Raw genomic sequence first — 241,273 nt, forward strand, 5'->3', positions numbered from 1 at the left:
GAAGAAGAAGAAGTCAGAAAAAACAAGTGGAAGCTATTATGGTAAATTAATTCAAGAAAATTTTCCATACCCCAAAAATGTAAGACATGAGCTGGAATGGCCAGGTGAGGGTCCAGCACAGGAGTAAAGAGAACCAAGCTGGATATCTTAATGAAATGTTACAACACCAAATGTAAAGAAAAAAGATTAATAATTCCAGAGGACATAGGAGGAGTTAAAGGAGTATGCTTGCCATATGCCAAAGAATGAGAACCAGAATGAGATGGAATTTAACCACAATTCTAAATTACAAAGGCAAATTGAAATTTTACTACTTAAAATCAAATGTTAAATTCGATTTCTGAAGGATTTCTCTCCCCAGCCAAATGTCCAATGAAGTGCATAAACTGATGGAAGAAGGTATTTTGAGATGTAGAAGAACGCATAAATTTTACCTTTCTTTAGAAGCTACTTGAGGGTATGATCCAGCAAAACAGGAGAAGAAACCAAAAAAAGAAAAAAAGAGCTCCAGGAAATAGATATGACATGAAGAGCAGAGACATTCTAGGATAAGAAAAAGCACAGAGGACAGAGAGTTTAGTAAGGCAACTGGTAGGGGAGAGAAGTAGCCCCTGGAGGGGATGCAAAGGTTCATCTGAAAAGATGTGGCGGTATTTGTTTAGAAAATCAAACACTGGGGGGGAGGGGAGATAACATAATTATTACATCAAGGAAAAACAAAAACCTATACCAGAAAGAATATTATCATGGTTCACTAGTTGGTTCTACCACCACAATATTTATAGAATTGAAAAACTTGGTAAAGGACCTGATAAAGCCTCTAGAAAAATACAAACAGAAAAAAAAAATGACTTCATTGACTCAAAACAAAAATAAGATGTAATCATACAGCACATCTTGGTTCTACAGAGAACAATAATTATACACTTTAATGATATAAACATTAGTTATTGATTTAACTAAAATAGAGGCATCCTAACACTGGAAGGAAGGGACTTGGAAAGGAGAGGTCAATGAGGGCCAATTCATTATATGCAAGAAAAAGAAATCAGTGCCCAATGTCCAAAATTGATGAATTGCTATGGCAATGTAAGCATAGCATTCATTAATACTGGGAAACAACCAGAAGAGTGATGTTATGACCTGTATATAAATGTCACCCCAAAGCCTCATGTGCTCATAGATGGAGCTTTTCATAGTTTGCTGGATCTAGAGTATGTGATACTGGGATTAAAGGTGTGTGGTACTAAATTAGTCCACTGATTAGAGTTAGTATAGTTCTGGGTTTGGCTGAATTAACTTACTGAAGACAAAAGCCCTGCCCTTGGTATGGGTGGCACCACCCAAAAGTATGTAGCCTGGAAGGGGTAAAAGGGAAAGGCAGTCTTGCTGCTGTTGCTGCCACCTGCCTGCTCTGCCAAGGACTGTTTCCTCTCTGTGATGCTCTTTTGCCAGGCTGCCCTGCTTTGGAATCAGCCAACTATGGACTGAGACCTCTACAAAGTGTGAGCTGAAATAAACCTTTCCTACTTCAGCTTGTGGATATTTTGCTTCAGCAACAAGAAGAATAACTAAGACAAGTGGGAAATAGTCTCTTCTTGGGAGCAGAACTGGGTGAGGGCATGGTGAATTGACAATAAAGTTTTTACTTGTTCATTTGATATTAAAGTATATATTTCAAGTTGAGCATCCCTTATATGAAAACCCAAAATATTCAAAAATCCAAAGCATTTTGAATGGCAACATGATGTCACAAGTGGAAAATTTTGTTTTATCCACAAAATTATTAAAAATGATGTATAAAATGACCTTCACACTATATGAATAAGGCATAAATGAAACATAAGTTCACTTCATGTTTATTCTTTGGTCTCATCACCATACATCGCATAATGTATACTTAAATATTCCAAAAGCCAAAAAATCCGAAATCCAAAACACTTCTGATCCTGAGCCTTTCACATAAGGAAACTCAACTTGCATTTTATTTGTTTTTTAAACTGGGTGCACAAATTATTTTTACAAAACATTATTTGAAAATGGTGAGTCTCTTGGATTCCTTTCATAGCCATGCCAATTATGCTAGGAAAACCATCGAGATGACTCAGGTTAAGTTTGCATTTGCCTTCTCCTTCATGCTTCCTTGTTTATGTTATCTAATTTCCACAACCACCCTGAGAGGAAGGCATTATTTCCTTTTTTAAGAGAAGGCAACCGAGATCAGGATGTATGAATATCATGCCCAGGGTTATGTGGACAGAGCTGGAATGCTACTAAGTCACCAGCATTAATGTGCCTTCATGAGATCGAAACATGAAAATCCATTCAACTGAGCCCATATGCAGGGCTAGCAAATGTTTTCCTATCCTGAGAAACAGGTGCTAAGAACACTTCTCCAACTCTTATTCTCTAGAGTGGCCATATTCCACGCCACTGGGACTTAATTCATTCTCAAAAATGGGCTACTTCATAATTTACACTCTGAAACTTTCCAGAAACCACATACAAGTTATAGCCAACAGGATGATGGAGTCTTACCCCACAACCACCACCACCACCACCTGCCCACTTCTAAGGGAGCTCTCCCCATAACTAGCCCTTTGGTTCCCTGATTCTCAAGTGAATTCCATTTCCTCTTGTATTGCCTCTTTCTCTGGCTCTACTTGCTTCTCCAATAGTCAAGTACTGTACTTAAGTAACTATATGTAACATAGTTAAATATATATGTTATATATATATATATATATATCTTCTTATCAAACTGCTACCCTCTTTATCCATTATTGCCAAACTAATGCTTTAATTCCAACACCAACAATAAATTTATTCCAGGTCACAGTCTTTCTAGGCCCTGAAAACTCAGTTCCAACCTCCTGGTACTGAGAAAGTATTTTTCATGGTTTGGTAAAAGCTGAAAACACAGACTGGCACTAATGACCAGCAGAGACATGAGTCCCTTTGTGGAGACACACAGCCTAACAAAAGCCACCGCAAGCAATTAATGGCATCCAGGGTCTTTAGGAAATTTCTGGAGCTGTAGCACACTTGAGTGACTGCCTTGGAGAATTGGCCATTCTGTGGGGATTAATGAGTAATTTTCTGTCAGAGTGCAAGGTGCATGCTTGAAGCAAAGAATGACAAAAGGAACTTAATTCTCAATGGATTTCTTTAACAATCCATTTCATTCGGCATACTGAGAAGGAAATTTGGGTGTACCACCATCATCTGCCAAAACACTCTCATTTATTTTCTCCCAGAATATCAAAGGCCAACCAAAGGACCACTCTAACAGACTGAGTGTGCAGGCTCCAAATGACCAATTACAGCAAACAGGCAGCGTGGTGGAAACAAGAGCTCCACGGGCTGCACTCAAGCAGCCTGGCTCAGGCTCACAAAACAAAAACACCAGCAAAAGACGCAGTTGGCTTCGTTTCAATCAATCACCAGCGATTAATTTGAATTATTTCACTATCACTTCCTGTCTCTGAGCACAGAGTCCCATCAGAAGCATAGATTCAGAAAGAAATGTCAGCTGGAAAAATCAAATCATGAGCATGAACACTGTGTCACACTAGAAACCCCAAAAATGAAATATTCGCTCTATAAAATTGTTCTCAGCCAAGAAAACTTGTAATCATATTTACAATTTTAAAATACTGTCATCTAAAACTATGAGCTTAAAAATATTCTCCATTTTTTCCAACACAAATATATTTACCAAAGAAATAAAACACAGTGAACCAAAAATAAATATTTTAATTTCTATTAAGTGGTAAGTTGGCCCAAATCTCAGATGAGCTAGATGTAGGATTTTAGTACATGGTCCAAGAAAATTCAAAACATTTTGTAAGAAGTAATTTTCTAATTGAAAGATATCACCAGCTCATGTTGGTGTAACCAGCTCCTTTTAGCTTTGCTGACTCATTACAGAACTCTCTGGATAGGGCCAAGTTAGAAATCACAAGGAGCCGGGTGATACCACCTGAATAAAACTTTATTCAGACTTGTGCCAGTGCATATTCCCTTGAATCTGAGAGAATCACCATGGTCCTTTCTTAAACCAGGTGCCAGTGAGGTAAAATGGCAAACCTTTGTCCTCAGGAAGGGGATGGTCTTGGATTCAGAAGGCAGGTGGCCTTTGGTCACAGAATAAAATAGCAAATTCTGTGGGCCAGGTGTGACCAACGTCCAGGCAGCCAACAATGCCTGCCACACACACCAGGAATGAGCATGCAGCGACTGCTACAGGGTGAGTTGTGAACCCCAAATTGATGTGCTAAAGAGCTGCCCCCACATCTCAGAATGTGGTCTTTTTTGGACACACAGTCACTGCAGATCGATGTAATCAGTTCAGGTGAGACATGCAGGTGCATAGACACAAGGATAGGCTGCAGAAGACTGGAACTTTGCTACCACAGTCACGGAGCTATCAGAAGCTGGGAAAGAGGCAGGGCAGATCCCACCTGGTGCCTTCAGAGAACACAGCCTGCCCACACCTTATTTCAGACTTTTGGCTACCAAAAGGGTGAGAGAGTAGATTTACTGTGATGCTTTGTTTGCTGTAGCAAACACAGCTCTTCGGACAGTAATGCCAAACAGCATAGTCATATATACTGACATAGAAGATTGCTCAAGTTATAAAGAATAAAGCTACCACATAATGTGTTAATAATATCCCATTTCTGTAAGAAAATCTCTCTGCATGCCTACATGTGCGTGTGTGTGTCATGTGTCATGTGACTTGTACATGGGCTCTCATGAGTTGTGCTCCATGTAGCTATCTGTGGCTTTGAGGTGAGTTGTGTCCCATGTGAGTGGCCTATTTCTATGAGGAAGGAGGTCACCAGCCACTCCTACTGCTCACTGTTAGCCTGAGGGCAGAGGTGAGTGGGGGTGGATTAACAAATCCTCCTCGAGGTGTCTGTGTGGTTTTATTTATTTCCATGAGTGCATATCACTGCACATTTCTTTACCTAATAAAGAACAGAGCAAACATCTCTGAGATTCATGGGCGTGAGTTCACATGGAGTGCTGTGCCAAAGTGATGGTGTCAGGACATGGGGGCTCTGGGAGGGGATTAGGCCACATGGGTGGAAACTGTTGATGAGATCAGAGCCTAAGAAGAGCCCCCAGGCCCTCTCTCTCTGCCTCTCACTCTCTTTCTCTCTCTTCTCCCTCCCCCTTCACCATGCAAAGACACAGTGAGAAGGGGCACAGAGAGAAGGAACCATCTATAAATACCCTGTTTCCAGCAATGATAATCCTGATCTTTAGTTTTTTACAACAAACCCATGGTGCCTAAATTATTATTATACCTATTTTACAAAGAAAAAACTCAGAGAGATGAGAAATTTTTCCAATTTCATAAAGTTAGAAAGAGGTAGAGGCAAAATTATAACCCAAACTGTATGTCTAGGTCAGGGTCCCCAACCACAGCCCTAGGCTGCACAGGTGGAGGTGAGCAGGACATGGGTGAGCAAGAAAAGCATTCTCTGTATCTCCAGCTGCTCCCCATCATTCATGCCAGGGCCTGAGCTCTGCCTCCTGTCAGATCAGCATGACATTAGATCCTCATAAGAGCATGAGCCCTACTGTGAACTGCATACATGCAGGATCTAGGTTGTGCTCCCCTTGTGAGAACCTAAAACCTGCTGATCTGAGGTGGAGGTGAGGCTGTGATGTTAGCACCGAGGAATGTAATCACATATCACAAATATATACCAATAAAAAAGAAACTACCCGCGCCTCCAATCCATAGAAAAGTTGTCTTCTGTGAAACCAGTCCCTGGTGCCAAAATGTTTGGGGACGGCTCCTCTATGGCACAGGGACTCCACGTCCTCTCCAAGTGAGAGCCATAACTGAGCATGTGCCATGTCAGACCCTGTGCAGCAAAGAATATGACACAGCATCCACCAGCAAAGACACCAAGAATTATATCTATTCATTTATATGCACACTGAGGTTTATCTCTACATTGAGGCCCAAACCCAAACAAATAAAGTTATAATCAATTGGTAATTCCTCTGCAATTTACTAAAACACATTTTTAAAAAGGAAGAATCCATCAAATTTAAAATCAATTTGACACATTCTAGTTTGGAAGAGAGGGAAAAAGAAATCAGCAGAGCCCAGAGCCAATGAGCAGCATGGAAATGAGCAGCAGAATGCCTGTGCCTGCCTGGGAAGTGACTGAGGTCCCAGGGCTCCCACAGCTCCCAGGCTGGATCCAAATTCAGAACCCACATCCTCGTCTGTCCATCTGGGTTTATCAATACAGTGGCCTCTTCAAAGGTGGTATAAGGGGTTGTGAGACTTCCTGTTCACCTAAATATTTGTTTTGGGGTTTTTTTTGGTACCGGGGATCGAACTCGGGTCCTTGCGCTTGTACAGCAGGCAGCAAAACCACTGAGCTAAGTCCCCGGCCTCACCTAAATATTTGAATATTTAGTAACATGCTTCCTTCTCCTTTCCACCAGTTTGTTTAGGTGTAGATGTGGTGCCAGAGCTGTGCTATCAGGAGTCTGTTGTCCCCACAGGTGTCCTAGGGCTCACTGGATCTCCAGGTGTCACCATGTGGGAGGAGAGGGGTTTGTGGCAAAGACAAGCTCAGGGTGATGCTGTCCTGCAGGCCACAGGAGGCAGAAAGATGTGAGATGTGTGACATTTTAAGATGCTTTTCATTTCTGCAAAGAAGAGAAAGGTGATATTCCTTTAGGTAGCAAGCAGAACTCTATGTCTGCCCTGGGCTCAAACAAAGGGGACTGTGGAGAAAAGCCACATGAAGTCATTAGCCCCAGCGCTGTGTGCTGAGCCCCTCATGGAGAGAGAGCGCTTTTCCAGAGAGCACCAGAAACAGCAGTCAAGAACGTGAGCCACACTGAGGCACTTGGAGTGTTAGAATTCATCCTGCAACACCGTTTCAAAAATGCCCTGTGAATATGTCACCAGGGCTGTCAAATCCTTCAGCGTTTCGACAACCCTGTTGAGGACAGAAGCCCTGGAGGAGGAAAATCATGTTTTTCTGTCTAAAATGGTTTTCTATCTTATCCTTAGAATTACAGAAGCTAGCCAGAGCATCTTTCTGTATATTCAGACAGCACAGTGCACTCTGGACTCCAAGAGCCCAGATTCCCCCCTCAAGGAGCAGAGACTAATACGTATTAAACTCTATTCCATGATCACCCCTGCAGAAAGCCCTGTCCACTACATAGAAGATCTGGTCCTCACATCTGCTGGACTCTGTTATCTCCATCCTCAGATGGGAACAGCTGATGTTTGAAGGAATCTGTCTCAGCACCCATCTCCGTCGTGGGAAGGAAGTGTATGGAATACCCTATCAGTAGGGACAGGGGAGTGGCCGGGGTTGGCCTACAGGGACATTCTGGCTAGTGCCTCAGAGTCCCTGATGGGCAGGTCATATGACAACTGCCCAGCGTCACCCCTGCCATGTGTCACTGTTCCCTAGGGAGGGGATAGGAGTTGAGGAGCCCACTGAACAGGCCAGATCTGATGGGTAAGGACCACCTGATGGTGTCTTCTCTGGGGTAACAGTGACTTGGTTTTTTTTGAGACAGAGTCTCACTATGATGTTCAGACTGGCCTTGAACTCACTGTGTAGCCCATATTGGCCTGGAACTCATGGTGATCCTCCTCCCTCAGCCTCCTGAGTGCTGGGATTACAGCTGTGCACCACCATGCCTGGGATAACAGTGACTTGAGAGACGCAGGTAGGAGTTACAGAGCTACCTGCAAAAGCCCAGCCAGAGTGCTAGAAGGGTGAGGCAGGAGGACCATTAAGGCCAATCCTAGCCTGGGCTTAGACTATGTATCACAATAAAACACGCTGGAGCGTAGTAGCTCAGTGGGAAGGCTCCAGTACTGAAAGAAAAAGTTTTAGGTAAGCAAAAGGCCTAGACAACAGGGACCAAAACTCTCCCCACTGACCACGGGACGCAAGTGACAAGTGACAATATTTAAAACACATTTAACAGCAAGTGTCAATAGAACATGATAAGTACAGTCATGCCTCAGTACCCTCCGGGAATGGGTTCCAAGAATCTGCTCGAGGCCCTTATAAAATGTCATAATATTTGCTTATAGCCTCTATACCTTAAATCACCTCTAGATCACCTGTCAGAACTGATACAATGTATCAGTAGTGAGTAGTTGTTACATTGTATCATTCGGAGAATAATAAAGTCTGTACATGCTTGGTACGGGAGTGGTTCATTATAATATTTTTGATCTGCAATTGATTGGATCCGTGGATGCTGGACCTGCTGATAGAAACCTCACTGTATAAAATGTAAAACAAAAAAGTCCAGGAGTCTTTTTCTCCATCCTCGAGCAACTGGGAAGTCTGCTAGTTTTCTTTTGCTATGTAAGAAACACTACACCCTCAGCAGCTTACACCAGCGTGTGTTCTCCATGACATGGTCCTTGGGGCTCAGGACTCTGGTCCACGTGGCTGGGGTCACTACTGAGGAATTCAGGGTGAAATCAAGGTCCTACCAGGTGAGTCCTCACGGGTGAGGCTCCCATTTCCTCGTTACTGGCTAGGGACCTCTTGGCTCCTAGAGGTGGCTCTGGATCCTGGCTCAAAGCACCCACATGGCAGTTCATACACAGCTGGTCCTTTCCAGCCTGCAGGGGACCTGTGGTGAGGCTGAGTGGTACAGGAGGCACTCACAGGAGTGGCTATGTGTCCACCTTGTCACATGCCCCTACCCAAGAAGTCAGTGTCCCTTGCACAGTCCTGGCACACTTGAGGGAAAGATGGTACAGGCCTAGGGAGGGAATCTTGGAATCATCTTGGAATTCTGTCTACCAGGTGTCACTTTGCCTTAGAAAACATTTCCCAGCTGTCTTAGTTACTTTTCTTGTTGCTGAGACAAAATACCTGACCCCCAAAGTTAAAGGGAAAAAGGTTATTTAGCTCAGTTTGTAGAGGTCTCAGTCCATAGCTGGCTGGCTCCAAGTCAGGGTGGCACATGGCAGAGGGGCGTCGCAGAGGAGAAACAGTCATTGCACTTAGAATACAGCAAAAGCAACAAGGGACCTTAACAGTGTCATTCTTTCCCTTTTATCATATCCAGACTACTTGGGGAGGGTAGCACTCATGCCCTTGATCCTAGCATTGCACCATGAATCAATTCCAGCATCACACACTCTAGATCAAGCCACTTCAGGAAAAGCTCCACCGCTGACCACATGAGGCTTTGAAGGGGACCATCTAGACACGAGCCATAACACCAGCTCAAAACTTATTTCCCAAAACTGCACTTTTTTGCTTATACAGAAAATAAAAAAATCTACCAGTTTCCTCTCTCAAATCATAGCTGGTACGATCAAGCTTTTATGTCTATGAGCATGGGGGGGGCGGGCAGTAAGGCTCTATCTGTGCATGAAAGTCATTGTTCACAAGCAGCATTTTCAAGTCTTTAAGTGGGGATTTGGTACCATTTTGTCAGGAGAGAATTTTTTTCCCCTTGGAAAGGACACAGGGTCCTTTGCAAAAATGCTCCCCGACTCTGAGGACTGATGTCACAGAAGCCAGCCTTGGCTTGAAAGAAGGGGACAACGGGCATGTTTGGGGATGGGGCGACTTTTAGTCAAATTGAATTTTTGTTACTATGGATGTTTTTAAACTTAAAAAACTCTATAAAAGAACAAAGAATAAATAGTAGAGATCAGAGAGGAACCAAAGCAGTCATAAACTCACCTGCCTGCTGATATAGCCCTGCGAATTTCCTTTGGAGTTTTGGCTGCACAGAGTCCAGAAGATGAGAACAGTGCTCTCCTGCTGTTCCACCCAGAGATTTGGGAGTGGCGGGGGGTATGGTAAGGCAAAAACCTCATCTTTTTAAAAAATTGCTAAGTCTGTTTGAAAAACAAACAGAAATTAGTGACTAACCTTTTGCTTGAGTATGGCCAGCCTTTTCTTAATTCTGATTTTTCTACAGATAAACAACTCAGCCAATCAATTTAGACCAAGACAGCTATCCTTTTGGGAACCTTCTGAGTGACCATGACTTCTACAGAACTAAGGGGCACAGGGTCACCTGCCTGCCTCTCTTCTCTTGCCACAAGGGGTGGAGTTTTTTCTCAAACACTGACCACGTCTACCCTTCCTCCCTGCTCAGAGACAGTGGCTTTGCTCACAATTCCATGTGATTTTTTATCAAATTAAATTAGCCAGTTGGATGCTGACAGGCCACAGATCAATAGTAGACTGATATCCTTCAAAGACACATGTGCGAGTTACCTCTTAGGACTGCATTCATGAAGCTAGATGGGATCTCCTGCCGGGATACTGGGAGATAAGTTTGCCTCTGCTTCTCGATGCTTCTGGTCCTCGCTTCGCTAATGGGCCATGGCACAGAGACAGGGTGCCATAGCTATGTCTCCTGACTGTCACTGTCAGAACAGCAGCACACAGGGCCCCCAAGATGACCAGAATGTCCTCGGCCTAGACAAGGAAGTGAAGAAAGCCACTGCCCCCCAGTCTGTTAAGGCTAAGCAGCATCCTGTGATGCGCCTATGGGGACATTTAGGGGCAGACCCTACCTAGAGGAGCTGTCCACAGTGAGGGCTGCCCACTTTCTCTCTTTCTTAAATGTCTGTGGAATTTGTAGTTATGGCCGGTATCTGTTTATGTCTAATATGGGCTTGTTTATTTTCACTTACAATTTAAATCAATATTTCATTTTAATTTTTAGAAGAACTCATTAAAGCCATCTCTAGTATCCCTTTTGCCTTCTATTTTATTAATTTGTTTTTCTATTTATATTCTTTCTTACACTTTATTTGGAATTATTCAATTCAATTATTTAAATTATTTTGTAAGAATTACTTTTTAAAGTGTGTATTTCAGACAAAGCATTCCTTGGCTATTTATTTTTAGTGTTTTCAATGGTTTTTAATACAAACTATGTCACTTCTTCATTCAACTCATCTTTAAAATTTATGTGGTTTAGGATTATTTTCACAATGAAAAGTTGATATAGGTATAAATCTAAATAAATGTAATATAAATAAATAAATACAGATCTTTGTTTTGTTTTTGTTTTTGATTTTTTGACACAAGGTCTCACTTTGTAGTTCAGGCTGGCTTTGAACTCATTATGTAGCCCAGGCTGGCCTCGAATTCTCAGAGATCCTCCGGCCTCAGACTCCAGGTGCTGGATTACAAGCATGCACCACCATGTCCAGCTAATACAGATCTCTGTATGCAGTATCTATAATAGATTTCCACCAGCTCAGTGGAAAGACAACAACTAAATAAAGGTATAATAAAGAATAAAAATAAATAAATTTCACCACTCTGAAAGTGCTACTCTACAACTGTCGATAATTTTCCTTCATGCACAGACAGCCTTTTGGATTGTTTGTGAGGGCTGTTTGGTTGGCTGATGTTTTTGGATTTTTGAGACAGGCTCTTGCTATGTAGTTCAGGCTGGTCCTGAATTCACTATGGAACCTAGGTGCCCTTTAACTCACAGCGATCCTCCTGCCTCAGCCTCCTGAGTACAGGGATGACAGGTGTGTGCACCACACCTGGCTCACAGGTAGCCTTCATACATGCCTACATATACTCACACACATACACACATGAGTTACATACATACATGAGATCATGTCAGGAAGACTACGATGTTTAAATGAATGTAAGTTTGGTTACCAAATGCATGACTTTGGGTGATAAAAGCAGTTTTTCACCTCTGACCTCTAGTTTTGTTGTACCATTACATAAATTACTGAGATTTATTAAGAGTTCATATTTGACTCAATCATAATTAATATTTTAAATTCTCTGCTTATTAAGGAACAAGTGCCTTTTCTGTTTATTCCATTTGTGGGTGTGCAATCAAGATTAATTTTATCAGTTAATAATTTATATCTTTGCCAGCTTCTTGTCAAGCTCATCTATCATTTTCTGAGCAACACTTGGCAGTGACTCCCAGCGTGACTATTGATTTTCAATTTCTACTTGTAATTCTGCTGAGTTTTGTCATGCATCTTGAGAGACTACAAAGTTAAGTGCATACAAGTTTGTAATTAGAGTAAGTTACTGGTAGATTATTTCATTTAGCATCCACTTCATCCATAACGTTCCCTTAAAAATACTTTTCTTCCTATATCAAAATATATTGATTTTATTTCTGTTAATATTTTTCTGGTATACATGTTTCTGTGATTTTATCTTCAACCTTTAAATGTAACTGTGTCTTAAGTGTATCTCATGAGTTGCATATAGCAGGATTTTTTTCAATATCAAGTCTTTATCTGTTTTCAGTTATTGGGATTGCTGATGTATTTCTACCACCTTATTCTGTGTTGTTTTATTTATTATTTAATGTTAGTTCAACTTTTCTGTCTTTCATTAGGTAATTTTAATCTCTATCTTTCTTCTATTTGTATAAAAGTCATATACTCCATTCTATTATTTCAGCTATTACTTTTATTTTTTTAACTTGGATTGCTTTTGTATTTTTCTAACAAAATACAAAGTCACTTTTCGTATACTTCCTCCAAATAAAAACCTTATGAACCCATTATTTTCCTGGAAATTCCCCCTCTTAAATTTCATGTTATTATTGTCAAGTATTTTCAATCCATTGAGCTTTAAAATTATGAAAAAAATATGATTATATTTTTATACCAACATGATTTGCTTATTTCTTTATTGCCTGGGTTCTTTCTCCCACTTCTTCTGCCTATGTTTGTTTTTCTTCTTGCTGGACTACACTCTTTAGTAGTTCTTTCTCTTTCTTTGATTGAAGACATATGCATGTGTACATGTATGGACATAAAACATCCCCTGTTCTTTACCAGCAAAGGCCTAACATTGTCTTCTACCACCTGTGGTTCTGTTGCTGGTCAAGGGGAAGGGCTTTCATTGTCCATATTCCTTTGTAGGTTGCCCAGGGTTTCCTCTTCCTCCCCCCTCTCAATTCCTAGGGTTCTCTTTGCCCTGCTTCTGCAGTGTGCCTAGGTGCAAGTGCTTCTGCTCATCCTGCTAAGACTCAGGTGCTTCTTTCTGGACAGGAGGATGTGAGAGCTGGGTTTACAGTCACCCTCTACTCTTCTATGTTCACACCAACCCTGGACACACTTTCTACTTCCCCGTTCAACAGGAAGGGGGTAATGTGGTGAAATTCTAGTGTTTCTCTGAGACCTCTTTTTTCCTGGCACTCCTTTGGGGCAGAATGGGCAGCCTCAGTGGGGCACTGCAGAGAAGCACCAGGGCTCTGGTTCATCACTCCCTTCCGGATGTGCAAGTTGTAGGCAAATGTTTCATGGCTGGCAGCAAATGTTTCCCATTTGTGTTTTCTGCTTGTGTTTATTTGGTGCTGGAGTAGAATTCTAAAATTCAGTTCCCCTCTATTATCTTCAACTTAAATCCCCCCGTGTGACCTCTATAGTTAAAAAAGAATCCTGTGTATTTTCTGTCTCGAACTCCTCTAAGATCCTCCTGGGGACAGATGCCAAAGCCCATTATCTTTAATTCTTTCCCTGCCGACCTCATTTCAGAACCCTAAATAGATCAGACACTTGAAGAATGCCATTACCCAACTGAATAGCTTTCTTAACAGCAAGAAATGCCTGTGTTCTTCCATGGGTTCGAGGTGGATGAAGTAGACAACAGAGGTGTCACCTGCCCACCCAGGTGCATGTGAAATGTATAACTATGCTCAGAAAGAGGAGACTGGAGGCCCCTGAGCCGCTTCAGTCCAGCACCTTCCCGCCGGGTGCCCTTGCCCACAGGACAGTTCTTGTCCTGAGTCTTTTCCCAGAGGAAGCAAAAAGAAATCAGCTTGGTTCATGCCACTTAGTAACAACCCCAATAGTGGTTTCTGTTCCCAGCTGAGCTCTGCAGGATTCGACTAAGTAATTTAAAGGGCATCTTTGCAGCGTAATGTGAGGAGAGGTCTGTTTAATCTGTGGCTGTCCTGGTCAGAACTGAAGATAGATCACTTAGACCTATCTTCCAAATCCAAATACTTCACACTGATAAGATAAAGAAGAGTCTATAACATGTTTTGTTTTTATAAAGGCAATGCATAAGTTCTCTCTCTCTCTCTCTCTCTCTCTCTCTCTCTGAAACTTTATCATAAGTAGGAGGTCCAAGATTAAAAAAAAATTAACTGGAATAAATTGTGCCTTTAAACTTTATCCTAGGAGTGGTCCTGGGTTTCAGTCTGTCTTCTCCACATGCTAATGGCCAAGGGACTCCCTCATTGCTGGAATTGATGGCTCTCTAACTCATTTCCCCAATCTGAAGGGCACTGCGATGATTCAGCATTAAGCCCCATCAACACAAGCCCTCACATTAGACCTCAGCTCCCTTCATCTTTTTATTAGACTCCATTAGTAGGAAATGAATTCATTCAGGAGCCAGAAGGTCTGTTTTCTTCATCTGCTGGGCTAGTTTTCTCATCAGGAAGTGAGGTCTTGGGGCTGAGTCACTTCTCTGCCCTTGGTGCTACAATATATCTGAGAATTTTGTCATTGGACACCAAGGGATTAACAAATTCTCCACTCTGGCATGAGGTGTTGAAATGGAAATCCTTTCACTTGGAAAATGCCCATGGTCCTGTGTTGTTGGCAATCTTAGGTGTCTAACAGTAGATAAAAATAGCCTCTTACCCCCTACAGGTACTAACAATGTTACAATGATACAACATTATGATGGTACAATGTAACAACATTACATTGTTACAATGTATAGATATGGTGGGGTTGTTTTCCATAATGTTACAATGGTGCCATGTTATAATGCTACTTTGTTACAGTGTTATACTGTTACAATGTTATAAATGTTACAATATAACAGTAGACACTGAAAACCTGTGTAAAAATGTATCTCCCAAGAAATAGCAATATGCTCATTCTTTCACTTGTTCCACCCCCATATCTGTAAGAGCAATAGTCCCAAGGGATTCTAAGTATTATGGGAAACAGAGGGACTAAACATGCCCTTCTTCCTGATCACGGTGACTGTACACCCCCCAGGGCGTTGGGCACTGGATGGGTCGGGTCCTGGAGACAGGTCTTTGCCACAGCAGATGTGTTTGACTTTCACACATGCAAAGTCCTCCCATTTCAGGGGCTGTTTTTTCTTTTCCAGAGAAGAATCATTTATTGCTTGCATCCTGGTCTTCTGAGAGCTCTGACACTTCGATTTTTGAAACGTTCATCTTAGACTCACAGTGTGGCATGGCATTAAATATGTGTGTGATTACCACGCATTGCAATTAACTTTGTTGTGAACACTGTCAGCCCCCCTTGGGATAATTCAGGCATAGAGGTTGAGGAATCACTTCTCAAGACCCTGACATTCTCCAGGAAGGCGTGACACACATCAGAATGCAGTGCAAATCAGCTCAGCTCTGGTGTCAGGAAAAGCCAGTCTGTGGCATGGTGAAACCTGCCTTGTGTGCGGTGCTTAGAGCCTAGGAGGCTTCGAAGGGCTCCAATACCCCTGTCTAAGCAACAGAGGTGGAGGGGTGGGGGATAGAGATCAAGGTGGGGAAACAGAAAGGCAGGTGATGAAAGGAAGCCTGTTCTTGTAGCCTCAGGCAAAAGGCAGGAAGCCCTGTTTCTCACCAGAAGATTCTATCGCTTATGCCTGAATTGAGCAATCTCACTAAACATACAAATAAGGAGAAGCAGTTAATAACTAGTGTTCATAAATAATTATTCTTCATGGCAGACACTGGCCTAAGTCCTGGGTGGAGAGAGTGATTGGGGAAAATATAAATAAGCTCTGCTCCTCATCCCAAAGGAGCCTGCTGCTGCACACATGTATAATTCAAGGCAGATCAGCCAAGGAGAAAGAGGAGGAACCATGCATCCCAGCTGGAGAGGAGGGAGGGAGAATAGGCATTGAATCCCATCTTCAAGAAATGGAGAGGATTTCCAATCCCTTGCAGCTGGAGAGCAAAGACTGGAGGACAAAGAGTGGCATAGACAGATCTGAAAACTTCAAGGAGAGGAGAAGGTGGCTCCCGGAACACAGGGTGAACCGAGAGGTCCAGGATGGTCAGTGACCTGAACAATAAGCCTGATTGAGGAGGCTCAATGAGGGACAGATTGCCCTAACACTGCCACATGCATGCATGTTCCCTCCTCACCACTGTGCTTATACACACAGGTGCACACACAGGAGGTACACACTCATACATGCACACAGATGTACACTCAAGGCCACACACTCACACATGAGAATGCCCATGCATACACATACACAGATATACAAACTCACATGAATACATGATAATGCTCATGCACACACATGGATGTATGTACTCATATGCCCTCATGTCCACAGACATGTGTGTATGATGATACAGATATATGCTCATGCATGTGATACAGATATATACTCATGTGTGCACATGCATGTGATAATGCACACACCAATTTACACTCACACATGCACATGTAAGGATACTCCTGCACATAAGTGTACATAGATGTACACTCATTTGTGCACACACATGAGAATGCCTGTGCATGCACTGCACACAGACATACATGCATGCACATGCATGCACACTCACACATGTGAGAATGCTCATACACATGTGTACACAGAAGTACACTCACAAGTCACACACACAAGCATATGTTAGAATGCATACATATTCTTGTGCACACACTCAGGCTCACTCTCTCATGAACATACTCATGTCAGTATCTGCACACATCCTACACTTTCACCAGGCACACAGCTGCACACATGCACATATATTTGCACATATGTATGCTTACATTTGCATGCACACATATGTGCAAAAATTACCATGCCACATGCACACATGTACATCCCCACATATAAACACACACTAGCACATGCACACACTCACAAGGTCACACAACCACACTCTCACAGTGCCACACCGCCAGGCCTGTGTGCACACCTCCTCCAGCTGGGGAGAACCCCAAAGGCAGAGGAGTCAGCCTTGCAGCCCTTCCTAGTGGTCTAGCAAGCCCATAACTTGGCCCAGCCAGAAGAAGCAAGGGCCCTTTGGGCTGATGCAGAAATGCTGTTGGCAGTGGTGGAAATGAAAATCTTGGGCAGCCTGATGCCAGTCTTGGGTAGAACCTGAGCCAGGTCTGTTCTGGTGAAGACCTGGGAACGGGGCAGCCAGCATGCACGCCCTGGAACATGCTCCCTCTCCCTGGTAGGGGCTCTGTACACACCCAGCCCAGAGCTGGAGAGGCTGGAGCTCATGCCAAGCGGTGGGGTCCATGTGTCACAGAGCACCTGAGAGAGGGGCACACAGCCAGGTGCAGCCCTCGGCTCCCAGCTCCCCAGTGTTGACTGGGCTACAGCCCACCCCCAGGCCAGGCCCAAGTCCCTGTGACATCTTCCCACATCTGCTCTGTGTAGTTGGACTTAGCTATAGGGGCCCCTGTGGATGGTAGCAGGGCTGCCAGGGTCCCTCTGTCACAGACCTTCGAACAGATGACAGCAGCAGAGGACACCGTGTGCACATGCCCTCCCCTCCTCACGCTCACAAAGCACACCCAGACTGCTAGAAGCATGCTTCCCACATGCTCAAGAGCAGAAAGCACAAGCCATTGTGGTGCAAATGATTTCAGACAACCAGATAATGAAAAGAGGGGAAAATATGAGAAAAGGAAAATACAAGTCAGTCCTGTGAGAAGGGTAAAAAAAACTCTGTCAAACTAAACAGAGAAGTATATTAAAGGATATTAAATAAGGTCCATGCCCGTAAGACAAGAATGTTGCCCATTTTAAAATATTATCATAATTTACCACTTTAATATATTGAAAAAAAGAAATTTACAATTATCTTCAATGCAAAGCTAATTGGTAAACTTCAAACCTCATTAGTAAATTTTTAAAAAATTAATAATTAAAGAGAGAGGCTTCTTTAATGGGAAAAACATAACAATTAATAACCCAGGTCAACATATTTAATATTGAACTCTCAAAGTTAGGAAAAGGAAAAAGGGGCTGACTAGGTTGTTTTCTTATTCAGGAGCAGCCTTAAATAGGAGGTTGTAATCAACCCATTGGCAAAAGACATAAAGAACTGGGAAGGGGAGCCCTAATCCATCATTAGCCAAATGCAGAACAGTTATCAACACAAAAGGTCAAAAGAAATTGTAGAACAACATCAGAGCTCACCAAAGAGCTCAGCATGACCAAGGAATGTGAGGTGGGGGCTCAGGTCTGCCCAACAGCCCTGCCCCACTGCCCACAAAAAAAAGAGGGGCGACTTTTACAAAGCACCACGTTGTTCTCAGAAACTGACATGAACATGTAAAAAGGCCCCAGAAGCCAAGTGATTCTTAATTTAAACATTAAAATGTGCACAGTGTGATCAAAGAATACAATGTAGTGAGCATTTAAATTTAAAAATTATGATAGTAAAAGACACATTGTCACGAGTCCCCCTCAAAATCCTCCCCTGGCTTTGCACACACTCATCCCATTGTCCTCGCCACTTCCTGCAGCAGCTCTGGAGTCCTCTGTCCTGATGTCTTTACCAGATGTGCTCAAAAATCCAGTGAATGCTGCTACTGCATGCCACCCAACAGAAAGGCAGCTGGTAAAAACATGACACTGTGTCCTCATCCATCTTAGTCACTGGATCTGGCACTGTGTACTCCTGGCTCTTCCCCAAAGTCAAAATGATCATGACAGGGAAAAGTTTTAGACTGATTCAGGACATGGAGGCAGCCAGGACAGCGCAGCTAAAGAGCCTCAGGTCTGTCCCTCTGGTTCCCACTCCAGCCTGAGAGGACCACAGGCAGCCAAAGGGATGTGATGACCCCAAGATGACATCCTGTGTGATGACCCCAAGATACCAGGGCCTCACCCCGGGACCCGGGACTGTGATCCTCTACAGGAAAAACGACCTTGCAGGTAGGACCGAGGCAAGGATCTTGAGGTGGAGACCACCTGGATCATCCAGGAAGGCAGGAAGTGAATGGGATCCCAGGTGTCCCTACAGAGAGAGGCAGGGGGTCATTTAGCTATTGCAACAGGGTGGTGATGTGGGGTTAGGGTCGGAGTGTGTCCATGAGCCAAATACACCTAGACAGACTGCTGCACTGCTATAAAGAAAGATAAACTTGAGTCATCTGTAGCATAATGATGCACCTCAAGATGGTAATGTTAAGGGAAATACATTAGACAGGCAAGCTTAAATATCACATGGTTTCTTTTGAGAAACCCAAAGTATAAATAAGTCAAAGAGCAAAACGAAGACAGATAATAGGAAACAGGGAGATCTATTTTTTGCAAATGGGAAAAGGACCAAGAGATAGAGGGAGGGGAGAAGGGGACATAAAAGAATTAGAATGTGTTATGTGCACACACCAACTCCCCACAATGAATGCAGTCATGCCGTACTGCAAACATGGAGTAATAAAAAATAAAAATGCAACAAGTACACCTGGATCTACCCCCAGAAGCTGGAAGAGATCCACAGGTCTTCCCGGAAACTCCCAAGGGAGCAAAGCCCCACCCACACCTGGATTTTGGACTCTTTGTTTTTCAGAATTGTGAGAAAACATAGTTCTGTTGTTTTAAGTGACTCGGTTTGTGGCACTTTGCTTCAGCAGCCCCAAGAAACTTGTGCCACACCCAGAATGGAGCAGGTGTTGCCCCTGTGCCTTTGAGATCTGGAAAAACAAAGCTAGGACCCTGATAGTGGATGCCACAGAGCAGGGATGGTGGCTGAGAGCCCCCAGAGCAGGAAGCCAGGAGGGCCTGTGACCGGCTCCGCAGCCAGGGGGCGCAGCAGGACCCAAGGCCGCAGGCCCTTCCTACACCTGCAGAACAGAGACGCAGTCTGGGGTGCTGGGGTCTGTGTGCGAGATTCCACACTAGAAGCATCAAGGATAGAGGCCTGTGAGAATGCGGACAGCCAAGGAGGGACCAAGGCAAGCCATCAATATCCCGAGGCTGCTGGGGACTCCCTGTGGTGCCCCAGAGACAGCACTGAAGAGCCTAGAATGTACCCATGGCAAACACCACTCGCGAAGCAGCCTGGCATAAGTGCTGAGCAGAAGTAGCAGCCGTGTCAGTCAGAGACGGAGAAAAGCGGAGACTGACACCCTCAAGAGGCAGTGGCCAGCACCACTGCCACCATGAGGCCAGGCCTGCCTAGGCTCGGGCTCAGGAGGCTCCTGTGCAGAGCGGAGCTCCTGACCCTGGACACCAGAGGGTGGAATCAGATCCTGGCCCCATAATGGCAGTGTAGAAATCGGTTTTCAAGGCAGTGGGAAATGTTATTACAACTCCAGTGCCACTCAATTGGCACTAAACAAGTCGGATTTCTCATGGACACAACTGGGGTATGACAGGAATGCCAACAGTGCCCTGCTGGGGGAAGCATGGGAACCTAGAGTGAACCCGGTGGCGCTGCTGGGCCTGGCACCGGGTCCCAGGGCAGCCAGGAAGCCTGGCCGTGTGCTGCTCAACGAATCGTACTCCTTACAGCCACAGGCACACGCTGTGCAGGAGAGTTTTGTTTTTCTGGTTTGCAACCTAACCGTGTTAGGCTCTCTTGCAAAGATCTCACTTCCAACCTAAGGGCACAGTGAGAGTCCGCTCTCCCTGGATCCATGCTGTCCCACTGGGAAGCTGGACTGCACGGCGCTGAGGCAGAGTAGGGATTTCACTCAGCCTCCAGCCTCCCCAGGTCTCCTCTGAGACGCCCCCTCCTCATCCTGCTCAAGGCTGGCTCTTTGGCTCCAGGGCCCTGGCTCGGGTGGCACTGTCCCTGTGGGCAGCCGTCCCTCCCTGTCAGGAGCAATGCTACATAATTTTAGGGAAAAATCATTTGATTAGGCCTAGTTCTCCTGCCTACAGGCCAGCTATGGCATTTCCAGACATGATTCCACCTTGGCCTCCCGGTCACAACTGAGACCTCAAGGATCCGGTGATGCTGTGACGCTCCAGGGCAAGACCACACCTGCGGGAGACACCCTGGGAGGAACCAAATCTTCATCTGTATAGTTCCTCATTGATCTAGAAATTCCACCACTCCCGTTATCTGTTACATTTGTTTCTCCCCATGTACTGAATAAATGGTGCAGCAAGTTCGGGGGTTTTCCTCTTTGCCGCCCAAAGCAGCACTGATCAGACCCAAAGCTCAGCTTCTTCTCCAAGTCTCATTTTCTCTACCTTTCCTGTATAATAAGTTAATTCGCCTTGTGCTGCCGTGGCTCACAGGAGACTAGGACTCACTGCAGAGGTTCTAGTAAAGTCTGCTTTCCCTGTTCCCTACACCTCCCCTCAGAGTCATGGCCAGGGAATGCACAGGGCTGGGCTCCTTCTCTCCTGACACCCACATTCCCCGCTTCTCTGCATCTGCTCTGATGTCCCCACCCTGGGAGACTTCCTCTCCACACCGGGAGCACCCCTCCCTCTCCCCACCCCACCTCAGCCTTAGACTAAGAGGGGAGGCACCCAGTGACCCTGTCAATGGGGTGCAGCACCCTGAACAAAGGGACAGGAAGCCAGTGGGGCCCTTGTCAGTCAGGCCCAGGACCCACCATGCGATGGAGCCGGCAGCCCGCAAGTCCCTGCCTGAGAAGGGGTGGACAGTCCCAGGCAGCCCTGTGGGCCAGCAGGAATGCAGACGGAGCAGGGCGCAAGACTGGGCAGGTGGGTGTGGAAAACACTCCAGTCCCAGGCCCGTAAGAGGCTGATCTAAAAAGCAAAGCAGGGAGGAAATCACCCTGGGCATGGCAAGGTTAGTGAATGCCATTGGTTTTGTTTCCCAGTCACAGATCCTAGATAGATTTCATGGCCACAGGAAGGACAGGGAGGCAGGGAAGGATGCAGGAGGCTAGGAAGGGACCAGGAGAGAGAAAGCAGAAGTCAAAAAGCAACGGGGTGAGCTAAAGCAGATGTGCTGGTGATTTTGACCAAACTCTCAAAGGCAAAGCAAAAAAAATTGTATTTTTCACTACTCTATCTTTTTATTATTCCCATGCCCTGCCTGTGTTGTCCATGACCTTCCCCCTTCACCCTCCCTGAAGGCCACTGTGAACCCGGGCACATTCCCAGAGCTTCATTCCAAAGGAGGACACGTGTGCTGGAACGACATACTGCAGCTGACAGCAACGTCCCCAGAGCCGCACAGAGCTGTGGAACTGAAAGAGGAAAGGCCCTGTTTGCTCCGGAGGAGGCGACAGGCTGCCCAGGTGGGAAACACACTTCCCTCCACATGACGCTGGGCAAGAGCACCTATGCAGGAAGGGCCTACTCCTTACTCGGCTGGGTTTGCTTCTCATAACAGCCCAAATGCCCGCATCTGAACAATCAAGGCCTTTTCTTCCCCGGCCTTCAGCTGAGAATCAAAGCCCCCAAGGCAGTCACTGGAAAGATTAAAATGAAGCACCATCTGCATAAACAAACTCGGCTCTCCCCAGCCCTGGTGCACAGCTGCTGCCCCACTGTGCCCCCAACAGAACTGGAGAGAGGAAAATACAGTTATGCAGAGCTCATACCTGTGCCAAAGGCAGGGGGCTGTTGGAAAGAAAGCAGTGGATTTCTGCACACAGAACTGCAAAATGCTCTACCCCGAGCCTGCTCCTTGGCTCAGAACTTTAATCTCTTTCTGGGATGATTTTACCAGTGTCCTAGTAGGTGCTCCTATTACCAAGACCCTTTCTACCTCCAAAACTCTCACACTGACACTAGAATGGCACTGCTAACTCAGTGGAGGTCCTAGTTTAAGAAAGTCGCTGTTAATCCTTTTTGTGAGTTGAACTGTGTCCCCAAAAAAGACAGGAAGTGTTTAAATATATGATGAATGTTTAAATAAAAAATATGACAGAAAAGAAAATATGACAGGAAGAGACATATTGTCATGAATCCCCCTCAAATCCTCATCCTCACTTTAAACACACTTGTCCTGTAATTCTTGCCACTTTTTGCAGCAGCTCTGGAGTCCTCTTTGCTGAGGGTCTTTACCAGATGTGATCACAAATACAATGACTGCTTCTGCCAAGCGCCATCCAAGAGAAAGACAGGCTCATAAAAACATGATGCTGTGTCCTCATCCACCTTAGTCACTGGATCTGGCACCGTGTGACTTCCGGGTTTTCCCCCAAAGTCAAAACAACCATGAAAGGGAGATGCTTTGAATTGATTCAGGACATCAAGGAAGCCAAGACAGCACAACTAAAGACACTGAGGAAAGAGGACTCCAGAGCTGCTGCAGAAAGTGTCAAGGACGATGAGACAAGGGAGGGGGAGGTTTTTAAGGAGGATGAAGGATAATTTGTCCTTACTGTAATGAATTAAACTTTCACTGTATATTTTGAACACACCTTATATGTTGAAACCCCAACCCTAATATCCATGAATGTGCCTACTATCCATAAAATTAGTTATCTGCAGATGGAATCAGACCCTAGTAGAGTGGCCCTTCCTCTGATGCCAAGCATCCTTACAAGGAGCAGGAAGTTGTGACGCCTGAAGGGAGAACTCCTGGACAGTGAACATGAGAGCAACAACTGGAATGATGCTTCTAGAAGCCACAGGACACTGAACATCACCAACAACCAGCCAGGCACTGGGGTGGATTCTCCTGCATAGCCTCAGAAGAACTGGCCTGTGGACACCTGACTGCAGACTCCAGGCCTGCAGGACCGAGAGAACACATTTCTGTTGCTTTCTGCCTCCTCGATGGTGGTACTTGGTCACCGCAGCCCCGTGAAAGTCGCCCAGCCATGAATTCTCATGGTCTAGATGATTCTGGGGGACCAGAGCATCTTCCTCTGAGATAGGAGCAAAGGATATGGGGTGTGCAGAGGAGGGAGGAGAGGGCCCACACTGTAGCCTGACCTCCCTGGGAGAGACGCCTGCCTGCCCACCCAAGTCAGGGCTGCAGGGAAAATGCTGGGAACAGGCGGGAGAGATTTCCCTGTGTGAGGGGGGAGACTCTGCAGAGAGAGGCACAGGTGCTAGGAAAACGAGTCCAGTGTCCATCCAGGCTCAGAGGTGGTGGCAGCCATGACTCTGAAAATCCTGGAACTCCTTTCTGTGCTTCCAGGGTCGGGGGGCTCATTCTCACAGCAGATCTGACCTCCCACGAGGGCCTTGACTCAGGAAGGTCCTCCCAGCGGCAGGAATAGCTTCTGTCACTGCCATGGTGGCAGGATGACCACGGTGAGAGGAGTCCCATGGCCAGTGTCACTGGCCGAGTGGATAGCCATGGTAATGAGGAGGAGCACATATAATCCTCACATGGTGAATACAAACCTGAGTAGCTGACACCTTATTAGCTTGTCTAATTCTCACTGGGTATCTTTGTTATCACCCTGAGCTCACGGAAGAGGACACTGAGGCTCAGGGACCTGCTCGAGGTTCCAGGCCAGCAGGAAACTCTGCAGTCCAAGCAGCCAGTGCACGACCAATGTGCCACTTACTGGGACCCCTGCCTAGAGCCCAGGGCACAAGGAACCCTCCAGGAAGCTCCTGTCTGCAGGAGTTCTCCATGGTACCAGAGGGATGGTATCTACAGGAGATGGTGGTATCTACCAAACCACACCCGTTGGCGGGGACAGAGAAGCTTGAGATGCAAAAGTCACTGAGACAGGACCCATGCACTGTGCCAAACTGACTTGGACAAGGGGGAGAACAGTTGGATGGAAGAAAGATCACCTTTTCCACAAGCAGTGCATTTAGACAGCCGCAGGCAAAAGAAAAAGAACACCATGAATCACACAGAAATAAGCTCAACTGGGCCATATATTAGAATCTAAAATGTAAGACTATAAACTTTTTAGAAAAATATGGAAGGAAATCTTTGAGACCTAGGACAGGGAAAAGGAGTCCTAAAAGTGGCACACATTCCACAAAAGGAAAAATTGCTACATTGGGTATGGTCAGAATTAAAATTTTTACTCTGTGAAACACCCCATTGAAAAGATGAAAAGATCAGGGTCGGATGGGAAGAGAAGCTGTGAACTACACATCTCATGAAGGAGCAGCACCCAAAATATGAAAGGACGCTCAAAGGTCAGCAAGAAGGTTAGGAAAAAGCTGGTCAGGAACCGGGAAAGGGACCTACACTCTGCCGAAGTCAACAGAGATGGCACAGATGAGCACAGGAAAGATGCAGGTCTCCACGCACCTGTTGCAGTAGCTAAAATAAAAAGAGTATTTTAAAAAGTGACAACACAGTGTCAGCTTCCCTTGGGAGATTCCCTTTGCTCGCCTTTCGATCTGGCCGCTGTGCTGCCAGGCGGGGAGCGATGTCCGCGGCCGGTGGACCCGCGTCCCCTGCGCACAGCGGCTGCTCGCTGGCTGTCCGGCTGTGGTGGTGACACCCAGGTCACCGGTGGGAGGAAAAGCAGCCTGAGCACCGCACCTCGCCTGGCGACGAGGGCCTCGCTCTCCCGGCTTCTCCCTGACCTCTTAATTTGAGGAGGTTTCAGAGGCTCCAAGTACCTATGCAGCCCCACAGGAACTACTTCTGTTGGACCCTGGAGGATCGGCTTTCGCCAGGATTATTGCAACATCTTCACCGCGCCTTCACCCATAGGCTCTACCTTCGGTCTGATTTCCATCGATGAAGGTTTCAGTGCTTTCTTTAATCATGTGACACCACCACTTGCCCGCCTGTCTCCTTTCCAGTGGTCAGATCCATTAGGTGTAAGTTTGTGTTGAGTTCAAGTACAGAGATTCCTGCCTGTCCATTTTCACCTCCTTTGCACATCTCACTTCTGCGCAGTTCGCCTTAACTTGCTGGCTATGCTTCTCCTAGGCACTTCCCTGTGCAACCTGTACAGGTCCTTTGCTGAAGAGAGACAGCATTCGTTACAGTTCACTGCCTGACAAAAACAACATAAGGAATAAGTTTTCTCACATTTCCCTGTATGTCAAGTTGGCAAGTCTTTTCTTGACTTAAACTCTGGGTTTTTGGGGGTTTTTTGGGTTTTTTTTTGGTACCGGGGAGTTTAAACTCTGTTTTTGTGCACATGTCTCAAAATACTCAACCTGAGTCTTAGTGACTTTACAAAGAACCTTACCTGCACTGATGGCAGATTTGAGTATGCAGTAAGGACCCTTTTAGAGATCTTAGTAGAGTAGTATTGGTTCAATTTCCAGCCTTTCGTAAGATCGCAAGTTATGCAAACACTCTGTGAGGAAGAAAGAAAGATGGAGTTAACTGGAGCTATTCCTTATTGTAGGAACTGTAAGTTTTAAAGTCCAAGTGAAGAGACTCTCTTAGACTTTGTCAAAAATTGGCCGTCACACTAGGTCCTGGCCACAGACAGTGGTCTTAAGATTCCATTTTCTAGTCTCTCTATTCAAATCTAAGTTGGTGATTATCTTGTTGTAGTCATCACCTGAAATATTAGACACTTAAAATATTGGGGAAATGTAAACGTGTGGTATTGACAATTAAAGACAGACTTGACGTAATGTCAAGAAACATGATGTTAAGAAACTTGAGGAAGGCATCTCTTTCAAAAAACTTTCTGTGGTGTATGGGATTGGTGAGTCCACAGTTTGTGATATTAAAAAGAACAAAGAAAGGATTATAAACTATGCAAACAGTTCGGATCCCATGAGTGGGGTGTCCAAATGTAAATCTGTGAAGTTGTCAACCCATGAGGAACTTGATAGAGTGATGATAGAGTGATTTAACCAGCAGAAGACAGATGGGGTCCCAGTGTCTGGAATTATTTGTGCAAAACAAGCCAAGTTCTTTTTTGATGCTTTGGGGATGGAGGGTGATTTTAACGCATCACCTGGCTGGCTAACTTGATTCAAACAGTGCCATGGTATCCCAAAGGCTGCTGGTAAAGGAACAAAATTAAAAGGAGATGAAACTGCTGCCAGTAAATCTTGTGGTAACTTTCAGGAATTTCTTGAGAGAATCTACAACCAGAGCAAATTTATGGTGCTGATCAAACTGGGTTGTTGTGGAAATGTCTACCATTGAGGACATTAGTTTTTGACACTGAATGAAATACTTCAGAGTATAGGTCAAGAAGAGAGAGAATCATTATAATGTGTTGTGCAAATATCACAGGCTTACACAAACTTAATCTTTGTGTTGTGGGAAAAGCAAAAACCCCATGCACTCAAAGGAACTGACCTTTCAAACCTTCTTGTCACTTACTTCAGTCAAAAAGGTGCATGGATAGAACAGTCTGTTTTCAGACAGTGGTTTGAAAAATATTCTGTGCCACAGGTACAGAAGCATTTGAGATCCAAGGGTCTTCTAGAAAAATCAGTGCTTCTTTTAGATTTCCCCCCAGCACATCCAGTTAAAGAATTGTTGAGTTCAGATGATGGCAGGATAATTATGAAGTATGTGCTAGCAAATGTCACAAGTCTAATTCAACCAAAGAGCCAGGGAGTTTTAGCCACAGTAAAAAGACACCACCAAGCAGGACTTCTCCAGAAGTACATGGATGAAGGAATTGACCCAAAAATGTTTTGGACGATCTTGACAATGTTGAATGCAATTTATGAGGTATCCAGGGCTTGGAACATGATAAAAGCAAGTACCATAACCAAAGGATGGAGAAAACTTTTCCCTGACAATGGAGAAAATTCAGTTATGAACACTGATGTAGGAGCCATTTTTGCTGCTAATTTAGCAACAGTTTTACAGAATACAGAAGACTGTGAACAAGTTGACACTGAGAATATTGATCAGTGTTTTGACTCTTGGAGTAACAACTCAAGCTGTCAGGTGCTGACGGACAGTGAAGGTGCTGAGGACCATTCCACAGCTGCTGAGCAGAAGCCTTCTAGTAAGACTACAAAAGCCGAACTGAACCCTGAGAAGCATATTAGCCATAAAGCTGCACTCAAATGGACTGAAAATTTACTAAGTTAACTAGAACAACAAGATGACATGCTTCTGTCTGATAAATTGGTATTACAGAGGCTTCAGACCATAATAAGAAGAAAACAAAAGCTCCAAAATAGCAAAAATCATTCATAGTGCTCTCAAGTATTTCGGTGTGTTTTCATCTTCGTGGCTGTTTATCTGCAGTGGAACTTACCTTGTTTGAAGTGCTGTGGATTCTAAGGCCAAATACATTTTATAAATGATTTTAGGACTAGATGCCATTTTGGATCACCTAAATCATAGCTCTTTAATGTTGACTCTGGTAACTGAGCATTATCAGGTAACTTGCCTGTCTGCTGTTTTTAATCTGTGTTATACTAACTAGATTATAAGGTACCTAAGGCCAGGGATCTCTGTTTTGTGCCTGAATTTCAGTGTGTCTAATAAAAGCCCATGCATATTATAGGCACTCAATAAATTTTACCTAAACTGAAAAAAAGGAATGTGAATGATGCAGCCACTCCAAGTCTGGAAGGCAGGTGGTGGATTCCTTTTATTTTTTCATTCATTTTTGCTATTAGTCCATATTTGCAGTACAGTGCAGTCTTTGTGTAGTGTTGGTACATGTACATAACACATCTTCGTTCCTTTGTCATCCCTTCCCTCCATCCCTCCTGCATCTCCTGATCCCCTTCCCATTTGAGAAAGATCCACCTCCTTCCTTCTTACTACCTTTTATTTTGCTCTTTATTCATATTTTGGGCTTCTCATATCAGAGAAGCCATGTGATATTTAAGCCTGTGTGTCTGATTTATTCACATAACATTATGGTTTCAAGGTACATCCATTTTCCTACAAAGGACTCGAGTTTGCCCCTCTTTATGGCACAGTAGTACTCCATTGTGTGTAAACGTCATATTTTCTTTATCCATTCATCTGTTGATGGGCATACATGGTGCTTCTAACATTTTGTTAGTATGAGTTGTGCTGCTATAAACATGGGAATGCATGCATCACTGTAATATGATAACTTTAACTCTTTCCAGAAGATATCTAAAAGGGGAATAGAACTCCCCTTCAAATGGAATTTCTAGTTTTAATTTTTTGAGGAATCGCCACACTGATTTCCATAGTGGTTGTAATAGTTTATACTGGAGACCCCTGAAATGAGGATGCGCAGTCATGCAGTTTCTATGGAAATTAATGTAAGCAAAGCTCATAAAAAAAATAAGACAAGGCATTCTCAAATTAGGAACAGAATAGACAAAATATATATTTGAAATTAGAACATTGTCCTTCTAGTTAAGAAGGTTTTCATTGTGGGAAAGGAATTTGGGTATGAGTTACTCTGACCTCAGCACGCAGGCTTTGGCCGGACTCAGTTCTATAAACAAACAAATTGTGGGGTTAACTCTTCACAGCCTGCACTGCTTACAGCCTGATTTGGGCATAATCAATACTGCAGTCTCCTCCAGTTTATATTCCATCGACAGTGCAGAAGAGTTCCTTTTTTCCTGTGGCCTCACCAGCAATTGATATTATTTGATTTCTTGATGATGGCCATTCTTTCTGGGGTAAGATGGAAACTCAGTGCTGTTTTAATTTCCATTTTCTAATGGTATTTTCTTGAGACACTAAACGAGCAACTGCTATAGACCCAGCGATTTCCCTTCGGAGCATTTGCCCTCAAGAAATGGAAACTTATTGTGGGTTGCATCATGTCCCCCTAAAAGACATGTGGAAATCCTAATCCAGCTCCCAAGATGTGCCCTAATCAGAGACAGTCTTTGAAGATGCAGCAAGTTAAGATGAGGTTGTACTGGGTGAGGGCTGGTCTCAATCCAGGGATGGTGGCCTTGCAAGGAGGAGACAGGGTCACACAGAGACAAGGGGAGCCCAAGGAGAGGCAGGCAGAGCCTGGTGGGACCTGGATACCAACCAAGCACACCATGGACTGCAGGCACAGATTCCCTCCGAGACCCTCCAGAAGGAAACAGCCCTGTCAACACCTCCATCTCAGACCTCCAGCCCCAGAACCAGGAGAGACGCATTTCCCTTGCCATAGTGACCCAGCATGAGGAACTCTGTTAAGAAAGCCCAGAAAGCAACTTCCACTTGGGGCTCACATAGATCTTTAAGCTCTGTGGCTCCATGCATTGCCCCTCGAGGATGTTTTATTATCTGCACAGTGCTAGAAGACATACATGCTGATCTGCACATGAATGTGCTCATGGCTTGCATGCCACCTTCTTTCTTTTGTTCACACATGCATATGAGAACATGCAAGGTGCCAGGCACTTTTCTGGGTGCTGTGTGCAGTAGCGTGCGCATACATGCATAATAAAGGAACCCGTGTACAGCTCACCCGTGACAATGGGGCTGGTGCAGTATGGTACAGGCTGCCCTAAGAAGGACAGGGACCAGGGAGGAAGGAGGACAGCCAGGCAAGAAGAGGATGAAGGTTTTCCCAACAAAACTAGCTTACCCAGCACAGAACCGTTATATTTTTTTCAGTTTTTATTTTTGTATTACAAGATCTTGCTAAGTTGCTAAATTGCCCAGGATGGGCTTGAACTTGGGATCCTCCTGCCTCAGCCTCCCAGAGTTCTGGGATTGCATGCACATACCAGCATGCCTGGCTACAAATGTTGCAGAAACTAAAATGCAGAGAACATCATAGGAGCCCATGGGCCAGGGACTGTGATGGCTGTGGCCATGTCTTCTACCTCACTCCACTCTCCCCTCCCTCCTCAAGCCAACTTAGCAACCAAGTCCTCAAGGATGCATGGCAGCAGTCCACGGGATACTTGGGACGGGAGGGTGGATGAGCTTCCCTGCTCTGTCAGAAGAACCAGGCCACACCAGCTACCTTTGTCTCCCTCCTGAGGCACCCCTTCCACACTCTCACACCTGCTAGCTCTCCTGCCAGGTCGATTGGTCCCTGCAGGTGGGGGACCTAGGACTTTACATCCATGGGTCTCAGCCTTGGCTGCCCTGCCTTGTCATGGATACTGACACTGCTAATTCGCCATTGTGGAACAGCATAGAAGCATGCTTTGACCCGCTGCAGCCCCAGAGCATGACTTCCCAGCCCCTCTGTGATCTCCACCACCCCACAGTGACCCTCCTTGACCTGCTGGTCTGACGCAGAAAGCCCAAAGTGATCCCGCAACAGCTGCTGTTTCTGTCCTGATGGCAAAATCCCAGCACCCACCCCCAGGAGCATGACCTAAAGCTCAGCAGAGCCTAGGACTCGGAGCTGAGAAGAACACATCTTCAAGGGGAGGTTCCCAGAGAGCTGTGAGAAGACAGCCAGCTGCTCCACCCTTTGGTCTCAGGACCTGCAGAGATGTCACTCTCCCTGTTCCATGCTATCCCACATTCTGCAGGACAAGGTCCTATCCCTGCATGGCACTGCCCTGATCTGCATGCTTGGCAAACCTTAAAAGGCCATCCTAGCACTCAATTAGGCTCCCTACTTCCAGGCAGTACAATGTATGGTAAGACCACATATTGGTCAGTGGCCAGTGGTTGAACCACCTCCCTGAGGAGATCAGTATCTTGGTCTGATCCCGTTAGGTAAGATCAGGTTTGGTTGATAAGGAGTGGTAGGGAGGTTTCCCTAAAGACTGCAGCCTTGGTGCCCATTAGGGTGGGAGGTCGTGGGAGGAGGATGAGCAGAAAGCAGCTGATCCTTGTATTCTCATAGGATGTGTCTGGCTTCTCACAGCTGGGAATATGGGTAGGACCAGGGGTAGCTAATAGGAGGGAAAAACAGGGAATCCAGGTAGGAGACTCACAGAACCTTTCAGATGAGGGGTTCCAGGTTCACAGCAGGATGGAGCAATAGAGGAAGAAGAAGCTGAGTTCTGACCACACTTTGAAGGTGGATATCTCCATTAATTTGCACTGCTATCATCAATATCAACTGGGAGTTTAAAAGATGCAGAAATGTATTTCTCACAGTTCTAGACTCCAGGAGTCTAAGATCAAGGCACCTCAAGCAGCCAATCAGAGATTTTTGTGTTATTTGTCCTGTACAACAATTCAACAAACCAGGTGTAATGACCACATTTTACAGGTGGGGAAACCAAGGCTCAGAAGGTACTTATTGAAAGCCACAGAGTTGATAAGTAGAGAAAATACAATTCAAGCTTTCCACCTGCAAGACCTGCCCTCTCCCCACCATCCCACATTGCTGGAAAAACATCAGTGTCCAAAGCTTCATCTTGAAGAAGATTATGTGGATGGCTTTTGATGAGATCAGAAGCACAAGGTCATTCCAATACCTTCTCCAACAATTTATTCTTCCCCAAGGACAAATGCTACAAACGAGCCAACCCGAAATGGTCAGGATGAGAACATATTCCTCGTGGCAGAGCCTAAAACACTACAGAATCCAGAAAAAATGAAGCACATTATGAAGTTGAATTGAGAAATAGGAGTAATCTCCTCCATTCACATCTGAGACTCGGTGAAGGCTTTGGTGTCTTCCTGCTGGACTTTCTCTGTGGCCCTGTGTGCTCTCAGCCCCTTGGAGGTAGATGAGCCAGGAGATTTTTCCATGGGCCTTCACCGTGTCTCTAAAGGAGGTTAAGCCCCTCTGGGTTGACAACAAAGCAGCATGAGGTTCTACAGAGAAGGGACAAGTCCTCCCTTGAGTAGGATTTGTGAAAGCGAAAGTCATGTCTCAAGTCTCAACAGTGTCAGGGTTTCCTTTCTTTTTCAATCTAAGGGATTAACTTTCTTCTTAATTCCCACAACTTTTAACCCCATTTTTTTTGGAAAGAGACACCCATTGATCGAACAAAAGTAGGCCCAGGTAGGGCTTTGCTGATGTCTTCGTAGAGGGGTACCAGAGGGAGACCCTCCTTGAGTACAGTATCAACAGGCCGGCTGTGTCCTCTCCCAGCCAGCATTTCCTCACAAAGTGAAGCCACCGGAAAGCAGCTGGAGTAACAAGGAGCCTGTTCACCCAAGGAGGAAAGAATTTAGTGCTGCCTGAGCAGCAGGCACAGGGGCTCAGGCCTGGCCCAGAACTGTCCTGGGGATGCTGGGAGGATGTTGATCTTGGGACTCCAGACCCCAACTTCATGCTGAAACTTCCTGTGAGCCCCGCCGGGTTCTGTGGGGGCTCGGTTGTTGGGGTCCAGGGCTGGAGTTGGGCAGAGACCCTGGGTTGTGCAGCGGGCCATCTTGCTTGGCAGAGTGTAGGTGTCGCCCAGGGTCTGAGCACGGTGCTCCGGCAGGCTGTCCTCAGTGCCACTCTCCAGCCTGGATGCCTATGCCCCGGCCTCCGTGGACTTCAGAGCTGTATGCGTCTCATGGTGAGAACCCCCATCCCTTTGGAGGGAAGCTCCCCAAGCAGGACATTGAGTCCCAAATGCCATCCCGAAGGTGTCCTCCTGCCTGGAGTCACAGAGCACAGTGAAGGAGCTCAGTGTGAAGGCCTTGGGTTCCATCCCCAGTATTGGAGAAAAAAACACACAAAGAATTAGGCAACACATGATAAAAGCCATAGGCAGCACTGTCCCTGACAGGAGCCCGGCGTGTGTCTACTCACAGTTGTGGGCATCTGCCACGTTGCTGGGGTCTCCTCACACCAGGACTGCAGAAAGGCAAGAGCTGCCCCAACTCGATCACTGACTGCTGGCCATGGACACAGGTGGCCGTGGGGAGCACCCTGCCGCAAGGCTGTGTTGCTCACTTTCAACGCCATTGATGAAATATGCCTCACAGTCATCTCCTGCCTTCCTGTCACTGCTCGGCTGGGATTTGGGGAAGAGGGTGGCTTCTGAGGGAGGAGATGTTACCTGTGTGGGAGGCAGAGGCAGAGATGGGGAGGGAGGGCAGTGCTCTGCAACAATGAGCTGGGAGCACCGGGAGGGCCCTTGGGGCACGAGAAAGTTGGGGCAGAGGTGAGCAATCCGAGCAGGGAGCAGAGGCCAGGTCCCACTCACAGAGGCCCTGCAGGAGTAGCGTCTGGACAGGAAGCCCAGGCCTCAGGGGCCGAGAGCCCATCCCAGGACTGAGCCTGTCCTGCTTTCGCAGCTCCTCCCTAGAGCCCAGTGCTCCCAAGCCCAGGAAGTTGCATAGCAGACAAAATAAAATGAAGTATCTCTGTTTCCCGAGTTAGGTACGGCCAGTAGGAAATTAGCCAAAACCAGTGTTTCGAAGAAACAGTAAAGCAATCACAGAGAAATCAGCATATTTCATCTCAAGCGCTGCAGTGAAAGATTCGTTTTTGCCTGGGCTTAACCACAATGACACCTCGGTCCAAGCCACTTTGGCACATGGTGCTCAGCTGTGACTGCTGTGGCCTGCTCGGAATGGGTGGGGAGCTGCTGTGCTGGTACTGGGAGGGCGCGTCTGTGGGCAGCCGGGATTAGATGAAGACATGGGTGGGACCTCGGATCAGCGCCAGTGGCTTTGTAGGAAGGGGAGAGCGCCTAGGCCGGCCCTGCGAGCCACCACCCGAGCTTCATTCTTCACAACTCGCCAGCCTGCGGTTCACGCAGAGCAGCCTGAGACCAGCTCTAGCCAACCATCACGGGCTGAACCCTTCCGTTCACAGTTGCATTGCATGTGTTACTGTGATCCGCACAGCTTTTAGGAAGGGACTCAAGTCTTGGGATTCTGATCACACTGTCTGGAGCCTAGTGACTACACACTCACTGGTGTCACACACCAGCAAACACTTGGTGACAGCGGTGACAGTGGTGCTTATCAGCCCTTCTTCCTACCCTTCTTCCCCTTCTTGCCTCCACTTTTCTGAATTCTGTTTACACCTAGTCCAGTTCTTAGAATATTGACAAGTTTTCTGAAAAGGAATGTATGTGCGCAACTTTCTTTTCTCAACAGGAGGGAAATGCCGCTAATTAACGAGCAGGGGATTCACAAATGCTCATCATTTCATCCAGTGAGAAAGACATTAAATTTAAAGCACATCATCTCAGCCAAGCGGCTCCCCCAACGACCCCAAATTAAAGACCTGGGGCCTGACAGATAGGAAATGACAGGCTTGTAGATTTTGAACATGGTGAATTATTATTAGTGATAATCATATAGAGATTTAAGAAGCTCTGAAAGTGGAAAATATAAATCCTATTAGTCATGATCACAAACAATGGGAGAACTTTCATGAGCCTCTGCATGGCTGCCTTCCTTTTAATGTTCAGATAACAGGCAGGGTTTCACAACAAATGTGGAGCACACTCAGGGGAATTCACACTGCTGACGACCTTCTCCGGTAAATGGCTCAGTTTCTGTGGAGTGTTTAAAGGCGGTAACTCGTACTTTACTTTATTACTTCCATACAATAACAAAATTTATACCAGACAACCGGTTTCAGGAGGGGAAATTACATGGTGTCAAGCTGATCAGTCAGGCCATACCTTGTTGATTAAAACCGAGGGGCTTTGTTTCTGTGGTTGCTGCTGTTTTGAGGTACTGTGGATTGAACCCACAGTCTTCACTCGGAGCTACATCCATGGTGTTTTGTTTTTATTTCGTGATGGGGCCCCACTAAGTTGCCCAGGCTGGGCTGGAACTTGCCACCCTCCCACCTCCGCCCCCAGAGTGCTGGGATTATATGCCTATGGCACCACTGTCGCCCTAACCAAGGTACCAGTATCACAATTGCAAGGACAGCGAGAGCCTCTGAGGGTTTCATGGTAGGATCTACAGTGGCTCTGAGAGAAGCAGCCTTTGTGGTCCGCAGCTCCTCAAACTGCATCATTTACTCTACAGACATTTTCTGAACGCAAACTCTGGAGTCCAGCTCTTCTCCACCCATGGGGAGGGCAAAGATAAGAATGCGGCTGACCTGCCCACTGGGCTCCTCCTTACTTGGGTCACAGCCCCTGAGTCAGGGATCCCGCCTGGACTCTTCCTGTCCAGAGCAGAGCAGAGGCCCGGGGTCTGCTGGTTTGGGTTTCAAGCCAGAGGAAAGTTGCTAAATCATCTGGCCAGTCTGACTACCCGACAGAGAACACTGTTCCTCCTCAGCCTCCGAAGCCCACCTGTCAAAGGAGGAAACCTTTGTGGGAAGAACAACAACAAAGCCTCCTAGGATGCCATTGTTCCTGGGGATCCCACCAGGAATCAAGTAGCACATGGAGGGAGGAAGGAGCCTATCGGAGACGGATTTGATTCGCAGTAGTGTAGACAGAGTTAAAGGAAGCCAGCAGGAGGACGCGGCACCCAGGGGCTGCAGCAGGCAGGGTGAGGCTGGGGCCTTCCATGGTCAGCTGGACTTGAAAGGAACCAGGGACACGATCCGCATCTCCGTCCCTGTCAGTACTCTGGGCTGGAGCCCACAGCCAGCATGGAGCCAAGGGGAGAGGGGGCACCTCTGAGTCTCTAGTCTGTGCACAGGCGCTCAGGCGTGAGGACCTGGCGGCGATGGCCCGGTGCCTGCTGCTGTCCCGGGGGGCGCCCAGAGCGGGGACTTGACCAGGTGCCTTCCTCCTCTGAACCCCAGTGGGCCCAGCTCACTGGCTGTTCATCTTCTCTCTTCCTGGGGGGAGCACAAAGGGTGGGGGACCAGGACAGCTCCTCAGAGTGTGGATGTGGGTGTATCTCATAGAAGGAAGTGACGATGAACATCAAGACAGTATAATTATTTTCTACAAGCAATTACAGCGTCCTCTGGTCAGGTAGCTTTATTGACTTGATATCTATTTGCTAAAATATCTAAGTGGGCCAAGGAGATGGATAGTAGCTGACGGCTGTCAGTCACAGCCAGGGCTCAGGTTGTAGCATTCTGTCTCCAACAGTGGGGAAGAACGCTTTCCTCCCAGTGGAAAAATGTTCCTTTTAGGAAAGAAAATGAGCATTCAGAATCCTGCTGGAAGGCAGAAGGGGGGCAAGGAGGCAGGCGGGGAGAGGATCTGTGGGATGCCCTGGCCTGGCTCAGGACCTCTGGGCAGAGCGACTGGCAGGACTTGGGTCAAATGGATTCTAAAAGGGTGAAACTCTTTGGTGAACTGGCTTTTATCTTTTGCTAAAGAACAACTCCAGAGAGGCGCGCTTTACTCACCAGAATGGCTCTCTGCCCCTGGCTTCTAGCCTGGCGCGTTCTCTTCTCTGTAGGCCCCAGGGCTGGAACAGGAAGGGCCTGGGAAGGAAGAGAGATGGAGAAATAAAAAGTGGCTGGAGAGAGGTACCTGTGATGTCCCGTAACAGTGACCTCCAGCGATACCACATGGGAGAGGAAAAATAATTGGCTCAGAGATAAGCACACTTTTGCAAGACTTTTTAAATATTAACCCAAACTCTCACATTACCAACTTACAAGCACAATTGGATCCCAAGCCAAACAAGCCATTTGTCACTGTATGGATAATTTTTCTTGGGGACATTGAAAGCATTTTTTAAAAAGTAATAAAGTATGTAAAGGGGAATTGTTGGGTCAGGAATTAGACTTTTAAAAAATGTATCTCTATTTCTTCATTTTTACCGTAAAAATAAAACCACTTGTTTGCATTTCTGTTTCAGCCATTTTTCCATTTCTGCTGCTGTGGGTAGAAAACTTCAGCCCTTGAGAAGGGGCCTGGCAGTGGGTACACCCTTCAGGGCCTGCTCCCTTGACCCCATCAGCCAGTGTGAGGGCCACAGACATGCTCACGGACTGTCCTCAGGATGGCCACCTGACCCACCCTGAACCCCTCCAAGCCAGGGGAACACCAAGCCCACACGCCTCAGAGCACCGCAGAAACACAACTTGAAGTAGCAAATGAAGGAGAGTCATGCACATTCCTGCAACCAAGTTACAGAAACCGTAGAACCAGAGCCAAGGCCCACCATCCACCAAGGTCAAGGTCAGACGTGTGACAGGTCAGCTGAGCTTCTCCACATGCAGATCCTGGCTCTACAAAACAGGGGCCACCTTGTATGGGAATCAAGTGAAAAAAGTACAGAGCTACCCTATAAACCATGAAGTGCTGTAAGCATAAAACATTATTTTGTACCATTTACACATGGTGATAAATTATTTTCATGAACAGAAGTATTCAAGAAGGGAAGTAAAATGCTTCAAAATTATATTTGTAAGGAGGGACCCAGGTGGAGAAAACAGGATTCAGCAGATCTCAATGCAGACGTGGCTAGACAGTGTTTGTGCTGTGAATGTGGGCAAGTCCCTTAACCTCCTGAGCCCGTTTCCCCTCTGGGAAGCAGGTTCGCTTAGTACCTGCCCAGTGGGATGGGTGGGCACACAAGCGGAGGTGGCAGGCAAGGTAGTAAAGCAGCACTCTGGGTTCGTCTTGGATTCACCTACATGGCTTCCCACAAGTGTCTTCAGGCACCTGCCGCCTGCACAGCTGGTGTGGAAGGACACACGTGAAGTCACTAACACTGACGTGGCATTTGTCAGGGGTCCCTTCTCTAGACAGCCTGCTTTAGCCCTCTCCGTGCATCATGAAATCCACCAGGTGGGTAGGGGCCTGGCTTGCCCTGGCTCTGAGACCCCATCTTCCAGGATGGCTTTAGGGACCGGATCCTCATCCCTGCATCCCCCAGATAAAGGGGCAGCAGGACACAACTCTGAGCGAGAGAGGAAGGGTGTGAGAACAATGCCTGGCATCACCATCTGTGCATAGATGAGATTAACCCAGCCCTACCCTCCAGCATCCTCAGGGAGTTTCCCCCCAAGAAGATGGGAGTCCTCATCATCAGGTCCACAAACTCCAAAGTCTAGAAAAGTCAGTCTGCTGGAACACCGTGCTCAGACTCCGGGGTGGTACCTGCACACACAGGGTCTCTGTCCAACTCCAGCCCTGGACCCCAACAGCTGAGCCCCCACAGAACCCAGCAGGGCTCACAGGAAGTTTCAGCAGGAAGTTGGGGTCTGGAGTCCCAAAGTCACTGTTCCCCCCAGGGTCCCCAGGACAGGACGAAAAAGCTACACAGGCCTCAGGGAGCAGGTCAGGCTGGGCCTGGGAGAGGTCAGGCCCCTCCAGATTTATGAACAGTGTGGGGGCCAGGACAGGTGGCTGCTGGTAGCTGTGGAGGAGGGCAGTGTTCTGAGATGGGGCTGAAGGCGAAATCCAGTTTCACTGGTGTCATCAACATATGCGGTCAATGCTTAATGTTAAAAATGTATTCCAGTAAAAGACACATTGCCACAAATCCCCCTCTAGATCCTCCCTCTCCCTTCATACACACTCATCCTATCATCCTTACCACTTTCTGCATCAGTCCTTTTTCCCGAGTGTCTTCACGAAGTGTGATCAAAAATACAGTGACTGCTGCTGCCGAGCACCATCCAGCCTAAAGGCAGCTCGTAAAAACATGACACTGGGTCCTCATCCACCTTAGTCACTGTGTGACTTCCAGCTCTTCCCCAAAGTCAAAATGATCATGAAAGGGAAATGTTTTGAATCTACTCAGGACCTAATGGCAGCCAGGACAGTACAGCTAAAGACCCTCAGGAAAGAGGACTCCAGAGCTGCTGCAGGAAGTGCCGAGGACGGTGGGATGAGTGTGTTCGAAGTGAGAGGAGGATTTTCAGGATAATAATGGCAGTGTGTCTTTTACTGTAATAAAAACTTTAAACACTCAGCATATTTTGTCAATCATGTCTACCTCGTAGTTAAACAAATAGCTAAGGAGTGATCTATTTTTCACGTTGAAGCTAGGTAGAAGAAATTGGATGAAAAGAACAGTGCATAAGCAAAGCCATCTTCTCCTCATCTCCCGACACTGCCCTGAACCCAGCCAAGCTGAGCTCTGGACCTCAGGCCCTGCCCCATGGCCAGCGTCTATCCCCAGTGGGACTTGGGCTAGAAACGGCAGCAGGGACAGCCTCTGTGTCCGCCGACCTCCAGGCCTGGTGCCCTCAGCTATCACTGTGAAGGAAAACATCATGACAGACCGTTGCTGATTTCTCCACAGCACCTCGGGGACTGGAAAGCTTTCACAGGCTTCTCCATGCCCTGACTCTCTGCACTCTGACAGCCTGCCATTCATCCTTGAAACACACTGACTCCTTCCCAGCTCCTCCAAACACCCTAAGTTTAGTGCTGCCTATGCCAAGGGGACCTAAATAATACCCAGGCAGCACTTCCCTGGTCGGCGACATGCACCGCAGCATAACCAAGGTTGGCTAACAGCAGGAAAACCAGACTCCCCACTGCCCACGTGTATGTACTGTGGACAACTGGCCTCACACCCTGTGCCTCAGTTTCTCCATGATTCCTACCTCATAGGGCTTGGATCAGTGAGACAATACAGCAGCCCGAGAAGCCACTTGATCCTCACCCCTCTTGGCCAAGGCCTCCCTCCTGCAGGCTTTGTCCTCCTGAGGCTTTGTCCTCCCAAATTATCCTTGGCTGATGCTCCCCAGCTGCCTGCTCTAATGCAGTTTCTGGGGAGCTGGGAGCCCTTTGCAGCCTGGAGTCCCAGCTCCTCTGCCAGCCATCGATGTCGTGCAGCTTCCCAGAAGTTTTCCCCATGATGAATATTTAAATGACCACATAAATATTTAAATAACCACATCCCAGCCACCTTAGGGAAAGAAACACTTTTAGAAGAGTCTTCAAGGGCTTTGGATAAATGAGGAGGAGCTTTTCCCTCACCTCATAGGCCTTGGTGGAGTGGCTGATCACAGGGAGCAATGGGGAGCCCCAGCTTGTCATTCAGTGTAGACCAATCCCAACCCCTGGCTAAGGGCCCAAGGGACTCTATGCCCTGGTACAGCCTCAGATCACCCAGCAGAGCAGAGGAGCCATCTTCGGTGTCTGCAAGGATAACTGCATGCTTTTGGTCCCCTTTGGATGAGAATCTCCAGGCTAGAAGCTGTGAAAATGAATTAGCAATGTTTAGGGGCTGTTTTCCACCAGTGGGCCAGTAGGTGTAGATCAGAATGAAGAATGCAACAGGATTGCTATTATGTCATGACCATTATTACCCAGATTTCCAGAATCTGTAGACTAACTGGATTGTTTTTATCCCCAAAAGGACTCTCAGAAGAGATTTTTCCATTCATTCATCAATAAACGTTAATGAATACAGCCTCCTTGACCTCCATCCACTAAGTCTGGACAGCTCTCCGAACCTGTGTGTCACCCCATGGTGAGAACCAAAGGTTCCTTTAGACATTGCATTGTCACCTGGGGCAGCATCACCCCGGCTGTGAACCACTGCATAAAGATAACACAGTGGGTATTGCTGGGTCTAAGGCCAGGGAGCAGGTCCCACAGCACCAGTCTGTAAAGTCAGAAATCAGAACAATTGGTCCACGGTACATAAAGCACACCTCCTACCCAACATGGTTTAAAAAATGAGTGAAGGGTTTGAACCGAAGATATACAGTTGACAATGAGCACATGGAAGCGCCTGGTTTGACCAAAGGGGAGACTGAGGCACAGAGAAATGGCACAAGGTCCAGGGCTGGGGCTCAGGGGGAGGTTCCTGGATGTGTGATCTGCAGCCAGCTCTTCCCTTTCCAGCCCAGCTTGTGCTGCTCGGGGAGCGACAGCAAAAAGGGCAGGCACAGTGGTCCTACCTTCCATCCCCCACGCTAGAACCTGATGCTCCTCTCCCGCCCTGAGACGGTGCAGGCCTTCGAGGAGCCAGGCAGTGTCTCATCCACTGCGCTCTCTCTAGGATGCAGCTTCGCATCCAGAGGTGCTGAGAAGTGTCTGTGTCTTTGAAGGAAAGGATGATAAGACAGGGAAGAGGGGCTAGGAGATGGTGGGGCTGGGCTGCCTGAGTCTGGGTGCCACTGCCAACCGCTGTGTCACTCTGAGACGCTGCTGTTTCCATCTGACCTCCAAGGGGCCACTGGCGCCGCTCTGTGGGACAGCAGGAGACCTGGAGTAGGCAACCCTGAAGTGATAGTGCCTGTAGGTCCCTTAGTGAGCTGGACGAGCAGATGGCTGTGAGATCAGGGGTGAGCTAGATGGACACTCCCACAGGGCCCATGGGGGACACCTCTACACCAGCGTCCTCACCGGGGACATCAGCAGTGTGGGAGGAGACATGGGACAGCAGAAGAGAGGAGAGGAGGGCAGGAAGCTGGAGGAGAGGGCGCCCTCCCAGGTGCGGCCCAGTGCTGACCAATCAAGGCACGAAGGACCGAGGAAGTGGCAAGAACGGCCCAGCCCCATGGCTGAGGAGCAGCCAAGCATAAAGCGGCCTTGACTGCTTTTTCCCTCTTGTGCTCAACAGCTCACACACCAATGCCATGTTGTAAACTCCGCATGATTTGTATTCTTTCCCTAAAAGTTATGGTCCTTAAAATATTGCTGGTAAACTGAGGATCCCACCTAAATAGGTCCTGAAATCTTTCTCTAGTAAGAGATTCTATGACCTTCTTGAAACTGAGGGCTTTGAAACACGGAGACATAAAAGTTGATGGAAGGCGCTGTTATTGATGACTTACCCACTGCCGAAGGGTAATGGAGTTTCAACTCCGTGGAGACTGACTAGAGCTGAGCCTGAGGCCTGGCTGCCGTCCTCATTGGTGTGCGTGTCGCACGGAAGGGGGTAAGCTGCAAGGGAGGCGTGCACCCAAGGGCTGGATGAATCCTCAAGCTGTCTGCAGCCCACAGCCAAGCAAGATCTCTGCAAAATTGACCCCAGTCTGGGGACCAAAGACACACCAGCAGCAGTGCCATCAGGGAGTTGGTGACTGTCCTGGCTTCTTGGTATCCAGAATACAAAACTGAACAGGACACACAGAGGTGGAAGCGAAAGCACAGACTTATCAGCCAGGATCTGCTTCTCGGGGTGGAGGAAAGACCTCAACACCCGGAAAAAGCCAAATGTCAGTCTGTGTGGTTCCCACAAGGAGGGAGCAGCTCCCTGGACTGGCAGAGGGATTCACTCCCATCAGGCCAAGTCCCCTTCTTTGTGTTGAGGGGGGTCCCTGTATGGACTTAGAGGAACTGTCATGGTGCCCAAAGCTCATTTGGGGGTCAAAACCACCATGCAAATGAGATTGTAATTAATTATAATTGAGTTGGGGTCACTCTTGGTGGCTTAGGGTATTCTATAGCACAAGCATCCCCGGGCATGGCTTAATCATTAGAGGTGGGTGCTCCTTGTGGCTTTTACAGAACTCATCTGGAGGCCCCATAAGCCTATGGTGCATTGCCCTCCTGTCTTCCCCTGCTGGGCTCTGTGGTTTTTGCAGAGCCTACTTCCTCTTTTGCCCTCCATCCAGGGATTCCTCCTCTCTACTTCCTGCCTCAAGGAGCTTGTTTTATTTGTTGTTGATAAATATCGTTTGACCCAGAAAGCGAGTTGGATGACTATGAACATTTCCTTAAAGAAAAGGCAAAATGAAATCAATGCAAATAATCAGATAATTATACAGAAAACAGTTCAAGCACGTGGACCTGGGACCTCTGTCCCAACCAGAGTATCTTGGTGAGAGCATGGGGCATGGAGGACCAAGTTACTCCAGGATGCACATGGCTGAGCCATGCCACCCAAGCCACGCCAAACTCATTCCTTCCTGAACCGCACAGATGCCATCAATTTTGTGGAAGCTGAAAAGCAAGGTCTCGGCAAAGTAAAGAGCTCTGCACCATTCATTCCTCCCTGTTAAGACACTGAGCGTGGCAAAGGAGTTCCTTCATCCCTAGCAGCCATGCTGGCAGGCCTCCAGAAATCAGGAACCCAGTGTCCATGCTCCTCGCTCTGCCTGTCAGCCTTCAGGGTCCCCAGAAACCTTGAGCAAGGTCCCCCAGATGTCCCTGTGAATACACACAACACCCTGCACAGCTCCACAAAGCCCAGCACCACCAGCCACAAAACAAGTGCCCATGCAACCTATGGAATCAACTCTGGCTTAATAAAACTTACTACAAAGTTGACTACGCTCTGCATGAGACACCATGCAAGGAAAAGCAACCTCTCTACCTCATAGCCATAAATTCAAAAGCAAATGATTGTGCATCATTCGAACCAGAAGTTGGAGAGAAAGAAAAGGTCAGAAGTGCCGAGTCATAATCCAGGGAGGGGAGCCCAGCTCCTGTGGGGTCCCACCCTGGGGTCAGGCCACATGAAGAATTTTATACTGTCATCTTCTTCCCAGAGATGGGAGCTACTTGAGGGTACTGGACAAAGGGGTTTCCCATGGGTCAGGTGACCAGGATGCAGCTCCCCATTAGGAGCTGTAGTGGTGGAAAGCTGGGGTGTTCTGGGGAGACATCTGAGAACCCCCATGGTGATTCATGTAGCTGTTCCTGCAGGGGCTGTCCGTGTGGTCTGTTAGAGGCATCCTGACAAAACCCTGCCCCCGATCTGCTGAGCTATGACCCAGAACCATCTGTGAAGATGCATGGACCACTGGCACCCCGGGGGTATGGGCCCTGAGAAGAAGCATACTGTGGGTGCTGGCTCTGTGCACGGGCAGAGAACACTCTGCGGGCTCCAGGCCCGAGTGTTTAGGGAAACACAAGGTTAGTCTTTCAGAGCAGGCAGGAGTCTGTGCTGACACCCAAAGTCCCCAAAGAGCTCTGGGTACAGAAAAGTCATGAGACCCTTGTTCTTCGGTGGAAAGGGTGATGTGAACACAGGTGGCCAGGTGTAATTGTAGGGAACTCAGGCCTCTGCTGTCCCCATACAGAAGCCAGGTGAGCCTTGTCCTAAAGGGACTTCAGGGGCCATTTTTGGAGGAGTTAGGCCCTAGTCCTGTAGACTACCCCTGGGCCATGGGAATGGCCAGGAAAAGGGCCACATCCCAGGCACAGGGGACAGTTTCCAGGTCTCAGACAGCCCCTCCCCCAGGGGCAGGATGTTCACTGGTGTCACCTCTCCAGGTCTTTTGTCAAGTGCCACCCAAGGGAAGCCCCACCTGATTGCTCTGGCATGTCAGCACCCTCCCTCAGTGACCATGGACACCATGACATCCTCCATGTGTCACCATGGGACAGTCTCATGCTGACTCTTCTGCTTCAGACTTCTACCTCGGAGCCCTCTGCATCAGTCACTTTCCTGTCACTGGACACAATACCTGATGCCCACAACTTAAAAGAAGAGAGGTTTATTTGGGTCACAGTTTCGGGGGATTCAGTCCATAGCTGGCAGCTCCAAGGCAGGAACATCATGGTGAAGGGCATGAGGGAGTCAAGCTGCTTAGTTCATGGTGGCCGCAAGCACAGCAGGGGAACAGCTCCAGAGAGGAAGGGGAGGTCCAAGGTCACCCTCTTATGACCACCCAGACACACCCAAAAATGTGTTCCATAAACCCTGGGTGGCTCTTGATCCGCCCAAGTTGACAGTGTTGGAAGGATCACGCCTCCTCAGTTCACAGGCTCCGGAAAAGTGGCACCACTGAAGCCTAGCCCCTCCAGGACACCTGCGGAACCAGAGACCCCATCACTGTTGGTGGAAGAAGAAAAGGGGCAGGTGGAGCTTGCTGTACCACAGGCTTCAGACCACTGTGCCCTGCCCAGAGCCCCACACCTCAGTGTGCCTCTCATCTGTGCCCCCTTGATCACAGCAGCCAAACATTTGGAACACACAAGATCTGATTGATCATTTCACCCAGCTCCTAGGACAACTGGATAGGGTCTGGAGACCCGCACAGCTCGGACTCCAATTCACTGCATCAAGGGGGACCCCACATCATGGTTTAGGACCAGACAAGCTAGATCCCTCCCAGGGTGTGACTTGTGGTGAGCCACTGACCTCCACTGGGTGGGACAGTGGCCAAGACTTTCTATGTGCAAATCCTCTCCTTCACTGTATAAATAAGCAGTGTGAGGCTGAACCTGGACCAGGAATCCAGTGTCCTGGCTTAGCAATCTTCAACCAATGATCTTCTTTCTCAGCCCAGAGAAAGTGCAAAACTAGGCAGCTGGGACCAGGTTGGGTCAGAGCACCGTCCCTGACCTTGGTAAGGGGGAACGGGGAAGGTCACCTGGAAGCCAGCCCATTTCCCAACACCACTGACATTCCTGCCCAGGAAGAGCATTTCTGGAAAGCACAGCACAAAAACATAAAATGCAGGGCAGCATTCAGTTGCAGTGGAGTTTGGATTTTTCCTCCCCAGGATCATTCGCCATCCTGCTTCCTTCCAGACGGAACATAATCAGGAGCTGTCCCTCCTTTGAGCACAGATTACTCTGAAGTCACAGATAATTGGCAAATCAAGTACTATGCAAATCAAGTGCTAATTCCAAGCAATTAAAAACTGAGACACAGCTAAACTGCAGTTAATTTGAAATCCTATTTTTTTATATCATACAAAACAACAAAAGCCACACATAGAGAAGATGTGGAGACCAAAGCTTGCTCTCATTGCTGCCCTAAAAGAGCAGAAAGTCTTGGTGGGCAATGCACACCCTGCAATCACCACCTGGCATTGGTGCGATGGAGTTGGTGCATTGCCCGCCTTCTGCTGACACAAATGCCAGCCAGAGGCGAAATGATGGGAGGGACAGTGACAAAGTGGGGCTGGCACCAGGGCCGGATGCTCCTTTGCACAGACATGCAGGGCTTAGAACACCAGGTTCAAAGCAGCAGTGCTGTCCCTTACAGGCAAGGTGCAGAGCGGAGAAAGAGTGCCTCCCCCAGACCTCGGTCCACAGACCACCAGCCCACCCGCCACACCAGTGATAGGGACTCTCAAGGAGGGACAGAATACTCCCTCCTGCAACTTTAATGAGTGGCAACAGAGAACACAGCCCTTCGCGTGGGCCTCCCTAAACCTGCCAGAATGACAGCAGAAGCCAGAGTGCACAGACAAGGGCAGAGGCCGACCCTGCACATCCTGGCCCAGACAGTACTTGGGGCACTGCAGCAGCCCCCAGCCCAAGGGCACTGCAGCAACCACATTGCTGCAGCAGCACAAAGATCCCATGGGCTCAGGGGGGCTCCTGGGCTTCCTTTTAACTCCCGAGCTTTTTATGACGCCTTTCAACTGCAGGAGGAAGCAGTCACAGAGGTCTGTGCTGCCCGCGCACACACAAAAGCTTCCGGGAGGACAAAGAGACCTCAGTGTCATTCTTGATATGAGGATGGAAAGACATATGGCCTCTGTGACTGGCCGCAGGCAATTGGAGCCCAAGATTCGGGCTGCCAGAGAGGCCACCACCAACGAATAAATCTGCACACACTGCAAGTAATCACTTTGGAATCACTTCTCCGGGGCCCGAAAGAACAAAGGCTATTTCCCAGAGCCCACAGAAGGAAGATCAGTTGTTTTTCATGCCAAGTGTGGCCTGGAAGAGGGGGAACTCAGAGACTGCACACTGCTTACCAGCCCCGGGTCAGGCTGCCCTGGCGCCAGCATGACCTTTGCTGTTAGCCCACGTCTGTGCTCAGGGGGCTGCTGTCCCTGGCAGCTGCAGGCCTGGTTCCCTGAGGTTCCCATGGAGACTCATTTACCTGGACCCAATGAGCCAGAAATTGTCTCTCCAACCTGAGTGCCCTGCTTCCTCCCTGGCCTAAAAGATTTTATGTTTTCGTTTGCTTAAGGGTATCGTGCACTGAAATGATGCTTCAGTTTTAGCATGGTGTATAGCTGCCCTGTGAAACTGGGGCCATGCAACCTGCAGGACTGAATGACCTAGCCTGGATTCCCTGGGGGATCCTGTGCCCTGGTGGGCCACCATCATCCCAGCCTGCCTGGGAAGCCCTCACTTAACCAGCCCCCACAAGAGCAGATCCCCATCTCCCCACGACTTTTGCAGTGGGAATGTAAAAGGGGTGGCCACTCTGGAAAACAGTTTGGTAGTTTCTTGAAAAACCAAATAACACAACTGCAACCTCCTCAGCAGTTAATATTGACAAACTTTTTACTTTCTATACCTGATAGGTGCACAGTGGTATCTCATGGTGGTTTAATCTGCATTCTTCTCATGGCTCATGATGCTGGACATCTTTTTACGAATTTGTTTGTTCTCTATTTTGCCTTCAGTGAAATGTCAGTTCATGTCTTTTGCTTAGTTTCCAAGTGGGTTAGTTGGCTTTCATGGAGTGTGTGTGTGTGTGTGTGTGTGTGTGTGTGTGTGTGTGTTTCTCATATTTATACATTCTAGATAAGTTCTTTTTCAGGTATGTGGTTTGCAATATTTCCTCCAGGTCTTTTTCTTGTTGTTTTCAATGACCTTAACAGAGAAATATGTTTTCAATTCTGATGAAGTCTACTTGATCCATTTTTTCTTGTTTTAACTTGTGCTTTTGGTGTCAAGTCTAAGAACTTTCCACTTAGTCTTAGATCCTGAAATATTTTTGTTTTTGTCCAAAAAGTTAGTTTTCATTTTACATTTAAGTTTTTGATCTATCTTGAGTTAACTTTTATATAATGTATGAGGCTTGAGACAGATTTACTTTTTTACCATATGGATGTCCAATTACTCCAGCACCATTTGCTGAAAGACTATTTTTCCTGCATCAAATTGCTTTTGCACCTTTGTCAAAAATCAGCTACCACCAAAAATGGCAGAGTAGGGGAATCCAAAACCCCAACCCTCTACTAAAGCAGTGATTCTCTGGCAAAACAGTCAGAATTGGCTTTTTGGAAATCTGAGATCTAATCAAAAGTGTACAACAACCTGGAGAGACCTCTTTTCTACTGAAGAAAGAAACTGCTGGATTTTAGTTCAAGAGCATAGCAGCATTTTCACCTTCCAGCTCAGGGCTGGCTCAGGGGTGGCAGCCCACACTCTTGGGGTAGCTGCTGCTACCTGAGGAGGCCACATGACCTATTCTCAGGAGTTGTGGTCGTGGTTGGCCTTTCTGGTGGCTCCTAGGAGGATCCACTCAAGGGCTTGCTTTTGCCTCTAATGCCTTGGGGCTTTCTCAGGGCTCCTCCAGTTTCCTTGGTGGTATTTTTTCTAAAGTATTTAAATGTAAATATGCCAGCCACAGACCCATGGGGCCAGGAACAATATACTGGCCAACAGAATTCAACAAGTCATTAAAAAGATCATGCATCATGATCAAGTTGGTTTCAGTACAGGGATGCAACGATGGTACAATATATATGGATCAATAAATTAATAAACCATATAAATAAAATCAAGGCTAAAATTCACATGGTCATCTCAAAAAAGGCAGAAAAAGTCTTTGACAAAATCCAACACCCCTTCAAGATAAAAAGCCACATATGACAAACCCACAGCCAACATCATACTAAATGGGCAAGAGCTGAATGCTTTCCATCTAAAATCAAGAACAAGACAAGGATTCCACCTTACCACTCCTGTTCAATATGGTTTTCCAGACGTTAGCCAGAGCAATCAGGCAAGAGAAAGAAATAAAAGGGAAACAGATAGGAAAGGAAAAAGTTAAATGATCTCTATTTGCAGGTGATATGACCCTTTACATAGAAGACCCAAAAACTCCACCAGAAGACTCATAGAGCTGAAAAACAAATTCAGTAAAGTGGCAGGATCCAAAATCAACACATGGGAAATGTAACAGATACAGCAAAAAGCAAGGAGAGGAAGAGAGTGGGGAAGGAGACACAGAGGGATGAGAGATTTGAGAAGCTCCTGCACATACAAAGGAAAACAGAAGCCAACACATGCACAGGGATGCTCACACACTCACAAAACCATGAGGAGACTCGGTCTCCATCCTGGACAGGCTCTGTGTAGACAGAAAGTGAGTGGTAAGGCAGAGCCATGTGCATAGTACTCCAACACTGAGCCAGCCTAGAAAGGCCAGAAGAGTTTTTCTTTTGTTTGGTTGACTGGTGTTTGCTCCAGGCATTGAAAGAAGTCTCTCCCAAATCACTCACAGACCAATAAGAGAACAGAACAGAGACTTCAGTGGCCACATTCAACAAAAAAATACCATTTTTGTACCCCAAAAGAGTTTTAGAAAAGTCATTAAACACACACACACACACACACACAAAATTCACAGCAAACGGCAACAAGTTTGTGGAAGAAAGCAAAGTATAATTTCTAGAATTTCTACATCATACAGTTTTCAAACAAATAAATGGATTTTTTTCACATTCAAGGTATCAAGGTATCAAGAAAATGTAACCCATTCTCAGGAAAATAAGAAAAAAAATTTAAAGACCCTGAAAGATATTGCAATTATTAAAGCCTATAAGTCAAAGACTGTCTAAAATAAACTAGAAAAGCTACAGGAAACCATGGGCAGAGAATTAAAGTAAACAAGAAAAATTATGTTTCATTAAAAAACATCAATAATATAAATTATATAATAGAAGACTAGTAGAAATTATAAAAGTTAAAAGAACAATAACTGCAATGTATGTAGGAACAGAATGAAGGGGGAATCAGCAAACTTTAAGATAGGGTAATTAATACAACTCAGACTGTGGAGTAGAAAGGAGGGAATGAGAATGAGCAGATCTAAAGAGGACTTTGCAATACATAAAGCAAACCAATATACATGCACTGAGAATTCCAGAAAAGCTGACACAAAGGGAATGAAAAACTATTTGAATAAATAATAACTAAAGCACCTTGAACTTGATAAACCATGAATCTACCTATATCCAAGAAGCTCAAAAACTCCAAGGAAAATAACACAAAATTAAGACACACTGTAGTCTTTAAGACACATTAAGACACATTATAGTCAAAATGAATTTTAAAAGGACAATGAATCTCGAGAGCTATAAGAGAGATGAAATATCGTGTAAGGGATCTCAACAAAAACTAATTCTCAGTTGAAATTAAAGAATCCAGAAGGCAGTGGAATAACAAACTTAAACAGGTGAAAGAAAAAACTGTCAATCGAGAATTTTATATCCAGCAAAACTATCATTCAAAAAAATGAAGGTAGAGGGCCAGGGATTTAACTCAGTAGTTCTGGTGCCTGCCTTGCAAGCACAAGGTCCCAAGTTCAATCCCTGGTACCAAAAAAAAAAAAAAAAATGAAGGTAGAATTTAAACACTCAGGATAACACAAAGTTGAGGGAATTTGTCACTGGTATACCTGTCCTATAAGAAATGTTAAAGGGAGTCCCAGAGGCTGAAATGAAAGGACAGTAGAAAGTAGTTGTAAGCCACACAGTAAAACGAACATAAATTAAGGAAACTATATCAGTAAACATAAAATATTAGATTTTTTGTCACCAATTCTTTTATTTTCTCTATGTATTTTAAAACACATGAGTAAACAATAGTTTTTTTTGTTTTGTTTTGTTTTGGTACCGGGGATTGAACTCGGGTCCTTGAGCTTGTCAGGCAGGCAGCAAAAATTGTTTTAAATTTATGCAAGAGGGTACACAAGGTAAAATAAGGTAATTTGTAACAATGGCAACATAAGTGGGGACGGAGCTATACAGGAGCAACCTAGTGAAACTTGGTTGGTATTAATTAAAATTAATTACTTATAAATTTAAGATTATATTTCTAATCCCCAAGGTGACCTCTAAAATAATAGACAAATCTACACCGAAATAGACACCAAAAGGAAATCAAAACAATACACTAGAAAGAAATTTTTTTGAGATGGGGGATTTTCCTACATTGCCCAGGCTGGCTTTGGACTTGTGATCCTCCTGCTTTAGTCTCCCAAGCAGCTGAGATTACATGCCTAGCAGAAAAAGTTAATTAAATACAAAAGAAGGCCCTAATGAAGGAGAAATCAAGAAACTAAAAATATATGTACAAATAACAATATGACCAGGAGTTCCAGTTTATTGATAATCATGTTAATGTAATTGTATTAAACTCTCAAACTAAAAGACAGAGGTTGGCAGAATGTATTAAAATACCTGATCTGACTACATGCTTTCAAGACTCATTTTAGACCCAAAGATATAAGCAGGTTACGTTAAAAGGCTGGAGAACACTATTCCATTCAAATACTAATAAAAAGAGAGCTTTGGCATCATGATTCCATCAGACAAAGGGGACATTAAAGCTAAATAGTTTTAAGAGGAAAAGAAGTTCATTGTATATTGATTAAAAGATCAATCAAGTGGAATCATTAGAAACATACACATACCTGTTCACTCCAAAACATATGGATCAAAATCTGGAAGAACTGAAGTCAGAAATAATCAGGACTACAAAAAAAATTGGAGACCCCCAAGGATCAGTGGAATAGATTAGAAGATGCAGAAACAGCTCCAGACATACTCAGCCACCTCGTCTTTGACAAAGGAGCCAACCATACTCACTGGAGGAAAGATAGACTATTTAATAAATGGTGTTGGAAAAACTGGATTTCAACCTGCCAAAGATTAAAACTAGACCCATATCTATCACCATACACTAAACTAAGATCAAAGTAGGTTAAAGATCTAAATTTTTTTCACTTTATTAAATTCTTTTATTGGTACATTTTAGGTACACAACACAATTACATTTCTCATTGGGAATTGTACCTTTACATAACGCATCTTGTTTCTTATTTTTTCCCCATTCCTAGCCCTCCCTTCATGCCCTCCACCTTTCCCTATTTACAAAGACTTTATTTCCATTTTTTTCCATTTCTCAACATTTTTCCTTTCCCTTCTTTCCTTTCCCCTGCCCCTCCCACTACCCCTACCCCTTTGGACCTTTTCTTCCTATTTTGCATTATCAATTATTCATTCTAAAAAAGATCTAAATATTAAAACAGAAACACTAAAATTGCTGGAAGAGAAGTTAGGTAGAACTCTTGAAGACATTGGCATAGGAAAAGACTTTATGAACAATACCTCAGTAGCACGGGAACTAGCACAAAGAATCAACAACTGGGATCTCATCTTATTAAAAAGCTTCTGTACTGCAAGAGAAACCACCAACAGAGCTAAGAGACAACCTACAATGTGGGAAAAAAATTTTAGCAGCTGTGTCTCAGACAAAGGACTACTATCTAGAATATATAAAGAACTGAAAAAAATGAGACCACCCCCTAAATTCAAAGACCTAATTCAAAAATGGGCATCTGAAATGAACAGACATTTCTCAGACAAAGAAGCAAAAGCAGCAAGTAAACATATAAAAAAAATTCTACATCACTGGTCATTCAAGAGATGCAGATAAAAACAACACTGACATTCCATCTCATCCCAGAAAGAATGGCTGCTATCAAGAAATCAACCAATAGGAGTCGCGCGGAAGAAGCCGAATCAGCCCGCTGCAGACAGGCAGGTCTGTGCACGCCCTACCGAGGTCCTGAGTCATGCGGAACATGCCGAATCAGCCCGTGCCCCGGGCCACAATCCACTGGACCCCCACCCCCGCTCCTCTGTACAGCCACCTGGTTCCACACTACAAAAACAGAGGACACCAGACCACCAGATCAAGGTACTGAGTCCCGCTGCTCCCGGCCCAGGGGTAGAGCCTTCTGAGCCACCATCCCACTGCTCCTGGACCAGTGGAAGGGGCTTCCCGGCCACCATCCCTCCCGCTGCTCCCAGCCCACAGGAAAGGGCTTTTGGGCCACCATCCCTACTGCTGCTCCCGGCCCCTGTCCCACCTCTCCCACCTCAGAGGAGGTAATCCTTGCAGGTGCCAACAGCTCCCCCCCCCCAAGTCAAAATGAGAAAACAGGTACCAGGGATCGAACTCGGAACCTTGTGCTTGCGAAGCAGGTGGCGGCACCACTGAGCTAAATCCCCGGCCCCTGAACACAAGCTTAAATATAATATGGTTTCTCTTATACGAGAAACACAAAGTATAAATAAATCAAAAAGCAAAATAAAAGGTAGGTAATAAAGAAGAGAGAGATATATCTTTTGCAAATGAGAAGAGGACTAAGAGTTGGAAGAAGCAAGGAGGGAGGGGAAGGGGATTTTAAAAAGAGAGAATTAAAGTGTGTTATGTACACGGACCCAACTTCTCACAATGGATGTAATCATGTACTGCAAACATCTACTAATAAAATACTTAAAATTTTAAATAAAGTTTAAATTTAAGAAAAAAGATATTTGAAGAACACCAACAGCCTGAAAGACAAAACCCAAGATAAGCAAATTCCCCTTAGGGGAAAATATAATACAAAGACTTGAAGATGACTTATTTAAAAACATTCATTTAGACACCCTACCGAGGTCCCCAGTCTCGTGGAACACACGCCGAATCAGCCCGCTGCAGACAGGCAGGTCTGTGCACGCCCTACCAAGGTCCTGAGTCACGCAAAAGACACCGAATCACCGTGCTGCAGACAGGCAGCCACCTGATTCCACACTACAAAGACGCAGAGGACACCAGACCACCAGACCAAGGTACTGAGTCCCACTGTTCCCGGCCCAGAGGTAGGGGCTTCTGAGCCGTTGTCCCACTGCTCCTGGTCCAGAGGAAGGGGCTTCCCAGTCACCATCCCTCCTGCTGCTCCCAGCCCAGAGGAAAGGGCTTTTGGGCCACCTTCTGACCCGCTGCTCCTGGCCCAGAGGAAGGGACTTCCAGGCCACCATCCCACTGCTCCTGGTCCAGAGGAAGGGGTTTCCCAGACACCATCCCTCCCACTGCTCCCAGCCCACAGGAAAGGGCTTTTGGGTCACCATCCCTACCGCTGCTCCCAGCCCCTGTCCCACCTCACCCAGCTCAGAGGAGGTAATCCATGCAGGCACTAACAGCCCCCCACCTCAGTCAAAATGAGAAAACATGTAAATAAGTCTCAAAACCAGACTTCCAGATCACCTACAGCAACCCCAAAGGGAAATGAGATGGAAAACTCTGATACTCAACCACCTGGACCCACTGAACAGGCAACAAAAGGGGATCTGGAAAAAATGAAATCAGAAATAATTTCTCAGATAACAGGAGAAATTGTGCCCCTAGTGCAAGACATGATTAATAAATCTAGAGAGGAGCTCAGGAACATGATGGAATCCCAACATAGGAAGCAAATGGAACCCATAAAACAGATGCAAATAGATTTCCAGGACATGAAAAACTCCACTGAAAGTCTACACAGCAGAATGAGCCAATGTGAGGACAGAATTTCAGATATAAAAGATAAGATTGCAATTAGTGACCAGGAAAAGAAAAATTGCTTCAAAATTATAAGGGAACATGAGAAATCAATCCAGCAGCTGCTAGATGATGCAAAGAAGAACAACGTAAGACTGATTGGAGTCAACGAAGAAACAGGAGAGAGTGCAGATGACATAAAAAACCTCTTCACAGAAATAATGGCAGAAAACTTCCCAAGCAGGGGAAAAGAGCTTGGCATACAGAGAAGTGAGGCATATAGGACTCCAAATAGCCTTGATCAAAAAAAATCTACACATAGGCATATAATTGTTAAGATTCCAGAAACTCAACAGAAGAACAAAGTTCTACAAGCAGTGAGAGAAAAGAAACAAATCACATATAAAGGAAAGCCCATCAGAATCACAGCAGACTTCTCAACACAAACCATCAAGGCAAGAAGAGCTTGGAGTGACATATTCCAAGCCCTAAAAGAAAACAGCCTCCAACCCAGATTGATGTACCCTGCAAAACGATCTTTCAAAATTGATGGAGAAATAAGATACTTTCATGACAAAGAGCACCTTAGAAACTTCATGAATACCAAACCAGCACTCCAAAGAATTTTACACAATATCCTAGGAACAGACATTGAGGATCACAACCCCAGGAAGTAAAGCAGAATGAACCCATTTGGCATGACAAGAAATTAAATGTAAAGGGGGAGAACCCAACAAAAAGAAAAAGTCATGGCAATGACAAGTCAATACATTTCAGTTATAACCATCAATGTTAATGGTCTCAATTCACCAATCAAAAGAAATAGACTGGCAGAATGGGTCAAGAAGCAAAATCCAACAATATGCTGCATACAAGAAACACACTTCATTCAAAAGGAAACTCATAGACTGAAAGTTAAAGGGTGGAAAACAATACTCCATGTGACAGGAACCTGAAAAAAAGCAGGAGTAGCTATCCTCTTTGCAGATCAAGTAGATTTCAAACCAACACTGATTAAGAGAGATGAAGAAGGACACTACATCCTTGTAAAGGGAACAATCCAACAGGAAGAGATGACAATCATAAATATCTATGCACCAAACACTAGTACACCCAACTATATAAAACAAATACTAATGGACATGAAAAGTCATCTATGCACTAATACAATTGTAGTGGGGGACCTCAACACCCCACTGTCACAAATAGATAGATCAACTAGACAAAAAATAAATAACGAAATACTAGAACTCAATTGAACTCTTGAAAAATGAACTTAACAGATGTTTACAGAGTCTTCCACCCCATAAAATCAGAATACACATTCTTCTCAGTTGCATATGGGTTATTCTCCAAAATAGACCACATACTCACACATAGAACATGTTTAAGTAAGTGGAAAGGAATTGAAGTTATCCCCTGTATATTATCAGACCGTAGTGCGATGAAATTGGAGATCCATAGCAAAAGAAACTCAAAAAATTTCATAAACACATGGAAATTGAACAACGCACTTCTGAATAACCAATGGGTCACAGAGGAAATTAAAGAAGAAATCAGACAGTTCCTTCAATTAAATGACAATGACAATACAACATATTGGAATCTATGGGACACAAGGAAAGCAGTCTTAGGAGGGAAATTCATAGCAGTGAATACTCATATTAGGAAAACAGAATGAGCCCAATTAAACAACCTGATGCTGAACCTCAAGCTTCTAGAAAAAGAAGAGCAGGACAACCCCAAAGCTCATACAAGGGAGGAAATTATAAAGATCAGAGGAGAAATCAATGCAATGGAGACTAAGAGAACGATACAAAGAATCAATGAAGCCAAGAGTTGGTTCTTCGAAAGAATCAACAAAATTGATAAACCCTTAGCCAACCTTGTCAGAAAAAGGAAAGAAAAGGCCCAAATCCATGCAATTAGGAATGAAAAGGGTGAAATTACAACAGACCCAGCAGAAATCCAGAGGATCATCAATACCTACTTCCAGAACCTATATGCCAATAACATGGAAAACACAGAAGAAATGGACAGATTCCTAGATACGTATGAATTACCACAGTTGAACGAAAAAGACCTAAAATTCCAAACAAGCCAATGTCAACCAATGAAATTGAAAATGTAATTAAAAACTTATCAACTAAGAAAAGCCCGGGCCCTGATGGCTTCACTGCTGAATTCTACAAGACATTTAGAGAGGAACTGCTGCCACTACTGTTTAAACTCTTCAATGAAATTGAAAGGGAAGCAATACTCCCAAATTCATTCCTGAAAGCGAGCATCACCTTGATCCCCAAAGCAGAGAAAGACCTAACTGAAAAAGGAGAAGTATAGGCCAATCTCACTAATGAGCATAGATGCAAAAATCCTTAATAAGATACTGGCAAACAGAATGCAGAAGATCATCAAGAAGATCATACACCCTGATCAAGTGGGATTCATCCCAGGGATGCACGGATGGTTCAATATACGAAAATCAATCAATGTAATGCACTGTATCAATAGATTTAATGCAATTCCAATTGAGATCCCAGCAGCATACTTCATAGACCTCGAGGAAAAAATCCAAAAATTCATTTGGAGCAAGAAGAGACCCAGAATAACAAAAGCAATTCTAGGTAACAGAGACATGGCAGGGGGTATCACAATCTCCAACCTGCAACTATACTACAAAGCTACTGTGGTAAAAACAGCATGGTACTGGCAAAGAAACAGGTTTGAGGACCAGTGGAACAGATTAGAAGATGCAGAAACAACACCAGACAAACTCAGCCATCTCATCTTCGACAAAGGAGCCAAACACCCTCACTGGAGGAAAGATAGCCTCTTTAATAAATGGTGCTGGAAAAACTGGGCTTCAACTTGCCAAAGATTAAAACTAGACCTATATCTCTCACCATGCACTAAACTAAAATCAAAATGGATTAAAGATCTAAATATTAAAATAGAAACTCTGAACCATTTGGAACAGAGGTTAGGTAGAACCCTTGAAGACATCGGTGTAGGAAAAGATTTTATGAACAAAACTTCAGTTGCCCGTGAACTAGCACAAACAATCAACAAGTGGGATCTCTTCTTATTAAAAGGCTTCTGCACAGCAAGAGAAACCACCAGCAGTGTGAGGAGACATTCCACAATGTGGGAAAAAATCTTCACCTGCTCTTCCTCAGACAAAAGTCTACTATCTTGAATCTATAAAGAACTTGAAAAGATCAGACCTCCCAAATTTAAAGACCCAATCCAAAAATGGGCATCTGAAATGAACAGACATTTCTCAGACAAAGAAGTAGAAATAGCAAATAAATACATGAAAAAATGTTCAACGTCACTGGTCATTCGAGAGATGCAAATGAAAACAACGCTGAGATTCCACTTCACTCCAGAAAGAATGGCTGCTATCATGAAATCAACCAATAACAAATGCTGGCTGGGCTGTGGGGAAAGAGGAACCCTGCTCCACTGCTGGTGGGAGTGTAGACTGGTGCAACCACTGTGGAAATCAGTATGGAGATACCTCAAAGAACTAGGACTGGAAGTCCCATTTGACCTTGCTATTCCACTGCTGGGGATCTTCCCCAAAGAATTAAAAGAATCATACCACAGTGATATATGTGTGCCCATGTTCCTAGTAGCACAGTTTGTAATAGCTAAAACTTGGAAACAGCCCAAATGCCCATCAACTGGAGACTGGATAAAGAAAATGTGGTTTTTTAATAAAATGGAGTACTACTCAGGCATAAAAAATGAGAAATTAGAGACATTTATAGCTAAGTGGATGCACATTGAGGCGATACTCTTCAGTGAAATAAATAGGACACACATGTGTAAATACCAAATAGTTTCTCTGGTGTGAGAAACTGAAAGTGTAAATAAGGACTAAATGTATAATAGGTCATGTGAAATAGGAAGAAAAGGGGCAAAGGGGAAGGGAGTGGGAGGGCTAGGGGAAAGGATAGAAGGGAATGGGATTAATATGAGAAAATGGAAAAATAGGAACAAAATCTTTGTAAATAGGGAGGAATGGAGGGGTTGAAGGGAGGGCTGGGCAAGGGTGAAAAATAAGAACCAAGAGAGACTATGTAAAGGTGCAAATTTCCAATGATGAATGTCATTATATTGTATACCTAAAATGTACCAATGATTAGAATGAATAATCGATAATGCAAAACAGGAAGAAAAGGTCCAAAGGGGTAGGGGTAGTGGGAGGGGCAGGAGAAAGGAAAGAAGGGAAAGGAAAAATGATGAGAAATGGAAAAAATGGAAATAAAGTCTTTGTAAATAGGGAAGGGTGGAGGGGGTGAAGGGAGGGCTAGGAATGGGGAAAAAATAAGAACCAAGGTGCATTATGTAAAGGTACAATTCCCAATGAGAAATGTAATTGTGTTGTATACCTACAATGTACCAATAAAAGAATTTAATTTAAAAAAAAGAAATCAACCAATAACAAATGCTGGTGGAGGTGTGGGAAGAAAGGAACCCTTCTCCATTGTTGGTAGGAGTGCAGACAGGTGCAACCACTGTGGAAATCAGTATGGAGATACCTCATAGAAGTAGGACTAGAGGTCCCATTGAACCCAGCTATTCCCCTTATGGATATCTTTCCCAAAGAATTAAAAGAATCATACCACAGTGATATATGTGCACCCATGTTTATACCAGCACAGTTCGTAATAGCTAAAGCCTGGAAACAGCCCAAGTGCCCATCAACTGGAAGCTGGATAAAGAAGATGTGTTTTTTTTATAACATGGAGTACTACTCAGTCATAAAGTATGAGAAACTAGATACTTCCCGCCACATCCGTGTTCCAGTTTTGAAGACCCAATCCCTCGGTGGTTTGGGGCCTGAGGACTCACCCACTGCCCTCACCACTCCAGAACGCCATTCTCCGGGATGCCAGGCACCTAGCACTGGAGGCCCCTACCTGGGACATCTGGCTGCCACACTCCAGGACTCGAGGCTGCTGCCTAGGACTCTGAACCCCTACCCAGGATGCCCAGCTGACCATGTCCAAGGCCTTCCTACAACTTGAGCAGCAGAATTTATGGGGCCCAGCAGCTAGGCCATGGTATCTAACAAAATTCACAGAATGTTTAAAGTTTGCTCAAGAACATAATAAAGGAGCTTCATTTAAGGTAAAATGAGATAATACAACAATACTGAGAGGAAACACTTTTAGAGTAAGGCAGCCCAGGAACTGAAGCAACAGTGATGTGCAAAGGTACTTAGAAATGGTATGAAAGGGTTTTCTCCATATTGTGCAAGGGAATCGTGCCCTCTGACTTGCTCAAGTCCCATGAGAAACATTTCTGCCTCATTTGATCTTTTTGAAATTTGGTTTTGTGGCTGGAACTTGCATTTCACTGGTCTATAATTGGGCATAGAGATTTCCACTTGCATCTGTGATAGGTCATCAGGGACCAGAATTATCCTTCCACTGTGAACCCCTTAAAAAATGAACAAAAGTATGTAAAAGAGTAGTATTCAGAAGCTGGAAAACAGTAACTACAACACAGAAGGAAAACAAAGAAGGCCCTAATGATGACCTGACACTTACTGCCTGGAATTAGCAAGTCACATTCTAAAAAGAGGAACCCAAACAGAGCCCTTGCTGGTCCTTCAGCAGATGAAGTTAGTGTTGCAGAAACCAAGCCAGCTAGAATTCCTGGGGCACAGGACTGGAGAAAAGCAATCGCACAGGCAGGGTGGGGGAACAGTTCTCCATACATGCTCAGAGGTCACTCCGAATACAGAGAGGCTTCCACAGTCCATTCCAAGACTCTAGATTCCTTTTCACCCCAGCTAGCTGATCAGAAAGCCCTTGGATCCAAAGTATCCACAGAAATTGTCAATTCAAAGCTCAAGGTGAAAGAGGAAGCATTTGCCAACAACTTCATCCAACCTAATCCTATCTTCTACTTGCAAACTATGCCATCATTAGTGGTTCAGAATTATCTCTAATATTAAGATACAAATAGAGGTGTTTCACTTCTTTTGACAAGTAACTAGAAACTTGCCACATAAGTTCTAGCTACTGTATACATTTATGAAATGACCAGGATTTAGAGCAGTCGAAGAATTCAATTTCAGTGGATGGATCATTGCTAGTAATAAAATGCACCAACTCTTCAATTCATTGTTGTGCTTCCTCCAAGCCCTGCCAACATTTCAGTGGCAAGTGATGATCACAATTCAAAACATCTGTTCCAAGCACTGGGATGGCACCCTTCCAAATTGAGTGTAGATTTGGAAACGTGTACCCTTAACTAGCAATTTCAGTAGTAGCCTGACAGGAAGAGTGACTCCAGGGCTCCCAACTCCAGAGCTTCTCTGTTGTTACTCTAATAATTATTACCTTCAATTATGGAAATTAACATACTCAACAGAGGTTATTAACATAAGAGTATGGAAATGAACAAAAGCACATGGTTCAATTGAAGAAACAGCCATAGATTCTTCAGTTCTGTGCACTTTTTACAAATTCTTCACTTGATCTTAGCCAAAAGGCCGACAAGTGATTACAAATTCTTAAATGATTAAAAGTTCAAGGGCTGGGGATTTAGCTCAGTGGTTCCATCACCTGCCTTGCAAGCTCAAGGTCCTGAGTTTGATCCCCAGTACAAAAAACAACAACAAAAAAGTACATCCAATTTCAATTAGAAAGCACTTTGCCATGGTCAGAAAACAAACATACAACATATCAACACTAAAGGGATACTACAAAGTACTAAGTATTCACTACAAAGTACTTAGTACTCACTACAAAGTACTCAGTATTAAAAGGAACCTGTTAGTGGTAAACATATGTATTAAAAAGGGAGAAAGAGCTTAATTAATCACCTACCTTTATACATTAAGGAACAAGAAAATAAACAGCCAACTGTAACAAAAGGGTAGAAGAATGAAAATAATTAAGCTTAGAGCACATATAAAGGAAATAAAGACCAGCAGGACAATAGAGAGAATTCACAAAATCAAAAATGAGTTTTTTGAAAACATTACAAAATTGCCAATGCTTTAGCTAGTAAAGAGAAGACTCAAAATACTAAAATCAAAATGAAAGTGAGACATTAATACCAACCCTATAGAGATAAAAGGGATTGTATAATTTAAAAAGTAGCCTGAACAAATACACACAAACAAATTACTTGTAGATGGGCCAGGGATTTAGCTCACTCAGTGGTTTTGCCACCTGCTGCGCAAGCGCAAGGACCCAAGTTTGATCCCCAGTACCAAAAAAGAAAAAATTACTTGTAGATAATCTACATGAAACAAATTACTAGAAAGACAAACTGCCAAGAGTAACTCATAAAGAAACAGAAAATCTAAACAGACCTGCAAAAAAGTAAAGTGATTTAATCAGTACTTACATGCCCTCTCTGAAACCATACACACACACACACACACACACACACACACACACAGAGCCTAAGACTGTAGTTTTCCCAGGTGAAGTCTATCAAATATTAAAAGAAGAATGAATACAAGTTCTTCTCAAACTCTTCCAAAATGGAAGATCAAGGAACTAACTTATTCTATGAAGCCAGTATTGCCCGGATAGCAATGTCAAAGGTATCACAAGAAATGAAAACAGTGGCCTGCTGAATATAGATACAGAAACCATCAACAAAATTCTAACAAGTTGTACCCAAATGTATATTAAAATGAATATTCATCATCACCAAGTGGGATTTATCCTAGGCATCCTATGGTTGTTCATCATATAAAACCAATCAATGCAACATGCCATATTAATAGGATGAAGGGAGAAAAACACATAATCATCTCAACCAACCCAGAAAAGGCATCTGACAGAAGCAACACCTTTCCACACGAATGTGTAGCTCTTGGAGGTGTTTGCAGCTGCACCATTTACCCTGAGATGATGCACAGACAGCAATCCTAACCTTACCCAGTACTGATCATTATAGACATTTCTCTCACATTAGGAGTAGAGACAAGTTCTGCTTACAAAATATCTCCAAGAACACTTTTTGTATTTTATTTTCACATTGAAAATCAATCAGATTTGTTCCTACCTCAAAGAGTGTGTTTATGAAAAACTAAATTTTTTTCTAAACAGGAAATGGTTTTTTAAAAGCTAAAAAAAGGCCCAGCACAGAGGAGGTGAGCTGCTCCCAGCACCCAGGAGGAGGCTTCCGGGCTGCTATACCACCACCACCCCCAGCACAGAGGAGGTGAGCTGCCGTGCAGGTGCCAACAACAACCCCCTCCACCATCGAAATGAGAAGACACATAATCAAGTCTCAAAACCAGACTTCCAGATCACCTACAGCAACCCCAAAGGGAAACAAGATGGAACACTCTGATACTCAACCACCTGGTCTCCCTCAACTGGCAACAAAAGAGTATCTGGAAAAAATGAAATCAGAAATAATTTCTCACATAACAGCAGAGATTGTGCCTATAGTGCAAGACATGATTAATAAATCTAGAGAGGACACAGACTAAAAAACAGAGGATCTGAGGAACATGATGGAATCCCAACATAGGAAACAAATGGAATCCATAAAACAGATGCAAACAGATTTCCAGGAGATTAAAAACTCCATTGAAAGTTTACACAGCAGAATGAGCCAATGTGAGGACAGAATCTTAGATATAGAAGATAAGATTGCAATTAGTGACCAGGAAAAGAAAAATTACTTTAAAATTGTAAGGGACCACGAGAAATCAATCCAACAGCTGCTAGATGATGCAAAGAAGAATAACATAAGACTGATTGGAGACAATGAAGAAACAGGAGAGAGTGCAGATGACATAAAAAAACTGTTCACACAAATGATGGCAGAAAACTTCCCAAGCAGGGGAAAAGAACTTGACATACAGATAAGTGAGGCATATAGGACTCCAACCACCCTTGATCAAAAAAAAAATCTACACATAGCCATATAATAGTTAAGATTCCAGAAACCTAACAGAAGAACAAAATTCTACAAGCAGTCAGAGAAAAGAAACAAATCACATACCAAGGAAAGCCCATCAGAATCACAGCAGACTTCTCAACACAAACCCTCAAGGCAAGAAGAGCTTGGAGTGATGTATTTCAAGCCCTAAAGGAAAACAGCCTCCAACCCAGACTGATGTACCCTTCAAAACTATTTTTCAAAATTGATGGAGAAATAAGATACTTTCATGACAAAGAGCACCTCTGGAACTTCATGAATACCAAACCAGCACTCCAAAAAATTTTAGACAATATCCTAGGAAAAGACAATGAGGATCACAACCCCAGGAAGCAAAGCAGAATGAATCCATAGAGTGTGACAAGAAATTAAACGCAAAGGGGGGGAATCCAACAAAAAGAAAAATCATGACAATGGTAAGTCAATACGTATCTGTTACAACCATCAATGTTAATGGTCTCAATTTACCAATCAAAAGAAATAGACTGGCAGAATGGGTCAAGAAGCAAGATCCAACAATATGCTGCATATAAGAAACACATTTAATTCAAAATGAAACTCATAGACTGAAAGTTAAAGGGTGGAAAACAATACTCCATGTGACAGGAACCCGAAAAAAAGCAGGAGTAGCTATCCTCTTTGCAGATCAAGTGGATTTCAACCCAAAATCTGAAACACTTCTGCTCCCAAGAATTTCAGATAAGCAATAGTCAACTTGTATGTACAAATCTATTGTGAACATGTGTTTTCCTTCCTCTTAAGTAAAAACTTAAGAACAGAACTATTGGTTCTTAATGGTAACACAAGAAATTTCTATATTGTTTTCCAAAATGATTTCATTTTACATTCACATTAGCAGTATTAGACTGTCAGGAGCAATGCTACATAATTTTAGGGGAAAATCATTTGGTTAGCCTAGTTCTCCTGCCTACAGCCCAGCTGTGGAATTCTGAGACATAATTCCATTTTGGCCTCCAGTCACAACTAAAACCTCAATGATCCGGTGATGCTGTGATCCTCCAGGACAAGATTACACCAGCTGAAGACATCCTGGGAGGAACAAAATCTTCATCTACTCAGTTCCTCATTGTTCTTGGATTGTTACATCCTGTTTACGCGGGTGTACTGAACTCTCTGCAAGTCATTTGTTACATTTGTTTCTCCCGATGGACTGAATAAAAGGTGTGGTAAACTGGGGGCTTTTCATTTTTGCTGCCCAGAGCAGCACTGATCAGACCCAAAGCTCAGCTTCTTCTCAAAGTCTCATTTTTCTACCTTTCCTGTAATTTGCCTTGTGCTGTTGGCTGGCAGGATAGGACTTACTGCAGAGGTTCTAGTAACGTCCCCTTTCCCTGTTCCCTACATTAGACAGTTCTAACTGGTTCACACCTAAGCTGACATTTGTTCTTGTAAAACTTTTCACTTCATTTCCCTAATGAGTGTATAATATGACCTTGTTATTGTACTGATTAGTATTTTTCTGATTCTAGTGTTCCACACCTTTCCTTGTGTTGTACTGGCTATTTATCATCTTCTTGTGTCTACTTTTTAATTGGGTTGTCTATTAATGAGCTATAAGAGTTCTTTATACATTCTGATCTTAGGTTATATGTATTATAAATATGGTCTGTTTAAGGACTACTTTTCATTTTCTTAACGATGTCATTTAAAGTTCTAAATTTTGATGGAATCTCATTTATCAGTTTCTTTCTTTTATACATCATGTTTTTTGTATCCTAGGAAATTCTTGCCTACCCTAAATTCATGAACATTTTCCCTTATAATTTCTTCTTAAAGTTTTATAGCTTTAGTCTGTCGTATTTAGGTTCATAGATCCTTTCTTTTTTATGTATGGAAATAAAGGGTTGAGGTTGATTTTTTTATATACAGATACCAGGTGTTCTAGTACCATTGGCTGAAAACATTATCTTTTCCTCTTCTCTTGAATTGAGTTTATGTTCTATAAAATGTTAATGTTAAATAATCTTTCAAAACTCAGTGGACCATATATGTGTGGTTCTATTTCTAGAGTCTCTGTTTTATTCCATTGATCTATATGTCTTTCCTTATGCCAACACTGCCTTGATTACTGTAGCTTTAGAGGAAGTCTTAAAATTAGGTACTAAATGTCTTCCAACACTTTTTTTTCTTTTTACTTTTCTAAGTCCTTTGTATTCCTACATAACTTTTAAATTTCAACATCCAATTCTTCATTTATAGCAAGTATACATAGACTTAAATTTTTATATATACCTTGTGTTTTCTAATCCTGCTAAATTCAAATACAAGTTCTAGGGGCTCCTAGAGATTTCTCAGTATTTTCTCTGTAGATGATCATTTCATCCACATTTAAAGATTTTACTGCTACCTTGCCAATCGTATGCTAATTGTGTCTTTTTATTGCCAGACTATTTTGGTTTGGGCCTATGTTTAAAAGTTTAATGGAGGGATGAAGAATATGCATATCTGCCCTTGTTCCCCACCTTAGGAAGAAAGCATTGTATCTTTTCCATTCATATAAGGTGTTTTTGCTGGAGGTGTAGAGTACGTGGCTTATCTGTTGAGAAGGTTCTGTTCTACATCTAGTCTCCTGATAGCTTTTACCATGAACAGCTGTAGAATTTAGTCCAATACTTTTTCTCCAACTAGTGACAGGATCATAGGCTTTTTCTTTTCCTCTTTTAAAATGATAACTTATGGGATGGATCTTCCAATGCTGAACCAACACTGCCATCCCTATAATAAAACCACTTTCTACATACTGCCAGATCTGACTTCTAATAGTTCGTTTTGTTAAACAAATATCTATCTATGTTCATACTTTTTTCTTCTATTATCCTTATCCAGTTTTAGGATTAGCACAGTGTTGGTTTCCTAAAATGAGGGGAGACGTGTTCTTTCTTTCTTCTGCTTTAAATGTTTGATATAATTTATCAGTTAAAATGTATATGAGCCTGTTGTTGTCATATAGGTAGGTTTTCAAGCTAGAAATATACTTTCTTTAATAGGTGCTATTCGAATTTAATATTTCCTCCAGAGTTAGTTTCATTAATTTGTCTTCCAAGGTACTTCTTAGAAGTTGTCCAATTTATTTCAAAAATATTTTTGTAATATGCTTTCTATATCCTTTTAAATTCTGTAAAATCTGTGGTAATGTCCTCTAAACTTTGATATTGTAATTTTAAAATTGTATAATTGATATTGTGTAATAGTAAGAAAAGTTCTAAAGGAGTAGGGGAAGTGGGAGGGGTAGGGGAATGGAAAGAAGGGAAAAGAAAAACTATGAGAAAAGAAAAAAAATGGAAACAAAGTCTTTGCAAATAGGGAAGGGTGGAGGAGGTGAAGAGAGGGCAAGGGAAGGGGAAAAAATAACCAAGATACATCATGTACAGGTACAAGATCCCAATGATGAATGTATCTGTATTTTATACCTAAAATGTACGAATAAACTTAATGGAAAAAAAACAAAAATAAAAGCTAAAAAAATTGAGATTATCATCCCAACATAATAAAAGGCATATATGAAAAATCCTCATTAAATTTTATACCCAAAGCTGAGAGGCTGAAAGCTTTCCCCCGGTTTCAGGAGCTAAACAAGGATGCTATCTTTAGCCATATTTATGCCTTGTTGGAAGTTCTACCCAGAGAATTAGGCAAGAAAGAAACAGAAGACCTCCAAACATAAAAGGAAGAAATTAAACTATATTCATAAGTGACATGGTCTCATATATTCATATATAGAAAATCATAAAATATTTTCCATAAAAAATTATTAAATCCAATAAACAAATTTAGCAAACTTGTAGGATACAAAATCAACCCAAAAATCAAAGTTCTATATGCTAACAATGAAAACTCTGAAAAGGAAATAAAGAAAATAATTCCATTTATAACAACATAAACATATAAAACATTTAAGGAAAAATATAACTAGAGAATTATAAGACTTATAGCTGAAAACTTCAAAATAATTCCAAAAGAAATGTAAAAAAAATAAATAAATAGTAAGATATCCTATGGTCATGGGTTGGAAGAATTAATGTTGTAAAGATGACAGATCAAAAATTATCTATAGTGGGCCACGGATGTAGCTCAGTGGTGCCACACACCTGCCTGGCAAGTGCAAGGTCCTGAGTTTGATCACCAATACTGCAAAAAAAGAAAAACAAAGTCCATAGATTTGATGTAACCCCTTACCAAAATTCTAACAACCTTTTCTTGCACAAATGGAAAATCTAATCCTCAAAATGATATGTGCAAAGGGTCCTGAATAGGGAAAATAATCTTGAAATAGAACAAAATGGCAGGATTCACACTTCCGGTTTCAAACCTACCTACTACAAAGCAACAGTAAACAAAAGAGTAGGTCTGGGATCATGTTAGACTTATGAACTAATGGAATTGAAATGGGAACAGACATAAATCTGTCTATCTGTGTCCAGTTGGTTTTTGACAAGGGTGTCAAGACCACCAAGAACGAAGTATGGCCTATCCAACAAATGGTGCTGGGATAACTGGTATCCACTGGCAAAAAAGTAAAATTGGATTCCTATCTTATACTCTATCTAAAACAATATCTCAGTCTCTGTAACACAATGGGTACTGTGTTTGGCTTCTAAAATAATTACAACTGAAACACAGTGTCACTACAATGACAGTGAAAATCAGAAGTTAAAGCAGCAAGCCTCCAAATTCCAAATGAAATATGAAGCCCTGTCTGGGATTACATATCCACAGGCAAAGTTTTGTTCAAATTTTTAAATATAGTAAAAACTCAAAATGTTTACCTCCCGTGCTCCCATGAATCTCCAAGGCCATAGAAGGGGGTGAGCCAGGAACACAGGGACAAGGACCCTGGGGAGGAGCCCAGCTGCAACAGAGAGCTGAGGGGCCAGGGTGGCAGCAGAGCAGGCAGCACCCAAGGGATTCACTTCCCAATGAGACACCCATGTCATCCCTGCTGCATTTGAGCCTTTGCAGAGGAGACCATGGGGCCAGGGTGTTTAGACAACTGATGAAACACAAAGCCTCTTCATTCCAGGAAAAGATGGCACAGACTGAGGAGGGAACAGGAAATAGACCACACTCCACGCCACCGTGGTAAGCCAGCTTCCTCTCACACTCCTGTCACATCCAGTGTCCTGCCTGTGCAGTGGCTAGACTCACACCTCCTGATGTCGGTCACTTCCACCCTGCTCCTCAATGCAGGTTGCAGGTCAACTTCCCAGGGACTGTCCCTCCCTGGATCATAAGACCTCTAGTGGAGTTGGAGGAATAGCCTGATCATTAATTTATGCAGAGAGCTTTGAGCACCCAGGCTCGCTGTGAGCAGAAATGTTCACTGTGAGTTATCCCCCTCTAGGAATCTTCCTGAAAGAGGTAAAGGTACCATATCAGAGTGATCCCTGCACATCTGTGTTTAGCAGCACAAGCTGAATCTTGGAAGCAGCCGATATGTCCATCAATAGTTTGCACTGTGCTATGTCCCCAGCCTCTTTTTAATTTTATTTTTTATTTTGAGCTAGGTTATTCCTAAGTCACCAAGTTACCCAGGCTGGGCTTGCTGGGTGTGGTGGTGCATGCCTGAGATCCCAGCACTCAGGAGGCTGAAGCAGGAGGATCAGATAAGTTCAAGGCCAGCCTCAACTACAAAGGGAGACGTTGTCTCAAAATAAAAACAAAAAACCCAGGCTGGGTTTGACCTCATAGTCTTCCTGCCTTAGCCTCCCAGAGTGCTAGGCCTACAGGCGTGTACCACCATACTCAGCAACAGTTCTTTTTATTTATACAGTTAACATCCCTAAGTCCCAACTCTGGCAGGCACCAGGATTGCAAATATTAATGAGACAAAATCCCTGTGGGCTGGTGGCTTTTTGCAATTCATGGGCATGAATCTCAACACATTGTCACAGAGAAGCATTCCCTCCCTGAACAGTCAGATAACCCATGGGGAAGGGAGCAGAGTTGGGGTCTCCAGCCGACATAGACAGACCAGGGAGAAGGGGTGGACACAAGGCCCATGAAGACCCCACCAGATCTGACTTGTCTCAGCTCCCAGCAGCTCACGTCCCCCAGAACAACCCTTGGTGTGGGCCTGGTCAACCTTGTGCCTGTGTTTTCACCCTAAGTCAACTCCGAAAACCCCTGAGTGACACGCCCGCAGCTGGCCAAGCCTGGGGTGTCCCTGCTGCACATCCCTGCCACTGCTGGCTGCAGGCTAAACATGAAGGATGCCACCGTCACTTGTAATAACCTCTTCCCTACCCCTTCTTCCTGAAGCAGCTACACTGTAATGATGTCATGTATTTAAGCCTGATAAACATAATTACTATCAACATTTAATTGATTCTTGATTACAATCAATTATATTTCTGAAACAATCAAGCATCCTACAATTAAAAATAATTGATTCATTAGCACACCCCCTTACTTGACAATTACCCAAATGCATTATTTATGTAATTAGGCGCATTTACAGTTCATTATTCCACATTTTATGCTATTGTTACAAAGCTACGAAACTCCCTGGCTTACTTTTAATCTTTCTCTTGGCTAATACTGAATAGAACACCAAGTTTACTCAAACGGATCCTGTTAGAAATGGGGAGTTACCTAACACAGTACAACCAAGTTATAAATCAAAAGCCTGAATAGTGTGTCGATTCAAAAACAATAATTAACCAATTTACCCCCCCACACACACCCCGTATTTTCAGAGGAAGATGTGATGGGGCCTAGTAATTCAGCACCAAAAATGTATTTTACTACTTAAGCAGAATAAGTACTTTTGTGGAGTTGGGGAAGGAATTTGAAGAAAGCACTGGCCATGAGATCCCTGGGCAGAGCCACTCTGTCTCCAGAACTCAAGCCTTATATAACACTAAAAGCCCGCAGTTTCTTGTTCTCCAAAAGCTTCTTTCCCTCCAAGGCTCCCAGCCACCCTGCTCCTCCAGGTCTCCTTTCCCATAGAGTTGACATCGCACTTCCGGTAGAGTTGACACCGCACTTCCTGTCTCCTCACGGACTCTACTGCACTGAAACAACTCTCCAAAGCGCAGAAGACACACCAGGGCCACACCGGAGCTCAGAGCAACAGCTGCAGCTCCAACAGAGGTGCCGGGAACAAGGGGCACCTGCCAGAGGCACCCGCTGGAGTGTGAGGCTCCGGCTCCACTGCCGGGCCGAGCTGGGCTGAACTCGGGCGGTCCATCCAGGAGTCTCCACTAACACTATCGCGTCACCCCGGCATGGAGTCAAGCCCTGAGGAGTGAGGGTGAGCTTGTAACAGATGGGGGTCTCCACCAAAGCCTGAAAACCAGGAGGGAAGGGACTGTGGGCTCCAGGGTCAGCCCCCCATTCACTGAAAGGCCTCTGAGAGGCAGACAGCCAATGTGTAGCAGAGACCCATGAAAGCTACCTACATTAATCAACCTGGTTTTTTACTTCTAAGTAGAAATACACAGTCAAGATATTTGAAGACATCTATAGCAGCACAACTCAGTAGCCAAATCTCGGAAGCTGCCTCTATGTCCACCAACAGAGGAGGTATTTACACACAATGGAGTACTACTCTGCCATAAAGAAGAATAAACTTGAATTATTTTAGGAAATTAGTTGCACCTTTAGACCATAATGCTAAGTGAAATAAATCAGATACACAAGATTTTTAGGGTTTTTTTTTTTTGGTACCAGGGATTGAACTCGGGACCTTGTGCTTGCGAAGCAGGTGGCGGCACCACTGAGCTAAATCCCCGGCCCCTGAACACAAGCTTAAACATAACATGGTTTCTCTTATACGAGAAACACAAAGTATAAATAAATCAAAAAGCAAAATAAAAGGTAGGTAATAAAGAAGAGAGAGATATATCTTTTGCAAATGAGAAGAGGACTAAGAGTTGGAAGAAGGAAGGAGGGAGGGGAAGGGGATTTTAAAAAGAGAGAATTAAAGTGTGTTATGTACTCGGACCCAACTTCTCACAATGGATGTAATCATGTACTGCAAACATCTACTAATAAAATACTTAAAATTTTAAATAAAGTTTAAATTTAAGAAAAAAGATATTTGAAGAACACCAACAGCCTGAAAGACAAAACCCAAGATAAGCAAATTCCCCTTAGGGGAAAATATAATACAAAGACCTGAAGATGACTTATTTAAAAACATTCATTTAATAAGAGAAATTCCACACAATGTTGCATCCATTTAACACAACCAGGACACTGTGAAAAATGAGCATTAAGGCAACATGAAAATTTAAATCCAAAGTAAAAAAACTCTAGAGAAGATCTGAAAAATAAAACCACTAAGGCTGAATTAATTTTCTAGAAGACAGAACTGAGAAAAAGATTAAAAATATAAAGCCAAGATATCGAAGCCATGAGGAAAGAATCAAGATAACAAAGATCAACCCAGAATCTTTTGCAACAAGTTACATAAAAAGAAAAGACAAGCTGGGCATGGTGGTGCATGCCTGTAATCCCAGCACTCTGGAGGCTGAGGCAGGAGGATTGCCGTGAGCTCAAGGCCAGCCTGAACTACATAGTGAGACCCTGTCTCAAAAAAAAGAAAAGACAGGAGGTGATCAAAATACTTTTTACATAATAGAATAAAAATGTCAAGAGTTATAGAAAAGTGTAAGACCGAGGGCCTTACCAAACCGGGAAGGAACACACCGGACAAGATGGAAAGTAAAACAGACCTTTATTAGTCTGGCCAGACGGCACTCCCAAAGCAAAGTAGCTTAGAGAGGCAACTGGCTCAGAGTCCGAGGCTGTTTTTATAGGGGGTCTCAGGGGAAGTTGGCAAGCAGAAATACAAAAGCGGAGGAGAGAGATAAAACAGACCTTTTACAGATTGTCCTTAAGATAACATATTCAGATATGGAGTTGGGCAAGCATGACGGAACACTACGCACACAACAGACCTTCCTGGCAGCACAACAAGCACTTCCCTGGAACTTGATGTCTACCTGGTGATCCGTAACAGAAGCAGAAAGTTGGGGCCCTATTACAAAGATGGAGTAACTGTTGTTTAGTCTTACAAAAGCATGAAATGTTAAGGCAACTATACAAAGTGCCTAAAAGGATGAAAAGGAGTATCCATAGTTAGGTATATTTTGTGATGAAATTTCAAGGATAAAACTCCTTTAGAGTTAAAACTCTGAAACAGTCATAGCTAGAATACTGCATAGCTGAAAAACAGGTGCAAATTATTAGTATATAAAGATCTTCAAGATATATTGAACTTAAAGTCACGTACAGCACACGTGGGTGGCACATCTGTTACATACCAAGTGGATACATGTGTTTGGCATATTTGTGTGGCAGTTCATGAAGACCAGCTTCAAAGGTACATGAGAAAACGAACCTTGGGGTGACCTGGTACCAAGTGCCAGGAGGTAAAAATTAAAAGAGAATGTTACCTTTTTAAACAAATTTTTTACTCTTAATTTTTAAACCATTTGCAAGTTATTTTCCATTGAAAAGCATGTTAAAAATAAAAATGGCAACAATAAAGAAGCACCTCTCCTTGGTGTTGCAGGCTGCCTGGGAGATGTGCCCAGTGGTGCCATCCCTGTCACCCTGAGACCCATACCACTCTGTGCGGGGCTGGCAGCCGCAGCGGCAAAGGGGAGACACAGAAGCAGGAACGCACTGGCTCTCAAAGTGGAGCCTGACTTTGAGGCTGGGAACCTAGTCTCCTGTGGAGGACACTGGAAATTGAAGGATTATAGGAATCCATCCTACACAGTGAAAGAACTATGGCCACGCTGGAGAAAGAAGAAACTAGCACCTAGGACCCCTATCAAAAACACACATGAGTCAGTCAGCCTGTATTTCAAACTCAATAAAATTCAAGATAAATGCGGACCCTCTTTAAGAATTAGTAGTGAAACAATGTGGGCATGTTCAAAATTCCAAACTAAAATATTTACAAAATGAGGTATTTTTAATGTGAAAAAATGAAAGGGGTTAAAGACATTCCCTGACAAAACAGAGAATTCACTGTCACTAGGCTCGCTCCCTGGGAATGGAGCAGAACAGGTTTTTGGGCCAACGTGAGAGCCATCAGACATAAATGAAACCCAAATGAAGAAATAAAGAACAACAGTAAGAGTAACTACTTTGGTAAAAATAAAAGAAATATAAGTCTGTATTTTGTTTTTAACTCTTCTTCAATTTGACTTTTTATTTTTTGGTAGCGGGGATCGAACTCAGGACCTTGCTCTTGCAAGGCAGGCGGCAGAACCACTGAGCTAAATCCCCAGCCCTCTTCTTCAATTTGAAATAAAGGATTGTACATTAAAAAATTATAAAACTGGCTGATGGGCTTATATCCATAAGGATGTGATTTGCATGAAATAATAGCAGAAGCAGACAGGAAGAGAGAATGGAGTGATGCAGCCACACCTTTCCTTACACTGCTAAAATTAAGTTGGTATTGATATAGACTACATTTTTGTGTTATTAATTTTAATCACCATAACAACCAGCAGTGTGATAACTTGGAAAGGCATAGTAAAAGAAACAAACATATTAAAATGGAACTCGATAAAATATATCTATGTAAAACAAAAGAAGATAGTAATGGAAGAACAAAGAAACAAAAATGATGCAAGAAACAAGTAGAAAACTGGCAGGCATAAATACTTATGAGTAATTACATTAAATATAAACGGATCAAGTAAACCAATCAAAAGGCAGAAACTGACAGAATGGATGAAACTACATGGTCCAACTACATGCTGTCTACAAGAGACACCTCCACTTCAAAGACACAGCATAGGCTGAAAGTAGTAAATAGGTGGAAAAGATGACAGTGCAACCCTAAGAGAGCCAGAGCCACTAGGACTATTTAAGAATTGTCACTGTAGACAAAAGGGACATTTTACAAAGCAAAGAGGATCAGTCCACCTTTGTATGAGGTAGTAATTTTGTAGAGAGCATATCAGAACTGTAAATGACAAGATAAAAATAGATAAATTGGACTTCATTAAAAACATGTATGCCTCAAAGAACATGATCAAGAAAGTGAACAGACAATATTTAAAATGGGGGAAATATTTGCAAATCATATATCTTACAAACATCTAGTGTTCAAAATATGTAGAGACCTCTTAAATGGCTCAACAATATAAAGACAAATAACCAAAAAATGGGCAAAGGAACTGAATGCACATTTTTCCTAAAATGATATATACATAGGGATACCTATAGGTACATGATAAGATACTCTAAGTCATTAGTCATTTTAAAAATGAAAATCAAAACCATGATGAGATATTATTTCATATCCAATAGAATGGCTGAAATTTAAAAAACATAGTAACAAGTATTGATTAGGATATGGAGAAATTAGACAAATTTGTATAAAATGGTGTGTCCATCTTAAAAACATTGTATCAAGCAGCTCCTCAAAGTGCTAGAGTTACTTTATAGCTCTGCAATTCTACTGTTAGATATATTCACAAAAGAACTGTGAATATATGTCCACACAGGGCACACAATATATATAAATATTCATAGTCACAGTATATACAAGGTCCACAAAAAATGTATGCATCAAGAAAAGAAAAACTTGTATAAATATTTTAATACTAAATTTATTGAGACATCATGAGATGAATACAAGTTACCTTTGGCCTCTAAAATTATAAGAGGTGCTCAAAGTGGTAGCCATTACCTTCCAGACATTTATTAGTGTTGCTGAAGTGTGTATACATTTTTTGGTGGACTCTGTATAACAGATAAAAATAAAAACAATCATTCACATTATTTAATAGCCAAAAATAAAAACAATCAGTATGTCCATTGACTGATGAATGGATAAGCAATAGGTGGTATATTCATTAAATGGAGTATTATTCAGCAAGAAAAAAGAACAGAGTACTGACACATGTTACAGGAATAAAGCTTGAAATTATTGCTAAGGGAAAGAAATCAGTTGCGGGAGACCAAGTGTGGTACAGTTCCATTGATATGAAATGTCCAGAACAGGCAAATCCATGGGCACAGAAAGTAGATCTGGGCTTTCCAGGGACTGGATGGAGGAAAGACACGGAGCGGCCAGCCCTGAGCACAGTGTTTCTTTTTGGGGTGTTGAAACTCCTGAAGTTCGTAGAGATGACTACACAACTGTGTGAATGCACTTAAAAATTGCTGAATTGTACATTTAAAAAATGAATGTTATGGTGTATTAATTGTATCCCCCCGAAGCTGTTATGTGAGAGAACTTGTGGATTCTGGAAAGGAGGAATTGAGATATGCATTAAGAAGGTACGAAAGGGATACAAAAACAGCACAGGTTTAGTGGAGGAGATAATTGTTTCAATATAACAGAAGAGTTAAAGACACTTTCAGAAGTATTCCAAGACACCAATAAACCAATATAAAAATAGGAAAAATAAGGTGGGTGGTGGGTTTGAAAAGCAGGTCAGCATGCAAACCAGAAGGACAAGGATTGCAAATGACAGGAGAGGAGACGCTAAATATGCAGAGGTAGAGCTGGAAGAAACCAAGCCAGATGAGAGAAGTGATGCCACATGAGAAGCTGTTCCAGAGGGAATTCCCTGGAATTAAAGAAACAATCAAATCTGCACACTCACTGGATGCCTCACATACCAGTTCAACTGGTGATAAGATTCAATAGCCAAGTCAGAACCTGGTAATATTTAATTTTAAGGGTAAGGTTTCTTTCAAAACTCAGGTTGGGAAGAATGGGTTTCTTTTAACAAGAATTAACTCTGGCCCCAGTTTCCCTTCTACAAGTTTAAAAAACAAGGAAACAGCAGCTTCAGAGTTGAAAGATTGTGACCCCAAAATTCTATACTCAGCTGAGGGTTCAGAGCTGACACCCATGTGTCCGTCTTTAGGAATAAAGGAGGTAAATCCCTGGAGATGGGAAAGTCGTGGCATAGAAGTTTGCAAAGAATATTAAAACCAATTAATCAATCAAAATGATTACTATGAATTACATGCGTTTGCTGCATATAATATTTGAAGATAAGACACTGCATGGGAGAACTAGCAGCTTGTGCAAATATAAAGGAGAAAACACAGAGGAACCGAAAGAAAAGGTAAAACAAAATAAATGTACCGATTTCCTCAATTTATACAAGAAAGATCAATAAATACACTCCATTCTCCATGTGGATATTTAGACAAGATACGTTTTCTCTAGGAAAATAAGTCTCCATAATTGAATCAATAGGCAATAAACAAAAAGCCAGGTATGGAATTGAAAGTGATGTTCAAGAAGTATTCTGTACCAGTTCCATACTGGCCGCTGCACAGCCTGTTTTTCAGGCTGCCGTGGAACCAGAGATATCCACGCTAGGCGGGCGTTTCCAGAGAACACAAAAGTACGCCATGCTTCCTGTTCCCTCTTTTCACAGTGTGAGCATGTCTTGAAGACGTCAGCAGAGAAGGTTTAAAAGGAACCCAGAAGCAGATGTCTCCAAGGCTACCTGAGCGGACATTCCGTGTGAGTGCTGGCATGTGGCAGATGCTACGCAACGGCCTCCACCGGAGACCACACTGAGGGCACTCGATCCTCGGACAGGGCTCCGTTAAGGCTAAGGCGTATGCTCCTCACAGTGCCACCGAGAGATAAAAGCATGCTCGCCAAAGCTACAGGTGTGGAAAAGACGTTTTCTGGACTTTCTCACAAACTGAGGAAGAGGAATACTTTCCTCACACGATGAAAACTATATATGCAAACCCCAAAGCCAATAGCCAACACTTAACAGTCCATCTGCTGCCGTTCTTGGGAAAGTCTTGGGAAGATGAAGATAAAGTGGCTTGCTGTGGCCAGCATCCTCCTAGCCCTTTGACAAAATAAGAAAAGGGGGAGTGGGCCGGGGATTTAGCTCAGTGGCACTGCGCCTGCCTCACAAGTGCAAGGTCTTGAGAGAAATAAATAAAAGGAGGAGGAATGTACATACACATTTGTATGTACATATATACTTACACACCTGCACGTGCTCAGATATGATTATTGGAAAGGAGGGGAAAACTGACATTATCCAAATAGGATAAGATTGCCTCTTTGCAAAAAAAGAGAAAATAACCTAAAAACACACTAATTTTTTGAAATTTCGCTAACACTAATATGCACTTTAAAAAAAATAGTTTTCCTTCATGCTACCAGCATTAGCAGGGAAACAGTGGAAAGAGAACCCATTCACCCTATTAATATTGAATGTCTGGAAATAAACCTTCAAGGAAGTTTGTCAGGCTCAATGATTAAAGCCATGAGACCAGCAGAACTTCTGGAAACAGACTGAAGACAAACCATGTCCCTCCATATCAAAAGATCGACAGGAAGAAGATGTGTGTTCTTATGTATTTGATGCACCACAACCAAAGCTCAAATAGGGGCTGGGGTGCAGCTCAGTGGTAGAGTGCATGTTTATCGTGCACAAGGTCCTGAATTTGATCACCAGCACTGCAAGAAATAAAACTTTAAAAAGTTCTAACAGGCCCAGGGATTTAGCTCAGTGGTTCTGCCGCCTGCCTGGCAAGCACAAGGTCCCGAGTTCAATCCCCAGTACCAAAAAAAGAGCTCTAACAAAATTTTTAAGTGAAATTAAAGAACACCTAGAAGAATGAACAGCAGGAGCAGACAAGGAACACTCCTAGAGAATAGCATGAATGATGGGAGATTCTTCATGTTGAAATAAAACTGCAGTGAATAAAGGATTAGATGCTCGGGAAAAATGCACACCCCACTCCCTGGGCCAGAAGAGAGGCCCATGGGAGTTAGCGCACAGCACAGACTGGAATGCGGAGGTCAGCAAGCTGCTCTCCTTCTCTTTGCTTTAAATTTCTTCATCAGGAAAACAAGAGGGTAGCAGTATCTACCTCATTAAATAAGGTAATATATCTGTAAAGTCCTTAAAAGAAGGCCTGGCACACAGTGTGCTCTGTATAAGAATAACAAATATACTGTGTTAGAAAAACTAACTCAGAGGCCAATGAATGAGGTCCACGTAAGCTCACACCACACACCCACTTAGAAGCAGACAGACCACAGGTTAAATTACAAAACATAATCATTAAATAACAAGGAGAAAGTGTAGATAAAAATATATGATCTTGGGGGAGTAGAGTGTGTTTTGATCTGACAGAAAGATGCAAAACTCTGGAAAATTGGGAGATAGCGATTCTTACAGTACAAGCCCTTGAAAAACAGCCAAGAATGCTCAGCTATGTTTGGGTTAAATCTGAGAGGATATGGCGTCTCTGTAATCTTAAAGTAAAAGCAGACAGGCCAGGGGCTAAATTAACTTCCTGCGGAAGATTAGATGGCTCTGCATGTCCCATCTCGAGTCTATGGGAACCCTTTAAAAACAAAGAGAACTAGCCGGGGATTTAGCTCAGTGGTTTTGCCACCTGCTGCACAAGCGTGAGGACCCGAGTTCGATCCCCGGTATCAAAAAAAAAAGAAAGAGAACTAAAATGTCAGCAATAAGTGTCACTTTTTTTAATATCTAGAAAAATGGTGTTTTTTAAGGAACAATCTGCTCATTACAGCTAAAAAATCCACATGCATAGCAAAGACTGTGTTTTGTGCAAAAAAAAAAAAGTGTCTTCCCAAGACTGGGATGCCGTGCCCACTGCGACGAGCCCTGAATGCCACCTCCTCCTCAAGACAGAATGCAATCACACACCGCCAAACGATGTCAGCGCCCTGCTGTTGCTTACTGCTATCATTTGCAGGAAATATGAGGCACTGAAATCCTGACACCACATTCCTTAGAAAGAATTGAAACAAGCAGGGGAAATGGCACAACATGAATCCAGCCTCTTAAATGAGTCGGCCAACCCGGACACCTGGTCTAGTGCGGCAGGGATTTATCTGGCAGGCACTGACCCTGCATCAAGCAGGTACCAGGTGATCCGAGTGCGTGTGGGCTCTGTCACGAGAGGTGCACGGTAGCCCGTGCCCTTGGCAAGGACTTGGAGGATCTGCACCAAAATTAGATGGCAGCCACTGTCACAAAGCCTGTCCTCAGGCAAAATGGAGGCGCAGGAGTCTGTTGCTGGTGCCCTCTGCACATGGCCCCCGCTGGTGCCCCCACATTACCCCCATGGTGGAAGGGTCTTCTGGAAGACAGCCAGGAAGCAGACAGAGTAGGAAAGCCAGGGAGGAGACACGGCCCTTCAAGGCTACCTTCAGTCACCTGCCAGGCCCACCCCACAGCAGAACACACAGCGCCCCCATGAGCCAGTCACCTTCCCATTGTTGATCCAAACCCTAATACGTCCTCTACCTGTAAATCCGGGCCTTGCCCATGGCTTAAATTTCCCAAAGGCCTTCATGGGTGGTGTGGGGCTGTGACTGCCCACATTGTAACCGGTGCATCTTGGCCACAGGGAGGCTGTGTGGACCAGAGAGGGAGGTCACATTAATTCCAGGTGGATCTCAGTTCTGATGTGCTGGGTGAGCCAGGGTGCACATCAGAGTGGAGGTGGCTTTCGGAACTCTAGGAGCTGGGTGGGAATGTCCCTTGCTTCAGAAAGCCATAGAGGACCGGCTGTGCTGTTACTGAGCCTCCTCTAGGAATGGGAGTCTGCTCTGCCTTGCTCTGTCACCTGGCCACCGACAGGACCCTGGCTGCCTCACTTAATGTTTCTGGAACCCGATTTTCTGGTCTGTAAAATGGGCACATAACTCTGCCTTGCCTCCTCACAAATGGTGAGGGTCTCCACCTGAATAAGACAAGTGGAGTTTTAACAGGGAGAGAGGAAAAGGACACAGGCTGCAGTAGTATGCTGGAGAAGAGGGCGCAGGAGGTACAGACTGTGCTCCTAGTGACACACCTTCCCGATTTTCTGTGATGCCTGCTGAGGACAGGAAGTCTATGTCTGCTGTGGACAGGAAGTCTATGTCTCCTGTGGACAGGAAGTCGATGCCTGCTGTTATTAGTCAAGCCACCTCCATGTTTGCATCCTGGAATGAAATTTATGGACACCAGGGGGAACTCAGTGGTAATAAGGACCAATATGTGGCCCAGAAGCTGGGGGCCTGAGCTCAGAGCAGCCCTGAGCTCCGTGTGCACCAGATAGCTGACAGGTGTGGCCTTCACACAGCCAGGCCCAGCACATATACAAAAAACAAATGTCTCAAGCAACTCAGAGCTCCACATCCTCCCTCATCCCCCCAGTGCCCAAACTCCAGGCTGCAAGGTCACAAAGACTGACACGAATGCTGCTCTGTCCAGAGTCAGGGACCTGCGGGGAGAACACACAGCATCATAGAGGCCAAGACAGAAGGACACGTGGGCAGCAGTTGCTCTTTGTCCACCTCTGTTACAGATGCCAAGGTGCCAGCTGGTGAGAGGGACACTTGGGGACCATGCCACCCCATTGCCACTTCATGCACACTGGCACTGAACATGGTTTGAGGAGCACTTGCACCTGGCCTCCCTCCTCTCTGCAAAGGCCCTGACATACATGACATTGTATGTCCCCAGGTTCTGGGAAGCCAAGGATCAGGACAGCAGCCAGGCGCAGGGGCTTTCGGTTCACTGAAATAGCGATCGGGAACCATTCCAGCACAGGAGTGCCATGGTCTGGTTTATGTTTCTAAAAGATCACTCTGTTATTTGACACTTGAGCTGATATTTGAGATGTGCCCTAGAAGCACAGGTAGGATTTAGGCTGATAGAGAGGGAGACATGTTCAGGGGCACAGAGCTGGGCTGGCCTGTAGGCACAGGCAGGTGGAAAGGGGGCACAGGTAGCCAGCAATCTGCAGGGATGTCAGGCAAGGGACGCACTCTGGTCCCTCCCGTGTGGCTCCTTAGGAAGGATCAATAGCTTCGAGCCCCTGAGCTGTCGACTTCCTTACATCATCATTAGACACCATTAAAGAATCAATAATTGGAATGAAGGGGAATCTTTGCAAAAGGTCAGCTCCGCACTGCAGCTGGACCACCCCGGGAGGAAGCAGCCTGGGCCAGGGCAAGTGCTTCACACAGACATCTGTGCTCACCCGGGGATTAAGTGGGAAATTAATTAACCTAGAAATCCTGAAGGAAATGCACCCACGCCTTCTCCCCTGGCCCTTTCTTTTTTAATTTTTCCTGTTTCAGGCACGTAGGCAGAGACACCTTCCAAGGTCAATAAGTCCCTGAAGGTCTCAGGGCTGCAGGAGGCCCCTGTGGGGGACAGAAGCGCAGCCCAGGTGAAGGAGAAGCTGAAGACTTGCAGCCCAGGCCAAGGAGCCCTGGGCAGGAAGCAGCCCCTGGCCTATGTGGGTTACCGGGGTTCTGGCCCTCGCTCCCCACCTTCCTTCGGTGTCACCAAAATAATGAGGCCACTGCGATTTCCCACCTTAGTTAGCAATCAAAGTGTTCCCCACGGTAGGAGCAGGAATCGTGAGGATTTGTTCAAACAGCGAGGTGGAAAATGGAGAGAAGACAGCAGCATGAAAATGTGAACTCTGCCTCTTTCTGTCCTGTCCCCTCCCAGAGCTATCAGCGTGTGGTCACCCTTGGCGTCACCCACCTGCTGAGAGGTGTCAGCCATCGGCCCGCCACGCTCACCTTATTTGGAGATAAAAATAAAATACGAACTTTCACTGTGATCCATAGGCCTTAATGTATTCTGCAGGGCTGTCGAAACCTGAATTAAATGAGCAGCCTCATGTACAGCAGTGTCTTAGTACGCCAGCACCTGCCTGGGCTGGTGCGATGCTTGTCTTTCTTATTAAAGGTGAGATGGAGCCAGGCTCTAGGAAGGACTGTGGGCTGCGGACAGAGGGATGTTTAACCCCTCCTTTCTGTCCCTCTGTCATGGACAACATCCACAGCCCCTTACAGTGACCTGGGTGTCCCAGGGGCAGTGCTCACCAGACTTTCTCACACAGGAGGTCAGAACCACTTGCTCGGTCCCTGTCCTGGGTCTGGAAAAGCACGTCCCCAGCGTGAGTCAGGGGTCTGGCCCCCACCTGCTCGTTTACTCTAACCCTCGCACTCTGCAGGTCCTGTTTATCCTTTGGCGCCTCCCTGTGTGTCCCAGACCAGAGGTGCGGGAAGCACCTGTCCCCAGCAAGGAAGAGGTCAGAGGACCCAGAAGGAAGCCGTCAGGGCTCTCAGAGCCCCACCGCCACCCCAAGCAGGGCAGGAAGTGCTCGTATCTCTTGTACCCACAGGTGAACAGAAGAGTGGCAGTTGGAAGGAAGGGGTGGGGAATGTTGGACAGCAGCCTCTGGGCTCACCAAGTGGGAGGGACTGGACCTTCCATCCCAGGCCGCAGGATCAGAGAGGATGGTGTCCCCCATCGGCCCCCAACACACACAGACACCAAGGGAAGCCACTGTTGCTGAGGGAAAGGGTGAGCCCTGCAACAGCAGAGTCCTGCAATCCCCTGCCCCAGGCTGTGGAGTCCTCGCCCTCACATAGCTGATCTCAAATTATGGATGCTTCACCCCAGGTCGGCGTCAGGAGCCACACACACTGCCATGGGGATGTGGGCAGAGCAGCCACTGGGAAGCAGCCACAGTCACCAACCCCTGCTCTGGATTTCCACCAGAGAACTGGGAGCAGTCTTAGCCACTGTCTCAGTCCTTTTCTGTTGCTAAACTAAATATCACAGGCTGAGTAGATAATAAAGGTTTAAACCAGGTGGTGGCACACTTGGAATCTTAGCATTCTGGGAGGCTGAGGAAGGAGGATCACAAGTTAGAGACCACCCTGGGGCAACTTAGTCACTTTTGGAGACCTTGTCTGAAGTTAAAAATTTTTAAAGGCCTGGTGATACAGCTCAGTGTGATGCCCACCCAACATCCTTTCTAAGCCAATACCCTGGAAACCAGGAGAACATCCTGGGATGCTGCACACAGTGCATCCCTGGAGAGGCAACTGGCCACAGGGGATGCAGGGAGCAGGGCTCGGCTGGGGAGAAGAAAGGGAGCAGCCACTTACCTGGGGTCCAGGAGGCAGGAAGGGAAGCCTATCCTAGCACAGGAAGTCATTCTGCAGCCCGCCCTCTATAGTGGGTACAGGGGGAGCACTGGGCATCTCTGGGGATCCTGCTATGCCCAGCCCTGGATAGGGGCACTTTCCAGAACCGGGGACTCAGGGTGTCCTGGGGGAACCACTGGGCCACTGGGTCTCAGGTCATTTTGCTCTTATACTCCCAGAGCCTTTGACCAAATAGGATTCCCAAGGAGGAGGCCAAGGGGTTGCTAGGGGCTAGAAGTGGGGCCTGAGGGCCCCGACCAGCTCCCCAGCCACAGGGAAGTCACAGTGCTGGCTATGGCATGCCCGTCTGCAGCCACATCTCCACTCCCCACACCCACAGCCCCACAGCAGGGTCTCAGGGTCTCTGCCTTGGCCCCAGGGCCCCTTCAGGAATGATGCTGCAGCAGGTTGGACCTCCACTGTCCCCCACACAGCGCTGCTGCTCCAATGGACACACACCCCACTCTGGGCGACACGGTGGGCACGGAGGTTGGGGGGGGCCCCTCTCTGAGCCTCTAGGGCCTCAGCCCCGGATGCCCACTTCCCTGGAAGCCAAACGCTCCTCACCTCCCACACAGGTGGCTCCGAACATGTTCGTGTAACAGGGACACACATATGCACTAGTGACTGCATATGCCAGCACATGCACACATGTGCATATACCAGGTCATGCTGCATGCTCACACGTGGGCATGTGACACACCGACACACCAGCCACATGCACATACTCACATATTTAGGGCTTTCTCGCAGCTGGAGACAGCCTCCCTGCAGGTTTTCACCCTGGGCCTGCCCTGCTGATAGCCTCCCGCCCTGATCGACGTCCTGTCAGGAAGAAGTGAGGAACCATCATCCCCACTGACTCAGCACCAGCGCAGAGCTTGTCACCCCTACTTCCTGGTGCACTGTAATGGGACGAACCTGCACCATCCAAACTGAGACTCATGGGCATGGCCACAGCCAGACCCGAAGGACACCAGGAGAGGGTTCGACACAGCTCCCGGCGGCAGGAAGCCCAGCTGCAGCCGGGCACATAAGGAGCTGGGCCACCATGACTGCCAGGCAGAGACAGAGGCTGTGGGAGGAAGAAGCTTGCTGGAGAGCGGCCTGAATGAACAATAGTCCTTTCGGTGGCAAAGCATGGGCACAGGAGGGAGGCCCACCAGGGCGGAAGTTCCCCCCACCTGTTCTGGGCAGGTGGCCGCAGGCTCATGGCAGGTATTCTCAGTGGCCTGGGTTCTGTTCCCTCAGCCACAAAGATGGCAGCAGAAACACTACTGTGTGCAACAGCTGAGACCATTAAATAAAGTAGGAAACACAAAGTCCCTGACATGGTTCTGTCATTCCTGAGACGTTCGATGTCACTTCCTTCCCATGTTCTTTGCAGAAAACAAAAACCTCCTGGGAGGGGCTGGCTTGGGAACAGCACTGTCCCCTCTTCCCCCGGAGAGCACAATGCCCATGCACATGCCCATGACAGCCTCCCACTCCCTAAAAGCCACAGGCATCTGGACTGTACTCGAGACCCTGCGGGATGGACCTAGAAGGCAAAGATACAGACAGACAGGCAGCAGGGAAGCTGTTTTGTTTTTTCAGACTTTCAAGATGTGTTAGAAAAAGGAAAAAAGAAAATGCAAAAGAGAAGGGTTTGCATTAAAATATAATCAGGTACAGAGTTAGATTAATAAAGTCTCTGGTGTAAAGGAAGCTGAGACCTGCCAGTGACAGTGGAAAGCAGACAGAATCAGGTCTGATGCTTGTGTTTGCCCCAGAACCCCATGTGGAGGCCTCACCTCATGAGATGTGGGGTGGGGCCTCAGAAGGGATCATGTCACCAGGGTGGCACCTCAGAGGGAACAGTGGCCTTTGGAAAGGGCCCTGGAGCCACCTGTCCTTCCCACAAGGACCCGGTAGGCAGCCACCCTCCAGGATTCAGACCACCACCCTCACCACACATGGAATCTGCTGTCACCTGCATCTGGGACTTCCGGCCCCAGAACTGTGGGAGGTGACTCTGCTGTCTGCAAGCCGACCCTCCTCCGTCACGGCAGCCCAAAGGAACAGCCTTTGAAGGCAGACGCGCTGCTCAGGCTGGGACAGAGCTGTCCTCACAGCCAGGGGAGGAGCTGACAGCATCAGAGAAGCAGGTGACAGAGGGGGACATTAACACTGAAGGGACCTGGTGTGCCACTCGCCCTGACCGAGGCCACAGGACCAAGAGCATGGCACACGAGAACTGGGCCTGGCCCTTGTCTCAGGGTGTCCCCGCTCTGCGACCAGACCCTGGTGACATCTCCACCATCTGCTGCCCTGCGTGACTGGCGGGCCCTGGAGCTGGCAGGTGGGGGCAACTGTCAGCACGACCAGAGCTCAGGCACCAAGGTCTCTCCCTGCCCTGAAGACCTGGGGCTGGACTGGTCCTCATGAGCAGATGAGAATCCAATGCATCCAGGAAAACAGCCACCAGGAGTTCTCACCGAGTGACTCTTCTTTCCTGGACTCTAACTGAAAGCCAGCGAGCCGACCTCTCAGAAAGGAGGTGGTGCCCCTGGTGGTGTGGGTCGCCTGTACCAAGCTGCTCCCGAGCAGAGGCTCAGCATACCATGACCCCGGGGGCGGGAATTAGGGCAGGGTGAGGCCTGGAGGCCTCGCCTTTGTTCCTCAGGGGCCCCTGGGAAGATGGGGCTGGCGGGGGGACGGGGACACCAGGATGCCGTCCTAGGTCTCCCTCCACGTGGTCCCACTGCGGCCGCCCCCTCTCCAGGGGGACAGAACCAGCCCTCCCTGTGGCAGCGGACATCAGGAACACAGCAAGGTTGCCCAAGCACAGCGCCCCCTCCTGGTCAGGATGACACAGGCAGCCCAGGCTGGAAGGGAGGGGAACCCGACGCTGACCCTTCCTGAGCCGGGGTCCGAGTCTCCTGGTGACAGCCTGAGGCCAGAGAGGAGCAGCCGCCTCAACGACATGGGCACAGTCCGGGGGAGCCTCCCGGCCACGGGCATCCCCGGCTTCCGGGCTGAGGAACTGAATGGACTCCCTTGTGTAGAGCACCCGCGCGCAGAGGCCTTTAACGCTCTTCATTTGAGCGCCCTGTGGGCTCGTCCCCTACGAGTCACCCGGCTGGGCAGGGCAGGACAGCGTGGCCAGTGACCTCCCCACCCAAGCTCGTGGAGCCTTGGGGTCGCACTGGAGAAGGGGAACAGAGCCGGATGGCCCAGATGCCTCTCATCCCCGCCGCGTGAAAGGAAGGTAACAAAGCTCTCCCTCCCTCGCCCTCTGACTTCGGCAGTGTCTTTATCCCTTATGTCTATTGTTTGATGCAACTCGTTTCCTAGGAGCAGAGTAAACCCTTAGTGAAGTGAAGCCGGCACGAACAAAGCACACGCCCGGTCCGGAAGAGGAGTTGCTGATGGTCACCGTGGCCCGGCCCTGCTGACCTCCGCCGTGGAGAGGAGAGCTCGCCCTGTGACTCTCCGACACCACGCGCTCCATACGCGTGCTGAGCTGGTCCCTCATTCCTCTTCCTGATTAGGCCTTCCGCTCCACTCCATCTGGAACAATGTCATCCGTCCTGGTGATTTAGTCCCCGCGAGTCTGTCAAGCTGCCCCATAACCTCATTCCTGGGGACTTCAATCTTCCAGAGCCGGACTCGGGTTGATTGTGAAAAATGTCCCCGGAATAGGAATAGCCTCGGAGCCCTTTGCGGGGAACGTCACAGCGCCCCAGGGCCGCTCTCACCCCTCGGAGCTCCACGGGGAAGCGGAGCTCACATGTCTTTGAAGGCGGGTATCCCAGAGGACGTCAGGGACCCCTCGATGCACCCTGGCTGTGCACAATGTCCCCAGAAGCTCGGGACAGGCCTGGATCCTGACATCCTGCATTCACGGAGTTGCCCCCGCCCCGCCCTCGGGAAGTGGATGGGGCTGACACTGGAGCCTGTCCTCTCTGTCCTCCACAGGGAATGAGCTTCACTGCTCTGACTAACGCCACTCTGTCCTCAGCAATTACAGGGCAGCAGAAGGTCGCAGGGCCGAAGGCCCCGCCTGGCTGACAGGAATGAATGTCGCCGCTGCTGAGCGGAGGGAGCTCTTCTCTCGCTGGCCTCCCCTCCCCTCCCCTCCCAGAGCGGGGCACTTGGTCCTTGCACCCTTGGCAGCCCTAGCCTGAGCCCAGCGCCATGCAGCTCCAACATCTATTGGGCAGATGGACAGAGGGACGGGGTGGAGAGGTAGACGGGTGTTTCCAGGTGGATGACAGCCATGCATATTCATTTTCTTCAAAAACTAATAAAATCACCTAGTGATTGTAAATATAATAAAAATAAAATCACCGCTCTGTGCTTTCTTTGTGGTTACTCTCCTTGAAGAGGAATCAGGACTCATGGCACCACCATCAAACACCAGGCGACTGTGGGATCCCAAGGCTGGAGGACGCAGGGCAGATCTCGAGCATGGATCCAGCCCTGGGTTTGCCCCTGGAAATGGGGACAGAGACATGCAGGTCTCCGAGGGCTGTGTCGAGGATTCAGTGACCTGAGGCAGTGCGGTTCCACAGTGGGCTGTGGCTGGGTATGACCAGGCCCTTTCCTCCTCTGGTCACTACCTGTTTTGGGCTCCCGAGCCTGTGTTCGAGGCTGGCTGTGAGGACCCGCTGAGCCCGAGATGTAACCACGTGTCCTCCCAGAGTGGCAGCTGACCTCCGAGCCCGACACTCCAGGCTGCAGGCGAGGATGGCAGAATCTCTCTGACCCACCATGGTGAGGCCATACAGGGTCCGGCCCTTGGGAGCTCAGGGTGCTGGGGACAGCTGGGGCCCGTGGCAAAATGCAGATTCTGCTCCTGTCCATCTGGTTCCTGCCCTGGGTCCGGGGCCACATCTATGACACCTGTGTGGTCAATGGCCCCATCTCTGATACAGCTTCCCTGGAAGGGAGGCTGTGGATGGCTTTGAGAGGTGGAGAGGGGCTGAGGGTCCTCCCCTCCCCACTCCGACGGGTGCAGGAGGAGCAGGGACAGTGTGTGCTCAGGGCCAGACTTAAGCCCTGTGATCGGCCCCAGGTTGGCTTCAACCTCCGGCTTCCTTGATCTGATAAGAACAGCCTTTCCCAGAGTTACCTTCTGTCTCTTCAGTTTTTAAAGACTAAATACATGCCTTCTGTTTCATTAAATCAACAGCAAGCGAACCTTCCCGTGTGCCCTCCACACACAGCTCCAGGCTCCAGGGAGGCACCGGCGAGGCTAAGGGAGAGGGCTTGATGAAATATACATCCCGCACCCGTGATGACTTTCTGCTTTGCGTGTGGCTGGTCTCCCCTGTGAATGTCCCTCGTCTCCATTTCTCAGTTAAAATCACAAGGTCAAGCCGGGTCTGGTGGCCACACCTGTAATCCAGCACTCTGGGAGGGTGAGGCAGGAGGATTGAAAGTCTGAGCCCAGCCTGGGCAGCTTGGTGACTTTGCAAGAGCCTGTCTCACAATAAAAAATAAAAATGGTTGGCCTGGGGCTGTAAGCTCAGTGTGAAGGCCCTGGGTTCAGTCTCCGGTAGAGGAAAAAAAAAAATCACAAGTATACAGTTAACATTTTCAGCCTGATTTATCCAGGAGCACATCTGTCCCAGTGCCCACTGCCTGCCCAAGTCTAGGATGCGCGGGTGACCTCCAGTGCCTCCTCCGTGTGCTCACCTCGTGCCCACAGCAGGGAGGGCGGCAGTCCTGAAGGGCTTCTCTCCTGCCCCCACCCGCACCTCTGCTCCACCCTCGCCCACACCGCCACCTCCTGAGCCCCTCACCCACTCTCCTCACCTGTCCCAAGCCCTGTTGCCCCGAAGGCCACCCCTCCATGAGGTCACACCTGCCCTCAGATGCCCTGGGTCCCTTCCCCATTCTCTCAGGACCCTAAGGAACTCATCCAGGTGTGGTGGTTCAGGCCTGTAATCCCAGCACTCTGGGAGGCTGAGGCAGGAGGATCACAATTTCCAGCCCAACCCAGACAACTCAATGACTTAGTGAGATCCTGTCTCAAAATAAAAACTAAAACAGGGCAGGGGATGCAGCTCAGTGTGAAGACCCTGGGTTCAATCTCCAGTACTACACAAAAAGAATAAGAAGGGGAAAGAAGAGGAAGAAGAGGAGGAGGGGGAGGAGAAGACCCTGCTAAACCCAGGCAAGGTAGGCACAGTGATAACACCCCTACTTGTCCCCCGAGTGGCTGCTTCTGCATTTTCTGAAATCTTTTGCACCAGAGTTATCCCAGAGGGAGGTGCGTTGGATGGAGAAGCACAGGAAGGACCAAAGGCAGAAGGGACCAAGGGTGGAGGCAGTTCATATTAGATGCCTGCTGTGTGCAAACACTGGAGAGGGCACAAGGGGAGCTCTCGGCCTCGCTGAGGTGACCACAGCCCCCGGGTGCTGCAGACAATGCATTTGCAGGTCTGAGAATCAGCAGACACCTGCAGCCACCCAAGGGCCCAGACAGGTGGAGCTGGAGCTGGTTTAGAGGAGGAGGGAGTTCAGGCAGCAGATGGAGTTCAGAGCCAGATGTGCAGGGTGGCAGGGTGCCCGGCCAAATCAGCTATGCACTTTCTGAGTGGAAAGTTAATTGTTAAGGGGTCTTATAGCTTGCACCAGAGATAACACAGAGGTGATGGAAAGCTCCGGTGGATGTTTAATTGGGGGGGGGCGGTGAGACAAGGTCTCATTATGCAGCCTAGGCTGGCCTCGAACTCGTAGCAATCCTCCTGCCTCAACCTCTTAAGTGCTGGGATTATGGGTATGCACCACTATGCCCCACATATGTTTAAATTTCTTAAAAAATTATTACAGTGAAAGACACATTGCTTTAACCCTCCTCACAATATCATCTCCACACATACAACTTATCCCATCCTTCTGGCCACTTTCTGCAGCAGCTCTGGACTTCTCTTTCCTGAGGACTTTACCTTTATGAGGTATGATCAGAAATATGGTGACGGCTGCTGCCGAGAGCCATCCACCAGAAAGGCAGCTTGTAAGAACATGACACTGTGTGCTCATCCACCTTAGTCACTGGATCTGGCACTGTGTGACTTCCAGCTCTTCCCCAAAGTCACTATGACCATGAAAGGGAGATGTTTTGAATCCATTCAGGACATCAAGGCAGCTGGGATAGCACAGCTAAAGACCCTTAGGAAAGAAGACTCCAGAGCTGCTGCAGAAAGTGGCAAGGATGGGATGAGTGTGTTTGAAGTCATGGGAATTATGTTGAGAAGATTCATAGCAATGTGTATTTTAATATAATACTTTTTTAATTTAAACATTCACCCTGTTTTTTATCATGCCTCATAATTTTTTATAGGCTAGAATAAGGTGCAGTGCTCATCCTCACCAACTATAAAAGCCCTGACCTCACACATTTCCCAAGTGATTGCCTCCAGGTCCTCCAGTAAGAGGGGACTTTGCTCTTTGAGCCAACATGGATCTGTCATGGAAAAGAAGGAGAATGGGGCATGCAGTCTGCCCTGTCACCAGGGGGCACGTCCTTCCTGATGGCCAGGCCAGGGGACAACACCCTTGTCCTCCCTGAAGCCCTTCCCTAGAGACAATGCCTGGCATCAGAGGGAGAGGAAGAGGTACCTGCTTGCTATGGGTCAGGCCTGGGACCACACCAGTGTCCACCCAGAGCCAATGTCCTGCCTTCTCAACCCTTCTGGCCCCATTCCTGAGCCTGTGGATACCCAGGCCCTGCAGACTCGGGTGCCTTGCTAGCAAGGGGTGGCAGATCCTCACAGGGGCCACTCCTGCAGGGCAGGGGGCCATGTACTCCAGGGCACTGCTATCTGCATCACAGAGCAGAGGAGGTGGCCCTGTGTCACAGACTCTTCTGCACGCACCTGGTTGCTGATGTCCTAGTGACTCACAGCCCCTGGGAATTTCCTACAGAGATATTCTCACTCAAATGTCACGAATCAAGCAAATGTGATTGTTGCTCTCAGAGAAAGGAGCTGCCTGGCTCTTTCCCAGGAGACCCCATGAGATTATTCCGAACTCCCTTCCAGTGACTTTACACACCATTTGTCCTGACCTGTCCCCGGCAGACAGTGCTGCTCCACACTTCCAGTCCCTGCCCACCTTGCAACACAGGAGCTCATGCTTTGGATGCTACAGAAACCTCCAAGAAGAGACTCACAGTTGGCCATGGAAGGGATGATTGTGTGAAAGTGAAAAGCTGAAGCTGGGAACTCTCCCAGAAGAGCACAGCACTAGGGTTCCAAGGGCACATACTGAGATCAGACAGAGGAGATCGGCCTCAGTGTGCAGAGCAGCATGGTGTGTGCACTGTGCAGAGCAGCATGGTGTGTACACTGTGCATTGATTATTAATAGCCAAATGCTCTCAAGGACTCAAAACAACAAATTTCATACTCTTTTCAGTAATCTAATTTCCGATGTCAAATCTTTAAATATTTTAAATTTGAATGAAGGCAATAAATGCACATGTTTAATATAAAAAGTATAGGAGAGCTGATGAGCGAGATATAAATAAAGGGGGTGGAGAAAGAAGAAAAAGGAAAGAGAAAGTTCAGTACATTTCAGTTTTCCAGAGCTTTCTTAAAGGTGCGCCTGTGCTTTTCTTATAGCATATTGTCCTTATTTATGACTGTATTGTATTCTGAAATCTCTCAGAGGATTCTAATTACTGGGGAATTTCATTATTATATTTTGTAAATTTCATTATTATTTTTCATAAAAATCTCTTCATAGGCTATTTTGATTCTACCTATTTATTTTGGATTTTCTTACATATTCCCACTCACATCTGAGAATGAATTTTGTTGACTCAGAGTTTTGTGATTTGTCAATGGGCAGGATTTGCTTTTGGGGATGAGCAGAAGCCCCTGAGTGTGATCACTGAACATCTTTACTTCAAGGTGACAAAAACCACACTGTCCTTCCCCGCATGTCCCCAGACTGTTCCTCTAGGATCCTTAGAGGAGGACTTGGGCCCATTGGTGAAGCACTGGCTGCCATAATCAATACCCAGCAGTGCAGGTTTAGCCAAATCCATTCCACTCCCCTTCCAATCTTGACCGCACCCCTACACTGGGCAGCCCCACTCCCCCATGCCCTCTCCCTCCATGGTGCATACCCCCACTTAGCAAGGAATCCTCCTGCATCCCAGACCACCAACAAGACATTCCCCTAACTCTCATCTTCTGAGACTGCTATCATCTAATCATTTCACAACATTACCATACAAGGATCTCAGGAATGGGAGGCACTGGACCATCTCGAACTGCAAGTCCAGCCAACTCTTGCCAACCAAGGATCGGCAAAGGGCCAAGCCAGCCTGGTCTACAGCTGCGTGTGAGGTTGGCTCAGGAAAGGATAAGGTGAGTCACTTCTGGGGCTCCCCTGGGGGCTGCGCTGATGTCCAGGACACCTGGGAACAATTGAGAAGCCAGTGCTGGAAGGGAAAGGGCCAGGTCATATGGGGTTCGTCCTGTTCGAGGATGAGAAGCACAAGGATTTAACAGCTTCTCAACAATTTGGTCCACATGATTTTTTTGTTTGGTTTTGGTTTTGGTTTTGGTTTTTTTGGTACTGGGGATGGAACTCGGGACTTTACGCTTGTGAGGCAGGCAGCGGCACCACTGAGCTACATCCCCGGCCCCCACATGGTTTTTTGTTTGAGAAAAATCTATAACATTGCATTGGGCATTAATCCCTACTGGTGAAGATGTCACTGCTCTGCAAATCCCTTTGCCACCCACCAGGATGTCCGATCCCTCCACAATAAGTTCAGTGTCACTGCGTGTGGAAGGACCCTCGACTCCCTCAGTGACACACATGCTGGAGCAAATCCACTGGGTGCCTGCAAAGCCCTGAGGCCCTGGCTTTCGTCCCCTGTAACTCCCAGCCTCTCAGAGACGGTGTGCAGGTGTGCCAGGGACAGGGCATGCGCAGGCCTCAGCTCCAGGAGCAGGAAGAACACCACCTCTGAGAGCTGAGGGCCACAAGACTCGAGCTTCCAGCCAGACACCAGGCCTCTGCCTCACAGGGGCTGGACGTTCTGGGAGAGAGGGGTGTGGTCCTTCAGGCGGGAAGCCAGGTGCTGGAGCACAGAGAGCTTGGCAGTGGGGTGAGCAATGGACCAGAGCTGCAGCCCCAAACCAGGGCTCAGCCACATACCTCACAGTCACCTCAGCACCACACAGACACCACGCACACAGCACACAGAGCCACGCTAATGCACATGGACACCATGCTGACAACATCCTGATGCCACAGGACCACCACACTCCGCCACCTAACTAACTCTGTGCTAACAACACACAATCCCACACTAACAACATGCTCACAGTGCATGAACACCATGCCAATACACACTCATAGCACACTATCCCCACACTAACATCACGCTACAGCCCATTCATCAACGTCACACTAATACCATGCCCACGCCAGACTCGCAGCACACGAACACAGGTGAACAAGTTAACACCACGCCAATGGCATGCTGACATCACACAGCACCGCGGTCCAGGCTGGCTCCCACTGCCCCGGCCCTGCTGGTCGGGAGACCTGAGATTTCACAGCCAGACCAGGGCACCCAGATCCCCCACAGGGCCCTGGTCTGCTCTCCCCAGCTACCTGGCTGTGCAGGGGTGATGTGCACATGGACAAGCTGCCCACCAACCCACAGCAGAGGGTAGACACCATGGTGCTGGCATGGGCATTAGGGACCAAACATCACCATCCTGCTTCAAGTCACGTGGGCTCCCATCCACTATCAAACAGCGCTGATGAGTAAAGGGAGAGGCTGGGCCAGACCTCATCTGGGAGGGGACAGGGACACACAGGAGAAGTCCAAGACCTCCAAATTTCCCCCCTCCAGGACATGCAGAATGCCGCCTGGTGCCAACTCCCAAGCTGTCCATAGGTCCCCCTTCTATTCATCCCATTTCCGGTATTGCTGATGCTGACAGATTTCTAGGCCAGGACGAACGCCTCCAGGTGGGATAGAAATAAAAGCAGAAGAGAAGGGGCAAAAAAAGGCCAGGAGGAAGGGAGCCATCCCCACCTTCTCTGACAGCTCAGAAGGGCTGACGGCTTATGGGGAAAAGACCAGTATTTTCTGCTAGGTTCCACTCTATGGCGTTATAAAGTATGGAACGCTTGACTGTCTTAGTAAAACCTCCAGCGCATGGGAGGCTGACCTGGCCCTGGCTCCACTTCCAAGCCATACACTGAGTCCTTTATGAACAGATCCATTACTGAGGGGCGGGGGCAAGTATTCCAGACAGGAGATTCTCGGACTAAAAGGAAATTAACATCAGCCCTCTTTGATGTGTCTGCAATTCAGCCCGCCGCTTGCACACACAGATCCTACTCTAGAGCATGCCAGTGTTCCCATGCACAGCACGGCATTTCTCTGGACTTTGCTGCCCTTACCCCCAGCCCTGCCACACCAGATGAGCAGCTGCTCAAATGCAAATTCCACCAGGGCAGCTTCAGGGAGAAGCAGACAGCAGAGCCCACGGGCAGACTGGGCACAGGAGTTGGTAAGGAGAGCTTTGCACTTAAAAGACCCTGTGGTCCTGCCCAGTGCCATTCCCGATGTCCTTAAAGCACAATACTCAATTTATTGTTGTTGGCAGTTTAAGTGGACTGCGGCTTAATTTGTGACACAAGGTCAACTGAACTTCACTTCAATCTCCAGGGCCTGCCCTGGGTAGTTAGGTTCTATTCTCTGCCTTGTTCCAAACAGCAAATTAGAATTCTCCTTCTCATAACAAGAAGAAATTAGTTTATACACAGCAGGAGAGAGAAATAAATTACAACCCTCTGCCCTCCTTATAGAGGGAGAAGGGAAAAGACACTGATTTGTATATGAGGATAATTTATGCCATGCAGGGTATTGGTTTTATGGTTCTCTTTCGAAAAGTGAGTTTAGTCAGCCTTTAGGGGACAGGGGTGGCTGGGGACAGGGTGCTGGACTGACCGTGTCCTGACCTGCCCTATGCAGGTCTGCATTTCTGTGCTTTAGGAGGCAAACGCACATTAGGTCCCTGGAGCAGCTTGTTGCCCCTAATGTGTGTGCTTTCTGGAGTCTTGATCATCATCTCCAACAGCAACGATCAACATTCTAAGAGGGCACAGACTAGATGAGAATTAAATGTGCATTTTACAGTCACCAAAGTAGTTGAGGGTGGTGCCTCCTCAGGCAACGAGGAGCAATGAGGTCTAGGACCTCTTCCCTCCCCAGCCACCCGGGAGGAGCACTTGCTCTGGGCCCCGCTCCCCAAACCAACCTGCATGCACCACACCAGGCCACCCATGATGATGTTAACACCCTCCTGCCTTGGCCTGTGCTTTCGCGTCATCTTGTGGTTTAAAGTTCCTCAAATTCATGTCTATGTGCATGGCACGCACACACGAGACTCCTCCAACACGGTACCCACGAAGGGGACCTGCCATGGTAGACGCAGCCAAGGCACCTGGCAAAGAATCCCTTGTCGTGGTGCATACACAGACAGCCTTTGCCTGCCAATTCTGTCCCTCTGGCTGCATCTCCGAAACCCTGAAGCCAAACACACATTTGCTCTGCACCAGCCTTCATCATCTTCACTCTGTTTCCCCGACATCTTGAAGCAACTCTTTGGCATTTCTGCCAAACAATGTCACTCTCACACCTCTTCTGACAACCTTGGTGTCACCTGTCTTTCCATTCTCCATGAATGGCGCTGCCTGTGTGCCCCAGTGTCTCCAACCAGAAGCTCCCCAAGTGCAGGGACGGGGCTCTCTTCTCCTCGCCCCCCACCTCACCAGTGCTGGCCACTGGCGGGCATCCCAAGTTCCTGCTGCACAGAAGCAGGGGCACTTGCCTTCCCCTAATGGCTCCATGCTGCCTTTCCCCATCTAGCACCAGGGGCGGTGTCTCCACTGAGCGGCCCAAGTGCCTGGTGACTGGTGCTGATGTTACCCCTGTGCTGAGCTCTGCTTCAGGAAGGCGGCACCAACTTGACTCCTTAACCAAGGTCCCCAAGGACGTCAGCAGTCCCCAAAAGACCATAGCGGAGAGTGCAAAGAGAGGAGGCAGGTGGTTTGGCCCCATGGACAGAAGTGGGAGACACTTCCCCAGGACAAGGTGGAGGGGAGTCCTCACTCCATCAGCCTGCACCCAGGAGGAAGCAGTTGTTATATGCAAATTTATATGCCAGCGTGTACAACTACACAACACAACAAACCCATCACACTACAAGTAGAGGGAGAGGCCAGGCATCTTTGATCTGGAAGCAAGCCCTGCTCTTGAGACAGGGAGACTGTCACACACTTGGCCTCCTGGGAATCCAATCAGGGCCACCTTTACGGCATCTGGCATCAGAAACTCCAGGCAGCTGTCCCACAGTGTACGGCAGAAGGCACCTGCAGCGGGCTCCGGGCAATGTTAGTTTTGTGTGCGACAGGGATGGCTCTGCCCCAGGCACAGCGGTGACAGCAGAGAGCTGTAAAAGCATAGTGAAGCAGCACAGCTCTGTACCCTTGCCACCCTGGCTCTTGGGCAGGCACTGAGCAGCCAGAAGGACCTCATGGAAGTGGACACTTCTGTATCCATTTTACAGACAAGGAAACTGAGGCACAGAGAATGAGAATTCTCACCACAGTGACACCAACAGCAAATACAAATCCCAACTCTACAGGCCCATCTACACCAGCAGCGAGCAGCTCTCCTGGTGCCCAGTAGGTGGGGGGCAGATGTGACCCTCCTGATAGTGACGGAAAAACACACCCAGAGGAATTGGACAATGGCAAGTGGATCTCTCTCTCTCTCTCTCTCTCTCTCTCTCTCTCTATCCTTCTGGTCCCATTTTTCTCCACTTTTGTGACCGCCTCTCAGAGCAGGCTCCAGATGGAGCCACAAGACATCACCACAACAAGACATGTGTCTTGGGCTTATAAAGGGACCAATAAGGATGAGGATTTTGTAAAATGGAGATGGGCGTGGGAGGAAGCAGGGGAGTCTCATCTTTAAGGTCCATGTGTCAACTCTGTCGGCACCGGCTGGGGCCCTGGTCTCAAGTCAGAAGGGCAAGACCAGAGGGTGGCTCTCCAGAACGTGGAAGGCACCTGGCCCCTCTGCCCAAGCCCAGCTGCCTCGGGAGCCTCGGGGAGGCTCAGGACACATCCCCGTGCCTCCCCAGATTGGCCTGACACCAATCAAATCACTGCTTTCCAGTGCCTGGGGACGGATTCCATGCCACATAGCAATGCATCCTCTCTGGAACCATGATGTGCTTTGTGCTCTTTTAGTCTGCTAAGCGTGTTAAATCCCTCCCTTTAATGAGCCTGCCCCCGTGCCCAAGTTTAAACAAAGGCGTCACTCACTTTCACCGTGCTGCAGTCTGATCACACCTGGCTCCTATGTATTGCAAGGGGGGAGCACATTAACAGCGTTTAGGATGTGAAGACATGAAGGGCACACAGGTTTTATTCCTCTCAGCAGGATGGAGCACTTAGCTCGATGTCAGAAAGACAGAGAGCTGCAGATATCCTGTTAGGTTCCCTTGGTGGATTTCCCCTCGAGCAGGATCAGGGCCACATTTTGAGGGCAAAACTCCATGGATCCCTTGTTCCTGCTGGCTTGGGTACTCTAGTCCACTATACAAGCAGCCCCCAATCCTGCATTGCTGTGCCCGGTGGCATGAACAATGTCCCTGCTCAATGTACCTGCGGCACCTTGAGGTTTAGTACTTAAATCTAATTCCACGCTTTCCTCTTTGCCTAAGAGCCAGCCCTGCTTGGGATTTGTCTGCCTGTTTACTCTGTAACGACGCCGATGAGCAGCCGTGGCTGGGCACTGGGTGAAGCACTGAGGATTCGGAGCTGAATATGCACAGGAACTGGCAGGAGGTTGGGCAGCTGTGCCCCAGGAGAGGTTGAGATGTCTGAGCAGCTGGCTGGGCTGGAACCAGCCCAGTTGGAAGGCCCATTGGGTCCTAGATGGCTTCTTGAGTTTGCACACAAGGTCTCGGAGGTGCAGAGAGGAAAAGCGACACTAGCTGTGTCACCTGTGCAGAGGGAGGGAGAGGGACAGGACCGGCCGCTGAGCGCTGTGTGTGAGCTCTCCACCCGAGGGGCTGCTCGGCTGCCATGCTGTCCTCAACCCTCTTCCTCCCTCTGAGACCGGGGCTTACTGTGTCCCTGAGCAGTGCACAGCAGCTACGTGTGCACACATCCACGCGACCCACAAGCACGTCCCTAAACAGGCTCTGTGATGGGCTGCTCAGGCTGCCTAGAGAAACCATCTGGAGAAATCTCTTTGAGTGAAGAGTCAATGGCTGCAACTGCCCGGCGTGCACTGCCAATAAGGACCACAGGCTCACAGACTCAGAGCTTTGATTTCACTCTGTGGCTCCCTATGACTATCTGGGCACGTGCTCCACAGTGACGTCTGTCTGCAGGCTCTGTGGTCTAGTAAGCAGATGAGCCACGGGAGCAAAACCATGGTAAAGGAAGGACAGCAAAGCCAGGTGCAGTGGTGCTTGCCTGAATTCCCAGCACTCTAAGAAGCTGAGGAAGGAGGACCCCAAGTTCCAGAGCCCCGCCTGGGCAACTCAGTGACTTAGGGAGACCCAGTCTCAAAATAAAAAACAAAAATGGCTGGGGATGGAGCTCAGTGCAGAGGCCCTGGGTTCAATGTCCAGTACCATAAAAAAGGGAGCTGGGAGACACTGGGCCAAACCACGTGAAACTGATTGCCCTAGGGGACCCCTGCCTACTAAGCAGTCTAGGGGACACCCGGGCAAGCATGAACGGATCTTTGCCCCTGAGCAGTGCTGCTGGCTCTAATGTGCACATCCAGGACTAAGCCTGACACAGACCCAGGAAGGCTGAGAGTCACAGAGACAGGCCAAGGCCACACCAGCATGTAAAATCCCTTCCTTTGGAGGAAGAAGTTGATGCCGAAGTGCTTTCTCCCCTGGGCCTGGGCCTGCCGGTCCATGATCATTTTATAAAACAGGGGCTGTGGCTCTGCCCACCTCCGCACAGGACGAGGGATGGCAGCAATGTGACAACATAACAGCAATTCCACACGCCCGCTTTCCATACGCTTATTAAGCGGTAAGACACAACAGGGCATGAATTATTATGCAATAACTCATGCCTGGAAGCAATTTGAGTCACAAAAGTCGAAGGATTCATCATTATCATATATTCAGTTCTATTTTTCTTTCTCGTGCTATAAAAAATCATGTCTAAATCTCCTAAAACCATCATAGTTACATCAAAAAGTGGATTGGGCTATCAACTTCGACAGTTTAAGATAAACCAGCCGCTGAGCAGGAAAAACTGACGAGTTCTTTATTCAGGTGTTGGTGCTGTTGCTGGGAGATGATGATAAATATTCTGTTTCTTATTCCTGCTTTGAGAAAAAAAAAGACACTTCCAGTCAAAAAGCCTGTGGAGGGCCAGGGGTATCTTGGGGACACTGTCACCCACCTGCAGCAAGTGGCGCCCTCGATGTGGAGCTGCGGGAACATCTCCTTGGGGCTGCACTGTTGACCTATTATGGCCCAGGACCCTGCACAGAGACCACACGTTCCCCCACACAGGGCTGTGGACAGGGCCCCCAGAACCAGGCTTCGATGATGTCTGATGGGAGGCGTGGCCTGCATCCTCACTGAAAGTGTATGCAGCCCCTACCGCCCTGATGAAGGCACTCAGGGACAAGCTGCAGCAGCCCCAGGGCAGACTGGGGCTCTGCGGCCATGCATTTCCGGGAAGCTAACAATGGGCTGGCCGGGGCCAGCTAGAGGAGGTGGCTCCTGACCCCAGACACCCGCTGGGGGTGTGAGCTAAAGCAGAGATGCAAGGGACTCTGGAGAAATCCATCCTAACTGCCCCACAGAGAAGTGTCCTCCTCATCATGTTCCACTGACTGCAGTTGAGGCTGTGAGCCAGGGAACAACACCATGGGGGAGAAGGGGAACACAGTTCAGCTTCTGCCCCCCCACAAGAAGCCTGGTCCTCCCTGATCCAGAGAGCCCCAGCCACCCAGTCCCTGCACAATATCTACCCCAATATTCACCCTGGTGCCCACCCAGTGCACTGGAAGTTCCCAAGCACACAGCAGCAGAACACTAGAAGTCACCAAGGCTTAGGGACAAGCAGACTGTTGCTGCTGGTTCTGCCTGCTTCCAGTATCTGATTCTAGTTGACCCCCAAACCTCGGAAGTTCTCCCCAGCTCAGGGCTGCCTGTCAGGGGTGCCCTGAGAGTCGAAGAAAGCAGGAAGCAGGAAATGTAGGGTGCAGACCCGACCCAAAGCCCTGTAACGGAAGAGGCTGACATCACAGGGCAGGCTGTGCCAAGGTGGCCTGGGTCTCCAGGCGGGGAGGCCTTCCGAAGGACACACAACAATGTATAGGTGGCTTGTGCATTCGTCACTCCACGGAGGCTGCACAGGCCCTGATGGGGGCCACAGGTTTTGGTCAACAGCGATGCCTGGTGTTGATCATCAGTTTCAACAACATTCCACACAAGCGCAAGCTGTCACTGAGACCAGAGATAGGGAAATGGAATCTGTATTTTCTCCTCAACTTTTCTGTAAACTGCTCAGAAATCTATAGTGAAAACTAATAGCACAGTGCAGCCTCTCGACTGTACCTGGACCAGCCTGACCCCCGGACCCCTTGCATGTTCTGCCAAGGTTAGTCCTAGGGGCAGGGACAGTGCTGAGCTTAGGATAGCTCAGCAAGACCCCATCAGGGAGGAACAAAAGCAGGGCACCGAAGCAGGCTGAGCAGGGGACCTGGAGTCCAAAGTTCTTACAGGTGAAAGGGGCCCGGCCACCTGCAGGGCTTATGGTGGTCACAAGGTTGGCAAGACTGCTCTGAGCAGGACAGAGGAAGGTGTAGCAGGGGCACCGGAGGGAGCAGATGGAAGAGCTATGAGCAAGCCAAGCAGGGGTGGGCCACTCTGGGTGTGGCCAAGGGGCAATGCTGCCTGAATCTCCATCTCCCCAGGAGCCCTGGGAGTCAGGGGCAGAGGACACAGTTCGGGGGAAAGTTCTGTCAGCGACAAGCAGGTGCCCATGGCTCAGAAAGGCAACATCCAGTAGCAGATGGACAGCCAGGCTGCTCAGGGGGACCGGGGTTGGGTGCCCACCAAGGTCCACTGTGCCTGAGTGATGGAGGCAGATGCTGGCCGGCCTCCGTGTCTACCATATGCACCTGGTCCTGAGGGGTCCTCGTGTCTGTCCAGCTGGACAACAGGGACAGAAGGCATCTCAGAGCACGTGTGTTTTTCACATGTCCTCTGGAGGTGAGAGAACCAGTTCTGGCCCCTGCGCACATGGGTACCAGGCAGCACTCGGGAGAAAGGAGCTGTCAGGCCCTGGTGATCCATGCAGGAACATGCAATGCAGATTAGCTGAAAGAAGCCAGTGTGAAAAGGCTGCACACTGCAGGATCCCAGCCCTACCACTCTCTGGAAGGCAAACTGCAGACAGTACAGGGATCAGGTATTTTCATGGGGTTGGGGCAGGGAGGGAAAAACAGCCAAAGCACAGGGGTCTCCCCAGGCAGGGAAGCTTCTCTGTGTGACCCGGGAGTGAGGGGTGCATGTTGCTGCACATTGTCGAAACCTACAGGATGCACAATGCCAAGAGTGAATGCTGGACATGGTAGTGGACACTCGTAATCCCAGTACTTGGGAAGCTGAGGCAGGAGGACTGCCATGAGTATGAGGCCTACACTGGACTACGTAAAGACCCTGTCTCAAAAAACCAAACCAAACAAAATAAAAATGTCAAGAATGAGCCCAATGTGAACTGTGGTCTTTCCTTAATAACAACATATCCATATTGACTCATCCGCGCTAATTGGAAGTATTAACAGGGAAGTTTTGGGGCAAGGCCACAGTATATAGGAGCTGTCTACTTGCTGCTCAGCTTTTCTACAAACAGGAAATGGTTTTAAAAATAAAATCCATTAACTAAAAAAAGCATAGGCACAGGTTCATGCACACAGCACACCAAGGCTCCCGCCCCAGGGCCTGGGCTTCTTGGCTCACTTTGAACTCCCCGTCCCTCCATTACAGCCTCCCACAGGGCCCCTCTCCTGCTCATGGCAAGGCGGGCCTGTTGGCAGCGTAGCTCCCTCCTTCCCTCTAGAGCACAGGCTTCCTGGCTAGGCAAGGGTGGACTGGGAGCCTTGCTCCTCCAGTTGCGGTGGGCAAGACCCAGCAGGGTGGACAGAGGCAGCTGTTCCCGACCAGCCTGCCCATCCCTGCCTCAGAGGGTCTGTGCCCAGCCCAGGTATGGGCTGGTTGCTGAGTGCCAGGTAGCTGTGCACACTGGCTTCCTCACTGTTAGCACAGCCACACGGAGGAGTGAGCACAGTGCTGTGCTGCACACCCTCTAGTTTACCTGGGGGGAACCAAAGCTCACTTTAGTGAAGTCTCATCCAAGCCATCACAGCCCGAATAGCATCCAGGCACAGTGCAAGCCTGGCTGCACTCACCACCGACCTCAACCGTCGCTGCATAGAAAGGGCCAGGCGCCAACTGCTACAAACCTCAGCATCACCTGGCTGTTTTCACACAGCCCCCCACCCAGACAAGTGGGCGTGAGTGTCTCAGTCCCCAGGGGCTGAGGGGACCACAGTGGGCACTGCCCCTGCTCCGCGTATGGGCCAGTGCATTTACAGAGCTACAGAGACACTGGGCGGAGGAGAAGCCGGAACACCATTCCAGCCGGCAGGGGAGGGAGCACTGGCTGTGATGACCTTGGCTGCCTGAGGCCTCTGTGCAGATTTGTGGTGAAGGGCACGCTCCACCCCAAGGCCACTGCTCAGCAAGCATCGCACCCGGGAACTGCCAGGCGTGCGCAAGAGGAACAAAGACAGATGGGCCATGCCTGGTCTTAAATCACACACGGTGACAGGCGTTCCGCACATGATCCATGGGCAGTGGCCTGGCAGGTGGCGTTAATCTGCAGTAGCTGTGATGGGGAGGGCTCCGGGCATCCCGTCCTCTGAGAGCTGCTGCCATGGGGCCTGTGGTGGCTCCGTGCAGGTGACAGCTGCGGCCTGGGCTGGTTCAACCCACCTGGTGACCTCATGCCTGTCTCTGCAGAAGCCCTCAGCTGTGGCCCACGGCTGTGGCAGAGCAGACCAACAGCAGCTCCTCCTGAGGGCCCCGGCCTGTGGCAGCACCTGGGCAGGGCATGGAGGCGCCTTGTACGGGATGTATCACAGTGCTGGAAGGCAGGATGCCCGGGTCCTTTCATCTTCTGTCCCTCAAGTCCCTGACCAGGCCTCACCAGTGTCCGGGGGGCCAGAGCCAGGGTGCATCTGGCCATGTGGGCCCCACAACAGGCCATTACCACATGTGCTTCTCCTTCAACGGGGCAAAGCCCCTGTGGTAGGCAGAACGGGATTGTGGTTTCACTTGCGGGGACAAGATCTGGGCCTAAGGTCCCCAGGCTGCCACCTCCTAAGAAGACCCTGACTTTAAGAGGGCTGGTTCCAGCCCATCAAGGAGCTGCCCATCAGAACCAATGTACTATGAGCTTCTTCAGGAAACTGAGTCGGAGGGTCCTGGGAGAAGCATGGCTGGGAGATGGTCCTCCTCTCCCCAGATGCCCGCCCTTCTGGGGTGCTCACCTCAGGTGGCTTGGCTTTGCCCACGGATGAAGGCCAGGGATTCTCTTGCCTATCCCCCTACAGGCCCTAACTCGCCATCCCCACTGCCCGCCGGCCAGCACAGCCCAGCCCAGCCCAGTCCATCCCAAAGCCAGCCTGCTGGAGTGAACAAACTGTCCCTGCTGAGTCACCTCAAGCTGTCCCCTCCACTAGCAGCGCCTCTGTTCTGGACCTGCACAGTTCAGGGCGGGGCTGTCTTGGGGCAGCACTGTGACATGGCACCCACCTCTGTCCTCACAGACAGAAGGAAGAACTCCAGTCAAACCCCGAGGTTACTCCACAAAGGCAGAGTGGAGGTCAGCCAGCAGCACAGGGCAAAGCTGTCACAAGACTGCCACTTCCTCCTAGACAAATCAGCCACCAGGTCAAGCAAGGCGTGGCCCAGGCAGGGTCTCCCCGCTGGGGTCACCCAGATCTCACATCCTGCCCCAACTGTGCAGCATCGGGCATCCCCAGCCAGTGGCCAGGTCACAGAGGGCACAGGTTGAGGTGGGCACGTGGCTGCTAGATACGCAGCGAACACCTTTCTGCTTTATGGGAAGCCCTGATGTACGCAATTCCACCATCTCTGCCCAACAAACGTTTTAAGAACAAAAGGAAACACAGACCCCACAAGTCAGCCTGGGCTCACCCTCCTAGGCTGCTACTCCCTGATACTCACAGAAACCTTGGAAAGGGGGTCCAGCTCCTCTCCCTGTGGGGCCCCATACAGACCTGCTCAGCCACCTCCCCTGGGTCCTCACTGGAATCAGCACAAAGACACGAAGCTCTATCCCCCCTGCTGGCCTCTGGTTGGGACAGGAGGCTGAGAACCACAGGCTGCAGGCAGGGACACACCACCCCATGCCCTCCTCCTTTGTGGACACAGCAAGATGACAGCTCAAGTAATGTGTGTTTGATCGATTCGCTCTGGGTCACACAGCCAGGTCGCAGGATTACCAATTTACCAATTCCTTTCCATGCCTAACTCTCTCCTAACAAGGGCAGGCTGAGGTCAAGCCCCCATCCCCGCACTGAAGGTGGCAGGTCAAGGGCACAAAGCTGGGGTGATGGAAGCTCCCTGAGGGCCTTGACTCCCAGGCCGAAAAGGTAGTGTTTAACTGTGACTTGAGTGAGCTGGGGCTGCACAGGCACTGCACAGAGTTGCTTGGTCCAAGCACCAGACAGAGAGCCAGTGTCCTCTGCCACCATCCGTCCCACAGGAAACAGGGCTCTTTCCTCCCAAGTAGGGTGCAAAAGGCAGCACAGCTGGATTGGAGGTGCAGTCAGGAAGAGGCCCAAGTGGCCCCAGGGACAACAGTACAGTGGTTGCAGGCAGAGGAAGAAGAGAAGAGATGCGGCATGGAAGAGACCCTGCAGGGCCAGCACATGTGTCTGTTATGGCCCACAAATGGGGATGCCCATGGTAATGCAGGTGGGGTCACACCACAGATTCATGGGGTGTGGGCTAGGTCCCCTTAGGACGCCAAGCCCAGGAAACAGGAGGTCCTCATCCCCAGCTCCCCAGACAGGAAGCACAGGCCGCTCTAACTGCAGGCCTGGAGATGGGCTCTGTGGCCCTGTGTAGCCCCTAGGGGCACTTGTGTTTTGGGGGTTCTCTGTCAATTCTTAGGAAATAGCCTTCTAGTACCACTTTCTATCTGCAAGTCTCCATTTGCAGCACAAAATATCTTAACAAGGCTCTTGTTTTTAAATAGCCCAGTTTATGGCTTTCAATGTTTCAAAGTAATTAAGCTTCCATTTTTCACATATTTCACAAGAGCTCAGGTTGCAGGCAGTCCTACAATTATCCATCCATTCATCTAGCGTCAAGTACTTTATCTGAAGATAGATGATGGGCTTTGGGTTATTTCCTGGAGTTTTCCATAGATTTCTGCAAGCACTACAGAAAGGGAGAACCCAGCTCTAGAAATGTCCTGGGCTTGCTGGTCCCTCTTTTGGCCTCAAGAGGAAAGGTCTGATAGTGTCTACAGGCCTGACACTCTGAGACACGTGCCAGCACATCAGCCACCTGCACTGTACCTCCAAGAATCTCAAGTAATTGGAGAGGTCTTCGTGCTGCAGAATGCTCCACCTACAGCTCCACAGAGCTTAGCCATGGGCAACAGAAGATCTGGGCTTTGCAATTGACTCACTGAACTGTGGCTTATTTCATTTCATTGATAGTTTTTAGTTTTTTAATTTTTAAATTTGGCTCAGAAATTTCTCAAATTTATTTACATGTAGCTGGCCATCCATCTCACTTGCCCAGCCTGTCAACACCTACCCACCATCCATCTCTCATCTATCCATCATCCATCCATCCATCCACCCATCCATCATCCATCCACCCTTCCATCATCCATCCATCCATCATCCATCAACCATCATCCATCCATCTTTGGAATCACCTACCCATCCATTCACACACCCATCATGAATCTTTCTATCCACTTGTCCATCTATCCATCCACTTACCCATCACTTATCCATCCTTTCACCCATCCATCCATCCACCCATCCATCATCATCCATCCATCTCTGCAATCACTTACCCATCCATTCACACACCCATCAAGAATCTTTCCATCCACTTGTCCATCTATCCATCCACTTACCCACCACTTATCCATCCTTTCACCAATCCATCCATCCACCCATCCATCATCATCCATCCATCTCTGCAATCACTTACCCATCCATTCACACACCCATCATGAATCTTTCCATCCACTTGTCCATCTATCCATCCACTTACCCACCACTTATCCATCCTTTCACCCATCCATCCATCCATCCATGTAATCACCCACCCATCCATCCACATACCCATCCATGCATTCATGAATCTATCCATCTGCTTGTCCATCTATCCATCCACTTACCCATCCACCCATCCATCCACATATCCACCCACCCATCCATCCATGCATCCATGAATATAATCATTCACCTATCCACCTATCCATTCACCCATCCACCTATCCTTCTGTCCATCCATCCATCCACCCCCTTCACACCTTTAACAACCCATGCACATCTACCCACCTTCCATCCATCTACCCAATACAGCTTTTGAGTACCCATGTGCCATGCAGGCCCTGAACCAGATGCCAAGGGTACAATGATGAATAGAGAGGACAAGCTTCCTGTCCTCATGACATTTATGGTCTGGTGGGAGAATGAGCTATAACATTAACGTTTACCTCTCTAACTGCTACGTTCTAGGGTGGGAAACAGGAGACAGAATAACATGGAAGATCTGCTTTTGATCAGTGGTCAAGGAAGGCTCCTGTGAATGTAAACTGAGGCAAGAAAGACAAGAAGAGTCAACTAGGAAAACACCCCAGAAGGAACAGAGCACACAGTGAGAAAGTGCACCCACCCTGTGCCTTAGTTCCCAGACCCAACTCCCCACTTCAAAGAGGGTCCATTTGGACCCCGGAGACAGACCCCTCTTGCTGTGTCCACTCCCAGCACCAGGCCTGGGTCCTCCTACCAAACAAGGATGAGCCTGTCTCTGTTTTATTGTTTTGTTTTGTTTTCGGTGGTACTGGGGTCTGAACCCAGGGCTTCCCATTGAGTTACATTCCCAGCCCTTTTAATTTTTTATTTTGAGACTCAATTTTGCTTAAGCACCAAACCAGGCTCGGGGTTGTGATCCTCCTGTCTCAGCCTCCCAGAGTTCTGGGATGACAGGTCCTTATAACAGTTCTACAGGCATTTGTGGGAATGGCTGTGACTCCCCAAGGTAGCAAACCACACACAGAGCCCCGAATGCTGTTCAGCATCCAGGTGTGAGCCGCAGAGGAAGAGGGTGGGTTGAGTGACAGAAGGAATGTTCGGGAAGGCATGACGAGTTCCTGGCCCAGGCTGCAGAGGCCAGGGAAGGTGAGGGGTACAAGAGAGAGCAATGACCCCAGGGCCCATGCAGAGGCCGTGCTCTGGTGACTGCAGGCAGCAGGGATGGATGCTGGAGGGGCTCTGGGAATCAGCACCTTCTGGATCTGGGAGCGACCATGTGTCAACTCACTCAGTCCTGTGACAGTGGCTCAGGGTTGCTCTGGGCTCACACTGTGGCTGCTTCTCACAGAGGGCGAGGACATTCACACTCAGTAGCCTGAGCAGAACCCATTCTGCTGATGAACAAGTCCCATGCTTTGAGCTCTGGGACTTGGGAATCTCAGGCAGGGTCTGTGGCCTGTAGCTCAAGTTCCCTTTGTTCATGGATAGAGTTGGAAGGGGTCAGGCAGCTGGTGTGACAGCCTCTGAGATGTGGCCTTCAGGAGACAGGGGCTCAAGGTGCAGAGCGGGGGTACAGGCCTGGTGAAGTGACACCAGCAGGAGGGTGACCAGGCTGCAGGTGCAGGGCAGGTTGGAGCTGGAGGAGGTGGCCAGGCTGGGCCAGGACTGTGACACAGAGCCCAGGCTGAGCAGGAGATTTGCTGATGGGGTGCTTGGCTGGGTACCACACCTTCCCCTGGGGAGGGAGCTCTCACCAGATGCATAGAGACCACAGGCCACACACCTTTGCTGGCAGGGCCAGAAGGGGCCCTGGGCCACATGCTGGTGGGCCCAGAGCCAGGAACACAGATGCCCCTTGCTTGGGGCTGACGAGGACACCCTGGAGCGACTTCCCGTCCTTAGTACTGGTGTAGATGCCACGGGGCCCCCTGTAGCCTCACAACCAATGGGGTTTTCCTGCACATGGGAAGAACCTGGCCCAGCAAGGTTGAAGGCAAAGGACAAACAAGATCGGCACTTTAGAGGGAGAGGTGGGGCACTGGGGTCTTCTGCAGGCTCACCACACTGGAGTCACTCAGTTCCCAGGCTCCAACAGCCCTGTACCCAGGCGGAGCAGACACAGCCAGGATAGTGGGGTTCTCAGACGTGGGATGGGGGACAAGTCGGGGGTCCACACAAGCACATCACAGTGACCTTTGCCTGTTTGATCCCAACCTTGTGGCTGATGGTCCTTGTGCTGCTCAGTCGGAGACCAGGCACCCGGGTCAGGCCAGCCCATGAGACTTCTCCTTCCCAGGTCCCAGTAACATGGGCTAATGTCACCACTGAGTTTTGCCTGCACCAGGGCTGTGGTGCTCGGAAGAGGACACTCTTTCATAAGGCCCTGGCTGCCCTGGCCAGCCCCGCACAGAGGAGGTACAGGAGCTTAGCTCGGGGTCTCACCTGGGCATGCTGGGAATTCGGCACACAGGACACCACGTGAGCTATGTCCTCACCCAGCTTCTGTCTCCTTGTCACCTCAAGTGAGCCGCAGGAGATGCATCCCATGGCAGACATGGCACTGCGGCTGGCCTGGAGCTATAACCTGCACAAAGCCACTGGCCACATGGCCTCCCAGTCCTCGAAGCAGGGACACTGTCCATGAAGGGCAAGGACAACACTGTGTCCCATATCTGAAAGTCAGCAGCGGGTTGTGAATCTACTTCGGGGCTGGGGGTGTAGTGCCCCAAGGCCCTGGTTTGATCCCCAGCACTCTCAGAGACAGGTTTATCACACCCCTTGCTGGATGAGTGAGTGTTCCCTTCCTCTCTGACAAATCGAAGGGGACACCTGCAGCCTTTCTCTCCTGTCCCAGGAGGGGCAGCACCAGAGGGATGACAACTTGGGGTTTCAGACAGAGGTGGTGAAAGGAGCATCAGCCGTAGAGCTGTCGGGGCCCTGCCAGCTCCCATTACAGGCAGGGAAACTGAGGCATCAAGTGGAGAAGCAGCACCTGCTGGACACCTGGCCAGGTGGGTATCCACATCCATAGCCCTGACAGCTTATCTGGGTGGGCTGGGCACTAGGCAAGTGGGACTCACAGAAAGAGCTGTGGACACAGCTGTGCGTGCAGGGCCAGAGCTCCAGAGGAGAGGGCCGATGGCAGCGTGAGTGTATGTGGTGGTGGCCTCCGAGGATCTGGCCCAGTCCTGACCCCCGGGACAGCAGAGAGCCTGACACAACCCAGGACAATGCACAGAAGCTAGGGGAGGCCGGAGCCGAGCAAGAGCTGCACCACAGGCAGACCCGGCCCCAACACAGCCCCACTCCCAGGCTCCAGGCCCTACCTGGGACGGCGCCATGGAGACGGCGCTGAGTCACCGTGTTCTGTCCATGTGGGGACAGGTGAGCCCACAGGAGGGAGGGCCGAGGCCCTCAAAGACGGAGCCGGAGCCTACAGAGGTTCTGCTCACTTTATTTCCTTTGTAATCTCAGGAAAAAGACGAGTTAGCATGGGGCACAGGATGGTGGGGAAAGAGAGGCAGAGTGGGCACTGAGCAGGGCCCGTGGGCAGGGGCTGGTCCAAGTCACCCACGGAGCTGCTGTTAGACTATGGAGAGGGACAGATCTGCAAAGGAATCACCTCCATGGCTGCAGAGCTGAGGCTGTGCCCGGGTACTGACGGGGACGCCGCAGAAAGAGCTAGAGCAGGATGTGGTACTTGAGCGCCCTGGGAACCCTGTTGATGACCAGCCTCCCGTCGTAACTCAGGGATGCAAACAGCCACGGGTCAGCCGAGGACCAGTCAACGGCATACACACTGTCCTCATGCTCCTCATAGGTCGCGATGACATTGTCCTGCAGCGGCTCCTTACTCCTGCCACCCAAGGGAGACAGCTGTGAGCACCACACAAGGGTGGCCGAGGCTGCCCTGGGAGGGTCTCTGGGCCAGGGGGTCTTGTGCGCCCCCTGCAGGAGCTCTGGGCCCACGACCCGCCCCGACTGCAGCACAGAAGGGGATGTCCCCTACCCACAGGAGCCCTCTAACAGACACCCAGGGACCAGGGACACTGCGTCTGCTGTGGGGCCCTTACTTCTCCTCTGCATGGTGCTCCTCCTGGTCACTGACGTCGTCGTCATCCACCAGGTGGCCAAAGGGCTCCGAGGAGATGGACACCATGTTGGACAGGATAACCCTGCTGTCGCTGCTGCCGGTGAGCACCAGCTGGTCATGGGAGTGGTTGTAGCGGACGCTCCACACCCTGCAAGGGCACGGAGGCTGTTGGGATGGTCGGCAGGAGGTGACCCTGACAGACTGGGTGGACTCGGGGCAGCGGGTCTCCAGCCACATGTCAGGGCTGGTGTCAGGGATTCTGCAGCGGGCACGAGGCCAACTGTGTGTTGCCCTACAATACTCTCCTGGGTGCCAGCAAGCAGATATGAAGGACTAAATGTCAGCTCATAAGGCAGAGGACGGGGAACCACCACTCGGCACTCCAGATGGCCGCTCCAGAATCCCAGACAAAGCTGCTCTCACAGGAAAGCACAGAGATGAGCAACAACTGGAGCACCGAGGAAAGTCCCACAGTACCTCAGTGTCTCGCCAGGGGACGCTGGCTCAGGCTGGCACCACAGCCTCAGGCCCAGGAGCCTGCCAAGCCCAGCCTCCTGGCCATGCCAAGGCTACAGCAGGCCCTGTGGGCAGGGGGCCACACATCCGTTCTCTGCCCATGGGTCCTTGGGGCCACAGAGGGAGCAGGCCGCTGTGCAGTGCCCCTGCCCACCAGAGGGAACCATGAGAGCTGGCTCCTCCTCTTCTGGGCTTCCCCACCATGTACCTGCGTGAACACACTCACACGCACACATGCACCTTATAACACAGAAAAGGACGCATCCCTTATGCGCTATTCTACAGCATGGTCCTTTTACTCACTTAGCAAAAGTACCCAGTGTAGGGTAAATATTGAGATGATATTCTGGAGGAATGAATGGTTCCGGGTGTCCTCCCACATTCATCTGTACACTAGCACCCCTCACTCTTCCTGACAGCAGCAGCATCTCCACGGCGTGGATGTCACCTAATTTACTCAAACCTATCCCCTAGTGATGGACATTTGGGCTGCTTCCAGTTTTCAGGCACTGCAAACAATGCTGCGTGAACATCTGTGCACATTTATTTTTGCATACTTGAACCGGCACTGTTTCAAGAGAAAACAGAATCTAATGTTTCTCTTCTTTTCCTGTGCTTATAAATCACATTCGGATTCGGAATTAGTGTTTCTTTAGGAAAAATAAAACTGGGTTGATTGAATGATTCACAGCAGCACAAACGAAGCTGGTTTGTGCCTTTCCAAATGGTAAAGTAATTAGCAAAATAAATTACATAATCCCTGCTTCCCTAATGTGCACGCAGACGAGTCACTGTACCAGTGGGAGTGCTCCTCCAGGGTCCTGACAGGCTCCGTGACATTCCGGGTGTCCCAGAACTTCACCTTGCAGTCGTCCCCACAGCTTGCTAAGTAGTACTGCTTGTTAGGATTGAAGTCGAGGTCGCGCACCAGCTGTCCGTGGGCGTTCTCGATACAGTAGATCTGGCTGGGGAGGGAGAAAAAACAGCATGGCGCCTGAGTTACATGCCGGGCATGGCTCCTTCTCTCAGGGCTGTGCCCAGTGTGGGCGCCTGGGTCCCCTCCCCACTCCTCCCCTGCACGGCAGGCTGGGGATGTGGTGTAGAGCCAGAAGCCTCTGCAGCAGTAAGGTGGCTCTAGTGTCCCAGGAACACAGCAGAACCCTGGGCAAGTTGCGGAAGTGGCGCCAGCTTGCTGCAGTCAGAATGTGACCTGTGTCTTGAGAGTGAGAGGGACGTAACTGCCACAGGAGCTGGGACAGGCTTCTCTGGAAGGACAGCAATGGGCTGTGGAAGGGTGTGGCGAAATCAGAAAGGGAAAGGAAGAAAACCAGGGAAGGAGCCAGAACAGAGTGCACTGCGGTATCGGGAGGAGAGACAGAGACAAAGCTGGAAAGGCTACGAAAACCAAGGAGACGGTGGCGCTGTCAGCACTGGGTTTGGGGTTCAGCTGTCCACAGCCCTCAAGGTGCAGCCGCTGGAGGGCCTGGGGTGAGCTTCGGGAGAGGAGTTTGAAATGAGCCACAGGGTGATTTAGGTGCATGTGCTTCCATCCACACACACGCACACACATACACACATGCGTAAGAGGGCACAGACATGCTTACGTGCACACATACAAGCATGCACATACTCACACATATCTAATGTGGGGCCAGATCCCCTGCTTGGCCGCCCTTCACGGAGCCTGAGATCAGAATACCCTGCCCATGGCGGCTCCTTCTGGGGCCGTGTGCCCCGCACAGGGGCGGCTCACCAGGGGAGCCGGGACAGCGGGGACACCGGGCTGGGCCTCACACTGGCCTGCCTGCCTCTCACCCAGGTGGAGCCCAAGCATCGCCTGCCATCCCTCACTTGCGTGCCATCCTGGCTCCGGGGAGCTCCAGGCCTCGTGACGTCTCTCCTGGGTCAGAAGCCACGTGGGGCCTACTCTCCAGCCCAGATGAGCTGACCCTGTCATCTTCCCGTGCTGGACCTCCCTCCCCGAAGACATTTAAATCTGGGACTGGCTTTTACAGCCTCTACCTTTTCAATGCTTTAATACTTTTTTCCCTAAAATAAGAGACCCCTAAACTTGAATATATCTCAAGGGAAACAAGCAAAAGGTATGAAATTAAGCTGAGGCACATTCTGCCCACTGGATGGGCAGTCGTACATGCGACGATTACTACCGGAAGGTCAGCTGCCTGCTCTGACACAAACCCCTAACACCGTCTGCACAAAACACCCCAGGCATCCTGGCTAGGTGACAACCGCTGTCACAGAGAAAGGGCAGAGGGGCAAGGCCTCTCCCTCCTGCAGCCCCACATACTGCGGGAGTCAGCGTCTTGTCCCAGGTCACCTGGCGAAAGAGGTCACCACAGGATGCTACCAATGATCACCGCATGCACCTGTTTTCTGCCTGTCGGTCGGTCTGAGGCTTTCTTATTACATCCTTCAAAGAGCAGTGAGGCCAGGAGACAGGACCACAGGACAAGGAGACCTAGGCCTGTGAGGGATAGCACCGTGGTCTGCACTGCTCGGCTGCCAGCAACACAGGGAAGCTGATCCCCACTTTGTTCAGAGCTGCATGGGCTCAGGACTGGTGACTGTTTATTTATTAGCCCCTGGGTTTTCAGAGGGGCCTCGGAACTAGATTTACAGGTAAGCCCCCACCCGGGAAGCAATGCGAGTTATTGCATGATATCCGTCTCTTCGGCTCAGTGATCAATTATGGTGTGCTGAGGGGATAAACTGCATCTTTAAAAAGCTTGTGCGGGTGCCCGTCGCCATAGCAACAGACATCCCACCATCACTCCTGTGCCTATCAAAATCACAACTGGAACAGAAAAATAGCTCTTGTTTGTTCCATTAGAACTGTGGTGGTTGCAGATAATTACTTAAGTGACAAAATATGATTACCCCGCAGGTATGTCTCTTGAAAGCCCGGAAACGGTCAAGGACAACTCCGTGAGGAAGACTTCGCCGGGGGGACTGCAAGTGCCACCTGACTCATGTGGAGATGGAGTGTCCTTGTCACCGTGTCACTCATGAGCATCGTTAAACCCTGGCTGGAGCCGACTCGGGGACAGCGTCACAGCAGCACGCGGTCCACTGGAGGCACAAGGCCTGCACGCAACGGGTGTACGAGAGTGTTGGGGTGAAGATGGTTTCCCACAGGTCAGAGGAAGACAGACACACCACGTGCCCCCAGGTGTGTCTGGCTCTCAATCCCCTCTGCGCTGTCCGAGTCCCCTTAGGGAAGGGGCAGGGGGAAGCAGGGCTGAGGGTCACTGACCTCATGCTGCGCGTGTCCCAGCCACGGAGCGTGGTGTCATTGGCAGTGGCCACCTGGGTGCAGTTGTGATGCGGGCTCCAGCGTCCCGAGGTGAACCTCAGCTGTCCCTTCCCTTCCAGGGATGCAGAGCCGGCCAGCTGGGGACACCAGGGTATGGTCAAGGGAAAAAGGAGAGAAATTTGAACTCTTCACAAAAAATTCAAAAGGACATCCTACGCTCTCAGATTTTATGGAAAATAATTATTAGGATAACTAGGAAGCTCTTCATTTTCCTCCCTGAAAAAGACTGAACTTTATTGGAGGGGAAAAAAAACTATAATAGTGAGAACAGCAAAAAATAGAAAGCATATTAATAGACCTCTATTACAGAAGACTTGCTCGCAAGGGTGCGATTAGAGACAATCAGCTCAAACTTGAAGAAAACAATATGAAATAACTCAAACATCTGGTTTCCCCAAGACAGACACAAAGAGTCCACATGGCCAGTTGTGGTAACAAAAGGACCGACATATTCAGCTTAATCAAATACTGTTCCCAATTCACTTCCTCTCCCGCCCTGCTCCAGAGGTCCCCGAGACCCTTACCAGACCCCACAGGCCTGGGAAGAACGCTCCCTCCTGGCCCGCATTTCCCCACCCACCTGGGATCTTGTGCACAAGGCCCGTCACACTGGCTGTGCTGGTCCTTCTGTTTCAGGTCTGAGTACCTCACGCGGCGACTTCCAATGGCAGAGGGCCCAGAGGGTGGCACACACTGTGCCCCTCTCAGCTGCCCCACAGCGTACGCCAGCACCCATCGCTTTACTCAGACTCTCAGAGCCAGGCGAGCAGCTACTGGCCATGCACCCTGGGTGCTGGGGAGGTGAGGACAGCCCAAGTGCCCAGCTTGGACCTCGGGCACCAGCAGCCAAAGGCAGGCTGAGGGGAGTCTGGCTGGAAGCCGCAGCACTGAGGGGGTGGGCAGGGTGGAAGGGACGGGCTCTCTGGAAAAATTCACGAGGTCACTAACAAACAGGAAGAAGGGAGGAGGAAGGGCCAGACCAGGGGACACAGAGACCACAGTCCCGTGGCTGGGGCCACTGCAGTGTGGGACAGGCTGACAGAGTGGAGGTACAGCGTGAGGGGCTGTGTCGGCGCAGAGGCCAAAGCCTCCAGCACGCAGGTGGTGGGCAGCACAGCGTCAGGAGCCCAGAGCCTGGCCAGGTGCTCGGGGAGCGTCTGTGGGCCACTGTGGGCCACTCCTGTCACTTGTGGGGCAGGACAAACAGCAGCAGCTGCCCATGGACCAGGGCCAGACAGCAGTGGTTGACAACTGCAGGCTCCATAGAGGAGGCCGAGCTCCTCACAGTTCAGTGGGGATGGTGCTGAGCGTGCAGGGAGGGGAACAGGGCAGTGGGAAGCTTGCAGCACCCGGGGGACAGTTAGGGAAGCCAGTGACGGACGTCAGAGTAAACCTCACTGCAGCTGCAATGGGATGGTTACCGTGGAGGAGGGCCAGGGCGACGTTGTGTCAAGAGCTAAAAAGGACCCTACAATACACATTCTCAGACACAGGGTGGTTGATCTTGGCTTTCAACTGTGCAACTTAGAGTCGGGTCAATGCTTTAACCTCCATACTGATAATACAGAGAAATCTCTGTAGTATCCCCTTCAGGTTAAAAAAAAGTCAGAGTGTTTCCAGATGCTATTTCAATTTGTGAGGACTCACAGTTATGAGGTTAGTGATTACTCTTCAATGACAATGGATGTGCTAAAAATACAAGATGGCCAAGCGGGAATGAAGAAAAGGCTGGCCATGTTTTCGAACTAGTCAACACTGGGCTCTAATCAACTTCCCGTTAAACACACGAGTCCGTACCGAACTCTTCAGGAAGATGGGACTTAGGTCGCCAGAGTCAGTGTCATCCCGTGCTCTCCAATGGCCATCTGTCCTGGCTCTGTGCAGACGCCCTGGTGACGTCAAATTGGCCAAGCTAAGCTCTGCCTGGAGCACCCAACGGCAAGGCAGCTGGGGAAGCAGAGGTTGGCGGCCAGCAGTGGCCAGGACAGCCCTGAGGACCCCACCAGGCCTGGTGGCCAGACAACTCCCTCCCTGAGCAGCTCTGAGACCACACGGTCCACGATGCTCACTTCTGTCTCGCTGGCTGTGGCAAAGCCACTCTGCAGAGGCTCACAGGGCAGGAATAGGGGATGGGGGATCTTGGGCCAATAGCCAGTGAGGAACTGGGAAACAGCCCTTGTCCGGCCACTCAAGACCAGCCCTGTGCCCTAGAGCCACAGCAGGGACCAGGAAGCAGGTGTTCCCTGACCACAGACCCCGAGACCCTCTAAGACTTCATGACGGGGCCAAGCTGCGGTGGCCCGAGATCTGGAGCAGCCCCGGGTAACAAGCATAGGCTGCGAGAAACAGGCGACTTTGTGGCCACCTGTGAGGTCAAGAGGAGGCAGGAGGACGCTGGAGGCACAGGAGGTCACTTAGTGATGGGCTCTGTCCCTCCTTACTTTACAGGTGGGAAGACCAGACCGGAGAGGGACAGCAACGCACCCCGGGTCACACAACCAGCAAGAGGCAGACACAGGAGAGGCAGACACGGGCCTGGCCCCTGGCTCCACTGCTCATCTGGGAATGCATGTGCTCCCCAAGCAAAGGGAACTGTCCCCACAGGCCCAGACTCCAAAGGTACGGTTTAACAAAAGCCCGAGAGGGATTTCACACGCATTTCCGAGGGACTGTGCAGGGGAGGCGGCGTGGTTAGTCGTAAGGTTCATCAATCACAGTTTTGGGTTTCCTGGTGACTCAGGGAGTGACAGAACTCAGCAAGGACTCCACGGGGCGCCATGTACACGGTGATCTGGTTTGCAGCATTAAAGAGAAATATTCAGTGCTTCCTGGTCCGGGCGGGATGATGAAAGATGCCCCACAAACGTCTTCAGACAGGATGTGGCTGACGCCGGGCGGGAAAAGAGAACACAGCTCCTCATAGGCACAGCGCTGCGACCCATGTACCCTCCTGTAGTGCACACGGCGCACATCAGTGGAGCCCCGGCACGAGGCTTCCAAAGACAAAAGCTGTCCTTGCTGCCATCGGGGGCCAGCAAGCTGAGAGGAGAGCAGCCAGGAGTGCGGGGCTGCATCCACAACAGACTCCTACACACCGGACACTTGGACCAAGCCCAGTGAGGCCAGCGAGGAAGCCACAGCAGAAGGTGACAAATGTCAGGAATGCGGTGCTCAGTGCAAAGAAGGCATGAAGCACCCTGCAAATGCACCCCAGCTATGAGCTGTGTGAGGCAGGGGTGTGCTTATGCGAAAGCCGTGACCACCGTACTGAGCCACTTCCTGTCCTCGGGCCGGGGACTGCTCAAGGCCATGCATGACAAGCTTGTTCCCTTCACCAGTGACCAGCTTAGGCACGACATGGGGTGGTGGCCGACACCTGGATAGAGGCCCTTCTGGGAAGGGATTTCTTATGAAGAGAAATGAACACAGAAACCAGCTTTCTCTTGCCTGGTGCTGTGGGAGTCTGGATGTGATGACTGGAGCAGCTGCAGTCACCTTGCGGTCATAATGGCAGAGTAGAAAGGAGTGAAGTACATAAGTCCTTGATGATGGGCAGAAACTGAACTAATCACCTTGGAATCACTTTATTTGCATGTTTTTTGTGACAGCAGATAATAAAACTTCCTTGTTGGTTAAGCCATTTCTTTTTTTGTTTGTTTTGTTTTGTTACTGGGGATCAAACTTGGGACCTTGTGCTTGCGAGGCAGGCGGTGGCACCACCAAGCTAAATCCCCAGCCCTGTTTAAGCCATTTCTTGTAGCTTACAGTCAAATGAATGCATCTTACCTGCCACCCTTACAAGACCTGGCTGGAAATGACCCCTCTGGGCCTTGTCCTTGGCTCTCCGACTGGGAATTCCAGGGCCAGCTTTGAACAGAAACACCCAGCACCTGACTAGCTCTGCCTCTGAGTTACTCGAGTGTCTCTGAGGCTCAGCTTCCTCTCCTCTAATTCACGTGTACAGCCATGCAGGGTCACAAGGACTAAATGAGGTATGCATGTCGGGTGGCCAGATGACATCGGGCACATGGGAGGGAGCCACGAGGGCCTGGCCACAAGAGGACTGATGCTGTCCTCTGAAATGCACAGTGTGTGCAGCACCTCTGTGATCATATCCAGGCAGTGGAAGTGGAAGTCCCTGGAGAGTCCTCGAGGCCTGTTGCTACCTTCAGGACACCAGAGGAAAAGATCCAATGAGAAGTGGGCTTGCGTGACAGGACCCCAGCTGCCATGGCTCCTGTTAGGACAACAAAGCTGTCCTCATTCTGGAGAAAGGGCAGAGGTGGGTCCTGCCAGGGTCACAGGCCCAGGGCCGGGTAGGTGGCACTATATATCCAGTCACATGGGACACACAGACCTCTTGGCTGGGATTGCTGCACCTCATCAAGGGGACTTGGCCCCTGGGAAGACATGTGCAGAGCTGTGCTAAAAAGCAAGCAGCTCCTCCTGGACAGCAGGAGTCTTCCCGTACTCAGAAATCCGGGGAGAGGATTCGGGGTCATTTTCACATATTTTTAGTTTAATTGAAAAAAGACTCAATTTGTAGGCAAAATAGCACCAAAACCTCTGCTTCGCAGACCCATGAGTGTGGTGTGACCTCGTCCCACCCACAGCCAGGAGGGCCATGCATGCAGATGTGCAAGTTTTTCCCAAGATAGACTCAGATATAAAACTTATTCCTGAGACACCAACTGGGCATGCGAGAGGTGTCAAAGAGGTATCCTAATACAGTAGATTCTTTGCATAGGGAAAAACACCTTTCACGAAGAAATGCACAGAGACAATGGCAGTACATGGTGTCCGTCATAGCTGAGCTGGGATCTGATCATCACCTGCTGGCTTTGGGGATGGCCACTTCATCACAAAGCAAACACAGAAGGCTTTCTGGTACTTCAATTCCATTCCTCTGTACTCACATCTGCACTGGGATCTTCTTGGTGACTGACATCAATAATCCAGTTTTGAAGAGCTTGTATTACACAACACATATATGCATGCATCCGTCTATCCACACACACATGCACCTAGCCATCCATGCACACATGCATCCATCCCTCTCCCATCTGTCTACCCATCCATGTGTCTATCCACACTTCCATGCACCCATGGATCCATCTCTCATCCATCTATTCATGTACCCATGCTTCTATCCACACGTCCATCTATCTACATACTCGTGCATCCATTTACACATCTATCCATACACCCATATACCCACCCATCCGTCCACACCCATGCATGGGTGTACGGATGAATGGATGTATGCATGGATGGAGGGATGCATGAATGGACTGAGGTGTGGATAGATGCATGGGTCCATGGCTGCATGGATGGATATGTGGCTGCATGGGTATATGGATGCATGGATGGATGCTTGAATTTATGCATGGATTGATGTGTGGATAGATGCATGGCTACATGGTTGGGTGCATGGGTGCATGGATGGATGCATGGGTGCAAGATGTGTGGACGGATGGGTGGGTATATGGGTGTATGGATAGATGTGTAAATGGATGCACGAGTATGTAGATAGATGGACGTGTGGATAGAAGCATGGGTACATGAATAGATGGATGAGAGATGGATCCATGGGTGCATGGAAGTGTGGATAGACACATGGATGGGTAGACAGATGGGAGAGGGATGGATGCATGTGTGCGTGGATGGCTAGGTGCATGTGTGTGTGGATAGATGGATGCATGCATATATGTGTTGTGTAATACAAGCTCTTCAAAACTGGATTATTGATGTCAGTCACCAAGAAGATCCCAGTGCAGATGTGAGTACAGAGGAATGGAATTGAAGTACCAGAAAGCCTTCTGTGTTTGCTTTGTGATGAAGTGGCCATCCCCAAAGCCAGCAGGTGATGATCAGATCCCAGCTCAGCTATGACGGACACCACATACTGCCATTGTCTCTGTGCATTTCTTCGTGAAAGGTGTTTTTCCCTATGCAAAGAGCCGAGCTCCATGACCAGAGAACCAGAGGACACCGAGTGCTTGCGACTCCGAAGGGAAAGCTGGTCTGAGAAGGCTTGGTCCCTGGGATTCCAAACTGAGCCAGGACAGCATGGAGTCCGCACAGCTCACCACTAGGATGCTGGGCCTTGCCAGGGCAGCAGGGATGGAGGAAGGGGCAGCTGTGCTGTGGGTGTGGGGAGAGGAAATCACCGCACCACACACTCAGTTCTGCTGTGAACCTCAAACCACTCCACACACTAAAGTCTGCTTTGAAAAGATGGAAAAGCACTGTTCCGCAAAAGTCCCCACTAAAAAGGCAAAAAGACAAGTGACAAAAGAGAGAGAATCCAGATGGGACTGCGTCGGGGAGAGGGGCTTACGGGAAGGAACGTCTCCCGTTTCAAATTCTGGACAGAAAATGTCTAACAATGCCACGTCCCTGAAACACATCTGTTCTTTCAAAGAGACGTGGCTGTGTGCGAATGTCGTCAGGCGGACAGTGTCCCCTGCAGCCCATCTTTGAGAGAAGCCTGTGTCCTGCGTGGACAGACACCCTCTCTCTGTGTCCTCGGCCACTGAGAGCTTTGGGACAAGGAGGTGAAGAGGGAGGCTGTCCCCTCTGCCTTGCTCGGTCCTGGACCCCACAGCCCACTCCCTGCCTCCTGGGGGCTCTGCTAATGATTATAAATGGCAAACAGTCTCCAATTTAATTGCAAAGGGTAATGATGCAGGGAGCATAAGATTAGATTCACCATGGAAGGCAATATCCTCAAACAATAAAAAAAATGAGAAGCCAGAGTGGGGAGGCTGAAATCGATGGGAAGGTTCTGTATTAAATACCACAGTGGAGGGGGTGCAGAGGGGTATTGACAGAACTGCTGACAGCAGATAAAAAAGGAAGAGAGAAAACTAAATTGATCTCTGTAGAAGATAAGTTACAGATTAATCACCCTACCATGAAATGCTTCAGAGATGGCCTGGGTGTGCAGACACCTTCACCACGTGATTACAGTGCCACCCTGCCCAGCACCAGTGCGGGACATGGGTCTCTCAGGCACCCGGCTTGGGGGAGTGTGACCACAGTGTGGTCCTCTCAGCTGTTCCCAGGGTGGGGCCCAGGACCCGGCATGAGCTGCATTGGTCATTTGCATGGGACAAATGCACAGGTCAAATGCATGAGACAGCGTTTCTCCTCTTTCCGCAGCTTCCAACAGCTGCAGCACAGCTGGAGGGAAGGGCTGGAGGGCTCTCCTTCCACCATGCCCGGACTTTCTTCGGTCTCTGGAGGGCAGAAGGTCACCACCATGTCATTGCCCCTGCCCCTGAAGGTGTCCCTGGGCCAATCTCATGACTGAGTCTGCTTCAAGCTTCCTGCTTTACCTTGAAAACTTGTGTAAAATTTGGATTCTGCTACATGCTATGGGAATCTGATTTTTAAATAAAAACAAGTTTTCCTTGAGCACTATTAGTGCTCAAGGAAAACAGGCCAACTCTCAGTTTTGCATGGAAGGTTGTGACCATTCAGCTTTTAAACTTTAACAAGTCACTTAATATTTTTAAAAGTCCAACCTCTATGCCACATATTCATAACAACCAATCATTACTCATGTCATCTCTTTAACCCAGAGCATCAAGGAAAGGATTTATTAATATTGTAAAGCATCACAAGGGAAAAGAGCAAAGTAAGCATCACAGTAGCAAATAAATATAATGCAAGGCTGTCACTAAAGAAATCTACCTGACAGATACAGTTCTCAGTTCCCTGAGACCAGCGGAGGTAATGGGCCTGTGAATACAGGAAGTTAGGAGGTCTCATTTCAATTTCTCAGTATTTCCTTTTCCGAAAGTTATTACTTTGGAATAAACAAGTACAGTGCAATTATGAATGCATGGGGTTTTTTGTTTTTGTTTTTGTTTTGGTACTGGGGATTAAACTCAGGATCTTGTGGTTGTGAGGTGCCACTGAGCTAAATCCTCAGCCCTTGAATGCATGTTTTAAAAAACACATTTTAGGACCAGGGATTTAGCTCAGTGGTTCTGCTGCCTGCCTCGCAAGTGTAAGGACCTGAGTTCGATCCCCGGTACCAAAAAATACATAAATAGATAGATAGATAAATAAATAAATAAATAACACATTTTAAAAGAGAAAATTTTACAGGCTGGGCAACCTAGTGACTTAGCGAGACCTGTCTCAAAATACAAAAGGGCTGGGGATGTAGCTCAGTGAGAAGGCCCTAGGTTCAATCTCTGGTATCACAAAAAACAAACAAACAAAAAGTCAGGTGCAGTGGTGCACAGATATAATCCCAGCACTGGGGGGGCTGAGGTAGGAGGGCTGCAGCAAGTTTGAGGAAGCCTGGACTACACGAGTTCAAGGTCAGCCTGAAGTGAGACCCTGTTTCAAAAATCAAAGCAAAAAAGAAGATATTAAGGACTCAAATACATACCAGTATTTATGCTATGGAAGACAAAATATTCAAAATGATGAATGTATTATTTTTATGACTCAGGCAAATACATTAAAAAGCCAGTTAACATTGTAAAGTTAACATTTTATAAATGCTCCTACTTGAAAGTGTGATATTGGCAAAATATATGTTAACCACTTACCAGTCCAATTATTTAAATACAGGATGACCGAAATTTGCATATGGTTTTTTCACCAATTTTTATAAGATAATATAACAGGAAATATAAAAACGAAAATTGTATCAAATTTATTCAATACAAGAATTGACTGGTTGAAATGACACCTGCCTGAGTGACGCTGGGATAGTCAGTGTGCAAAGGCACTGCCTGAGTGATGCTCGGGCTAAACTGTTAAGTGGTTACGAAGCCACTTATCACGAAGCCATGTATGGTGGTGCATGCCTGTGATTCCAGCACCTTGGGAGGCTGAGGCAGGAGGTTTGCAAGTTCAAGCCCAGCCTGGGCAACATAGCAACTTAGTGAGACCCTGTCTCAAAATAAAAATAATAAAAAGGGCTGTGGATGCAGCTCAGTGCAAGAGCCCTAAGTCCAATCCCCAGTGCTGGAAAAAAAACATCATTAAAAGGACAGTAGACTTCTGAGCGAGAAAAGCCCCTTGGATAACCCAGGGTCGAGTGGAGCTATCAGCTAGGCCTGTGTAGTATCTCACAGGGCTCCCTACTTTTGTGGGGGACCTGTAAACATATGCAAATCGAGAACTATGTTCTGCATTTCACCCCAAGGTCCAATTCCAAAAGCAACCCCCCCAGTCCCTGCCAATGCTCTGCTTACCACGGCCTGGTTAGAGCTTTCCTGGAGGTCCCAGAGCAGGATGTGGTTATCGGCCAGAGAAATGACTTTCTTCCCATCTCCCATTGGCTCCCACGTGACACTGAGAGGAACAGAAATGCCAAGGATCAACAGGGACATGGTCCAGAGTCGCTGCAAGTACTTGCCGACCTGCCTCTGAGAGCCCAATGACCGCCACTGCAGATTGAGCTGTGACCCCCAAATTCTCATGCCGAAGCCCTGCCCCCAGGGGGACAGTGTCTGGGAGGCGGCAGCACCTTGATGGGCAGAAAGCTGAGTGAGAAGGGGTCATGAAACCCACACTAGCACCAGGCTGCCCTCCCTGTGACCAGGGGCACATTTCCTTCTGCTGGCACCAACTTAAGCCGGTCTACAGCCCAGTCCATCCCAGTGATACAGTGCATGGTGAACAGTTAGACAGAGGCTGGAAGTCCTGTCACCTCCAGGGTAAGAGCCAGAAGACAGGATGCGTCTGTTAACATAAGAGAGCAGGTCTCAGAGGGCCAGAGGGCCGGCACTCACAACACCACCAGGATATTTGTCCACACCCATAGCCACGTGGCTCCATAAAGGGAGGGGAGCCTTGGACAATCGCTGGACTACAACTTGAGTAGGCGAGCAGCCAGCCGACACCTAGCGACACTGGCCTTTAGAAAGCTGGGAGACAGAGAGTAATGCACACCGTGGATTTAGGAGTGTCGGGTCAGGGAGCCCCAAGCCTCTGCCTCAGCAGACGGTGCAGGAGATGGGATTTGGACAGGACAGGGGCAGGGAGTGTCCTCAGTACCTTCCTCTCATTCCACGGGTGGCGTGGGAAAACAGAGAAAGCCCATGTTTTTATATCTCCAGGATGCCACTGCCTCAGCTCACTGGGGAGACAGTGGGCACTCTCCCTAAGAGTCAGTGTGGGCTCAGTGTGGGACTGGGAGGCAGAAAAAGCCAAGTCACAGGCCGGGGAAGCCTGGAGCTGGTTCACAGGAGACCAGACCAGGGCTTGGAGAGTCTCGGCATGACAGCACAGCAGCCAGCACATTCGGCCAAGTGGCGGGAAATGTCAAAAACAGAAACAAAAATGGGATAGGAGGCAAAAAACAGGGACAGTTCGAACATTGTGACAGCAAAAGAATTCCGTGCCTGAGGCTTTGAGGGGGTCCAAGTCTGGGGGTGCATCTGCAGAGACCAGTGGAAGGCTGCACATGCTGGATTCTCATCCCAGTGCAGATTGCATGCAACCACTTCTGCTGGGCCCAGGGCCACCCAGGGTGAATGCAGCAGCAGCCAACAGGCCATGATTTGGGGAATGTCGGCCCATCAGCTGAGCCTGCCCAGAGGCTACACGTGGTAGAGGCTTGGTGGACAGCCCGCATGCTCTCGCACTGCCACTCCCAAGGGGGAACACATAAGACCCTAGTCCATGCCGGTAGCCTTGCACTAGCACTGTCTACAACCAGTGAGGGGAGAAGCCCAGCTCCAGATGGCCCAGCAGCCCCCGCAGTGAACAGAGGCCGGGGAGGGGTGGTGCTGAATAAAACCAAACTCCACATGTCCGCTTCTATCAGGCGGCACCCAACAACAGAAGTCCAGGATAAATCATCATCCCCAGCATAAACACTCTCATGAGGAGGGATACAAGACCTGGTTTTACTGTGTGTGTGTGTGTGTGTGTGTGTGTGTGTGTGTGTGTGAGTGTGTGTGTGTGTTGCTTTCCCACATCAACGGTTGTTCCATAGAATTTTCTAACTTTGGAGTTTCATGAATTTGATTCAATCTCCCTCTCTAGTCTCTTACTTTCCATTATATTATATAAAATATTCCCATCCCTTCTCCTGTCATATAGCCTCACATCTCTCCTTCCTCCTCATTTCTTATATATAAATACCATTAATGCCTATTTTATGTTTTGTTTTCTTTTTTGGCCTATCTTACATTATTGCCCTCCTTTCCTTTTACTGGGTAGGTAGAGTAGTAGAGGACGTTCAAAGTAAGTTTTAAGTTATACATCCATGTACTTGGTCCTTAAGATGTGGACATTACTGGTAGCTAATGCTCTCCTCAAAAAGTCCTGCTAGGGTTTGAACCTAGGATTCTGCAAAGGGCTGAGTAAGTGCTTTCGCCCTGAGACATACCCATAAAGGGAGAGTCCCTTACTAAAGAGACCTTAACTAAGACATCCATGTCAACTGATCTGCAAACCTTGACACAAAAACCATAAGAATCATGAGGAAATAAAGCAACAAAATGGCCCCCAAAATTGGAAATTCCCATAAAACTGGTTCCACAGATATCAAAGTGGACACAATCCCAAAGAATTTTAAAACCATAATTAAAATGAACTCTGGGATCAAAGATGATACAAAAGAGCACCCAAATGAATCAATTATTAAAATGATCAATGAACCCACAGAAGACAGAGATAAGTAGCAGATGAATTAAGAAAGACAATGCAGGATACGAAAGGCCACTCCAGCAAAGAGACAGAGGATCTGAAAGAGAACATAAACAGAAATCCTGGAAATAAAAACCTCAAATAGTCCAATAAAAACCTCAATTGAAAATTTCAGTAGGGGGCTAGATGAATCAGAAAAAAGAATATCAAAGCTTGAAGACAAGGTAGATGTACCAAAACATTCAGTAATAATAAAGAAAAAACTAAGAATGAATGATAAGAGCATTCCGGAGCTCCTGGATGATTATATGAAAGAACAAATTTATGACTCATTGGCCTCAAAGAGGGTGAAGAAATACAGGCTAATGAATATTCACTGAAATTATACCAAAGAAATTCCAAAATCTGGGGTTGGGGTGGATATCCCAGGTAATAGATGCATTTAGAATTCCAAACAGACGTGACAGAAAAGAACCTCTCCACAACATATCAGTCAAAATGCCAAAAATTCAGAAGAAAGAAAGAATATTAACACCTGCTAAAGAGAAATACTGAATCACATATCTGATGTGGAAAAACCCAACAGAATAACAGCAGATTTCTCAACAGAAACTCTAAAAAGCTCAGAGATGCTTAGAATGAGGTACTTCAAATCCAACCTAGATTATTATATCTAGGTTATTCTTCAAAACAGAAAAAGAAATAAAGACCGTCCAAGATAAGAAATCCACCACTAACCCAGCACTGTAGAAAGTACTCAAGGGAATAGGAAACATGAAGGAGAAGACAATCATAACCACAAGACCAAGGGAAAGAATAAATCTCATTGGGAGAGCAGATAAACAAATGAAAATCATGACTGAATTAAACACTAATAATACAGTAAAATGACAGGAATTAATATATACATTTCAATAATCACAGTTAATGTAAATGGTCTTTTGTTTTTGGTACTAGGGATCAAACTCGGGACCCTGCACTTGCGAGGCAGCCAGCAGAACCACCAAGCTAAATCTCCCGCCCATAAATAGTCTTAATTCCCCAATTAAAAGACACAGACTGGCAGATTAGACTAAAAGAAAAAAAAAAAAAAACAAGACCTAACTATATTTTACCTACAAGAAATACACTTCAGTGAAAAAGACATAAACAGACTGAAAGTAAAAAGCAGGAAAATGATTCTCCAAGTTGCTGGAGCCCAAAAGCAAGCAGGAATAGCTATAGCTATATTTGACAAAATAGACCTCAAACTAAAATTAGAAGGGACAAATAAGGCCACTATAGATTGTTAAAAGACACAATTCACCAAGAAGAGGTGTCAACTGTAAATACAGCAATAGCCTGGTTCACAAATGATTCTGTTTGTGAACAATTTGGTTTGCAAACGGAAGCATTCAGCAAAATTTTGCTTCCATTTGCAAACTCCACATAGGTGACTAACAGAACCATGGCCATCTTCCCCAGAATCATGGAACAAATCAAGTTCATGAACCAAGGTACCACTGTATACACCTAATGTAGGCACACTTGATTTCATAAAACAAATACTACTTGCATAAAGGGCTAGAAAAACCCCAACAATTACACTGGGTGACTTTGGTAACTGTCAGAGATACCACTGGGTCTGTACTTGGTGCCGTGTTCCAGGGCACCTGGGAAGCTTGGCAAGAAGACATGTCCCAGTGTCCCCAGGGCAGTGGGCAGCATGGCCAATGGTAAGGGCAGGCACTACATTCCAGGTACAATGCAGCCTTCAATGACAGAGTGTTTCACCTCAAATGCCAGTGGGGGATCGAACTCTGGACCTTGTGGAGTTTTCTGGGAGAGGCTCTTCCTCAGGTCTGCCCTGGGTCCTGAATCACAATGCCTTCTAGAGTGCCTGCTTTCCACTGGTGGCCTTCTGCCCAGCCAAGAGTCCCCTGATGTCCCCCAAGGTCTGACAGCATCCTCAGGCTCCGGGTCTTGGCCAGCGAGGCTGTCATCTGTGTTGCTCTCAGGCTATACAGTGGGAGCCCTCCACACGCTCAGCCTCTGCAGATGCACACACAGTGCTGTGCCAGGAACACCAGGCTGGGGCCTTGGATCAGGACTCCAGGCTGCGCAGGCCCACGAGGCTGGCCTGTGAGCACCATGAGGAAGGTATGCCTCGAGGACGGGTTTCCTGCTGCACAAAGGATGTGCTGGAGAAGGGAGTGGATGCTGAACCAACTGTAGCCATGAACCAAGGCGGCCTCTGTCACATCTGAGAGGACTCACAGCTGTGAATTTAGAGTGCAAAGGAACTTGCCCTTTGCATGCTACAGGTGTTGATCTTGCCACATCATCTAGGTGATCCACAGATTCCAAGAGCAGAGAAGGGAAGTAAAAACCTAGGTACTAATATTAGTTATGGCACTAACAGTTTGCTAACTTGCCTTTAAAAAACTAGATTAAGGAGGGCCAAGGATTTAGCTCAATGGTTTCGCCATGTGCTGCGCAAGCACAAGGACCCAAGTTCGATCCCTGGTACCAAAAAAGAAAAAAACCTAGATTAAGGAAAAAGCAATCATCTTGGGAAGCATGAGAGTGCTCAAGGATTTTTCCCTCTAGGATTAGTCTAAATGAGGTTTAAAGACCCTGGCAGGAGAGAGACTGCATATGTTCTCAAAGGAAAAGTTATGAAGACCATCAGAGATAACCACAAGAGTCAGCATTTCCAACAAGAGACACATCGCAACCACACGCTGCTGCCCACACCCATAGGGCCCAGGAAGATAAGAGGTAACAGAGTCCAGCACTGTGGAGCCCCTGATGACAGGTGCCTTCAGACCTCAACATGATCAGCCGATCCGGGCTGGTTTACTAATTAAAATCTACAAGAAAAAGAAACACAACCTCCCCACACCCACACATACATGGATGCACAGCAAGTGGAGTAAATGAAAGGGGCCATCACACAAGAAAGACCATGAGACAGAGTGTCCAAGCAAGGACAGAATGCCTGAGTTCACCTTCTTCAGAAACCCACGGTTCTCGCAGCGCACCTGCAGAAGCAGGCGTCTAAGGCCTGCACACTGTGTCCCTTCTGACACAGCCGGGGAGTGGGTGACCGGCTTCCTGCCCCACCTGGACAGGGTCTTCACTGTCAAGTGTCCCCCTCCCTCCTCCCATGTTCTCACATTGCAAGTCCTTGGGGAGCGCTTTCCCATCTGTTAATACCAACATACACATTCGCATCAGTAACGAGCAGATGAGGTCCCTGTTCTCCTGGAGGTGACATAAAGAGGGCCATGTCTGTAAGGAGCTTCTGCAGGGCTGTACTGACAATGATGTGCGTGACATTCTAGGGAGGCTAAGTGCTGAGTAAAACCACTGTGGGGAGAACTCTTTTATTGTGCATATGCTTCCTTCTTTATCTGAAAGTAGCTGTTGTTATTTTATAGGTAGCAATCCCTACCCTAACTGCTCTTTGCCATGTACCTTGCAATAGCTGGAGTATGCAAAGTGCAATAAAAACAGAAATTCTATTTTATCACAGATCATCCCCATGAAACCACTGCCATAAACATGAGACAATAACCTAGGATTTCTGCCATCCTTCCTACTCCAAACTAAGTAGTTTATTTCTTTGTTCGTAAAAACCACCCACTTTTCTGCTTTATCACACCCTACTAGTGTATTCGAGAGGATATAAAACAATGCTAACAAGTCAAGAACAAAGTAGCAAGCACTTAATATAAGCTTGCTGCACCCCTTCGTAATCGTGGAAGAAAAGCCCAAGAAAACAACTATTTTTTTAATACACCCAAATAACTCAGATAGCTGACCTGTTCTGAGTTCATCATAGGAGCTACAATGGTTCTGCTTTGGAAGGATCCGTGCTGATGAAACAAAATATACCCCCTTTTCAAGTCTCTGGTTCCAAAATGAAGGAGTCCCCATATAAGGCTTCAGCACCTGGAGTGAGGACAGCTCCGGGGACACAAATTCTCAAGTCCAAAATAAAAGTTAAATTCACATCATTTGCATAAGCTGCCTGCTTCCCAAGGACATGCAAGATGGGGAGTGTGGGCACCAAGACACCCAAACCCAGCACGGTGCCCAACCCTAAAGAGTGGGTGTCCCCACCCTACTGCACACCTGGCGGTGGCCACAAACTGCCAAATACAAAGAAAACAAAGACTTGTGAATTAAGCCAACTGCATTTCAACTTTTCAAGTTTATTATTGGACCAACAAAAGGAAAATATTAAGAACATATCTAAATGATAGTGATTAAGTCATCATTTGGTACCTAATTCTGAAAAACCCTTTAAAGAAAGAATGTAATTATTTCCCTGGCCCACAAATCTCCCTGGACATACAGATTTGGCAATCTGATTCATTTCTTCCTGCTGAAAAATTCACAATAAGCACACAACCAGCTTTTCACAAGTGCTACATGGACTGGAAAAGGAGTCTTCAAGAGTCACACCATGAAGTCAACATTCCCAGTTTGATCAGTCTGCCGACGCACGAGCTCTTCATGCCTTTACATATGGAATGCATCCGGTGACAAGTTCTCGTTGATCCAGCGCCTGGAAATGCTCCTGACTGACAAGCATGTAACTGTTGACAGCAGGTGACTTGGCTATTAAAAGTCTGTTTATCCTGACACTTCACAAGGAAAAACTTCTAACTCCATCAATGAGATCCATCCCTTTTCAGCCCGACAGGAAGCTGGGCATGAGGGGCAAGGTGTTGTCAAACGTGTTCCTCTTCAGTGGGGTCTACGGTCACCAGGTGATGCCCATAGCACGTGTGGAGGGCGGCACAGAGATAGGCACCAAGCTGTGAGGACTTCTGGGCAAGCAGAGGCCACAGGGTGACCTCCACTCCTCAGCAACAGCTTTGGTGGCAAGTCCAGGGTCTCAGCATGGGGTCCTTGGAGAGAACAGATGCAGCAGGACTCCATGCTGCAGCCTCAGGCCTGGACCTTCTTCCAGAGGAAGCTGGAGAAGCACAGCCAGGCTCTGAAGGGCATTTCAGACCCACTCAAAGCCCTGACACACTAACACCCAGAGACTCCAACCCCACAGCTCCGCTCCAGGGCCACCACTGCCTGGCACCACGGTGCCATGCCCAGTCTTAGCAGGTGTCCTCTCAAGACTGTGGTTGGGGACCGCACGCCTACGTGATGGCCACCTGGCTTCCGAGGACATTTTCACAAAGCCCCAAAAAACCTGAAATAATACATTTTATCTAAAGTCTGAAGTGTTTTGGTCTTTTCTTCTCTTTCTTCTGCTTCTCTCCTCCACCAGCCCCTGCTTTTGAATGGCAGAGGAAAAGTCAACCAGTTTAGAATTCTGGATTAGGGCATGTTCAGGTTGAAATTTTTTAAATTATTTGAACCTCAAGTTTAAATAACCACAAAACAAACTTTAAAAACTTGAGTCTCTGTGAAAGAGACTACTTGCTTCATAAAAGAGGTCCCGGGCTGCTCATTCTGCTTGTAAGGATGCAGGAGAAGGTGCTGTCTATGACACAGGGAGAGGGGCCCCGGAGGAGTGGCTTTTCCAAATCAGACCCCGGATCTGAGGGCCTTGAGCCTGGACTTCCAGCCTCCTGGACCAACAGGAATGCATTCTGTCATTTAAAAGCTTCCTGGACTCTGATATGTTCCTACATCTGCCTGAATGGACAGCTTCTAATCTCTTCCACCGGATACCATGGTGAATCTCCTCACTTAACGTGTTCTGGGAAATGCCCTCCATGTTTATAAGAGGATTGCCTGAAGTACACTTTTGAACCACATTATTTAATAGAAACTTCAGCTCAAATCTTAAGGAGAACGTGAATTTCTCTCTGATATAATTAGCTATACTTTCTGCACTGTGTGTCCAGAGTTTTGTACTTTGAATCTTCCTGGCATAAGTTAGCTGCCTGTACACTGAGTTTTACTCTCATCATGGTCCCCTTTCTGATATTTGATTTTGGTAACATTTATATGGGGCCTGGGAAACTTTGACATCCATACCTACTTCACAATGGAGACTACACAAACTTCAGAGAAGGCACTTTTTTTTGGTACCACGGATCGAACTCGGGACCTTGCACTTGTGAGGCAGGCAGCAGAACCACTAGGCTAAATCCTCGGGCCAAAGAAGCCATTTTTATGGCATCTTATAATACCCCATGGTTGATCTTTTCTTGCACAAATTAAGGGATGTTAGGCAAACCCCCAGGCTTCTTTTGAAACTTAATGGACAAGGTCAACACTGTGCCCAGGGAAATGACTTCCGGGTGCAAGTTTGAAAATCTTAAACCCCTGGGATGGGAGTGTAGATCAGTGGTGAGAGTGTTTGCCTGGCATGTGCAGGGCTGAGTATGCCTAGCATAAAGTAAAATAAAATGAACCTGAGTACACCTGACACCTCGGGACAGCTGGGTCACATAAAACCAGCACACATCCTACCAAACTTGGTGATACTGTCCTAACGATGATACTGTCATAATCCCGGGCAATCCCCCATTCTCGATGCAGTATGGCTACAATGTAGGGCCCATGACAGCTTCAAACATAGTTCCTTCTCCTCAGAGATGATGCCAGGGCTAACTGCCAGTTCACTCTGTCATTCTTAACCTGAGCCAATTTCTTCTCTTCTGTCATACTGAACTGAAAACAAACAAACAAACAAAAAACTGACAAGAATTTAGGCCAAATCCTTTGTTGTTGTTTTTCTGGACAAAATAGCTCCTGTCTGGTGGCCCACGTGCACCGCTCTCTTCTCTGCCCTCCCCGATGTCAACACCGCCATCCGTGACCTTTTCCTTCTCCTAATAACCATCTGATCACATGGGCCAGCCTTCCCAGGCGGGCCCTGCCCACACCACCTGGCTGGCATTTCACGGTGATATTTACTCCATCTGTACAGGAGGGGTGTCCTCCCTGTCCTCGCTCTGAGAGCAGAGGTGGGTCTGCCACTAAGCAGTGCTACAGCCTACAGAACACACAAAAAACACGCGGTGCATGGCACATGGCAGGCTTGACTCCATCCACAGAGGACACCTGGATCCGGGTGGTGGGAGCTAGGGGTACACTGCAGTCACTGGCTTCAGTTTTCCTCTCATCCTTCAAAAGCTTCTGATTGCTGATTTTAGTAATTTCTCCTTCAGAGAAGATTTCCATCATCTGAGAAACAACGCGGTAAGTGCAACTGCTCTTGATACCCCACTTGGGGAGTGGTGCCCAACACGTGTGTGTGTGTGTGTGTGTGTGTGTGTCTATTGTCTGACTGCTTCCGCTCCCCTATGGGGAGCACTTGCCTGCAGGTAAGCTGCAGGGTCCCTGAACAGCTGGATGCCTCTTGATCAGCAGAAGGTGATGGAGAACCACAAAATCACCCTGTTGCAGCTAATCAGCCATTAAACCCACAGCGATGAGGGTGCTTTGCAGTGCACACTCTTGGGAAATAATTACCTCCTTCCCCTCTCACCAGCAGAGCTCCAGGAAACCTCCCTGTATCAGGGATCCCGGAGCTGGTGGTGTAAACATCAGCTGGGCAGATGCGAAGTGCCAGGAAGCAGCAGGGAACGGGGAGGGTCTGCAGTTGGCTCCATATGAATAGGTCCACTCCACATATGAAAAACTGCATTAGCTATCAGTTTCATCACTGACTTAGGAGAAACCTCATTCTTTGCAGATGAATAACCACATATAACAAAAAAGAGACTTTCCTCATCTATTCCTGGAAGGTGAAGAAGTGCAATCAACTGTAAGTGCGACCTCACTCTTCAGCAGTGATAATGTGGAATTTTACTAATCCTGCATCCTACATCCATAGTGCTCTGTGTTTCAGGCTGTGCAAGATAGACAATGGCCAAAGCATCCCAAAACATGTGGAAGCATCACCCAGGGCCCAGTCCAGATCCTCCCTAGGAGCTGCCTGTGCTCACTGACCTCTGAGGGATGCCAGTTCTCCGAGCGGGACCCTTGGCGCCCGTGTCTCAGTTGTGTAGGCAGCTGCCTCAGCAGTGGAAGCCTAAGCGCTATTCACTTTGATGCAAGGGGAGCGTGGAAGGAGGGTCTGCCATTTATCTCTGAGTGGCAAGGAGAGGCCAGGCATCAGCTAATTTAGAGCTGGAAGGACTGTCAGTGACCCCAGGATCGCCTCACTCACGGGAGGAAGGGGGCCCAGAGGGAGAGCTTGACCGGGCAGTGGCCGTGGAGCTGAAGTCAAAAGGCAGGACTGCACCTTGGATGCATGGCCACTCCCAGAGCAACAACAAACAGACCGAGGGGCAAATTAAACATGGGGAGGGCAAGCTAGAAAACAAGGAAGCTTATTACCTTCCAAAAGAGCAACTGCCCCACAAAGCACCACTGGTTTATATTCACCTTCCCAAAACACCGAGAGGATGCTAGGACGTTCTGCAAAACTGCTCGGATGAAGGAAAGCTTACACTCCCAGCCAGGGAAACAACCTTCTGGTCACAAATGAAGACAGGGACAACCGCTTCTGCACCTTTGACTGGGAAGCCACTAGGTGCTTCTGGAGTTAGGGGCCAGACTCCCCTACCACAAACCACAACCCTCCACGGAGAAGTGGGTCAGCCCAGCGCTGCTGTTCGTCTCCTGGGACTGAAGGACGGTGGTAAAGCACGCAAAGCCCCTGGAAAGGGGTCTGGCTGCGAGTGAGCACTCAACAAATCCCACTTCTGTGCCATGCATTGTCCTTGGTCTGAAGGTGCAGCCTTGAACCTCAGCAAGTCTGAACTTGGAGCCCACAGGGAACATGGGCAGAAAGGACACCCTGAAGGGAGACATAACCAGGTAGGTAAATGATGGAAAGTCTGGGGCAGGGGGGAGCCCGCCACCGCCTTGGGTGCTGTCCATCCCACATGATGAGGTTCACAAGGGCGCCTGAGTCACAGGACTTTCCAAACAGGAGCTAAGGGCGGTGGGAGGGGCTAGCCCCACTGTGCATTCTGTGAGAGGGCCGAAAGGGACAACAGATCCTGCAGTGGCCCTGGGCACAGGTGCCTTGACACAGGCCCCCAGGGCTCACACTGAGACAGCGGAGAGGAGACTGAAGAATGGGGAGTCCTGTGACATTCCTGGACACACCCTTCCGGCAGCAGTGTTGTTCAGGAAATGCCCCCCTCCCCCAGCTTCCTCAGCATTGGCTCTTAAGCCAAACAGGAAGCGCACATGCAGAGCCCCCTCCAATCACACTGCATTCCAAATCAACCAGTATGCTTCACTTCTTGTCTAACATTAAAACTCTGATACCACTGAAGAGTTAATAGATGACATAGGACAACGCTGAAGCTGTGAGGACTTCAGCACTACAGCGGACAGCACACAGGTGTGACACACCAATGCCAGTAAAGACACCTCCAAACAGCTCCCCTGGCACGGGAATGTGTTCAGACAGCACAATGTGGCACCTCAGCCTAGCATCAGTCCCTACGCATGAGTCCTGCCCTTCCAGATGCGCACAAGAGAGCACTTGCATGGGGCAGGAAGTGGGGTCTGATGACTCCTCATCCCCAGGCAGCACAGAGCCTTCTCCACACTCACCTTTCTCTGCCTCCACTCATGGCTCAGGTCTCCGTTCTCGTGTTCTCCCAGAGGGACCACTGCCCCGCCTGAGGCTCACACGTCTGCTCCCGCCATGCCACTGTGCCTCCAGGAACACATGTGCACACTGGTGCACAGCCTGCTTGCTGGGGGACACGGCCACTGTTTGAAGTGTGGGGCTCTTGCAGGAGCTGGGTGGTGGCAGCGGAGTGACAGTGCCCAGGTGGCAGCGCCAGGCTTCAGGACCTGTCTGCCTCCCTCACTCCACAAGGTGGTGTGACTTCAATACTCAGAGCAGCTCTGTCAGACACATGAACCCTAGCCAGGCAGAGGCACAACCAGCACCAAAACAAAGCCCAGCCGCAGCCTGCCGAGCCTCAGACCACCCATATGCGGCACTGCTTTGTCTCCACTGCAAGGCCCAACCAGCACCAAAACAAAGCCCCAGCCTGATGCCTGCAGCCTGCCGAGCCTCAGACCACCCATGTGCGGCACTGCTTTGTCTCCACTGCAAGGCCCAACCAGCACCAAAACAAAGCCCCAGCCTGATGCCTGCAGCCTGCCGAGCCTCAGACCACCCATGTGCGGCACTGCTTTGTCTCCACTGCAAGGCCCAACCAGCACCAAAACAAAGCCCCAGCCTGATGCCTGCAGCCTGCCGAGCCTCAGACCACCCATGTGGGGCACTGCTTTGTCTCCACTGCAAGGCCCAACCCCGCATGGGGACCTGGACCAGACAGAGCCCAGCTCTGCCCTCCTGGGGGAACCTTCTTTGTTTACTCTGTGTCGCCCCTGGAGACAGTGACTGCTTGAGGATGGGTCCCCCGACTCTCACCCTGGTGTCCCTGGGGCCGGCAGAGTGTGTGCAACAGGTGCCTAATAAGTATCTGCTGGATTAAGATGTTAATTGGTAACGCTGATAGTCACAGAACTGACCATACAGAGGAGAAGAGTCCTCTCTCTCTCTTCCAATCAAGGGTCACTGTGGTAAGTAAACAATGACAGGCACTGCTGTAAACACCCGAGTGTTCTGTCTGTACAGTCCCTTCCTGTGAAGGCCCCGGGTCTGACCGGGTGGTGACACAGCCAACCTCCAACCACACAGGCAGCTGCTGGCTGAGGAGCCACATCTCCCAACCCTTGGTGTGACACCCACTGGTGAGGGTGAGACACGGAGGGCTCAGGACACCGCACGCCAGGCGCACTGCACAGAGGCCTCAGGAAGGAGCAGTGACAGCCTCCGACCTGAAGTCCCACTATGGCACCTGCATGGTGCCTGGCTGTGTCACTCTTCTGTCAGGTGCCTGGGCAGCACTGATTTAGACTGGGAGGGAAGGACAGGATCGGGCGGTTTCCTACCAGGCCACGTTGCCAGGGGCCGCACTCCCAAGTTGACACAGCAGCTCCAGGGTCTGCGTGGTGCTGGCCGAGTCGTCAGGGGACTCGTGGCCAACGGACTCCAGCTCCTCGGGCATCCTCCACACGGCCGCACATGCCAGGACACGGCTGTCGGGAGCTGAGCAACAGAAAGAGTGTCAGCAGGGCAGCAGGGACAGCGCCTGACAAGCACAGGGCTGCACAAAGGGGACATCTGCCCCCAGGACCAACACCACAGCCTGGGAGCATGGTCGGCCCAGCAGGGCTGCCACACAGAACGGGCACTGCCAGGCCAGCATCCAAGAGCCCACCTGCTCCTTGTCTCAAAACCACCATTCAGTTGCAAAAGAAAATGTTTTTTTTCAAAGTTGATGTCCTCCCATCTTTCAGCAGTTCTTCAAAAACAGGAGCAAAATGGAGGGCGAAGGCAGCCCCCAACCACCAGCTGGCATCTGAGGTGCCATTAAATGGGTCTCTGCCCGAAGCATTATGGGGTTGTTGGAAGCAGGTGTCAACATGGGAGAAGCCTGGAAATGCATTCAGAAATGCTGTCGGCAGCATCAATCTACCTCAGTTTACCTAATGGGATGCAAGTCTGGGCCAGAGGTACTGCTGGCTGAAGCCCACAAGGACCCTCGGCACCAACCCTGCCCAGTCTCGGCTCTGGCCCAGAGCCCTGATGTGGTTTCCTGCAGGTGGTCTGAGGGTCCGGGCATCCCAGGAAAGCCACCATGTGGATGAAGTGACTGAACTCACATAGGAAGGACAAGAACGTGCAAGCTCCAGGCAGACCCTCGCTATGACAGAGCTTTAAAAACTGAGGTTTAGGACTAGAGATGCAGCTCAGCGTAGAGGGCCTGCCTAGCAGTGTGTGGCCCTGAGTTGGACCCCCAGCACCCAGTACCCACCCCCCCCACCCAGGGGCTCTAAAACATCAGACTTAACATTAAATTCATATCTAAACTCCCTTCAAAATTTGCATTCCATTTAGTTTTAAATTGCAAATGTGCTAAACACCTTCCTTCTTCCCCTTTAAAGGAGACCCTAATGAACAGGTTTCAAAATTAAATCATCAATGTGCTCTCAAATGAAGAATAGAACATATCCTTTTTTATTTTTGATAAAATTGCCCAGAGCAGCTTCAAACTTGTGATCCTCCAGCCTCAGCCTCCTGAGAACCTGAGATTACAGGAGTGCACCACCCCTGGCATAACAGACCCTGTATTGTGTTAAAGGAAGAAAAAAACACTTCATGAGGATTATTTCCTACACAGGAAGTAAAAAAAAGGCACATACAGCATTATAAAAATGAGGACCCTACATTGCATTTGAAAATACACCACTTGTTATTAACTATTATGGCCCTTCAATCCAAGTGTTGATTTACTGAACCACAAAACAGCCTGGGCACAATGACCCAGTACCTAGCTCCATGCGTGTTATTATTATTACCATCACTAACCATGCTCAGATAATAGTAGAAGGGTTAGGATTTCAGTCAAGGTTTTCTGATTCCAAATTCCATGTTCATTTCACATATTTTATTGCATCTAAAAAAAATGGGATTTTGACTTAAAGAACCATACATACATATCACTTATCTATATTCCCCAAAACCTTGATTTGTGAACATACTTCATTTCAGAAACATACTTGTAATCCAAAGCACTTGTATATCAAAGTGAATTTCCCCATAAGAAATAACAGAAACTCAGATGATTCATTCCACAACTCCAAAATATTCATATTAAAATGATTATAATACAGTAATATAATATAAGTAATAAAGAAAAATAAACAAATTAACCTGCACTTACCTTTGAAAACCTTGTGGCTGGTGTGAGGGAGACAAGAGGGAGGAGAGCTATTGTGCAGGGCGACTTTCACTGTCACTAATGGAATCACTGCTGTCTATTGGCTCCATGGAATCTTTTCCTTCCCACACAACTTTAACAAGGAACCAGTGCAGTGATACTTGCTTTTACCTCCTTTTGAGGATTTTGTAGAAATGAGACATTGCATTGTCATTAAACAGATTCATCACTCGCACTGCTACAGCCTTCTTCAGGTAGTGCTTCTCTACAAAATTTTCACTGTTTTGCACATTTTATACATCTCTCTAATCTCATTTGAAGTGAGGATTCCTTTCCCTTTTTCTCTCCCCTGCAGATAAGATCTCCTCCATAACCTCTTGCTGTTGGGAGATGATCACGCACAATATCACAAACAGAGAGAGAGAAAGGGGGGGGGGACCATTGTCTCAGTTGTGATCATGTGACATTTGGCAGCACATACCACTCATACTGCAATGTGCTCGCTTCCACAGCACATATACTACTCATATTGCAGGACATCACTCATTTATCAAATTAAAATGTATTAGAAGCCTTTGCTTGCAGAACACTCATGGAACAAGTTACTCGCAATCCAAGGTTTTACTGTATGTATCAATATTTCAGTTAACACCTCTACTTTTAACTATGAACTGTAGTACACAATGACTTCTGTCTACATGCGAATTAATTTTTGGCTGAAGTTTCCAGTCACATAGCCTTTCAGGAAGCCCATGAGCTAGCTATAAGCATGTACTAATAAAAAAATAAAACTGCACAGAACTCAAAAACAAAACAAAAAAATAAGAACAGAAAAAAAATTTCGTGGGTATTGAGTGAGTTCAAAGTCCCTTGCTGAAAATCTAAACATGAGAAGTCACCTTCAGGGGTCAGAAAGTTGCCTGCAGTAAGAGACATCTGCCAACACCAGGGACCTGAGAGAAGAACACAGCAGCGAAACTGGCTCAATAAAGAGTAAACTTCCAGCCCAAGGACTATGGGAGGTGTAATCAGTAATCTCCAAAGCCGCAGGAGCAGATGAGATTTAAGGTAAACAGCACCAAGAAACACAGGAGGTTTGCCCATGGAGACACACAAATTGTTTCTGACGTTCCGAGGATTTCCACAGCTGTCCGAACTAGAACAGAGCATTCAAAGAGTGTTCAATGCACTTTCAGCAGGCAGCAAAGAAACTAAAGTGTTCTGAGGAGGGAACACCGATCTTTAGAAGGAAAACACTGTAATGGCCAGGGAGGCATTTATCTTTCATCTCTGTCTTGAACTCTATCCTGAGATTAGGTCCTAGAATATAACTACCTGTGCTGAATTAATATTACAATGAGTAGGAGCCCCTAGGGGGCAGGGTCCAAGGCCCCTGCTGTAACCAACACAAGCCAAGACACACAACCAAGGCAACAGCACAAAGCACAGGCTCTGTTTAAAACAAGCACGCATGCGAAGGACAGTGCCACAGCCACCCCATACACGCTGACTCGAGAGTCACAGCCATGGGACAGCAGGGTTCGGAATAACGCAGAAGTCACGCTGAATGAACTCGGCCTCTCCATTTTACTAATGAGAAAACTGAGGCCCACCGAAGTTAACTGACTTTTCCAAGTGCACACGGCTCATTAGCACAAGAGTCAGGAATGAAATGAGGCCTCCTGACTCCTTAACAGGCCACTGCTTTGAAGGAGAGAATACCAAGCTGAATCTTTAAGGCCAATTTGACGCCTCTGTCTATTTTTTTATATGGAACACGAGAGCTAACAGCACTTAATGAGATAAAAAGATAATCAGGGCCACATGAATGGAAGAGGCATACTTGAGGGGCCAATGGTACACAAGGAGTGCGCTTGCTAGAAGGGATTATGGAGTCAAAAGGTTTAGGAATTCAAAGGAGATTAGAGCCTTTGTGAGCCTGAATAGCAGCTGCAGTCAGCTTGCTAAAGGGCTAACAATGCCCTGGCTGGGGACATAATCTGATCCCCAGCTGGAGGAGGAGGAGGCATCCATGGCTGTACAACATAATGAGCACATTAGGAACCAACCAGAGAGCTATTTTTAGAGATTGCAGTCACCTCCCTGCATCTGGCAGCAGGCAAAGCAGGTGAACGAGAGGTAGAATCTAGCTCCTCCAGGCAATCACCTGATACAGGTATAGCTGGGTGGACAGCAGGCTGCCTGAGGATGTGTGCCTAAAAATACTTCCCCCACACTGGCCTTTGAAAAGCTCCAGGGACAGCATCATGTGTCGATGACACAGCCCAGAGTGCAGGAAACAGAGCTGACTGCTAGGAGGACACACAGTGATGGACAGCTGGGAATGGCAGCAGGTCTGTTACCCTGTCAGCCCTACAGGCAGTGGCCAGGGAGCTCAGCCTTTCTGGGAGGCTCCTAGGGGGACAGCAAGAATCCTGATTCTGCTCTCAGTAAAAGGGCTGACCAGTAAGCAGAGGAGCCAGAGATGGTGCATGAAAAACCAAGTGTCACTTCATCTAACCCAGAAAAGCCAGGGTCTGGGTAGAGTGCTGACCTGAGGGACCACAAGACAGTCACAGCTCTCGCCTGAGATGGTCCAGTTCGCAGGATATAGAACCACCCAGATCCCAAACACTGCCAATCCCTGTGCACAAAACGAGTGTCACAGCAGAACAGGGTGTGGCGCTGGCAGATCCCTCACATGGGACTGCTCCATGGTCTGCAGAGCCAGGCACATTGGGAAGGACCCAAAGGAAGCCAGGGATTTCCCTTCACTAAGGAAACACGTCAACGGCAGCCTGGAGAACAAGGACCACCATCAGTCTTGAAAGATGCTGGGCAATGACTTTTGTCCCAGCCTCATCCACCCTGGTGGGCTGTATCGCTGCCCAGGCTGGTGGAGAGCAGCAGTGGGTTGGCACACCTTCCACAGGGTGGGCACTACTACATGGGCCCCAGTTACCCACACAGGGGCTGATCTGGGCAGGGCTGTTCACCACGTCGGTCTGCAAGGTCACTGGCAGCTGCTCACCATCACCTGGAGCAGCCGGGTCCACATTCACCACTCCACACAGGCCCACGCCACTTCTCGGGAAGGCCCCAGTCTGTCCAGGGGTCAGGGTGGCACTACCTACTGACCAGCAGTGGCCTGCTGCATGCTCTGTGACACTCATAAGCTGAGCATGGCTTTGCATTTTTAAAGAGATGAGAAAGGACACGAAGAAAAATGTGAGAAAGAGGTCACGTGGCCCACAAAGCCTTCGGTGTGCCTCTCTGCCCTCCACAGCCCATCTGTGCCTGTAAGCAACTTACTACCTTCCAACTCCAGCCTACCTAACAGGCTCTCTTGTGTACCCTGCAGAACCCCCCGGCGACCCTGCTGCAGAAGGACAGGGCCTGTGCCCTTGGGAGAGGCACTAACACTAGAGAGACTAACACTGGGGGAGGAGGCGGACCCTCGGTGTCCCTGGGTCCTACTGAGCTAGCCTGGCTGTAGCCTTTCCTTAGGCCCCTGCCCATGGAAATGGTGCCCACAGCATCTGCCACCAGAGCGCCCCAGCTCGGCACTCCCTCCCTCGGTGCCCCTGAGGGCCTGCCATGCCGACAGCAGTGCACTAGCAGAGTGGCCACTGGGGAACCTGTGCCGCCCAGGACATGAATGGCCGTTTCCCACTGTGCACATCCCGGGTGTCTCTCTCCTCCCTCCCTCAGCCCTGGGCCCAGGCGAGCCTTTCCTTCCGAGGTCACTCTCCTACCGTAGCTGGTGACTCTACACTAAACTTCCCATTCAGCCTGCTGTCTGGACCCCACCCCACCCAGCCTGCATGGATGAGCAGCACCCTAAGGAGTGAGTGCCACCTGGGCCTGGAGAACTTGGGCGCCAGAGCCTTCGAAGCCAAGGAGAACAGGAGGACTGTGCTGAGCAAGCCCGTAGGGACCTCAGCCCTGTCTCAGCACACCTGGGCAGGCTGGGGCACCTCTGCCACTAGGAGGCTGACTTCCAGTGGTCTTTGGGGCCTGGAAGCACCATTTGCCCCTCTGTGATTCCATCCAGTGACCTTCAAGGCTGACAATTCTACATGAGATCTAGTAGCACTCAGCATCTCCTCTGGTACCTGCCGAGCCAGGCCAACCCTGGCCACCCCAAGGGGAGAATCCCAGGCCAGACTCTGGGGTCTTGGAGCCAAGCAATGCCCTCTCTGCACACAACTGTTTTCCTGTCCCTCAGCCCTGCCTGGGTGGAGACTGCATCAGGGGATGGGTGTGGGCTGGGTCACCCATCAAGCCACAGTCATTGTCACTAAACATAATCCTTAGTCTTTCTGGACACAGTCAAATTCCCCTTCCCCTGCTGCCTCCATCCAGGGCAGGGAGTTTCTTCCTATGTGACTTCAGTGTCCCCATTTATCCCTGCCTTCCCAATTCCAGGGAGAAGACCTAGTTTCTGAAATAGCTGCTATGGTCTCTTGACCCTGAGGGAAAAGCCCACCTGGACAGTAGAAGGGACAGTGAACTTTCAGTGACAAAGGGCATTTGAAGAGTAGCTGTGCTGCCTGAGATGGCACGAGACTTCCAGGGGAAAATGCAACTGGGCAGTTTGACATTTGCATTTGAAGCCCGGGGATGGAACGGAACATCTGAGATTATTTTTCTCTCATAGTAGGTTTGCTAACATTTCCTTTCATTTGTCAACTGAATAGACTCAAGGACTTCTGATTCTGGCAATAACAACAAGAACAACAAAGTCACACCTTGTACAAAATCTTAGATACAGTTCAAAGACAGAGCTGTGCCTTCAGGAAAGCAAAGAAGACAACCAGGAGTGAAAAAGCAAAGCCATTTTGAAACCAAACTGATAAAATGAGGTTGTCCTCTGCTAAGAATACAAGACTACAGATAGAACAGTGATATAGTTTAGATCTAAAATGTTCCCCAAAGTCTCATGTGTTTGGAAGTGAGGCATTGTAGAGAGGCTGGCCAATGGGGATGTTGCCTAGAAAGGGGTGTTCTTGTCCCCAGCTCCTCCCTTCTGTCTCTGCTTCCAGTCTCCCATGGGGTGACCAGCTTCCCTCCACCAGCCCTTCCACCGTGATGTTTCTGCCCTGAGCCAGGCAACCATGGGCTGAATCCCCCCAAAACATGAGTCAAGTTAAACCGCTCCTTCTTTAAGGTGTATATGTCTGGTAATTAGTCCCAGTGATGGAAAGTAACCAACACAAACAAGAAATTAAACTCTAAGGCCACAGAATGTAGAAAGTTGGAGCGGAGGCTTCTATAAAAATCTCAGCTCCTAAAAATCTACAGTCCTGGAGTAAAGGAACGGGCTAGAAAAAAAGATCACCCTCCAGCTGGTGCAGGGAAATATCAAGAACAAGTTGCTTATCTCAGCTATGGAAGCCTCCGTGTCCTACCCTGAGACTCTGTGGCCTGTATGTATCCTTACAAAGATTTGGGTTCGAATTCACAATGCTAATGTCCAAGAACCCTAAGCCAACAATTTAGGGTTAAGAAAGCCTTTGGGTTTTGGAAGCCTCCTGTGTTCCCAGAATGCACCCAAAGCCAGCCCCTTAGGAGACCACAGGTCCAGAGCAACCTAAGAGAAGCTTGTGATAAAAATCACGAATCAACCTGGGACCCGGGTGAGAACTGACCAAGAAAACAAGAGACAGAAGTCGTACTCAAAGGACATTAGATATCAAAACCTTTTTAAACACGAAAAGCTAGAAGCAAAAAATAAGAGCAAGCAACAAGACTACCAGAATTTACCAGGAATTTTTTTTTTTTTGGTACCGGGGATCAAACTCAGGACCTTGAGCTTCCGAGCCAGACACAGTGCCACTGAGCTAAATCCCCAGCCCTACCAGGAATATTTTTAAAAGAACTGAATGAAGTACCTAGAAATAAAGATTACAATCACTGAAAGTAAAATCTCAGTTGGCAGTGGAAGAGCAGATGAGAAAAAGGTGGTACGAATTACGACAAGGAGAGAGAACAAGGTGGAGGAGAGCGGTAGTTGCCAGGCTTTGACAAGGGTGCACAGGGAAGAAGGGACATGGGATGTGTTCTCTCTCTCTTAAGGAATAACGCCTGAGAATTGTCCAGAACTGAAGAAAAATGAAATGTGCAAATTCTCAGAGTCAGGAAGCAGGACTATTCCCAAGCAAGATAATTAAAAATAAATCTATCCCTGGGTCCTCTGGAGCCAAAAGACAGAACACCAAAGACAGGCAGAATGCAGGAGGCCCCAGAGTGCTGATCGGGTCTGGCAGCTGTCTCCAGAGGGACAGAGACACAGGAACACACCAAATACCAAACTTAAGAGTTGTTCCAGAAATACAAGTGTAAGGGTTGAGGACTTTGCTCAGAGGCACTGTGCTCATCCAGCATGCCTGAGGCCCTGGGTTCAATTCCCAGCATTATAAGAAATACAGGTGTTTTCAGATAGACCAAACCAAGATGGTTTCCCTCCAAAAGACCCCTTCCCCAAGGAAGGACACACTCAGAAAGGAGGACCTCAGAAAGAAAACCTCATAAAGGTGAGAAAAAACAAACAGCAAAAAAATCTAGAAAATATGCAAATAAGTATGATATTAATGATACTACTAAATAATATTTAATTTTGAGATTAATAAAAGGATAAAGGTATAAGTTTAAAACAAGCCAACAAAATATCCAAGATGGGACTGAGAGGAAATAGACTTAAAGATTCTCTTAGTCCTTTAAAGAACCTCTTAGGTTTTTACATTGTTGGAAAGAAAGGATACTAGATACTTAATTTCAGGTGTTATGTTAAATACAAATACTAAAACTTTAACCGTTGAAAGTAGAAAAAGGACACAAACTTCTTTAACAGTAAAGGGAGGAAATGAAACAAGACACAGGATTCAAAAGAACTAAGAAAGAACAAACTAAAACAAAACAAAAAAACAAGCACACAAACAAAACTCCACAAAAAGTAGGAGAAAATATTCCAACTAGATCAGTAATCACAATAATAGTCATGAACTAAAGGATCAGCTGTCAGGCTGGATTTCAAGAAATCAGCAAAACACTGTTTTCAGGAGATACCCTTAAAACTTAAGGACACAAAGAACAGAAGACACACTGAATAATAAAGGTGACTTTACCATATTAACATCAATTAAAATAGATTTTTTTAAGACAAAAGGAGGAAAGGTCACTACTTAATGATAATAACACAAGTTTCAATTCACCAGAAAGAGCTCTTAATAAAATCATACCAAAGTATAAAAGCAAAAGTTGACAGATCAAGTAAAAATAGAGAAATCTAAATTATAGTGGGAGACTTTAAAACGCTTCTCTCCAAATGTGAGAGCCAATGGGAGCAAAAAAAGTTTTAAAAGAGTGAAGAAAATTGTTTTCTGAATTATTCTCATGCATAGAAGAAACACATAAAAATTAACCATATAATAGAACACAAAAACATCTCAACATAAAATAATCATATTTTCCTTCACTGATGTCCCAACCATGAAAAAAAAGACTGCACATCAAAGAAAAAAGAAATTTGAAAACTATCAAAAGAGATCATCACAAGAATGTGTCTTAGTGTGAAGGCACATACACTGCTAAGTAAAAATCGGGCAGGACACATACCATGCTCACATTGTACTGATGGAAACTGTCCAACTACCCAAAGCCATGGGCTGGGATGAGGTCACCCCTGCACCCCAGGAGCATGCCCCACCCCCTGCCGGTAAAGCCAGAGGGCAGCGGAACTCCAGCTCCCACCAAAGCCTTTATACCCCCAGCATCTACCTGTGCCGCTGTCTCCAGCCAAATCAACACTCAAGACAGTCTCAAAACGACAGGCAGGCAATGACAGGACCCTACTAAAGTGAAGAAACCACTCTATTTCTTAGGCATTACTCTTATGTAAGAAATACATTTTCAAGATAAATGTACTCCATTTTATTAAATTGCCATTTAGAGTGAAAATTGATCAAAATCATATTGTTCATTTCCTTCTTGTTGCAAATAGTATACATGAGATTTTCTTTTTCTTTTTTTGGTACCGGGGATTGAACTCGGGTCCTTGTGCTTGTGCAGCAGGCGGTGAAACCACTGAGCTAAATCCCCGGCCCTTGAGATTGTTTTTTTTTTTAAATCTTCTTCAAAGATTTATTGACAACATAGCTATTCTAAAACACTAAGTATTCGTCCATAGAGAGTGGATGTAGGACACTATGGTGAATAGGTATGGACTTTGTGCACAGCCTTTCCTTCGTGAAAAATACTGTTTTATACATAATTTTTCATATACCATGGAAGAAATAGATTATAGCTGCTTTAACAGCCAACTTCCTAAAAAAACAAAAGTAAGACTGCTTTGTTTTGCTTTTTTTCTTTGTAGTACTAGGGATTAAACCTAGGGTCTTCGTACTAAGCCACACCCTCAACCCCTTTATAAAAAAATTTTTTTTGAGACAGGTTCTTGCTAAGTCACTAAGTTACCCGGGCTGGGCTGGAACTTGTAATCCTCCTGCCTCAGCCTGCCAAAGTGCTGGAATGACAGGTGTGTGCCACCAAGCCCAACTTAGATTGGTTTCCTAGAGTAGTGGGAATTCCGACCACCATGTTCTTCCTGCTGCAAGCAAACCCTTGGGCCATCAGGACAGGACACAGCAGTGTCCCTCCCCTGGATCTGGTCACCCCAGGTCCGCATGCCACATGCCAGCCCCCACCCCACCACCTTCCTGTCAATGGCTTTTGAAAAAGTCTAACAAGGTTGTACTTCTCAGTCCTGAATAGCAGCAGGATCTCTGTGCAGATTTACTCTGGGTCTCGGGTCCAGCGTATCATGAGACAATGTCTTTAGCTGATAGGCTTGGGGTAACAGTTTTCTTTAAGTTCTGGTTGTTTTAACAAAGAATATAACTTTAATTACAAACAGCAGTATCCATCTTGTTAGGTTAGGAAGGCTAATACCTTCACGGGTGGATCAATTTACAGAAATCCTTCCGAATCCACATGATACACGCTGAGCGATAGCTTAGACCATGACCGGAGTCGCCCAGCAAGCAAGAGGACGATAAAGTTCCCAAGTAGAGTGGGTGCCAGCAGGACTCGGTAAAGACAAATGTAGATCCAACAGAGGGTGTCTCAATATCCCCAACAAAGACGTCCCCTGGTCTGGAAAGGAGACGCCCATGGATCTGGGGCCAGGTACTCAGGATGTGGCCAGCACTCCTTCCCAGCCATGTGCTCTGTTGTGATTAAATCCTCTAATCCAAAGTAAAAGGAGAGGTTGCCATGAAGGTGAAGCCGGATGCTCCAGAAAGCCACAGTGAAAGGGAGCAGCTAAAAATTCTGGCCTGCACAGATGTGGGCCACACAAGGAACACACTGGGCGTGGGGACAAAGTACAAGATTCCACTCTGTTCCTTCTTCTCTGTACTACAACTAGAATGGGAAAGCGCAGGCAGCGTTTACAGAAGGCACGCAGATGCAGGCTGACGCCCTGACCCCCAACAGACGACGGTGCTGTGACCGCTTTGTGAATTTCATGCCCATCACCTAAGTGCTCAGCAAATACTCACCGAGCACCAGTCCTGCAAGGCTGGACCCACACACTGTCTTTCTCTCGTCCCGCTCCTCCTTAGCCACATGGCCAGCTGCACTCAGAGAAGAAGAAGGTGGCGGGGTGGGTCCTTGGGTCGGTCCTGCCACCAGCCAGGTACAGCCCGTGCCTGAGCCTACACTGTGCGCCCTCTGTTGATGCTGCTGCCCCATCAGGGGACCTCAGGACTGTGGTGAGGATGGAGAAGTGGAGAGCGTATTTTGAAGCGTAGACTCCAGCCAGGTATGGTGGTGCACACCTGCGATCTCAGCACTCTGGAGGAAGAAGCAGGAGGACGGCCACAAGTTTGAGGCCAGCCTGGGCTACATAGTGAGTTCAAGGCCAGCCTGAACTACATAGCAAAACCAGGTGACAGGCCCCAGATGGGTCCAGAGCAGGCCTTCGAGGCAACAAGAAACAGGCTGGTGTCGGGGCATCCGTACCCCAGCCTGCCCCTCCATCCTCCTGTCATGTCCGTCTTGCAGTGCCCACAGGCCTGGGAGGGGGCGGCTGTGACCTCCTCCCAGCCACTGCGTCTTCCGCCCCACGGCCCACGGTGGGCTGTCTGTGAAAGCATGGTCCCGCAGGGCACCGGAAGGGAGCCCGTCAGGAGACAGCTGGGCCAGCCAGATAGCAGCACTGTCTCAGCACTGGCCCCAGGGCTTCCTCCCCCATGGCCCTGCCAACTGCGCCTAGGCTTCTCTGGGGGCATTTCCCAAGGCCACAAGGAAAGGGTGTGCAGGCTCTCTCCCTCCAGCTGAGCCTGCTTGGGACCCCGACTATCGGAAAGGTTTGCCCACCTCTGTGACCCACCACAGGCAGGATTCAGAATCTCTGAATGGTGGAGGGAACCACAGAAGCCAGGGCTGTGCCCTCTGTACCAACACCCGACTACTGGCCTTGTGTAGAAGCCCTGAGGCCAGGGGAGCTGCCTGCCTCTCTCGAAGCCTGGCAGCCTCATTTCCGGGCAAGCAAAGCGCTCTGGCACCCACAAGAAGCCTTGGGTGCGCCACGAATCCACTTGCTCTCCAAAGGCAGCGACTCATTCCTCCAACACCTACAGAAAGAATGGTGACACCGAGTAGACATCAAGCCGTTTGCTTTCTGGACACTGATGCCTCTGTGCTCTCATTAAAACAGAAAAAGCTAATCCGCCAGCATCGAGGAAGAGAGACAGCGGGTAAATCAGCATTCCTGTTCTGCTCTAGCACCTGGTGGTGCCTGAAATTAAGACCCCTGGAAAAAAAAAACACACCTTCATTCTTTGAAAACCTAATGATTTGCACTCACGAGCTTAGGTTTCTATTGTTCCCCGAGCTAAAATATCAAGAAGCACCCTCCTATAAAACTACCCAGGTGACACAGCTTACATATTAAATCCTTAGTCTTCTCAGTGAACACCGTGGAGAGGTGGGGAAAGCCTGTTCTGTTACCAAAGAGGGACCACAGGGCTGCTTCGAGGAGGGTCCACCCAGATGTCAAAGGAACAAGGCCCCAGCTCCACCTGCCATGGTGTGACTTGGGCGAGGCACTCCTGGTGGTTCCCAAGCCGAGGTTCCCGACAGCAGAATGGAGACAGTATCAGTGCTTATTATATTCCGGGGACTTTGGAAAGATTAAAGAGACGGGAAGTGAATGCCCTTAGAGGATCCTTGAGACAGACAGACTCCCAGCAGGAGTGCATGTGGAGAAGGTACAGGCCTCGACTGCCAAGCCCGAGGGCTGTGGGAGCAGCACTGCTTCCTCAAGGGACTCATGGGACATGGCGGTTCACACTGCACAGGAAGTTCAGGTCTGCGCCACATCACATGCCGCCATGTGACGAACTCTGCTAAATAGTTCTCTCACTTACATCAACGCCTCAGCTGGGACAAGTAACAGGACTGAATCTTGCCATCCTCCCAACGCAGCCTGCCGTTCATTAGCCAGAGCTCTCTGTGAGGAGCTTCTTGTAAAGATGGATAAAAACATCAACTTCCACCGCTTTCTATCTGGTCCATCCTGGTTCAGCCTATCTTATGATAGAAATGGTTTGTTCTCTGCTTTCCGATCTTGTAACTTGCTGGGGGATAAGAAGGGATTCAGGCACAATGACAGGATGGTTTTCTTTCCATGTGGTCTGCTGTGTACCAAACACCCCATCAACCCCCCGACCCCGAGAGCCCGGAGTCCGCAGTGGCAGCCAGAGCCTCACCTGCAGCTTGTACCCTCCCACCTCCTGCTGCCTGGGGTTGCCTGAGAATTAGCATCAGCCACACGGCGTCTCCTGAGCTCATGGCCAACATGGGGAACAGGGGAGCTTGGGGGAACGCATCTCCCCGCTCACTTCCACCACTCGGCATTCTCCCCGGTAGATGTGTTGGGATATGTGGGATCTCTCCCCAGCCAGAGGCAAGCAGTGCTCTGGAATCTGCTCACTGCGCCCTCACTTCCACAAAGGCAGAGCTCAGGGGCGCCACAGAGCCAGGCCTGCTTCTCCGAGTCCCTGAAGTACCGCTCTGCTCCTAGGAGCAGCAAGCAAGCCCTGGGGTTTGGGGGAAACTCTGTCCTTTCCTTCTATAAAAGGCCAGTGCACCATGCAGCCAGGCGACACCAGCCATGCCTGCAAGGGCACTCTCAGGCCAGACCAGGAAAGCTGCACCCCAGAGCAAGAGGTCCCTGGGGCTGGCTGGCACCTCTTGGGGCTGCTTCTGAGCATCTCCAGTGTGGCCGCTGCTGGACACCCTCCCTCCGGCTCCGGGCTGTGCTCACTACGGGACTGTCTTCAACTTGGTCTTCTTGGGACCACACAGCAGAGTGGCCTGAGCCCACTACAGATACCACGTATGCACCATGCCCAGGCTCCTGGGGAGGGCACGCTCCCCGGGGCCCCTTTATGAGTGTGACACATTATGCGTGACTCAGTCCATCTGTAATCACAGTCTGGCACCCACTGATGATGGCCAAAATCCACACACCAACCCAAGAGCTTGGAAAAACCAGATGTCCCTTGTGCCCAGAGCCTGGTGAAGGCTGGGTTTCCATGGATGCTGCCAGCCCAGTGCCCCGCCCTGAGAAGGAGGAGAAAGTGCGTCAGAACAGTGCTGAGAAAAGAGGCAGGCCCGGCGGGATGGGCAACAGGAGTACTTACATCACTTTTATCAAAGGGAACACAAAGCAAAAGAAGAGGAAGTGAGCAGAAGGGACCCATTCAGGTGCCAGATGAAGATGAGGAGCAGTGGCAGCAGAGTCCCTGCCATCACCCAGTGTCCCTGTGCTCGGGACTGGAGGACCTAGGGACCCCGCCAGGCCTCATCTCATGGCCGATCCTGCAGCACCGCTTAAATTCACTACACAGCCTTACGGGTACTAAAAACCTCAAGACTAAGTCATTTGATTATAGTGGAATTTATTCTTTTTTTCTTTCTCCGTTCAGTTAAGAATAATGTCATGAGCCTATTTTTGTGTTTGAGCGTTCCTGCCATCAAGGGAGCAGTCCCCGCTCTTCAGTACTGGTGAGTTTTTAAAGCCTCAGTCAATTGATGCAGCATTTTAGGAGGTCATTGGCTCTATCCATGAAAACAATAATTTCATTGTAATAAAATATATACAACAAAAATTTTTCTTTAAATTGTCACATGTTGTGCTGAATAAATCTTATTTTTACCTGTTCAACCACCCCAAATTAAAATTCTGTGTTGAAATTTGATTCCAAAATAAGTTATCTATTATTTATTTATTGCTTGTTTGTTTTCAGTTAGGGTCTCACTATGTACCCCAGGCTGGCCTCAAACTCACAGTGATCCTCCTGCCTCAGCCTCCCAAGTGCTGAGATTACAGGCGGGTGCCACCACACCCTGGCTCAAAACAAATTATTCAAATCTTCCATGTCTCTTCAAATAGATGAGGTTTATTTCAAATTCCTATAGATTGGTCCATAAATGCTTCTAAAAGCAGTGAGGGGGCCCCAGGGATTCCATGAGAAGGGGTGGCGCCCTCATTACACCCCAGGGTGTTTGACGGTGCAGGAAGGGGTGCAGACCAGGGCCCACCTTAGGGCTAGGAGGCTTCACAGGGGAACTGGCAGGAAATGGGTGTTTCACAGTCAACAGGCAACAAAGACAAGTGAGAGGAGCCAGCAGGGGCGGCTCAAATCCCTGGAGAGGTCCTGTAAGAAGAGCATGAAAGTTTCACACAACCTTGGCAGCCCATCTGTTCCCTCCTGCTCGAGCTGGGCAGAGTCATCCCTTCCTGTGGTGCGGTGCCCCGCTGAGCAGCCCCCACACGGGTCTGAGACCCACTGGACGCGGCCAGTGGTCTGCTCCAACCAGGCGAGGGAATCGCTGTCTGGAGCAAACATGACAGGTGCGCGGGCTGCGATCAGCCAGGCATCCCCACTACCGCCTCTCTCCCCTGCTGCTCACCACACCCACATCAGACCATGCCCGAAGTTGCGCCCTCTGTCTGGCGGGTCACTGTGTTCTTCTCTCCCTCATGTCTAAGCCTGACACCCAGAGTGATAGTGCCCCTTGCATGGCTGGCACTGGCTCCTGGAAAGCGTGTGCTCTGTGGATGGGGTAAGGCTGGATGGCCAGACAATGCTGCCCATGGAGCAGCCACTGAAGGGTGCTCCCCGGATGTGCACCTGGCCTGGGGAGTCTCCTGGGCACAAGGGTGCCATGAATGCGCCCCATACTCAGGAACAGACGAGGGGTTCCGAGGCGAGGCCCCCATCAGGTGCAGCTCCCAGAGCTATACCCAAGGCCTGTCCCCCACCCCAGATCCCCCTGAGCCGGCCAGATGGCCAGGTGGCACTGTGCACTTAACATATGGAACACACCCCAGCAGCCTATGAGACCAGGGTCACCTCCTGGCACGGTCCCCTGCAGGTTGTCCAGGGCCCGCTCCACTCTCCTTTCCCTGCAGTCCACACTGGAACAGATGCTGTGGCTTGGGGGTGGCCTGTGTGGGGGGAGGGGAACTAAGAAGGACCCCAAGCCTGAAATGAAGGTTCTGCCCAGAAGGGACAGTTCCCGTCCCTGCTCCTCCCTTCTCTCTCCACCATGACATGAGCAGCTGTCCTCCGCCAGGCTGTCTGCTGTGCCTCTTCTGTGTTAAGCCTGTGCACACGAACTCAAACTTCTGCAATGGTAGCTAAAACCTCTCCTTTCCTGAGCTGTGCGTGGCAGGCACTGTGTCCCACAATGAGAACGTGACTAAGATACTAAGCTAAGAAAGTGACTCACAGACTCAGTGCCAGAGCCCCTCGAGAAGGACCCCGGACACCAAACCCATGTGCCACCAAGTGATGTGACCAGCAGCCCCAGGGGTGGCTCATCATGAGGAAAACAAAACTGTGTATCTGGAAGGATCAAAGGCACAACTGACTCCAATCCCCAAGCCTGCTTACTGCTGCACCGCCCACTGCCAGGGCACGGAGCAGGCACAAGGGGCAGGGAGGCGAGAAAGCAGCGGGCTGCTTCTGGGAGGGTTAGGGTCTGATCAACTCCTCTGTCCCCACCCTCAAGGGACATGCCAGGCAGAGAACACGGATGCCATGGAGTTTATTGAGAATGAAGGAAGGCGTGCATGCTTGGTGCCCTGCCCACCTCTTTGACCTTGAACCAGCCGCCTGCATTTCTGTCTTCTGGCTTCCTGGCTGAGAAGGAGGGATGTTATTTTCCAACACGGCTGCCCTGCTAACCAGCTACAGAGGGGCTCAAAAATACAGAGTGCTGTTACACCTCCAGACCAGGGGTGACTCGGACACAGGTCTGGCGAGCATTTTGGAGGACCCTTTAGCAGTTTAAGAAACTGCCATTTACACTATCCAATTCCTTTGAAAGCTACCACAGGGTGGACAAAGGGAAGTCTGGGAGAGACCATGGCTCCTGCTGAGCAGAGCTCCTCCATCACTGGTCAGCCAGGCACCTGCCACTCTTTTGCCCGAACTGGTGGTATCATCTAAGGAGCTGTGGCTGAGATGCCAAGTACTGACATCGAGATGCACTTCCAATGACAAAGCGTGGCTGCTGCAGTCCTTGAAAGCAGGCAGAAGGATCCGTTGCTAAGCAACAGCACGGCTCCCCTCCCGGGCGCCTCAGGTATCTGCTGTGTGACCTGCCCGCCCATGTCAAAGCAGGGGCAGCCACCTGACTCGAGTCCAAATGTGCAGATCCCAGGGGACAAACAACCTTTCACTGCCTCGAGAGAAGCCTCCCCTGAAAGTACAGCCAGGCCACAGCGCGCTGCAGGCGCACATCAGCTTCGGGGCGACCTCGGAAGAGAGATGTGTCTTACTCAAAAGTCGAGATGGGGGGATGTGCACTGATTCAAAAGCCCGAGGGATGGGTGCAGGTGGCAGTCACATGTGTGCCTGAAGCCATCCCTCCGGCAAGGCTCCCTCCAGCAGGCCACGGAGCTCCGGATGGGGCTGAGCTGTGCACCCCAACACCACCCGCCCTGCTCCTAGTGCCCTGCACCACGCCTCCCACCTGCACCTCCTCTGATTAAAATGCAGTTCCCCAGCCTGCGACTCCTGCGCACTGCTCTGCTTCCTGGAGTTTTAATTGCCACTGTTCTCTCTCCCGGCAAAGCAAAGGGGCTCTCTGTCGCTATCTCCCTGCTGGTTCAGGGAAGACGGGAGACCTGGGAAGCTCCGCTTTCAGATTAATTGGCAAAGCTCTCTGCTGTTCTCTCCCTGACATTGCAGGTTCTCCGTCTCTTTCTCAAGCACCTTACCTGGTCATCTCCTGATTGCTGTTCTATTTCTATTGTTTTAAAACAATGAATGCCAACCTTGGAGCGTCCTTGCTCTGTGTCCAGACACAGGATGGGAGCGAAGTGACCTTCCACAGTGAAAGATGGGCCCTGAAGCAGCCAACCGACCCTCCAGCCTCACCTCACCACGCCTAACTTCCACCCCGTTGGACCCCGCCCTCCAGCTCCTCAGCCCCCTTGTCCCCTTGCACTGTCCCCAGGCAAGGCCCAGCACTGCCCTCTCCGCCTCTCCAGGCTCAGGATCCCTGCATCATCCGATGCACAACACAGTTCACACCAGCGAGTCCTTCCAGACTTCAGCAACGAAGCCCCCGGCTCAGGCTGCGAGACCCCAGCTTTCTCTCCCTACTCCACTTCTCCCACACCAGACGCACGCACACATGCAGAGATCCGCCGCTCATTGCTGCCTCTGTGGCCACCACGCGCTCTGCTCACAGGACACCCATGACGGTCTCTGCCCGCCGTGCCAGCCCGAGCCAGGTCCTCTCTGCCCATTTGCTTTCTCCCTCAGCCCCAGCACAGGTGGCACATTTCACTATTGCCTGGCCTGGTCTGCTCCCTGCCCCTGAGACTGCCCGGAACAAGGGCAAGGTCAGCACCCTGGAATGGAGCTGCAGAGGCCAGGAGCTGGTCCGGTGCCACCTCCCCGGGTCTGGGCCCACGGGCGGGGTGCACAGCGAGGGCTCGGCTGACGGGGGTAGTAACGCAGTGCACAGAACTGTAACAGATGCAAAGTACTCTTCTTAAATGCGGAGGGCACAAAATGATGGTTGCCTGATAAACACACTGCTTTGCCATTAGAATGCAATACAGGATTTGGTATGAATGGGTTAGAATTGGGGGAGCCAGATGTTTCCCCAAAACCTAAGCCACCGTGGAGAGAACAATTTGCCCCCACCAGATGTGGCGTCAGCAGTCAGCCTCGGCTTGCAGGTCTGCAGGAACCTTTGCTAAAGGGCACTGGATCCGACTCAGTCGCTTAACAGCTGTTGCTGTACTCGAGGTGCCAGGACCCTGCAGGAACACAGCAGCTTTATTGTGCCATGGAGGCACATGGACAGAGTTCATCTCATGAGCAGCACCACTGCATCCTGCAGCGTGTGTCACAGGTGTGGCTGTGCTTCCACAGGCGCATGAGAAAATGGGGCCACGGGCCTGGGAGGAATGAGGGGAGGCCTCAGTGCAAACAGCTTCTTCATGCCCAGACCCAGCCCTCAGCTTCCCAACCAGGAGGAACAGAAGAAGGAAGAACAGCTTGACTTCTCCAAAGTCCCAGGGTCCCCACCTGCTGTACGGCAGGCACATGCTGGGCACTGGAGGCCAGGGTCTTCTGGGAAGCACGAGCTGCCAGCACCTGCAGCAGTGGGCCACCCAAGGGACAGGGTGAGAGCTTGGAGCAGAGCAGTCACCAGCATCACGACACATGCACTCAGAGGTCAAGAATTCAATTTTTTTGTAATTAGGGTTTACATCAATGTGAAATGGAAAGCCGTCTTAGGTGAATTGTACACAGTTCATTACATACCTGAATGCCTTCCTTGTATCCAAGTGCTGAATATTTATAACTCATATCCTACCTGCTTTTAAAAGGCATCTAGGAGAGATGGCTAGCTGCTAAGAGCATCATGATGTAGATCAAAATTATATTATAAAAAATAAGATATGTCCAATTTTTAAAGAGTTTTATCTCAACACAATGCCGAGCTCCTAAAACAATAGTTTTAAAAGTAACAAGAATTCAGTTTTCCTGCTCATCTTTTTCAGGTAACATAGCAGAAGGTATGTGGGATGACGACGACGAGGGATGGGGGGTGAGGGGCTGCCCTGGGCCCTTCTCATGCACGCTCTCCTGCAACCGGCTCTGCAGCTGCTACCCTTTTCTATCACGGTGTCAACATCACTGCATGAGCAAAACCAGAACCCCTGAATATCAGCCACGCTGCCATTTGTTTCCCTGACTTTCCCGGACAGAACATAACCACACAGTGTAAGGGGTGAGCTGGACGCAGCCACATCCCCACAGCTGCCACAGTTCAGCCAGCAGGGGCGCAGGTGGCTCCTGCTGACCCTGTATTGACCAGTGCGGCTCTGCCTCCTGGAGGATGTCTTCCTCAGAGGTGTGGCTCAAGCTGCATGCTAAAGTCACATGGGGAAGGCTTAAGCCTGCCAACACCCAGGGTCTGACTGGGACATCAGAGGAATTTCAAAGGTCCTGGGGTGACCAATGTGCAGCCCATTAGACGGTTGACTAGTTGCATGTTTTGTTGAACATCCTCTTCAAGCATGCTTCATAGAGAAGAAAAGCGTGTACCTTCTGGTCCTAGATATTTTCCTTCTGTGTGGACCACACTGCTGGGCCCCTATCCTGCACATCACAAACATGTCTGTTCAATCTCCACAGGTTTCCAGAGAGGTCCCATCACTCTCTTCCATCCATGGTGACTTGAAGCTTTGGAGAACTTAAGAATGGAGCCCAGTGGAGAGAGAGGTCCCTGGCTGCTCCATCCAACCCACACCATGCCCACTGGCGACCAGCCGGACAGTAAGGACCCCTTGCTACTTGCCACGCCCATGGTGACAACCTTAGCCATGTGGGCACCTACAGCCCACCCCCCCAAAATTCCCCCACCCACCACACCTCTGGCCTCCTGGCTGTGCCGCTACCTGGTTCCACTCTACAAAGGCACAGGGGGGCATAAAGGTCATTGTCCTGAGCTCCACAAGATAGAGCAGAAGTGAAGAACAGACAGAGGGCCTCTCTCAGGCTCCTCGATGAAAACTGAAGGCCCCTGGAAAAGTGAAGAGAATCTCTGCAATAAAAGCACACCAGGCCACCGTATTTGTTAAGTTGGAGGGATCATCACCTCCCATCAGAACCTGGACTCTCTTCAGGGGAAGGGCAGCTGAAACCTGCAGTAGAACTTTGCAGAGTTCAACCCTGCAGGAGGACAGGGAGCTCAACTGCCTGAATCTCACGGGTCTGTGACTGGCTTGCTGAGATGTATTGACTTATATCTGCACACTGCTGCCCACGGTGCCTATTGTGACAGTAGAGACACACCCTGAAGGAGGCCCTCTATTTTTATTTTTCATTTGTTATTTCCAAAATTATTATTTTTTTGCTCTTATTTTTAATTTTTATTTTTTTCTACTCTTTTCAATTTTTTATTTTTCTCTTCTTTTTTCTTTCTTTTCTCTTTTCTCTCTCCCCCCCTCCTTGTCCCACATTGTTCTTCATCTCCCTTTTTGCTCCTGTTCTGGCCCTAATTCAGATTTCTTCCTTATTTTTCTTTTTTTCTCTTTTTCCTTCTCTCGCCTGTGTCCTCTGGCCTCACTGCTAACCTTCCCCTATACTTCTACCTATCTATCCCTCCCTTCCTAACTACTTCTAACTCCCCATCCCAAAGGGTGAGGTTGCTAACTGAAGAGTTTATTCACTATAAACATATGTTGGGAGGGTCCTCGATTTTGGTTTAATTCACACAGTTAAAGGTAACAGAATAATAACTACCACAATTGTTATTTTCTAAAATGTACTTGATGCTATTGTGTTGCTGATTGTATCACTTGGGCTAAGGTGTTGTGGTTGATCTAATCAGCTGTCCTTCCTGGTATAATGAAAATGAGACAGCCTCAGAGTCATTAGAGACTCAAAACCCAAAGCCCAGCTATATCTAGAAGATACCTCAGAGAAGCAATCATTCCATAAGGGTTCTAAATACAAGCAACAAAGATACTTACAATAAGCAATTTCGAACTATCAACCCAGGAGTTAAACCAAGGACAGTACCAAAAACAAAAATGGGAAGACATTTAAGCAAATCACAAACTCAGACTTCCACCCAACCAAGGGTACATTCTGGAGGAAACAAGGTGGAAAAGTCTGATAATCAACCACCTGGACACCCTGAACTGATAGCACAGGAAGTAACAAAACAGGTGAATGAGGCCCTAGAAAAATTCAAAACAGAAATAATTTCGCAGATAACTACAGAGATAGTGAGCAGAGTGAAAGACATGATTAGAGGCTCTAGAACAGAAACAGATAAAAAAATAGATGAGCTCAAAAACATGCTGGAAGCCATGAATGCCCAGAATAAGAAAGAAATAATGGAAACCATGATCGCCCAGCATAAGAAAGAAATGGAATCCATGAAACAGATTCAAAAAGATATCGAGGAGACTAAAAACTCCACTGAAAGTATGCACAGCAGATTAAGGGAATGTGAAGATAGAATATCAGATATAGAAGATAGGAATGCACTTAATAACCATGAAAATTGAGATTTCTTAAAAATAGTAAGGGACCATGAGAAATCAATCCAGCAGCTGCTAGATGATGCAAAAACCAATAATATAAGACTGACAGGAGTCCACGAAAAAGCAGGAGAAAGTACAATTGACATAAAAAAAACTGACCACAGAAGTAATAGTAGAAAACTTCCCAGACAGAGGCAGAGAATTGGACATACAGATAAGTGAGGCATATAGAACTCCAACTAGCCATAATCAAAAATAATCTACATGTAGACATATAATAGTCAAGGTCCCAGAAACCCAATAGAAGAACAAAATCCTATAAGCAGTTAGAGAAAAGAAACAAATCACATACAAAGGAAAGCCCATCAGAATCACTCCAGACTTCTCAACACAAACCCTCAAGCCAAGAAGAGCCAGAGTGAAGTATTTCAAGCCCTAAAAGAAAATAACTTCTAAACTAGACTGCTGCATCCTGGAAAATTGTCTTTCAAAATTGATGACGAAATGAGATACTTCCACGACAAAGAACACCTAAGAAATTTCATGAACACCAAACCAGCACTACAAGCAATTCTAAACAATATCCTAGAAAAAGCAGAGGGTCACAACTCCATGAGGCCCAACAGAGGGAAGCCACCAAGCAAGGCAAGAAACTAAAGGGAAAGGGGGAAAAATAAAAAATAAAAGAGCCAACAACAGTAAAACATCATGACAAGGATGACTCAGTATCTATCAATTATAACCATCAATGTTAATGGCCTCAATTCACCAATCAAAAGAAATAGACTGGCAGAATGGATTAAGAAGCAAAATCCAACAATATGCTGTATATAAGAAACACACCTCACTCAAAAAGAAATTCATAGACTGAAAGTAAAAGGATGGAAAACAGTTCTCCACATGACAGGAACCTGGAAAAAAGCAGGGGTAGCAATCTTATTTGCAGACAAAGTAGATTTCAAACCAAAACTAATTAAGAGAGATAAAGATGGTCATTACAGGGCTGGGGATTTAGCTTAGTGGTTCTGCTGCCTGCCTTGCAAGCACAAGGACCTGAGTTCAATCCCTGGTACCAAAAAAACAAAAACAAAAAAAAACAACAAAAAAAGATGGTCATTACATCCTTGTGAAGGGAGCAATCCAAGAGGAAGAGATGACAATCATAAATATATATGCACCAAATATGAATGCCGCCAACTATACAAAGCAAATATTAATGGACATGAAAAACCAAATAAGCATTAATACAGTTGTGGTGGAGGACCTCAATACCCCACTATCACAAATAGACAGATCATCTAGACAAAAAATCAACAACAAAATTCTAGAACTGAACCAAGCTATTGAACAAATGGACTTATAGAGGTTTACAGAGTGTTCCACCCCACAAAATTAGAATGCATATTCTTTTCAGCTGCACATGGGTCATTCTCCAAAATATATCACATGCTAGCTCATAGGACATGTCTAAGTAAATGTAAAAGAACTGAAGTTACCCCCTGTATATTATCAGACCATAGTGCAATAAAATTAGAGATCAATAACATAAGAAACTGCAACACCCACAAACACATGGAAATTGAATAACACCCTCCTGAACAACCAATGGGTCACAGAGGAAATTAAAGAACAAATTAGACAGTTTCTACACGTAAACGATAATGCCAGTACAACATACAGGAATCTATGGGACACAGTGAAAGCAGTTCTACTAGGGAAATTCATAGCACTGAATGCCCATATTAGGAAAACAGAGAGAAAACAAATAAACAACCTAATGCAGAACCTCAAGCTCCTAGAAAAAGAAGAGCACAACAAACCCAAAGCTCGTACAACAGAGGAAATTATAAGGATCAGAGCAGAAATCAATGCAATGGAGACTAAGAGAATGACACAAAAAATCAATAAATCGACGAGTTGGTTTTTCAAAAGAGTAAATAAAAGCGATTATCCAACCTTATTTATCCAACCTTATTAGAAAAAGGAAAGAAAAGGCTCAAATCCATGTGAATAAGAATGAAAAAGGTGAAGTCACAACAGATCCAGCAGAAATCCAGAGGATCATCAATACCTACTTCGAGAACCTGTACTCTAATAAAATGGAAAACACAGAAGAAATGGACAGATTCCTAGATACATACAAACTGCCAAAATTAAATGAAGAAGATACAGAAATTCTAAACACCTAAATTACAATGAGTGAAATTGAAAATGTAATAAAAAATTTACCAACAAAGAAAAGCCCAGGTCCTGATGGCTTCACTACTGAATTCTACAAGACATTTAAAGAAGAACTACTGCCATTACTCTTTAAACTCGTCAATGAAATAGAAAGGGAAGCAATATTTCCAAATTCATCTCTGGAAGCAAGTGTTACTTTGATTCCAAAACCAGGGAAAGACCCAACCAAAACTATAGGCTAATTTACCTAATGAACATAGATACAAAAATCCTCAACAAGATACTGGCAAACAGAATACAGAGGGTCATCAAGAAGATCATACAGCTGGGGATTTAGCTCAGTGGTTTTGCCACCTGCTGCACAAGCACAAGGACCTGAGTTTGATCCCCGGTACAAAAAAAAAAAAAAAAAAAAAAGAAGATCATACACCCTGAACAAGTTGGATTTATCCCAGGGATGCAAGGATGGTTCAACATACGTAAATCAATAAATGTAATACACTATATTAACAGAGCCAAGGACAAAAACCATATGATCATCTCAATAGATGCAGAAAAAGCATTTGACAAATCCAACACCCATTCATGATAAAAACCCTACAGAAAATTGGAATAGAAGGTCTTTATCTCAACCTGATTAAGGCTATCTATGAAAAACCAACAGCCAACATCATACTAAATGGTTAAAAACTGAAAACTTTCACACTAAAATCAGGAACAAGACGAGGATGCCCACTATCACCACTCCTGTTCAATATAGTTCTGGAAACATTAGCCACAGCAATTAGAAAAGAGAAAGAAATAAAAAGAATAAAGATAGGAAAGGAAGATGTTAAACTGTCATTATTTGTTGACAATATGATACTTTACATAGAAGACCCAAAAAACTCTGCCAAAAGACTTCTAGACTTAATTGACAGATTCAATAGAGTAGCAGGATACAAGGTCAGCACTCAAAAAACAATAGCCTACTTGTACACAAAGAACAGACTCACTTAGAGAGAAATTAGGGAAACAATTCCTTTTACAATAGCATCCAAAAAAATGAAAAATCTAGGAATCAATCTAACAAAGAAAACAAAAGACCTCTACACTGAAAACTACAGCACTCTGAAACAAGAGAACGAAGACGATATAAGAAAATGGAAAGACATCCCTTGTACCTGGGTAGGAAGAACCAATATAGTGAATATGGCCATACTTCCAAAACTGCTATATAGATTTAATCCAATTCCAATTAAAATCCCAACAATATTTTTCACAGAACTAGAGAAAACAATCCAAAAATTCACTTGAAACAAGAAGAGACCTAGAATAGCAAAAGCAATTCTAGGTAACAGAGATATGGCAGGGGGTATCACAATCCCCAACTTGAAACTATACTACAAAGTTATTGTAATAAAAGCAGCATGGTACCAGGAAAAAAACAGACCTGGGGATCAGCGGAATAGATTAGAAGACCAGACATACTCAGACACCTCATCTTTGACAAAGGGGCCAACCACACTCACTGGGGGAAAGACAGCCTATCTAATAAATGCTGTTGGAAAAACTGGATTTCAACCTGCCAAAGATTATAACTAGACCCATATCTATCACCATGCACTAAACTAAGGTCAAAGTGGATTAAAGATCTAAGTATTAAAACAGAGACACTAAACTTGCTGGAAGATAAATTAGGTAGAACTCTTGAAGGCATTGGCATAGGAAAAGACTTTATGAACAAAACCTCAGTAGCACGGGAACTAGCACAAATAATCAACAACTGGGATCTCATCTTATTAAAAAGCTTCTGCACTGTAACAGAAACCACCAACAGAGCAAAGAGACAACCTACAATGTGAGGAAAAAATTTTAGCAGCTGTACCTCAGACAAAGGACTACTATCTAGAATATATAAAGAACTAAAAAAATCAGACTCCCCCAAATTCAAAGACCCAATTCAAAAATGGGCATCTGAAATGAACAGACATTTCTCAGACAAAGAAGTAAAAGCAGCAAATAAATGTATGAAAAAATGTTCATCACTGGTCATTTGAGAGATGCAGATGAAAACAACACTCAGATTCTACCTCAGCCCGGAAAGAATGGCTGCTATCAAGAAATCAACCAATAACAAATGCTGGTGGGGGTGTAGGGAGAAAGGAACCCTTCTCCATTGTTGGTGGGAGTGCAGACTGGTGCAACCACTGTGGAAATCAGTATGGAGATACCTCAGAGAACTAGGCTTAGAGGTCCCATTTGACCCAGCTATTCCCCTGCTAGGTATCTTCCCAAAAGAACTAAAAGAATCATACCAGAGCGATATATGTGTACCCAAGTTTATAGCGGGACAGTTTGTAATAGCTAAAGCTTGGAAACAGCCCAAGTGCCCATTAACTGGAAACTGGATAAAGAAGATGTGGGGTTTTTTTTTTTTTTAATAGAGTACTACTCAGCCATAAAGAAGGAGAAACTAAAGACATTTATGGCTAAATGGATGCACATGGAGGCCATGCTCTTAAGTGAAATAAATAGGACACACATGGGTAAATGCCAAATAGTTTCTCTAGTGTGAGAAAGTGAAAGTGTAAATGAGGATTAAAACAAATAATTGATAATTTGAAATAGGAAGAAAAGGTCCAAAGGGGTAGGGGAAGTGGGAGGGGAAGGGGGAAGGAAAGAAGGGAAAGGAAAGATTATGAGAAAAGAAAAAAATGGAAACAAAATCTATGTAAATAGGGAAGGGCGGAGGGGGTGAAGGACACACAGGGAATGGGGGAAAAAATAAGAACCAAGATACATCATATACAGGTACAAACACCCAATGATAAATGTAAATGTACTGTATACCTAAAATGTACCAATAAAAGAATTTAAGCAAAAAAAAAAAGAATGGAGCCCAGGCCACACAGCCTCGAGCCAAAGCGAGGGTGAACCCAGGGTCACCAACTCTAACAGCCAAGGGAGAGCATTAGTCCTCTGTGGCGTGAGCCCTCTCAAGTCCCCTACCATGCTTTCCTGTGCTTCTTTTGTTTTCTTTCATTCCACAACAGAACAGTCGTGAGAAACTACCAACCATAACCTGCAATGGGTGATGAGATTTGCTGGGGGAGTCTGGCCTCACCGGCAGCACCCTGCTTCTTAGGGGCCTCCCCCGACCTGCTGCCCTCCTGCCTCCCTGCACCTGCTCCTACAGCTTGGCTTGTCTGCAGCAAGTCCTGGAAAGGCTGTAAAAGGACCTGATGAAGAACAGGGCTGCATGTCCTGTGGCCTGCGTAGAGCTGGGAGGAGAGGATCGGGTGTGTTTATCTCCTGGCAAGGCCTTGTGCCCGCAGCCAAGGGCACTGACACCAGAGACCAGGGTGGGCTTTGAGGACAACACACAGAAAGCGGCTTCAGGGTCGGTGCTCCTGCTACGCCACTGGTGCATGGCTCACAGGGCAGCATGAGCTCGACAGGTGGGAGGACAGGGGCACTGGCAGCACACAAACTCTTTCTACCTGCGCAGGGAGGACTCACCCACAACTGGGGTCGGGGAGCAGTGCCTGCGGTGCGAGGGGAAGCTCAGGTCATCTGCACCTCTACCTAGGCAACTCTTACTCTGCTCGGCCCTGAACCTTTTTCTACCTCAATGTCTCCTCTAATGGGGGTCAGAGAAAACTCAGCCACTGGTCAGAGAGAAAGATGTCTCCGCCTTGAATGTAATTAAGTCCAACAGTGACTGTGTCAACAGGGACCCCAAACAATTGAATAATTATCAACCCCAGCAGTTATTATCCAAAGTGCAATGGCTTCACTCTATTATGTTTAAATCACTAAATAAAACTTACACATAACATTTAACAAATATTTTAAAGGCATAAATGATGATGAACCATGCTATATTAGAGTGATGATGTTTCTCACCAAAGACTCCTACAAGAGGAATTTTTATGTGATTGCTCTCAACAGAGACCTGGCATGGCCTGCACACTCACACACATATACACACATACTCCCCACCCCTCCTGCACTGGGCATCTTTGCCCTGCATGGCACTAGGCACCTCCTCTGGCCGGGCGCTGTCTGGGACCATGCCTCTGAGTCTCCAGGGCTCTCCAATCTGGAAGCGCACCTCGGTCTACCTGATCTGCAGGCCACCAGCTGTTCCCAGCAGCTGGGTGGTAGCTGGCAGGTGGGGGCTGGGAGCCGCTGGTTTCTCCAGAGGTCGGGTCCTCTCTTTGTCCCAAGCTCCTGGACAGCAGGAATTACACAGGTCTCTCATGGCTGCCACATCTGGCAGAGCGTGGCACTCACTACATATCTGGTGACTTAGAAGGAAAGCACTGTAGGAGGTAACAGTGCAGGAAGGACTATAGAACCAGATTTCTGACTTTAAGGAGCAGGGAAAGGAAAAGGCTGGGGTTGGAAAGTTTCGAGGGGAGAAGGAAGCCCAGACTCAGAGCCCTTAACTTGCCGCTGGCCCTGGGTCATTCAGCCACAGCAGCGTGGACACACCGCTCACTCACAGCTCATACACTTCAAGACAGACATGCGAGCAGAGCCCAGGAAGCGGCAGATGTTGAATAAATAGTAGTGCCCACTCCCTCAGTGACATGAGGGTTTGTGCAGTCCCTTCCGTACGTGCACTCTGACTCTGACAAGGTGAGTTTGGGGAGTCACCACTGAGCACTGGGGGCGACCTCATGAGGAGTCACTGGCTCTCCTCTGCTCACCTTTCCTGTGAGGGGCCAGGCAATGAACACTTTTGGCTTTGTGGGCCATGCAGCCTCCTCTGCAGCTACTCAACCCCATCCCTGTGAAGCAAAAGCAGCCCTGGATAGCAGGTCAGTGACTGTGTCTGTGTCAATAAAACTTTATTCACAAACCCAAGCACTGGGTCAGAGTCTGCCCACGGACTGTGGTCTGCTGACTCCCGTTCTAGAGCAGACACATTTGCACATTTACTATACTCAACACATGTTTTCCTTTTCTTCTCTTCCCTTACAAATGCCTGGGGGCAGAGAGAGGCTTGGGCTCTCATACGCCACCCTTTCAACCCCAGCGGCTCTGTTCTTAGCCATTTCACACACTAGAGTTTTATGGAAGGGGGGTCCCTTGAAAAACAGTTTCTTCAGTATAAAAAAAAAATTCAAAACCAGTGGTCTAGACCAGATGTTGCCATTTTACTGTGAGCTGGGTTGTGTGGGAAAGAATCCAAAGTCTTGCCAATGCCAGATGAGATCTCTTGCTTTCCCTGGGTCCAGTGCTTGGAGCTCAGAGCAGCAAACAATGGGAAGCTGGGATGTCTGGTCTCCGAGTGGCTTTCATAAAAACCCTAAGACTCACTAGAATGAACCACGTCCCAGTGCAGACTAAATCATATTGGAAATGCTGGCTGGGTCACGACAGAAACAGCATGAACCACACAGGGCTGCCGCCTTTATAGGTCAGAGCAGTCAAGCTGCAGGAATTTCTTACAATTCAACCTGTAAGGTCTCAAGCAAGACTTATCATTTCACAGGCTCCACATCTGCAAACAAATGTCCTGGATCATAAGCGCTGTTTCAAAATGTCCAAGTCCCAAAGTCCTATGTAGTCTGTCAAAAATGTGTTTCCCCTACAACATGCGCACCCAGACAGCAGTGGGCAGTGCATGGCGACCTTAGGTAACTCTGCCAGACCTTTCCACTCTGGGTTCCCCAGCCTGCCCACCTCTGTAGGTGCGAGTCTTGGGATCGCGACACCCACATCCTCACCCAGCTCACAGTGTTTGCATAACTGGTTCCTAAAACCCCTGCAGTGGGCTCAGAAGCCTCCCCAGGAGGCCACCCACACCTCGGGCCCACGCACCTGCTGCAGAGACCCCATGCTGGCTTTTCAACCCTTTCCATGGGGTAGAGTCTACCAGGGTCTATGAGGGCTCAGTGCTAAGTCTCCTACCAAAGACCTTCTCACCAGTGCCAAATGCCCGGGAGAAAAGTCAAAGAAAAGCAAAGCAACAAGCAACACCTCATCCATTTCTTTGAGACCCAGCTGTCACCCAGAGCACACTTTACAAAATGACAGATGTAACAGGCTGCAGACAGTGAGGAGCAAGGCCTGGGGACCCCGACACAGGGGTGGTGCCCACCACGCTGTCTCTATGTCCCTGAACAGGAGGATTCACTCTCTGAGACATACTGGAATTTTCAAAATCATAAGAAATTTGCTGTCCAGCAGAATGACTTAAGTAGGACCACACTCTGCAGAGCCAGAAATGACTTGATGAGGTCAGGAGAAATGTTTTCTCCAGTAGCAGTGAAGCTGGCCCCTGTGAAATGGCAGCTCTCACTGGGCTGTGACAGGTCCACATGTGTCTACTGAAGATGAAACACGGCAGCCCTGCTTTTAGGCACGCCACAGAGGGCTGGTCACTTGCTTCCTGTGCCATGAGGTAGGCGGTGACCGACACGTACCTCTTTTCTGGTCCCCTCAGCAAGCACAGAGGACGTCCCTGGGGTGCCAGGGGGACCCCAAAGCACCACTGGGAATGCGAGGGACCATCCCCAGCAGGCTGCTAAGTCAGAGCATCCTTCTTCCTTCCAGTGCACCTGTCACCAATAATGACCAGGTAGGCACTGTGGGGCCACAGCTGTCACCTGGCTAAACACACCTGTGCTGTGATGGGTAAAAAAGATCTGGGAAAGCCTTTCCACCCTGACAGTATTGGTTTGACAATGCAGACCTCTTACTTCCATTCAAAGGTGGGCTCCACGTGAGGCCAGGTGATAAGATGTTAGGGTAGAGGTGAAGTCACCAGTGCCACTGGGTGGCTCATAATATGCACATCTTCAGCTCCTCCCATCTACCACCTAGACCATCCTGGGCCTCCGGTGTGACAGACGCTTCCACGAGAACACGAGGGAATAAAAGCAAATTCAGAAACCTGAGTCTCAGCTTCTCACTTCCAAAACAAAGCCCAAGGGGCTGGGAGGTAGGGCTGCTGCCAATTAGGGTCTGATGGGGCCACAGGAGAAAAAGCAGAAGCCACAGGACTTCGTAATCAGGGTCCTGGTCTGCACAGGCTGCACTAAGACCTCCAGGGTGGGAATGAGCTCCAAAAGCCTGGGTGTATAACACTCTCAGAGACTCAGGAGTTTCCAGGCCGGGCCATCTGAAAGCCTCTTGGCACAGAGCAAACAAAGTGACCCAGACCTCAGCAGCCATGGTGTGGTAAGGGTGCCAACATGCAGCAGTGGACGAGTCACAGACCCGGCCTGCCACCTGCCACTGCTGGAGAAGCCAGACCCACAGCCACCTCAAGTCGGATCGAAAGCTGATTTTAAAAGTATGGAGCAAAATAAAAATTAAACTGGGGGGACTTTCCAGTTGGTTATTTCTGGAAGGGTCTCTGTTCATAGCTCAAAATGAGCTATGAAAGCGTGGGCTGTACAGGTTCAAGCCGCCAGCAGGCGTCGCTCTTCCAAACTCAGGTCCGCCTCTCTCCCCAGCTTTCCTTCCTGTCCCTTGACCTTTCCCTGGGGCTCCTTCTCATCCCACTGTTGGATTAGAGGCTGAAGCTGGAAGTGACAACATGCTAAGCAAAGAGCGGAGATAATCACGTAAAACTGTGCCTTGTTATGCTGGCCACAAGCAGGGGTCCCTCAGCCCAGCATTGCCCCTACAACCTTCTCTATGTCCACAGTGCTTCCTGCCACCCTCCAGGACACTCGCCAACCTGGTGTTGGCCTGAATAAACACCTGTCTGAGGTCCTCTCTCCCATCCGATGGCACGTGGCACCGAGGGCAGGGACACACACTGTGCAACCTCTAGTGTGGGGCAAGGAGATCGGCATGGGGAAGGAGGCAGGAGAGGACCCGGGCAGAATGGCCAGGGCAAGACTGAGCAAGGGGCACCTGGGAGGCCAACAGGGGACTCAATCTTGGGGACACAGCATCCTCACCTCGTAGGTGGGGTCATAACTGAAGTGCTGAATGGCCCACACACCAGCTGCTGTCCTCACCTCTGCACCACTGGGGTGTCAGAGTGCACGATAGAGTGCTGCAGTCCACTTGCCTCCCTCCAGGTGGTGATGCAAAAAAGAAGATCAATTCAAGGGCCAGGGAGTAGGACAGGGCTCGAACTCTGGCCAAGACCTGGGAGCCACCTCTGTGCTGCCACCTCCCCCAGCACCACATGGCTGTCCGCTGTCCCCACACTGCCACCTTGGGACCAGAGTCTCATCGGCGGCCCTGACCGGCAGAACCAAGGATCCTGGTCACAGGGAAACAGGAACATTAACTTCTTAGTTCCAAACAGGAAAAGAGATACCCGAGGAATCTCCTTCCAAATATAGGAAGTCTCCTCATGAGATGATGAGCAGCATGAACATGCCAGATGTCCCCACGCGGTCCTCACTGTCCCCTGCACAGAGCACACAGAGGCCTGGGAGCAGAAGTGGGACTGCAGGGCCTCTCCACCTCCAGGACCTTCCCTGCCACCCAGCCAGAGGGGTGGGGAATCACAGGAGCCAGCAAGAGGAAAACCTGCAGAGGCTGTAGCTGCTTTCAGAAGAAAGAGCCTTAAAATCTTAGATAATTAAGGATCTTTGCAGTGAATAATGATTACTTCTAAAACCCATCACTCAAAGTTGTGATTTCTGGTGGGAGTCTTGGTTTAAAATGGACTTTCTGAAGCACAGAATCCCCATTCTGAAGTCTGACAACTCTGGGGCATGGTACAGACACAGCTGCCAAGTCCACAAGGAAAGACTGCAAGTCCCAGCGCAGGACGGGCCCAGGAAGGGTGACCTCCCAGGGTGCGAGGAGCCTGCGCAAGGCCACAGCAGGGACGGAGGACAGCGTCCAGGCTGCTGGGGCCTCTCACCACTGGGCGGTGCCTCAGTCCTGCAGGCCTCGGCCCGGGACGAGGTAGAGAGGCACAGACCCACGATCCCACCTCTTCTCCTTGCTGTCACCATGGCCAGCTGTGCCACCACCTTCCCCGAACCTGGGTGGCAGAGGAAGGAAATGGCCATTGCCACCTGGGTGCTGTTCCCACTTTTATAGATACAAAAACTGAGGCTTAGAGAGGGGCTGGTAATGCTCCAGGCCACAGAAGGAAGAAAGGTCAGGCCAGGGCAAAGTTCCCTCCCCGTCGCCCCATATGCCCCGACTCTGCCCAACATCGAGGAGTCTGGGCTTTGTCACGCTCGTTTCCAAGAAGCAGAGTGTTTGGATCTGGTTTTAGGAAAAGCAGATGCAAGAGTCCATTCAGTGAGAAACCAAACCCAAGCTGGGGCCTGGAGGGAAGAGGAAGCAGGGACCGGGACCAGGTAAGGGAGGGGCAGACGGGGCTTGTTCTGTGCTCCAGACCCTCGCTGGGGTTCCCAATCAGCAGGGGACACAGCCACAGCGAGGCTGCCCCAAACACCGCTGGGGGTGCCCTGACCACTGGAAGCTCACGGCACCCCCAAAGCCAGAGGCCCCCTGCAGATGGGCTCAGGATGCAGAGACACGCAGCTGTATTTCATCAGGACAGTGCCTGTCGGCGCCGCATGGTTCTAATTTCCCAAGGACTCTGCTCCGGCATGATCTACGGTCGTCCTGACATTTCACCTTCCTCTGCTGAAAAATTCATCCCGGGCCTCACGTGGGATGCCCTCACCCAAACACTGGGGCAAGAGATTGATTCCGGCCTTGCTAATCGCAGCTGCCACTCACCCACCCTTCCCCTGCCGTGGCCAGAGCTCAGCAAGTTGCCAATTACACAGCCGACTTTAAAAATCCAATTTATCAACCCGTTTGCCATGACTTTTTACATCCATTCTCCATCATGGGGGAACAGCTATTATTTTTAAGGATATAACCCCTCTGCTGGTCTTCCTGAAATCTCACAGCATATTTCGAGGTTTGTTCCCTGTCTTCACAGCACTTGCCTCTTTCTTTGAAGAACATTTTTGCAGTTTTCTGTCTGGTTGAGTCTCGGTCCACAGTGACCCAAGTCGCCGACAGGCAGAAGAGGAGCAGGGCATGGGCAGCTGTCCCTCTCCCACGGCCCACCCTGTCCCTCAGCGGCCTTCATCCTGACACCCGGCCCTGGGCCCTGAGGGGTCACAGGCGGCCTCCGAGCCCCGCACACTGCCTCACGCTGATGAAGAACAAGCAGCGGCCCCCACTCACGCTCCTGCCCTACACCAAGCCACCTGACCTCCCGCTCACTCCCAGGGCCAGTGACATGTGCAGTCAGTCACCCCCAACTTCCTCAGCAACCCCGTGTATGGCTGTGGCCACCCAGCATTGCCAACCACTGCTGCTCAGCACCTGATCCATGCGCAGAACATTCTGCACTGGCCCTGGCATCGCCATCCCCATTCCCGCCACCCACCTGTCTCCACCGGCATCACCACCGCCACCACCATCCCTACTGTCACCCCAGCCACAGCCCATGCTCAGCACCACACCATCATGCCATCACCCCTACCTGCACCCACTGCCACCTCGCCCACGTCCCCCGGGGTCCCCAGCACCCACCCCAGCACTCACACAAAGGAGGCACAGGACCAAGTGACCATCAAGGAAAGCCCCAGTGGCACGGTCTCACCACCTGTTTTTGGATTTTCTCCAGAGCCACCATGGGGCACCAGCTCGACGTTAAGTCTGTATTTTTTTTTTTTTGGTACTGGGGACCAAACTCAGGACCTTGAGCTTGTGCGGCAGGTGGTGGAACCACTGAGCTAAATCCCCGGCCTGTAGGTCTGTATTTAACTTACACACTTGAAATGAAATTCCTGTGAGGCGTCGATCATACCCGATTTTGCAAAGTCGTAGATGCAGCCGTGCACTGCATCACACAACTCAGTCCACACCGGACCAGGTACAGAACCGCAGTCCTGACACCCAGGACGTCCCAGCCAACACCACTGTCACAGCAAGACGCAGGACGCTTGTGTTCTGGGGAGGCTGTGTGCACAAATGTGCTGTGCAGGTGCAGAAGCACAGCGCACAAAATCACACACGGGTGCGATGCGTAGTAACGGTACAAAGCCACTATGGCCGGATTCACATACAACACACTGCACTGCTTATTTGGCCTGCAGGCCTACTTGTTATTTTAAAAGCTTGTTTTAAAACAGCTACTGCATTCCACTGGTACCAGCCTCACACAGCTCCTGTTCACGGTGCCTCATGACTCCAACGAGCACGAAGGCCTCCACTAGCCTGGTGTGTAATCACACTCACTCCACGACCTTCGCACTGCATCAAAACCAGCTACAGGTCTGTCCCTGGGTGGAAGCTGCCTCTGTCCCGCACTGTCCAGACACTCGGGGTTCACGAGCACAGCCCCACTTCTCAAGTTAACTATGCCTCAGGGTAGCTGCTTCTCAATGCCTAGCAAATTGTTTTGTCTAGGTTGGGGTTTATTTTTCACAAGGAAGTTTCCTGTTATCTCTTCCCACAACGTTACTAGAGAAGTAACTTCAATGAAGAGCCATCAAGCAGGCTGCAAAGCGGGTCAGGCTCCTGTGCCTGCTGGCTGTGTGACTTGGACCACCTTTGGCCAGCCATGCACTGTCTCAACCGTAGGCAGCTCCAAATGCCCATCAACACAGACCGTAGCCTTCGAGATGTCACCTGTGGGCAGACACAGCAGCAGGGCTTGTACAGGCGGGGTGCTCCTGGAGCAGAAGGGCACCGGAAGGGAGGACAGCCAGCTGCCTCAGGTGTGCATGAGAATCTAACTAGGGCAGGGCCCTTCCACAAGCCTCCACATAAATGCCTGAATCAAGGAAGCCCCAAACCCCTTCATATGCTAAAGCTCTAACCAGCCCCCCCCCCCCCCCCCCCCCCCCCCAAATGTCACCTCATATGGAGATCGGGCTTTTAGGGGACAATAAGGTTAAATGAGGGTTAAGTGGGGCCTTGACTGGACAGGACTTGTGTCCTTATAAAAAGACAGAGAAAGCTGGGTGTGCTGGTGCACACCTGCAATCCCAGGACCTGGGACGCTGAGGCAGGAGGATGACAAGTTCGAGCCCAGCCTGGGCGACTTAGCCAACTTAGCAAGAGCCTGTCTCAAAAACAAGAAATTAAAAAAGGGCTGGGGATGTAGCTCAGTGCTGCAGAACACACACACACACACACACACACACACATACACACACACACAGAGTGAGAGACACTAGGAGAGTATATAGAGGAGAGAGGGCACCATCTCCAAGCCAAGAGCAAGGCCTCAGGAGGAACCAACCCCTGCTGACAATTTGATCCTGGACTTCTGGCCTTCAGAACCCTCAGGAAAATCTCCATCTCAGTGCCCACCGTGGTGCCCTGCCAGGCAGCCTGTACAGACCACCACGTGGCTTAGCACTCGCTGGGAAGAACGCACGGCTCTGCAGAAGAGAGCTGCCCAGGGGCCACAAGTGCACACTCCACAGCCGGCTGCCTCTCCGCATCCCAAGGCGGGGCTGCTGGTGCATCTGCAGAGGGGCAGGCCCAGGGCCAAGAGCAAGGCTCCAGCCATGGAAAGAGGAGCCCATGCCCCGTCTGGAGCTGAGGGCGAGCTGGCACAGTGCTCTCTGCAGTCTTGCTGGAGAAATTAATTCAGACTGGGTCTTGTCTAAGCAACCCCCATGGACAGAGACCCAGAGGAAGGGCCATAAACAAAGCGCGCTGATAAATGGCAAGCTGGCAAGAGCGTGCGGGTGCTCTGGGGACCAGGCCTTAGTTAACATCTTCATTAGCGATCTGCAAGGAGCAGTAAACAGCACATTAATTACATATCCAGATGATACTGAACCTGGAGGTGCTGCCGAAAGTCAATGAGGACGGAGAAATGATGCAGATGGGATCCAAAGGGGGTTGTGAGCAGTGTATGAAACCACAGAAAAGGAGCCCAGCAAAAACCTTTCCCAGGCTGAGACTGTGTAGAGTGCTTGCCCCAGCAGTCACAAGGGTTCAGGCCCCAGTATGGCGGGGGGTCCCTGTGCTCTGGAAGGACGGCCCCTTCCCACAAGGTGACCGCATTGGAAAGACAGTGCACGCCTGCTGTCTCCACTCTTCCAATCCAAGGCCTCCACGTCCACAGCCAAACCCAACAGGCTCAGCAGGCTCACACGGGTTCTGGAGCAGACACCCCAGCCTCTACTCAGAAGGTTCTGCTCCCACGGCACCTTGGACCCCAAGCTGCCCCTCCAGGCCCAGGGCCAGCCGTGCACGGGAACCCTCAGTTTACCTTGACGCACCCAGACCATCAGGGGACTCTTATGTCCCCCAAAGGACAAGGAGTTAGGACACCCGGGATTTACCCAGGCAACAAAACACGTGGGTCCAAAAATTTCATGTTTCTAAAGAGATAAAGGGAACATATTTAAGATCTTTGACCTCATAGCCCCTAAACTCCAAATATCAAGCAAACATGACAATTATATCCCCATCCTATAGGATGAAAGCAGTAAGAAGGAAACATTTTATTACAAGCTGAATTTATACCATCTAGCCTCAGAAGCAATATCCTCGGAGCCTAAAAAGGGTTCAGGGCCTAATCCTGAGAGACACAATCCCAAATGTCCTAAATCGGAATGCTGAAATCTGAAAAGATCAAAATCCCTATAGTCTAAAATTCACACCAGCTTCCTCCCAATTGCTGGAAATCTACTTCTTTTTTTGTTTTCACTAAGTTGTTGTTTTCCAGGTCTCTCAAGTCCGGGTTTTTTTCTTTTTGGTACCGGGGATTAAACTCGGGACCTTGCGCTTTCAAGGTAGACGGCGGAACCACCGAGCTAAATCCCCAGCCTGATTCCACTGTTTTTTTCGAACCTCTAAAATTCAAAATATATCAAAATCACCAAAATATAATTCTGAGAAATATAATTCAAAATTAAGAACACTTTACGCACATCCACAACGCTTATAAACAAAGCCAGTGTCGTGATAACATACTTTCTCAGAATCAAGTTTGCAAAAAAGCCATAAAAGCTATTGGAACAGTCTTCAAGGCTTTATATAATTTATGCCCCTGATACTGAAAATAATGCTGTGAAATACATAGCATAGTGAACTGTAAATAATAATGCTGACAATTTAAAATAGTGAGAAATAAAAAAAAATAAAATATAAATAAAAATTTAAAAAAAGAAAAGTAAGCAGCCTGTGAATAGTGTTTTACAGGGGTAGGCTGTGGCACGGTGCTTGACCGTAACTAGAATCTGGAGGCCTGCGCTGCGGTGAGAGTCTACTTTCTTTCTTCCTTTCAGGGCCTGGCTCTTCTCCGAGAATTGGTTCACCTGCATTTTCTCTCTGGCAGACCTGGAGCACCTCACTTCACAGTAAGCTTTAGAAACACCTTCCTAGACACCCCCAGTTGATGCTTTACCACAGCCAAGCTATTTCCTTCACAACATGATGTACCCACCCAGCACACACCCAATCTCCCCAACGGACTTCCAACCCGCTTCTACCACCCCCCGCCATCTTCCCAGAAGTCCTTCCCAACCCTCTTCTGTAGCCTTTTCCAATGGACCCTGGGTTTGGGAAAACTTTTAAAATTGTAGCCTTTCAGGACGGTGATTTTGGATGCTGGAGATTTTTTTTTATTAATATATGTTTGTAATACAAAAGGGTTACATTCATTTTGGGGAAATAGTTCTATCTACATCTATCATATCTTGATCATTTTTTATCCCTTTTCTCTCCCACCTTACCCTCTCCTGCTTTCCCCAGATTCCCTTCCCCATCTGCAAAACATCCACCTCCCTGTTTCCTACCATCTTTCCTTTTGCTCTTCAAATTTATATTTTGGATTTTTTTATTACAAGAGAAACTTCAATATTTAACCTTCTGCCTGAATTCTTTCACTTGACACTATAACCTCAAGATCCACGCGTGTTCCCACAAACGACTCAAATTAATCCTTTTTTATGCCCCAGTCATACTCCACTGTGTACACATAGCACACTTTACCCATTCGTGTGCTGATGAGCAGCTGGGCCCTTTCCATAATTCAGCTAATGTGAATTGTGCTGCTATAATCATGGGTGTGCACACATGGCTCTAATATAATGACCGTAACTCTCCAAGGAGAGAGATAGATGAGTGAAGTGGAATTTCTATTTAGCTTTTTGAGGAGTCTCCATCCTGCTTTCCATAGTGTTTGTACTACTTTGCATTCCCACCAACAATGTAGAAAGCTTCCTTTTTCCACACAGCCTCACAGGTGTTGGTTGGGTTTTGAATCCTTCATGATGGTTCCCCTTACTGGAGTAAGGCGGAATCTCAAAGTTGTTTTGATTTGCATTTCCCTAAGGGGAAAAGCCACTGAGGACTTTCTCATATACCTATTGGCCTTCTTTGTGAGAGGTGTCTAATCACTGCAATGCCCATTTTTTGACTGGGTCTTTTGTTTGGGGGAAACCAGATGGTTTTAGTTCTTTATATATTCTAGATATCAGTCCTCTATAAGAGGAATAGCAAGCAAAATTTTTCCTATCCTGTAGGCTGTCTCTTCAATCTGTTGTTTCCTTTGCTGTGCAGAAGTTTTTAATTTGATATAATCCTATTATTGATTAATCCTATTACTGATTCTTGTGCAATGGGATTCTGTTTAGGATGTCCTTGCCTATGCCTACGTCTTCAAGAGTTTTACCTATTTTCTCCTCCAGCAGATCCAGTATTTGTGTTTTTATATCTAGATCTTTGATTCATTTTGATTTGATTTTAGTACAGGGCAAGAGATCTGGACAAGATCCACTCTTCTACACATAAATAACCCATTTGCCCAGCACCATTTGTTAAAGAGCTTATCTTTCCTCTAGCACTTGTTTTTAGGCACTCTCTCAAAGGTCAGACGGCTAAAGGTGCATGGGGCTGTTTCTGTGCCTTCATTTCTATTCCACTAGGCTACACTTATTTTCGTACCAGTGCCCTGCTCTTTGTATTGCTTTCTAGCATAACCTGAGATCTAGGATTGTGCTGCCTCCTGCTTTGCTCTTCTTGGCTCAGGATCACTTTGGCTATTCTGGGTCTCCTCTGGTCACACACAAATTTTAGGACTATTTTTTTCTAGTTCTCTGAAAAGTGTTATGGGTATTTTAATAGCAGTTGCACATATACCACTTTGTTAATATGGCAATTCTGATGACACTGGTTCTGCTTAAACAGGGACAGAGAATGCCTTTTCATGGGCTAATAATGTACACTCCTTAAGCTCATTTTTCAAAGTACCATAGTTTTCATTATAGAGGTCTTTCACTTCTTTGGTTAGATTGATTCCTAATTCCTAGGTATTGAGTTTTTTTATTTTTGAGCTACTGTGAATGGGATCGCTTTTCTGATTTCTTTCTCTGTAGGTTCATTATGGTGTATAAGAATGCTACTGATTTTTGTGTGTCGATTTTGTACCCAGTGCTCACTTCAGCAGCACATATACTAACATGGGAAAGATTTTGTATCCTGCCACTTTGCTGAGTTTATTAGCTCTATAGTCTCCTGGGAGAGATTTTTGGGTCTTCTAGAGAAGAATCATATCACCTGCGAATAAAGAGTGTGACTTCTTCTTTCCACCTCGTAACCCTTTTATTTCTTCCTCTTGTTTGACTTCTCTGGCTGACATTTCAAGTACTATATTGAACAAGAGTGCTGAGAATGGACACCCTTGTCTTGTTACTGATTTTAGAGGGCAAGCTTTCAGCTTTTTCCCCAAGTAGTATGATGCTGGTGTGGGTTTATCATAAATGGCTTTGATCAGCTTGAGGTGAGGCCTTTCTGCACCTATTTTCACCAAGGTTTTTATCATGAATGGGTTTTGGATTTTGCTAAAAACTTTTTCTGCGTCTTATGAGGTGGTCATGTGGTTTTAATCCCTACTTCTATTTATGCAGTGTATTATATTTATTAAGTATGTTGTACCATCCTTGCATCCCTGCGATGCAGCTGACTCGGTCATGATATATGATCTTTTTAATGATTTGCTGCACTGTTTGCAAGTATACTGCTAAGGAATTTGCATCTATGTTCATTAAGGATATTGGCCTGTAGTTTTCTCTCTTTTTTTTGCTGTTGTTGACTCCTCTTCCGGTTTTAGTGTTAGGGTAAAGCTGGCTTCACGGAATGAGTTAGTTCTTTGTCTTTCAATTTAACAGAAGAGTTTGAGAAGTGTGTCATTAGTTCTCTGACAGTAGAAATGTGGATCCTTTGGCATTTCTACAATCTTGAGTTTCGGGGTTCAGGCTTATGATTGGACCAGCCTTGTATCTGCAGGTCATGGCTCTACAGGTGAGCTGCACCTTGCTAGCCCATGCTTCTGGTCTGGCAAGTCATTCCAGCAATTCCATCACCGGGAAAATGCAAGTACGACCAGAGGAGTGAGGGAAAATTTGTGTAAGGCTTCCCCCAGTGCAGGGCACAGGGGCACTGAAGGGGAGGTGTCCTTGTGTCTTCTTTGCTGGCAGGTTGTCATCATGCTCCCTCGTGTGTAAAATAAGAGTGACAAAGATGGCAGAAGACAAATATACTAAATGACTTGCCTGGGTACACACAGCTAGGAACGAGTGGTGACTGACCCACACCTCAGGGTGTCTCCTCCACTCCACACTCCAGGTGTAGGCTCCGGCAGAGTGGCTTCAGGGTCCTCTGCCCCTCTGCAGCCACCAAGCCTGCAGAGGCTTCTTCTCCAAGCTCCAAGGCAGGTGGACAAACAAGCCTCGGGTGGCCAGAGAGCTTGTTTCCCTTTGCCAGGTCAGATTACGTTTATTACTAATAAGCAAACCACCCACTGCGAGGCAGCAGTAAAGTTTCTGAAGAGTAGAGCTTGGCACCTCCACACCTTACAGTGTCATGGCCCTGAACGGTATCTTGCTTCCCCACCATCACGGCCCGTAGCGCTGGGTGTGCAGCTCCTTGTCGAGGTGTTCCTGTCTCTCCTCATCAAAAGGGACCTCTGTGAATTTTCCCACATACGGAGGAAAGTTTAACCGGAGACCTGGAGCCAGCGTGCTTCAGAACAGTGTGGCATCCTCCGCCTGTGCCTAAGTAGCAAGCACTCTTGCCCGCGATCCTCGAGGACAGGCCCTCTGCCTCCTTCACACGCTCCTTTCTTTCAAAGGCTCTCAATCATTTCATCTCAGGATCCTGGGTTCACGAAGAAGGGCTGTAAGACATTCTTTCCCAGGAAAGACCCACTTCTTCTCTTAGCTTATTTTCTTCACCAAGCCATCATTTAAATTGAAAGGCGCAGTTTTCTTCCAGTACGGTGCACAGGTGAATGGGACACAGCGGCTTTGAACAAGAACAGCTGTGTCCTGCCCTGTGCATGCGGAGGTCGCTACGCAGGCTCAGGGGTCAGGACCACCGGGCTAGGCACCATCATTCCTGCTCTAAAGGCTGAGTCAGGCCAAGCTGGAGCCTCCCTTGAGCAAGAAGAGCCCCTCGGATGTCCCTCCCTTGCCTCCTTCCTGAAGACGCCCGGCCAGCGGCAGGGGCTGCCAACGGACGCCCCAGCCACATGTTTACTTTGCAGGAGGGAAAATCAGCACCAAGGTCACCAGTCTTCATGACCTCAAGGGACACTGGTTGCTCTTCAAAACCAGGCCTCTAAAAGCCAATTAGCAATAGCATCTGGATCCCAGGAGCAAGGACCACAGAGGGGTCCTGGGACCACACAGGATCTGAAACACACTCTTTCCGGTGTCCAACTTCGGGTGTTCCCGGCACAGCAAGGACCCTGACACTGAGCTCAAGCTGCACCAACTGGCCATGTCTCTGCCTGGTCAGGGTCCAGCTCTTCACCCCTCTTCTTGGTCCTGAGCACATGGACTTTACAGACTGCCCATCTGCGCAGGGGGTCTGAGGGCTTCACTGGACAGAGCCCTTGGTAAATACCCTGTTTCATTCATGAGATTCCTGCGGCTTCTGCGCTCTACTGGGTAACCTACCTACATTCACTGTAGCCAAGAAATGCTTTCATTACCAGTAATGAAATAAAATGGACATTATACTGTGCTTTCTCCCTGAGCCCTCTGAGGAGTTCCTCCCGCTGTGCCAGGGAGGCTGTGGCACAGTGAGCAAGGGGACCTGCCTGGGGTGACAGCGCTCTTCGCCCACTGCACGTGCCTGATCTTGCACGATGACGGACCCTGCTGGGCTGCACACACCCCCGCGAGGCGTGTACATCACTGCTTGTGCCCAGTGTGTAACAGGAAGCCAGACACAGGGAAGTCAGAACTGTGTCCCTCACTGCCAGGATGCTGTCCTCCCTCGGACTCAGAGCTACGTCCAGCTGCTCATCTTTCCTTCTGCCGCCCCTGCTGCATTAGCCTGCGTAACTCAGCAGGCTTCCCTAGAAGAGCGCCTTAGATCGCCTTGCCTTTTGCTTGCTTTAACAGGATGTAAAGCAGCCAATTTGATCTGTGAACATTTTCCACGTGATGATCGTGTGCTTTGCCGTCCAGGCTGGACAGTGTCTCAGAGGCAGGAGATGCTGGCTGGAAGAGATGTGAGGATGGGAAATAGACATCCCAGGGCCTCAGCAAACCAGGGCCCAGCACCCGGCAAGATTCATGTCCAGGCCTCCCGGGATACCGGGGCAGGGAGAAGACACATGGATTTGGATGTTACCTAGGAAGATGGAATGTTGGAGAAATGTCCCCGGGAGCCATGGACCCTGTGTGCAGCTGGGACAAGGCCAAGCCATGTCTGTCTGCCTGTCTCTCTCTCTCTCTCTCTCTCTCTCTCTCTCTCTCTCTCTCTGTGTATGTTTTTGTTGTTGCTGCTGTTGCTTTTGTTTTTCGGCACTGAGGATTAGTCAACTGCTCTACTCCTGAGCTATGTCGACAGCCCTTTCTACTTGAGACAAGTTATCACTAGGTTCTCCACACTGTCCCCAAATTTGTGATCCTCCTGCCTCAGCCTCATGAGTAGCTGGGATTACACATGTGTGCCACTGCACCCTGGCTATTTTCTCTTTCTTATAAACTGTATTACCTGTATTTAAGGTGTACGTGTATGCGTGTGCACATGTACGGTAAAGTGGTTGCTGCAGTAAAGCAAACTAACGACACTGTCACCTCACATCTTTACTCACAGCTGCAAGCATCTGAACACAGCATTATTATTATCAAGAGTCCTTACACAAGAGATCCCCAGACTTCACCGTACACAATGCTGCCACACGGCAGCCTCTGCCCACCCCACCATAACCGCTGTTTCCTTCTCTGTCTCTGCATATTCCACTCTTCTTCAGATTCCATGTAGAAGACTCCTCCAATTCCAAGGGTAAAGAAGCACCCACATGCATGGGCATGAGGGAGAACAGAGAGGGCCGGGGTCATGCAGCGCACAGGGACACAGGACATAAGGGGGCACTGGTGTGGGCATGGATTCCAGGGACTCAGACCTTCAGGTCTCTGCCACTCGCTCTAAGGGCCACTGTGCCTGGGGACCATGCAGGGGCACCACACACCGACCAGGTGGGGGCAGCTGGGATCTCCAACCACCCAACACTCAGGTGCCGGCTGGTCCCCGGCTCTGTGGGCCCTTCTGTGAGCCCCTAAGGCTCAGGAGCCAGGACTGAATTCTCTGGAGAAACCCCCACTCCTGACGTGTCTACCACAGCGAGACACGTGCAACAGCCAGTCCGGCTCTGCAGATTGGACTCCCACAAGGCCGGGGTCTTCAAGGACGCTCAGAGACCCCAAGAGGAGGAGTGGAAGCTTCCGGGATGGCATGCATGGCCGGTGGGTCAGCCAGGACGCGGTCATGGATGAAGGAGGGGGACTCTGTGCAGGCCGGAGCCCGAGGATACAGAGCCAGGCCACTGGTGCCCTCTGCTGACCGTGAGGCCAGTGCCACGTGGCCTAGGCAAGGACAGCATGAGCCAGGGCAGGCACACCTCACACACACACACACACACACACACACACACACACACACAAGGCCATGTGGCGGCACACGCACGTCCGCCATGTGACACTCACAGTAGACTCTGATGCACACATACAACACCCACAGGTCTCACACACAGCTAGTGTGAGCAGAGGCAGACACAGCACACGCAGGATAGTGTGAGCACACACACACCACACATACACACACTACACCCTAGTTCAGAAAATGAAAAAGAAATTAAAGCAGCAAAGGCACACTTTAAAAAAAGAGATCAACTATGAACATGTGTTTGAACCACATGCTTCCTCCCCATGAGCCCTAATAAAGCCTTGTATAAGATCAAGAATCTACCAGGCATGGTTGCACATGCCTGGAATCCCAGCTACTTGGAAGGCTGAGGCAGGAGGATCCCAAGTTTGAGCCCAGCATGGGCAGCTTAGCAAGACCCTGCCTCAAAAAGGGCAAGAAGTGTAGCTAGTGGTAGAAAGCAGGGTCAAGGCCCTGGGTTAAATTACCAGTACTGAAAGAAAAAAGAACAAAAATCAGGAAACAGAACGCATAGCGAGGCTTAAGGTCTCCCAGAAGCACCTGAGGTGGGAATCACAAGGGGAGGTGATTTAGACAGTTTCAGTGATTTGCATTAACTCTGTAAGGGTCGGGCTTTCCCAGGTGGTGACAACGTGGCCAAGTCAAGACTGGAGGCTGGCACAGGCCACCCGCCACTGTCCTGTCGCCTGGACCAGCCCCTCCTCCGTGTGGCAGCAGCAATGTCTACCATGCCATTTACACACACACGTGTGCAGTTCGGCTGAGACAGTCTCAGAAACCGTCCTCATTCTGCTTGCATGCTGATGCATTTTTGGTACAAAATTATCAAAAAGGTAGCGTTCTTTTTTTTTTTAAACCTTCATCACCCATATAGAAAGTCCCAAGAGTTTATCATACATACAACTCCCCCCAGCCAGTATCTTCAGTCTCCAGCAACGGCTACACAAGGATCCGGGGTGGTCATAAATCCCTTTCAGTAACCTGGTACCATCTCTGTCTGCCACTCAAAGGAGGACAGGTATGTTACCATTTGATCCAAGAGAGTCTGAATCTCCAGGTTACTTTAACTTACAGCCAATTCCCGATCATTTCTAAGACACAGAGCATCCTTCAGCATGGAGAGTTCTGTGAACAGGAGACTCTGTGGCTGCACAAGGTGTGGATGGACTACTGCTGTTTTGTTTTGTTTTTTGAAACAGGAACTTACTATGTAGCCCAGGCTGGCCTTGAACTCCTGCCTCAGCTTCCTCAGTGCTGGCATTACAGGTGTAGTACCACCATGCCCAGCTGGACTACTGATTTCATTTCCCTTCCCTCCTGAGTAGGATGGTGTAGGTAAAGAGGGAACTTTGCTTATTTGCACTGAAAAACACGTTGTGAGTCAATTCAACTTCAATGTCGATTTACAGGGGCATTGTGATACCGACTCCAGTGTGAGTGTGAGTGTCCGAGAGTACCGAAACTTCCACTGAGTTGCAGAGATTCTGTGGACTGAAATTATGATACAACTTAAAGCCCTGGCTTACAGCCCCGACCACACTGAGATTCTGCAGAAGAGCTGATCTCTCCAATGGACTCCACTTCAAGACACTCTCTAGAGCCCTCTGAACATTCCCCTTCTGCCTCCCTCCAAGAAAGAGGCCAGAAAGAGAACCTCAGCACCCCGTGAAGGGCCACGGTACATGGGTGGGAGGGAGGCAAGCTCTCCTCAAGAAGCAGAGCACACTGGTGCACTCTGCACCTGCTGGGCCCACTTCCCATGCACTGACTGCCCCGCTGCCACATGCCCAGGGACAGGTAAAGCTGCTGCCATCACCCAAAACATCACACAGACCAACTAAGGCAGAAAGGAGGCAGAGCTGCAAAGAGAGGGGACAAAGACACATGCGGACACCATGAACAGCAGTCAATGGGGGCTTCCTCAAAAGCACAAGCTAACGAGTGTCACGGACCCAATTCCTGACAGCTAAACCTTGGAAGTGGCTCACATGTCCACCAACAGATGAATGAATATAGAAAGTGTGGTATTTACACACAATGGAGTACTACTCTGCCATAAAGAGGGATAAACTTGGGTCATCTGTAGGGAAATGGATGCACCTTGAGACCATAATGTGAAGTGAAATAAATCACATGCAAAAGCTTCAATATCACATGGTTTCTCTTATATGAAAACCCAAAGCATAAATGAAGAGCAAAATAAAAGATAGATAATAGGAAGTAAAGAGATCTTTTGTGCAAAGGAAAGAGACCAAGAAATGGAAGGAAGGAGAAGGGATGGGAGAGAAGGGATGAAGAAAGAATGCAGCTGTATTATGTCCAGGCACCACCCTGCCTCGAGCATGTGATCAATACATACTACAAATGTGGACCAATAAAAAACAAAATTGACAAAGAAAAAAGCTCCTGGAAAAGAGAGGGTAAAGCGCAGTGCTGCTCCTTACAAGAAGATCTGTAGAATGAGGTGACAACTTCAGCAAGGCACTTCAATTCCAGTCTACGGTGCTGTTGGACTGAATTTGTACATAACACACTGCATCATGGAAGGCTCGAGACACATGGGCAAGCTGAACGCTAGCGCCTGTCTGCAACTGCATTCTGTCTCTCAGTGTCTCTGTGCTCAGGTGTGCAGGGCAAGCTCCGGGCTCCAGCTCCAAGCCCATCTGGAGCCATCTGAGCATAAGAGTTGGCAGCCGGCCCCAAGACAGTGCCTGTCACTGGAGACCCTCCAGCAGACCAGGCAAGACGCCACCAAGGGCTTCGCACAGCGGAGGTACAGCCAAGTCCTGCAGCTGCCCACTGGCTGGAGCCAGAAGGAGCAGAACTCTGCGCTTCATGCCGGAGAACAGCCACCTCCAAGCGCATAGCCCTCTCAGCTCTGCCCTGTGGCAGGAACAAAGTTGATCATGGGGAGTGACACACACTGCTGCGGAGCAACTCTGCCCTGCTCCCCGGAGAGACTGGCAGGGAGGGAAATGGCGCCAAGAACGGCCAAGCTGCCCCCCAGAGACCGGTGGGGAGAGTCGGTCTCTGGAAACCCTGACCCGAGGTTTGGGGACTCGGGATAAGTGGATGGGAGAATCCACTGCAACCGTGGACCCCAGGGACGAGAATGGCAATGGTCAGGCTCGTTTTCTATTGCAAACTCCGCAGCTCAAGCCAATATCCATTCACCAACTGGGGCACTGTGAGGGGGGCCCCTGCGGACAGCACCAAGAAACCAGGTACTTGGTCCCCACTTCAGGAGCCAAGTTTGCCAAAAACCAGTGAGCCTACAAGAAGACTCCGGATGCAGACAGACTGCAGCGTGCTGGACACCAGCTCAGCATCCTTGAGACCCAGGGAGAACCCGGACCAGAGGCATCTATTGGTGCGTCACCCTGGAGACCAGGAGTAAAGCAGTGGGCCGGATGAAGGCCCCAGGCTCATGCCAACTTTTATGTGGCACACAAAGCTGCAGAAATGGATGCCCGTGTAACCAACTCCCAGGTCGGAGGAGGACGCAGGATGGACGCAAGACTTTGAGGGTGTTGGTGTCAAAAAAAAAGCAGGTGAGGGCTGGGGATTTAGCTCAGTGGTGCCGCTGCCTGCCTCGCAAGCACAAGGTCCTAAGTATGATCCCTGGTACCAAAAAAACAAAACAAAAAGCAGGTGAACAGAGGAGGCAGACTGCCCTGAACAGACTCTTCCTAGAACACAGCTGGGACTGCAGCGTGAGCCCCACAAGAAGCACTTCGGTGGTGGCAGGAGTCACAGTGGGACTGACTGTCCCCCACGGGAGGACACAGAGCCTTCAGGAAGCTAGTCTCATGCAGGTCTCCTCCGGGCAGCAGAGAAGGAGGAGCACGAGGGCTGGTGAACAAAAGGAGCAGCAACCCGATGGCTCTGGGAACTCAGCCTCGGAGAGCGACAGAGGCTGCAGTGAAGAGGTGACGGTTAGGAAAGCCTCAAGGAGGCAAGGCTGCCCCAGAGCCGCCAGCAGGGCAGAGGCTGAGGCCGAGCAGGCCGGGAGCCTCTCGAGAGGGAGAGGGAGAGGGAGAGGGGGAGGGGGAGGGAGAGGGGGAGGGGGGGACCTGATGTCCTGCAGGGACCGCGTCGGGGACCTCGCGCTTCGCCCTGACCTTTCACCTGCATCCTTGCTCTGTCCCCTTGGGCCCAGGATTTAGCTCAGTGGTTCCGCTGCTGCCTTGCAAGCACCAAGGTCCTGAGTTTGATCCCTGGTACGCACCCCCAAAATGAACATTCCTCACTCTGTCCCCTTCGCCTGTCTCATTCACCCTCGGTCACCCTTGGTCCTCTGCCATCACGCCTGGTGCACCCTGGGCCTGGTCTCCTGTCCACGAGCAGGTGCCCACGACATCCACCAGGGACCACGAGGCTCTGGAGAGATCTGTGTGCAGACACCGTCGGCCTGGCCCACGGGGACAGAAGGTTGTCCGCGCAGCAGAGCATCTCACACCTCCAAACTCCTCTGGCAGGGACCAGGCTGTTGAGTGACGAGGCCAGGCACATGTGGTCCCTACCATGAAGAAGAAGGGAGACACATGGATGGCTACGAGATGCCCCAGGACCTCCAGGGAAAATGCCCACTGGATACCTGGAACCACCATGGACCGAGGCTCATTTCCCTCCATCCGCCTTTCCGAATGGATGACACAGCTGCTGTCCTGTGCCCGGGCACCTCTGTAAATGGCCCTGTGGGGCAGAGGAGAGGAATCGTGCCAACAACAGGGGACACCGGAGCCTGCTCTGCACCCCAGCTCCAGTGGACGCTGAGCAGATGCAGTGGGCTCTGGGGACATGGGCCGTGCTGTATGCAGGGACAGCATCACTTTGGGGGACCCCTTCTCCTGAGTGCCAGCAAGACCTGGGACCTGCACCTGGCCAGCTGGACATGGCAAAGGTCTGAAGGGACATGCTGCAACAAGGACACAAGACAAGGTGATGGTATTCTGGAGGAGGACGGAGTGAGCCAACCTGCGTAAGTCACAACAAAGATTCGTCCAAAAGCCTGAGTGCCGCTTTGCTAGAGGACCACTCTGTTCTCATTGGGAAACTCGGGGTCCTCTCCAAGCAGAGAAGGCTGCCACCCCCTTCCTAGGGAGTGTGGGGGGACACTGCTCTGACAGAGGCGGCAGAAGTGCCACAGTGTGGGGCACCAGATGTACAAGTGACACTACGAGCCACAATCCCTTTACTGGTGGTCAGGGTTACAAATCCCACACCGATTCATCAGCAATATAAACTCCATCTCACGCGACACCTTAGCTACCCAACTACCCAACCAAATGCCACACTTACTTTTATTGTAGCAGGTAGCCAGCACCCCTTTGTCTGAGGGGCTGGCACTAATGTGCCAGATTTCACCCGCTTGGTGGAGGAGGACGTTCTTATTTATAATGTTGTTTTCATCATCAAAATCTATGATGTGGATCTACAAATGCAAGAAAAGGACGCATCAGGATCTCAAACATCATGATTGTGAAAATAATCAAATCCACATTTCATAACAGATACAGCTTGGATTAGTGCTTATTCTTAATACACCAACAGTATATCCTTCTGCAATATAATTCTTACTGCACTCCTCTCTAAAGTCAGAAGACAACTGTACAATCGTGAGCTACATAATACTGCCCTCTAGCCCTCCCCAGTCTTACAAAAAAAAACCCACCCAAAGTTCTTTCCCCACCTGTCTCTGAGCTAAGCTGTGGCTGGCGTGAAGGCTGGTCCAGGGCTATCTGTGCAAACCAGCAACACAGCAAAGCTGTGTGGCTGTGGGGAAAACAGGAGGGGTGGGGGACAGCTGTCCAGTGGGGTCAGGGCTGGACCATGTGGGGCCCCTCTGTGGTGGGCAGAACTTGTCATGTGAGAAGTGATTAAGGTGCAAAAGGTATTTTAGTACATTTTTCACTTCTTTTTTAAAACAAGGCAGTCAGCACTTCTTTTATAATATTAATTACAACTATGTTAAATGAAGGTCACTTAGTGAAAAGGTTAAATATGCTATTTCCATACTTTTCTGGGTAATCTGTAGAGGAACTGAACTGATGTTCACATCCACTCTCTTATCCATACTCAAATAAATGAGAACACAGCATTGTTTTAAAAATAAATGTAAGCAACCGTGGATCTGTAGAAATATCTCTACCCAGGAACAGTCACTGTGGTGCTGATTTCTGCAGGGAGAAACCACTGAGATGCTCAGAGCCAGACACCAGCATAGCACCTGCCCGCCCGGCGCAGTATGGAGCCAGGCAGCCACTCACAGTGCTGCGGAGGTACGGATGCCACGGGAAGATACCCATAGCACACATCCAGGGAGAAGAGAACAGGAAGACCTTACATAGCTACGTCCATGGTTTTGTTTATTTTAGAAAATATACAGAGCCAACCAGAAGAATAACTGGAAGGCAGCTGGCTGTCTCTGGATCCTGGGATTACAAGTACTTTTCCTTTACCTTTGTGCTTTACTTGCATTTTCACATCTTTTTGTAAACAATATGCATTGCTTTTGTAATCGAAGCAAACGTTAAGTATTATCTTTAAAATGTTTCTATGATATCCAACAGCACATACCCTGCCCCTCAGACAGCCCTGTGTTCCAGGGTACACTGCTGCTACACTGCTTCCTGGCTCGCAGCACTTTCGTGTGAAACAACCCTTCCCTTGTAGGGGGCGCTCTGCGCTGCTGGTGTAGAATTCAAACCCGCCTCAGCCTTAAGAGCTCTTGCAACTAACTCCCCACCTGCAGTGAAGAGGTTGTTAGCAACCTGGGACACTGAGAAGCTGGCCACGGCAGCACCTGCCCTGACTTAAACAGAAGCCTAGATGGGGGTGCTGTCGCATTCTCTTTGGGGGACAAATCACCGCTGTTATCCTTAAAATCATCATCAGTTTCTCTCTGCCGCAGAGCCCAGGGCAATGTTAAGGGTGGGTTTGGAAATTTTCCTAATGAGCAGCTTCTGAGTCACACATCACACACCCAAGACCTAGAGAAACAAACGCAGAGCTTTGTTACTCAGTGAGTGCGCATTGTGCCCTCTGCCCAACCGAACGTGAGGACATTTTACGCACCACGTCTACCGTGGCCATTGTTACATGTTTAAAAATGCACGAAGAATTAAGTATTAAATGACTCTTCAGGGATTGCTAATTTGATCCCAGATAACACAGACCTGTGACTCCTGCTGGGCAGAGGGTGCTGGGGGTACCGGGGAGTGTGCAGCAAGGGTGTGTGCATGTGTGCACAGGAGTGTATAAGCCTGCATCCAGCTGTACACTCTGGGTACACTCCAACACCCTGGAGACAGAAACTCATTGGCGTGGATACAAGTAACAAACAGCTAAGGGAAAATCATTCTTTATTACAACCAATGACTTCAATGTTTAAAAATGAGAATTATGTGATAGCAATTAATACTTAATTAATTTAAGTGGTGCTCACCAATACCAGGAAAGCTATGGTAACACTGGCACACGTGCTATACATATTAACACCTTTAAGAGGTTATAATATGTAAATAGCACTATATAAATGTTGGAATTGAAAGAGTAATTTGATTTCTTCAAATCTGCCACAAAGAATAAACCAAAAATACATATTATAGAATATTATGTGGCTTTAAAAATTATGATTCTAAATACCAAAAATGTTATGAGAGTACTCAATTTTGAAAGCAGTGATAAAAAAAGCATTCGATTATGTAAAACTGTAACATGTGACCATAGACTAAAAGGTAACATACAAAATCACAAATAATTTTCATGTCATTGGGGAAGTTTTTCCTTCAGTGTTTGACACATTTCTTACTTGTCAGAAATCCATTAACACTAGGGGAGAAACCAGAATGCACTTAGACGCACCACTCCACCACAGCCCCTCTGCACCGCTGCAGCGTTAGGAGAGCCCCTGGAGGGAGCCCCGATGCACCTGCTGCCCTGTCCCCACCGCGTCCTGCCAGTCAGAGGAGCCCCTCCCATGTCGGGGGCCTGGCCCTGCCTCCATCAGTGGGGTGGGCTTCATTCTCGCCCTCCACACACAGCTCTGCCCTCTCCAGGGGAGAATTAAGCCTGGCTCCCTGCACAGCTGCACCGCTGGCCCAAGTCTTCCTTCAGACTCCTCTTAGCATGATGCACAGGAGTGGCCAGGTCACGGGGCAACACCTCCGCTGGCTTAGTTCACCCAAGAATGCCCTGCACCTTCATTTCCAAGCTCAGCAAGTCTTCAGGTCTTTCCACATTTTTCCACTTTATAGCCTCCCCTGTAGCCCCCGTATTGCCATGAAATGCTTTGACAGAGGTAGAATTAGAAGGACAGAGGGACCTCAGGCCTAGAGAGCACAGCCTCAATAAACTACTGTTGGAATGCCAGCAGACCTGAGAGTTAAGCCAGTCTCTTGAAAGAAGAAGGTCTTGAAGGGGAGGTCGAACCAGAGGGCATGTTGCATGTCACATCTTAGACCAGCTTGAGAGCTGAAGAGACCTCGTGAAAGAGTCCTCAGGTGTGGCAGGACACGCCAACCACACAAGGCCTTGCAGACAGAGCCCACCCTGAAGGGAGACAGAGACAGAAGGAGGGCAAGGGGGCCTTGGTGGCTTGGCTGGGGCCCTCAGATTGGTCACACAGGAAGCCGGGCTTCCCTGCAATGCTCAAAGGGCCCAAGGCAGTATCACTTTATTCTGAAAGGCAGAGCACAGAGAGGGCAGAGAGAACAGGAGAGGATGAAGGAAGAGGAGAGGAGGGAGAGCAGGGACAGAAGAAAAGTGGGAAAAACACTCACTTAGCTGGGAGTGGGACTGGGTATCTGTATTTTTACAAAGCACCCAGGACACTCAAACGGTGGCTGAGGACAGGACCTCCAGGAATGGGGGACATAGGAACAAAGCTATCATTAATCAAAACGCAAACATGGAACCACAGAGCTACAGCTGAAAAGCTAAGAAGGTTCCCCCGGAAAGAAAGGGAAGTGCCCAACACTCTGGAAGAGTTCGGGTGCCCTGCAGCCTTGTTGGACGGCTGCACCCTCTGTAGTTGCCTCAGATGTCCCCATTCTGGTCCACAAGGAGCCCCTCCTTGACAACAGCAGGGCAGGTGGGCCTGTTCACCTGCACAGGATGGCAGGACCGAGCAGAAAGCATGCAGTGAGCAGGCCAGAGAGGTGTGTGTGCATGGGCCTCTCCTGTCTATATGAGCAGCGCTCCTCACTCTCACCAGGTCAGGCAGGTGAACCTCCTCCCAAGCGCTGCTCCTTTTCAGCCCAGTGTAAGTCCTAACAAAGCCTCTCAGAGAAGGCTGACTGGATGCACTGAGAGTGGTAACATTGAAGGAGAACAGCAGGAGCAATGGAGATTAACGGAATTGCTGGGAGCTACTGGTGCTGCTGCTGCAAAAGCTCCAGAGAGCTCCCAGGAAGCGCTGGCTCCCACTACTGGGAGAGCCGCTAACGCTAACAGCTGAAATTCTGGAACTCAAGGCCCCAGAATCTGCTAACACTAAGGGAGCTGCACTTTGCCTACCCATGATTTCCATCTGAAATGAGCACAAGAACCCACAAGTAAAGCTTCAGCCACAGCCTTCCTGGGAATAGGCTCTAAATACCAGAGCTGAGAGAGGACAAACTCCAGCCCTCCTGGTCTCTGGCACACCCTGACCTCCTCAGGGGGAAGAATACGACTCCAGTATTACCTACATAACAACATGGAAGTTACCGGTATATAACAAAATCTGGGAAAAAGTACTGCAGAAGCAAATAAAAGACCTCTGATCTAAACCCCTGCCCCTCATCTCTGGCTGAGCCCCACATGGCCTGGTCTCCTGCAGTGTACACAAGTCTTGTTCTCAGCATCTGCACATTGATTTTACCATTCCACTGAACACACAGCTCAGGGCACAAATATCTGTAAATTTTTGTGCACCCAGCACACAAAAAAATAGCAACTGAAGAGTTCTATTAATAGAAAAAAACCAGCACTTCTTGAATGAATGAATGAAAACATCACTCTCAACAAAGGTGCACCCCTTCCCCAAAAGCAAAAAGGCACAACCAACATGTCAGAAACTCATGCTCCTACCAGTCATGAACCTAAAAGTTCATGTTATAAAACTGCAGCTAAGTGCAAAAATAGAAAGTAATCAGATCTGCCTTTGTGATAGAAAAAGGTAGCCTTAGGGTTAGCTGTCAATTGAAGCCAAGGCCTTCACACTGAGCTACACCCACACCCATTTTTAAAAAATCTTTGTTTTGAGACAGAGTCTCGTTAAATTGTCCAGGCTGGGTTTCAACTCATGATCCTCCTGCCTCGGCCTCCCAAGTGCTGGGATTACAGGCATGAGCCACAGCACCAGGCTCCTGTACCATTTTTTGTCATGGTACAGATAACGCACATCCTCATTGTATCCACAATCTCTCTGGGAGGAGCATAAAGCATGTTTTCATTTCCATTTTAATGATGATGAAAATGAAGTCTAGCAAGATGAATCCATTTACTCAAGGTTACAAAGTTAGTGCCAAGCTATGAACTGAATCCAAAATTTATGAGTGTCCACTCCAGTGGCCAGAGTGGCAAATGGGTCACCTCCTGGTCACCTGGCAGAGGTGGCTGTGTGTGAAGACAGGACAGCAACTTAGTCCAGGGTCAGCTGGATGTAGTGTTAGGAGCAACTAGAGTCACCCACTGCCTCTAGGCCCCAACTGAGTCTTGGTCACTTATACAGTGAAACTTTTAGTGACCACAAAACTGTGACAAAATTCACAAGTGAAGTTAAGCAAAGTGCATGTAAATTATTGCACACAATCATTATACAAAGTTGGATAATAGCTTGAAAAGATAAATTTAAATCTATGGAAAGTTGTAGTTTGTTTGTACAGCATTAATTTTTCTCTCAAATGTTGCCTGAAAAATCAAGAGCAAAATGGTTATAAAACTAAGAATAAGCTCAGTAATTAACATGTATACGTTTGTCAAAAATAGTTACCTGATTATCATATTTAAGAGACTGCGTCCCAACCAAAAATCGGATGGCATCTGTTTCTGCAGTCTGAGGTGTGAGAGCCCGTGCCTGCAGGAGGGAAGGAAAATACACACACGTCTATAAAGTCAGCTTCACGGGGCCAGAGAGAGCAGCACATCCCCCAGCTACCACTGAAAAGGGGTCAATCAGGGTCTGAGGCAACCGGACGCTTCCAACATAATTCCACTTCAAAGCTGTATGGACAAGAACTGCAAATGGGCACACACATCACACAATAGAGATAAATTGTGCACACCACAATAGTTATATTATTAAATAAAACCATTATTTCAATAGTAAAAGATTGGTTAGATTATATTTTGACAAAAGAATATGGCAGGAAATAGTTCCCAGCAGTGGCAGCGTAGGTGGTTTTTAAAAACTTCCCTGCAGTGGACAAGTACAAAAACGAAATGGGATACTCTGAACCATTCTCAAGGCTTCAGAGAACTCGGAGAGGAAGGAAGCTGAAAGAAAGGCCTATACCTGACTGTCTTCGCCTAGAGGCGTAGAGGCATCTGCCAATTGGGAAAGTCTGATAAAAGGCTGATGCTAAGGAGAGTTTGGACAGACTCATGGGACTTAGGACACAAACACCAAAGAGTAGAGAAAGTACTCAATGTGTAGGCCTACAGCCTAGAAGCGAAGGGAAACTGGAAGCACAGCAGCTGGCACAGACTAACGCTCTAAATCATCTTGACCCTCTGAACAGATTAAGTGAAGGAAATTAAGCAGGCCACTGCTCCTAGGATAGGGACCCTCCTGACAGAAGCATTAAGTTCTCTGAAGGAAGGTAACATTCAGAGTTTCTAAAGTTTTCAAATGCAATCTAACATTCAAGCAAAAATAACCCATTGTACAATAAGACAAAACCATATGGACAAAAACCAAAAGAAACAACAAAAAGAGACCTTCGGGGGAGTCAAAGGACCATGTTCCTTGGAACACAAGTCCTCGAACTCTAAGATACACGTTCAGGAGTTTGTGGACAGTGCTCCTGAGCATCATCCATGGGAGGGTGAAGAACCAGCACTGAGTAGGAAAAGTCAGATTGCATCACAACTGTGATAGAAACTTGGGTCACTCCAGTGGGGAGCTCTGGGGCTGGATGAGCCATCAAAATTGAGGCAAGAAGGCGAAGTCTTTATGCCAGCCACCACCCATCCTCATCAGTCAGCTGCTTGATGCAAACTGTCCCTGAGAGAGGGTGTAATCTTGGGCAAAGTAGCTCTGTTTGGATGAGGGTAATTCCTAGAGCAAGACCTGCTTGAGACCTATCAGCAACCAATAATCTCAGAAGCTGCTGGATTTCCTGAACATGAGATGCAGACAATATTCGACAGCATAAATTACAGTAATTATACTTAACACATTCAATCATTAAAAGACAGTAAGAATTTCAGATGATGAATCTGAGGCATCAAGAAGAAAATACACAACTGGATATTAGAGTTTGAATTAGTACTTTGAGCCTGTAAATTCAAACCGAGCTGTCTGTTCGTGTAACCATTAACTAGACCCTTGTCAAGTCCCCATGTGCCCCTGTGAAAGGCACAGTAATGGCCCACTAACATGCCCATGTCCTCATCCCCAGAACCTGTGGATAAATTCACATACATAGTGAGAGGACTGTGCAGGTGTAATCAAGGGAAGGTGCCTGAGATGGAGAGATTACCCTGGACTATTTAATCACATGGGTCCTTGAAGTCAGAAAACATTTCCTGGCTGCAGTCAGAGAGAGAGAAATGACAACAAAATATAGAGAATCAGAGGTGATAGCATGACAGAGTCTCAGGCAGCCACGGCTGGCTCTGGAGATGGATCACAACAGCCAGGAGCCCAAGGGCAGCTAAGGCAGGACACAGATTCTCCCTGGAGCCTCCTCTAAGGAACGAAGACTCCTGAGGCCTTGACTGCAGCCTAGTGAGGCCCATGTTAGGCTCCTGACCTAGAGAACTGTGAAACTGTGTTATTTTAAGCCACTAAATATGTGTCAACTTGCTATAGCTCTGGGAATAGATGTTTGTTCAGCCTTTCAAGGTGCCTCAAGGCCCCATGGGTACTACTCCTGCAGCCTCTCCTGCAGACGTACACGGACAGCATCTTCAGCTTCAAAACTAAAAAACCTTGTGAATCTAGACACCTTCTACCAAAAATGTGCATACGTATACAAAAAGCTGGGGGCATGATATGGGCCACATTCTGACTTAAACATCTGGCTCAGGAAGAACTGACTCTGGCAAGGAAGAGGGCAGCTGCCCTGTGAGACACAGCCCCAGCTGCTCCATGAGCTGGAACCCAAACTGGTAGAGAGAAGGCCATGGAGAGCTCCCACCTTCAGGCTACAAGACAAAGAGCTTCGAATGCAAGAGCACGCACAGCATCACCCCAGATGACACAAGCACGAGAGTCAACCAAAAAAAGGGCCCAGAAGAGAATTCATCTGGAACACAATAATTACTTAACATTAAAAGACTTCTATGCTTCAAGTCATTGACAAAGAGCTGACTGTGCCTGTGGTGGCCCTTCTGTAGTAGCATAGTACGTGCTGTGGAGGTGCCCAAGAGCCATGAGGCATAATCCCTGCCGTAAAGAAATGCAGACTCTCAGTCAAGTGTGATAGCACATGCCTATAAGCCTAGCACTTGGGAGGCTGAGACAGGAGGATTGCTGTGAGTTCAAGGCCAGCCTGGACTACACAGCAAGACCCTGTCTCAAAAAAAAAAGATTTAAAAAGATAAAAAAGAAAAGAAAAGAAATGTAGATTCTCACAAAAAGAGCAGGCAAAGACTCCAAAAGATCAAAAGGAAAGCCAGTCCATGATTAAGTATCAAAAATGCTGGCTAGGCTACAACAACAAGTTAACATTTCTCAATATTCACCCTCCAGCTCAACTTTAGACAGAAGGCAGAATTAAATGCCATTGCTGTACAATAGGAAAAAACCAAAAATAAGTAAATGGAGCCAGTGGCCATCCCAAAAAAGAAGAGCAACTCGGAAGGCAGATGACAATGAACAGGCATTCAAACTACTGGAAATGACTGAGGCCAAGCAAGCAGGGAGGGTGTCTAAACAGATCTTCTATTTCAGAGAGAGCAGAGCCAACGCAGCTGTAGAAAAGCACTATAAATTTGGAACCATCTTGTTCAGTCTCACACAAGAAAAGACATATTTTTAAAAAGGGAAGCAGGAAACCATTTTAATAAGCAAATCGGAAATGGACCTTTAAAAAGCACGGTGGAGGCTGGGGATTTAGCTCAGTGGTTCTGGTGCCTGCCTCAAAAGCACAAGGTCCCAAGTTCGATCCCCGGTACAAAAAAAAAAAAAAAAAAAAGCACGGTGGAGCCAGGTTTGTGCCTCACTCCCTGATAGAGATGTTTGACACAGTCCTCCCTCTCAAGAGGTCAGCGTCCGTTTGGCCCCCACACAGTGATCCACACACAGCAGTTCCTCAATGAACATTTGTGCCTTCACTCTCAGTTGACTTGGCTGTGCCTTGAGCAGTCTCTGTCCTAAACACTTGCCACTAACTTCCAGTGCTGTCTGCCCCATTTACAAGTAATCACAGCAGTTAGAAAAGCCTTCCTTAGGATGAATTAACCTAGCTCCTAAGAACTTCACTTAACACCAAACACTCACCTGCTCAGCACTTTCCTATCCAAACAATCTGTGTCAGTCTCCTGCTGAGCAGTGTCAGACACACAGGTCAGTGCCCAGTAACTGCTGCTTGGGATATCTGGCCTGTGGGCGTGACAAGGCCACCTATCCAACCTCATAGCACAATTTATACTCACAGCAGTGCCACGCACTGTAACTCATTTAATGCTCACAACAGCCACGGGGTAGATGCTGAGTTTTCCATTTTATTGGCAAGGAAACTCAGGCCCAAGCATGCACAGTTACTGAGTAGTAGAGCCAGCACTTCAACTTCAGGAATCCAAGCAGCACCGATGCTTTCAATAACTAATGCTTTCTCACCATAAGCTGCTGTAAAGTTGAGATCTTTTATGGCTGTGACACACACTGCCCCACTTAATTATGCACCAAGTACTTCATGCAGCAATGTCTGTTTCTCTCTCTCTCTCTCTCTCTCTCTCTCTCTCTCTCTCTCTCTCTCTCTCTGTCTCTCTCTCTGTCCCTGTGTACCATAAGCACAACAGGTTCTCAAAAGCTACCTGAACAGATCAGAACCAACACAGGTTTCTCACCGGCCCTGCACAATCCACACCTGCCTACCTTCCCATCTTCACTCCCCCTCCCTGTCAATTCTACCCACACCAGCTTTCTTCCTGCACTTCCAAACTGCCAAGGGTATTACCTACACCAAACTGCCAAGGGCACTGCCATTCCACTCCCTACACCACAGGATTCATTCTGCCTTTAATCATTTGTTGAGCACTTACTACCTGACAGCCATGGTGAACAGGTACTGGAGAAGTTAGGATGAAAGAGAAATAGGATAGTGGTGGGAAAACAAGTGAAATCTGAATAAAGCTGGTGACCTAAGTAGTATTGTGCCAGTGTTAATCTAAGCTTTATAATACACTGTACTGTGATTATGTACCATATTGGCGTTAGGGAAAGTTAAGGAAAAGGAACACAAGAACTTCTGGTGGATCTCCATAAATCTTAGGTGTATTTAAAACTTTTTCAACATTAAACTTTGTGTCTGTGTGAGCCAAGGGTCTCGCTTTGTCATTCAGACTGGCCTTAAACTCACTATGTAGCCCAAGCTGGCCTGGAACTCATGGCGATACTCCTGCTCCAGTCTCCCAAGTGCTGAGATTACAGGCGTTACAGCAAATTACAGCAAAACCTTTTAAAAAACCAAACCCAGGTGCTGCCTTCGGGAACTCCAATTCTCGGAAAGAAGTGGACACCCACATCCCCATGCCCCTGGAGTGAGCTGCCTAGGGCAGATGGGAGGAGGGAGGAACCGTCCTGCCCACCTGCTGCTCCCAGGACCGGCCCAAGGACCTCGCGCGGCCCCACCCTGCACCCAATTCGCCCAGGAAGCCTCAGTTTCCCCCGCTGAGATCAGCCATCGGGAGAAGACCAGCGCCGTAAGTCACCGTGGGTCCCTCCGCGCCGTCAGGGGTAGAATGGGCATATCTACCGCCCTCTCACAGCCCACCTGGAACTCCAGGCCGTAGATCACCGGCGCATCGTCCTCCATGGTGCGGAAAATGAACAGCCTGCGGCTCAGGCGCTCCGATCCTCGCTAGAGCCTGCGCGTCCCATCTGGTGGGCGCTATCGCAGCGTCCATTCATTGCCGGGCTGCGGCCACAGACTCTGAGTCCCTTGTTTTCGGCCCAAGCCAGCTTCCGTAGGACTCGCTTCCTGTTTTTGTTATCGTCATCAGTATGTTCCTTGCGAGCGGCCAATGACAGCAGCGCAAGGCTCAAGTGCGTGCCCACTTAGCCTTTCATCCGGGCTCTCAGTTATGGCAGCTTCTGGTTAGAAGAGTCCGGATGGAAGGAAACAGTGAGGGACTTGGCGGGAGGCGGCGCTAAGGCTCTAGGTTCTGGTAGAAGGCGGTATGCTGAAGCACAGCGCAGATATCTATGCCTCATAGCCTTCCCTGCACCTCATCCCTGGAAAGAATGGCCGGCCGCCCTGGACCATGTCGTTACCCTCAGTCTTCGCTCCGCCCTTATGGACAAGCTTTTGCACCTCCATTTTATAGATGGCATTGTTCCAGCCTGAGTCTCAGTGGCTGGGAAGACCACAAGTACCCTGAGGTACCTAGGGACTGAAGGCTTCGGCAGAGGTCGCCCCTCACAGGGAGCGCTCCCAGAATGCCCGCCTTACTTTGGTTAGTGACTGTGGGACACAGGAAGGCAACTGTGCGGTAACCGAACCATGACAGAGACCACCATAGGGACAGGGAAGCAGACAGACTTTTAGGTCCATAGCTTGTTATTCATCAAAGGCTTGATTTGTGTTTTTTCCTAAGGCAGTCAGGGACTTAAAAGTGATTCTGCTAAAAACCTTGACTCTTCACTTGGGCCTATAAATGTGCAATACCTAACTCAAGTAAAACAAAGCTTGATCTTCATTTTGTATCCTTTGTTAGAATAAATCTTTGGGTCAAATCCCTTCTCAGCTCTGCATAGATAGGTATGTTAAGTATTTAGAGAAGGTCTATGTAAAAGTTGCCAAAACATAGTTTGATTAGCCTTGAAATTACATGATCTTACCATCCTTCAAGATGGAGGACACCAAGTTAAAGGATTTACAAGGACATTCAAATACTGAAGAAGTCTCTAGCCATTGTTTTAAGCCTGTGATCACCTGGATTCCTGGAAAAGCAAAAATCCGAATGAATGAAACCCACTTCAGTAAACACAATCATTTCATGAGAAGGGAACCGCCCTTCAATCCATGAGGATTCTAGGGCTAGAAAATCAGGACAGTAATAAAGATCAACCAGACCCCAGCCCAGCAGCTAATACTTATAAACTAGCCTCCTGCCTTTGCAGATCTTCTTCATCAGACTGCCCTTCCAGCTGCTTAGCTGGAGTCTTTTCCTACTTTCCTTTGAGGAGGCTCAGCCTGATCTTTGTCAGCTAAAGTCTTAAGTTACCATTTTATTTTACTTCCTAAAGGTTTTTTTTTTCGGTAAATTTGGGCTTGAATTTTAATTTCCATTCTTACTAAAAACAAGGGATCTATGCTAGCTGACGACAGAATCCACATCCTAACTTGAAGCCCCTTCACTGGCCTAGTTCCCCTTGGACTCCAAAACCAGGCAGGCACTTCTCCAACCTTACCTCATGACAGAAAGGGCTGGGTCTGTTTTTCTTAGTTTACCCAGTGCCTAATACCATGAAAGGCTTAGAACTAAGGTTCATTGAACATTAATTGAGTGAATGAGAAGACCTGAGATTACATAAATCAAATATGCAGAGCCCTTGACACCAGACTCCTAATCAACCTTTGCCAAGATAAGCTTGTGGAGCTAAGAGAGTGGTCTTCATACTCGTGGATTAAGTCCATCCCCAACCATTATACCATCTTTATCATCAGTGTGACTACATAATACTACAGATGCATGGTGGGAAAGGTAGAAAACAAAAGTACAAAGAACAGTGGTTCCGGCGCCTGCCGCGCAAGCGCAAGATTCCGAGTTCGATCCCCGGTACCAAAAAAAAAAGTACAAAGAAAAATTCTTAGAAATCAGTATTTCTACAGACCGTTGGGCAAAACAATCGCCTAATCGCAACAATCGCCTAATCGTCTCTCTTCCACCTGCCATTCCTGCCACATGTTCGCTACTAGCTCAAGTGTCGAAAACACCCCAGGGCAAGTGATTTCCCTCTGCGCCGCCCCTGCCCTGTCCACCGCAGAGGAACCGGAAATGCACTGAGCCTCTGGCTTCCGGGCCGGGGCAGGCACTGAGTACGGGCACGCGCAGGCGCACTAACCGCGGGAGTGGGTGGGCCGGATGCTCTTCTCTACTTCCGGGCTGTCAACGTCCCCGGACCCGGGTCGCGGTCGCCGGTGACCCCTTCCCCAGCCCCAGGGGCGGGTGGCAGGTGAGGCTTAGCGCCGCGATGGTCAGGAGATGTTGGGCAGTGCCAGCCGAGATCCTGCAAGGCTGGAACCCTTCCCGCAGACGCGGCGTCCTCGCGGGTCCCTGTCCCGTCTCTGTCGCCTTCTGTGCCCCCAGGCAGGGCCGCCTGGTATCTGGGCTTAGCTGGTCCAGGCTCGTACACTAAGCCCTCTGAGTGCTTTTGATCCAGCTACATACCTCAGCCTGTTTCCTCGAGGAGCGTTCTAGCAGCTGTAGCTGAGGACCAGTTGTAGATGCACACGTACTGCGTGACCAGGCACAAAGGAGGTGCCCGAAGTGGTCGCCTAGTTTGCTGCTGTCAGCGCCAGCCCTGTTTTCTTAGTGCGTCACTTTTGCTTGTGCTGTTATCAGTGTCTCCATTTACCAGGAATCGAAGACAATATTACAAGCTCCGAGAGACAGGGTGAGAGATGACAGTGGATCAGAGCACCTTGGGAGGGCTTCATGGTAGAGGGGGGCTTCGTGGAAAAGGGGGACTTCAGCCGAGTCTTAAAAAATAAGCAGTGTTTAAGAGCCAACACATACTACAATGGGTACTGGTTTAAAGAAGTATAAAACCAAAAACTAGCAAGTGAGGGTGAGGATGTGGAGAAATTGGGCCTCTTGTGCCTTGCTTATTGGTAGGAATGTTAAATGGTCTGCTGCTACGAAAAACTTGCAATCCCTCCAAGAAAATAAAACCAAAATTTCCATATGGTCCAGCAATTCCTCTTCTGGTCCATACACAAAAGAGAGAGCAAGGTCTTAAAGAGACAGTAGTACACCCATGTTCGCAGCAGCAGTATTTACAGTAGTTAAAAGTGGAAGCAACCCAAATGCCCATTAACAAATCAGTGGATAAACAGAGCATACTGTACACATGCAGCAGAGTATTTTTTTATTTTTTGAGACAGGGCCTCACTATGCAGTTCAGGCTGACCTTGAACTCACTGTGTACCCAATCAATACTGGCCTCGAACTCCAGTGATCCTCCCCAGGCATGCACCACCACACTTGGCTGCAAGGGAGTATTAGTCACCCATAAAAGGAAGCAAATTCTGACACATGCTATGACATGGATAAACCTCGAGATCATGATGCTAGTAAGATATGCCAGTTACAGAAAGACAAATATTGTACAATTCCACTTCTATAATGTACCTAGTAAAATTTACACAAAAAGTAGAATAGTGGCTGCCTGGGGATGGATATATGGGAAGTTATGAGCATAAAAATTTAGTTTTGCAAAATAAAAAGCTTGGAGGTTGATTACACAGTAATGAGGATGTACTAGCACCACTGAACTATACACTTAGAAATGGCTAAGATGAAGCTGGGCGTGGTGATGCCCGCCTGTAATCCCAGCACTTGGGAGGCTGACGCAGGAGGATTGCCAAGAATTCGAGACCTGCCTGGGCTACATAGTGAGTTCAAAACTGGCCTGAACACATGGCAAGACCCTGTCTCAAAAAAACAAAAACAAATAAAAATGGGTAGGATATTAAATTTTTGTGGATTTTGCCACAATTTAAAATAAAAGAATAGAGAATGGAAGTTTCTAAATTTTGAACCATTTGCATATGTAAGCAATAAATAATTTTTTTTTTGAGATGAGCTCTTGCCATGTAGTCCAGGCTGTCCTTGAACTTGCACCAGTCCTCTTGCCTTAGCTTCCCAAGTGCTAGGGCTGTGCTCAAAAGCAAGACCAGCTAGTTTAGTACCAGACACAGACTGCTGACTAGGGGGATTTGTGATTGTCTTTGTTTCAGACATGGAGAACGGTAAATGTGGTGAGCAGGGCATGAAGGAGGCGTCTCCCTTGGCCCTGGTGGAAGCTGAGAGCGTGGTTCCCCAGGAGGAGCAGGGCCAGCTTCTGTACCACGAGGAGACCATTGATCTCGGTGGAGATGAGTTCGGGTCCGAGGAGAATGAGACAATATCCGAAGACTCGAACAACTTCGCCGATAAGCTCAGTGAGCACCTGATGGAGAGTGTGCTTATCTCGGACTCGCCCAACAACAGCGAAGACGATGGCGGTGAGCTTGGCTGCTTGCGGGATGTGGTGGAGCCCCTAGAAGGCACCACTGATCACGGACTGGACGGTGTCACAGATAAGGAAGAGATGGACACTCTGAGTCCTGACAGTGACACTGATGGAGACGGAGACGACACCCCTCGAGACGCATCAGACGCCACTCCCGACAGCAGAGCATCTTTGAGAGAAGATTCTACCCAAGAGGAAGCCACGGGGCAGCCTGCGTTGGAGGACAGCAACCTACAGGACTTGGTGCCCAGGGAGGAGAAGGCTCACCTGGAAGAGCAGGTGTCGGAAGTGTCTTCCGGTTCGGGCCAGTCTCCCAAAGACGAGCCAGTGCCTGTGTGCACCATCTTCAGCCAGGCGAACCCGGCTGGCTCCCAGCCCCACCTGTTCCTGCAGGACGGCTTTGAGTCTCAGATGGTGAAATCACCAAGCTTCAGCAGTGCCAGCGAGGCATCTGCCAAGACCCCTCCTCAGGTGGTCCAGCCCAGCCCCAGCCTGAGTAAATTTTTTGGAGATACGATCAGCACAAATTCTCTGGCCTCTGACTTCTTCGATTCCTTCACCACTTCTACCTTCATTTCTGTTAGTAACCCCAACGCAGGCGCCTCGGTCCCAGAAGAGTTGTCTTCTCTCACCACACCGCTGGGAGACAGATCCCCCGATTCTGCCACTTCATCTTACTCTGCAGGAATGGAAAGATCAGAATTGGGGCTTTCTACGGCTTCCCTGGAAATCCCCGAGTCCCCGAAACCGTTTGCACAGATCCAGGCTGTCTTTGGAGGGAGGGATGACCCCTTTGCCACGGCCTTGAGCATGAGCGAAATGGACCGCAGGAGTGATGCCTGGCTCCCCAGCCCGGGGACCAGCAGCGTCCTGATCTCCCTAGCAGCCCAGCAGTACAGCGCTGTGTTCGTGGACAAGGACAACCTCACCATGCCAGGCCTCAAGTTCGACAACATTCAGGTAGGATGGGGTGCTGCTGTCGTCACATCTTGTCCTTTTTAATTATTTCTGTAAAAGATATGTATATAATACCTTTCAAAGGGTGGAAATATCTTTATTCTGGGATTCCTAAGATTCTGGCTTTTTTCCTCCTGAGATTTCTGGTTTGCTTTGGTTTGGTTTGGTTTTTTGAGCTACAATCTTAGTATGTAGTTCAAACTGGCCTTGAACTAGCAGTGATCCGCCTGCTTCAGCCTTTCAAGTGTATGTGCCAGCACACCCAGTCTGCATTTTATCTCTAAATTATTAGGAACTCTCTTGATTTCCCTAGTACTATAATACATTTAAGGTACTACTCAGAGTCATGGGAATACTAGCAAGTAGATCATATGTCCTAATTCCTCTGAAGTAGCTCTACACTTTTGTGAGATCAATTTATTTATGACATTGGAACCCTATTACATGATAAATCCTTTTATTTTTTAATATAGAAAACGTGTTTATATTTACATAATATATAGGATGTAAAGGATTTTTAATAGGTTTGTATTAGTTTTTCCATTACTATGAAAAAGTACTTGAGGCTGTTTACTTAATAAAGAAACTCAAAGTGATCCTCCTCCTGCCTCAGCCTCCCAGAGTGCTGGATTACAGCCATGCCCTACCACGCCCAGCTGTCATCCACTTCTAAAATACAGTGTTGGGGCTGGGTGTGGTGGCACACACCTGTGATCCCAGCACTCCTGAGACTGAGGCAGGAGGATCACTTATAGTTCAAGGCCAGCCTGAACTACGCAGCAAGACCCGGTCTCAAAAAAACAAAAACAAATAAAATTCAATGGTGGGACAGACTAGATAACATCCCTTTTCCAAAAGGAAGAGGTAGAGAAGCAAAAATGAACAACCTCCCAAAAACAAGACTGAAACCGGGCAGGGCCAATGTTAAGTCCTAAAGACCCAGTCTGCCTCCTGTGCATGCTGTGGCTGAAGTGGACCCAGGTTTTAGGCAGGGCCAGCCCAGCCACGCCTGCAGCTTTGCTCCTTGCAGGTCAGGCAGCTGCTCTTCCTGGCTCCACACTGAAGCCACAGCCTTGCCAGGCTGGCCTTCCACGCTGTGGTAGCTCTTCCTTCCCAGGCCCCTGGCTGCAGCACACTCGACACCTCCCGTAGACATTCTCACAGTGCACAGACTCCCTGGCTGCCCTCGGCAGTGGGCCTCTGCCTGGCTGCCTACACTTTCTTTTGACGTCTTGGTGGGAGCTACTTCAGCCTCGCAGCTCTTGATTCTGCACACCTGCAGGACCCAGCACCACACAGACACCACCAAGACCTGCTGCAGCGTTATTCCCGGCCTGTGCACCGTGGTTGGGAGCAGGGTGAATACTGTGGGGTGGCCCTGGGCATTGAGCCCGGGAGCCAATTTGCTTTCCACACCTCTGGGCCCTTATAGGAAGCCAGGCCTCCCAAATTCCTGAAATGCCTGCTGGGCTTCTTTTCTTACTGGCTCCAAGCAAGGCCACCAGCTGCTTTCCTCCCTGCACAGATCTCTAGCACCTGGTCATCAGGAGACCCTTCACCTGTATCTAAACCCTAGCAAGATCCCGTGGGGAAAATGTGAATGGCCCAAAACAGAAGAAATCACAAAAATACACAAATGTTATATATGCTGAATGGTAACATACAAATGTTCAGTCTCACGAGTAATCAAAGTATTTCCATTTTCTGTCTAATTAGATGTTTTATTTACAATTATTCATTATCTTATGGAATATGGGAAGATAGCTGGTCTAGGGCAGCATTAATGAAACCAGAAACCAGAAACGGTTAAATAAAAGTTTGGTTTTCTGATTTTGATTTTGTGAGACAGGGTCTTGCTATGTAGTTCAAGTTGGCCTCAAACTCGCTCTGTAGGCCAGGCTGGCCTCAAACTCATGGCAATCCCCTGTCTCAGCCTCCCAAGGGCTAGGATGACAGGTGTGAACCACCATACCCGGCTTTGTGTGGGCATTGGAAATGATGCCAGGGCTCGGGAAGAGGGAAAGACGAGTAGACAGAGCACAGGGTCTTTAGGTCAGTGAGATTCTCGTGTGCGGTACTGTAATGGTAGATACCTGTCAGTATTCATACCTCCAAACCCACCCAATACGCAGTAACCAGAGTGAGCCCTAATGTCAGCTGTGGGCTTCGGGTGAGGGTTATGGTGTCATATAGGTTCGTCCTTCGTAGCAGATGTTGTGGGGATGTTGTAACAGGAAAGGTTATGGGGGGCTAGGGATGTAGGTGCCTTTGCACCTTCTGCTCAGTTTTGCCACAAACCTAAAACTGCTATAAAACAAAAAATATTTTTAAAAGATGTTAAAACAATATGTAATGAGGCTCATACTATCTTGTTAAATTTGGAAGTCAGGTTATCAGCAGGTAGCATGCATAGTCCAATAAAATGTTTGCAAATGTGTGTATCAGATTAATTCACTCACCTGGTTGCGTTGGTTTGTTGCCAAACTGGATCACAGATGGGATTACAGACTCCTGGGGTGGCGAGGGTGGGCACCGCACCTCCCAGTTACTGGCTTCCCATCCTGTGTGTGTCTCTTCCCAGATCCCAAAGGAGACCCATGGCCCTCTCAGTAGATTTCTTCCCATTTCCTATCTGGTAGATGAGGCCGTAGGCCCAGTGCATGGATGTGACTGTCATCGTGGAGGCCTGTGCATGCTGAATGGACTAGGAAAGGAACAGTGACATGCTCAGAAGGGAGGTTAATCGCTTCCAAACAATAGATGTATAAGCCTGCAGGTGTCTGGATTTTAAATGTTTTACGTTCTCATCTCTCCAGAATATTCATGTGCTAACCTTGTATTTTTAGTGTGGCTTACTACTAACAGGCAGTGTTACAGACATCAGTCTCTACCCTCCTAAGCCTAATACACTAAACACGATTTAATCTTGTGCAGTCTTTTTGATGAATTCCCATTATAGGCTTTGGTTTCAGGGGTATCTGGATGGGTAGGGTGTGATTTACTTTGTCACCGAGTCATTACCCATTCGCCTCCTGCCTGCCCTGCACCCCTAGTCTGGCTTGAGCATTCTCCTTTCTGTTTCTTGGGGTCCTCGCACCGGCCGCTGCTAAGTTCCTGCATTATCTGTGGGTCTGGCTTTAGCTCCCTTTTCAAGCTCTGCTGTTTGCCCTTTGCCTTCCCCTCCACTGGGAACTGCGGAAATCCAAAGGTTACCACGGGAAGTTCTCCAGTTGATGGGCACTTGAGCTGTTTCCAAGCTTTCGCTATTACGAACTGTGCAGCTATAAACATGGGTGCACATATATTGCTGTAGTAAGATTCTTTTATTCTTTTGTGAAGATACCCAGCAGGGGGATAGCTGGGTCGAATGGGACCTCTAGTCCTAGTTCTTTGAAGTATCTCCATACTGACTTCCACAGTGGTTGCACCAGTCTGCACTCCCACCAACAATGGAGAAGGGTTCCTTTCTCCCCACACCCCCGCCAGCATTTGTTATTGGTTGATTTCTTGATAGCAGCCGTTCTTTGTGGGGTGAGGTGTAATCTCAGTGTTGTTTTCATCTGCATCTCTCGAATAACCAATGATGTTGAACATTTTTACTTTCAGGTGTTTTGAGACAGAGTCTTGCTTTGTATTCCATGATGGCCTTGAACTCACTAGGTAGCCTAGGCCAGCCTCGAATTGGCAGTGATCCTCCTGCCTCAGGCCCCCCAAGTGCTAGGATCGCAGGTGTGCACCTCCTACTGGGCTTATCATACAATTAAAAAAAAATCTGCCCAAAATATAGGTCATTCTTGGGTTGAGAAGCGCAGCTGTGGATTAACCCAGATGCGATAGCAGCTAGAGGCTCCTGCATACAATAAGGGGCCTATGCTCTGGGATCCCTAATCCCTGGTGTAAAGCTTCAGGTACTCCCCTCCTGGTTATGGGGGCCATGGGGCTCTGTCCAGCAGCCAGGTCTGTGGTGCACTGTCCATGAGTGCCAAGCCAGTCAGGTGTGTGTGCTTTCCCTCCCCCAAGTCCTAGGTCGGCTCTCCATACCTCTGGGAATTCACAGTGCTTATTTTGGAAACCTCGTGGCAAGTAGAGCCTGAACTAGGACTATTCCCACACTGCTGTCCTTATGGTAAAAAAAGTGTGCCAGGTGATTGCCACATGGTGTCTCTTCCGTTACATAAGACCCTTCCAGAAACTTCAGGTTTGCCTCCGATGCCATGTTTCTTTGCTGAGGCCTTACCACTGCTGTGACAAAAGAGTTTTTCTGCTGACTTTGTGCACGGCAAGTTTCTGAGATGTTGACCAGGCCTTTGTTGTATTCAGCTACCGCAGGTTTCTCCCCTCACACTGTTAAGTGTTGCTTGTTCCAGATTAGCTTCCTAAAACATTTGTGCTCGAATTTTTTTCCCCAGATTGTTCTTAATATCTAACTAGCAGTCTCTTTGTTATGGGAAAAAAATTTCAGTTGCTTTTTTCTTACATGACTTTTATGGTAGTCTGAGAGGCCTTCATGGCAAATTTGTAAAACCTGGTCCAGCTCAGAGAACATGTGCTTTTCCAACTGATTGTAGTTACAGACGGCATTTATTCTTCTTAAAGAAGTTAATGAAGTCAGCCATGGTGGGACACATCTATAATCCCAGCTACTAGGGAGGCTGAGCCAGGAGGATCGAAAGTTCAGGACAGCCTGGGCAATTTAGCCAGCCCCTGTCCCAAAGTAAAAAACAGTAAAAGGGATGGGAATGTGTGAAGACCTTGGGTTCAATTCCTATTACAACCCTCTCCAAAAGAAAAGGTAAATGAGAAATTTTAAAGACTCAGCAAGGAGGGCTGGGGATTTAGCTCAGTGGTTCTGCTGCCTGTCTCGAAAGTGCAAGGTCCCAAGTTCGATCCCTGGTACCAAGAAAAAGACCAAGCAAGGAATAAAAGCAACTTAGATTACAGCATTCCAGGGCTGCTTCTTCAGCCAGTGTCACCAGACCTTTCCAAACTCTTTCCACAACCAGTTCCAAAGGCTCCTGAATCACATGGCCAGGGAGCATCACAGCAACGACCCCACTTCTCTGGGACCAAAACTCTGTCTTAATGGCTTTCTCATCACTGCAGCACAATACCTGACACCCACAGCTTAAAGGAGGAGAGGTTTATTTGGGCTCAGAGTTTGCAGAGGTTTCAGTCCATGGTCAGTTGGCTCCCGGGCAGGACAGCCTGGTAGGGGGGCCTGGCAGAGGAGAGCTGCTCACATGATGGTGGTCAGGAAGCAGAGGGAGAAGACAGAAGCTGGGGAGGGACACACTGTCTTCCAGGCCACCCCAGTGATCCAGACACACATGTCTTCCAGTGATCCACTTGCCACCAGGCCCCGCCCCCTACATCGAGTCAGCTATGGATTCCTCGTGGACTAATCCACTGGGGAGTGTAATACCCGCTGTGATCCAGTTGCCTTCCCAGAGCTCCACCTCTGAGCACATGTGGCTTTGGGGACATTTGTAACACTGGGGAAAACTTCCTGTCCTCACCCCAGTAGCCACAGGGATGTGCAGTACACGATGCCTTGAGCCAGTGTGCCATGACCACTTCTGTTCGGTGACACGGCAGGAGTGTGTCTTTCAGATGTATGCTCACAACTTCAGGCTTTCCCAATGCAACACTGGTCATCGTACAAATATTCCTACCCCAGGGACATCCTGTGGTGGCCAAAATGTTGACTAACAGAATTTTAAGGACGAGGACTCACTGATCGGGAATGGCACTGGGATGGAAGAATCCAAGCGGTCCTCCCTCCTCAGCATCAGGATCTATTTGCTCTTTGCTTCACTCACTGGGCCTGCAGCACCAGTAATTCCCTTTGTTTAATTCATGTTGTGTTTGTGCAAAGCTCTATGGAGCCATATGTTTGAGCCCTTTGTATTTTGCCCTTTAATTATTGCTCCTCAGTCACCTAGCTGCTTTTAGTGGTTTCGATACTGAAGTGTTCACCTCATTCTCTAACAGCAGAAGTTACAGAGTTGCTGCTCATAGATTCTGTGGTGCAGTGTAGGAAGATACAGAGCTGGGCGTCTTTCTGCAGGCTTGGCACCCCGTGACAGAAACCTGACGCGGGCTGTCACTCTCCTCCACCCTGGAAGGTGCTGACAGACGGGGTGCCTTGGGTGCTCTCACTCACACATTTTAGCTGCTGCTTTCTTTGAAGTGTCACCGTTTGAGAGATAGCAAAAGGTTCCAGTAACCTTGTCTGGAAGGAGCTCTGCTTCTGTGCTTTCTTTTCCAGCACAGCGGGAAGGCGATGGGAAGGTGCGGTCCATGCAGGTCTTGGGTCCTCTCGGTCCACATCCTACGGAGCTGCATTTGCTGTCCTGTGCTGCACACAGGCTCCCGGCTGACACAGGATCCAGGCTGTGTCACCCCTCCTGGGAGTGGCCCAGTTTAGGTTTCAGTCTTCAGTCATCTGCAGACTTTGGTCCCTTTGCACTGTGTCCCTTTGTCAGCAGCTGCCCAGCTGCCCCAGGTCAGTCCCTGCCCCCCGGATACCCAGAGCTTGTGGCGGAGAGTGCGGGGTGCCATGGCTGTGCTGGTCTTGAGGCATTTCGGGGACTCAGAACTGCTGCTCCCACTGCTAGCACCTCCACCAGGGCCACGGAAGGGAGAGCAGTGTCCAGAGCTCTGTCCTGTAGCTGCTGTTTGTCCTGGACTCCTGGGCTTGACCTCGTGGTGGCTGTAGCTGTGGCTTGGGACCCTGGTGGGTGGCCTTGGTGCTGACCATAGGGTGCCGGGTCCAGCTGCTGGCTGGGCTCCCCTCCCCTGACCCCAAGACCTGTGCATCATCATAGTGTGTCCCCACGTGGCATTTGACCCAGTCAGTCCCAGCTCAGAGTGCTTGACCTTCCTCCTGTGGCTGTGGGCCCAGCCAGTGCTCCTCTCCAGCTTTGAGGTGGTCCCTGTCACCTGGGTCCGGTGCATCTCCCTCTGGGCCACACAGATCTCACCAGTGTGCCCTTCTCACCTCCCCTCGCCCTTCGATGGCTTCTCTCTGAAGTCAGTGACATGTGTCAGGTACCAGCCCAGGTGGTTAGGGCACGAGGAGTCAGGCCAGCAGGTGGGGGTGACCCAGTGCCGAGGGGGACGCACGCAACAGTGCAGGGCCAGAGCCTGGCTGTGACCCAGTGTGGAGGATGGTGACGGCTCTGTCAGCCTGGAGGCCTGGCCTGCCTATCCCTGGTGTCACCGCACGCTCCCTGGAGCCTCCAGAGCGCATCCCAGAAGCTTCTCACAGCCTGGTTTCACCTCCTGCCTTGAGCCTGGTATAGGTGGGGCTGACTTACCATTTCCCCCCCCTCGATAAAGTGTGACCCTAAAGGGCCGGGGATTTAGCTCAGTGATTCCACCACCTGCCCTGCAAGCACAAGGACCTGAGTTCGATCCCCAGTACCAAAAACAAAAAAGAGTGACCCTAACAATACGGATTTCTTCAGCATCTCCAAGAACCACAATTCTTACTTCCATGAGCCGTGCGGTGAAAGGAGCCCTTGGCGCTGCCTGGTAACGCTCTGTTGCCTTCTTCCCAGGGAGACGCCGTGAAAGACCTGATGCTCCGCTTCTTGGGCGAGAAGGCTGCTGCCAAGAGGCAGGTGCTGACCGCCGGCTCGGTGGAGCAGTCCTTCGTGGGCCTGAGGCAGCTCATCGTAAGTAGCCCCTCCCTGACCTGCCCCAAGGCCAGTCACTCCGGAGAGATTACCAGAAGCACTTGCATGGAGATAAGATTCTGTTGGATGAGATTCCAGCCCTGGGCAATAAAAAGCTTTATATCAACACACGGATAACTTTAAGTCCAATTAATTAAAAAGCCATTTTTTAAAAATAGTCAAATGACTTGAAGCAGCTCATACTTGGAGCAAGTATGCTTCATTAAATATAATAAAAGCAGAATGATTTTATATTCCTTTTAAAATATACTCCATTTTTTTCCATTTGATGTTGAAGGATCCTTATCAAATGGGTTAATTCCTAAGCATTTTTCAACTTTGCCATGGACTCTGTAGAGAGATTTGTGTAATCCACTAATAACAGATCACCACGCTGCTCGCGCTCATTTGGTTCAGTGAGTTCGTAGACTAAGAGACCTTTAGTACCATTGAGCTGCATCTCCAGATTATCAAGGAAAAAGGACCAGAAGTTTACCATCTGGGCTTCATCCAGAAACCCTAAGGTGGCCTTCTGGTGTCGAGGTGTCCGCGAGTGACGGCCACATCTCAGACACATTTCCTGTCCATGGGTCAGCTCCTCCTGTGGCCCAGCCATGCCTGGTGTGGATGCAGAGGCTGTAACTCCCAGCGCTGAGCACGCTCAGTGGGATTTGAAAAAGTGCAGTGCTCTAAGGGCAAGAAGTCCATGAGCCCACATCTCGTTTCTCTCGGTTGTAACCAATGCCTTTTCACTTTGCTCCTGGTTTCACCTATTTTGAGTGAGTTTTGATTCCTAAGGATGTAACAGTTGAGAGGCTTAGAGACTTACACAGGATTCGGCTTTGCAGCCCACTTAGAGAAGAATCGGAGGTTAGCCTGGGGACTAAAACCCAACAGGAAGTTTCTAAGTTTATTTGGGAGAAGCCCTGGCTCATCTCTGCTTAGACAAGGCCGGGTTTTGTGTTCTAACAGTGACAGCCAAATGACCAACTGCCATACAGATCTTACAGTCAAACTCGGAGGAACTCGGAGGACAATAATCCTTGTCCTTTCTCTTCATTTTTTTAGTTTGTTTTTTTGGTACTGGGGATTGAACTCGGGTCCTTGCGCTTGAGCAGCAAGCAGCGAAACCACTGAGCTAAATCCCTGGCCCCGACCCTTGTCCTTTCTGTGTTACATCAGCTCTGCCTGTAGCTCAGGATTTGCGAGTTAGGTACCCAGGATGCTTTCTTACTGCTAGAAATCACAGGTCCTGAACCAGACCAAGAGTGGGAGTGGTTTCTCTGTCTTTACCAGTGACATGAGCACAGCAGCATAATTCCTTTCCCGCATAGCCATGTGCAGTTCCCTGGCTTCAGCTGTCCGTGAGAAGTCCTCCTGTTTGGTGAGCCAGGCTGCCTGCTGCAACCCCTGGCCCTTGGCAGTGGCTCTGGCTTCCTTTCCCCTCCCAGCCCCCAAGAGGAGCTGCTTTACCACATCTGGCCAGCAGCACCCTGTGGCCTGGGTCTCTAACCGTGGGCATCCAAGGCTCTTGTCAGGAATCCTAGCCTCTGTCACGCCGCGTACAGTGCCCAGCTGCTCTCTGCAGAGGGACTGAAGGGCCCCAGACACCTGACGTCTCCCCTCTGCTCCCCTCTGCACACCGTGGGATGTCACTCAGTTGTCCCCAGCAGCACACACAGGAAGGAGTCTTCACTCAGCAACCAGGGGCCCCATGCAGAAACACACAGGAGAATGTGCTGCGTGGGTCTCTGAGCCTCCAGGACCATGCAGGCTGCCCTACCCCAGTGTCTTTTGTCATGTCATGGAAGTATGTGTCCTCAGAAAGGTAAATAAGAGTCGCTTGCTCGGGCAGATGGCAGACATTGTACACGCAACAATTAAGTTTAATTTTCAGTGAATGTCAATCAAATGACTCAGAGTTTCTATTTCTAAAGTGATTCTGTAATTATTCCTGTGATTAAAAAGCTTTAGGAAGGAAAAAGATTGAGATATTTTCTTTTTCAAAAGGGCAGGGGAGGCCCGGGTTTTTAGCTCAGTGGTTCTGCCACCTGCCTCGAAAGCACAAGGTCCTGAGTTCAATCCCTGTACCAAAAAAGAAAAAAGAAAAAAAAAAAAGGGCAGGGGAACAGCCACACATGTTGGCATACACCTGTAGTCCCAGCTGTTCAGGAGGCGGAGGCCCGAAGATTGTGAGTCCCAGGCCAGCTTGGGCTACGTAGCAAGACCTAACCTCTCAAAAAAGTCGGGGGAGGAGACTGGGAGTAGAAAACGACCAAGTTTGAAATGTCTGTGTGCTTCATAATTTCATAACTGGTTAATGAAGTTACATGTCTTAAAAGGTGACTTTGTGTGGCTGGTGTGAACTTTAGCTAAATGAGCAGACCATTCCATGGGCGAGAGGGAGATTGTTCTCCTTCCTTTCTTTGGCCTGAAAAAATGCCACATCGTAGTACTTCATCCTGAGTCGGAGGCCAAACCACACATCTTCATTTTATAATAATGAGATTAAAAATAATGCACAAAGATTTTTTTATCTTTTTTGGTCATTCCTAGTATTAATAAATACATGCAATGTTTTTATTTTTTTATACATTGAAAATGCTGTAGACCATTAGAGATTCTATTAACAGTCCTCATGAGGGAACTTATTTAAGACGAGATGGCCAGGCATGGTGGTGCGCGCCTGTCATCCCGGCACTTGGGAGTCTGAGGCAGGAGGATTGCTGCAAGTTCGAGGCCAGCCTGGGCTACATAGTTCAAGACCAGGCTGAACTGCATAGGGAGACCCTGTCTCAAAAAAAAAGATGAGAAATACATTTATAAAAAGATTATTACTTGCCCTGCCACAGCCCACATGGCTGAAGGGTCTGTGAAATGAGAAATGACGGTGGGAGATTAAGCAAAAACAAAGACAAAGAGATACAAAAGAACAAAGATAGACAAAGGTCCCAGGTGGGGCTCTAACTCCTGATGGGAGAAAAGATCACCAGGCAAATGCAGTGCATTTATTTATTGTGATAGAGGTAAGGGAAGTGCAGGGGGAGGTAAAAGGTACTAGGAGCCAGGAGAGTAGCTAAGGTCTGCAGGACATCTTGGTTGGTGGTTTTCTGGCGAATGGGTGGGTAGGCCAGGTCTTGCTCCACCACACCCTCTTGACCCTGTTCTCCTGTGGGGCCCTTCCCCTCCACAGAGGATGCACACAAGACGAGTGTTCCTGTGGTCCTCAATCCACCCAGGGCCCTGCCTCATCCGCAGGAGGAGGCGAGTTAGGCCTGGCCATAGGGACCTACAGTGCAGAGCTCCCAGCATTGCTCCGGTATTTTAATTATGACCACAAAAATTCCCATTGTCCTCGCAGCCAAGGAAGAATTTCTGAATGTATTTCCCTCAGTCAGACCAGTATTCTAAGATTATAATTTACGGGGAAATGGCTGTCAGACTGTGGAGAAGGATATTTTAATCACTTTAATAGTGTCATATGTTGAGTTAATGATTCTCTTTGAGTCTTAGATTGAGAGGAGTTACGCACATACTGTTAGTTACTTCTGTGATTTTATTGGATTACTTTTCTTATCTTTTGAAAGTTGTGAAATGCCTATGTTCCATGTTGCAAATAGAGTGTACATCTTACTTCCTAAGATATGATACATAAGAGTGGAGCCGGGGGTGGTGGTATAGGGCTGTGATCTCAGCACTCCTGAGGATGAGGCAGGAGGATTGCTGTGAGTTGGAGGCCAGCCTGGGCTACAGCGTGAGATTCTGTCTCAAAAACCAAGAGCAAAATAAAACAAAAAAAAAAAAAAGGAAAAGGTAGTATTTGTTTCAATTTAGACATTGCTTAAATTTAGCTGTTTTCCTCATGTACGACTTGATCAGAGTTCCACATGCAGTAATTACAAGAGTTGCATGAGATTTCCTCCCCGAAGCTTAAAGTTCCTCGCGGCAGGCTTTAAACTCATAATTTAAAAAGTTGATTTCTCCACTGAACACTTCTGACACCTGACACTGAAAATGGAGGGCAGCGGCGGGGAAGGGAACCAGAGATGCAAAACAGCGAGGCGAAAATAGCAAAAAGCACACTGAGAAAATAAGCGGCCGTCTTTTCCAGCAGCGGGCAGCACAGGATCCTGAGAAGCGGCGCCTGCCCGGGAGGGACGGACAGGCGGCACCCTCCTCCGGCGGTGCCAGGGCAGTGTCCCCGCGCAGCCGTGGCCAGGGAAGAGCTTCGGAGGGGGACGAGGGAGCCGACTCCGCAGCAGGGGGAAGACCCGGGCTGCCGGGGCCTCTCGGTCCCCGCACCGCCCCCATCAGGCCGGAGAAAGAATAGCACAGAGACACGCACTCGTGTGGACCCATCCGGGAATTACAGGTTATTAGGAAAAGAGCAATTCGATAAACAGTAGCGCTGATTTAATTGGGTATTCAATGGGAAAAATAGATCTCTAAATCAGATTTTTTTTCAATTTTATACAGTATAAGTGACAGAGGCTTTTCTTTTTGTTGTTGTTTTTTGAGATAGTGTCTCACTATGTAGTTCAGACTGGCCTCATCCTCCCTGCCTCAGTGCTGGGATTACAGGTGTGTGCCACTGTGCCGGCCCATTTAAAGAGGAGTGACAAATAGGATAAAATGTTTGAAATACCATAAGTGTCAAAAGATTTGTATCCAGGATATAAAGGACTTCCTCAAAAGAAATTGCCCCATAGAAAACAAAGAATGAAAAAAGAAAGAAAGAAAACAAAGGATAGGAAGAAGCAGTTGCCAGAGCCAGACAGCCTGGTGGAAAAGCTGCTCACATTCCCTCAGGATCCAGAAGTGTAAATGAAAAAGTGCCAGTGCCATACGTTGGCAGTGCCTGTTGGCACATAACTGCTTTGTGTTAACGATTTAACAATAGCTAATAAGATAAATACTTTGTATAACCTTTGATCCCACAATCCCACTTCCAATATATTCCCTTAAGGAACCCTTGTACATAGGCGTAAAAAGGCATGTTCAAGAATGTTTGGCCGGGGGTGGTGGCATAAGCCTTAATCCCAGCACTCCAGAGGCTGAGACAGGAGGATTGCCACGAGTTCAAGGCCAGCCTGGGCTACATAGTGAGTTCAAGATCTGCCTGAGTCTCTGTCAAAAAAATATATATATATATATTATATATTATATATTATATAATATATATATTATATATATATTATATATTATATATTATATAATATATATATATTATATATATATATTCCATATCATTTGTATTAGCCAAAAATGTTACTAAAAACCACAGCAGAAAAAAGAAAAATTATTTTCTATACAGTCAATTAAATGCTTTGGAGCAGTTGAAATAAATGAGCAAAAGCTGTAATCATCAATACAGATAAATTTCAGAAGCAATGTTGAGCATAAAAGCACACTGCACAGGGCCGCCTAGGGTGCCAGCTTTATTAATGTTTGCAAGCAGCCGGGCGCTGCCTTAGGCTGACTGACGCTCAGGAAAACGGCTCCGGCCAAGGCTGACCTCACCACACTTAGTGGTGCTGGCCCTGCATCCTCTGTATTTTTCCCATACTTAGGGTTTATATCCAGAGGTCCCGGGCGCCTCTGCGCTCATAGGCCGGGCCTCTGGACGGTGATTGGGGAATTCCTGGGGGCGTGGCCTAAAAGGGTTGGCCTCCCTGCTGGGCTCCTCCCTTCTCTCGATGGTTACTGTCTACCATGCCCAGAGCATCTCTCCTCCGCCAGGCCCTCTTCCATGCTGTTTCTTCTTTGGAGCAGTTGACCTAGAGCTGAGGCCTGAGCCAAACCGAACCTCTCCACCTCTAAATTGGGGGTGGCAGGCATTGTGTCCCAGCACTGAGGAAGGTGACGCCTCTCCCTTGCCCTGTGTACTGCAGCCCTCCCCACCCTTCCACTGGCCAGGACACCATCTTGCGGGCTGTCCCCTCCGGAGCAGGCCCTGTGGCACAGTCGTCCCTTGCTAGTTCTTGGCCACCCCCACGTCCCTCCCCAGTGTGCCTCCTTGGACACTCTCCATGTCCTGCCTGGTGCTTGGAGGGTCTGATGGCAGAGCCAGCCCTCGGCCAGGAGAAGCTGTTGTGGTGGTCTTGTCTGACTTCCCTTGGTGAGAAGAAAGGTATTCCTGACCCTGGCCATGTCTCTGAAATGCAAAGTCAACTTGAACCGGCACCAAGTAATGATTTTGTATTCTCTCATCCAGAAAAGACATTGTTTGGGGAAGTGTAAATTGGAAACAGTAAACTTTGCTAACATCTTTGTGTTTGTTCTTCTCTTAAATTTGTTTCTGTTTTTAAACTTTGATATAAGGAAAATTACTCCCATCTTTCTGTTGCCCTACTGGCCAGCTGACTCTGAAGCCAGACAATCATCCAGATATGAATTAGTGATGAGAGACACGGGATTTAGTCACCTTGGTCCTGAACTGCATTAGGGACCCTCCTCACCGGAGTTCTGGGTCCTCCCCAGAAGTTCTGTGTCCTCAGGCAGCCTCTGGGCCCAAGTTGAAAAATAGGTGACAGAAGCCACCAGATACCTGCCGCCAGCTGTTCTGTGCTGTTGTCGCCAGGAATCAGGGTGCCCTGACTCCTAGAAACTTGGCTCTCAGATTGGTGCATGTGCCTTTAGACGGGACTGCGTGTCATTTACAGGCGGATCAGTCTAATCAGAAGCTGGCTTAGCCTAATCATGCACACCTAGTCAATAGTGGCAGGTGTCTGAGAAATCTTTTGCAGTCAGTCATCTGTGAGGAAATTATATGGGGAGAGATAACAGAGCATAAACATTTCTGTGTGCTATTTCAGAAGCCCCCTTTTAGAAAAATTTACACTGGCTTAAAAAATGAACAATTAAGGTGGTTGGTTTTTGCTTCCTTTGTGATGGTAGTGATCTAGTTTGAGATACAGAAACCACATCTTCGTGTATGAAATCATACCAAGAGCTGAAGACTTTTACATGCTCCATTTTACTGTTTTTAATCATTTATAAACCAGTTCATATTTGCAAACTCCTCGTAAATAATTTTATTAAACATTTAAATGCTTTATGGGGGTGGCTGTGTAGACACAGTAGATATAAAATGAAAAAGGAGCCTTTTATCTGTCATATTTCTTATTTTTTTGGAAAATATACAAATATCTATAAATAAATTTTCTCATTTATATACTTTGCACCTACACAAACTAACGCCCTAGGGGTCTGCCAGGTAGATGACACAGTGGGCTCCAAGGGACCAGGCAGGCGTCAAGGAGTGGAGTCAGGGGACCCCATGTCTGTTACAGTCATTCCTGGGAACCCATGAGGTTGGACCCAGGCCCCCCAGGAATGCTGGAATCTGTGGGTGCTCAGGGCCTGTGTGACACGCTGCAGCGTTTGTATGGAGCTCACACAATCCTCCTAGGTACTTTATATCACCTCTAGATTACTTATGGTCCCTAATGCAACGTGAACACTTTGTAGATCGTTGTTTTCTGTAATGTTTGGAGAATGATGACAAAAGAACAAGTCTGTCTGTGTTCACTGTGGACGCTTTGTCAAGTACTTTCAGTCTGTGCCTGCTTGGATGGACAGCTTTGGATGGATGGCTGCATCCAAGGGCTGATGTTTTTCAGGGAAATGTTTTTCTTTAGCTGCCATGTTTAGTAGTAACTTATACCGTCTGGGCTTGGTTTTAAAAGTGCTATCTTTCAGCAGGCATGAGATTTTGTTTTGTTTTTTTCTGCATGTCTGGCACTGTCCTGGCCAGAGAGCAGGGGCTGATGACCCCTGCCCCCAGCCATCTTGGTGGTAGAGAAATGGACATGTGTGGCCAGTTTCCAAAAGGCCGGGAAGTAGAAGCTGCCCCATGGGTGTATGGCCTGTCCTTTCATTCACAGACCTCTCTACTCCTGATCTTACAAATACTATGTTCTTGTTTGCCTCAGAAAAACTGAAAAAAAAAACCAAACTGTCTACAGAACTCCTGTCCTGGGTCACACAACTCTCGCAGGATTGCAGAGGGCAGGGCCACCTCAAAAAGATAAGTGCACCAATCCTGTGGCATCGGTTGATGGAAGCATGATTTTCCTTTTTTAGCCTGTTAATGTGATGGATTGGATGGACGGATTTTCAAATGTTGACCCAGCCTTGCTCCCTGGAATAAATTCCACTGGGTACTGTTATGTGATTCCTTTTTTTAAAAAAAAAGAGAGATTTAACTCAGGGGTACCACGCCTGCCTGGCAAGCACAAGGTCCTGAGTTCGATTCCTGGTACTGGGGAAGGAAGGAAAAAAGAGAAAGAAAGAGAGAGAGAGAGAAAGATCTCTGACCTTTAACATTTTAGTGTATGTGCACAGATTTGTATACACTGTACATAGTGCAACACATAACACATGTGGGGAGATGAATCCGGTACCTGGGATTGAACTCAGGACCTGGCTCTTGCCAGGCAGGCATGGTGCCACTGAGCCAAGCCTCTGGCCCTAGTTTTACTACTCATTATACTTGTACACAATACTAACACTTTCCCATATAAAAGAGTTTAAATTAAAGCATATGTAATAGCTACCTAATCTGAAGCTGTTATAAAATCTTGGAAGGATCCATCTTGTACAGATTTCTTTACTGCATATGTGATTCTTTCTTTGCCACAAGTCTTAGGAGGCAAATACCGTGCCAAAGACTATGACCATTTTTGAGGATCTTACTACACATTAATTTTCAAAAACATTATTCCAGTTGACATTTATCAATAGCATGTATGTACTTTAGTATCTCTTTGTCTGCCCTGTGTTTTAACTTTAAAAAAAATTTTTTTCTACTTTCTCAGGGTAACAAAGGCATTTGCTTCTTTTCAGTGATTTCATTACTTTGATTATTAGCACAATGAAGCATTATTTTACTTTTTACTGTCTTGTTATGCTGTGAATTTGCCAACCACTCCACATTTCTTTGAATGTCTGTGCATCTAAGAGAGCAGGAGAGAAATACTTTCAGAAATTAAAGAGCATGCTCCAGACAGGTCCCCTGCCCCTAGGGGCTCACCTGAAGTAGACCCAGGATGCAGTCCTAATTAAAAGTAACTTGGAATGCCAGGCCAGGACTCATAGGTGTGGGGAGTAACAATACTTCCTAACCTTTGTATCATTTTTGGCCCCCAAGGGATGCTTTTAGATTTTTTTTTTTCCTAACCTGTTGCCACCACCCTTAGCCCCACATGAAATGCTCAGGAATCAGATTCTGTTGGGTAATGTCCATCTTTTGGGGAGCCATTGATAGTCATTATCCAAGATTCTGTTATCCCCAAGAACCGAATCCCATCTCTTGGAGGGAGTCGGTGCTGGGGAAGGAAGAGCAGAGCGTACCACCCTGGGATAAGATCTGGTTTCCAGTTGGAAGAATAGCAGCGTCAGAGGTGTGACAGGTAACTTCAGTGTGTGACTGTGCCTTCACCTCCAGCCCCAGGGTGGCCAGCAAGAGACTCAGAGGTGAAGCTGTTTTGAATAATTGATGTAATTGCGCTTCCTAGGCCTGAGCTGCCACTTTAGCCTTGGCAGCACTCGCAGGACAGAGGGAAGTTTGGTGTGCATTTTACAGAGTAGATGGGGAAGTAGTGAGGACAGCCAGAAAGGGCCCCGCTGGGCTGTGGGTACTGGACACACGAGACTCCAAAGGAAAATGGGCTGGACTGTACCACACACTGAGGAACTGCCTGCTGTGTCTGAGGGCCGTGCTCATCTGTTACACACAGGCAAGCAGCTGTCTGTGCTCCCAAGGAGCACCCAGGAGGAAAGCAGAAAACACTTGGGCGTGTAGGTAGAACTTAGTCTTGCTGTATAGTTTAGGCTTGCCTCCAACTCATGGTGAGGGATCATCCTGCCTCAGCTTCCCAAGTGCTTTACAGGCATGTGTTACCACCCTGGCTGGTAATATTGACAATTCCTGTTCATAACTTCTACAGCTAAAATTTTATGCACAAGAACTGGCAGGCTCACTTTGTCTACCTGCTGCATACTCTCCTTGCAAGCTTTGCATATTGCTTCTGTTTGTGGTCTCTGGAAGTTAAATCCTTGGTCATAAAACCAAAGGGATCTGGGTTTCTTTTCTCCTGTAGTGGGTCAGGGGAGAAGGGGTGATGTCACAGCATCGAGTCCCCTGGTGCACCCTGGAGTCCTACACCTGGAGCTTTTGGACAGCATGCTCGGAGACTGTCCCTCGGTCGGTCCAGGTGTCCACAGCTCTGCCGAGTGCTGTCCTGAGATCCGTCGGCTCTGGTTTTTATAAGCAGGCACATTTTCAGATGTCCCAAGTGGGGTCACGTTACCAAGGACGCCCACATTGGTATCTCTGACTTACGCATCATTAAAAGTCATGTTCTGAGGATACGTGAGGCTCTAAGAGAGTGTTGCACAGAGGGAGGACACAGATCAGTGTGTGTTTAAGACATCTGTGAGGCTGCAGACGAGAGAGAGACAGAGAGAGAGACAGAGACAGAGAAGACACCGCCATTCACAGCGGATCACTTTCTCCTCCACATCCCCGTCTTCGGCGATTCCTCCGCACCTTGGGCCAGGCAGTGACATGCACGCTGCTTGACAGAGGTGTTGTGTGCAAGTGGCGGCAGTGGCCCCACAGCACCTCTGCCGGGCCTGCTGCTTGCTCCTCCCACATCCCCTGTGTTACGGACAGCGCCTGGGCATGGTGCGGCCAGCAGGGCTCTGTCCTCAGCTGCCGGCTCCCTGTGCATGTGCACGACCACGCACACTTCCGCCCGATGTCCTCCCGTCTCCTGTGCTGCTTCCTGCCATCACTACGTCCAGCTCTCCCTCACGTTTGTCCTGGCGCAGTGACTTCCAGGTGCCCGGATGCCTGGCCAGCACCAGGACCTCAGTTCTGGAAACTCTGGTCTCCATTTACCTCTCCTGTGTGGACTTGGCCACTTCTCCCAGGCCCACTCCTGAAGCCTGTGGTCCACCCAGGCTTGTCACTTCCTGTGAGCCCCTTCTCCCCCGGCCCCTGCCCTGGCCCATGGTGTGCCACCCCTGCCTGCTGGACACCGCAGCCCACTCATCAGCCTCCCTGTGCACCCGCACCTTACTCCTCCACTTCCTTCTTTACCCAGCATGGTTTCGATGCTCCTGCCTTCAAAGGAGCTTCTGTTACAGCCCCAAACCGCTTGCTCTTTCATTCTTTCATTCCAAACAGCCCCCACTCGGCAGCCCCCACTCCTGACGGGTCCAGCCTGCAGCCCTCTGCCACCAGCGCTGGCCAAGCCTGCTGGACAGAGCCCCGAGTGCCCACACCAGTGCCGGATGCCGCTGGGCTCAGGGTCTCAGCTTGGGGGCCTGACATCGCTGTCTTCATCCCAAACGTCTCTTCTCCCCGCACTGCCCACATCCGCCCCTCCTGGCTCCTCACAGCTCCTGCCTCCTGCTCTAGATGCTGACCCGACGGGCCCTTCCTCCCCATGCGGGCTCCACCTCGCTCCGGCTAAAAGCACACCTGGTCCCCCACCTTCCCTGCCTGCAGCCTCCCCTCTCTGCCCTTGACTTCCCGGGCCCCCCCACCCTGCTCCACAGCTGCTCCTCCTTTTCCCTGAGTGTCACTGCCGCTGACTGCGGCCCTAGTCTCCAGCCAGTCAGCTCTCACCAGGGTCCTCGGGACCCTCGAAGGCTCCTCTCCAGCGTGCACCATCTCAGGGGCACCTTACTTCTCTGCCCCCTGCCTTTGTCTCCCCAGGGTCAGCCCTGCACATCCAGCTGCACGTCCTTTCTTCTCTTGGAATTTAGTTCCATATGGCCTGGAACGGAACCTAATCCAGGATTCCTGGGAGTTCCCTGCTGTCTCCCTGCTGTCTCCCTGCTCAGCCCACCCCTGCCCAACCTGGACACGTGGGTCAGAATCTCCGCATTCCACCCACACCAGGGTGCCACAGCCCGGTCCCCTCTGCACTGCCCCACAGCTTCAGCCCTGTCACCCTCACTCCTCAAGATCTTCGCTGGAAGGTGGTTCTGTGGTTTCTGAATTTCCAATCTTTAGCAGGCCGTGACTTTTGTAAAGATCAATATAAACTAGTAATTAATTATAGGAAAAATGCAATGAAAAGCTTGCCAAATCCCAGCCTCTGTTTTATTGCCCATGGCAGCATGCAGACAGGGCCACCACGGCTGGCTCCAGTAACCTGAGGGAACATCGGTGGTGTGTGGGGCCCACGGGTTGCACACAGGTCACCACCCGGGCTGTGGAGCCTCCTGCTGGCCCCTGACAGACCACCTGGGGGTCACTGCTGCGGGCACAGCCTTGGAAGCCTGTGAGTGGGCCAAGGCCTGGCCTCCCTCCCTGCTGTTGCCCGTGTGCCCCGCCTTGTCCACCCCCTTCACGTCCACTCCTCACTCCCAAGCTTGACACTTCTTCCTCCTCCAGGGTCCCTGACCCCCTGAGCCAGCTCTTCTTGCCCTCCTTGTCCTGTAACAGCATGGCCACCCGGTCTGCTGAGACCCAGTTCCACCTGAGCGAGCGAGGCCAGCGCATGGGACCGGGAGGCCAACAGGCCAGGCTCATCGACAGGCTGGGTGCAGGGTCTGCTCGGATGCGGACGCAGAGCTGGTCCACACGTGGGAACAGATGTTTCCCCCTCTCTCCACACATCTGCAGTTCAGAAAGTATACACAGCCACTTGCATTACATGGAGCAATTACTGCCTTGAATTTAGCTGCAGAAAGCATTTGGAGATCATTCTAAGTAAATTATCTTAACCAATCTAAAAATATTTCTGAGCTGCCAACCCGACCACAAGAAGCCTTGTGTTCCTTGGCACCATCTCGCTGGAGTATGGACGGCTCTGAGGGGCTTGGCACCATCTCGTCCTCACGGTCAACCCTCAGTTCTCAGACTCTGGGGAAGCCTGCAGTCCAGTGCTTGTGAACTCACGGTCTGGGGCAGCTTCAGTAGCAGACGGCCCAGCCATGTGATATGCGTGCCAGTCTTGTCCCCAAGAAGGGGGAAGCTACTGGAAGCGTCTGCAGAGAAGGCTTCGAGTGGGCACCCATGTTTGGAGCTCATTCAGCTCCACTCCTTGTTGCCAACCCCCAGGCAGCCAGCATTCTTTGTGGTGGATGCTCTCAGCATCAGCAGGTGTCACTCAGCATAGGCTGGTCGAGGGCACCCACGCAGGGCAGGGTGGCTGCAGAGCTGGTGGTCCTGCAGGGTGGAGCTGGTCCTTGCAGAGAGTGCTGTGAACCGAGATTCACATGAGGAGGAGAACACACCAGAGTTGGGTGAGGAGAGTTACGGGATATTTTTTGTGGTTTTTTTGGGGGGGATGGTACGGGGATTGAACTCAGGACCTTGCACTTGCAAGGCAGGTGCAGTGCCACTGAGCTACATCCCCAGCCCCTATTAGGGAATTTTTTTATTGCACTGTTCAGTTTTTCTTTTTTTCGGTACTGGGGACTTTACCCAGGGCCTTCAGTTGCCCAGGGCTGGCCTTGAACTTGTGATCCTCCTCCCTCAGCCTCCCAGAGCTCTGGGATGACAGGCCTGGCTTTGTTCCCTTTCTTTCTTTCTTTCTTTTTTTTGTACCAGGGATCAAACTCGGTTCCTTGTGCTTTCGAGGCAGGTGGCGGAACCACTGAGCTAAATCCCCAGCCCTGTTCGCTTTCTTAGTGTTTGCTCCAGGACGGGCACTGAGCTCTGTGTTTGTGCATGTGTGACCCTGCAGGGAGGCAGCCCGATGCCTCCTCCTTCCTGTAACCCGCTGGCCAGGCCTGCATCTGTCCCCCACCTATCTCCCACCCAGGAGTCCCACACAAAGGCCTCAGCACTCCTTTGAGATAGCTATGGGTCACTGTCTGCCGTAGGGCCTGCTCTCTGCAGCCTCAGCTCGTGGAATCCCGCGTGCCCCATGGAAGGCGCCGGGAGCACCATGGGAGGTGGGATCCACATAGAGAGGCCAGTGACGGGCTCCAGCCTGCAGGCTGTAAGGCGGCTCTTGTCGCCCCTTGCCTTCCCCTGTCTCACAGATGAGTCCGGACTCTCACATCTCTGGTCTCTGCCGGTGCCCCTCTGCCCACCTAGGCTGGGCTGCTCCTCCTTAGGCTCCCCGTGCCCACCTCACCGCGCCCTCTTTGTGGAGGTCTTGCCCTTGGCCTGCCTGCCTCTGAGCCTCCCCGTCCGCCATCATTGTTGGATCCAACCTCCTTGGGCTCAGTCACCACTTTGCCCGCTGAGCCTCTTCCGGGCAGGAGGCACTCATGTGAAGGAGCCACATCGCTGGTACAGGGCCCTCTAAACGGAGAGCACATGGCACACAGCCTCCTCTCTTCTTTATTCCTTATTCTCCTGATATTGTCTGGCTGCCTAGCAGCGCAGCTTTCTGAACTGTTTAGGGGCAAGATGCATACAGGGCCCAAACTCCAGAGGTCTCTGTCAGGGCCCTGGGGCTCTGGCTTTGCCCTTGGTGACCGCTGGCCGGTGACACATCACCTTCACATCGCTCATCGATCTGCTCTTACTGATAAAACGGTGAAGTCGAATATCTGAAACCTCTTATTTTATAGTCCATGGAGATTTCCCACATACAAATCAGTAGACCCAGCACACAGATAAAATTAAATTATTGATTTTCAGTGGGCAGAAATCACAGCATAGAGAAACTCAGTCTCGTCCGTTGTGGGTGGGTAGAGCTCTCTGGGAAGAGCCCACCTGTGCCTTGAGCATCAGTTGCTCAGTGTTAATGTGATGCTGTCGTTCTGGCTGGACCTTGCGCTGCAGCAGTGACAAGTGGCGCAGTCCTCCATGCTGGCCCGTGCCTGACCTCATGGGATTCCTGATGGCTGGGCGGGGCCGCTTCCTGCAGAGCAAAACCGCGCACATGCATGTGTGTGTCCACGCGCGCGTGTTTCCACGTGTGCTCAGGGCTACATTTGTGCCTTGCAGAACTGCAGGAACTGGAGGGCCGCTGTCGACCTGTGCGGACGCCTCCTCACTGCCCACGGCCAGGGCTACGGCAAGAGCGGGCTGCCCACCAGCCACACGACAGACTCGCTGCAGGTCAGAGCACAGGACCGGGCTCCGGCCACTGGGACACAGAAGGGACACAGCCTTTGGAGGGCTGAGGGCGGCGGGGAGGTTCCCTCCTGCAGGGGGTGCCTCAGAGGCTGGGCCTGGCAGGCGGCTCTGTCTGCTATCCAAATTCACTAAATTCTGTAGATCTAAATGTTTAGCTTCCACAGACAACAAGGTCAAGCAGGACTCATCTCTGTGCTGGCGTACTTAGCAGGACCCTGCATTCACTCGCATTGTCGCAAATGACTGGTTCCTTTTGAAGTTCAGCTAGTATTCCGCCAAGTACGTGTGCCGCATTTCCTTCACCCCTTCATCCATCGATGGCCACAGCAAACCTCGTTTTCCTATCATTGAGGGCAGATCAGTTGAGGTCATCTCCAAGGTGCCGCCGAACGTTAGAAATGAAGGCCCGAGATCAGGTGGATAAGGAAAGGGAATTTCTGACCGGAAGCCTGGATGTAACCTGCTACCTGTCGTGCTCTGCCTTGCAGCTTTGGTTTGTCCGGCTGGCACTGCTGGTGAAGCTGGGGCTCTTCCAGAACGCCGAGATGGAATTCGAGCCCTTCGGGAATCTGGACCAGCCAGACCTGTACTACGAGTACTACCCGCACGTGTACCCTGGGCGCAGGGGTAAGGCACGGGGTGTAATGTGGGGACCCCCGCTTTGGTTTGTTTATACAGACTTACATATCCTCAGCTGTCCTCATCCCAATCAGAAAAATGAAATCTGTTTTATACACGTTCTGACCTGCGAGTCCTCGAGGGCGGGCCCTGTGGGTCACTGAGCAGCCATCTGCGGGGTGCTGGGAGGAAGGCAGCGTGTCCCGGCAGGGGGCGTGGGTGGGAGGCCTCAGACTCCTTCCTGGTGCCCCACAGTGGGAGCTCAGCCTTCCCACACGGGGCGCACCACGCCACTTCCTGTTCATCTCCATTGTGATTTTTAAAATTGGTTGTGGCCCACAAGAGGGTCACAGTCACCACCATTAGGCTGGTTCCAGAACAGGGGCAGGACACCAGGGGCAGGGGGCTGGACGGGGGCTGGAGGGGGAGGCAGACTGCAGAGCAGAGTCACGTGCCTGCGAGGGGAAGCCCTTGCAGCCCTGTACTCCTGCTGTGTTCCCGTCGTGTCGAGACCTGCGTGGCACAGTCCCAGTGCCACTGTGGGCAAGTCAGCCACGACCCTGTGCCCCAGCGCCCTCGTGAGCAAAACAGGGACCCAGTCTTCTCCCTTCCTGCGGTGCTGTGAAGATGAAGTAACGTCACCCGTCAGCCACATCTGCTGCCTCTGCTGCTTTACTCTGTGCTGCAGTGTAAACAACATCTTCCGCTTTTCTGTGAGATCGTGGGGCCAGCATTTGTTGATAGAAACTCAGCTTCTATCCAGGATCCTCCAGGCCCCCTCGCAGTGTCACCTCATTCTCACACGAGAACACAGCTCCTTTCTCCCTGACACCTTTGCGTCCAGGCACCCTGCAGCCACCGTCCTTCCTCCGTGCTGGTCTGTTTGTTCCTCCCAGACAGCGATGCCTGAAATGAATCCGTGCCGGGGATGGATAGAGAGAAGACAGCAGCTATGCATCATTAAGCAGCTAATTCAAACTAGGAAATGGACACAAATCATACATCCACAGTAATATGCTGCGTGTTTGCTAATTTTTCTTTGCATTCTGTGGAGTAACAAGCATAAACGTTAAGAATTTGAGGGCCAGGGATTTGCTCAATGGTTCTGTTGCCTGCCCTGCAAGTGCAAGGACCTGAGTTCGATCCCCGGTACCAAAAAAAAAAAAGGATTTGATTCATTCATTTCATTTTAGCTCCCAATATATAAGCAAAGGAAGTCGTTAAAATGTGCTTTAAAAGAAAGGTTATGGCAACACAAATAATTTTTATGAATGAGCTTTAATATATTTCATTTAAACATCGGGCATCATTTTTATCCATTCAGAGGATTCATAACAAGACGTGCGGTGGTTCCAGCGCCTGCCTCACAAGTGCAAGGTCCTGAGTTCGATCCCCAGTACCAAAAAAAGATGTGAGATGAATAGTGTCAAATCAGGAAGTTGTCTTTTCATCCCAGAGAGAAACCGCGCTGGGCTCTGACTCCCCTGGCAGTTCCTGTCAGCCTCACTGGGCCCCCTTGAAGCAGTTTGCTGGTCTCCTGGCCTCAGCGCACCCTGCTGTCAGTGAGAACTGTAGCATCCAGGGCTGAGCCCAGGCAGCTTAGGGTCGCAGAGGGTGGAGAGGCTCCTGTTTCTTTGCCTCTTCATATGAACTTGAGAATCAGCTTGCTGATCAATACCCACAAAACAGCTTGGTGGGACTTTGAGTGCATTAAATCCGTACACCAAGTTGAGACAAAATGACTTCCAACACCCTCGAGTCTTCCTGCCCATGAACATGGGATGTCTGTCCATCCACTTGGACCTTTTGATTTCTTCAGAAGATTTCGTTTTCTTCATCGTATCTTTCAGATTTATAGCTACGTGTTTGGTTTGTTGTGGTGCTGATGTAAATGGTATCCTGCTTTCAATTTCAGTTGTTAATTGCTGGTACTTAAAAATCCAGCTGACTTTCATGTATCACGCAATCGTTAATTGCCTGCCTGTGTGGGTTCAGCAGGCACCTGATGCAGCTGTGATTCGGTTGCAGGCTCCATGGTGCCTTTCTCCATGCGCATCCTGCACGCAGAGCTGCAGCAGTACCTGGGCAGCCCTCAGGAGTCGCTGGACAGACTGCACCGGGTCAAGACTGTCTGCAGCCAGGTGAGCGGCCCCGCCTCAGTCCCCGCCCTGCACAGCAGCCCCATCTCCTCCTCCCTGAGGCCCCAGGCACCTGACTTGGTGTCCGGGGCGCCCGCTGCTCCTGCTGGAGGCTTTTCAGGGTGGGAGGGTGGCTGCTGGTATAGCCAGGGTCCTGAAATCCCCATTCCTGGGATTCTGGGTAGATGAAGAGCAGAGATGGGATGTTCACCTCCCGTGGAAGTCGCACATGTGAGCCTGTGCCTGGTTGCCCCCACAGGGCCTTGGGTGCACATGCACACACGTACTTCCACCCACCCACACACGCACACATACACACATGCACTCTTGAGTGCCTGTCTGCTTTAGCAGCAGCGTTGCAATGCTCGTGGTGACACCTGTCCCTCCTGATGCTGACACAGGGGACCAGGCCAGCAGCAGCTACACCACAGCAGAGCAGCTGTCGCCATGGGGACTTTGGAGGAGACTGGGACTGAGAGGCCTCGCTGTGTGCACCCGGCAGCCCGGTGTCTGGGCACCTGCACTGGGACCAGCACACGCACAGCACCCCAAGGGCTGAGGGAAGGGGTGCAGGGTGACCACAGCAGCCCTCGGGAGCGTCGGCAAATCAGAATTTCTTAAAAAGTGGGTCACGTTTTCCAGCCGGTGTGGCTGTGCCCAGCGTAGTTGTGAGTCCACCTTCAGGCCCTACTGCTTGCAGCCTGGTCCCACCCCAGGTGCTGTACGGGAAGTGCTGTCCTAGCCAGGCCAGGGGCCCTGGGTGCCGCGGCCTCCCCTCCATCTGGCCCTGCACTTAGTGCCCAACTCCCACAGACTGCGAGTAGCACCTGTTGCATGCACCCACAGTGGTGCAGCCAGCGAGGGGCCGGGCGTGCGGGCCCCTCTTCTCAGCCTCCTGCAGTGGGGCCCGGTTAGGACCGAGGAGCTGCGTGGGTGCCGTGCAGAGCAAGGCTGGGATCCTCTGAACAGCAAGGGCCCCCGGCTGTGTGGCAGTGGGGCTGGTCACGTGTGCAGCCTGAGCGGCATGTTCCTTCCAAGCTTCCACTTGCTCCTTGGACTGAACACCAGCAGGCTCCTACTCTGAGGGCTTCCTTTCCGCCTGCCCCCTCCCCAGGTACTGGCAGCTGTCTGCATTGTTGGGGTGCACCCCATCCCCCAGCCCTGCCTCCCCACGCAGACTGCATCCGGAGCCCCCTCTTCCATCCCCCACTGTGCCTCTATCCCTGCACCCAGACCCCCGTCCGCTTCCAAACGGCCTCTTGAGACAGAGTTGCCTCCTGGGCCCCTCCTTCAGAGACCCCAGGAAGGTGCCCTTGCAGGACCCCGGCTCCGACCTGAACACCTCCAGAGCTATCTGTGCCCTGGGCAGCGTACTATTCCTCACAGGAGCCTTCAGTAGAAGTGCAAGGAACCTTGGCTTAGCGGAGTGCCAGTTCCCAACTGCCACGTGACAGATCAGTGCAAAGCCAGCAGCTTAAAACCACAGGGATTTTTTTTCTTTAAAAAAAAAAAGCTTTTGGCCTTCACCCTCTGCCCACACCCTCATTGCTCTTGTTCAGTGGAAAAAAAAATTTATTTTTAGAATTTTTTATTGGTATACATGATATATAATAATTCGTTTGGGGGACTGGTGTGTGCGTGCGTGTGTATGTGTGTGTGTATGTGTGTGTGTGTGTGTTTAATCGTATCTTCATTATTTTTGCTCCCCTTTCTCCACATTCTTTTCCCCCTAACCCCCCTTCCACATTTCCAACCATTAAACTTAATTTGGGGACATTAGTATTTTTGATAAACATGTCTAACCGAACTGTTCACACACCCAGCCCCGGTACCTGCACACTCCCAGCCTCTAGTCATCACCGTTTGCGTTCCCGCCACCTCTTTAATTTCCATGTGAGAGAGGGCACGCAGCACTTGTGCTGCTGTCCTCGGCATAATGTCTGCTAGTTCTATCAGTTTGGCTGCAAATGGCAGGATTCCGTTCTTTATGGCTGCATAATACTCCATTTTGTGCATACCACATTTTCTTCCTCTATGCATCTTTGGGTGGGTACCTCCCCAGCCGAGGCAGCCTTTTTCCTTCTTTTTCTGGCTGCTTCTCACTGGGGTGAGATACCATCTCGGAGTTTTTGTTTGCATCCCCCTGTGGCTACCGATATTAAGCATTGTTTCCTGTCCTCTTCGGCCATTTGTGTTTCTTCTTTTGAGAAATACATACTCAGGTCATCCGCCCATTTTTAATTGACTTGTTTGTCATTCTGTCTATTGCATTCCCTGTAATTCTGGATGTTGAGCCCTGGTCAGCAGGGCACTGGGCAGATCCCTCTCACTCTGTCGCTGTCTCTTTTTTTTTTTTGGTACCGGGGATCAAACTCGGGTCCTTGAGCTTGTGCAGCACGCGGCGAAACCACTGAGCTAAATCCCCGGCCCCAGTTGCTGACTCTTTTGCTCTGATTTCTTCCTTGGCCCTGACTTCTTCCCCTGAGCGTCCCATCCACTATTGTCTGCTTGTCCCATCTCCTCCCTCCTGGGTGCCCTCCGCCAGGGAGCCGAATGACAGCACCCGGACCCTCTTCCCCACCGTTCTTGCCTGCAAGGTCCCCGGCAGGTGGCAGAGTGGCTGGAGCATGCCCCACGACCTGGGTGAAAGCGGCCCAGCCCGCCAGTGTCCTCCCGCCTGGGATTCCCTGTGGATTGTTCCTTGGCTCTCAGGAAATGGTGACGCCGCATGCTGCTCCACTTGGCGGGCACCTGGGCTGCACCCGCAGGTGACCAGGCTGTGCCCCGACGCAGTCGTCACAGCACTGCGTCAGCACCTTCACTGGCTCTCCTGTCTTCGTTTTTCTCCCTAGCAAACAATCTTTCTGCTCAAGACCTTTTCTCGTCATCTCCCCTCAGATAAAGGGAAGTCACCCCCATGGCAGCGGCCCCAGCAGCCGCAGAGAAACATGCTCTGCGTCTGGGGTGCTTTGCTTTTGAGTTTTATTTTTCTCTTGGTTTTTTGAGATAGGGCTCTTAGTTACTTTTCTCTCAGTGCTGAGACAAAATGCCCAACACCCAGAGTTAAAGGCAGAAAGGTTTATTTAGTTCACGGTTTATAGAGGTTTCACTGTGTAATCAGCTGGCTCCAAGGCAGGGTGGCACATGGCAGAGGGCGACAGTTCATGGCAGCAGAAGACAGCAGAAGCAACAAGGGACCTTAACAGTGTCTTTCTGTCCCTTTTATCTTATTCAGACTACGTAGGGTGGGTAGCACTCACTCTCTTAACCCTAGTGCCTTCGGGCTAGCACCACCGGGAATCAATCACACACTCCAGATGCAGCCACCTCTGAGAAAGCATGAGGCCTTGGGGGACATCTAGACACAAGCCATGGCACAGGGTCTCGCTGTGCAGTTTAGGCCGGCTTTCAACTCACTTTGTAGCCCAGGCTGGCCTCGAACTCTGAAGCAATCCCCCTCCGTCAGCCTCCCAGTGCTGGGATTGCAGGGATGCACCTGATCCTTGGGGATACTTTGTGAATGTTGTAAACCCAAGCTCCCCTCCGCTGGCGAGCAGGGCCCAACAACCCACCGTGACCCTGGGGTGGAGCTGTCTCAGAGTTGAAGATGTATCTGAGTGAACATTGTCTGGCAGCCCGGTCTTCTTCATCCAGAGAAACCTGCTGTCCAAGAAAGCATCAGGAAAGTCTGGACAAAGACGTGTTTCTCATGCTTGTCCCTGTGCTTGCCGTGACTGCAGATCCTGGAGAACCTGGAACAGGGCCTGGCGGAGGACGGGGGCCTGAGCAGTGTCACCCTGGAGAGCAGGCAAGGTGAGCAGCCCCTCTGGCAGGTGGGTGGGAGCTGTTGATGTCAACAGCATCGTCCCTCCAGTGTCGCCACTCTTGGCTTCTGGCTCCTCGTCCTGCAGGGCACCGTCCACTCGCGGTGGCCCACAGCCCCCTTCCCAGCGGGCCAGCCTGGTGGCTGCGCTGCAGGGAGCTGGAGCCCCTTGTCCAGTGAGGTGCCCAGCCCTGGCCTCCGAGAGGCCCTCTTGCTGCCCCTGACCTGGCAGGTGTCACAGGGCCCCTCCCTCTCCTGTAAAGCCACTAACGCCATCGCAGGGAACCTTTAGGAATCCTCTGCTCCCAGAGGCCTCACCTCCAGACTCCATCTTCATGTGCCCTTGGGGATTAAGTTCTCCAAACGTGAACTTTGGGGGCCCTTAAGCCACAGCTGGCGCCCCAGGTGCAGCACAGCAGCAGGGCGGCTCCGAGCTCAGCTGTCCTCACTCGCCCCTCCCCTGGCCCTTGGCCCACGGCTCCTCCCAGCTGGAGTCTGGCCTGGTAAACCCGAGGGCCGGGTGGCACACTGGGACGGTGGGACTCGGGGCTGTGGGGAGAGACGCGTGTAGGACGGAGCTGCCGGCCCCTCGGACGCCCTGGTCTGGTCTGTGCAGGTGGGGAGGGGCACAGGGTGCAGGGAAGGCAGGGAGGCTGTGTTCCTAACCCCTCCGTGACCTCTGGTGAGCACAGGGAAGCAGGGTCCCTGTCCAGGGGGAGCTGCCCCAAGGACCCGGAGCTGAGCTGACTGTGGAGCTGCCCCTTCCCATTCTGCCACCCACTTTCTAGCCCCTGTCTTGGCCTGAGTCCTGATCAGATCCCTCTGTTTTTTCATTTTTGGTTATTTTGACACAGAATCTCACTATGAATTTCATGCTATCCTTGCCTTGAGCTCACTATATAGCCCAGGTGGGCGATCCTCCTGCCTCAGCCTCTCAGTGCTGGGATGGCAGGCTGGATGATGTGCCTGGCCTGTGTGAGGGTCCCTCTTAAAGGAGTGGACACAGCCCAGGACCAGGAGTCACGGGTCACATGATATCTCTGCACTCTGGGCCTCAGCCTCATTTTCAACACAACATAAACCCTGGAGCCACGTGAGCCCCAACCCAGGCCTTACCCTGATGCCCTCGTGGTGGTCAGCTGCCCTCACTCCGCAGCTGCTAGGGCCCCTTCCAGACTCCAGGAGCCATGGACAAGGTGAGCCTCAGAGGCTTGGGGTCGGTGGAGGACACCAGCAGCCCAGGTGCCCCAGGAGAGAGCAGAGAGCTTCTGTTTCCGGTTAAAAGACAAGGGCCCACGTCCAGGAGGGGTGGTCCCTTTCCCAGGTCAGAGCCAGCCCCAGGGAGAAACCCACTGCCCCGCAGAAGGGCTGCCCAAGACCACCCCGGGGCACCTGCAGCTCCAGCTCCGGCTGCAGGCCCTGCGCCCCGACCTGGAGTCCTGGCCGCTCTGGGCCTCTGCCAGGTCCTTCCTGGGTCCTCCCCCTCGGCTGTCTCTTCCTCACCCCGTGGGGCTGTGGCCGCAGGGGATCCAGGTCCTCACACTCACAGCCGGCCTCTGTCTCCGCAGCGTCCGTGCAGCTGTGGCGGGCGCGCCTGGGCCGGGTGCTGTACTCCATGGCCAACTGCCTCCTCCTCATGAAGGTGGGTGGGCGCCCCAAGCTTCAGGGGTGCCGGGGCTGTGGTGGCCCTGGAAGGACGGGCATGAGCTGAACTGCCTGCCGGGCAGGGCCCAGGGACACTGCAGCTGCTAGGGGCTTCTCACAGAGAGCAGGGTTAGTGTAACAAGTGTCACCCTGCAAGCCCGCTCTAAATGATTCCATTGGAACCAGCCCCTCCCCGCGTGCCGCCCAGAGCGGTGCCCTTTGAGGTGCGTCTTTCCTCATCGCCTCTGATCTTACCCGAGCCCTGGGCCCCAGCAGCCAAGACACTGCCGCCCGGCCTGCTCCGCCCGGCTGCCAACTGCAGGCACAGGTGCCCCGCAGGAATCCCAGGGCAGTGGGTTCGCACCTCGAGGCTGCTCCACAGAGCACAGCTCCTCCTGCCTCGCAGTTCCTGGGCTGCCCAAGGTCACTGCCGAGCTGCTGCAGAAGTGTGCTCCTTTGCGGCCCGCAGAGGGCCGGGGGTGCAGAGCAGAAGCCGGAGCAGAAGCAGGGGCAGGAGCACGCAGGCCATGACCTCTCGCACCCCCACCTGCCCCAGCCCGTCCCCCGAGGAGAGACCCCGCCTCCTCACGCGCCAGACAAAGGAGAAGGGGCCGGCCGACCTCCACTCCTTGGCAGCTGTCTCCCAGGAGGACGGCTGTGCCCGCTGGGCCGCGTGGCTCCTCCTCCACCTCTCCCCCGTGCCACCCCTTGTCCTGCTGGTCCTCGGGCCTGGGCACCTCTCCCGGCAGCCCCGGGCCGCGCTCCTGTCCTCACCCTCCAGAGCGCCCCATCTGTCCCCCCGCCGCTGTGGCCACCCCAAGTCCCGCAGGCTGAGCCGGCCTGGCCGCTGCCCCGCAGCTCCCTGAATTCCAGTTGCCAGAACTGTTAGGGAGAAATGCAAGACAAATTACAGATCGCACGGCCGGTGCTGCGTGAGTCCTGAGCAGGCCCTTGGAGAGAAGCAGCCTGCCTGCTGCCCGGCTTCGCCTTGTATCTTTAAGATGCACTCGTGGAAAATGACGGGACAAAGTGTTTTCCTGGTTGTACAGCAGCAGTGATGACCCCAGGCACCAAACCTAAGGTCTCTACCTATTGTTGGGACTCAGAACCGAACACGTGGTTGTACTTTAAAAATACTTTCACTGTGGCTGGCTTTGAAATTGCAGTTAAAGGAGTGAAAAATGTCGCGGGAAGAGCTGGTCCCAGCACGTGCGCGCCTCTGCCCTCTAGCAATCCCGCGCGGTATTGCAACTGCGGTGGTCATTTCATTCCCTGCGTGGCTAACAATGGCTTATTTCACAAGCCAGAGCCGTTTATTTGGAAGAGCATCTCTTTTACAGGGAAGTCAATTTCCATTAGCTTTTTAATGATGAGAAATCCACTCATCTGCCCCAGCCCCCAGAATCCACATGATGTGCCGTGAGGTGCCCTCACCCCGAGACCCCACCCCGTCCTGCCTGTCACCCCACCTGATAGCCGTAAGGTGCCACGCAGGCGCCCCGGGGACAGAGTTCTGAGCGCAGATCCCCTCCTAGTCAGCAGGGCATGCCTGGCCCCACTCTGCCCCCCCCCCCCCGCTCCCAGGCCGCGTGTCCCCTAAGTACACTCCGCCTGTGACGTGTGCCCTGTCCATGTCCTGCAGGAGTACGTGCTGGCCGTGGACGCCTACCGTGCCGTCATCCAATACTACCCTGATCAGGAGCCGCAGCTGCTGAGCGGCATCGGCCGCATCCTCCTCCAGGTACCAGGCAGCAGCTCCAAACAGGCCACAGTGGGCTGACAATCCTCGAGGGGCCCCACGCCTGCCAGGGTCCACCTGCTTCGGGCTCCTGCTGGCTAGGACACCATGGGGAAGCCAGGGGCTCCGCACAATTGGACGTGCACCGGGGTGGAGAGCTTTAGGCATGGTACCAGCAGTTAGAAAAGTCCGGAACAACCATGAAAAATTATTTAGCCAGGCATGGCAGTGCACAACTGTGATCCCAGCTCTCTACTCTGGGAGGCTGAGGCAGGAGGAGGGCAAGTTGGAGCCCAGGATGGGCAATTTAGTGATTAGTGGGACCCTGTGTCAAAATAAAAAATAAAGGGCCGAGGATGTAGCTCAGTGCGAAGGCCAGGGGTTCAGTTCCTCAGAAAGAAAGGGGGAGGCCCCAGGTATGGTGGCACAAGCCTGCAATCCCAGCACGCGGAGACAGAGGCCAGAGGATTGCCGTGAGTTCGAGGCCAGCCTAGGATACCTAGTGAGTTGAGACCAGCCTGAATTGCGCAGCAAGACCTTGTCTCAAAGAAAAGCAAAAGAGGGGTGGGGAGGGAGGCTGCCTCAGCCTCACTAGTGCTGGGATGACAGGTGTGCGCCACCACACCCAGCCGTCACTGTATTTCTACTTAATTTGTCTCAGAGGACACAGAATCCTAGGCTGTGAGACCTCAGAGCAGATGCACCTATTAACTGCTGAGGTTCTGCCAGGAAGGTGCCATCCTCCGCACCTCAGATGCCCCCTGCCTTCTTAGCAGGCTGATCACAGATGGCCACTGCGGGTCCTCTGCCTGGCCTGGCCTAGGGCGCGGCAGCGGGGTGCGCTTAATTCCCTTTGTGCCTGTCCGCCAACCTGACTGGGTCGTTCTGTCAGAGCAGATCGGAGACATAAAAACAGCCGAGAAGTATTTCCAAGACGTGGAGAAAGTCGCGCAGAAACTGGACAGGCCGCAGGGTAAAACCATGGTTCTGATGAACAGGTAAGTATTTTACAGTGGACTCAGGTCTCTCAGTCACTCCCATGGGCCTTGCTGTGCCTGGGAAATGCATCCCTGCCCGGGCCTGTGCTGGAGCCAAGGCCCAGGAGGCGCACGGGCCCCTCCCTTCCATGTCTGCCAGCCCCGTGCGCAGCATGTAGGTGTAGACGGCCATGCTGATGCTGGGGCCACTGGTTCCGGTGACCCCGCCCAGGGCAGGGCAGGGGAGGCTGGAGTCAGGTGCCCAAGTGTGCAGCTCACAGCCTTCGGTCTCCTGCATTCCAGGGCCTTCTTGCACCTCGGCCAGAACAACTTCGCAGAAGCCCACCGGTTCTTCACGGAGATCCTCAGGTTGGACCCCGCCAATGCAGTGGTAAGATGCCCCGCCACAAACCAGGCCCCTCAGGACCTATGGCCTTAGGAGCACTTTGCAGACAATAGAAATATGTGCTCCAGAAATCAAAGCCAAACCAGCCATAGTGGTGCACACCTGTCATCCCAGCACTTGGGAGGCTGAGGGAGGAGGATTCCCCAGAGTTCTAGGCCAGCTAGAGCTACATAGTGAGTTCAAGGCCAGCCTGAACTACATAGCAAGAACTTGTCTCAAAAAGAATGGATAGGGCCGGGATTTAGCTCAGTGGTTCTGCCACCTGCCTCACAAGCACAAGGTCCCGAGTTCAATCCCTGGTACCAAAAAATAAAAAAAGGATGAATATATAAAAAGAAAAAAGAAAAGGATATCTAAGCCAGACCAGGACACCCTGGGATGATGGGACGGGCATCCCCGAGCAGCCCCTCTCTTGCAGGCCAACAACAATGCTGCCGTGTGCCTGCTGTACCTGGGCAAGCTCAAGGACTCACTGCGGCAGCTGGAGGCCATGGTGCGGCAGGACCCAAGGCACTACCTGCATGAGAGCGTGCTCTTCAACCTCACCACCATGTATGAACTGGAGTCCTCACGGAGCATGCAGAAGAAGCAGAGCCTGCTCGAGGCTGTGGCCAACAAGGAGGGTGACAGCTTCAACACACAGTGCCTCAAGCTGGCCTAGGCCCTGGGTATGAGCCACACTGGGACAGTAAAGGCCCTTCCCCTGGTGTCCAGGAGCATCTCTTACGTACATGTGTGTGTGTGTGTGTGTGTGTGTGTGTGTGTGTGAGCACGCGCATGCACACAGTACTAGGGAGTCAGCCCAGGGCCTCCAGAGCTCCTGTCCTGGCTAAGTCTCTAAATTGCCCAGGCTAGGCTCCAATTTATAATCCTCCTGCCTCAGCCTCCCAGAGTGTAGGGATTACAGGTCTGTCACCATGCCTGGCCCCTGGGTGAGATGTAGCTGAGATAGGAAATCCACTCAAAGAAACAGAAGAGCCACAGACATAAGTTATTCTTGCCTTTTGCATTTTTCCCCATCACACTCCAACATGAGGAAATGCCCAGTTCTGCTTCCACACTGACACCCTGTAATCTGCAGCTTGGGGAGGGTCTCACAGGACCCTGAGTCATCAGAGCAAGCCTCAGAGCAGACGCTGTGTCTCTTCCCTTTCACCCTGACATAGGGAGACATAGTTAATTATTTTTTGTACTTTTCACTGTGTAAATCCTAAAATTATTCCAAGTTGCCACAACTTTGTACACAATACACTCTCAAGAAAACAGCTTTCAAAAAAATGACTTGCAGGGCACATCTGAATTTAACATTCAGAATCTGGATAACAGGAGCCAGGTTCATCACTCATCCTTGTTCTTCCCCATGGGCCGCCCACTTCCTCCTCCGCCCCCGACAACGTCCTGAGTTCTGCCATGCACCAGGCGCTGGAAAATGACTCCGAGTCCGAATAGTTAAACCATCCTCCTCATGGCCATCACTGGCGAGATGTTTTAATGATTCACAATGCACAGGAACACAGCAGAGCCCTCCGTGTGCTCAGCAGAGGCCTGCTCTTCACAAACCACGGAGCCCAGTGAGCACAAGAGCTTCCTTCCAGTCACTGGAGCTGCATCAGGAAAATGAGCCAGGTGTGGTGGCTCACACCTGTCATCCCAGCACTTGGGAGGCTGAGGCAGGAGGATCACCTCGCGTTTGAGGCCAGCCTGGGGCACACAGTGAGACCTTGTCTCAAAAAAGCAAAGCAAAAAGTGAAGAACAAAATGCCTGATGCTGCGATGGTTCCTGAGGAAAAAGCACCAAACTGACAGCAGGGTCCACCTCTCTGTAGCCACTGGGGGGCTACATTGTCTGCTCTTTCCAGGGGATCAGGCAAGAAGGTCGGGGAGCCTTGGCAGCCCTTCCACACCCACATCCAGACCTGGCAGGGACCCCTGGAGCCTGCTGCAGGTCTGGCGGACGTGCGGCTCCACCACCTGGGACAGCATGACTCCACGTTTGCAGCCACGCCTGGGTTTGTGTCATTGCTGGTGGCTGGTTTCCCTGAGCCTGCTGAGCCTGAGGGAGCAGGGTGGGTGCACCAGTGTGGAGAGGAGGTGGGAGGTGGCAGCAAGGCCGAGGAATGGAAGCCCCAAAGGAATCTGCTGGGCAGAGCCAGAGCCGTGTGTGAGGGAGCCCAGGTCACAGGTGAGCTCTGTGACTCCGCTTGACACCATCAACACCATCATACACTGAAGTCCTGTTTCAATCCCAGTACGGAACTTGGTAGCTCTGTTCACTTTTAACTTTTTTGGCAGTGCTGGGGATGAAATCCAGGGCCTTAGGCATGAGCTCTGTCTCGAGCTACTCCCCCAGCCCCAAGGCCAAAGTGGACATGATAATTGATGATGTGGTCCCCCATACCTCATACTAGGAGTTGAATGCAGGGCCTTCCCTCAGACCTAACAACCCCAGCCCTTTTGAGACAAGGTCTCACCAAGTTGACCGGGCTGGGGTGGAATGTGTGATCCTCCTGCCTCAGCCTCCCAGAGTGCTGGGATTACAGACCTGTGCTACCATGTCCAGCTTTGATGTGCATTTTAACAGGAATCGTTTTCATACAGTTTTTAAAAATATACGAAGAAAATTACATGCCCCTCTAAAAGATGAAGCTGATTGGGGTTTTCCTGTTCTGAGACAAGGACTTGCTTGACCAGCCTTACCCTGAACTCCAGATGCTCCTGCCTCAGCCTCCAAATGCTGGGATTACAGGTGTGCAC

At 48.8% G+C, this 241,273-nt stretch overlaps 2 protein-coding genes and 2 long non-coding RNA genes across 8 annotated transcripts; 2 read left to right on the top strand and 2 right to left on the bottom strand.

Moving 5' to 3' along the window:
- Window positions 1-21,384: 21,384 nt before the first annotated feature.
- On the bottom strand, window positions 21,385-84,498 carry LOC110346393 (uncharacterized). Of its 2 annotated transcripts, XR_002390413.2 has the most exons (4): window positions 84,244-84,498; window positions 36,857-36,934; window positions 33,380-33,629; window positions 21,385-26,146 (listed from the first exon to the last, which is right to left on the bottom strand). It is a non-coding gene; the product is annotated as an uncharacterized LOC110346393 (long non-coding RNA). The 2 variants fall into 2 exon arrangements; XR_015446733.1 differs by having other exon boundaries at window positions 21,385-33,629.
- A 19,966-nt stretch (window positions 84,499-104,464) lies between these two features.
- Window positions 104,465-107,700, top strand: LOC110346386 (uncharacterized). Its single transcript, XR_015446734.1, has 2 exons — window positions 104,465-105,598; window positions 107,401-107,700. It is a non-coding gene; the product is annotated as an uncharacterized LOC110346386 (long non-coding RNA).
- Window positions 107,701-110,355: 2,655 nt separating this feature from the next.
- On the bottom strand, window positions 110,356-201,471 carry Eipr1 (EARP complex and GARP complex interacting protein 1). Of its 3 annotated transcripts, none has more exons than XM_087199619.1 (9): window positions 201,310-201,471; window positions 193,846-193,929; window positions 188,169-188,301; window positions 137,385-137,541; window positions 124,082-124,181; window positions 114,801-114,937; window positions 112,324-112,491; window positions 110,991-111,158; window positions 110,356-110,773 (listed from the first exon to the last, which is right to left on the bottom strand). In XM_087199619.1, exons 4-9 carry the CDS (start codon window positions 137,498-137,500, stop codon window positions 110,599-110,601), a joined length of 864 nt encoding a protein of 287 aa, XP_087055745.1. In that variant the 5' UTR covers window positions 137,501-137,541; window positions 188,169-188,301; window positions 193,846-193,929; window positions 201,310-201,471; the 3' UTR covers window positions 110,356-110,598. The 3 variants fall into 3 exon arrangements, with proteins under 3 accessions (XP_087055745.1, XP_004868394.1, XP_021102882.1); XM_004868337.4 differs by lacking the exon at window positions 201,310-201,471 and adding an exon at window positions 199,016-199,405; XM_021247223.2 differs by lacking the exons at window positions 193,846-193,929; window positions 201,310-201,471 and adding an exon at window positions 199,016-199,408.
- On the top strand, window positions 201,289-239,226 carry Trappc12 (trafficking protein particle complex subunit 12). 2 transcript variants are annotated; one of them, XM_004868335.3, is made up of 12 exons: window positions 201,289-201,420; window positions 203,207-204,441; window positions 212,001-212,117; window positions 227,044-227,157; window positions 227,664-227,802; window positions 229,822-229,934; window positions 233,672-233,744; window positions 235,323-235,396; window positions 237,041-237,139; window positions 238,034-238,134; window positions 238,417-238,504; window positions 238,938-239,226. In XM_004868335.3, exons 2-12 carry the CDS (start codon window positions 203,209-203,211, stop codon window positions 239,178-239,180), a joined length of 2,394 nt encoding a protein of 797 aa, XP_004868392.2. In that variant the 5' UTR covers window positions 201,289-201,420; window positions 203,207-203,208; the 3' UTR covers window positions 239,181-239,226. The 2 variants fall into 2 exon arrangements, with proteins under 2 accessions (XP_004868392.2, XP_004868391.2); XM_004868334.3 differs by lacking the exon at window positions 201,289-201,420 and adding an exon at window positions 201,673-201,861.
- Window positions 239,227-241,273: the final 2,047 nt, after the last annotated feature.

The sequence above is a fragment of the Heterocephalus glaber genome, unplaced genomic scaffold (genome assembly GCF_053883595.1).
Source record: "Heterocephalus glaber isolate CG9 unplaced genomic scaffold, H.glaber_assembly_v1.0 deba00001724, whole genome shotgun sequence".
In the NCBI taxonomy this organism is placed as follows: Eukaryota; Metazoa; Chordata; class Mammalia; order Rodentia; family Bathyergidae; genus Heterocephalus; species Heterocephalus glaber.

What these genes read in the sequence shown, in the direction of transcription:
- Eipr1 (XM_004868337.4), bottom strand. Translation starts at nt 199,057, where the DNA reads ATGGAGGACGATGCGCCGGTGATCTACGGCCTGGAGTTCCAG. An exon ending in TGGGACACGCGCAGCATGAG is followed by an intron (nt 112,492 to 114,800) that starts GTCAGTGACCCT and finishes CTCCCTCCCCAG; the next exon opens with CCAGATCTACTGTATCGAGA. An exon ending in CTGGAGGAGCACTCCCACTG is followed by an intron (nt 111,159 to 112,323) that starts GTACAGTGACTC and finishes GTGCCCTTGCAG; the next exon opens with GGTGTGGAGCGTCCGCTACA.
- Trappc12 (XM_004868335.3), top strand. Translation starts at nt 203,209, where the DNA reads ATGGAGAACGGTAAATGTGGTGAGCAGGGCATGAAGGAGGCGTCTCCC. An exon ending in CGTGTACCCTGGGCGCAGGG is followed by an intron (nt 227,803 to 229,821) that starts GTAAGGCACGGG and finishes ATTCGGTTGCAG; the next exon opens with GCTCCATGGTGCCTTTCTCC. An exon ending in ACCATGGTTCTGATGAACAG is followed by an intron (nt 238,135 to 238,416) that starts GTAAGTATTTTA and finishes CCTGCATTCCAG; the next exon opens with GGCCTTCTTGCACCTCGGCC.